Below are 288,358 nucleotides of genomic sequence, written 5' to 3' on the forward strand. Positions count from 1 at the left end.
CACACAGATTATTTGATTTGGGGCATTTTCTGCTCCAAGCATCACTTCTCAATATTGCAAAACAATTTGCTTTTTCTCTGACTCCACTATAATATGGGAAATTTAACAGATCTTGGAGATCAGGACATTAAAGATCTGAATAGAAAGATTTGTGTAACATTAAATATGGATTTAAATGGCATAATTTAAACAGCCTAGTCAAAAAGAAGCTAAAAGAGATCAATCACCAGCTGGATAGCAAAAACTTCTTAATCAGCTATTTTTATTAAACTAATGGTGGATCACAAAAGGCTTTGGGCACCTGTGGCTGTTTTTGTGCTCCTCCCCCATCCCATAGTGGGAAAATAACTTATCCCAGTAACATTAAATTAATTCCTCTGTTTCAATTTAGGCTTCACTCTGTCTGTTCTGCAGCACTTTTTGAATGGTTTTCAAATTCCCCACTGGTTTAATTCATTATCAGAAACCATAGAAACCCTTCTGATAACAGCTCTGCTGAGAGAAACGGGACAGGTTTTCAAGTGACAGAGAAATGGTGGAAGAGGAACTGAAAGTGACCATTGGTTTGGTCTTGTCACTTGTGGCCAATTCATTTGTGCAGCAATTAGCAGTGACCTGGCTGCATGAGTGTTGGTTTTTGAGTCATGTGGAGACCTCAAGGGATTTTTTTCCAAAACATTCCCTCATGTCCACCTGAAAGAAAATTTAATTCTCGATTGAAGGACAAAAAAATATAATCTGTTTAGTTTAAAGCTCTTCCATTTCCCTCAACTACAATCCTATGTATTTGCAAGTAATAAAGAGATGAATTGCTTCTTAATTAGAAGAATTTAGGATGGAGGAGATCTAATCTCTGCATGTAGAAATAAGGGAGATTGTTTAGACATGTGTCGTCTGAGGACCAAAAATTCTCTGAAAATTCTCAAGCTGAGGTGCTGCTACCCTCAGGTTCCACACATAAAACCAGGGAGCCACAACTGGCTTTACATAAAGATGACATAGGCAATAACCATTAATAAATAAATGACAATGTACAATGTGGACACTTAGGCTTGGACGTTTTGTTTGAAAAGTAGGGATATCTAAGAAATACTTAAGAGCGAAATTGCAAAGTCATTATTTACAAGAAAGGCAACAGATTCTCCTTTTCCATCCAATGCCTAAGCTGAGAAAACCCTGCACTCTAGGGCACATCCTCAGCTGCTGTAAGTTAAAATAGCTACAGGGGCACAGACACAGAATTAACATAATTTTCATTTTTCCCCACTGAGAATTTTGAATCCTCAAAACTCATCCCTCTGTACCCATTACTGAGAGGCTTCCCACCAGTGCTCTCTGCAGCATGCATAGCACAAAATATGCATCTAATTCCTAAAGTTCTTCCAGCCCAGAGGTGATTTCTGCACAGGAAGCAGGAGTGTGCAGGGCTTTCTTGACTCTTGAGGTCTTCCAAAGAGCTTTCAGTCAATGGAGGAAGCAAAACTGGTGTAAGTGAATGCCAAGAGGATCCTGATGGGACTGATACAGCTTGAAAGATCCCTCCCTGACTGGGAAAGACGAACATCTGTGTCGCCCCTGATTTTCTTGCTTTCAAGTGTTTGAATCTTTGCAGCCTGATTCTCACACTCTTTCATGTAAACTAGATGAATTTTTAGAATTTATCTTGTGTTTTGCATAGCTGTTCTCTGAGAGGAGAATTTGACTGATGGTCACAGTGACCAAAGGGCCAATCCTGGCCCTTTTACAAAGTGTATATAAGTGATGGAGTCAGAGAAATGAAGAGTTTTCCATGTTTGACCCTGCTGTCCTCTGTGAGGGTCCACACCCACGTCACAACGTGTTACCCCTCAGAGTGAAGGGATAACACATCTGCATAAAGAGTGTCTAAATCCATACAAACATGACTTTTTGAGAGACCAAAGGGCTGAGATGTGCAGACAGCAAAGTGAAGCTCCTGAGGGCCACAGAAAAAGCAACAATCCATGCACATGCAAGTCTGCTCTGCCCCTGGACCAGAACAACGCCAAAGAACCTCTCACTCCTCTCAAGGCTTGGTGGAAAACCACACTGCTTCTGAATGAGCAACAACTCTTCCATCTTTTTCATTGCTGCCATTTGTTAGCATGGTTACGAGGGTTGACCACACAGATTTAAACCACTATGACTGTTGGTTTGAAAAACAGCGCTGTAATATTCCCCAAGAGATGCAAAACACGGAGCTCAAATTTTAAATGAAAGTCAACTTCATGGATTTCTTCAGCATTTCCCTCACATAACAATTAAAGCAGAGCAGAAAGCCGCTTGCGTCTCTAAGCAAACTGCTGCGGGGGAGGAAGGGAAGAGGAAACCATGTAAACACTCTTTAAATGTTAATTCCAGAGTTTAATTGTAGCTCACTGCAAGCCTATTAAACCCTGACTAAGTGCACCTGACAGACTGACAACAGCATAATGCTAATGCACGCCAGTGAAGAGCAGCAATTAGCTTCTTTAAAAGGGTGAGATTTGGGGGAAACTGCTCACAGAACAAAAGAAAATGGGGGGAGGGAGATGGAAAGGAACGAGGAGTTTTTTTCCCCCTGTTATACCTTTCTACATCTTATGTAAATCTCTGCAGAGCTCAGGTGCCTCTCGGAACTGTGCTCTGAAAGCTTATGAAATGGCAAAAAGATCTCAAGACTACTGGGAACAACTCAAGGGCTCTTTAGTTTTTAGACCGGGATTTTTTGCATGGACTGTGTGAACAAACTAAGGTAACAGTGGAAGTGATGTTGAAAAAAGACCCAGGAAGAGGGTGACTCTAATCTGATATTTCTGCCAACTCCAGAGCACTGGAAACTTACTTATAATCTTCTACAGAGTTGTCTTTCTTTCCTGCTCTCCTGTGTAAATATCATCAGACAGAACTACCTTCAGCAGAATGGGAGGGAAGCAGAACTGGTTCATGCCAATCAATTATTATCTCATAGTAGGTCATTTCCTTTTATTATATTTAATTGGACATCCAACTTAAATGTCAGTGACTGTGCTTTACAGTACCAGCTGGTTTGTTTTATTCTAACCAAAGATCAGATCCCTTCTCCAAGAAAAGGTTCCAGAGGTTTAGAGTACCAAAAATTTAGAGGGTTAAGAGTAGCTTTTTAAAACTATACAGAAGTATCTCTTGTTGCCTGTGCATTGCATCAAGCCTACTGTAACATTGGAAATGTGACAAATACTATAAGGAGTCTGAGCTAATCTTGTTAAATCATACCTTTATTAAAACTTCTCAACTTTTCTATGTTTTTATTTCAAGACATGAATGGAGAATTTCATATTATCTGCATGTTATTTCTTTCAGACTGGCCATTGCAGCCTCCTTCCTATTGGATACACTCTCAGGGTGCTTAACAATAACAACAAATAATCTATAAAAATCCACACCACTTCCAAGATTCCACATCCAAGTAGAATTCTTGGTCCTGAGACTGTTTAAGGCTCCAACAATTCTTTCTCAAATCAGTACATGAGTGGTCTAACAAAGGCATCATCCTATTTTGTCAGAAATCTGTGGCAGTGAAGAAACTCCAAAAAGTCAACACGCTGAGACCAATGAGAACATCACTTATCTTCCATTTACAGCAAACATTTTGTTAACACCAAGGAGCTCATTTATGAAAAGCACTTCCAATATCTTAAACCACAGCAGACTGATTTCCCACTGCAGGAACATTCTTCTGCATTTGCTTCCTTATTTAGCTACCTCAGTGGAATAAACTCAAACCATATTTAAACTAAAGGAATTAGATTTCATGAACATTTCTACTTTTATTAACCTCGCTCTGAATTCTTGCACACATCAAAGCAAACTGCCAATGAAACTTCAGCATCTCAAGTTATCCCTCATCTAGACCATTGCCATTTCCCTGGCCCTGAGGTTCAGAAGCAGAATAAAAGCAATGAGCTTGAATTTCCTTGGAAGAGTATTTTGTGCGCCTGGTGGGAGACCTGTCTCTTAAATGGCTGCCCCAGGAAAAGGGGGCAAGTCCAAGAATTAAAGTGCCTCAGTAGCAATAACTGCACAAGCTGTTCCATTGGCTCTGTGCTTGCTCTTTGTGAGATATCACCTTGCAAAAGAGCAGAAGGCAGCAGAACCCTAAGAGATTAAAAACAGTAAGGAAGTAAAGACCTAGATTGTGTTCTACAAGAGGGGATACTGGAACCTCATGAAGAAGGTTTTCTAGTTTGTTTTTTTCAATATCCTACTCTAACTGTTTCAATCTTTTCAATTCACCGCAGGATACAAATTCCACATTGGAACGTCAGTTTCTTAATTTGAGAATTCTTATGCCAGTGGATAACACATTTGTAGTTTTCTATGAAATGTACTGCACACTGAAAGGCAATGAGATTTTGTGGATCCCTATGCTTCTCTCTCTGGTGGTGGTAAAGCACACCTGTAAGCAGGAATCAGAGGACTTAGCCTGCTTTTAGTTGTAAGGAAATTTCCTTTTAAACCCATCCTTTTACTGTTGGACCCGTTTTGTGTCTTTAATGACGCACTAAAATTTTTTGGAAGCTTTTGTTCACAGATCCTGAATCTGGATCTCTTCCACCATCTCAGATACCTTGCAGGGGGCTGTGGTGATTCATTTGGTCATGCCAACTTCCTCACTGTGTCACCATGTGTCCATGGCAGAGCGACCACTTTGCAGGCCTGGGGTTTGTCTCTCAGTTATCACTTGAGCCATGTGGCAAATTGGAAGAAAAGTGAGACATTTATCCTTAGGAGAATCTCTCAGTGCCAGGTGCTTTTTGGCACGGGTCACCCTCCTAATAAAAGTGTGTGAGGCTGCTCTCAGGGAACTGAAAGGCTCCCTAGAAACAAGTGGAGAAATTTCAAGTGGGATGGCAAGGCTGCCCACTGCTCCTTTTGCCCCTTTGCTGTTATTCCTAGCCAGGATTACCATCATTCTCTCCAGACAGCAGCATTCAGTGCCCCATCCTAAGAGCCAGTAAGTAACCAGCTCCTATTTGTCACAGCTAGAGGGTCTGATCAGCAGGGGCACCTAATACATCCCAATAGGATCCCTGCAGTAAGTGACAGATCACCACAGCAGACACAGCCATCCTGCCAGATTTGTGAACACAACTCCTGATGGAGTCAGCAGACTTTCACCCGCCATGTGCTGTGCTCTCACTCAAAGCACCAAGCCCAGAAGTCTCACAATCTCTCATTTTCTATTTTATTTTCCCGTGACACCTGGGAGGACAGCCAGAGAAATCCAGCCAAATTACTAGAACTGTACAGGAATAGCACTGAGGAGTGCTGCACTTCTCCAAAACATGTCTAAGAACAACATGTTACGATTTTCTGAGCATGAAGAACTTAGGAAACTTTGTCTTTTCCTCTCGAAGAATTTCCCCATTTCCTTTTAAATAAGATCAGCCCTTTAAATAAGCTGTGACTTCTACCCTTAATCTTGTAATGAGACAAATCTCTTACCAGGTTTTCCTATGTATACCACATATTTATTCAACTTTGGTACCTTTTTTTCTTTTTAATGGCATTCTTCTTCCTTGGTCTCCAAAGTACAATCTGAAAATGAAGGCTATTATCCTTTCTAAGCATGAGATTTGATTTCTGATATCACAAAGTATGATATCCTCTGGGGACAACAGACAACGTGGTTGATGAGCACATACTCGGTTTGAGGAAAAATGTCTTCTAGAATTTTTTTAATGAGCTCTGCCTTTTAAAAATATCTTTATAATGCTCTGGTGCAATTTTCAGACAATACTAAATCAGAAAGAGTTGTGGATATCAGTCAGAGCTGAGAAATGTTAGTGACATTAGTGACTCATGACACAATATAGAGCCAGAAGCTCTAGTGGGCAGAAAATGACAGCATGAGTTTCAATTTAGAAAAAATGCACTTAAGAAAACACCTAGGGACATAGAAATCAAGGTGTGGCTGGCTATTTACTGAGTGAAAGAAATCTAGAAAATTCAACAAAAGAAGAGTGTGGGTGATAGAAACCCTCACGTTGCAGAAATCCCAAAAAAAACCACGGGATTAGTGCAGTTGCAGATTAAAGTCCATGGAGACAATGCATTGCAGAAATGATAATTGCCTGACCTTTGGCCGGTTTTTGGCATGAACACACTACAAAGAATTAATTCAGTGCAGGCAATAATGTTAGCTGTAAGACTGACAAATTGCAGCGTGTTAAGAAAAGACCAGCAGAACAGATTAGAGCACGGAAGAAATGATTGATGATGGAAAATTTATATAATTAAATATTTATCAACCTGGGTAGCTGAAAATGGAGGCAGGATGGGAAGACATAACAGTCTGAAAGGGTATTAACAATGAAAAGAGAAGATGAATTACACACTCCCATGTTTGCAGTACACTGGCATGTGGGATTGGGCTCTAGTCTAAGTTTTAAAAACTGAGCCCTTGGCTGTTACTTAGTGAGGCAAAAAAATCCTTCATTCCTTGAACTCCCACCATTTTTTTCCCCATCTCATTCCTCAAACACATTCAACCCTCTCCTGAGTTATTTTACTCTCCCTCAACGCCTTTGCTCCCAAATTCCGAAAGCTTGACACCATCTCCACGGTCTGGGATGGGGTGGAGGGTTAGACCCTTCCCACTCGACTTGTGCTCTGTTGAAACTGCACAGCAAACTTCTGTAAGGGCACCTCTGTCCTGTCCAGATGGGATAAGCCTCTCCATAACCAAATGTAAGAAGGACACAAACATTTTCCTGTCCCCAAAAGACCCATCAGAGCAGAGTGTCTGATTATCCCACCTGTAGATGGGAGAAGGCAGCTGTGGCCAGTGCCATCCTGTGACAGATTGCTCAGTGTTGTGCACACAAGCTATTGGCCCCAAAAGGCAGTGCAAATATAGCACAGCTACACACTTCTACCTGTTCTGTTAAATCTTCAATAAACTGATGGAAAAACTAGGAAAGTTAGCCATGCCTTGAAACCTTGATCAAAACACATCATTAAATGTACCAAGGCTGGTGGACTTGAACATTTCTGATACTACACTCCAATGTTTCAAATTTTCATTCATTCCCATACTTAGTACTTTCCTGTGATAATTCAGATGTATGTTCTCAAGGTATGAGATACATGACACTGACTTTCTAGGCTTCAGCTGAGAATCCCCTGCATTTACACATATATCTTGGAGATGTCCTAAAAGAATCAGGTTTATTGAAGAATCTATCCAGGGCTGATAATATTTGCTCAAGATTTACAAAAAATTCTGGGAAAATTATGTTCAATAGCTGAGAGAACTGATGAGGGATGATGCAATCTTCAGAAGGAGAAGAGATTACTTTTTTATATGGGAATTACAAAAATCCCTGCACTACTCCAAGAATTCTCATAATGCTCACAATGGCAAGTAACAAGTCCTGTAATAACATATAAAGTACTTTTGATTATCTTGCTCACTATACATGGGATAATTAATGCTCATAATGCCCCAGATTATAATTTCCATTTTTTAAAGGCTCCCCAAAGAAATATTTCTTCTGTTCTCTGGACCTCCTGTTGATGGATGCCTGCACCATGCCTGACCTGCTGAGACAGACAGCTACCCCTGGCCTCATGGCACTCTACTTGCCTCCCAAGAAGGGCATTTTTCAAGGAATTAATGACTGGGAACTGTCACACAAAGCTATAAAATTATAAATAATACCAAGAAAGCAAGCGGGAAATTAATATTTACTACTTCCCATCATACAAGACACATAGGCAAATCAGTGTTATTGTGAAGCAGCTCACTAAAACCAGCTAAAGAATGTACAAAACAAGAATATTTTGAAGCTCCTTATTCAGACAGCACCAAGACCCAAAACACACATTGGTCCAAAATAGAAGGAGAATAACTAATGGAAGACACATCCAACAACATCCATAAAGTTATTCATGTGCAGTTTCGGATTTGAGATATCCTAAAAGTATTTCCCAGAAGCAAGAAAAATATCACAATAACAGGTTTTTATATATGTGTAAAGTTTCTTACCTTCACAGGTTGCTGTCACAAGCAGGATGCTGAACAAGAAGAACTCATAATCAATTATATTTTGTTTGTTTTTAGAATTCTATACTTCAGAATGAAATATATTAACTATCAACTCCACCGCCTCTCAAAAAAACCCTGCTCTATCCTAGGAGTTAAAGTGCTTTACCACACAATTACGAAAGTACCAATCACTAAACAGAACCAGTGTATTTAGCCTATTTTTGAGCAATTTTACTGATAGTTTTTGACTGATTACCTCCCTTTTCAAGCACAAACCAAAGAGCTTTCTTAGTCACAGAGGCCACGTTAATTACAATGTCCACACCTGAATTCACAGCTGAATCCAATTCAGACCTGCATTATTATTTCCAGACCTTCTCTACCTCTGGTTGTTTCTTAGATTTTGAGTGTATCTTAGTCCTCCTTTGATGCACCATTTCTCTCTTTTCTTTAGGCTCTAAACCCTTTCCACATTTAAGAATTTGTCTTTTGTTTAAGTTGAATACCTTGAAATTACCCATTCCTAAATTCAATCATTTCCCTTATGCTTTCAGCCTGCTGTTCCTATTCTTTAAAGAAATTTGGCCACCAGACAACTCAGACTACTGAGGTTAAGAAGTGAAAAGAATATTAATTCAGCAAAAACTATCATCCTATAAATCTAGTTGTCACTTGCTAAAAATCATCTGGGGAAGAAAAAAAGCTGAAAAAACCTTACTTTTTTTCTAACAATACAAAGATTAATCCAAAGGATAATACTTACTGCTATTTGTGAATTAGTATTATGTCAATCTACAGCCAAGAATTATTTTTGACGAATACAATTTTTATTAATTACCTTTAAAAAAATCACTGTACATGCACTAATTATTAATTACTGTGCCTTACTAAGTTATATTAAAATGACAACACAATCCCTTTAAAACAAAGGTCAAATTCAGTTTCTTGCCTACTACTAAAATTATATTGTGCTTCATATGCAGAGCTGTAAGAAAAAAAAATTCTAAATTATGTGTCCCCATTAGCTGCAGATGCTGATAGATTAGCACTATCAAAACAAGAAATAAAGATGTCAGTGTTGCTAGACAACCACTTCTCTTTTTAACTCTACCAATGACGCAGGCTGAAAGAGCAGAGAGAAAAATTTGCTGTCATGCTTTAGGAACCTCTGCAGTTATATATATGATGAGACTATTTTTTCTATATTTTTTTAATAAATATAAAAACAAATACTCATGGTCAGCTTAAGTGACACCTCAGATTTAGCACTTACTGATAAAAATGCATACATAAGGTTTCTGTGCTGTAACAACTTTATTATGATATTAAATTGATGCAATACCAATTTAAAAGTATGGGGCTTAAAAGTCAGTTTAAATCTATTTTTATTAAAACATATGTATGGGACTTGAAGACATGTATTTTGTATCTACCTGCATTATTTCTGATTATCTAGCTGATAGTAAACTACTGATTTTGCTAGTAGCCTCTCTCACTATTAGTAGATAAGGCTCACTCTTAGTAGATAAGGAAGCAGGATGAATTCACAAGTAAACAGAAATCCTGATGCTCTTCTAGGTCATCATATTTATTTCTAGCTCCTCTAATAATGGAAAAACCAAATCTTCAAGAGCAGAGGAATGTTAAAATTCCATCATAATAATTATTTTAACTCATCCCTGCTTGGGCAAAATTGCTCCTGGTACTATATACTGTGTAATCATTTAAACAGTGGTAAATATATTGAGTAAACAGAGGGGCAGCTCTGGAGAAACTGTTATATGTGATTTATTACCACAAAAGCTTCAAGTTCAAGTATTTTGTCCTGTAGTATAGCTTTTTATCCATCACTAAAAACTGTCTAGAATTTTCCTTTTTGCTGCAGGCTATCAGAAGAGACATGTGTGAAAAAGGTGTCCTAGATCACTAAACTTGTTTCCCTACCCCTCTTCCAGTGGGGTAATCAATCAATAACTGTAATCAATCTTCCATCAATTACAGTTATTACTGTAGGTATTAAAATAAAAGTACTAACATTCCTGCTCTTCTACACAGACAATAAAAATTATTATTTAGGTAACTCCAATGCTAAGGTGGCCCAAACAAATTTTTAAAAACAGATTAAGCAACGTGCTCAAAATCAAGTGATGCAGCTTGACAAATTATGTATTTCAGCCATTTATGATGGGAATAGAAAATGTTTGACACCTTTGAGTAAATGTGAGGGCAGAAAGGATTGCAAAAAAATTGGTTCAATTTTTCAATAGGGAAATACCATTCAAATCCCTCATTACTGTAGATTCTCTTGCTGGTTGGAACAACCTAGTTAGAGAAAGAGGCACAAAAGCAAGAGGATAATGAGACCAATTTCAGAGGAGGGTCTGATGTCTCAGATGAGCAGCTGAAGAGCCCAGCCATGCTCAGGTCAGTTGTACAGAATCAAGAATTTGGCTTTCTCAGCTGCATTAGGTCTCTGTGCAGCTCAAGGACAGGCAGCAATACAGAGAGACTCAGAGCAGTATTAAAAGATGGAAGAAGAAACCTCCTAAATGATTCTTATTTCTCTCCACCCCAACATTTGGTGGCAGTACACGTTCCAGATTAATGTGCAAAAAGGAAGAGGAAAGACAGTGCTACATGAAGCCTTTGAAAAAATTTAAACTCTGTGTTTGTGTTTTGTCTTGAACATTTTTTTTCCCCAGTCTCATTTTTGCATTGACATTGGATTAATTTGATGCAGGCCAAGTCGTTCAAGCAAGATTTTATCATCTTGCTGCTCATCTATCTCATGAAAATACTGAACATTTACCTCTCCTGCTGCAGTATGTGAAATGAACTCAATAAGCACTTTAGAAAAATAGATAAAAGTACATTTTCATCTTGAAACTGGCCAAGCATAATCAATTCTGCATAGATCATGTTTATTAGACACATGGAAACTGATAGCCTGTGGGTTTAATCTATGAAATTATACACACTCAAATATGCATCTCAGACAGCAAAGCCACACTTGGCCAGGGTTCACAGTGAGATTTGCAAATGCAGATTTTAAAGTTCTGTGTTTGTATCTTCTTCCATAATATCAATGAAAAAAAATAAAATGTTTTCAAATCAGAATCCAAAAATCTATCAGTTTTATTGCAGTTTCCAGCCCATTTTCCAGAGCTGTGGAAGCTTTTTCACAAGATCAGCTAGTTGGGTTTCAGCTTTCCTTTGGTGAAGAGCTGCATGCTCACTACTAATGAGTACACAAAAATTCAAAAATTTCATCCAGCTGAGACGGGCATACTAAAAAGAGAGGTAAGCAGAATTTTCTAATAAAATCGCTCATCTATTGAATTTCCAGGGTTATTTTTTCCTTGTGGAAATAGAAGTGAAGTTTTTTATTTCTCAGCAGGCAGTTCTGAGATTCTTGTTCTCCACCTACGTTCTGGTTCTGTGAGGTCACTGGAAGCATTGCCAACATCTTTAATAAAAGCAGGTTGTCACCTTTCATGTTTAAACTGATGTAACAGTGAGAGCTAATAAGGGTCATCTATTCAACTGCATGACTGGAAAAATGAACATTGTAGCCTGTAGAAGGATAATCTCCTAAACATCAGATACAATTTTAGCACATATAAATTGCCCTTTCAATTTGAAGAAAGGATTTAGATGTTGATAACTTACTTCAATATTTTTCATAAATCACAAAGCAAAAATCATTTAAAAAATATTCCCAAATAACTGGAAGATTTCATCCAGTTTATACATAAATTTCTATATATTTAACATCATATGTGAAAAAAGCAAATTTCCTTTAAGACTGACAATTATAAATAGTCCATATTCAGCTGTTTTATGCTGTTTTGCTGATGAAATGGAAGATATACGTTGCTGTAAAACAAAAAAATAAGGTAGCTGACCCTCAGGTCTTTCAGAAAAATTTCTTTCGTTCATAGAACATATTTTGAAACAAAATGAAATTGATAAATAAGCAAACCAAAACTGTTGTTATTTGCTCATATTATTAAAAATGGATTGAGCATTCAGGCATTTGAAAAGAAGCAGACTCCAAAAGAGAAATAATGTCATGGGGATTCTTGAAACCTCTGATTCAAACAGGGAAAGAATATTGAAGCAGAAAAAAAAGAGACAAAAAACCTCCCAGCCAAACTTGCTAATCAGTTAATTGAGAAATACTCGCAGAGGAAACAAATTATTTCTTCTAATCAAACATCATTTGCAGAAGAAATGAAATCACATTTAACTGAAAAATGGCACAAAACCAAAAGGTGAACAAAAAGATAAATTTGAGATAATTGAAAAGATAAGTGCAAAGTCAGGGAACAGAACACAGATTTGAGGTCTAATCCATTTCTTGGACGTTTTGAAGCATGGAAGAGTTGGTTCAACAAATTAACAAATCAAGGTGGGGTACATGGAGACTAAGGTTGGTAAATTTTACAGCAATGTATTTTAAAGTTTCATACATTTTAAATTCTTACAAGTCCAATTTGGAAAAATAGCAATATTTACTGCACAGGAAAATGTGACCATATTCCTTCCTTTTCTTTAGCAAGACTCTGTCTTTGAAGTCTCAAATGCTTATGTTGTAAAATAAATATTAATGACATGGTTTGTTTACAAAAAATTTTTCTTTTAAGTAAACAGATTAAAGCTTACATTGTATGCTGGAGAAATATTAGCTAGTTGGAGAATAAAAAAATAATAATGAATAAAAAACCAAACCAAAAAAACCCAAAAACACAAAAGAAAAAAACATAACAAACAAACCCAACCTAAACTTCCAATTCAGTTTGTTTGGGATTTTTGAGAAATCCTTGAATCAAAGAACCTCTCCTGATCTACACTTTCTAACTTCAAAGCCTCTCCTAATATACACTTTCTAACCAGAAACTCTGAAATAATTTTTAATGCAGATGGACTGAACCTGGAATTCAACAAAACAAAATATCAAAGAAAAGCAACGAAAAGCAATAAATCTTCCAAAAGCCTGCACTGAAAGAGATTACCCATGCGAGATGTTCAATTATCTTCTTTTATTACGTAAATTTACTTAATAAAGTCAACTGTTCACAGCTACTGCAGTGTCCTGTTCCCGTGGGATGCTGATTCCTGTGCACAGAGAACAAACAGGGCAGCAGGTTGGTGTCTGTCTGTCTGTCTGTCCCTGGAGAGCAGCACAGTCCAAACTCATCTACAACCCAGTCTTACAAACTGGGATGTGTCCAGCAGCTCTAAGCACAGATAGTTATGGTGGCAAAATTAAAAGTAGTGCTAATTAAGGTTCCTTAGCAGTTGTGTGCTATGTCTATGGCTAATAAAAGATGTTTTAGTTCATCTTCCTATAGAGACCTGTTCTCCTGAGCATCTGCTGTCCACATAAAACCAAATAAAAGGCCTGCTGGCAACTGATTTTATCATCTTGGATAGCAATACCTTTTTAGCCATAAACCAGTCCAATTAATAACTATTATTTCTGAGTTATGTGTGAAATTAAAAACATTACAAATTTAGCATACAGTGCTGTTGGAGAGAGTCCAGAGGAGACCACAGAGATGATCCGAGGTTGGAGCACCTCTCCATGAAGACAGGCTGGGGTTGGTCAGCAAGGAGAAAAGGAGGCTCCAGGTAGACCTTATTGCAGCCTTCCAGTACTTCAGAGCAGCTTAATAAAAAAGGAGAGGGGCTTTTTACATGTGCAGATGGTGATAGGACAAGGGGGAATGGTTTAAAACTAAAAGATGAGGGATTTAGAATAGAGGTAAGGAAGAAATTCTTTATTCATATGGTGATGAGGCATCAATGAAGCCCCGGCTCTGGAAAGGTTCAAGACCAGGTTGGATGGGACTCTGAGAGCAACCTGACCTAGTGGAAGTTGTTCCTGAAACTAGATTATAACCTCAAGGTCCCTTCCGACACAAAACATTCTATGATTCTGTCATTCTATGGTCTGGAAAGAGCTCCAGGCTGGCCAGACAGAAGGACTCCTCAAGTCGCTCCCAAAGCTGGATGGAAGTCCAAAGTTACACAGTTTTAGTTATTGCTTCTTCCTAACCAGAGTAGTCAGAGGAAATGGGAAATATATGCCTCCACTGCAAGCCTTGGATTAAGAATAACTCCACATAACACTAATATTATGATTATTTTTCCATTACTTGAATTATTTTGGAAAGAAAATACAATGTTGTCGCAGAAAGAGCAAACAGATGTTTGGGTTTAAACTCTTAAGACCCTGAGGCTTATATGAGTTATCAGCATTTACTTTTACAGTTGACTTTTCTGATCTTTATTTGCATGATCACCTCAGTGTATGAAGGACAAGGAGAAGACAGAATTCAATCTGCTGGATCTCACACCTGAGAAAAGTTAGTAATTGCTTTGTTCAATTTTAACTTCTATATCAATACCAATGAAAAAATGCATTTTAAAAATTATTTCAAAAACATCCTAAGCATGGATAAGTTCAGATTTCAAGTTTTGCTGATATCAAAATTAGCACACGATCTGAAAAAACTCTTCAGGTTTCTTCTTTTAGGGAAATCACCCAGATTATTTATTTTTAAACTTTAAAATCTTACCATACTTCAGTCAAACACTGATTGCAACTTCTGCATTGAAAAAAAAAAATAAAAAAAAAATGCAAACTTACTTAGCAGCTAGGGGAAAATATTTCTCCCTGGCACTCAAATACGCATGACAGGAATTCAATTACACTTAAATATCACTCACCATTCAATCAGGTAACTAGAAGGAACAGCCATGGTTTGTCTAACAGATGTACAGGTCTGGTCTTCATGAGGTTAGAAAGACTCACACCACCACGTCTTCGAGTTCAAATTCCTGAAAATTAAAAATGACATCCAAATGTCATAATTGGGCAAAGCTAAGAAACAGCACACTCCGAACTGTCATCATTAATCCAGCTGTCGCTCTCTTTACACCTCTCTCCACTTCTGCCATTACACAGAATTATGTTCCTGATCCTACAAACCATTTCTGACCAATATGTGAAAAAGTCGAGGAACGTGAAACCTTCCAACAAGATTCACAATTCACAGTAAAAATAGATGCATTGCACTTGGTTTAGAGTTAATTGCATGAACTCTTAGCAATTTTTTGCTGTTATTCATATCTTTAATAGGGTCACTGACTGCAATAATATATTTTAGAGGAAAAAATATTAAAAAGACAGAAAAAAGTTTTCCTCCAATTCTCGGTTATGAGACTTTTTTGACTTTACCAAATTCTAAACAGCTTGACTGTGATTTTCTAGACTGAGCACTTTTCTGATGCAGACTTAGATTTGTGTTTGTTCATGCATGTTCATATATAAGGGGGAAAAAAGTGAAAGCCCAGTTTAGGATTTACTATCACATAAATAAAACCTAGAAGAAAGTGAACTATTCTAATTAGATCATTCATTCATCCATTTAGATTGTTCTTGAAAGATATTTTAGGAGCACGTGCAAGGAAATTTTCTCCTTACATACAAGTTTATTCGAGTTTAGAAACAAACTTGTGAATTTGCAATGAAAATATGGAATTATTTTGACATAAATATAAATACAGGAAAATAAATTATGTAAAATGTTACAAATATAAATTGATTTATAAAAATATCAAGAATGAGGCAGCATTTCTGCTTGTAAAATTACAGTATGGACAAACCAGAGTCAATTTATTTAATAGGTCCTTATGGACTGATTATATAGAGGTGCTTCCAGAGGAAAACTGAGACAGCTTAACTTATCATCAGGACAGAACATAAACACCTAGATATCTCTGGTTTTTAACTAGAGACACAAAAAGACCCAAGATTCTTATTCTAGAAGAATAATTTCCCAGGTGGAAAATAAATGAAAGAGAGAGGAAGAAAGGGGGTAAAAATTAACAATGATAATACAGATATTTATTGATTTTGAAATGGACAAATGCCTTTACTTTTTTGTTAGACTGGCTTTGGAGAAAAGTAGTCTGGAAAATGTTATTGGGTGGAGTAATAACAAGTTAGTTTGGAAAAAAAGGAACAATGTCACACTTTGGCTGTCAAAAAAGTAGAGACAAAATACAATGTATTTTTTACAGGAAAGATAATAATTGTTGAAAGTCGAGCTAGTAGAAGTCTGGAAATTATACTGAAACAAATATCAGCAGTCATCACACATTCGGAAGATGCCCAGGAAAAGTTAAATAAATCCTTTGCCTTTTTTTCCCCACAAGAGTGGTGAAACAGAAACTGCAGCATCTGTGTAGTGAAATGGAACCATCCACATGGATGTGGAAGCAAAACTTAGAAAAGAAGCATGAGGGGAACAGTCCTGGATGATCCCTGGCCCAGAAATTATCAGAAATTATAAGTGCATAAACAAGGTTTGCAAATAACATTAACTAACCTGCTCTGCAGGTCTCTAGCACGACTAGAGAAGGGAAAAAATCATACACTTAACAAAGGACATGTTAAGAAACTGAGATTACAGAGTCTGGCTTCAATAATATCCAATCTTCAGGGGAAAGCAGATGGACTTAGGGGTAAATCTATAAATTGGAAGCGTGAATTACTTCAAAATAGAATTTTACCCTAAGACCAAAAAACCTTCTATCACTGTGACTTCAAGGCATCTCTTCAGTAAGCTTGAAAAAAAATCACTCCTTTAATGAATATATGAAACCAATTCTAAGATATCCCATACTTTCACAGTCTTGTGCTCCCTGTTCAAAAATCAGATTTTAAGCAGGTAAAGCCAGAGTCTTCTGGAGCTAAAAATTTTCCCTGAAATTTTACTTGCATGGAAAAGGATAATCCTCAAGCTGATGCCATGGTGACTGGGCTATGCTGTCACTGTCACACCTGATGTACCCAACAGCAAGGCAGGAAATCTTTAAAAGGCTGAGCCATGGGAGGGATGGAGGAAGGGGCACAGAGAGAGTGAGCCAACAGAAAATAAATGGATGACAGACAAGAAAACCAATGTGAACTTTCTAAGATTTTAAAACAAAGTCACAGTGAAGTTTATCATTACAAATGATAGGTTTACTCAGAAATAACAGCAAGTTCTAAACCACTCCTAGTGTTGTAAAAATAGAATATCTCTTTCTGCTGGTTGCCCTATTTCTGCATTATCTATTTTTTTTTTTAAACCAAACCCAATTGTTCTGTATTGCTGTGACCTGAGAGGGCAGACTTCAGTCAAATCAGGCATCCCTGTGTGATTGCTCCAGCTCTCCTCAAGTCTCATGCAATTAAAAGCATCAAGACTGACACACATTAATGACAAAAAGTTAATGCAAAGGCTAATTGAGACCATCTCCCTCACAGGCCATTTCACAACATTAATAGCACGGAAAGCAGCAGTTAATATGTAATTAAATTTCCGGGATGCATGGGCTATCAAAACCAGGGTGCTGGAACCCTACTTCACGCCTTTTAACCTCTCATTACCTCTGAGCCCAAAATAGCCACCGTGCTTGGCAATTCTCTGTTAATTCTCTCAAACTGGCTGGCACCAAGGACCAATTCTGCCAGCAACAAAAGCCAGCTCAGTGAAGCAAACTGCATTTTCCAAGCTTTACTGGTCAGGGAGATACCAAAGAACACAGCACCGACTACCCTTTTGGGGTAAAGGTATATAAATGTTTTGCTAACAGCAGGTACCAGCCACTCAGAATTTCTGGGCTCTGAACAACTTATTCTAATACAGAATTATATTCCTATATTATTCCTACAATATTCCTATAATTATATTCCTATATATTCCTATAATATTCCTATATTATACTCCGAAATTAACTGATTTCGTTAACAAAACATTGAAATTTTAAGTCCTTCTGAATCTTATCTCACACTGCATGAATCAAAAGTCATTCCAAGTGAGAATTGCTAGTGTGGGGTTGAGAGAGATACTTCCCCAGTGTTTTGGGGAGAACATTAAGATTTTGAGAGGCAGGTCTTCATTACATAAAAAGGAAATCAGAAGTTGCATGTTCCCATTTTGACCACACAGTTTGAGCTACCCTCAAGTTTCTGGAACAGTTAGCACTGCCCAAATCTCAGTCTGGGCACTCCTCAGTAGGAGTGCACTCGCCACAGGGCACTTTTAATGCTTCTGAATAAACAGCAGAAATCACTCATGGCAGCCTCTGATAAGAGCAAAGCCAAAGTGTACTGCTGAGAAATGGCATCCAATTTATCCCTGAACCCACAAAAATACTCCTTATTGAACTATCTGCTCCCCTCACAGCAGACTCCTTGGGCTGTTGGGCTTATTTTAGACATAAAACTTTTTTTGGGTTCTATGGCAACCTGAAATGAAACCTTTTAGTATTCTGGAATAACAATTGACATGGCAGAGTTCCCAACTCCTCTGAGTCAGGGATGGACCCTTTGTCATTCAATTCAAGGTATAAATTTCAAGCTAGTTTCCAGGAAGAGTCTTAACTCCAAATACTGGCTGCATCTGGATCCATCAACCAACTGAGACAAATTTTCATTTGTCTGGATTAACTATTTCAACTCTTCCCAAACTGGACACATTTTCTGGTGAGAAAGGAGGAGGAAAGAAGTGCTAACCCAGCATTTGAATGGACTGTTAATTTTTTGGCCTTAGAAATTTGCATCTTTCTCAGTTCTAGGTAAACGTTGAGAGTTTTGGTTTTATAACCACTTAATAAGTCTTTTAAATGCACCAATGCGTAAATTATTTTTTGTCCCAATTTAATAGAGAAAGAAAAAATAAAATTAAGACTCCTTAAAAATGACAGAACCAAAGGGATCCCGTTTTCAGGAATGCTTCAGACGCCAAAATACTGTTTCACAATGGAAACTGCAACTGAACTAAGCCACAGCATTAAAAGCACTTTATAAAAGCTGTTTTCAAGGGCTCAGCATCCTTGTAAAATGAGGTAGTGCACATTATATTGTTTTAGAAACCTGAGATCATCTCCTTGATGCGCAGGGATATTGAGTCATTGGTACAGCACTGAAGAGTAAAGTTCACTTGAATATTCTGTAGGAAGGAGCATCTCTTGTAGGAAGGAGCATCTCTCTGTTTTCCACAGTATCCTCTCATGTGAGAACAGGGTGAGAGGCAAATGTTTTCAGAGGTGGGTTGCCCACCTCATAAACTGAGATGTGGGCAGACACAACAATTACTTTAAAAGCTGCTGCAGGAAGAGAAAAGAATGAATCAGCTCCCCTTAGCCATGGTGAGGACAGAGACAATCAATGTATTTTGGCAGGACTATTTGCATGAGGCATTGTGTTAGACATCAGGTAAAGAAAACAACCAGCCCCAAACTTCCTAATAACAAAAAATACTGAACTACTGCAATAGGATGACGACAGCAACTCAGAAATCCATAGCAGTGGAGCATTCAGGGAGTGCAGGCAAAGCCCAAAAACACATAAATTGAGCTGCATTGTGGAATAGGAATGAAATCAATCCAATTCAGGACCTTTTCTCTGTGACTGTAAAAAATCTTCATCTTTTCACAAAACAGAATTAGGGAAAAAAAGTACAATTTTCAGCTTTTTCACCAGCTTCAGCAATCGCAAAATATTCTCGCCAGTTAATATCACAGCTTATTTATCTACAGACAAAAGTCTTCTTTTTTGTAACATGGTTTTGTGTTCTGTCTCCATGAGGTTCTTCACACTTCAAAAGTAAACAGAAACACAAGTATCTGCACACAGCTAATGGCAGCTTTGTGCAGCCACCTTTTCAGCCAAAGCAATCATTCGTACCATTTATTTAATTGGTTTGGAAAACATCATTTTTCGCATTTATAGACGCATGGACATAACTGCCATTCAAAATCCCACTGGTATTGCAGTAAGATCAGATTCTTGCATCAAATGTAATATTTGCAAACTGAAGAAAGAAAAGATACAACTTTTGTAGTGGTTTTGCATTCTGGAGTTGTACTTTTGAAGCCAATGATTTCTGTACATGGAGGATCACCAGTAGAGTGGGTTTGCCCTTAACAGTCAAGGTTAAAGTTTCTCTCAAGTCTATTTTACTTTCCAGAACTCAAATTTTATTACTTTAGTATCAAAATAACACTCAAGAGAAAAGATAGAGTCAATTACTTTAACCTCAAAATAATGCTTGAGAGAAAAGATAGAGCAGACCTAATGCTTGGAATTTGTCACTGGAGTTTAAAATAACAGAATTTTCAGCACCTAAATTGAAGTGCAAAATTTTGAGTTAAGTGTGGAGTCTCAACAGCGACTAAACACAGAAGTGTATGTCTGTAAAAGAAAAGGGCAAAATAAAATGGAAAATGCTTTGTTCTCTCTTTATTTGTAATAAAATCCGAGGAGGTGTGAGGGGATGAAATTTAGCAGGAGTAATGACCTGGAAATGGGAGGGTAGGAAATAGCTACATGGGTTACATTGCTCCAGAGGAACTCAGGAAAATAACTGCTTTCCAAAGACTTTGGTCATTTCTTGGAAGGTGCCCAGTCACTCAGCAGATAAAACTGACCAGTCTCAAGTATGATGCTGCAACGATGTGATTTTCACAGAATCACACAATTAACTAGGCTGGAAAAGACCTTTGAGATCATCAAGTCCATTTTGTTGCATTCAAGGAAAAGGACCAGCTCTGACCTCATTCCATTTGTGTATTCAGTGACTATTTAGTGTATGGGAATAAAATAAAATCATAATAACCATAATCTAAGTAAAAATACATTTTTTTTTTCTGAATGCCCTGCTGTGTTCTTGTGTTTTGAATACTGCAGTGGTAGAGATGTCACAGTTTCCTCAGGCAGCCTGGCCTTTATGGCAGCTACAGGGAAGTGCAGTTGCACCACAAGTTTTTGTATGCAGCACTGCCAACTTCTGACTTACAATCCCATTTGATTCTTGACCTGCTCATTATCTCTGCAACAAGGACTCCCAATTATTTTGGCAATAAGTAACCTAAGGACTGCTCTGGCATATGCAAATCTTCACTATCTGATCTGAAGAAGGTTGTCAATCAGCCTTTCCAGAAAATAATGCTGCTGTCATCAGCTAGAGCTGCAAAATAAATAGACATCTGAGAGTTTTACTCGTGCAGCTTTTGTAATATGTAGCTTTACAAGTTTAATTGGAATTGGAATTTTCTCCATATTTACTCTGACAAAAACAGTCATTGACAAAACAATAGCAGCAATCCTCCCAGGCAAACTGGGTCTGCTCTTCCCTAACCTCTTGCACTGGGTCAAATTTCAATGGAGAATGGAATTTGCAAGGAACTAATAAAGCGTCCCTTTAGGAATTTAAAGGACAAGGCTATAGAAAGATAGATTTCAAGGGAGTTTTTAAAATGTTTTCATGATCACTTTCATAATAATGTTAATGTCTTATTGATATGATCATGAGTGGGTGATTTAGTGACATTTCTATCAATGTGAAAGGTGGAAAGAACAGTACTAAAGAGTGAGGTACCAAGTCTGTGGCTCTCTGAATGTGCAAGAATGTCAATCACACCGACTTTAGCTGCTCTGCTCACTCCTGTGCTGCTGTGGAGGACAACCAGCTTCAGCCACTGCCATCTGTCACTCAGAGAAATGCTTAAAGATTTGGTTATATTCTCTATCATTGATTCCTGTCCCTGCCCTGTTGCTCTGCACTGAATATTCCCAGTGGTGCAGGATCTTAAGGGTCAATTCCAGCACCACACAGAGTGGCTGAAGCACAGTCTTTGTTACAGCAGGGGTTCTCCATGGCATAAAATCTTTTTCTTCTCCTACCCAACCATTTTCCTCTGGAGGAGGAAAACATTTTCCTGGAGGAGGAAAACAGAGATGTAACATCTCTGTTACATCTTGAATACACTTACAGTTCTGGTGACTTCTAAGGGAGCTGAAAGAACCCTTAGACATCTTAAACACAGCTGATTATCCATAATGATGCACTTCTCCATGGCCGCTACCCAGTGGTACCAAAGATTATTTCTCCTGATGAATTTAAGTCCACAGAGAGTTCAGATCAAACACTCTCATGGATATACTTTGTGCTGTTCACCCACAGGCTGAAGGAGAATTCTCCTTATACTCCACAGCAGCACATGGCTCACAGGTATTTACTGTTCATGCCACCATGCAGAGTTAGATGTGCAAATTAATGTGGTTAAAAGAAAGTTGCCATGTTGGTTCAAATTTTCAGGGAAAAAAAAAATCCCCAAAGTATGATTTTGCCTGCAATCAGCCCAAGAAAACATTTTCTAAGCTCTTGGATATGGGCTGCTGTTCTGCTTCATTATGAATTAGAGTCCAGTAAATCCCTAGTACCTTTAGCACAGTCAGAATTATATATATAATTAAATCAAATGTTGAAAAAACTCAGAACAACTCATATCTCATTCTCACAGGACCATCCTTATCCAGTAAGACCAGAATAAAAAAAAACCACAATCATTTTGTACTCTGCAGAGTACAAAACACAGGCAGAACACCTAATGGATATTTAACTGGTGCAATCATTTGGACTATCCTACATTCAGTTTTCTAATCAAGAATGTAGCTCTTTCACCTTTTGCTGTAATTCTTTTCCTAGTTTTCTTATGGAATTTTGTACCAATTACTCAAGATTAAGATCAATATGACACACAGTCATATTGCAGGAATATAAAATATGAAATACCCCAAACCCTTTTAGACGCAGATAAATTTGACAAATATTCAGAGCATCTGAGCATAGCTTGACACAGAGATAGTACTACAAATAATTTAATAAATAAAGGTCATTCAAAAGCCCACAAAAGCCTTCCAGATTTAGCAAACCAGTTAGCCACCAGTAAGAACCTAAACATTCCTTCCACTGTCCCAGTGACACTGAAGTATTTACAGCCCTCACCAACTTCTGTGGAGCTGTCCTCTATTACCTTCCTAAGAAAATATTTGTATAAACAAACTTATCCATACAAGGGATGTGAGCGCAACGAAATTATCAAACCATACTTTGGAGATTACAGTGATTACAAACTTAGCACTGTTTGCCCAGAGACATCTTTGCCATTTAGTGCAAATAACCCCACTGTAACAGCTTCCTTTTTCCTCTTGAAAAATATTTTGGGATCCCTCTTGAAAATTATTTTGGGATTCCGCTTGAAAATTATTTTGGGGATGCCCAGGAGGGGTTCTGTCTCTAGCACCAATTTCTGATGTGCAGAGATATGTCCTGAGATGATAAACCAGAGACTCAGATATTATCCCAACCTAGTTCTGTGTTAGGAGTTTCTCTCTCCAACTTGTGTACAATTTTGTGGCTCCAAACTTTTTTTTTTTTTTTTTTTTTTTTTTTTTTTTTTTTTTCCCCCATTTGATGCCAGAATTCCCGCCCTTGCCCTTGCTTTCCCACTCGCAGACAAACAGCCTATAAAATTGCTGCAAGGAGCCAAGTGCTGCTTTTTCACACAGAACACATTCTGCATAGAGCATCCACGCCAGCCTCCAAGGGAGACGGATGACAATGTAATCGCCGAAATGCCGAGGAGTTCCTACAGACAACACAGGAGCAGGGGATGCTCTAAAACAGGAGAGAGCATCGCCAATTTAAAAAAGTAACTTTTAGGCAGCGCCTGGCGAGGCTGGAGCAGCGGGCGGGGAAGGGAAGCCCGCATCCACATGGTATATTCCTGCCTCTGCCGCTCTGCTTTCCTCTCCCCTTTTGGTCCTCCTCTCCTGCCGGCCGTGTCTCCCATCCCCGCCGTGCCCTCCCGCCTCTCCCCCTGCCGCAGGCTGCAGAATGGGACACGCTGGTGGCCCGGCCAGGCGGCAGCTGTCACAGGGCGCGGGCAGCCAGCAGCCGGGGCGAGCTGCGAGCCTACCCTGTCGTTTAGGATGACTCACTGGAGCCTGCCGGTTATTCCTCTCTTTCTCACAGCGGACAGAGAACAACCAAAAAGCTACACTGGACTGGACCAAGGTAAGAGATTTAAGTGTATTTTTTTTTTTTTTTTAACCTGCTACAACCACCCCGAGGATGCCAGGATGTGTATGGGCACTAAGTGGAAATCTGGCAATGATTCAGTGGGTGTCTGCACACCTGGCATTGCATACCATCAGTGTGTCTAGCTGGTGTTAACCCTCTGTGTACCACCGGGGGGTAAGAGATGGCAGGTCAAAACATCACCTGGTGTCTGCAGGACAAAACATATTCTGCAGGTCAAAATATAACCTGGTGTCTGCAGGTCAAATGTAACCTGGTGTGTGCAGGTCAAAACATAACCTGGTGTCTGCAGGACAAAACATCACCTGGTGTCTGCAGGACAAATCATAACCTGGTGTCTGCAGGTCAAAACACCTGGTATCTGCAGGTCAAAACATAATCTACAGGTCAAAACATAACCTGGTATCTGCAGGTCAAATCATAACCTGGTGTCTGCAGGACAAACATAACCTGGTGTCTGCATTTTTCTCCCCCTTTGATGCAACTTTTGTGGCTGTGCTGCCACCTGCTCCCGTGGATACGGGCAGCTCCCCTCGATATTGCTAAATGATGAGGCTTTTTTGTGCTGTGCTGCTGGGAATGGAGTGTCTGTCATGGACTCCGTGTGGATTCGTTCCCGCAGCAGTTGTTTCATCACTTTAATGAGTTGAAATTCCACAGTCCGCAGAAACGCTTCCCCCTGTTGTTCCCCCCACTCTTCTCTCTCTATTCCCATATAGATCAATTTTCGGGCTTTGCAAAAGTAGTGCTCGCTGAAAGCACCAGAGCAAGTCTGCACTACATATTCTGTCTGCATTCCTCTCTGCTTTTTTTTCTCTGCTGTGAATCAAAAATTCAGCCTTGCAGGAAGGGTTTTTTGCAAGGACAGTAAATGTCTCTGGTGCTGCAATTTAAAGTAAAGGGAGAAGATGCTTCTCTGAAATCCTGGCAAAATATTCTTCTTCCATTTTCCGAGGGTGGTCCAGAATTTGTAGCAGAGTTTTATCTAAGCAGGTTTCTGCTGGGGCTGATTGACAGTTTTTAGTTGTGATTTTAATGGAAATCTTTCACTGAATGCTTATAGCTTCATTTCTGTCAATCCGATGCTCTTTAGCAAATGGCTTTCTTTGGAGGGTGACACCTTTAGAATTAACCCAGGATCACATTTCTCTAGACCTATAAACAGAGTATCAGACCAGCTAGTGCACATTGCAGAACCCCACAATCTCACCTTTGGATTTTAATGGTGTAACTGCAGTGGAAGACATTTGGTTTGGTTCACAGGTTTTCTGTACTGTGGAAAGTGTCACAATTGCAACTGAATTTATCTGCGTTTCCCATACATTCTTATGGTGTTTCTCTGCAATATCCTACACATTCTATCTGTTCAGACCTTCTGTGTACTGGCAATAGGTTTATTAAGAGTTGACTTTAAACCCTTTAAACCTTAAAAAAACTGTCCTGACATTACTGCCATGAAAAGGACTCTCTGCTCAAGGAAGATGACAAGTCCCACATTGGTCACACCCCTAGAGGGGACCAAACAGGTATCAGCAATTAACAAAAAAAACACCACTCAGTTTCTCAGTAGCCACCAAGACCCACAATCTGTTGACCCAGCATGAATTTTTTTGGAATGAACTCAACCATGGCACCAATAAACCCTCCCCTTAGCTACTACCCTGTCTGTGGACTCTTTTAAAATAGATTAAGGAAAAAAAGGTTCTTTCAGAGAATTTCCAGGAATTTAATACAGAGCTTCAGGAAGAGGTAGGACAATGTCTTGATGTGTCAGCATGGATTCTACATCATTTCCCATCAGAATACGGCACAATTTTCCACTTGTAAAAGTGGAAAGCTTTCACCAACATTATGCTTTAAGATTATTTCTAGTCATTTGGACAAGTGCAGAGACTTTAATACTTATATTTAAATGTACTTCTTTTTTTTAGCATTTAGATATGGTGCCTGACAGCAAGGGTATCAGATTATTTCCAGGGAAAGTAATTCCAAAGTACAATTCAGACAACAGATCATTGTGATTCTATTAACAGCTGATAATATTAATGTAACTTATTTTTTAATTAATACCTATTTATTGTACACCAGCTCTTAGTCACTTGCTAGTGAAGCACATGCCATAGTCTCTGGGGTCTGAGCAGCTATTTTTGAGCCTGTCTGGCTAATGTCTAGAATACAAAATTATCCTGTTCACAAGTTGGGCTTTTCTGTGTCATTTTCCTTTCTTCTGAGGCGTCCGTATATTATCAATTCTCATCTGGGTGGCTCCTTTCAGGTGGAATCTTAGTCCATTTAAATGCAGGCAATTTACTGTGATAACAGTTTATTGTAACTTAGCAACAAGAGCTAAAAAAATCAAGTTGCAGCCATAACACATGCAAGCCTTGTATTGTGCTGCCCTGTACTCAGCAAATTAAACCCTTGAGATAAATGACATTCTAGACCAGTCAGTTTAATATCATTAGCTGGGCTGGCCAGTTGCTCTAATTACAGAAGTCAAATGCTGCAGGAAGCAGCTGCAAAGTCAGCACATGTGCAAGGAGCTGTTTGTAAAGCAGGAACACATGCTTTGAGTCTTTTTTTTGTTGTTGTTGCAAGATGAATTATTAAGGAAACGTATGGCATTTGTATCACTGACAGAAAAATGGTCTGGCTGAGGTCCAGGTGGCCAGACTTGTGTGTGTGACAGGGAGTTATCCACTGGTCTTTCTCTGAGCTTCATTTCTGGCATATTTTTTTCACCAAAATCAACAAACACTTCCAATGCTATTTCTCTATGATCAGACTCTTGGGTCATTCATTAGTGGAGAGTTGGGGGGACACACACAAGGAAAATCAGCACAATGTTACCTACTGCCCTACCCATTTTACTTGAAATAGAGAATCCACTATCAATGAAACATGTTCAGGGAGCAATAAAATGCAGAGCTGGCACCCTGGAACTGGCAGGAAACATCCCTAAGACAGAGACATGCTCAAGTCTGGAGCTCTGCTTGAGCCTGGAAGAATAAACCAGCCACAAAGCAGCTGAAAGAAGAGTCAGGCAGCTGCTCTGATGGGTGGCAAGGGATCCCCTCAGCTCTGAGTTTCACATCCCTCTTGGAATTCAAGAGAGGCAGGACTTTTGCTGTGGTTGGGTAAGTGGATTCAGTTTGACAACTGATTTCACTTAGAAAAGAAAAATGTTCAGCCAAGTTCTCCCCTCAAAAAAGCTAATCTTGAATAGAAGGTAATTCAGTTCTCTGGTATTTCTGTATATTTCATTTGAATATAAAACTCCACCCAAAAATGAAGAGCTCTAACCAAATCAACAAGGTTTTACACATCAGGAACTAACAAACTCTTGATAACAACCTCTAGAAAGGTATCAAATCCATCCCAACTACTTGATAAACCATATTCTGCCCAGTAACCTGCAAAAATGGATTGTTTCCTCTCCTCTGAAACAAACACACTCAGCCACTTCCACAGTTCTCTATTAATGTCACTGTAGCTCCAGCTCCAGCAGCTGTAGATCCATTCCCTGCACCCTGAACAGAGCCAAGGTTACCTCCTCCCCATTGTGTTATAAGGTAAGCCAACTGCACCTACCAGTAACACTTTGAACAGTTCTATTAATCATAATGAAGATGGTATTTCAAGTTGAATTTACACAGGCCCAATTTTTACAATAGGAAACACTTTGCACACTTGTTTTATCACTTTCCACGACCTCCTTGCATATCATGCTCTCATCAATTAAGATCAAACCTAATCTTAGTCTGAGGATGTTTATAGGGGTTAAGGTAAGGCACCTGTGTGATGCCAAACAAGCATCCAACCCTCATGATCAGGCATTACCTTTTGAGGGGAGCATTTTTCTTTAAATAATTTTCAGTCTTAGAATTATAAGATCATAGAATATTCTGAATTGGAAGGGACCCACCAGGACCATTGAGTCCAACTCCTGGTCCTGCACAGCACCATTCCCAAGAGTCACAACGTGTGTGCCTGAGAGCTGTTCAAACTCTTCTTGAGCTCAGGCAGCCTTGGTGCTCTGACCACTGCCCTGGGGAGCTGTCCCAGCATCCAGACCCCTTCTGGGTGAAATACTCTTTCCTGGCACCTTTCAAACACTCTGTAAGTTAATAATTAATGTACTTGGTGGATAAGAACTATTGCTTTCTTTACCTTCAATTCTTGCATTTTTCAACAAACCTCACCACACTCTTTTAGAATTTTCAGTCCAATAGAATTTGGACCTTTGACCACCTACATTGGTGAAGGGTGCATCCAACTGAAACATAAAGGAGTAATGTAACAAATGTGTAGTGTACCTCAGTACAGATGTGTGGAAATAGTGTCAGAATCTAATACAAACACAAGGTAAAATATGTCCAATTTCAATCACTGCAACTGAGTTTGAACAGACAGTTATTTAAAACAAAATCAGGTATTTTTTGGTTTCTCTTTAATTATTTTGTTAAGACTAATTATTTTTCTATTAAAATCTATATTATTTCTGTATTTATCTAATCCAGTGGTCTGTATTTTTTCTAAAATAAAACACAGATGATGCAGATTCCAAGGCACAGGAATTTTAGTTCTTTCTTCCTCAAACAAAATAAAAACAATATCGTGTTCATCACAAAGTAGCTCTTCCCATACTCAAGCTTTGTTGAATCATCTAGATTTGTGAAAAATGATGTCTTTCAAAACTGAACCAACAGAAAAATACATTTTTCTTCTCTTTCATTTCATTAACATCTGAAAAGTCTTTTCACTCCATATCAGCTTGCTTGTTTGTGTTCCTTTGATTGTAATTCAAATCTCAAAAATTATGAGGAAGCTAAGTATGCTGGACATGTATTCTCTTTAGGCTTTGAGGCAATTTCATTACTGAGTTGTTGGCTAGTTTAGGAATGCTGTGTTAAAGATAATCTGTGTGGATAAAATAATAAGTGTCCAAAGGGAAACCCTTCTGAGAGCACAGAGTACACTCTCTCTAGAGCAGTTCTCCTGGATGACACTTCTGAAATGGATGTTGGACATAACCTGAATTTTCAGTTGTACTCAGCAAAGTCTGTATATGGCTTTTCCTTCCTATTTCTCCTTGTGTCTTTCCCAACCTGTTCAAGTTAATGGTGTGTATTTGAGAAAAATGTTCTTTTTCTTCTGGGCACCAGAAATGTTGGGTAACATTTAGTGAAACATGCATCATCCGAGTGATCTATAGGTTACACAGAGGACAATACCAGGACCTACACAGTGAAGCAACCAGAGTAAAAGCCAAGTAAACTGTTGATTTATAAGGAGCCTCTTAGAGCCTGGAGCCGCACAATACTTGAAATCATGTAGCAAATAATTTTTTGTGTTGTAGAGATACTGGAGGTTTTATGGGACAAGATCAATGCATCAAGATGTACAAGAGCACAAAGTGTGTGGTGGTAACAGAAAATGAGACACATAACTCTCTCTTAAAGACCTCTTTCCAACTTTTGCAATGAAAAGAATCAAGTCTTTTTCCTAAGTTGCAAACGTTATAGATTCTGCCATGAAACTCAAAAAGATAAAACACTCAAAAAGATAAACCACTCAAAAATCCCTTGAAACTGTGTGCTGTACACACATACATGTGCATGTGTGACACCAGAAAAGTTCCAGATCCTAAAGAAGCCAAAACCCCCCTCAAAACAGAAATACAACCACAGCTCTACAAATCACATTTGAGGCAAGGTTCTAGGAAAATAATTTTAAATCACATAAATAGAAAAGAACGTGGAATCTTTGAGCAGAGTAGCCTTCCTTCAGCTCCTAAACACCTATAAACTCTGCTTTCCTCACTACCACATCCTAAACAACTTTACAGTCACTGCTGTGTCATGTCTAATACACTGAACATTTAATAAACAAGAAATGATCATAAAAATGTGTGTGTGTATATATATATTATATATATATTATATATTATATATTTTTTATATATATATATATAATACATATAATAAACATATATATACACACACACATATAATAAACAAGAACTCCAGGACACAGTTCAGGTCAGGACACGCTGCCACACCACGACATGGGGACATCACTGGGGTTGTGCAGGTGAACACAACCTGGAACTGTGCACATCCCATCCACTGCTCTTGGGGAGCAAAACAACAGAACTGGGCCAGGGCAGAGCTAAAATAGACAACTTCTATGTTACCAGGAACTGCAGAAAGCACCTACTGTGTCACAGTTATTTAACTGCTTTATAGCTGGTGACTGATTTGAGAGGGAAGGAAGCAATACAGAAAGCCTTGCACTTCTCTAAGAAAGCCAAATGTTGCTCTAGATAGTTTCTTCAGGAGGGAAATGAAAGAAAGAGTTAATTAAACCCACTGTCTGTGGTTTGAAATATTAACCTGACATTGGTGTTTATCTCGTGTGAAGCAGCTTTAATTATTCTATGTATGCCTTTACATTTCCATTGTTTTGCTCACTGTCCTCTGTTGCCACCAGTATTATTACATTTTCAGTTGTAGTAATAAAACAATTACTGAGCCTCTCTGCTGTTTAATGGTTTTGAAACCTCAGGAGCTGAAAATAATTAAGTTGGATTTTTGTGCTTGCTATGAAGTTTGATATTTGATGAAAAAAAAAAAGAGAAAAAGAAAACAAAACTGGAAGAAAGATCCATAAATATTAAAGTCAAATGGGACCACTGAATGAGTGTGACTTCCAGCATACCACAGGAACCCTGTCATTTCATCCAATTTTACCTGTGTCAAACCTAGTATCTTATATAGGTAAGTCCATTATTATAAAAATAGTTTCAGATCTCAAAAGTGATAATACAAGCTGCAAGTGCAGGACCTTACAGCTGCTGATCACAGCAGAGTGGGATCATTCCTGTCTCTTCAAACCAGCAAACCTAAAGCTCCCCACCCTGCAGCACATTCACCCTGTCTAAACATGGCAATTTAACCTGAAAATGCATTTCTCACAGAAAGCTCAGAGAAACTTTAAAAAGAAAAGGAAACTGGTTAGAAGACCTGAGCTAGAATTCAACAGAGAAGACAAGTGCTTCTACCACTTGTTATAAACAAAAACCACAAAACTTATAATTTCAGAAATCTCAGGAAAACTGCCACATAATACTACTAATTTTGGGGGTTTCCTGCCTGAATAATGTGCTTTTTCCTCAGTATTTTTTCTTTGATAACATAATGGGGAAAGAGATATAACTGCTAGGTTTAACATTAATCAAAAGATTATCAGTGCTGCACCTCAAAAGGTAAATGTTAACTCTGTGCAATTTCTTGCAAAGAGAATGTATAAAGTTGTCTGGAGCCAAATGCACACATAACATAAAGGATTAGAAAATTGGAAGGCTTTTACACAGTAGGAAATAATAGGACAAAGAGAGACAACATTTCTGACACTTACAGTGGATTTAGAGACGAATCAATAGTCACTAAAAAACAGCATTTTTTTTAATCTTCAGATCTGTACTGTTAATTCACAGAGACTACTATCCCATTCATATAATGCTTCTTAATATGTTTTGACAGCCAGAAAAATGCACCTCTGCCTAAACTTAGGAAACAATTTATTTTCTGGTGTGATAATGTAAATACAGCAGAAATAGCCCAGTCATTCTTTGGTAAATATGAAAATTAGTTTTACATACATATACTCCTTATTAAGAGACTTAAAATTATGCATGTGTGTGAGCATTACACTGCTTAGAAAGTAGAGCCTAATATTGCAAAAATGTTATTTATTACTGTTGTGACAGCACAAGTGGGACAGGCACAGAAGAGAAGAATAAACTAAACTTTTTCAAATTACAGATGGTGTGGGTACTGTCCCAGAAATAGGGTAGAAGTAGAAAGGAAATTAAGTTTAAGGACCCCACCCCAGGAATATAGTCCTGTAAGTGGTATCTCAGCATTCTGTAGTGAGTCTTGTGTAATTCTATGTGAGTAAATCCTGTGCTTTCATCACCCACCCCTCAGTTCTGATCATGCTCAGGGTCTGACTCCAAACTGCCAGTTCCTACCTGTGAATATAAATAACCAAATGTCTGCAGCAGGCCAGGCAGCAGCTGACTCCAGGGTTTTAAAGGTCAATAATTTCTTTTTAAAAAAATCAATATATCTGTAACTGGTGTAAAAGCTTCCAGCCTAAAAATGTGCTTAAATGGACAATCCAACTGGGCTTTTTTCCAAGCCACATGAATTTTAACAACACTCACACGTGTCGGTTTTCAGATTGTCAGAAGGCCTTTCATAAAGGGATGGGGATTTCTGAAGATTAAATTCTGCTCCTTTCCAGGAAATCACCACTTCATCATCCCCTATTCACAGTTTATCACAGACAATGGATACTGTCCCACTGTGATGACTCAGGTACATTGAGACAGGAGAAGCGTGCAAGCAATAACCAAACAATGGCATTTTGCTGTGTCAAAGGGAAGTGGGCACAGTGTGCTTAACTTCCCTGAAAAGAGCACTTTCTTTTAGCTCACTCTGTTCTCCAGCCATTTCTGTAAGAGTCATCACTGTTTAAAAAAAAAAATAAGGGATTTTCTGTAATCCAAGAGCAATGGTTCAAGCTAAAGCTCTCCCCCCACGTGTATAAATGCTTATGCAATAAATAAGTATTTAAGTGAGTGGAATCACTTGCTCTTCTCCTAGAAACTATTTGTTTGATGAGCTATGATACATTTAATTTATTATTTATAGACCTAAGCTTTCACATCATAATAGGCCATATCAAGCAGACTTGAAATAAGTGTGATTGAGAAACAGAGTGGGTTGAAAAGCATTTAGATAATTTGATTCACCTCCTTGTGTCCACAAGCAGCAATAAATCAGAATAACTGCTACCTAAAGAAAGCCTTAAAAGAAAGGTTACAGCAGGGTACAGGTCATTGCAAGCAGCAAGTGCCTACGTGAAAACAGCTCTAAGTGTTGACTTTGGTCAAGATTTTTAGACTCCAAGACAAGCCTCAGAATTCCCTTGTAAGAGGGGCTGACAGAAAATAGGCTAGGGAGTAACACAGGACCCACAGGAACTGAGATTCCTAAAATTAGGTCAGCACTGGTATAAAATTAGATTCAGTGTTCTGCTGACCGAACTGAAAAGAGGAGGAGTAATTTTTAATCACAAATTCTTGAGGGTAAGGATATATCTTGCTGGAAGTCACTAAGTACAGGCCACAAACTTTCACAATGGTCAGCTCCTTCCTCTTCCCAGCACTGCTAAAACTCATCTGAAACCTGAACACAACCAAAACTTATCAATTAACTACAAGGGACAAATTGTTTCAAGTCGAAGCAGGCAGCAGTATTTAGATAAATGATTACACTCTGTACTTACACAGCATTCAGTATAAAGCTTATTTAGCGACAATAATTGATTTCTCAATTAAATTGTCTGATGAAATTGCTTTTGTTGGGGGGCATGGGGAGCTGTGAAACTAAAAATAGAAAAAACAACAACACACAAAACCATAACATACTTCAATACAAATCACCTAAACATTACAATTACCTTGGTGAAGTGGAGATTGTAATTATAAAAAAGCATGAAGTAGCAACCTTGGAACATACTGAACAATGATCTTGAACAATAACTTTCCAAAATCAATTCCAGCCATCTATTGTCTTACAATGCAGCTCTGAGGCTTAGAAATTAAGCTCTGGGGAGAAAGAAACATTGCTTTCTAATAAAGAATGGACTAACCTGGTACTACAGAATCACCTGAGCAAAACATCTAGACCCAAGCAACCAGAAAGAAGGCAACACAAAAAAAACCAATGCCCACTTCTACCTTAGCAGTATTGCAGGACTATTTCAGAATATTTTATTAAAAATTTCTTTGGTCTATAGTAATACCATTTTGATCTGCAGCCAATTATATTCCTGCCAGTGAGGTCACATCCCCAGTGGATCCCTGTCCAGAGGTCTGGGTGCACAGACTGACTCAGGGGGATCTTGCTGAGTGCAGCCAGCAAATGCAGAAATCCAGAACGATGTCCAGAGAAGCACCTACAGCATTGAAAGTCCAGAAAAACCATTTTGTGGATTGCTATCATGTGTAAGGATATTGGAAGGTTGTAAAGCAGACCTTGACAACTCTGGGACAGAATTTCCCTGTGTACCGGAGGAACAGGCTAACTAGTGAAATGTAGGATTTTGTTGATTTGCAGACACAGTTACTCCAGAAGCTCAGCATGAAATAATCTAACCTGAATCTATCAAAGACTTGGACACAAAAAACCTTGTGCAATTCCTTCAGCATCTCACTATAGTAAAAGAAAGTCCTATCCAGTATAAAAGTCTAAAAATTACCTTCTCTCAGCCATCAAACATCAATTCCAGTTCATGGTTAATAATGGTTAGGAGATAAGTTCCTGGGCTACTGGCCTGGATCAGCCTGGAATGGAGATTCTTAATACTGTTGTAGAGACTGTTTAGCTGGAACAGCAAATTGCAAGGAGAGTGACTCCCTCATTCTGCAGAGCTTGTACAGCACATCAGAAGAAGGTTAATGAATGCCAGGGTGAGAAGCACTAATGAGATAGCAAACACTGCTTTGAAGAGATCTGGCTTTTGGCAGCTAGAGAAACATGTACCTTCTTTACATATGATCACTGACTAGGAACTGAATTCCCAGCCAGGGCTCCACTGAGATGCTGAGTTATGGAGGAACTCCTCTACCCTGTGCTGCCATTGCTTTTTGAGGCTTTACCATAGAGCTTCAGATCCAAATGAATAATCACATTATTTCCCTTAGTGTTCTCCAGGGGCAACATAATGGGTACTTGCAATGCTGATGCCTTTAAGCTTTCACAGCAAACTTCCCTGTGCAGGCTCATCCCCTGCTGTGTTCCAAATAGCTGATGTGAAACCAGGAACAAGCTTAGGGAAGGGGACAGTCAGTGACAAAGGATGCCATAAGCAACACATGCAATGCCAGGAACAGCACTGTATGTACGTGCATTTATTGCAGGTGTGACAGCCTCAGTGAGGAATGAAGTGCTAAAATGCATCCTGCTTTGTCACAAACTGCTGGGAAGCACATTGTTCCCATACAGTGCTGTGGATCTGAAGTGCCAGTTGTGCTTATTCTCTAAAACTTCTCAGGTGAAGAGCTTGGAAATCTGCATGGGGTGTTTTGTGGCTGATTAATTTTATAGATAGCGCTAGGTAAGAACCCTCTAACTTACTGAATCCAATAGCAATTTTAATCAAACTCTAGTTGTTGGCTAATTTGGAGACATAGGGTGCCACTTTATTGGCTTCTCTAGACTGCTTGCTATCCCTATATATAGGTAGTTCAGAGAAATCTTCTGGCATACCTGTTTCTTTCCAGAAGAACAGACCTACACCAGGGCTTAACTGCAAACCCCAAGGTTTTATGCAAAAGCAGTTTAAGAGCAGTACAACAAATAGATTTATACTCCCTTTTTGGGTAACTTTCTAACATGAGAGCAACAAAAACAAATCTCAAATTTGAAAACAACTTGCAAACTGAAGCACAAAATCCAAGAATGACAAAAATATTACTTGTCATGTAGACTACTGACCAGGTTGTGGAATGTTACAAACAATCCTATCCCCATAACCAGCCAGCTAATATTGAAAAATATGCATGAAACTGTGCCTAACCCCTCAAGAAAATGTGGAACTGAATGAGGACTTTTTAGGAAATTCTGTTTCAGCATCACGATCAACAAATAATACTGTGTGAGTTCCTGGGTCTTCTCCCTTTCTATAATCTACACTGTTCTATAGTCTCATTGTGTAAATCAACAAAAGCAGCTTCTGAGCCCTTGTTCACAGTATGAGAACAGTAACTCCACGAATCCAGTGAATCTCTGAAAGTCATTCTCCAGAGGGGAATTTCCTTTTGTCATCTCCTGCAGCATCTTTGTGCCCAGACTCATTTGAAAGTGTCTATGCTTCAAACAAAAACTCTACAATTAATAACTTTTCTTAATTCCAATTCTAGATTCAGTGTCATTTTTCCTCTAAGATCTGTACTAGCCCATAGATTCTTTCAAGAGCAGGATTTTATCCTCTTGAGTTTGCAAGGGTTTTGGGCAGGTATCTTTGGTTGTGCTTTAATGTTTGCTACTTTTTCTTAGATGTCATATTATATGTAAGAGAAAAAGAATTAGCTTCTCTGAAGGGTTTTATTTAATTTTTTATTGGTTTTAAGTTACCTTGTCCACTGAGGACACACACATTATGGAAGTGCTGAAGTACAAAAAAAACCTGTTTCAAACCAGGACAATGGAGGTTTTTGAAAACCTGATGACTACAAAACACATAAATGAATAGTTATTTCTATGACTATTTTTCTTATCACTGGGTAATCAAATAGCAGCATTGAAATAAAACTTAAAAACTCAGAAACCCCTATAACAGCAAAGGAATAACTTTGTTGATCAGTCCTATAGAAAGAAATGGGGAAAAAAAACCTTGTGCTCATTAAAACTGACAGATATAGCTCATTAACTAAACTATATTACCTCTGACAAAATTACAATTTTCTGGATTCTGCGCCTTTCCCTAAACTAGAGCAGGTGATTCCATGGATATTGTACAGATCATGACATTGCTTTAGACACACTGGTTGAAGAAGTAGCAGGGAGATTCCCAGGCAAACTGACTGGTTGTGCCAGCCTGGGACACCCACCACAGATGTTTTCAGTAATTTGCACTACAGCTCCAGCAAAGGAGGACTGCAGGCTCCAAAGGGGCTTGAATCCTCTCAAATGGATTCATACCATCACAGCCATATTTTTTACTTTAAAAGCACAGGTAGAAAATCAAGTCATCAAGTTGAACGTGTATTTGCTGGCTTTATCTAAGCCCTTATCACACATGCAGTGCCTCTGATAAGCCAATTAGGCTCTTCTGAGACCTGATACCATCTGTTGGCATCACTGGCAGCCCAGCAGGCAGTGGTGCCTCAGCCCCTCAGTGGGTTTCACATTTTACCACTCACAACTCCCAGTTGCCCTCCCCAGCACCAGAATGCAATAGAAAAAAAAGCTTTAGTCCTTTTCTGTTGTGAAATGAGGAATAAGAGACAAAGCACACATTTGTGTGTGTGTAAAGCCAGTCTTTGCATTTCCACACTCAACCACACTTCTGATTTTACCTTGAAGAGATGAAGGTTTTCTGTTGCCATAGGAACCATGTTAACAACTAGCAGCATGGCTTTAACACAAATGATGTGACTGTCAGGAGTTGGGGATAGTCTAACAGGCTTCTTATTAGATCCCCCCCTAATACACACTTTTTAGCTAAAACAAATGTCACTTTTTTTTTTTTCCCTTATTGTGTATTTCTCATTTCCCAACAGCAAAGGTTTTTTTGTTTGCATAGGATATACCTTTACCAAGAGCTTCTAAATTTGATATACCTTATCTTTCGTGCCTTGGGAAGGCATCACATATTGCAGCATTCTTTAAAAGGCACAAACTGATTTGCATAAATGCCTCTCTCAGTGAGCTAACTGAGGGGCTATAAATACAGCTGCTGTCTTCAGGATTACTTAGCAATTTTGCTGCTCTGAAGGGAAAAAATAAAAGCAGATGAAAGGAAAATCTTCACCATCAGATGGAAAGGGAGAGAGATTGTTTAGTAAATCATCCAAAAGTTAATGATTAATCTGTTGCTTCCTTTAAAAAGCAAGGATTTCTAGAAGCTAAATTCTGCAGTCTTCAACATTTGAACATTTCTACTGGATGGGTTTAGAATAAATTACTGATAGCCCAGTACAACAAATATTGACTTTGGCAGATTTTACTTCTGAGAGAAGCAAATTTTGGTTTTAGCTGAAGTATAACAGCAATAAGAGTTTGCACTCCTTTGGTCCCTTCCATCTTCATACTTTCCTTCAAAGCACTTCAAGTATCATATATCAAATATCAAGTATTAATTGGAAATACAGCCACATTTTAAGGATGAATAAATTAAGATTCCACCTCAAGGGGATGGGAAAAGTCTGGAGCATAACAAACCATAGACCATGGTAAACAAGAAGAGGTGATTAGCTATTCTGAACACCTAAGCACTTCCTCAGCCTTTTATAAGCCAAAGAAGACAAATAAAGCTCCCCAAACAATGTCATATTTAAAAATTTATGGATCTATTTAAATACAACCACAGTGTATTTGTATAGACATTTGCTGAAAAAAACAGCCACAAACTTTAGCTGGCTGAAGTATCTTTTCTGAATTCCTATCTCATCTCCTCAGCCAAAGCAATGACTTAGCTCCTGCGTTAAATTTATTTTTCACTTCACACAGCTATTATACTAGCTCGAAAAATGGCTTTCTTCCAAACTCTTGGCTAACACCATGTCAGAAACTGTTCAACAGAATTGCTCTCTCATGACACCCAGCAGCCAGGATTTTAGGCTCTAGTTACACATTTCCACTTCACTGCCCATTCTTACCTGAAGAAGACACTACAGTTCCAAGGTACAATAATACAGCAGGTAGAGGAGGCAAATTAAATTAAGTCCTGGTTTTACTAATTTTGTATCAAATAAATACAGAGGGGAAGGGTCTACTCTTGTTACATATAATTTCTTTTTACCCCTACAATAAATCCTGTTTCCACTGGGCTCTTTTTACCCACATTTTGTTGGTTTGGTAAAAAAAATAAGCCATAGATAAACTTCTATTCAGCTGATTGAGCCACTCTCCTTTTTTTTACACACATGCTACAAATCCAAGATGGAATAGGTGCTGCTAGGAAAAATAATTTCTAGGAGTTCCCTTGTTCCCTCCCCTATTAGCCTCCCAAGCCTCTGTGTAAAGGGTCAGAAAGATCAGCTTCAGCATTTAGAAAATTTCAGCAGCAAATATTCCTTGCTGACAAATAGCAAAGGAGCCACCAGGGCAAATTTCCCTTTTTTTCATGTCTTTGCAGGCTGGATCACCTTGCTAGGATAAGCAGATGCTTATTTCACCTGCCCTTAAAGCTGACTGAGCTCTTTCTATGTTTTATGTGTCTCTGGTAGGCAGCACCTTGGAGAGCCTGCACGAGCCAATCACACTCTGTGCTCGTTTCCATTGGGATTTCTCTCCCAATATATTCTAATTATGCCTAAAACATTTATAGAACAGCTTCCATTTTTAAAAAAAGAGCTCACAAGCCTAATAGACCATAGAGCAGATTCACTTCACCTGCACCAGGCACAGAGAGCAGTTTGACAGCTTTCAATTCTACCACAATGCACATTTTCAGGATTTCAGTGAATGGGAAAAAAAATATGCCCACCTAACACTTCAGAGAGAATTTAGATAGATAGATATTAGGCTATAACTATATAATAGAGGGTGATATTCTGACTATAAGGACTAAAACTTACCAAGAGTGTAAAATCTGTCAGATGGATGTTAAATGTCCATCAGCTTAAGCAGTATTGATTTTACATCTTATTAACAGTAGCTTTCACAGAGTAGCATTCCTCAGGAGGGTTGCTCTAAGATTTGGGTGTTTTTTATTATTTTCTTTGTTTAAAGAAATTGGAACTTCTCGTAAGACATTTAATGGAAAAAGATTGAACTTTTTCCAGTCTAGAATGAACATTTCGATTTATAATAAAATGTGCTCCACTATAATTACTAGGCCAGGGTACATAAGTGGGACAGGCAAGTCTCTATTTCAAAACCCTAAGAAATATCTCTGGAAATCACTTTGCCTGTTTTCAGGCAAGTTCCCTTCCTAATGTGACAACTGAGAGAGGTTTATTGCCAGTGATCTGTGCTGCATGGTTCATGTTTAGCTGGGATGGGCACCAGATGCAGCACTTCCCCTGGGTTTCCCAGGAGTTCTACATGGTGCACAGGCTGGTTTGGAGGAGAGCTGGGATAAGTTTGGAGTGATATGGCTCAAGGTTTTCACCTCCATCACACATATTGGAATTTCAAGGTAAGTATCTGAAATGAAAGCTTACAAGGGCAGGGAGGGGCAGACATATTCAATATCTGCAATAAAAAGGGTTTTCTGCAGCTGGTTTTTTATCCATATGTCACTGGTCACAGGCAGACAAGCTCATGCAAGCAAGACCTAAATATTCATGCTTTCAAAGTTCAAGCAGAATTGAGTAACCTTGGCAGAAGCACATCAAAACTGAACCACAGAAGGACTAAAAGTGTGGCTTGACAAAAAGTTATTCTTTAGATGCACCATGCTCTGTCTGTGCCACATAGTGTAATGATATGCAGAGACACCCAAACTAACCAAAGCATGCCAGCTAATAAATTAGCTGAAGTGCCTTAATTACTTCTCCATCCAAGCTCATGAATTCTTTTGAGAAGCATCTTGCTGAAATGGTAAGTATAGGCATCTCTGCATGGCACTTAATTATGCCCCAAAGATTAGAGCAGTAGGCAGCTTTGATAGATTTCAGATTTTAAGAAAAATTAAGAAAAAAATAGGTCTTTTGACTTTTTGTAACTAACTGCCTGCCCACTGCATCAAATCACACTCTATGTGAGGAGTCAGTTAGTTATTGGGTTTTTTAAATTTATTTAAGCAATGGCGTTTTGGTAATTAAGTAAAAGTGCACATGTGGCATGTTCAAGGGATTTTTGTTGTGCTTGAGAAAGAAGCCAGGCTAATACAGCCACAGAAATTGAACCACTCCATTAAAGCAGAGACAAGTATAGCATGGATGGCAGGAGTGCAAGCTGCCTCCACAGCTCTGACAGCCAAATTACATCAGTCATGGCTACTGGGAGATGGATTTAGGTATAAGGATTTAAGCACTGCACCTCTCCAGCCATACAAAACTTGGCCTTATTGAGTGCTTGTCAGGGGCTGCCAGCTGCATGGCCACAAGTTGGGTAGACCCATCATCTGAACACAAAGAGACAACCAGATGACAGATAGTAACAAATTTTTGTTGTAAAAAGCAGAGGAAAAAAGATCCTTCATGCCATTACTGATCTTGTGAGCCCTTTTGTTTTGTTATTTTGGCAGGCAGTAAGAGAGATGCTGGCCCCCAGTTTCATAGTTTGTTGATGATATGTGGAAAGCAGAACTTTATCCAGCCATGCACAGCCCTAACCTTTGCTGCTATAGTTTTCTGCTGAGAATCTTTAAAAGGCATCACCCCAGTTTAATATTGCTCCTGCCCAGTTTTTGTTGTTCTCATTTCTGTGCCAAGAAAAAGGAAATCACCATCAATGCATGTCTTCCTTCTATCTCAACATGCACAGAATGCAGGACCTTTTGCAGAGGACAGCAATAATGTGACAACAGAGAGAAATTAAGAATACTAGATTCTTTACCATTCCAGCTCATTTTACATACAACTGAGTTGTGTAAACAGTGACATTAAGGCCCTTCCTGGAAAGGCATGAAATAGTGCAGTCATTTTGGTGGATTCAGAAGTGAAAGTTGAAAGAAGACATTACACCACCCCACCCCACCATGGTCCACCTCTCTGAAGCACATTCTGATGGTCACCAGCAAACAGCAGCCTGTGAAGAGGGGCTGGAGGGGCTTGGTGGGGAAGGGCACAGGAACAACATGGAACAGCTGCAGGATTTGCACCACTCTCTCAAAACCTGGGTTTAAACCCCACCCTCATGACCTTGGGCAGAATATGCCCAAACTGGGTCTGACATGCACTGAAATTCTGCTCTTTAAGCTAAAATCAGTCACTACTCTATAAGCATCAAGATAGCCAGATTGAGCCTCTGGCCAGAAAGGAAAATAATTCAGAGTTACAGGTGTAACAGCTGGGGGTAGGTCAGAAAAGCCCTGGTTGCTGCGTTTTGTTTTTTTTTTTTTTTTAATCTGGAGGAGAATAGAACAGTATTAAGATAAAGAATAATCCTAGAGAAGGTTATCAAGAAGGTGGAGCCAGGATCTTTATTGTGGTGCTGGATGTGAGACAATGAATTTAATTTGGAAAAACAAAAATAGTCTTGGACTGGGTATATAAAGAACATTTTTTTGTCATAGAGGTGGCAAAGCAGTGGAACTGGCTGCCCAGAGAGATTTTGCCATTGCCCTTCTTCCAGGTTTTAAGATCAGATCAAATAAAGCTCTGAACAACTTGGTTTGTTCTCACAGCTGACCCTGAGTTGAGCTGGAGTTTGAACTAGAGACCGTGTGAGGTTCCTTGCAATGTGATTTATCCTAGGATCTGCCAAAAATAACCCAGAGATAATTATAGAAAAACAATCCATATGTAGGAAAGATCAATGAATAATTCAGTCAAAGGGGAGAAGGCATGTATAAAACAGAGAGGAAAGCCTTACACATAACTTTCAGATGTATTTGGAGACATGTTAACTTTGCTTTTGCAAAGCCTAAGAGTTTCTATTTGGAGAAGAAATGCTACCATTCTTGTGAAGAAAACAAAATTAAAGTACTTTCTCATCAAAATTGTCCCACTACAATACAAAGCAAAGTGTGTATGATGAATATTATTTTTTACCAAGATCATTTTTATTTTTTTTTCACAAGAGAGCAGCATTTATTTTACATCAGGGAAAACTGACTAAACCAAATGGACAATAGAAATATTCCCCCTATATCAGCAAGGAGTAAAATCTAGGAAAACTCTTCTCCTTTTCACTCCTTAAAAGTTTAGTAGCTATTCCTCCTCCCTTAAAATATTCACCAATTTTCTTTCTCTCCTTTTCTCTCTCTCAGTCACTGGGTAAAAGGCAAGTTGCACATTATTGTCCTGTGATTCATCCTGAATGCAAAACTACCCTTTTAGTATGACATGTGGTGTTAATCACCATCTTCCTGTCACTTGATGTCAGAGTTGGCAATTTTCTATCATCTTCACCGAGTGGCCATGTGTACATCATCTCCCATTTCTTTGCTGCATCCAAGTCCTGGTAGCAAGTGCAATTAAACCTATCTATTTCAAGAGTTTTTTTATTATTATTTTTTACATATTCAGAACCTGCCTCATGTTTAGACAGTGTTAGATTAAACTACTCTCAATCCCAGTGGATATAAATCAACACATCTTTTAATACACGGGTTTATTGTTTGTTTTTCTTCATCCATGCCAGTGTACTCCTCTAAGCTATTTATTTGTATGAGGGGAAAGCCAAGTACATTTTTCCACCCTTGCCAGTAAACTGATTGTTCCTTGGCTCAAGCTGCTCAATATATTCCAGACTAGAGAAGGGAAGTTACTCGTCCTCAACAGCTTGGCAGTGCTCTGAAATGTTAAACAGATGCTTGTGTTTTACACCCAATTCATAACTACTTATCACTGGTGGATTTAAACATCTTATACTTTAACTCTTCTTGACTCCCAGGGGGTCAAGATGTGCATTAAAACACCTCATTTTCTTCTCTGCTGTGTGTTTGCTTTGTGATAATTCTGTTGGAGAACTTTGTTTAGCTCAAGTTGCAGGTACTTCTAAGTACCTAAGCTTTCTCCAGACAATTCCACTAATTAAACTCAACTCCTTGTGTCAGTTCTCACCAGGAAGCAAACTCAAGGAGAGCTGTGAAAACTGCTAACAAGTAACAGCAATATGTAATGAATTTGTAAAGGAAATGCTCAGTCTCACAGAAGTGTTTGCTTCTTGGACAACTGTCTATGAAATGAACAGATCGAAATTCCCCTTCGTAATTCTACAGCTAATACATCTCAGTCTCCCTGTAGCACCAAGGGTAAATGGGAAACCTGCTTTGAGTTCATAAATACTTTCTTAAAATAAACCCCAACTTCTAGAAGTGTGTGATGTTAGGAGTGATTTTTTTTTTGCCATCCATTCACTCATTCCCTAATAACACAACTTCTCAACCACCTCACTCACCCTCCACACCCACACCATGCATTTTCATCAATTTACATACCATTCACTCAAAATTAATAATAAGTAAAATAGCTGCCCCATCCTAGAACAATTCAGCCTAGAAAGTGATAAATTTACACAACACATAACAATAGGAACATGGAAAAGATTTGCATAAATACTAATGCACAGCTACTGTACCTCATTTTAACTTATCTCACTTTCAACATAGCCACGACAAAATTGCCTCAGCATTAAGAAGCAGAAAACAAATTCCCATATTCGAGGACATTGTAATTTGGAAAGATAATGAATCAGGGGCATCCTGGTTATCAAAATCCCTGAATAATTTCACAACTGTAGGTCACAGCTAGATCAGGCAGTGTCCTGGTTGGACTGCAGTTTGGTCACCTCTGGCTTTCCCCTTTTGTGGTTTTATCTACATTGGGTCGTTCCCAGGTGAAGCCACACTTGTATTTTGAGCTGTCCTTGGTCCCTCTCTGCTGCCAATTGCTTCCTGACCTATGTCAAGCCCTGTAATTTCCCACCACTGCCTACATCACCCAGTGCTCCACCAGAAACAGCAATATTGGGAATGCTGACCCATGAAGAACACCATATGGCTGCAGATGTTCCTCAGTGCCATGATGTCTAACCCACCTTACAGTGAGGCAGATGCCGTGGTAATTAAAAGCTGGATGCCATCCAGAGGCTACTGTATAGCACACTTCCAAAATTCCTCAATATGTAGAGATACAATGATTTTATCAATAATTAACTTCAGGAAAAAAGACTAATGAGAGTTACAGCAAAAGAAACAAATATAATCTAGGATGTGTATAAATAGAGAGAACTGTGGGTCAACCCCCCCCCCCCACATTGTTGGTCTCATTTATGTTCAGATATTCTCTAACCAACTATAGCTCAGAGAAGAGGCTTGAAGGTGCATTTATTTTCACACATCTTTTACTCACTGAATTCCATCTTTTTGCCAATAAGAAAGCTTAAAAATAATTATCACCACTAGTATGAACATCTATGCTTCATTGCACAAACATTTGTGCTGAACAAACCTCAAAGGGGTATGTCCTTTACCAAAGCAATCTCATTAAAAGATTTAAATGCATATTCAAAGGAAAACTTTCCCTAGTATTTCTCCCTTAGTTCTGGGAGCGCAGAAGATACATTATCCACAACTTTCAGTCAAGCATTTTTATGACCATCAAATTAAATGAAAAATACTGTGATGTGGAAGATCACAGATCTGACAAAAGTGCAATACACTAGCCAAACTTTTTTTTTTTATTCTTACAAAAGTCAAGACAAATCTTTGCATGCTCTAGAGAAAATAGGCTTATTGATTATCAGTATATCTCCTTGAAGTTTAAAATTACTGAATGTTTCTTCATTACAGAACATTTTTATCTTCAACACCTTCAATAGATACCATCAAAATGGATGCGCTTACAAAAGGAGACATTATTTTTTTCTCTCTGAAGACAGGAAACCTGAAGAAATTTATAGAGGATATTTGCATTTAATGTCATTAGCTAAATGTGCCCATCTCGTGTCACACATCAACATTAGAGCCATTTTAATGTGTCCAAACACAGCCACAGCAAAAGAAACATGATCACCATCATTGGACTAGTCTTGATCTTACTGCTTATTTCACCTCAATTCATTGCATAAACATTATAGCAAGAGGAACCTTCAGATGCAATTATCACCTAGATTATCTCAGTAAGTAATTGAACTTTGATCTCTTTTTCTGATGTCTGTAGAAATACAAAGTGACTCTTCAAAACTAAAAGTTATTTGTTTAAAGAAACACAAGAGGAAAAGGGTGAGAAAGAAATGCATAGGACCTACAGGCAAGTTTTTCTTGCAAGTTTTGAGAGGCCCACTTAATCTAAGCACCTACCATAATTGGGAACAGATGAAATGGTTGTCCATAAGCCTTTGTCTTAACCTGATTTAATCAGTGTGCATTCCTCTGAGCTCACAAGCACTGTTTCATTCTTTGCAAAGTTTCTTTGTCTGGTCTGGGAATGTGGAGCCTGTCCAATCTGATTAGTTCATCAATAAAGGTATAGAGGACAAAAGTACTCTTCTATAAAAGAGTTTGCTATTCATCCAGTGGCTTCATTTATATTACTATCCTTGACACCTTCATGCAGGTCTCCCTCAGGACTGATTTACTGTTTTTACTTCTGAGACTGTGAAAAAGAAATAGAATCAGATATGCACCAGTAATATGAATTAGAAGTAAACACAACATGTCCCACTATGGCCATAAGCTACTCAGACAAGATATGGGCAAGGATAAATGACTATTGTACTGTCAGTTTTCTAAAGAAGGAAACATCCCATTGGAGTCACCCACTGGCCTCCTCTGGAGCCAACACCCTGCACTGCCATTTCTCTGTGACTCAGGGCAAAGGCACAAGCACAGAGGAGATAAATGCAGTTGTAGTTGTGGTATGAGCAGCTCAGATACTGTGGGAACAGAAACCAGGTAATCGTCCCAGGCAGAGACATTTGCCTGGACAGAAAATAATATCTTCCCTAATACGTAGTAGGATCTATTAAAGAGAATATTAGCTAAATATAAAAATAATTAATATCCCTTTGGGCTAAAAGATTTAACAGATTTAACAATTTAGTAAGGGGCATAAGTCTGCCTAGAAAGGACAAAATGACAGAGCATCAACTTTCCAACGTTAACACTGAAATTTGGCCATGCAAAATTCACCCTACAATCTAAAACTGCAATCATAAGAATGAAGAAGAGCCTTTCAGCACTGTTTTGGATCAGAGCTCAGATGTGCAGATGAGGTCATGGCAGCCCTATGGTTCGTGGTGAGAGCATGACAGTAACCAGGACAACAGCACAAATGCTTCCTGCAAATTCCTCTTGTCAGAGTATAGAGAACATGGTGACCAGTGTATTCTTTCCCCCAGATAAAGCCCTGTCATCTATCTTGACACAAGTTCTCATTAAGACTGAAGCTTGTCTCAGCTAATCAACATTAATTCTTGCTTCACCATGCCCAGTTTGAGTCAGCTGGTGTGTAGTTAGGGGCTCAGACTGGGGAGCAAAGAATCCAGAAGTTGAACATCAACACTCAACAGAAGCAAATCTAAAATTCCTTGTGGGAAATTGCACAGGGTAGAAATATTTCTATGAGAATGGACCCTACAAGTTTATTGCCCTACCACTGATATTCTTCTGCTGCATTACATTGTATTGACAGAGCACTAAGCATATATATATTTATTCCTCTTTATTTCCCTTAGATCTAAATGCACCAAGTTTGTGGATTGGCATTGAATTTGAAACTTGATGCCTTCTTTAGGAAAGGATGAACAACTCTTTCTTATTAACTATTCTTGAACTCTAGTAACTCCAGCAGAACCTGAATACATTTCTGAACCTTGAAAGAGTTTTCATTAAATTTCAGTGCACCTCTGCTCTTATTGCTTCCTAGGCAGCTGAATGCTTATTTGTACAAAACCTTCTGAGTTATGTTCATCATTACTTTCAGGTTCATGGCTGCTTTAGTTTCCCTGACAGCAACAGAATGAGTTTAGTCTCCACATTCATTTGTTTTCCCATTAATAAATTTCTCAGGTCACATAAGTTCATTTCAAAGAGGTGTTCTACTTTTGTTAAGTGCCATAACGTGTCAGTCATCCAGATGTGTGATGGTCTTCAACTTCCTAATTCTCCTTGGGCTGCCTCAGGACACACCTTCCCTTGGCACTGACCCACAGGCCCAATCCAAAGCTCACTGATGGATTTTTTTTTCTTTACAGCATCCTTTAAATGAGCTGTATTTCCTAACCTGCAGTTCTTGGTACAATAAAAAATCACACTCAATGAAACATGTTTCTGTCTATTCTGGTCATTATCAAATGCAAACTAATTCTTTCTTTTTGAAGACAGAGGTATCATCTGGAGTCACAATAAAAATAATTTTAATTTTTTTAAATACTGTTGCTGTTATCTCTTGCTTAATAATCTCCAAAGTCATAATAGCTTTTTTGTTAAACAAAAGGACTGCAAAAATCCACCCATCCAAAATTTGCCACAGGTGTGTGCACTAAATAAGACAACATAAATTTAGGAGTCAGTTCTCACTAGGATTTCTATGTTTTATCAAGTCACTGTGATAGTGCAGACAGGGTGAACAAAATACCAGCCTTCAATTTCTTCTATAAAATCAGTTCCCTTTATATTGATTAAATTTCTCTATCAATAGCTAATTATTTCATAGTAAAATCTCACAACTGACCTTACAAATTTTTTTCTGAGAATCCACATTTTCTTGTGTGCTGGGCTATATCTGAGCTACTTCAGTACTTTTTTGGCCTACGTTTTTTGGGGAACTTTTCAAATTTCTCAAAAATGTCTATGTTCTTATGGTAGGCTTTATGGAAGAAATCTTACTAGCATTTTATTGTGTGATGAAGAGAGATAAATTTGAGGTTAATTAAGAGACATAGGACATCCTCTGGGGAATTTTACTGTTGCCATTAAAACTGCAGAGCCGTGTTTTCCTGCTCCTTTATTTAAAGATCAAATAAACTTTTAAATGAAAAGAAGTTATGGGTATGGAGCATTGCAAGCTTGCCAGCTACTAGATAATTGTATCTTTTTTGCCCTTTCTGCCCTAATGGTGGATTTGGAGAGATGTTACTCAGTTATAAACAATCAGAGAAGTTGACTGGATGATAAAGAAGAAATAGAGTGGAGTTGTTCCTATTTATCTAAAGAAAGCTGTTGCTCATTTTAATGTCGTAGTTTTCCCTCATACATTTCTGCTGCTTTGTGGTTAGATTAAAAGGCCCCACAGGCAGAGGAAATGTGGGAAGTTATTGCACTGATAGAACCTATTCTGGGAATTGAAAAAGATTAAGGCTTTCTCAGCATGCTCCAAGCTTTCATAAGAAAATCATCTCCAGTTCCTTCTGTAATGACAATTAGCAAATCGAACACTCATTAGTGGTGGGAAAGTGTTTACAACAGGTCAAATCCATATCCTTTTTCATAGTCATTAAAAAAATCAATGATGAAATACTCATAAAGAATTCAAAAACATTTTATTGAAGTATATTGTGTTGCTACTTGTAATTACTTATCAAATTTATCAAAGAATCTTGGGTTTAAATGTGCAAATTTTAGCTTTTCCATAGACTTCATGCAGATTGAGAGCCACACATCTATACATGTTCAAGACTACAAAAATAGTCAAATGTCAGACGGGATTTGAAAAAATTTTAACTTTTAGAAGTTAAATATATTTGGAATTCTCATAGAAAAGAAAAATTTTCTAATAGACATGGAACATCTTAGAGAATCAACTGTCCCTTCCTCTCTCTTTTCAACACTCCCACAATGTATACAGACTGTACAATTTCTAACTTCTTTCAGCTTAACTGCCTTATGCTGTTGATTAAGTCTGCCTGCACATTCTTTTATTATGATATTTTAAAAGTTCTGGTGTTGTCAACCATTTAACTAAGATAAATTAAATTAAAGTACATGGGGAAAAAACAGCCTGCCTCCACTAATGTTTTTTAAGGGTACTCAAGCTATTAACAAATTTGCAAACATTTTAAACTAACAAGGCCACATGCTTTTTTTAGTCGTTAATAGAATCATCTTTTTTTTTTTTTGCATTAAAGATGAAATCATTAGACACCTCACTGTCAGACTTCATTTCCTTCTGCTCATTGCTTAAACTGAGTCTCTAGATACTGCTGAAAAGCTCCACTAACAATCCTTAATACTGTCAGCCTTATTTTAGATTTCACAATGGAAAGTTTGAATTTTTAAATTCTGAAATGTAAAGCTGCACCAAATCTTTGCTATTCACAGGTTCAAAATGTGATTTATTAACACCTGTGTAAAAAAGATTGAGCATATGGACAATTATAAATAATTTTATATATATATACTTACATATTTTACATGCACCTAGTCTTCACTTGGCAACTGGTGTGCTAAGAAATGTGTGCATTAATATTTTACCTCCATAACACTGAGCCATGTGCGGATGGAGGCTTTTCCCAGATCATGCACTGGCCCATCACTGCCAGCAGCCATAACTACAGTCAACAACAAATGGGTTTCTTGTCACTATAACTACGATAAATTCACTATTTATCCTCTACCTGAGGCACTGAACAGATTACAGGGAGAGGGGCAATAAGGAATCTCTGGAGGCAGCCAATAGTCAGTGCAGTGTGTCATCCACAACAGTAAATCATCATTCCTTATCACAGGTATACACACCCAGCCACAATTCCATCTGTAAAGTACAGCTGGGACCTCTGAAAAGTCACACACCTTAACTGGACAATGTTTTCTGAAGAGATCATTTGAGACAATCTGAGCTAGATTTGTCAGAGTAATGTCAGAGAGTCTGAAAATGCCAGAGCCAAGCTCAGCACCCCCCATTCCTCCAGGAGTGGACTCTGCAGAGCTGTGCCAGTTCCTTTTATTCCTTCCTTTTCAGACCCCATATTATAGAGATGTCTATGTGCAAAAAGTTCACAAGACTTTAGAGACCCTCCCACATGCTCTTTGCTATCCCCTACTTTGCAAAAAAAAAAAAAAAAAAAAAAAAAAAAAAAAAAAAAAAAAAAAAAAAAAAAAAATAGAGAAACAGACATTTCACCTAGTGATGAATTCCCTGCTAAAGATGGTTTCTAAATTATATTATTAGTGTACAAAGACTGACTCAGAACTTTCTCTGCTTCTGAGACAACACATTCAGCAATACACCTCTCAGAATGGTTTCAAAACCTCTTTGCTTTAGTCTTATTTTCCCCCAGATAGCACAGGCTTGTCAGGTGGTTTGAAGTCTGGGACAGCTACAGTTCACTCCAATGATCCCCTACCAGGACACCACTACACAGGTTAATTGCTGTGACAGAGATTTTGGCAATAGCAAGTAGAAGTTTTAACAGAAGTTTTCTAGTAAAATGATCTCATTTTACAACTGTCATGGTTTAAGACTCCAGGTAGCAGCCAAGCCCCAGAGAGTCACTCACTGCCCCACCAATGGGATCAGGGAGAGAATCAGAAGGGTAAAAGCCAATGGATTGAGACAAAGACTGTTTAATAGAGGAAAACAAAATCTGCACACACAAGCAAAGCAAAGCAAGGAATTAATTCACTGCTCCCCATGGGTAGGCAGGTGTTCAGCCATCTCCAGGAGGGCAGGAACCAATCACACAAAAACAGGTGCTTGGGAAGACAAACACCATCACTTCAAATGTCCCCTTCTTCCCCTCAGCTTTACACACAGAGCTGATGCTACATGGTCTGAAATACCCCTTTGGTCAGTTTGGGTCACCTGTCCTGGTTGTATCTCCTCCCACTCTCCCAACTCCCTCCCCAGTGTGGCAGCACAAAAAGCAGAAAGGCTTTGGCTCTGTGCAAGCCCTGCTCATCAATAGCAAAAACATCTCTGTATTATCACCACTGCCCTCAGCATAACTCCAAAACACAGCCCCATACCAGCCACTGGGAAGTAAAGTAACTCTACCCCAGCCAAAACCAGAACAATGAGGCTTGAAGTCCTCAAAAGCCCATGAACCCATAATAATTATTTATTCAATAATTTAGCAACCATTTTGCAGATCTATGTCATTTTTCCCATGTAACAACCTTCTGAATCAATATGCCATTAGAGTGTCAAAAATAGTTTAAGGATCAATGAGCTATAAAACTCACATTGCTGCAAAATCTTTATTTTTCAGTGAACTGTACTAAGCTGGTCCTTTGCTTCACTTCTTTTATTTCTCTTCCTTCTACCTCAGGCCTTCCTCTGATATGCCAGTCACTCATGGTCCACCCACAACAGACAGGAGTCTCTATGACAGGTATAATAGATGAACTTCATAATCATTTGCTCTTCTCTACTTGCCAGTTATTTACATCCCCATCCTGATCCTTCCCCCAGCTTTTTTAAAAATTACATTAGTTAACATTTGAAAAGCCACCTTGCTTCCAAGCCCAGGCCTTAATCAACAGCCTTTACCTCAAAAAAGGGGAAAAAAGGAGTCTTTAAAAGAGTCTTTAACACCAAGTGCCTCTGTTATTTCAGAAGTATTTAACAGGGCTGACAGAGGTACCTGTTCATTGCCAGGCTCTGCCTTTCTGAGGAATGCTGTGCACTGCTGGGAGATGTGAATAAGAGTTGTGGAGGAGAATATTGCCATGGAAATACTTACAAATGCCTTCATTTCTGACTCACACTACCACAGGGAGTTTCTGCCTTGCTGGGAATGACTCAAGTGTTTACTGCCCAGTTGCAAATTATATCCCAATTATGTCTGGATTCTGAAAGCATCCCCTTTTTCTCATCATTTTCTCTCAAGATGAGCTCTGCAGCTCCTCCTCATGGAGATACTGTGTTTATTGGTTTTGCTTTGCTTTTCTCTTCTCTAAACACATTCAATGGATGTCACAGCTCCAAATATAGACTGTTTTCCCAAGCACCTTTTGATGCTAAAAAGTATCTTAAAACGATCAATTTTTTTTTTTTTTTTTCAGAAATGCTCCCTGTTCCTCAGGGAACACAGACATTTTTAATCAGACCTTCATGAGAAACTATCATCCACTTTCAATATATATTCCAGCCACAGGGCAAAGGTGTGTAGCTCCACTTGCTTCCATCATCTCTGCAATGCAAATTCATCCTTTGTCAGGACATAAGTTACTGGGTGGCATTTGAGAGTTATTTGTGTTCCTGTGCAGAAAGATTCTCCAAAACTAATGCACACTTTTTGTATTTCATCATCTAATTATGCTGCCAATTTCCTGGTCTTTCTGAATGGTCCAGGATCAGAGGGCACTAAGTATTAAATTTTAGTCTTATCAGATGGATCTTTGTTTGCAAGTCTGTGAAATCTAGAATTTCTAATAGCTGTTCCATGTTCAGAATGTAATATCCATCAAAATACCTCTGAATACTTTAACCCCATCTACTAAGTGCTTTGACTAGCAAATGCAACACAGTCAGTATCTTACTATTAACCTTTCCAAATATTTTGTCTTTATCTTCATAGTTTTGTGATTTTTTCCTTAAGTAAGGTGCAGATTCTCTTCACTTTGTAAGAGAGACAATTGGCAAATAACCTCTTCTATAATGAAGCAAGAATAACAATATAAAGGCCAATCATTTGCAGACACTCATGTCTTGCTGTACAAATTTGCAACTTAACTGTGGCTGTCAAGAGATGATCAGAATTATGAGTTGCCAAGCAGAGCCTACTCAGTCTGTCCCTTGGTCAAGCTCTAATAAGTTACATAACTTTATTATAAGTTCTCTAAGCAACAAAAAAGTGTCAAGTTGAAGCACAGCCACCACCTTTCCGAGATCATTGCGGAAATCCTGCGTCTCAATTTATCTCTGCACACTTCACGTCACATTCCCTGGCTGCTATCAAAACAACAGTAATTGGAAGCACAGGAGTTGTCATTAGGGAAGGCAGAACTGCATGTTATTGATCCTCCCATGCCTTTGTCCTCTCCCTTCACCGCCAACCTGTCCCCTTCTCTCAGGATGCTGCTGGTGATAAAATACTTGTTCACTTAATTACTTTTCATTAATGATGAACCTCAAGCTTCAAAACATTCAACAAAGACAAGACGCTAATTAGGTATTGAATTGTCTTTATCAGATTTAGTTCAGTTAATCCATGATTGTTCCCATTTAATTATTTCAGGCAGTATATATTTTCTTCTTAGAATTACCATCCACTGAAAACAGTAATCTTTTAGCCCCAGTATAGCCATTTTATGATGATATTTTTGAGAGATGTGTAGCAGACATAAAACTGAAATACTTTCAAGCCAATTCAGAAGGGCAACAAGAAATCTCAAGAAATCTGAATCTCCTTCTGATGAAAGGGAAAAATCAAAGGTATAAGGAAAAAGGCTATTTATTTTAAAAATTAGTAACGTATTATCTGTCTTATAAAATTATTTAGCACTTACTGATTTATTTTCTGACCTCTGTAGCACCACATCAAAGCTTGTTGGTCTTAACCATACTGCAAAACTGTGAAACCCTGAGGAGCAGATCTCACTGCTATGAAGCTGCAGCCTCCCTCCTTTCCCTTCTTGTGCAGTATTGCAAAGTTACCTGTGGCACGTCCTCCTCATAGCACTTTTAATACAACCAAAATGCTGATCCTTCCGGAGCAAAGATACTCAAGTTCCAGAAAAACAAATCATCCTAAATAGCAGCATAACTATGGATGAAATGTCTTCGATGAGGAGTAAAAATATTCCCACTTAGTCCCTAAACTCAGAAATATATTTTCTCTAATACTTACCTGCTCACAGAATTCCCACTACTTCACAGATAATGCTTTCCCTTGAAGGGTAATGCACTGCAGAACTGCTCCCAGTAGAAAGCACAGGCCAAATCAGGCCAGATTATCCATTTTTCAAACCTATATCGTCCTCCAGATGCATCTTTTAAGCCTTGCAGGGTTTAGACAACCTTGTGTCCTCAGGCATAAAACACACACCTTTAAAAATAGTGACAAAATCAGCACTCTGGCAAGCCATCTTCAACACTTGGAATTTAAATCAAATTGTGATGATAAAGAAGTCAGAAACACCACTAGAAAGCCAGACTGAGGGCTTTAGATCAATCTAAGGGAACCAGAGCTAAGCAGTGTGTGAAGAGCCTCCTGCACCATCTGGCACAGAGATCATTCCTTGAAGTGTCAGTCAGGATGTGGTTTTGTTCCTACACCTGCTTGGTCCTCTCCTTCACCTGAGGATTTTTGTCTAACAGTAGCAGAGAAATTCTGACCTGACTATGAAGAAGGAATTAGATTAATGGTTCTTCAGCGTATACAGATTTATGAATTAGCTGCAAGCCTGTCACCTGTTTTACCACTACTTCCCATCAAATACACAGCATCAGCCCTTAAAAACCACCAAATTTATAAGACTCTACACAAATGATAAAAAAAATTAATAATCTCATGCTTCTATTCAGGAATTGGGAGTGGTTCCAACAGATCTATGCTTCTGATACCATAGTCTCTAAAGAGTAGGAAATAAGTCCCTTCATATTAGAATAGGGACTTAAATTACAATGGAAAGAGTTAATAAGGAAAAAACTTGTGAAAAACAAGGAAATTGCTCTCAGTTCAAGTAATGGCACCCAGAGGAGATAAACCACCAGCAAAAGCAAAGTTAGTTTCACTTGAATTTCTTAATTTTCCTTGGATTAAGAACAAATACATGACCAACTATTGGGCATCAGCTCACTCCAGACCTTTATTTGCATGTCTGCACTTTATCCCACTGAATTACATAGATGGAAAGCCCCCCAGTTAATAAATGTGATAGAAGCAAAAGGACTTCCCTAGAGAAAAAATAAAAGGTTAATCAGTTGAAAGTGCAGCATGGTTCCTATCATAGACTCATTTAAATGTGGTATGTGCAGTGCAGTGAAATGAGGCAGATAGAACTTCAATTCCTTACATTGTAATTTTCTTTTTACTAAATGTTTTAGCTGTTCCTATCATGGAAATAATTCTCTTTTCAGGGCCTGCCCTACTTTAATATGCATATAATATGCATATGTAGCTCTCTTGAAAACCAATACCACTTCTTTTACCTACATTTGTTACTATAAACCAACACATCAAACACTGGCTCAATTTTTTTTACAAGCTTGATTCTTTGGGGATTTATTTGTACAATATCCCTTCACCTATCCCGTTTTATAGTCATATTGGCAATAATTAATACACCTTTTTGGCCTGACAACAATAGTGATTCATTAGTGTTCATCAAATACAGCAACAAAATCACCTCTCATCCACCAACATTTTAGAAAGCTCAATGGATATTTTAATGGAAAGAAAAAGATAAGGTTTGTCAGTAAGTAACAGACATGTTAGAGGGTATGCCTTAAAAAGGCTGCCTACAACAGTCTGAATAAAGCTCCAGAGAGTTAAAAAACCAAACAAAACCAGCTCCATACAAAAAAAGAAGAAATCCCTCTTAAGAATTTGCTCATAATAAATATAGGCAGCAAATCAAAAACTGAAAAAAGGATACAAATTAATTTTGTGTCTCACGACCAAAGCTGCAGGGAACAGTTTACCAGAAATTCAAAGTCTGGTGAATAAGCCCCTAAAGGCTCACTTGGAAAAGCTTGGAAACTGACTGGCATTTTCCCATCAGGCATGGGATGAAAAGGAAACCTGAGAGCTGCCAATATTTATCTCTCTGCATTTGGAGACTGTGTATTTTATCTGTTGAGGAAACCAGCTGGGGAGGGGAGAGGCAGAAAGGCTTTATGAAACCAGAACAAACACTTTATAGTTCCATTTTTTTTTTCCTCACAGAGATTTCCCTGCTGATATTAATTAAAATTTCTTTAAGGTTATGCACTTGGAGAGTTCAGGAATTATTTTTTTCTTCAATAGCTTATTAACCATATGACAGATTTTGTTCTGCCAAGTGCATTAAATGCTACAGGACCCAGCACCAGCTCCATCACCTTCAGAGCTTGCTTCACCAAAGGAAAGGCTCCAACACACCAGCTGCAGCACATCCGGCTGGAATCAGTTAAAACAGCACTGCCACAGATATTTTTCATGTCTCTTTGGCCCCTCACACAGCAGCATTACAATAGTACTTGCATAAATAATCATATATCCCTCATTGTCGTGGTTTGAAAGCAAAATGAGTGAGAGGCTCCAAGTCAGAAATACAATTTAATAAGAAAGGTAAAAAGGTAAAATAAAATAAAATAAAATAAATGCAATAATACAAAAGAGCACTGACAGAGTCAGAATACAACCTGAGCAGGGTGGTGGGAGCAGTCCAGGTGAGGAGCTCTTCCTGAAGCAGTGATCCCACAGAAAGGTCTGGGAGCTCTGCTCCTCTGGGAATCCAGTGGCTCAGGGCTGCTTGTCCTGTCCCAAATCCCAGATTCTCTCCAGGTGGGAATGCTTGGCTCCTCCCCCTGGGCATTGGGAGCATCTCCCAACGGGATGAGGAGTCGTGCAGTGGCTCCTTGATGGCCCATTAAACAGAGAGAGCTCCTGGAGGGAGTTCCCTGTGAGTCCTGGGCAAGGCATTGATGGGCCATGAGCAGAAGAGCCCAAAGGAGGGGCCTGGGAAAACACTGCCCCACCTGGTTCCAACACTCATGGAGATGGTGAGAGAATAAATACTTTGTGCACATCCTACACTACAGCCCAGGACACTCATTCACACCAAGTCAGCCACTCCTCACAGCCAACCCTGCAGGCTGCTCTCCACCAGCCCCTCCCCACTGGCAGCACTATCAAGGCTTTCTTTTCTCGATTCCATGCATTAAATATTTCTGTTTATACAACAAAATTGATACTGATTTTAAAAATATGAACTCTCACCATAGATGGCACAGTTTGCTATTTTGCTTACTTTGCTTACTTGCTGGGATTTCTAGTTAGAAAAGCTGGATGACTTTGGGGGTGTGCTAATGTCCAACAGTTTAGACTGTTAACTGGAGCACCTTGAACAGTTCATGAGCCCAGAGATGTTTGGAATAAATATCCAATAAATAAATATTTTATAGATATATTTTTAAAAAAAAAACAACAAAAATCCCCAATGTGATGTTTCTCCAAGTTTGCCAAGTCTGCAGAACTTGGCAGCAAAAATCTTGTGAGAAAACATTAGTATTGACACTGTATATATTAATTTTTCTTAGTAAAATTAAATATATGATTTTGAAATAAATACTTGTTCTGTTGCAAAGTGGAACCAATCACAACTTGCTTAAAAGGTGTCACCATGCACACTACCACCACGGGTAATACAATTATTAAAGTTCTCTGTAACACTCTCTAAAACAGGCTTTAATCAAACCAACACGGGTGACAGATGAGTGTTACTCCGTCCTAATTTACAACAAATCAAGTGAAAAGACAGTTTTCTGCTTATTGTTAATTGTGTTTGAACAGAGCTCCACCAGACACTGTCTCAAGACACAGGCCTTGTTTGAAGGCAGAGGTTTTCATTGCTAATTAATTAAATATCAGCACACACACACCTTGGAAGGGCTGTGACTGAACCCTCCAGCAGCTGAAAGCTTTGATGAGGTTTTGACAGACTCAAATCATAATCCATTGTAGCTCACGGAGTCAAATCTCCATTTCTCAGATATTTTGCTAAGCAAAACTCCATTCTTCTTGACATTTTTATAAATAATCCTTAGGTTTCTCAAATAAAAGGTACCAGCTATCAATTGTGTCATTTTTAATTCCATTTAACCTGCAACTTTTGAGATATGCAAAAAATTTCACTGAAAGACAGAAAATACTTTAAAATCCTAACTGAGAGTACAAGCCCAAGATTTAGTAGGAAGATTTTGAGGCTGAATAATGGGTAAAAAGAATTTGGAGTTGAGAGAGGAGGAGGATAAAAACATGCACAATTTACTTGATTTCTAGTGTTGTGTCAATGATCTGTGAATTAACTGCACAGCTTTACCTTTGGGATTGTTTTATTTCAGCAGAGCACTCAACAAAAAGAGAAAACAAACAAAAAGACTTTAAAAACTATTGTTACCTAAGACATTCACCAAATTATGTTACATTCTATCTAAGTGGAAACCACCTTAGTCTGTAGAGAACAATTCTGGGTGTGAAAAATGTCACCTGTGTACTTTCCTATATTAATGTAGAAAATTCTAATTAATGTAGAGAATTCTAATGTGTACTTTTCTACATTACTTCACCCTTCACAGTCCAATCACATTGACATGCCACAAAGTCCTCAGGGATTCATTTCTGGGTGTTAACCTTTTCAGTGGGGAAAAATGAGTCAAAAAAAGGGAAAATAATATATTTTTTGACAAAATACATGCAACTTCTTGCATAGACTTTGTTCTTGCTTCTATCTGCCAGCAGAGAGTGCAGAACTTTGCTGAAGCAATAAGCAAAAACCTACTAAGCTTCTCATTGAGATGAGTTCACTATTGTAATCATAACATAAATGGGCTAAAAGGTGTAAATATTTGGAATAAAATTATTTTGTGACATTTGAATATACTATAAGGAAATCTGGCTTTACTCGTTTCTAGGCATTTAGTGGAGAAACTGCTTCAGCAAATTGATGCAGAAGGAATCCATTCTAGAGAGAAGTCAACTAGTACACACTTATAAAAAGAACAGAAGAAGAAAAGATGAAAAACCACGAATTTTAAAAAGGGGCCTAAAACAAATTCTAATCTTCTGGTTTGTGCAGATGAATACGGAGAAGATTAAATAAATATATATATTTTAAAAAGCCCTAAATTCAGAAATGTTCCCAAAGCACTTGTCTTTGACCAGCTGTTCTCCACGTTTCACAACAGCATGTTTTATAATTCATGTTGAAAGGACATTTAATTATGAGAAGTGATCTGTGGGTTTGCTACACAGTTGTCAGTGAAAAGAGATGTTGAGTCAATTAAGCAATCTCCTGGTTGTAATCAATCATGAACATGGGTTACACAAACTCTCAGTCACAGAAAGCAATTACTGAGACCCCCACATGATGGAAGTTGATTAGACACAAATGTTTTCAGTGCATTCAGTGGAAGTTTTGAACACTCAGCAGCTCAAAGGGTCAAGCCTCAGCTTTATGTGGAACTGGCTTTTCCATCCACATCACACTAACAGAACTGCTCTGCAACTGGTGCAATCACTGCAGACAAAAGAAAAAGGCTGTAACTGAGATTAAGCAACACATTTGTTTAGTATAAAGTTTTTTTGTCAGTAATCTGCACCTGTTTCATTTACCCTTGTTTGTTAAGAACAGCTCTCAGTGGGAGTGGAGGAAAATATTACTTTAGTGAAGGCCACAGTCAAACCTGACTCCTTGTGCAAGACCCTTAGGTAAGCTTATCTTCAGTACAGTCTGAAGGAAATGATAAGAAGGACCTTGCTCCTCTCTGTTCACATTCCTACTCTATCCCTACTTGTTTTGTGGAAATTAGCTCCTGATTAGATGTCTGGAGAAACAATACACAATGGGATGTGATTTGCACTCATATTATCAGGATTTAACTTTTCCCCCACGTCTTAAAAATAAAAAACTCAGCAGCATGACAGTCTAATAAAATTCAACAAACCAACCCAATCAACTGTTTATAAAAATTTCTCTTTTTTCTGCAAAGCCTTTCCCTCTTCCCCCCTGGAGTGAGTAGAATTTATAATAGAGCATAGATTACACTGGCATTTCTTGGGTATTTTTTCAAATAAGATCACGATTCTTATGACTTAGGTAGGCCTGATTTTTTAAATTATTAATTGCAATGTGAGACTCCATGGAACTCCCCTGTGATGATAACAGCATGGTTTGGAAGCTTGAAGATACATCCTCAGTCTCTAACACATTTAGCACATGGTTGCAAGGCTTCTTCAACTAACCAGAGAATTGGTTTCTCAGGGAAGACAAATCTGGTACTTTATAAATTAAGTCAGGAGGTGCATAAATATCTCTTCCTTAAGTATTGCTCTGGCCAAGGGGCTTTTTTATTTATCTTTATTTTTTAAACAACTGCTAGCAGTGACAGTAGAGGAAAACCTCAGCTCACTGGTTCAACCAACAGAGCTTTCAAACCTGCTGGTTTTTTGAACTGCAAAAGCAATCCTGACATAGGTAAATTAGGAAATACTAATCCAGTAATTCCCTGTTTTGAAATACTAAAGAAAAGGAAGAAAAATCTCCAACTCAACCCTCACACAAAGACACCAAATCTGTAATGGTAACCACAACACAGTTCTTTATGTAGTAAAAAGTTAAGTCTTGTTAATGCAGAAAAAAATAACACTATAACTGATCAAACTGAGATCTGTTTCCTCCTGATCCACGAAACTGAAATCTCACTACTTTTATTTTCAGAACCTTTGATGGCTGTTCTGTTCCCTTCTCTTGCCCTTATCCCAGACACCTTTTTGCACAGCATGTACCAAAAAAAAAAAAAATTAAAATAATTGAGGCACTGTTAGTTATCCATCAATATTTCATACCCATGGGTAATTAATTTCACGACTCTCTATAGTGGCAGCAAATTGCACTACTGCTTTGTATTAAATGTCAGTTTTACTTTGGAAATGGCTTTATTTACAGGTAACTGCAAAATGAGTTTGTTTGCTCCTTATGTTCCTACAGCACATTTGAAAGTTAATTATAAGAAGAAACCAAAGCCAGTGAAACAATAATTCAGTGCTTTGAACAAGGACAAGCCATTTGAGAAAAGGCATTTTCCAGCAAACTGATCCATTATCATAATAGGAACCACGAAGCCAAGGCAGCATTTGTCACCACAGATAAATCATATATTTACATTGAGAGATAATGCAAGTATGATGAGGACAAATCACAGTGAGTGTCTCAGTTAGGTTTAGAAAAGGTGTGAGATTTGGGAAATAATACACATTCACATAATATTAGCTTTTATCATAAATCACACTAACACCAGAACAGCATTTCCTCCAATATCCCACCTATAAAACGACATCCTCGTGTCCAGACTGTAATGATGCAAAATAGGCTGCTTCAGAATGAAAGCATAAAATATGAATGTGCTAAATGAAATATTTTAGAGACTTGACAGTTTTGAGATCATAACTATTTATCTGAGATTTAAAAGACATTGACTAAATTCTGAGCTTTTCTCTATATCTTTTCCAATGCTACCTTTAGAAAGAATATAAATCTATTTTCTGCTTAGATTATTGAAATTTTATCTTGAGGGATTGTCTCTTCCTATTGTATTAAATCTCCCAAGTATGGAAGATAAAAACTGAAATCAAGACAACTCAAGATTGCAATGTAATTAATGTACATCCTCAATGTCTACCAGCTTGGAGTATTTGCAAAGTATCTCACTACTTAGAAAAAAGCTGGAAAAAACTTTTCTAGTCAGGAGAGGAGACAGATTCTCCTCCAGGTGTTCAAGTGGCATACACCAGGAGGGTTTTTTCAGCTCCTTTCGCTCTTGGTTTACTAGAAAATGATATGCTGACAGGATGGAAATTCAAATTGGAGTACAAATTGTCACCTGAAGACGGCAATGAGGAGTCAGGCTGGTGGCAGCAGCCCAAAGACTCCACCCAGCCTTTGCAGACCCTGAACTGAAAAGAGCATGTCAAAAGCTGAGCAAGTAAATCAGTTTCACTTCCTCCTTATTTAAAAAAATTAAATTAAAATTTAAAAAGCATTTGTGTTCATAAATGCACTTTGCAACCATGATGACCTATGAGGGCATAGTTCAGAAGTTTAATCACCAAAGTCAGAGTAACGTGGTAGAATGTTATATTGGATAGAATAAAATCATGCTACTTGTATTCAAATAACACATTTAACACTACCTCCAAAACAAAATCATGATGGTACACAAAGAAATTTGAAATCTGGTATGTTTTGAGAAATGGAACTTCCAAAGGAAATTTCCTGGGCTACTGTAAAACTTTAATCTTGATTCAAGGTTCAAAACTAGAAAAAGTGTGGAGTGCAGATCCTTTTTGGGTGCCTCTTACCTCAAGACTGATGGCAGGAAATGGGCCAAAAAAAGCTCCTGCCAGCACTTCTTTGGCCTGATGTGTGCATAAAACGTTCACAGTGTCTTCTTTGCAAGATTAATGTGTCAGGAAAGGGCAGAGGCACTTAATTTGCTAACCTCTTCATGACTACAGTTCAAGAGACTCAGCAACCCAGGTCATTCACCCTGCATACTTGGCTTTCAACAAATGCTTGCTGCTTTTACATTGTTAAGGGATTAATACACTAGAACTGTGGCAATGACATGACATGAGCCACTTAGCTTTATTCTTATCAGCTGCATTCAATGGCATATTCTTCACAGGCAGATGGTTTCTCCCTTCTGACACTTTATAGGGGTTTATTTCATAGGCTATCATTTGTTGTTGTGCATCTATCATGGGAAATGAGGTTCAGTAAAAATAAATCATTTCAGCCTTCTTTTTAATACTGCTGGAGAAGAAAAGAGAGGGGGGACAAACTCTAAGAACTGACAGCTCAGAACTTTTAGCAAAATTAATTTATGGCAAGAAGTTGCTCTCCACACCAAAATCCACTTTTTAAAATCACTGCATACTACAGTGGTGCACACTGATTATCTGTTTTGAAAGAGCAACATGTCTCAAACATCTTCTAGCCTTTATTTACTGCTCATTCTGACATGCAAGCACATGGTTTAGTAATAGGATTATATTTATATCAATCCTATTACATGATCGGATTACAGCTCCTGATCCCAGGAATGCTTTTCAGCCCTAACAGGAATTTTACATCACGCAGCTTTAAGGACCACCAGCAGTTCCTGTGAGCAGTGAGCATCTTAGCTTTGAAATATTTGCAGATACAAGTAGATACTGAAGAAGGCAGCAGAGATGTGTATAGATTGCACACACGATAATTGTACTCATTTCATGGATTCTGCTAACATGATTTGTTTCTTCTATATCGTTGCTCTGTTCTAATTAGTCAATTCAGGAAATTAAAAGTGACATTTGGTAGGCTATATTTCAAGACTAGGCGCTCAAGAGACAAAGCCTAAAGTATCTTTTCCAAGACCTTTCAATTGTGATAAAGAGAAATTTACCTCTTCTTCCTACATTTCAGTCTCCATCTTGCCAACTTGGAGTTTATATTGTCCCTGCCTTAGAGGAGCTATGTTTTATCATGTCATGGTCTGAGTCCTTTAATGGCATTTAAACTGATTTATTTCTCAGAGGTATGTGTCAGTTCGTGGAGTGAAGAGTGGTAAGAAAGGCCTTTATTTTAGACTGTACTTGAACAGATAATAAGCATTCATTAAATTTTAAAACCTCGGTGCCATCAGGACTGTGCTGTCAAGACAGAACAGGTATAGTGTTCTTAATGTCTTACTGCTGGTTGGTCTGGCCCATCTCAAAGCACCACTTTACTGTAAGCATCCTATTAATCTTGCTGGAGAATTAATTTTTACAGTGCTACAGTAGCATTCAGTCATCTCTTTACCTTCTATTGACAAGGGTTGAGGGAACAATTCACAGGTTTGTGAATTACCAGGACAGGTTTGCTTTTACAAACTGGTATTTCACTGCATTTACAGTTAAGAGAATGTACTCTGATGGTAAGAACAGGAAAGGGGATGTAGGCTGGTGATAAGTGTTAGCCCATTCTGAGTCAGTATCAAAAATAGCTCTGAATTGAGGACAAAACTCTCGTTATATGTCATGAGAAGACTCACAATTAATTATGAGCACTCATATTGTCATCATGCCCATCCTTCCCTCCATGGCTCAGAGAGAAAGGTGGTACAAACCCTTTTCTAACCCCAAGTCAACTTAGGAACTGAAAAAGACCTGACATACTCTGCCAGACTCAGTCCTAACAGAGAAAGGCATCAAGCACAATCTTCTGTCTCAAAACAACAGAACTCCCTGAAAAATCTGTAACATATTCAGTTGCACTTTGCAAGAATTTCAATCTTCAGTAAGAAAAAAACCTGTAGTGTTTCAAAGCAACATCCATCAAGCAAGCTGAAAGATTTATGGACAAGTATCTCTTTAAACACCAGAAGTTAAGTCTTGTGGAGCCTGTGATTCAAATTTTGATGCATTTAGTCTTTGACTTGGAGTTCCATGAGATTCTTTATTTAGTAATGTTGGAAAAAATTATAATACAAAGATAAGTGTTATGTCACTGCCTTTCAGGTATGCATTATGAAAATATTTTTAATGCTAATAACTTGACATTCTAAGTTTTACCCTAGTGTAGATGTGGAAAGGACACAAAAAGAAAAAAAAAAGTGCATATTTTTCTCAATTTAGGTAGATTTTTTGTTTGTTTGTTTGTTTTATTTGATATGCAGAGATAAATGATTCACACATCAAAATTGTGGGAGATCCTCACCAGAAGAGTTTGATTAAAAGTCTAGTGAAATAAAAGGAAGATGAACCCAGAAAAGGATCATTTGCTTGTGAAAGCACTCAACCTCTCCTGGCCAAGAAAAAAATGGGACCACATTTTCCCTGACAGCAGTGTTCTGGCACTCCAGTTCACTGAATTATTTTAGTCAACTTTTTCTTTAAATATTTAATCACAAAGTTCAGAATCTAGACTCTTTTAAATTCAGAAGAATTTCTTTAAAAATAATCACGCTGCTGATTAGATGTGGACAAAATCTGCAGTCGCTGACAAATTTGCACATCTGATACTTACAACGTTTTGCTTAGGAAAAAAAAAAAAAAAAAAACAACAAAAAAAAAAAAAAAAAAACCAGCAAAAAGTTGGTGAGCAAAGAGACCTAATTGCCTGCACAGCACTCTCAGCTTGTGTCTGCATCCCAGAGTCACAAACTCAGAGCTGGATGTATCATGTACACTGCAAGATAGTGACTATAAATTCAGAATTCAACTGCAGAGAATCAGGTCAACACATTTTGGGGGTAAAACCTGCTCACAGTGCAGAGCACTGAGTAGTCAGATTTGATCCTGCTTGCTCTAACACATTCCCCATATCAGCACTTATTATTAATCAAAGGTTATAGGAAGCTGCCTGCAACAGCAATCTGCAACCATATGATTAATTAACCAGTGGGTTTTAAAGGGGAGACAAGTCACTTTTTCAGAGCCAAGGGTCTCTAGATTAAAAACTTGTAAGTACAAATGTAGGACAGCAGCCTGTCAGCTTCTCAGCTGATTTTTGTCCTTCTTGAGTGGCAGAGGTGCATGTCAGGCAAATTAAATGTTCAGTCTCTTCACATGCAGAAGTATAGTAGAGGAGCAGCACTACATGGTGCTGAATTACCTCTGAAGAGTCAAACAATGATAATGCCTGGCTTTCTGCAAAGCACAGGCTCTCTAGAGAGAAGATAGGACCCAAACTTGATAGCTAGTAGCAAATGTCTGTAATTCAGACCAAGCTTTTAACTAAATTGCTTATCAGAAAAAAAAAATCTTAAAAAAACTTAGGCTGACATAAAGAACAATTGTCTCTCCCTGACATCTGCATAAAAAACAAATAAGTATTTGACCTTAATATTTGACCTGAATAGCCACACCCTACTGGAAAAAAATATTAACTGGGATATATACTTTATAATTTAAGCAACACATACATATTCTAAAAGCACTTCTTATTGATGAAGAAAAAACAGTATGCCACATACTTTTATCAATTAGCCATTCTAGTTCCACAAGTCAATCACATAGCCAGCTTCACAAAAAATAATAGTATTGCCACAAATGAGAGGGGTTTTTTAAGTAAATGTTTTTGTTACATTCACAAAAGGTTTTGGTTTCTAGGCTGGCAGGTTCACCAGTGCAGGAGAAGATACAACTCCTGGGGCTCTTCCATTCCAGCACAGAGTGGGATTATTAAGGGCATGGGACTTGTTCTCAAAGCAGGATTACCTTCAACACCTTTAGCAACCATTGCCTCATCCCCAATACAGCATTATCATGTCTCCTGACAAGCACAAGAGCCACACTCAGGCCTTGGCTCATAAGCCACAGGTTATCCATTATCCATAATGAAAGAATCCATTATTACAGTTTACAGAACTGTAAACTTGGTACATGTGTAATTCCTATGTCTGTCAAACACTCTCCAAGAAACCTCTCAGTGTCCCTGCTACAGATAATATCTTCTTTCCCACCTTCTAATTTTTCTTACCCTATTTTGTTCATCTCTTAATTATTTTAGTGTGCCTACACCAACATTGGCCAAGCCCAGGGACTCCAGTGCTCAGGGTTTCCAGGACTAGTTTGCCTGCACCTAATACTAGTGTATTTCTCCAAGAGAAGGGGAAAAAACCCCCCAGCAACAGCAAAACCCCTCAATAATCATATTCAGATCCCTATTTGTGAAAGTAACAAAAACATTCATTTTGGTAGGTAGACTCTAGAAAATGGAATCACTCTCATTGTGCACAATTTGAATGTTAGGAGCTTTTCTACCCCTGGGCAATACCTAACACTGTAACCAACCTCACTAACCTTGGTGACAGTGTCACTCTGATCACTCGAGGCATTTGAAAAATCAAACCAATTAAGATTTGGAGCCAATAAGAACTCAGAAATGCCTTTTATTTTTATTTTTTTTAAGAAATTCTGATAATTTGGGACTGCTTTTTTGGTCCCATGGAAGCACATCTGAAGTCTCAGAAACCTTTCATTACCGGACAGCCAAAATCCTTTTTCCCTTCTCTTTGTTTAAAAGAAAAATAGCTTCAAATGTTATTGTGACCCTTGCACCACAGCAGTGCATCATATGAGACATCAGGAAGGACATCAGTTACTACAGTATGCTCCTGAATATATTTCATCTTTCTTTCATTTTCTAATATAAACTAATGACATGGATATGTACATATAGATTATATTTTCATGATTCAAGTGTTTTATTTTGCATCTGCATAAAAGGATTCAACAATGAAAAACTGGCAATAATATTGGTGCTGACTAGCCCTTGACTAGAAAGCTAGTTCTATTAATAGTCCATTTTCACAGGGCAGGAAAGAAACCAAAACCCCATCATAAAGAGAAACACAGCATGCTAAAAGTTTTCCTTTCTGTCTGTTGATTTTCCATGGGTGTGGTGCTTTTGTACCCACTCCAAAGGTCCTTTAACTTCATTGTTACCATAAATGTGTACCTAGGGGTAAAGATGGGGATGTTTAAGACAGGAGGAGACATTTTGGGGATGGTTTTAACAAAGACTGCTTGACCTGGGATCTTCCAAGCTCTGCCCAAGCAGCCAAGGCAGTTAGAACAGTTACTTATAAATAATTAAAACAGAGACACAACAACACATGCAAACCTGAACACACTATCACCTATTGTGACCCTGCCTAAGAAAAACCCCAAATCCATGTCCTTTAGTCCCACCTTCCATCCAATATGCCCTCAGCTGGTTGCCAGGCAACTAAAAAATATCCTTGTGCCTGCGAAATAGGCACGGGCAAAGAAAACGCAAATGTGCAGAAGAAATGTTTCTCTCCCTGAATGATTCCCTGGTCTCAGGTGGCCCAAGCCCCACTTGCGTCCAGGTGGTCCTGGGCTATGGTTCTTTTGAGTCTGTCTCCTGGCCAGCTCTGCTCTTCAGATACCATATAAACAAGTTGTTCCTTTGGGTCCAGATTTCAGACAGAGACATGACCTTGCTTGGAAGAAAGGAATGGACTTACACAGGGTGGTAAAGAAGGTGTTTATTCAGGGCAAAAGCTCAGGGTGCCCAAGCATGAGTGTGAGTGAGGATTTGGGCTCTTCCCTTCCCTTAAGTACAGGGATATTACTGATGGAAATGAGGAGGAGTGATTTAGGTACAGGGGGCACTGACATGGCCATTTTGGGGCAAAAGGGGTGTGGGGATATCTCAAGCCTTGGCTGAACCATCTGGCTTAGCCACAGCCATCAAGTACCAAGGAGTGTCCATAGATAAGATACAATAGAAGGTACAATATACTGGGACAGGGTCATTGAGGGGGTACAATGGGGAGAGAGAGGCCTATTGAGTGGATAATGACAAGGATTAAGGAAAGGGGTGTGGGTAGGGATGAACCATTACAGAAACTCAATAACAAAAAAATCATACAGAACTTTAGAAAACCCAAAACGCACATTGCAACAGTGGGCAGGTGACAGCCCTGGGTCCCCACCAGCCCTGCTGCAAATGCTCTACAGGAGCTCTTCAGCAGACATGGATCAGGCAGCTCAGTTCAGCAATGTGACCAGCATGGTTAAGGGGATGTGGCAAGTGCTTATCAGAGGAAAAGAGCGACCCCAGGAAGTCAGATACAATCTGGTCGCTTTCACTCCAGCAACCAGCACTTTATAGCACTTTCTCTGCTCTGGAATGGGATAAATCTGGTGAAAATGAGTGCTGGTGAACTCAGAACACTCTGTCAGGATCTGTGTTATGCTCAGCAAGTAATGTCACAGGGGTACTACACACGTACACCTGCACATCTCATATTTTCACCAAAGAAAATTCTCCACGGTGGAAAAAAACTCTTCCTGCCAATCTATTAAGTGATGACAGTTCAAAACTGAATTTCAGCATGAAGGTAAAAAGGATACCACAGGGGCAGCAAGCTGAAAATGTGGCTCCTGACAGAGACACACAGGGGAGAAAATGGCACTGAGAGCAGTTTGTCATCACTGCGATGATGGGGGTGGACACAGAGAAAACTTCTTGCCTCTTCTGTAACAGGACAAGCTCTGCAGTCAAGTTATTCCATGGTGTCCATCACATAAATGTAACACCATGGAACAGCAAGGTTTACCACCAAAGAGTAGTAATGTTATTTGGAAGAGACTGCTGGTGGTGATCAAATCCAACCTCCTGGTCAATTTGGGGCTGTAGAGTGTATTAACCACAGCTCTGAGGCTTGCACACTTCCAGGGATGAGAGTTCAGAGCCCCAGCAGGCTCTTCTCATGCTGAACCATCCATCCAAGGAGGAAACACATCTCCTGTTGAAGCCTCCCTGGAAGGAAGGAAGGGGGCTGCATGGCACTGTGCTGGGGTTAAACCAGACATATAAAATGACAGCCCTGGTCTCCTATTGCCTGTCTCCACAGACACTTTTATCTTCCTTTATTTGATACAATGCTGTTACTATATAATCCTTTATAGCTGGTGAATTAAAAAGGTTGACTTACAAAAAAAAAAAAAATCTCACTTGACAGCAATACTTCTAGAAAATTATACTATTTGTTATGATTGAGGTATTTAAGAATATCATTGAACTTGGCTTAATTTCCAGTTAGACTGAAGAGAGTTTTATTTTCATCTCTTAGTCACCTTTTTGTATAAATACGTTGAGTCTGAAGATGAATTCTGATGATGTAGAACTCAAATATGCATTTCTGTAAGTAAGGTGAAAATGGATTTGCATTTTGAAACAAGCCAGGTAAAATCAGTTTTTTGTAAATCATGTTTTTAGGAACAGGAAAGTGAAACCCTGTGGGTTTAACCTGTGACATTCTGCACACTTGAACATGCACCTCACATTGTAAGATAACCCTGCAGAGCAGCAATTCTGACTCTAAAACACTCATCCACTGCTCTTAACACACAGGTGAAAAAGGGAGAGAGAGGAATGATACATTTACCACTCAATGGTCAGTGCTTCAAGGACGGCACTTGCTTCTTTCCTGAGCATGAGAGAAACAGAATTAAGAAATAAAGTGCTACACAGAATTCCCTGCATTGATCTCCATTGATCTTCACCTTCAGACTTGCATTCTTTTTGTCTTTTTGTCTGTGTGTGACTCCATTCAGCTGGACATTTTCATGGACTTATTCCCTGAGAGCTACAAAATTATTACAGTCCCTTATAAATCATCCATAAGCAGCACTGTGTGAGCACAGTCTGTGAGGAATTACATTCCTATCTTCCAAACCCAAGACTAGCAGACCTCTACAGATACCTTCAACTAAAAGTCAGCTCCGTGCAGGTCTAATCAATCATCCATGTTATACACTTGTGCATCCAAAAAAAGGGAAAATAGTAGCATTTTTTAAATATAATAACAACATTTAGGCTCCTTATGTGTTAAATGGATGTAGATCCCAGCAAATCCATGGGTTTGGGGCCTAATTTTGGCCTTTTTTTGGAGTTGGGGGGTTTTTCTCCTTAGAAGAAATCATGGCTCTATAGGAGAATAAATTTTCCCAGGAGGTTAGAATCACATCATGAGTACAGAAGATTATGTGAAAAGATAATTACCTCCCATTGACAAAAACCCTACTATGATTTCCTTAAAACATGGTGTGGTAAGCACTTAACACCTATTAGATGCACATCATTTCTACCAGAAATACCTACAACTGCTTTGCTTAACCACTAATGAGCCTGACAAAAGGCACTGTTGCCCCAGCCTTGCTGTTCTATATTCCAGTGATTTGTCATACCAGATGCTAATATCCAACATATACCTCCCACATTAATGTCTCTACCTGACACCTGCAACTACTACATGGAAAATGTCCTTTTTTTTCCCAGGTACAATAGATTTCCTGACAGCATTACTTGCCAATTCCTCTCTTTTCACAGACTTTCCTCTGGGATTATTAAAAAAATATATGGTATTACCACCAGGCTCAAATCCATTTCAGGGGATTGGCTTAACAAAGGCTGAACTGTATTCAAAGAGCAGCAATGAAGTGTGAAGGGTCTAGAGAACAAAAATTACCAGGAGCAGCTGAAGAAAGTGGGGGGAGTTGGTTTATTCTGGAGGAAAGGAGGCTCAGGAAGATCTTCAGGTCTCTAAAACCACCTGAAAGGAGGTGGTGTTGAGGGCGGGGGGTCATTGGTCTCTTCTCCCAAGTAACAAGCAACAGGACAAGAGCTGCATCAGAGGAGGTTTAGGTTGTATATTAGGAAAAATTTCTTCTTGGAAAGATTTATCAGGCATTGGACCAGGCTGCCTGGGGAAGGGGTTGAGTCACTGTGTGTAGCTGTGACACTCAGGGACACAGTTTAGGGGCAGACTTGGCCTCTGTGATCTCAAAGGCCTTTTCCAAGCTAAAGGATCCTATGAAATCAACATCAGAGGACACATTCCAACTGAGGGCATTGCCACCCCAAGCCCACCAGTCTTCAGTCTAGTGAGCTTCCAGCACAGGCAGCAGCTTCTGCTCCCAGAACTGAATAAATGACTAAAATAAAAAGGCCTGTGGCTGTTATACACTCGAGATATAAAAAAATACTTCTTAATTTCCTAATCACTTCCCAAATAATTTTCACTAAGCAATGCTTCCTGCCACAACTGCAGCATCTCTCAGCGTGCACCACAAATAGCCTGCACCGGGTTTTGAGCCTCCCCCCCTGGAGCAAGCCTGCAGTCAATTTTCATCCTCCTCTGCAAGAATCCCCTCCTCAACTCTGTTATCAGTCTATTCTACTGCCAACAGCACCTTTCAAGGTAATCTACACGAGAGAAAAGTAATTTGCCATGCACGCTGACTGACATTTAGCTCTCACCGCACAGGCAAGAAAATCATCAAGGCAAAAAGCTTGCCTGATGTAGAACAGATAAAATAAAGCACGTCAAGAGAAGAATAAATTGTGTGCCAAAATGTTGAGAGAGACAGACATGTTTTTTTCTTTCTAAGACATTTGCAAAGGAAACCTGGTATCAACTGAACCAAACTTCCCAGGTTAGGATATAATAAGGAAATTAATTTATATATAGCACAGTGCTCTCGATGTACCAGAATTGTCCATGTACTAAACAAGCCTAGAAAGCTTCATTTGCTTTTTTAACTACCACAAAGAGCTAGAAGTCTGAAAGGAATAATAAGAAGAGAGCTCTCCTCCAGAGACTGCTTTGCATTTAGTATTTACCTAATAAAAGAGATGTGCCAGTTGGTAACATGACCAAGGGTAACTTCCAGAATGGCATCACACATTTTGGGACTGTGTTCTTTGCTCTGACAGGAAAGACCTTTATTCAGAAGTACAGAGGCACATTTCATTACATTGTTTGTGTTCTTCCAGGAATTTCTTGGCATATTCATAATAAAAAAAGTTACTATTTTACTTAGCAAGAAAAACAAACTATTTCCCCTTCATAACACAGACAGCATGGAGGGAAACAGGACAAGAGTTCCCTCTTCCATAAGGAATTGTAAATCTATATCCAGTGATGACTGTATCATACAAACAGATTTCCAATCATCCATGTTACACACTTGTCCATCCAAAAAAAGGAAAAATAGTAGCATTTTTAAAATATAATAACAAAATTCACAGGAGCAGAGCCCACCAATCTGCAATGAATCACTTGAGAGCTGGTGAGAGTAGGAGCAAGGGCCACTTCCCCTTGAAAGTGTGAGACAGCTCCTCTTTCAAAGAGCAACCAGTGGGTAGGGAAATAGTTTATGAGTCCAAGAAAACCATTATGTGCTATAAATCTTCTTAAAAATTAAAGCAAATATCTGTCTTCTTAAATAAGTCTACCTTGAAAGAAGAGAAGCAAAAGTAACCTGGAGTTTATAAGGCCTTTTAAAACCTACAGAGCAGTAACATTTTAAATCCTACTAATCTGGTATTTATACCAGTATAAATAGCTTCCACATCCCTGTTCATACACAGGCATGATTCATTTCACTTCTTGTACTCCCCCTTCCTTTTTCCTCTCCCTACAGGCATCTACTTTATTTCTAAGTGTAAAGGAAAAGTCTGAGAAAATTTAGAACTAAAATATTAGTTATGCAACAGAAAATGCAAACAAAAGGTGGAAAAATCCCAGGATAAAAATAAAACTGTGGGCTTTGACCTAGGTTAGAAATCCTGCAACGGTATTGCAAAGGCTGAGGACTATAAAAGTGTAGTACATTATTTGCAGGATTGGTAAGAGCTGCTTCCAATATACGAGTTCTACTCGATTTCTTAAAGCTTGAGTTCTGCAAAGCACTTGAGCATGCAACTAACACTCAGAATATGCTTAAGTCACACTGATTTTAAAGCAGTTTAGACACTGAGTATTTGCAGAATCAGAATCAGAGGTGTCAGAGCCTGACTGTCAGCTGCCTGCACTGTTTCCAGAGAAGCACTACATCCTTCAGATGGAGATCTGCATTTCACTCTTCAGTTTTGAACCACTGCTTCAAGGAAAGCTTCTATTAACATTTTCTTGCACCAAAGGCAACCCATGTGCTTAAAAATATATGTTCCATGTATTCTTCTCTCATCCTTCCATCAAGTAAATCCAGGAAAACCTGTGTCCAAGCATAATTAAGGCTTGGCCAACGCATTAAGGAAAATAAGTGACTAAGACTTTATTCTAACAAGATGTAAAATGCTAAAATTCCCAAAGAACAGAATATAACTTTGCCTTCATTTTATTTTGGGAGATTGCGTTCATTTTTTGGGATTGGTAAAAACCATTTATTGTGGTTCTCATTTTGGGGTTTGTGGTGGGTTTTTTACATTTTTCTACCCAAGGAAGGAAGGAAGGAAGGAGAGAAAGAGAGCATATAAAATTAACTGGATTTCTACTAGTGTTACAACTGAAGAGATTCATTACAGGAGATAGAGAATAAGGGACAAATAATACCCTTGCAAATTTGGTAGGGAAATCACCCCAGTCACAGAACTGAGAGAAAGGGTGAAAAAGAACCAGAATACGGGGAGTAAATATTTTTCAAGTCTCTTGCACCAGGACAAACTGTACCTGAAATAAACCTCTGAAAGTTGCCAATCTTGCCAAACATTTGTTCCCAGGCATCTCATTAGCTTTCAAGACACGCTGTCAGTACCCTTGCTGAGCACTATCAGTGGAGGCTGCAATGCCAAGCCAAGGTTCTGGGTTAAGTGGCTGTTAAAGAGAAGTTATTAATAGAGCACTCATGCTGTATATTATCACTCCCATATCAATTACATCACTTGGATGTCAGGAAAAGCAGGGCAAGCTGAGATATCCTAACCTGAACCAAGTCCAGGATCTTTTATCTCTTCAGAGAGATCATGCTGAATACTGAGCTTCCCCAGCTGTGCCACACATTTGAAATGTCTTTGCAGAGAGGATCAATTTACATCCAAAAAGCAAAAAAAAAAAAAGTGCTGCCTTTAACACTTGGGGTTTTCTGCATGGCATTACAGTTGTCAGCATCACTGCAGCATGAAAAACAAGGAAAGGATTCCTTACTCCTGAAGAAATAGTTGTGTTCCTATAATTCCTATTGTTAATGTGCTGCAGAGTTAATCCATGATGGAGTGAAAGCCCCCAGCCAGGCAGGGGAATTGCTCTGTCCTGGAAGAGCCTGAGGAGCAAGGACTATCTCCCCTTGCAAAGCATGGGGAGAAGGGATGGTGTGTGCTGTGTGAGGATTTGGACAGCTCTGGTTTAAGGCAGTCAACAGGAGATGGCGATTTTCCAACAGAGGCCGCTGCAGCCTGTGCTACAGCCTGGAAAATCAGAGGTGGACAGGCAAAACCTGGGGATGTCTGCGTGGGGCTCACCACAGGGTGTTCCCAGCTGTGCCACCTGGGTTTTCTGAAGTGGACATGCCTCACTAGTCGGGGACTCCAAGAGGAAATTCAAGGTTTTTAAATCTCTGCAGAGGATTGTCTCAATGCAGCTATTTATTCCCTGCATGACAACCTTGCACTGTCCTCTGCTATCTGCATATGGCAATATGGAATAAATATGCCCCGTGTGCTACATTTACCCTGTTCTTTTCTTTTAGATATATTTGTTCCTTAACTTTCCAGGCAATATGGATTTTTACTGATGGGTAAAGCTCTTATATGTTAATCATCATTCAGGAAGGTAATTTTAAATCCTACTATATTAGTAGTCATTCCCAGGTGGGTAATCATGACTAAATGTGAACATTCAGAAACATTTTTGATGACTGCTGCAGAAAGTAAATCCAGTACAAATGCAGCTAATATGTTCACAGTCAAATGCACATCACTAATAGGAAAAAAAAGAAACAATTTTGTAAAATGCAGATGAACAGCACAACCAGATATATTCACTCTCTTCAGTCACGTTGAAGTTCATTTTGTCACAGCAAGTGGCACATCCTTCTCATTTAGTCAAAGCTATAGCTGTATTTTTTGATGCAATGCTGGTGTAGAGCAGAATTCTGCTCTTTTCACCATAACAGAAACTTACATGGGGCTGATACTGACTTAACTGAGGCGATCCCCAATGGAAACACAATAAAACTAGATTTTTAACTGAAAAATGCAGGAAAGGACTTTTACTTAGGAGCCTTTGTAATCAGTGAAGACATTCCCTAAATACAATGGGTGGAAATCCTTGCTTCCCTTGCTCCCCAGCCACTGAGCACAGATGTGGTTACTGGGGAGAGCGAGAACAACCGCGGCCCCGTTTCCTCCCCACATGTTCCTTCCTCCAAAGGACAAAGACAGGCAGATCAGCAAGCCAGCTCACAGTGTTAGAACATGCAGAAAACCCATTCCCTTAAGCAGAGGTGGGAAGAACATCCCAAGCCAGGGCTGCACTGCTGCTGCAGTGAAGAGCCCAGGTTTCCACTGAGCCCATCTGGGTGAGCACCAGCACTGCCACAGGGGCTCAGAGAAAAACATCTACAGGCAGGTCTCTTGACATATTTTACAGCAAACAACATTGATCTGAGAGAAAGCCAGTGAGGATGTGCTCTTTTCTGGGTTCCCTCCTACTGTTTCCACCATGCAAAGGAGGTATTTTGGTTGCAGGTTATCTTACTGCAGTGTTTTGGGGCTTGGGATGAGGGGGGGAACATATTTTGATTGATAGTAACTATCTCACCAAACACTCTAATTTCAAGCAACATGTGAAATGAGATTAAGTGTACTCTACACAGAATTTTTCTCCAAGCTTTTTTTTTGACTTTTTGTTCAATGATTTACACCAAATTAAAACTACTTTGAAAGGTAATGGCAATACTAAATAATAGTGAGACTGAAGTGAATCCAAACAACACAGTCACCATTCTAAAACTGCACCTTACATGCTCTTAAAATAAAACATCAAAACACAGTCCAAGTGTATTAAAACATTGTTAAATCCTCTGTGGAACCTGAAAATATCACTTGAGAAATGAGACATAGACACCATATTTTGAATCTTATTCATCAGTCAGTACTTGCAAACTCTAATCAGAATCATCAGTGGGACTGGACATTTTTCCTTAACCTGATTGCAGAGAATTCACAGGGAGAAATATCCATAATTTTGACACTCCCACTCTTGCCTTGTAGGACAAAGTTAGAAATGAAATCAGAGAAAGAATGGAATAAACTGGGAAATAAGCAAACTTATTTGTCAAGTCTTTGACACACATACACAATGTGCAATAGAAATACTTCTACCCATGTCTGTTCCATGAAAGCAATGCATATCAAGATGTCTTTCTAAAAAGTTTCATTAATGGATCATTAATAGCTTGATTAATGGACAGCTAAATCATGCCCAGGAGTATTTCATTTGCTTGCCTGAATATCTGGGCCTGCAACTTCCAAAGTCTGGGGTTGGTCTACATCAGCAATTTCAACTAAAAAAACATTGTAGAGGACTTTTGGAGTTCTTTAGAGTTGGATTGGGTAGCAATTTCTGATCTAGGTGATGAGGTAGAATCAGAAGAATAGCATAGAGATAAAAGGATGTGAAGGTGAATGTCTGAAGGCACACCAGCTACCCCCTGGATTTTGTTCTTCTAACTTTTTGTTATTCTAATTATTTTGTTACTAAAGTAAAAACTTGGAAATTCTAGATAAAAGAAACCTTATCTTTAAACAATTTATGATTATATATTGTAAGCCTAAGTGACTGTTATCTGGGTCATTTTGTTAGAAATGCTGGCAAACGCCCTTTTTCTTTTCCCTGATTAGGGTTAAAAAGGCAAGTTTTTCAGGAAATGAAGTTATATGCTGACTTTTCTTGGCACCATAACTCTGTCGGTGTTTCCAAGGGGTTAAATCTGAACATGACTGATTATGAAACTAAATGTATGTCTTGCTCATGAAAACATTAATTATGATTTCTCAAATGAATACAGGAAAAAAAAAAGCCACACATCTTTTAAAGAACCATATGCTTCTGCTTTTAAAATGAAAACAAATTAAAATATCCACAGGAGCTTTTATAGTGATTAAAATCTGCCAACCAACTGAGCTAAGTAAGTTAATTAGCACCAAAGAAGCCTCAAGTGATCTGTAGTTTTAGTCACAATTCCTTTGTCTTAAATGTAGATGACTAAGGTTACTTTGTACGTGGAAGAGATTTTATGGTACAAAAGATAAAGAACAATCTTGGAATGATTTTCACCTTATTTCTTTTCTACCATATTTCCTGTGCCTGTCTGGAGCTCAGAGATGTCTGATAACAGCAGCCATTTTACAATCTTCATTTTGCCAAATGCAAATGCCCATGAGGTTACTATTTAATCAAAGTCAAAAGGAAAGATCTGATAGAGTTAAATTCCCAATCACAGACAAATTTTAAATGAAGACAAAAAAGTGCCCTTTTTTTGGTCTCTTTTGGGCCTCAAACTATTGGAAGCTCTTCATACTACTTTAAAACTATTTTCTAAAATAGTATTACAACTTTTCTCCCCAAAACTAGCAAGCTTTATTTAAAATAAATAAATCCCTGACATTTGCTAGGTGGTCTCTGACAGTGACCAAGAGCATCTGCACAACATCCATTGCACCCAGTCACAATTCTACCAACAAGGAAAATTATTATTATTTTTTTTTTACTGCTGCAAATAAGTCTGCAAAAATACTGAAAAAAAGATTTTCTATGAATACTAGTAGAAATTTTAAATTAATCTCCATTGTATGGATGAGCATCTGTGTTTATTTTCTCTGAATAGTCTATTTACTGGCAGCATTTCTAAATGAATAAAGTTACTGGCAGTACAAGTCACGTAAACAGAATTCACTCCTTGCAAGCATTCACACCAAACCAAATTGAGCAAGGAGCTCTTCCAGTGAAATAACAAAAATAATAAATGCAAGGGAATAAACCTCATTGGAAGTTAGTGAAGCACCTCCTATGTCAAAAAATGGGGTCTAGGACAGAACATTCAGCCAATTTTTCTATATCAAATAGTCACAATTGCTTGTCAATGATCTAATGAAATTATTTGATAGATTCTCTGTGAAATACATTTGAGAAAAATTGCATCCGTCGGTGATAGTTTGAAGACATGAAAAAAAAAGATAAGAAATTAATCAAATTACTACAAAATTACCAATAAAGAATGAATTTAGACAAGCACTTCAAATGACCAGTGGGCACAAATAAAGAAAATCAATAAGAGTTATAGAAATGCAGTTTCTGCACATTCTACAGGTACAGACAACCAAATGGTTTCTTTGCTCACACATCTTGATTTCTTCTTCCAGTTTAGAGGAAAAAAAAAAGAGTTTTTTTCAACTACACCTTCCACCCACCAAAGAAAGAGAGGTGAAAGAGCTGCTGCAGCCCAGTGCCCTCAGAGCTGTCTGTGAGCTGAAATGGGCAAAGATGGAACCATCAGAGCTCCTGCCAGCCATGCTCAAGGTGTCTCACTTTATACCAGGTTCTGTAGGCTGAGATTCTCATCTCACACAAGAATCAAAATACTTTGGCCAACTGTCACAAAAATTTTCAACAATTTTTGTCATTTTTCCTGCCCCCAAAAATTCACCAACAACTTATTTCAACACCCTGACACAAACCCTGTCTTGCTTAACAAAATGCCATTAAACCATCACGCCCCAATTGATAGAACAAGCTGTTGTTTCACTCACATTACTATAACACCATGAGGGAAGAACATATTTCTAATTTTACCAGTATCATTTAAACTCCTCTGCAGGGTTGCTTTTGCATTTATACAAGATCACCTTCTCCTTTTATTGCGAGTCAAGTGTTATCTGAGCAGTGTAACACCTCATAGTTCAGATAGAAGATCAAAGATAAGATTTATGATTATCAAACCCAGCCAGTCTCACAATTATATCATTAAATCTGTGGGGGAAAGTGACAAACTTACAAGTCGAGGAACTGCTCTGCATTTCTGATGGCACGTTTGTTTTCAGCAATGAAGCCTCAACAGCCCTTTGTAAGAAAGATCCAAGGTTGGGGAGCTCTGAGACACTCCCAGAACCCTCACTGTGTTATAAACTGGGTGAGTCTTGCACCCTTCATGGGCTACTATCAATATTATTTACTGAAAAAACTGAAGAATATAGTTATGGAAGCACAGAGCATGGAAAAATGAGTACGGCAAATGCAGAGTCTTCTTTTCCTCATCTGAGCCCAAGATGCTGCCTCAGAGAGAGGCACCTCCCTGTGAGAATGTGCCAAGCCCTCTAACCCCTGAGAATTAGGGATTTTAGTGTGGTTATCCACAAAAGGAAATGATAATGCATTTGGAAAACCTGACTGTAATGGGAGTTTCCTCCATCTCACTGAGATTATAGTAAAGAAAACAGTCTGCTACTGTACTAGAAGTCATTAGTGTGTTTACAACTGAAAGAATTCAAGCAGCTGCAGTGAAGAAAAATCTCTATTGATGGATGGTTGTCTCATTATTGTTTTTTTTTTTTCCCTAGCATATTGTTTGGGCAAAAAGTTTATTAATTTATTTTAAATTAGACCTGGTATTGCTTGGAACAACAGACAAGTTTTGTGAAATAGTAACTTTAGGTACAAGATGCATTTAATTATCCTTCTAGTTTTAGTTGATTTTGCTAAACCACTGATTTGATAGAGAATAGGGAGTAGCACAAGGATATAACATTTGTAACCCATTACATTTGATGCTTTTTTGAACCACTGTGCAACAGGGCAGACAAAGCTTTCTTGAGCACAGCAAAACCCTATAAAGGCAAAGCTTCTTTACTGAAATTAGTTTTTTTTTTCCTGAACTGTTACTGTAAATTATCAAAAATCACTTATCTACAAGTTTCATTTATGATGCCACAAACTTCCACTACTTTATTTGGAGTAGTGGCAAAGTAATGTATTTGTACAATTCCTTCCTCTGTTCTGGTCCTAATTCAAGAACTAACACCCAATAAAGACTTAAAGCTGTATATATATGTGTATATATATATAATTTTATGATAAATTCCATCCATCCATTCCCAAAGCCAAAAAATTATTCTTCCTTTATTTTTTGTCGTTGGGCATTGCATACTCTTTTAGCAAATTTTTCAGATGTAAATCCTTTTTTAGTTAAAAAAAAATGAGGAGCAATTAATCTTGACTAAGACTTTGAGTTTCTTCAGTATTCACAAAACATTGGCAAGTAACTTGGTCCTTTACGAGATTGACTTCCCAAGGACTTTTTGCTATCCTTCAGTTGCCAAAAAAGAAAATCAAATGCTGAGTGTCAAGCAGAACAGCAATCCAAACTGCAATTTCAGGTACCTTCTTTTAGACACATGGAAAAGAGCCATTCCTATCAGAATAAATAATGCAGTGAATTTCTTCTAAAGATCACAGAAATGTAGCAAGGCACAGCTGGAAGGGAAAGGTGAAGAGAGGATCTAAGCTAACTGCTGCTTTGAATTAGTATCCTTGCAGATATCCATCTAATCCATTTTTAAACACTTCCAAGGAAAGCTCTTTTGCAGTCTCCTAAGGAGACAGGAATACAGTTTACTTCTTGATCTACAAAACCTGCATTGCTAATTTGTTATTAAAATCTCCCTTGCTGCAATTAAGCAACTTAGCTTTTGTCCTGCCCTTGGTGAGAAGACTTCTCTCCTTATGACAATATTGTTTGGGTCTTTGAAACTCTGCACTTGTCTCTAAATTCAACCAAACGGCTCCTCAAACCCTCATAAATCACATTTTCTGAACATTTCTGTCATTCTCTTTCAGTTCCTTGGACTCCTTGCTTTTGCTCTGCATTCCCTTAGAGGCAAGTGCCCATAGTCAGGCCAGCCTTGCCCCCTGCACACCCTGGCAGGACCAGAGGGAGATGGTTGCTGCCCATGATTTACACACATTGACCTTGCTAATTCCACACTCTTTTCTTCTGCATTGCTGTCTACCCAGTTGCTCCCTTTTTTTTTTTTCCTTTTTTTTTTTTTTTCCTCCACTTGTGATTTTTAGTCTTAGTGCAGGAATTTGCTGTTGTCTTCCTCACCTTGACCCCATCAGTTATCAAACTCTGGTCTCCACTGCGCCAGTTCCCCTCCCTCACCTGGCAGGGTTTTTCCAAGCCCTGTTAAAATGTCTGAAATTTATGAGGAGTACAAATAAACCTGGAAAACTTATTAATCCCTTCTGGGAAAACATATAAAATTATCTCTCCATTGATGGCTTTTATTGATAACTATTTTGAAGTGCTTCACAACCATTTGTTAACTCCCCTCATGGCAAGTTTGCTGATGCTATTGCTCTTCAAACTACAGACCCTAATCCTGAATAACATAATAAACCACCTCCTGCCCAGCCACAAGTCATTCCATTTAAAGTATATGAGATGAAGCTCAGGAAGAATCAGTCAGATAACAGACAAGAAGAGTTCTGGCTTACTTTCTCTTCCTGTTCATATGTCCAAGTGCTGCATTTGCACTCTGGTTGGTTGGGGTGCCATCCCCCACCTGAAACAGAAATGGTCACCAACATGCAGCAATGCTGCCATAGTTCTTTATATAATCTGGAATTAATAATCAGAATGCTTTCATTCACTAGTGTTATGCATTGCTTTATTTATTGCTATTTTAATAGGCTGTTTGTAATTTGTTGTCTTCCCCACTCTCCCCAGGGATTATGTGCAGTACCTGATCACTTTTTTAGTAGCAAGAGGAAGCCATTGGATGCTTCAGTCTCAAAAAGCACAAAGAGAATGAGCTGAGTTTTCATGAAAACATACCTGAAGCAACGATTTGTGAGATTTTTAACAACTCTTCACACTTAGGTCATTTGCACATATTAGCCTGTAACCCTCTAGACAAAGTCTGAAATCTGTAAATCAAATTTTAAAGCAAGTTTTATCCTATTATTTTTATCTAGTTTTTGTCCTTAAAGTATAAAATCCCAAATAGTCATTATTATAGTGGTCTACATTTTCCCCATAAGGCTGTCTTATAAATAATAACATATAAATAATAACATCCTTTCCCAAGCCAACCTCAAGCCGAGATTTTGAAAGTTTCCTACTACAGAAAGACATACTTGTATTTAACATTTCTCAAAAAGCTCACTTTTGCAGAGAGAGATCCCAGGGAAACCACACACACTGTTATGCATTAATTTTAATCAGAGGTTACATAGGAGTATAATATTGAACAGTTTTGGCAGAGTTTTGTAGTGGTTGAGTTATTTACTGCAAACAATCCAGTGAATATGGACATATTTCCCTGTCTGCCCTCCATTCACACTGAAGATGTGGTTACATGATAATGGGAGCAGAAGAGGAGCATTGGCAGTTAAATAACTTATTGCCATGTTGGTATCTTTGTGCTGCTCTAAGCCTTCCCCAAACACTAATTAATGAACAAGAAAATATTAAAACATATATAACAGCAACTCAAATATTGCACTATTTTAAAGGCTGGAATCAGGATTAAAGCATCAGCTTTTTCATAAATTCTACTGAAGTGCTGTAGTTTATTCAGATTGTTCTGTTTTGACTGTGCTTCTTTATTAGACCAGTCGGATTCTACTTTTGTTTCATTGAAGAGAGCATTGTGAGAGAGTTTGTGCTTTTTTTTTACTGTGCTCATATTTTGCTTTATGATTCTTTCTTACTCATTTTAAAAGTTATGAAGGTACTGGGGATGGAGAGCAAGATACAAACACAGAAAATATTCTTTTAGGATGTGTCTTTGCACATCCAGTCACTGCAATAAACACCAATTTGACAGGTATCATCTATGATAGGGAAGCTGAATTATAAGAAGCTTCTAGCAAATATTTTGTCTCAGAGATCACCTTTTTCCAAAGGACTGTAGTTTTTGGGTAAGCACTTAGCTAGAAACTAATTAGAATGCACTTGTTGTGTTCAAAATAAATGCTATAAGCAAAACAAGTCTGTCTCACCCCACTGAGTTGACTAAAATGCAGTAAGGCAGAAGGGAGTGGAATCAATTTCTTTGCCCAGCCAGGCTGTAGATCATTGCAGTGAGTGGCAAATGATGGTGTCACTGTGGGGTGCAACAGGAGGAGGCAGAAACTCCTGTGCTCTGCATATCTCATGGAAGAGCCTGCTCTAAATCAGAGATGAGTTCTCTGTAATTCATCTGGTAAATTTGTAGCCAAGAAGCATTTTCCTTGTGAAAAACTAAAAGCAAAGAAAACAGAAGCATAACTGTGATAGAATATTTGCTCCTGGAAGTAGCTTCTTTTGGTAGATATTTCTGGAATTTAGTAACAGAATCAAAACTGATTCTGGGTAAATGCAGAAGGCAAATCCTAATAAGGGAGCTGAATCTGCAGCTATTTAATTTTACACAATCCTGATCATTCACATGGACAAATAAAGCCTATACCTCACCATTGGCAGCCTGTTGACTGATGGAAAGGTTCAGTTCTTGTTCAGAGGGTGTCATCTCTATTTAGAAGTGAATGCTTTAGATAGGGAGTCAGAAATGCAGCTGTGGAAATGGCATTTTGACTGGCAGGGAAGAACACTAAACAAAACAGTAGAATCAATCATGAATAGGAGCAGGGAGATCAGCCTGGGCTTTCCATCATTAGCTTCTCACACTGGAGGGTGGCACATTTCAAACACAGCATGCAGACAGAATTAGAGAGACACCAGATGACAGAGTCAGAAACCCTTGCATGAGCCTTGGTCTAGACCTTTAAAGAAACCACAAATTAAAGGAAAGATAATACAGTTCACTAAAACTCAGCATGCTCCAAAATAATTGTTTTCTCAGTAACATATTTACGAAACAAAGATAATAGATTCTGAGAAAAAGAATGGAGCAACAATATCAAGCTCTAAGAAGAATGGACTGAAAATATAGATGGAGTGCACTAGACCTGAAAATGAACTTCCTTACTTTTTCTCAGCAGCAAAGCACCTACCATGGTGCATTAACTGACATCTAATGGTGTCACCATGTCACCAAAAACACATCCCAAAGTTATCATCACTTTAGCAGATCTAAGAACTCTAAACCAAGAACTTCAAAGTACTTCCGGTGCTGCTTTGCATCTCACTATCATACAAAAACATGGAAGCAATGTTTATATCTGGGAATTTGAGTTTGTCTGTCTTCCCACCAACCAGAACTTAGTTGAGAGGTTCTGACCGTGACTCATTTCTCAAATGTACATAAATGGGTCAGTTTGAGCTGAGAGCTGGGGCATCCTGTCCCTGATTACAAAATAAAGGGACCAATTAAAGTCCCTTTTTCTTCTTCTTTAAAGTGATTGCTGTACAAGTGAAACATGTCAAAATGACAGCTCCATGAGATAAACTTCACCATTAGTCACAGGGTGGAAACGGTTCAACACACAAGTCAGCAGAGCAGGCTGCAGAATTAGCTGGGGTAGTTCATTTCTTACTGTTCAGCCACTGCATGGAAGCCAGCAGTAATTCCCCAAGCAGTTCCTTTCCTTGCTTTGTCTTCTCAGCTTATATTCTAAGGCGTGCAGACTGTGTCTGGGTTTGGTTGTCAGTGGTTTTGTTTTGTTTCCCAAAAGTGGAAAGACATTTCACTAATGCAAATAAATATATGGTATAGGTAGCCCCAAAATGATAAACCATTTCGTGTTGCTTAATCAGGTAATATCCCATAATATTTGCCTGATTTTCCATTAAAATCCACCTCCTTTCAGCTCTTGAACTGATTTCAAGGCAGCACTTCTAGGGTAGTGTGCCAAACCAACCTGCAGTCAGTAACAGACTCATAAACTAAACTTTAACAGGGCTCATGTTATTAAAATGGGCTTGTGATGGAAAGAGGAGTTGAGCAATTTATTCACCTTTCATGGATTTCTTTGTAACAAATTAGCATTGAAATTTCAACCTACTTTTTAGCATCCCAAATGACAGAAGTTTGGAGAGCTACTGAAGGACTCAGAGCTCAGAAAAAAGTCTTATTTCCAGACAGGAAATCTACAACTATATGGGCAAAACAACATTAATTCCTCTGAAGAAAATACATGATGACAAAATGTTAAATCACAGTACATAGCAAATTTGTCCAAATGATGAGCAGTTCCAGACCAACAGCCTTAGGCTTCAAAATCCTTTCTGCTCAAAAAAATGAAAAGAGACAAACAAAAATGGAAAGAGAGAAAACCTGCAAAAATGGAAAGAAACACACGATTAAAAGCATCAGAGTGTTCACGCCTTTTAATACCTCCTAAGAACAGAATGCCTAGAAAACTAGATAGATAATATTAATGAAGAATCATGGTAAAGGAGCTGAAAAACAATAGAATTTCTCTGTCTGGACCCAACAGTTACCCTAAACAAAAATTCTGTTTTCCATGAACTGGGAAATGTTTGCAAATTTTGGCCAGATCCACAGGTAACAGCAAAAGTATTCTTAATTAATATTAGAATGTAGAAACACAGAAATCTAAAGCAACTTGCCTGGTGAGATGCCCTAAGTACAAGATATTGGATGATCTTATTTAGATTTCAAGAAAGGCAGCACCTTGTCTCTCTGTTAAATATCCAGGGATTCCTGCCAGCATTAGCCCAAACTCCTGTGCCATATTCTCCCATCCCTCTTACCAAATCATGCAGTAGCGTTTTGTCTACTCACTTTTCACTTTTAACAAACAACAGCTGCATCTCAAGGATGCTTCACAAATACATTCTTGGCCTGTAAAGCCCTTTAGAATAAAATTGCCCTGTGTATAGATGCACAATATGCCACAAGTATTGTCAAGGCAACACAGGTTCAGAGGAGCTCAGCAGTTGCTAGGAAACACCACAGCAAAGAGAGACAGGGAGTTGTTTACTGACATATATTTGAAACATTAATTATTGCTATTCGGGGTTTTGAATCTCAAACCATACCTATATAGTTCAAGTTAATAATTCTAATATGAATTCTGTTACTGAAGGAATCCACGCTGAATTAAATTCCCCTAAGCTCTAAAACCACAAACAGACTAAAAATCCTGGACTTGTCTAGAATCTGCTGATGGTTTTGGAACATTTTTAAGGAGATAGGACTCCACCATGCTTGTAACAGGTCACCACCATCCCAGAAAACTGACTAAGCTTCAAGAATTTACTTCCATTCTACATGGGCTCCAGCAGAATTTTTATCAAGCCATTGGAGACAGATGTTCAAAAACCAATCAAAAAAACCTTTTCATTTACTTTCAAGTAGGGGAATTATTTGCATAGTTGTTTGAACAAAGCACATAGAGGAAATCAACATTCCTGAAACTTTTTCAAGGAATAAGCAGCATGAAAAATAAGCCATACAGTATTATGTAAGCTAGTCAGGCTAACAAAAAATAGTGAACATGCTCATTCTCTGAATTTATTGCAAACTGGAAAGAATTTCCTCAATGTAACTGAGACAAACAGTAAATGAGATTTAAGTGGCAACAACAGAAAAAAAAAAAAAAAAGAGAAGGAAATACAGATTTTTATAAGTGCAGCAACTCAGTCATACATTATAGGCAACAACAGGAAAAAGCATGTTAGAAAAACTTCGCTAAGGTTGCCAAGTCAAACAGTAGGAAAGTGGAACATTATACAAAACAAAACAAAATCCTACAGCCTTTTCCATCTAATTTTTTTTTAAATACACATATAGCATAATAGTATCTGTGTGGGATAAAGACTGAGGAAACACCCATTTTTCCAAGAGAACATAAAACATCTTAAAATGTTGCGTTTCTTCATGAATTTCTTTCTCCAAAAAGGCAACAACCCAAAATTTCACAAAATACTCACACTGACAATGGAGAGTTACGTTTAAATGAATCAAAGAACCCAGGGGGGGAAAAAAAAAAGGTGCTACAGTAACTAGAAAGTATTAATAATATACACATAAAAGAAATGGAAGTTGTAAAAGCTATTAAGCTATAAAAGTAACATTAAAATGGAAGGTCTCGATTTATCAACACTTGACACTGCAAATGCAATTTTATGTATAATACAGCCTGCACACTTGGAATAAATAGAAAAAGCTCCAGAAATTTTAACATGTCACACTATACTGAAATGTCACACGTCACACTATACTGAAACTGGTGTCAGCAGCAGTGAACTGGTTTGTTAAAAATTTTGATAACTTACTCGCATTGTAAAACTCCATAGAAACAAATCAATTTCAACAACCTCTCATTCAATACAAAATAAAAGAACAAAAATCCACAGGAGGCATTTTGGTAAGATGAAATTTCTTTCTCCGAAGTTCATTTTTTAGACTGCAATTTATATTGAAGAAAGCAAAGCAAACACCCAACTGTGAATAAACCTTTTTGATTTTTGATGAAGAACAGAGAGTTTTGTCTGACAAAGGCAGCTGTAGCTGCTGTCATTCTTTCTCGGGGATAAAAATATCACTTAGCTGGACTCATAGATGGCCCCAAATAGGTTGGGATAGTTTAGGATTCATTTGGAGTTTCATAAGCCCAACACACACTTGTTTTCCCCATTCCACAGCCTCAGGGTTTCCTGGGCTCACCGAGCACAGGGTGTGGAACCCAGGCACTTGTATTTCCACCTGGAAAATCATCAAAATAGAAAGTCAACCCTCTCTAACCACGTTAGGGAAGCCTGGTACAAAGTACACCGACATCATTCTAGGAAACAGCCACTTTAATGTGTTATCGCAAGAAAGATCCTGCATTTCTGCTACTGAATTTGTTACCAGAAATAGCTGAAATTAAAACAAAACAATGTACAAATATATCCACGACAATCATCACAAGCTCTGAAATCATCCATCAGTACGTGCAGAGAACCAAATAAAAATTCTCCTTGCCAAGTCTTGAGTTTTTGATGTCACAAGAACTAGAATTACCTTAAGAGAATTGTCATAAACCCAATTGTTATTCCATTCCATGGGCATTTTCAACTGCAACTTAAAATTAAAAAATACAACTTTTCCATCGTCCATTTTTTTATAGGCTTGATTCTTCCTCATTATTTTGTGATTAACTGTGTGTAGAAATTGTACACTGAAAATGTTGCTTTTAGGGGGACTGGTCATTAAAAGCAGGTAAAAATAATAGGATCCCAAATAGCAGGAGAAAGATTCATTATATCTATTGGGGACAGATAAGCATTCATTAACAGATTTGTAAAGTGCAGATGTGTTGTGGTTTGAAAGCAAAATGAGTGAGAGGCTCCAAGTCAGAAATACAATTTAATAAGAAAGGTAAAAAGGTAAAATAAAATAAAATAAAAGCAATAACACAAAGGACCACTGACAGAGTCAGAACACACCCTGAGCAGGGTGATGGGAGCAGTCCAGGTGAGGGGCTCTTCCTGAAGCAGTGATCCCACAGAAAGGTCTGGGAGCTCTGCTCCTCTGGGAATCCAGTGGCTCAGGGCTGCTTGTCCTGTCCCAAATCCCAGATTCTCTCCAGGTGGGAATGCTTGGCTCCTCCCCCTGGGCATTGGGAGCATCTCCCAATGGGATGAGGAGTCGTGCAGTGGCTCCTTGATGGCCCATTAAACAGAGAGAGCTCCTGGAGGGAGTTCCCTGTGAGTCCTGGGCAAGGCATTGATGGGCCATGAGCAGAAGAGCCCAAAGGAGGGGCCTGGGAAAACACTGCCCCACCTGGTTCCAACAGCTCATGGGGATGGTGAGAGAATAAATACTTTGTGTACATCCTACACTACAACCCAGGACAAGATGAGGTCCAAGGAGAATGATCTGTCAATCACCCTGGTGGCTTTGGGAGACAAGCCTGCTCAATGGGCACCTTATCTTCCAAATAACTGATTTTAAACAGTAAGTGCTCTTAATCCAATGTTGAACACCCTGTTGGTGTTCATAGGGTAAAACCAAGATAATTTTAATGCCCCACAAAGTTCTATTAAGGAAAAAAAAAAATAGAATGGAGATCTACAGTATGAAATTTACTTCTCCCACTTATAATCATTACCCAGACAATAAACTGGCACATCAGCTGAGAACAAATGTGCCCTCCTGTGAAGTAATTCAAATTTCCACACTAGTGCACCAAATTTGGGGAAAGAAATGAGTGATTTTGGTCTGTTCTTGAATAGCAAAAGTTTTGTGCTCAAGGCAGGAACATGGAGAGGCTTCTAGTCAACAATGCAGGTGAGAGCTTAGTGTAAAGCTTAGGGAAGTATCTGCATTTTGGAATTCTTCTCCAAACAAATGTGCAGGCTTATTAAAAAATTTGAACACCTAAAAATTTTCATCATTACTTGACTTCTTAGCAAAAGGAAATAAATCAAGGGGATTTCAGAGTTTAAAATGTGCCAAGGAGGCTACAATTTTTAGGGATAACGTTCTCCTTTTGCCTCAAAAGTGATTTGGAACAATTCTAGTAGCCTTGATTAGAATTGTAAAATAACATATATAAATACATGGGAATGTGATATGGTTTCATCAGAGACTGAAAAAAGGACGTTGATGTAATTTATGAGTGTATGATGGGCAGTAGGTGGGAAATAAAACACACCAAGAGAAAACTATTAAAAATTAAATACAGAAGTAACTGAACTCATGATCTTTGCATTAGATAATGTTGTGCTCCAGAAATCAAGGTCCCATGCTATTCAAAGACTATTTATTGACACCCAACAATAAAAAAGCAGAAGCATTTTTTCCCTTTTGTGTATTTATCTTTGTATCACCCAGCAAATGTGAATATACCAAGATAGATGGTACAGCAGCTGTCACTTTAGTGACAATTGCTTCAAAAAAATGAATCCTTCAGTGTCCAGTATTATCTCCCTAGCAACTTTCTTACAGCTATAATTTACTGATAGGATCTATATGGAAGCAATATTTTATCATGCCTCCATCAGTGGTGTAGCTTTAAAAATATTTCCTTCCTGAGATCATCTAGAGCATTTCAGCTTCTCCCAAACATTTCACAGCAGGCAGAGCCGTAAAATTTGTACTATATATCACCTGCAATTTGATTATTTGATCATCTGTGTCAGCCAGCATCAACTGTAGTCCAGTACTCACTCCTGCAATGCAGCTCCTGTCTGTGCTGCAGCTGCCTGAGGTGGCCAGGATTGATGGAGATCCCCCAAGAATTCATTACATAATAACTGCCCAGCAAGTCAGAGAGCTGATAAAAGAGTCAGGGGCTGCTCACAGGTCACCTGTGGGTTCCTTGCAAGTTCAACATTCATTGCAACCTTACCAGAGCTCAGCATTTCTCAGCAAATCAGATATATTCAGCAAATCAGACATGTTTATCTTACCAAGTGTAACAATATCAATAGGAAGGCTAGATCAGAAATGCAGCCTTCATAGACAGAAACATGTGCTTCATATTTATGAATATTATGTTTGAGCTCTTAGTTACTGCAATTCTTGAACTGGAATCATCACTGGAATTTTGATGGACCACTTGAGTCAGAATTCTAATTTTGCCAGGAACTGCAGCCATTACCATGCAGGCTTACAGAAATTGTTTCCAACCACTCAGCTAATTGTTTGGTGCCAAATATGTTTTATCTAGATTAATAGTGAGCAGTTTTAAAGAAATATTGCTTATCTTGTCTCCCACAAGGATTCATAGGGTTGCCCACCATTCAGATTATGCATTTGGTATTCTTATATTAGTGCTCTGTTGAAATACAAAGGCAAGCACCAAAAACCTGAACTGGCTATCTGAAACCAGACTAGAATTCCAGCAAAGCAAAAACATAAAACAAGTACACAAAAGGAGAGACTAAATGGTTATCTGAGGTTCCTTTTATCATGAGTATCCTATAGTCATTCACTCCTTCTGCCCTCTGGCCCTCTATATTTGTCCTGTGCATAACACCATTACAGGAATCTAGTGGCAGATTTCTGAAAAAATCCAGATACTGAGCCCTTCTTCTCAGTCACATACTGCATTGGGCTAATACTGACTTCAAATCCCAAGACTAGAACAAAATTTCAGAGATTAGGTTCAACAGTCACACTTTTTGCCATTGTATTTCACAGCAGTCCCCTCTCTTGGGGTGTTTTTCTTCCATCTCACTGCAGCACTAACTTTGCCAGTCAAGACTGAAATTTGCTAATTCACAAAGGTAAAAAAAACCCAACAAACAAATGGTATCTGCAGAGGGATTTGCTGAACAGAAGATGCAGAAAAAGAGGATTTTTTATTTCTATTTTGCAACTGTGCTAATTCAGAGAGCAAGTGACATTGAAGCATCAATCTCTTCCAGGTCTGACAAGTCTACACCAAAGAGCATCTACCACTCTCTGTTCTGCTAACAAGTGGTTCTCACTCTTTTCCTCATTAAGGCTCTTCAAATAAAATAATCTCTGGCTTCTTAAACTCACATTGGCCAGGATGAACATAATGTCTGTCACCAATCTTGGCTTTCAGGCTTTATTAGTCATACATTTAATCTGCTGTCCAAGGCTTCAGCAAGCGACTTTGTTCTATCATTTTATGTGTCAGACATGATATGTAGCTATGAGGAATGATTACAGTAGCTATTTTTCAGGAGGCTCTTTATCTAATATACAACTAAATTCTCAATTCAACATCTAAATGAGGTGTGTGTTTGCAGGATGAACTGACAACTGAGGAAAGAGCATTATGGACTGCTACACAAATAAATTCAGCTCCAAGTCATCTGTTTATCTATTCAAATTATGAGGCATTTCAGGTCAATGCAGTATAACCATGCCCTAGAACATTTTGAGAAGACAAACAGGCACTCACTCATCTTGGCAAAATAACTAATTTCTTAGCAAGAGCATAACAAAAACTAAACATAAAATCTTTCTTAAGTAGACCAAGCTAAAGCTCCGAGACGTGCAAACACCACATATATATGTATATAAAGTTGTATTTCACTTACACAGTGAGCAATTCCTTGTACATTTAGCATCTTGAGCTGCTAATCAGGAGCAGGAAGGGCAGGAAATGTTTGCAGAACAGCTGTGGGGGAACAATCAGAGGAAGAAGTGGCGTGCGGGTGTCAACCCTGCGGGACATCCCTATTGTGTCACACCTTCCTTGGGGTCCAAAGGACATGGGAGGAGGTGAGGGAAAGCCTCTGAATGCAAGGACAAGTTATTCATTCCTTCAAAAGATCATTATGCCTTATAAACTTGGGCAAATGAGCAGTGGCACTCCACCCTGGCCTTTGGCTGAGCCCATCCTGAGCCTGCATGTAAAAAGTTTCAGATGTGAACAGAGCAGTTTTGTCTCCTAGAAAGGGAGGAGGAAATGCAGCCAGTAGATTGAACCAGCTGGTTTGGTGGCTTGAGCCTTCTGTCAGCTCAGGGAAAATGCCCTTTTCCATGCAAATCACCAGTACAGATACATGGGACAGGGTCTGCAATGGAAATTTTGGATGACAAAGCAAAGAAGCTTTGCTGGCACAATAAACCGACAGTGATCAGGACCTGCACAACACTATCTTAACTACCAACAAGCAATATTATACCAACAGGTATTTTCATCTGTGGCCATCAGAATGCTTTATAAATATTTTAACCATCATGATTTCTAAAGTTGCTTAAACAATCTCAGAAAAGTTACCTGGCATTTTGCAGATAGTTGTCATGGCTTCAGCACTGCTTTCATACACATTTTGGAGGCACCCATTAAATAAAAATTGGGATGAGATGAAGCTAAGTAAGCTATTTGATGGGATCCTCATACATTTTACTTTATGCTAGAAATACTCAAGCAAAAAGGCAGCCCTCCACATATTTCAGCAGCTGATGACTTCTTAGACCCTAAAATTGCTCTTGATAGAAATAAAAACGATAGTGCAAAGACAGGAAATGTTTTAGACGTAAGTGCAGACACAGCCACAGAAATCACTGAAGAGTAAAAATTGATTCCATTTGCTAAGAAAAAGCAAACACTTTGAGAAGATTAGACTGGGTTATTCCATTAGAAAGCTGGTGAAGTTTAAAGCTCTGCGGTGGCATTCAGATTAGGCCTGTGAAGAGCTTGCTCTGACAGAAACATGCTGACTAAGAAAAATCCCCTTCTATATTTAAAAATTGTAGCAGATGGTGCAAGCAGTAGGATGCTGCATCAAGTTGCTATGACTGTGGGCACTGTCATCTATCACTGAAAGTCTCAAAATGCCATCACTCTACTGCAGGTCTCAACCTAAACTCTGCAAAATGCTGCAAGCACTAACATGATTTATTTGGTACTAGCAGCCCTGGGTCAGGCTTCTCTAGAAAAGCTTCAAAAATTACATTCTTATGGCTTAGGAGGACTTGGGATGTTTTTAAAGGAGTCAGGATATTGGAGATCTGAACCCTGAATTCAAAACAAGGTATTTAAATGCCTTAAGTAAAAATGTTGCCCCAGTTCCAGCACAAAGCCCAGAGCTTTTGAAAATCTTGTGTATTTGTACACAGCATAACACAGGGGATATCCAGGCCTGCTAGGATGGCAGAAGGGCTGTGAGCTGGAACCTGGCACAGAGGGGACAGCTCATGTCTGTGAAACATGGTGACTGAAAGGTGGCATCCTCAGCCCTCCTGGGAGCCACAAGCCCTGTGGGCTCAGGGACCCTTCCCTGAATAGGAGGCTGCCAAAAAACCTCATCCTCAAGCTGAAAAACCTTTCATGAGAAGGAGGCACAGGGGGCTGGAGCAGCCCCTCTCACTGCTCCATCCCACCAGCCTGCATGGCCAGGGGAGCAGCCTCCCTTCCCCTGAGGGTCTCAACATGCTCACAGCCAGGGCAAAGCTAAAAATCAACCATCACCCACAACCCCCTCCAGGTCAGCTCTGCCCCTCTGCCATCAGCTGAGCAGGACAAAGACAGGGCAGTGGAGAAATCCCCTTGCATCCCTCTGAAAAACCCACAGTGGTTTTTTTATGAGTTATTAAGCACACAGCCCTGCTGAGCAATGATTTTGGAATTATGAAGGTATTCGCTACAGGAATTTTTTTATTCTTTTTTCTCTCTTGCCATGGCAACCAGGGTATGGAAGCACTTCAGAGGAAGGCAGTGCCTCACTGTACACACAATGTGTTTGCAGCACATCTTTTTTTTTGTAACGAGTTAAGCGTTTTTAAAGCTGTCTTGGAAAGATTGGTTGAATAAAACAAAACCTACACAGCACAATTTATTTTTTTTCCTGACTGTTTTAATGAAAGGCTGTGGAAATTGTCTGCACTTCATAGAATTAGGAGTTCAGAATTCTAACAAATGGCAAAGACCACAAAACGGGACCTAGTTTGTTTTTTTACAGTTAGAAGGCACATCTAAAAGAACTGGCAAAAATACCAAGGGGAAAAAAAGAAAACAAAAAGTAAAAGAAATTTGTCTTTTAAAGACCAATCTGTAAGGATCTGTGGAAATGCATTAATTTAGATTTCTCTTTTTTTTTTTTTTTCCCTTTGTCAGTTCTCAAAATTCAGGATCCTGCTTCTGCATATCTTATCAGCATGTCAGTAGCTGATGTCTTTTGTCAGTTGTAAAAGACAGCAAAGAAATAGAGGGGAAAATTACCATAACTAAAATAATACATGTTTATAGAGAGAAGGAATTGATAGCTGAAGGACTCCTTTATCCCAATACAGTAGCATTTATCCCAATCACAATGAAGCAGCATATTTTCTCATTCCTAAAATAGTTAGAATAATTACCATGCCACTAGGAATTCTAGATGCCTGTTGGGATCATGACACAATCAGTAGACATGCAATAGCAATGATAAACTTCTTCAATTAAACAACAATCCTTTAAAAGAGTTGCCAAAAATCAGACTGATTTCTATATAAAAACAGCACTCCATTAGCAAGAACTGTCTTGCCTCCCTCTTGTTATCCTTGTTGAGGCAACCAGAGTTGTCTCCCTAATACTCATGTGAACACAGCTGAATTATTTGCCTCAGGTAACATCTGATGACAGCAATTTCAGCCAGTTAGCTACAGCAACAAAATTATTTATGTATACAAGCTTTTTTTATCCATTTATTCTCATAATGTAGAAAACAGAAAACAGGAAGAATCAAACATCTTTCCCCATTTTTGGAAGTCCAAAACCCACTACAGTCAACAAACAGACTCCAAAGTGTCTTCAGCAAACTGGAGAATAAGATTGACTACATCTCTGCTCTCATCCGTCTTTCAATATTCTCAACATGACAAAAAAAGGACAGTGAAACAAATAAAACTCTTAAGAACTGTCTAAAAACAGCTTTTAGGCTTTTCTAAACAGTGTGACAGAAAATCAGGGAAAGAATTTTATTCTCATATAAAATTTCAATAATAAATGAAATTTCCAAGAACAATAATGAATGCTTCCACTAATGAACACTTCCTAAACACTTGTATTGATTCTGGTATCCATTAACTGAACAACAACAGCCATCTACTCTTACCCAAATGAAAAACCAGAAGGAAGAAAATAAATAACTCATTGCTATACAAATTATTACAGAATTTTTAGCTACCTTTTGTTACTTGTTCTTTAGTTGGTATATAATATTCAAAAGTTATTATGGTATCCTATTGGATGACATATACACAATTGAAATCAGGTGGTGGGGGGGAAGCCCTACTCTTCTTCAAAATATTGGACACTGATTTTATGGACTTACAATCTTCCAAATTCAGATTCTGCCCTCCTTTACCAAATGAGTTTTGGAAAGTGTTCAAAAACATCTCATAATTGTGTTATTGCCCATTGTAGAAGAAAAGCAATTTTGCAATCCAACCTCAATATCTTATTTCAATATTCTAAAAATCATTTATTATTGCCTACTGCTCAAGTAAGTTCATTTATTTATTTTTTCCCTTTTCTTTTTTTTATATGCTTTATTAGTAGTCCATAATGCACAATAGGAGGGAGGCTTATTTCTTCTGAAGAACAGTATTTCCATGGCAATACACGTCACGCACAGCAACAATCTCTTATCTTTTCCCAACACCTACGACTGCTGGAGCTTAGCTTAATGTTATATAATAAAACACAGTACAAAGAACACAATCTCAGTGGAGACTTTAGTGCTTCCCTCACGTATCTTAGATATTCTTGGTTTTATAAGAGCCTTTAGGTCATAGTGTTTCTTAATCATCATGAAGCTCTTTAATTAGAAGCAGGTGCTCACTATCTTGGCTCACATTTGCCAAGAAAAACTCACCTGGATAGATTCTTAATAAAGTAACAGAGTGAATGACAATAGCTACAAGAACAGATGTTTGCTCTTGGTGCTTTTGCAAATACTCTGATGCAAAAATTTTCCTGTTGTGAAACCATTAAAATTACTGGGTTTGATTTTTTTGCTTTGTTTGAGGCAGCAGGGGGGTTGTTGTTTGTTTTGGTTTGGGTTCTTTTTTAATTCAAAGCAAAGGCACATAGTAGGACATCCAGTAGCATTATTTGCTGGTACCTTTATAAATGTCATTACATCAGTATAGATGATGTCAATAAACTCATCTTTAATCTGACATGCCAAGCAGAATTGCTGATCTGTCTCCAAAACATGCAACTGTCCAAGTCTATTAAACCCTATTGCATCTGAGCATTCAAAGCTAACCCTGAAATAATAATTGTGGTCAAAGTCTATAGATGTAGATGTGAAGATAGTCTAGATGGTTCACATGTGAATGTTACTTTGAAAAAAATGAAGATAAATAGGAATGGAATATTTAAATCATGATTAGTGTCTGTTTTAGTGGGGTGATCCTAAAATTTTTACCAATGCAAACCTTTCAACCTTAGCACCAGCACAGCAGCCATAGTTGGCAGTATTTGTGTCAATTCCCCAGCCACAAGGCAAAATAACCAATTTCTAGGGAAAGGTTGAAGTTTGTTTATTGTGCTGTTGCTGTTAAACCCAGAGCCAGTTTTCACTGTACCAGAAAGACAGGATGACTGACATAAAAACGAAGATATTTTGACATGCAAACTGATTATTTTATTTCTAACCCTCACTGATAATTATCCAACTTTCAATCTGATCCAGCTAAGTGGGAACACAAAACCCTATTATAAACTCAAGCATATGGCACTGATCAAAGGAATTTAACTTTCTTTTCTAGGCTAAAATTATTTTCTTTAGTAAAACCAAAAAACAGCATTGATCTGCTGCTTTCCTCTTCATGTTTCACTTCAGCAAGATAACAGGAACTCAACTGCATTGTCAACAATGGACATTATCTTCAAGATGAGTGACTTCAGTCCTGCTACTCATTTAATAACAATACAATTTCTTTAGTAGGAAGAAGGCTGGATGATTGCTTATGTGCAAGCAACAATTAAATCTGAGAAAAAGACTGCCTTTGTAATAATAATCTGGAAAGGCATTATATTATTCCATGAAAAATGAGTAGTTAATGGAGTGAGTGCCTCAAGAAAGGGTTGGCATCAACAAGACTAGAATTTAAATTGCATAAAGTGAGACTAAAATTCCAATTTACTCTAAATAACATCTCCTACAAAAGAAACATCTGGCCCAAAAGGAAATGCAATGATCTGGCATTGCAGTACTGCATTAAATATTGATACTGGTGTTGAGATGACCGTGCTGCCTAATGCAAGAACATCACTTGTCGGGGTCATCCTAAATGGTACCACACTGAAAAGTGGCTCGGCCTTGCTGCTCAATTATCATTTCAAGTTTTGTCAGTGGCATTCAGGAACAGCCATGGCTCTAAGTGAAGCCTTGCTGAGAAAATATGGTAACTTTCCAGTGAGTGAGGGAGGTGAGGAGGGGATGTAGATTCAGTCTAAATCAGGCAGCAATAACCACTTTATGCAATCCCATTCTGCACATACTGATCAGCACGAGTGGAGAGATTTCTCAACTTCCCTGCATAAATACATGTCTATACATCAAATACCTCATGCTGCTGCCACATCAGTGGCAACTGTAGCTTTTAATATATTCATAGATCTTCAGTCTTTTGATCTGGAAAATACTCTGACTGCAACACTCTGTAGTAAGAACTAGAAACTTTTCTCATCCCTTTCTTTACTCTGGAGTTTTAAAGAGTGTAACACATTATTTCCCTATCCTTTCTTAAAAGAAGCTTCTTTGCAGTGGTGTTTTTCAACAGCCCAGCAGCAGTGGCCAGTGAAGAAAGGTTCCAAGTGCTTTTGCATTTACCTCCTTCTCATATATTTGCTTTGCACAGGATGCAAATCTAAGAGGAGAAATATAAATTCATTGCAGCACATTGCATCTCCAAAGAAAGACTCATCTATTACTTTTCCCCCAAAAAACTGCCTTTTCAGAGCATCACACAGGCAAATGAGTCCCCTTAACTCCTACACAACTGCATCTGAAATAATGTCCTGTTATTGGTCAATAAAAAAGCTCCAATCCAGAGATCAGAAACTAAAGGAAATGGAAAGGCTAAGCCCACAATCTTACTCACAAATTACAAGGCTTTAGCATAACAGCAACCTAGTCTTCAAGCTGTTCAGGGAGCTGTTTCCATAGCAGATTTTGTGGAGCATTTGGCTTAGTGTTAAAAGACTCTATGTGAAATTCCTGGAAAAGGAACACTGCATCACTAAGGACAGTTATCATTTTAGCATTTCTATTTTTTTGTGGGCAATGCCCAATGAAATAAACCATTAAACAAACTGCGGCATTGGGGAAGATAAAGACATCACACAGACTGATGGTGCATGCCAAAAACTCTCCTCCCCTGAAAAATGGGAGGAATTTGCATTGATAGCTCCAAGAGTTTACATATGGTTCAGTGATATTTTTCATTCCATAGTGATCAAAAATTGTTGGGTGGAAGGGAAGAAGAGAGAAGGGAAAAGACAAATGGCTAAATATAAAAACTTGAATAATGAATATTAAAGAGGGAATTTCTTTTATAACTAATGCATGCAAACACATACATGAATCAAAGAAAAAAACAAAATATATACAAATAGTTTTAAGTGGTCTATTTGTGTACTGTGGGTCCTGGTTCCCAGATTGCTTATTCTTTTTCTCATTTAATTAGACTGAGGAATCTGAACAAACTGCTACTGAGCAAAAACCCATATCTTCCTGCATGAAGAGGGGATGAAATATAAAATATAAAATCATGATTAAATGACTATGCTAAAGAGAAGGTTATTAAGGCTGCAAAATGATTGTAGCAATAATTACACATACAAGTAAAGCATTCCAAAGCTAGGGAAGGTGGTGATTAGAGGGGTCTAGATAATCCTGACTTAACTCTCTGTAGTGTTTTGATCCAGCCTTAAAGTGATATAAATCACACCATGCTGGCTACGTGTTCAAGTGCTTAGTGAACCAGACAGCAACAAAAAAATTTGGTCCAGTCTCTCTGCTCAGGGTAAACTACCACAGGCTATCCTGAGACATAATGACAAATTATATACTACCTAAAAATGCTTTAGCACAAATTATATACTAACTAAAAACTGCTGTAGCACAGGTCTGTCTGCCAAAACTTTCCCTCAATGCCAAGTGCTTCACCAAGAGCCTTTACCACACCTCTTATGGAGGAGGAATTACTCTCCCCTCTTTGCAGCTCTCAAGTTTCTGACTCAGCACTGAACTTTGGAGTGCAAACTTCGAGACCCAACGTAGAAAATCTCTGAAGCCCATTTCCATTAGACCAGTAGCAACCATCTAAAACACCTTCTAAACAAAAAGCATGTTTCTAGTTGAAGCTGTCCTGTTCTAAAGCATCTTCATCCCCAACTTTTTACAGAGCCTTCAGAGAATCAGAGACATTGAAACAAATCTGAACTTGCATGACACAAAAAAAGATTCTGATTTCCTCAAAATCCTCCTTTCTCAGTCATTTTCTTCAAAGCTGGTTTGTCTCTTACTGGGCTGGAGTCAAAAGGTTTCTCTTAATTTCCCCATTGGTTTTGTCCAGCTTTTATTCTCTCCTATTCGGAAAGTTTTGGTGATATTCATGCATTTTCCACACTGTTTTTAATTCAGTGAGAATCAAGGGGAAAAGAGAAGACATTGGCCCATTCAATAAGCTTCTGAAGGCACTCTTTTAAATTCCTTCTTTTACTGAATATTTCAATCAAATGGGTTTGATTAAAAAAAAAAAAAAAAAAGAAAGAAAGAACTTCTCACTGTGACCAAAAGGGGAAAAAAAATACAACCATTCCTAGATTAAAGAAACTGAATTTGAACTGCACAAGACCTCCTTAAAAGTGAATATCCCAGCTTTTTTACAAAATTAAACTGTGTGGTCTCAAATATTCAGAGTACTGCTGAGAGATTAAGGAAAATCAAACAGCTCACTCAGAAATTAGGGTGATTTATGGGACAGATACAGGGATTCCTACTCAGCACCTTTTTTTCAGTGTTTTGTTACAGAAACTGTTGAATGATTTTTATAAAAATAAAAAGGACAAGAAAAATCTTTATAAACAAGAGAAAGGTAACATCCTTGAGAAACACGAAATTCCCTCCTTTGACATCTATCCTTGCTTTTCAATGGCAACAAAAAATGTGCCTTAACTTTTCCAAGAGATGAAAAGAATTGCAAAAAATAACTTGCTTATGTATTCATATATTTTTAAAGGAAAAAAAAAAGTTGTATTTTCAAGCGAATAGCACAAAAAATAATTTTAAGGAGGTTTTTATCCATATCTGCATCTCTCAATGAGAAAATATTTGGGCAGGACTCTTTTAGAAACTTAGTCTGATGCTTTTTTAATAATGAGGTAAAGCTGCCACATTTGTAACCAGGTAAATAGTTCAAATAATTGTTTTAGTACTGGATTGTAACCATGACATGGCTACTTGAATTAAGTAGCACTGGATTCTCTATTTTTGGCACACATTACAGCAGTTTAATTTTGATATATGTCTCTTGAACCCAGGACATCAGCAGGCTGCTTTCCTAAAGCAGGTTTTCTCAGGTCCTGGAGGAATTCCTGCAAATGTAGACTTCTCTCTTAGGGATGATTCCACACATTAAGAGGCATATTTCTCTGGCATGCACTGACTATATAGAGAATAAAACCAGTCCAGCTAGCACAGCAAAAGTATCTGTGGGGGAAAACCAAGCATTTAAAATAAGCAGTTAAGACACAAACTCAGAGTCTGAGTGCTCAGACTAGAACAATTCTTTGAAGGTCTCACTCCAGGCCTACAGTGCTTCCATTAAAGGCAGCACATTTTACATCTTTCCTTGTTACAATCACAGAACTTCTTTAAAAACATTCAGATATTGGAAGCTAAGGGAAGATATGTGTAGCTGAAGTTGTGAAAGGATAGGGATTTCCCTGGTGTAAAATGATCCAAGAGATTTTATCCCTTAGGCAGAAAATATCAGTACTCTAATCTAAGAAAAATTATGGTTTACTAATGGAGACAGACACTAAAGAGGACAAACCAAAAGAATATAACACAAAAATCACTGAGGTTGATATACTAGGCCATGTAACTTTTGGGGAACATGGTATTTAGAGGAAAAGAAAGCAACAAGATTACATCGATTTTAGGACCAATTTCCACAGTGATTTAAGCAGCAAAATTAATCAAGTTGGAATACACTCACTTTAGCAATATTTTTATAAACCTCCAAAAAACTTAAAATCCTATTAGCCCCTTTTCCCCCTGCAGTTACCATGAAGCAGAAGTTATGTACATTAGAAATTAAGAAAGGAAAGAGAAACTAAAAAAGGATATCTGCTTGTACTTTTGCTACTAATAAGACAATTTCCTAAAGAGAGCACATAGTCAGACATGTTTGAGCAGTAACTGATACACATACGAGGCACTTAAATGTGGCTGAGCTTGAATGGATCAACTTTATAAACAATGAGAGAACTCAGTTTCAAGGTCAATATAATCCTTGCCTCCTCTGCCTAATCCTGTGATAAGGATGATGGTTTTGACAACCAGTGGAACTCCTGCCCTTTCAAACTGAGTTGAAGCAACCATGGACATACTTTACTGTAGGATCATCCATGGATGGCAGGGAGAAGGAACTCTGCAGACCTGAGATATTCTAGAAACACGTGGGTTTATTGCAAGGGTCGTGGGTAAAAAAGGCTTTGCCTTCAGCCACCAGCCTGGGCTGGAGGGAACCCCAAAGAGAGAGGGAGAGAGAGAGAGTGTGAGGTAAGGGAGGTAAAAGAGCTAAGAGGGGTAAGAGAGAGGTAAGAGTGAGGTAAGAGAGCTAAGAGTAAGAGAGAGGTAAGAGAAGAGAGCGAGGACCTTGTTACAATCCATTATATCTCCTTTTGTGTTGAGTGTTCTAATTTACAGTGACCAACCAGTGTGAGATACAAAACCTACAAACTTTGCATACAGCCTATGAGAACTGCTCTATTACCATATCATCCTATATTCTAAACTCTAAAGACTACTTTTCTTACCTACCTTTTCCCTGATACCTTGGCAGGATGGAGAGGGGCTACATTCTTGGGTCCTTTTGTTTTCTGTCCCTCAACCCATCTCCAGCTCATCACCTGCCTGCCATGATCACATCTCAGAGCTGCCCTTCATTTCTATTTTACTCACAGGTTTTACATCTCCAGTATTTCTTACCAGACAATCATATCCACAAGCCCTTCCTGTCCCATCTTTCCCAACACTTTACAACACCAAGATGTTGCTGTTTCCATACTTGGCCTACAAGCAAGTGCTGTGCATATGGAAAAATGTCATTCCTGAGCCACAAATGGCCCTTCATAGCAACTTGGTTGGCCTTATAGTCATTTATATCTTTGCCTTGAACATCAACGGACAGAGTTGAATTTGTTTTACCACACAACTTAAAATTAACCACTTCAGCATTAGTTCTCACAAGTAGTTTCCCATGGAAGACTAGCATGTACCACTGGATGCATCTTTAATGTCTGAATTTTCCATAGGGTCATTGGGATGTGGAGAGCACCACAAAAATAAAGCCACTGGACTAAAGGAGAGAATATTCTTTTTTTTTAATCATGGAGGAGGAGAACTTGTCAGCCTACACTGCAGCACTGCTGAGAACTACCAGAGTGCTGATATGAATCATAGTTGAGTCAATTATGTAACACTGCAGAAAAAAATAGAAGTGATCCTGGTGGGTAATGACAGGAATACTACATGCAAGATTGGAGAGGTAATCAACCCTTTCCTGTCAATGCATTCAAAGGGGATACTGGGCTCAAGCTGTAGTTCTTCACAGCAGAAAGGACACAGACCACACACAGTCCCCAGGAGAGAGACGCAGAAATTAAAATCCTTTTTTTGGGAAATGCACATAGATGATTTCATTTAAAGAGCACCAAATTTTATTTTCCAATAAGGAAAATATTTCTATAAAAAGGACAACATGAATTGTTCTGAATGGCCACATCTTCATTGAGGGTTAGGAAGGGAAGGGAAAAAGAGGCTGCAACGAAAACATCTTTTTGTAGTAAGAAGAATTAATACCATATATTGTTTAAGTGTTGACCTGTTCTTGAACAGGGCAGGTATTGATGTAGTTCTGGTTTGACAAAATACTGCAAGCTTTGCAGAATACAAGGGTGACCCCCCAGTGGACATTAAAAAGCAGAAAAGGGATACAGAAGGGGAAGAGGCTCCTTATAGAAAATACAGCCTAGTTACATGACAATGGTAAACAAACTTCTCAGAAAAGTTCTTTCTTGATATTTGTTAAAAGAAAAAAAGAAAATAAAAAGGCACCAGAAAACATTGCAGGCAAATTTGATCTTCCCCAGTGTAAGGTGCTAAACTGATTAATATGTTGAGAAGAAAGAAGCTTTCCTTCCTATTATTCTATTATTAGATGCAGTGAGAAAAATAATTTTTGAGAGTAAATTACAGGATCTACAGCACAGCTTTAACTGAGATTATTAGGAAGAGAGTAATGAGGCTCAATTTGTAATGAAACTTGCTAGAAGATAGACACCTTGATGGAGTTTTAAGTTGCTTTATTTTCTTCTGAAACATAATTTAAATATATTTCAGTGAAAAGACATTAAAGACATTCATATGACTTAAATTTTAATTCCTTATCTTGAACAAAAATGATCAGCTCAAGATTTTAATCCAAAAAGGAGTAGATTTATTAGCTTAGTCTGGGCTCGAAGGAAAATTTAGGGTGCTTCCAAATTCCCAATTTCTTAGTACAGAAATACTGAAAGATGTCAAAGAGATGTCCATTGAGTTGTTTTCCAGCAGGTATGTTTCCTAAGGACTGCCTTACGCTGTGCAGCATTTCAGAGCCATCTTAGTCAAAACTTAGTCAAAATAATTATAATTATTACAGCAATGCATTGCCTGTAAGCCATGACCTTGTCACTTCAGTGGTCCTAGTGGTCCTGTCTAACATCTTTAGGAGCTTGGACAGTTGGAGAAGCAGAGCTCTTGCTTGTGGCTGTAACTGGTTACACCTCTGCCACTTAAAATGTCTCTACAGTGTGAATCTGGATGTGGTGCAGCCATTTATTTCCTGAGCAGGAACTTTGGATGGTAAATGAGCTATCACTGTCTCTCACATCTTCCTGAGGTGGTTCTTTATCATTCAGATGAATGAATGGATGGCATCCCTTTTATTTACTTATTTATTTATTTTCCTGAAAACCACTTTTGCAATGATGAAGCTCTGGGAGGAATAAATATGCCAGGAATAATGCTACTGTTTGATTTACCTGAGAGTACCCATTATGTGCAGTCTTGCACAACTTTCAGCAACTCAGCACTGATGAATTGCTCAGCATTCTTCTGTGGGTGTTTGAAATAGTTTTCTAGTACACCCTGACACTAGAAGTTATGACAACTGCATGTACCACTGTCAGTTATCTCACCATATCTTTTAGAACATGAAGTTTCAAGCACTGTGTGTTATTGTACATATTTTGCTCTGCAGCAGCTATTTTTAAACAGATCACAGCAGAAAGTTTTTGCAAGCATGTTTTCAAGCTTTGATACAGTTACTTGGACAAAGAGTATTAGATTTAACACATTTTACACTATTCCCTTTTGGATTTCTTTTCAAAAGAACAAACTACATGAGAGACAGCAAGAGAAGCCTGAAATGTAGACACAGGAGTTTTTTTATGTAGCTGTTTATGCTTTTGAGACTTATAATTTCCATACTATCTCTGACTTCCAATTACAGCTGTGTGTGCAACTTGCACAGTCCTTGTTATGCTTTATCACTGCCATAGGGCTCCCAGTTCAATTAATTAATCTATAAGGTTTCCAGTCAAAGCATTGGTGTTGGGAATAACAGGGAAGATTCAGTTATAGATTTTTGAGAATCTCCCACATCACACTAAAATTCACATAATCTTTATTTACCACAGAGTGCCCCTGCTTGCAGATGTGAAATGTTTTGTGGGGAAAAAGCATTTACTAGTCCACAGCAAATTCATGTCATTAGAGAGGCATTTATAATGGGATTTGACTTAATGGAGATGGAGGCCGACAGACACTGTGTTAATGCTTTACAGCAGTGAGCTTGTAGCAAGCTTTTAGCACAACATAATGATTCACCAGGCTAAAATTATACACTGAGCAGTGCTTGGTTGAACCAGCACATTATGTTTTCAGTACATACTCTCACAACTTGGCAAAACACAGTTCCTTCAAATTGCAAACATGATTTATAATAATTGGCACTATCTTCCAATTGTGCTCACACTAGAAGTTCTGGAAGAGAAAAGGGTTAAACTTTCCACACACCATCATTGGGCAATTAGTTTTATGGCTCCCTTCACAGAGCTTAATATTAGAACCCTTGATACCGTTGTTTATGGGAAATTCATAATGAATAAAAGCTAAGCATAATGTTGTTTTCAGCAAGAGGCTGTTTACAGAATAGGTTCTTATCAGCCGTGTATGGAATCCTTTTTTATGACCTTGTGGAATGCCTTTGTGGAGCAATGAACACCAAAAAATTATTATAAGATTTTTGGCAGAGTTTTACATTAGCTAGAAATGCTCTGCATTAGCTAGAAATTTTCATTAAATGCAGTGCATAAAATTATCAGAAGGGTACTAGGACATATAAGATATTCTTACATTTTCCTTTTTCACCTCTGGGCTTTTCCATAGCTGAAAAGAACAACTCTTTATTTATATCTCAAGGTGAATTTTAATATGTATGAGGAGCAAGAGAGTGATGGCTACTGTGAAAAAAGCCATCTGTTTATCTAAATGATAGACATGTCACAGGCATCCTGAGGACAAGTTTCCCTTAACACACACTGCCCTCCTGCTGATCTGAACATTGGAAAGGGTGTCCTGCTCTATATAGAATTACTCCTTCACCACTCTGCTAAGACTATAAGCAAAAAGTCTTCTATTGCAGTGAGGATACCTCTCCACCTGCAGACGACTGAACCCAGTACTCTTTAACCCAGGCTGCTCAGACAAAAAAGGGGGATAGAAATGTGTCAGATGACAAAGTCTGTCCAACACAGGATGTAAAACCACATCCCTGTGAATTGTTTGAGTGTAACTGGGAGTAGCCAGAAAAGCCAGCTACTAAATGGAACATAGGAAAGAACTAGAAATGCTAATATTCATTAACCACATTTCCATCCTACAGTCTTACTGCACCAAAAGTTACATCTAGATGAACAGTACTGAAGGCAAGTTAGAGATTGGGATATATCATTAAATCCCAGCACTATTTTAATCACAGGCAGTGACAGATGATTACCAAAAAAAGAAAACCTGAGAAAGACCCTCCAAGATGTTTGGTTATCAGACACACATCAAACTGACAAATTTTATGGAATATCAAACCTTTTGGCAAGACTTACAGTATTAACTTTGTCAAAAAGTGTTTTTATACAAGATGCTCTGTTGCTAGCTTGTTCACTAATAAAACTTGTAGAATATTCTTTGCTAGCTGAAGACAAAAAAACCTCATCTAGAAACAAAAGAAAGTAATATAAGTATAAAAGTAATTTCCAGCAAGAATAACATTTAAATGAATGGAGGCAAAGGAGAGGGCAAGCCTGTCCTAATGAAGAATACTTCTTTTATAAGATAATTTTTAAAAAAATACACAAAAAAGAGAAGAGACATTTAACTATGTAGTTACAAAAAAACTTTATCAAACAATGAAATGCATCTAGGACTGAAGATATGAAAAGGTATGTTTAGAATTGATTTGGTGTGAGTTAAAGCAATTCTCCAAAAGGTCACAGGATATGAATTTGCACTCTAAAAGGCAAAGCTTGATTTCAATAGCAAGCAGAGAATTCCTCTCTTTACACACAATATTTTAAGTAGTAGCTCTGTGAGTTCAGCAAGTTTCTGTAGGCTGCACCACCTTGAACATTTCACAAAGGACCTTCCCAGAACTGGGAATAACACACAGTGGTATTTTTACTATTATTATTTCCAGAGCAGAATGATAAATAATATATATTTTTCTCTTAAGTCTGCAAAATAAATTCATAGCCTAGTAAGCTTCCCTCACTGTGATTCTCCACTCTCCAGAAACTGGTGTAATGTTATAAAATCTCTGCTCACAAGTCCCCACACATGTTATTGCTGGTTCTGTTCATTAGCCTTGCATGGGTAAATGCTGATCAACAGCACAGAGGTTGTCTGTGATTAAAGCACAGGAGCAGCCTCATTTATTTTAGGCTGGGAGCACTTAGATGATCTTTAGCCCACGACATCTCACAAAAGATCTGACTGATTTTCCCTTGGTGTCAACAGAAATCCCCCTTCCAACTTGGAAAAGAGATCAAATCCAGGAAAGGCAAACCCAAACCCAAGAGACAAAAGCTCAGAATAACTGCCTTATATGTCTGAATTTTATGTTTCACTTTTATGCTTTGTTATATGCAGCTCTGGAAACAAGAGGTCTTGTCTCCTTGGCTGACAGAGGATCCTTGAAGATACAAGTTCTGTATTATAGATTTTACTTGTCTTGATCAGGGACAAGTTCTTTCCCAGTAGCCTTGTGAGGTACTGGGAAGAAAGCTGATAACAACTGTCTAAAAAAGTCAATTCTACAACAGAGTTTACATTAAATGACACAAATTAATCCTTTCTACAAATGTAACCCAAACAGTTTGCTTCTAGAAAATATCTTGATGTTTTTTAGCAGAACTAATGCAGTCAGAGGGTCAATCCCCCTAATCTGTAGTCCTAAAATAAATGAACGCTGGTATTTTTGAGGGTTAAAAAGTGCAGGTGAGCATTACAAGAGGGAACAGGAGGACCCAATAGTTAATGAAACAGGATATTGTGGATAGGTGTAAAAAGCTTCGTAGGATTTTACTCTTTTAAATGCTGTCAGTTGAATTTGTGATAACAGTCACAAGAGCTGTAGCAGATTTCCTGGAAGCACATTCCTCCAACTCCTTGTATGTTTATTGCTAAGCTTGGGAACAATCTCTTCAATGTGAATGAAACAACAAATGTTAAGTGGCTCTATGCATTCTTTATAAATAATGACTGGACAAAAAGGAGACAGAACATAGAAATGTGTGCAAAGATGATGCAAAAATATGGAAAAGGACTAAACCCCTGGATTATGACATTTTGAGTTACAACCCTATTTTACTCTACTTTTTGTGGGTATTTCGGGCTCAGAAACAGAAATAGATTAGCACCAGTTTTTGTTGTCAGCCATTTTTGCCAAAGACACTTGGACTTATTTGAGCAATGGCTGTTCAGGTGAGCAATTGCAGACATGCTTCTTCCAGGAGCTGCTGAACAGGCTGAAGGGTGTGTTTGGAACAGGGCAGCTCAGCATGTGAGGGCAAAACCAGCAGAAACTGTCCTGAAAACTAACAGCTTTATATCCAGGATTTGGTGGTGTTGGAGTTTTCATGGAAAAGTCGCAGCAAATTCAGTATAACAGTATTGTCCATGATGTAAATCTGAAGTTCAGTTAGCTGTAAACATTCAATGTTTGTTCAGCTAATTAAACCTCTAATAGCTGCAAGTATTCCAATGAGAAGCTCACAAGAATAAACATGTAATTAGTTTTCCAATATTCCATTTGTGCCAATTCCATAAGACTCTGTTTTGCAACCAGCAAAGAGCACAGAAGAGGAGATCCAAAATGACTGGAGAAAGATGAGCAGAGCATTTTCACTGTATTACATCCAGGGATGCCAACTGCAATGCTCAGGAGGACACAGGATGGAAAACTATTTATTTCTAAACTCTTAGAGCACAATAAAGCAATGAGAAAGAGCCAATCCAGGCTTGCTGAGCACAGATCATGCCAAAGCAGGATGACTGCTTTTAGACAGAATAACTGGCCTAGCAATAAGGATAGAGCAGTAGCAGTGACACATCTAAAGTCTCCTCAAGCCATTTGGTTTGTCACAGAGGACATTCTCAAATTCCCACAGGGAAACTGCTTAAGCAGGATCACAATCAGCTGAAGAATCATAATGGAGCCACAGTTATCAGTGACCTGCTCCTGTGTCAGCCAGCTGGCCCCAGAGGGGTTGTGTGGTGTCTACAGTGCACTCTGCACTGTCTCTGCAGCAGTTTAATATCATCAAAAATTGTATGAATCATATGCAAGAATTTTAAGAACATTACTAAAGCAGGAGGAGAGGTACTTGGGGAGACAGCATTTAAATTCAAGCTGGCAATTCCTGGCAAACTGGAATTTAAAAACACAACAGGGAAAAGCCCAAGTTAGACACATGCAAGGTGAGCCCAGAGAAGTGCTAACAAATCCACTCACACAAAGGGAGGAACTCAGTAAGCAGGAGGTGCAGCAGATCACAGTATGAGCCAATAATGTAACTCAATGTGGTTGTTAAAACGAGATTTGAAGAGATGAAAGGAATTCTGTATGCAAGCAGTAGTGGTAACTAATCCACTCTTTTTAAATGTTAGTGTCTCTCAGCAGGAATGCAGTGCCCAAATTCGAGTTTCAAACTATAAAAATCCACACAGCATCCAGAGAAAAGCAGGAGAGATGAAAAATACCAGAAAATATCCCAAGAAGAGGCTCTATTGATTTGCAACACACATAAACAAGTCTTTTATTGAAACTTTTCAACTTCAAATCCATGTTCTATGAATGCTGTGTGCCTTATCTTGGGTGGATTTCAAGTGATACCTCAGGTCACTTCTAGACCCCATTTCTATGATGCTTTCTCTGAAATATTTCCAGCAAGCCAAACCAAACTCCAGCACTGTTTTCAATGTATAAAACAGATGTAAAAGAAGAAAGGCTTTGACTTGCAAAAAATAACAACCGAATTACATAATCTTTTTAATACAGAAGTTTTTTAAAAAATGAAAATCCTACTTAATCTATACCTAATCTAAAATTAAACTTTGTAACATTCTTCTCAAGAGTGGCATACCAAGTCAAAGAACTTAAAGAACCAATCACTCCTAGTGTCCCTACATGCTACAGCAATAAGAGAAATTAAAGAATGTGAGGAGGGAATGCTACTTTTAAGTTGGATTTAAAATCCAGTAATTGGGGGGAAACTCTTTTTACACTTGCAGAAAAAAATGAAATTAGTAATAATACCCACCTTCCAAATCAACCAAGATGCATGGTATCACATAATTATAATGAAGGACTTAGGAAGATGCAGAAAAAAAAACATTTAAAAATATTGTGACACTCTGGCACTGACCTCAGAAGAAGGAATTTCATTAAGTTTGTTAAATGCCAGTTAAATCACACCATGTGCCTACATTAATTATCTCTAAGAAATTGAAATTCACTTTCATAGTGCTATGATTAATTACTAATAAGCTTTACAATACAATTTAAAATGAAATCTTTTTTCCATTCAGTGAAAGCTAAGAGATGCTTGAAGTGACTTTGCTTGTAGAAACTTTACATTATCTCTACTGTAAAACTTCATGAAAAAGAGCTTTCCCCCACATATCTACAAAGGAGTGATGGAAGGTCAGAGACATAATATTGCTATATTATTTTTATACTATGTTATTTTATATTTATATTTATTTAATATTGCTATATTATTTTTATATTGTTGCTATATAATTCCTCCTGTTTGGAGGTTTTGTACCAATAAATGAGCTGAGTGGATCACAGCACTGCATGCCATGATGGTTTGCCTGGCTTTGCCATTAACTCAGAATAGCATCAGACAGAAATCACTGAGCAGAGTACCCACTCCTTTCTTTGAAAAACAAAGTTAGTGGCACTCCTTCTGTTTTCTGAATCCTTCCTCGTCTATGAAGGAAAGGCACTATTTTTAAGCACCTTATTTTAAGCAAGTCAACCCCTAACCAACAAACTTAGCTGCTCAAAAGTGATCAAATGAAGTCCAGTTCTCCCAGGAAAGATGAATTTATTGCTTATTCCAACATGCTTTAGAGTCCTGAGACAAAAGATATCTCACAAATGGTGAGGGTTGATTTCAGGATCAAAACATTTATGCCAAGCCTTTTCTTTAGCACATAAGAGCAAGAAAAAATGCCAGCAAATGAAAGGATTGGTAAAGTTCCTGAAGGGTGGGGTAAGAGTAGCCTAAATCCGTGTGAGGAGGGGCAAGTGTCTCTTATCCAGTGGGGTGTTGGCAGCTGCCACCTGCAATGTGCAAAGCAAAGGTGTGAGAAGGAGGTGGCACTTGGCCTGCACCATCTGTCCCTCTGTGGTCTCACCAGCACAGCAGAGTCCTTCGAGTGCTCTCAGACTGGACCAACACCATCATGTGGCACTGAGCCTCATTTCCAGCCAGTGTAATGGTTTTTCAGGGAATTATTAATTAATTCAGCTGAGAATCTCATATATTGTCACTATTTTGAAGCTCAAAGTTGAAATAAAACGTGACTAATGATGACGCTGAAATTTATTGTAGAAAGTTGGCATTTAATAATGCTTTAATCCTGATACATTCTAGGAACTACAGCAGTAGACAGAACTACTTTATGTACTTAGTACACCAGCTCAGACAATAATAAGTCACTAGGACAATGCATTTTTGGTGGCCAGGTCATTGTGACCATCAAAATCAGCTGATGGGGTTTAATTTCAGCTAAAGACTGAAACTGGTTTTTTGAAGCAGCGTGAGCAGCTCCAACTCAGAATATTCTGTGACTCTGTAAGAACACACACACCTCTGTCGTAAACCAACACATGGACTGATGAACAGAAATGCCTGAAATAGCCTAATGGGAGAGAAATGGTATTTTTCTCACCTTTACTGCTGATCAGTTCAGCGTGTATTTACTCTTGTCACACTCAGGCACTCTTGAAGCACAGATGGCAGAGCGGATATTACGCTCCGCTAAACAAACTCAATGACACCTACCAGGGCGCCTGGTCACCTCTGAACTTCACCATGTCTGTCAGATTGAGGCTGATTCTCTTGAGATCAACCATAAAACAGAAGGATGGAAGGGCAGGAAGGGCATATCTGCATGGAGGGACCACCACACAGGGCTGCAGAGAACACAGCAGCACCTGACTATGCCCTGAAGAGCATTTTCCTTGTGTTGCTGCTCTTGGGAAAACAATTCCTGGGTATCCACATGCCCATCATGCTTGACTTGCACCTCCCATGTAATCAGCGACAGGAGAAAAAGTGTCCAAAAAGAATAAAAGGGGAAAAAAAAAGGCAAAAAACCCACCCTGAAACAAAACTAAAAACCAATCCAACCAAGCAACCAAAAAAACCCAAGATATCACCTCGCATAGTGGGAAAATCTAAATGCAAAGAACTAGCAGGTGCTGGTGACAGATGCATAAAGTAATTGCTGAAACAGAGGAGGGGTATGGAAGCACAGGTCTTGATAATTTTCAGCATGCAATAGTGATCTTCTTTTATTTATTTTTCCTGTGTCTCTCTGTGATGATGACTATCTCATTTCTGTAATTACCAAAGGTGTCTTTCTTGGTCGTGTTTTTCTCATCACAGCAAGGGTGTAGTGCTAATGAGTTTTTTCCTAAGAAACAAATATACACTGGCACTTTTTCAAACTGTAAACTGGAACAAAGCATTTCTGTTGTGAGGAAATCTCAGCAGTGAATCATAATCTACCCTGTCTCGCTGGTTATGAGAAAAGGAGGGGAGAGAGATTCAGAGTTACTTGAAGGAAAGGTTACTGTTGGTCTTGGTTTTTCTTTAGATAACTTTTCTTAATTATTTCATTCAATTTGTCAATAAAATCTCTAAGATGTTTATAGTAGTTTGTGACAGTATCCATTACACTGTGGACAAAATATAAAAAAAAAAAAACAAAAAAACAACACATTTTCATTAAACTAATTTAAAAGCAAGCTATTGATTAAAACAAAAGAATGAGTAGGAATTGATAACTTTTCAAAACCTTGAATCAGCAACACATTATCAATGAGGCCACAGCATGTGGCATAGCTCTCATAAGCTGCAGTCTACAATCAGCACAGCATTATTTTCCAGTATTTATCCCACTCTTTTGTCCAGCCTGACCTGGGGTGTAAGATGTTGGAAGACCAAATTTCTAATTCTCTCTAATTTTTCACTTTGTGTGATATTTTGCTACCAAAATGATAGAGCATAGCCTAATATACTCATGGTTTGAAACAAATAGTTAAAAGCACCACAATGCAATGTGGGAGACTAAAACAACCCAAAGGAGACACTTAGCAAAGAAAATTTCATCCAGAAACAAACTGTGAGAGGTAGGGAATACTTCTACCTGACAAAGAAATGCTGAAGTATACACACATACAATGTGTTCAAACAAATTTTCTGTAAAGGAAGGAGATCACAAAAAAAAAAAAATCAACCCTTTATTATTTTGATGCTACAATGCCCTGCTTTTTCTTATGCCACTTTATCCTGATGAATGTGCTCTGTGCTGTCCATGGCACAGCCACTAGGTAAGATCCCACTGAGGTTTTCTTTGGAGTGTGTGGAGCAGCTACCAAGTTGTGGCACGAAGGGGTTTTTTCCCAATTTCCTTTGTCACATCAAGCTTTACTTGACATTCTTTCATGTCAGTCTTCCATAGAGTAGCCCTTTGTATCTACAAGGAAAACGTGTCACTGAGACAACAACATTGTGATTCATGCTGGAAGCAGAGTTCACTCTCTGCTGGCCCTCAGCCCAGATCCTGAAGTGCCCACTCTTATTTTGCAGCCTACATTACCATAAAAGCAATATTTTATTAGCAGAGAATTTCAAACTCTTAATGTATGTCCAGCTTTTTATGGCTTCATGCTGTGAGCAAAATTCAAGTTTTTCTTTGCTTCCTTCTCACTTCAAACCAAGGAAACACATCCTGGCTGCAACACCAGCCCCTCTTCTTTCCAGAAGTATTCTGGCACCCTCCTTGATATTGTCTTTTTTCTTGGAATAAGGCCTGCTTCTCAAACCTGCTCACATTCTTCCTCACTATCACTTTCAAACACCTTTCATAACAATTTTCATATAGTGACTGTAGAAACCATTTCGAGATCAAAGAGTTTTGAGTTGTCCGTAAACAACAAAAATGCTGAAGATTTATGTGGGAAATTTTTGGTGCTTTCCAACCTGGATTTTTTTTTTTTTCTGGGTATTTCCTTTCAGAATTAGGGACAGTGGCTTTTCCCACAGCTTCTGCTTTGGTCACATGAGGTGGCTGCCTGAAGCATCACAGTCTTCAGAGGATCCTCATTCTATTCTGGGACACCAGAAAAGACCAAGGCTGTGGCCACAGAACAGCTGAAAGCACCAACTCATACACTGAGCTTTCACTGAACAGCCAAGCTACAGAGAACTGCCTGAATATAAAAAAAGCAAAACACAGCCCGAAAACTATCAACTCTTCTCCATGCAACTTTTCAGGTTTTAGTAAGAGACAAATAATGGTTCATCATTAATGCAAATATCAAACGATTCATAAAATTGCCCTTTTTTTTTTTTTTAGAATAAATTAATGTTCCTTCGTGATGTGCCCACACATATTGGTGTTAAAAAAGATGATTAAAAATGGATATAGGGCCCAGGAATAGAGATAGGCCAAGGAAAAACCTGGCTTAAAACTTGCAAATGTTGAGCCCATCTCAAGTAATCTGCTTAACCAACAGCCTATTTCCTGAAAAGTGTACAGCAGTTCTACAGCCAGAAGTTCCCCTTCTGACTTGCAAATTGAATCACTTTTCAACCAAAAAGACAACCAAAAGAGGAGCAGACTTAGTGCAAGTGATTTGAGCTCATTATTCAGCATCACCGAGATTTCTAGATAATGAAACAGTAAAGCATAGGATAGTCCTGCCAAATAGTTGCCATTTTCCAGTTTTTAATACTGAAATAAAAGTGTTTATGGTTGGAGGTGATTGGTCATGGGTGGAGATGATTAAGAAATAGGCAAATATATTTTCCATCTTCCACTTCCATGCCTCAGAAAAATAAGAATCAGATAGTATTAGCCATATATCAAACCAGAAACAAGGGAGATAAAATACAGCTCACAAAGGAATCTGCAACAGAACCAGGAAATGGACTTGGTCCCAGCTTGTGTCTTCAGACACTCCCAAGATTACGTTGTTTTAATCAGATTTACAGTAATGTAATACAGCTAAACTGTCAACACGTGCCATACTATTCCATAATGCTCTGTAATTATTGTGGGTAGCAAAACGTTGCATTTCTTTGTGAAGGACCAACATTCTGCTGTGATCTGTTACACCTGAAGAATGGAGGATTTTAGTCTTTGCAGAAATGCCAACATGGGCAAAACTCAGGTGACTAAAACATTTAGTGCCACTCTGAAAGTTTTCCACAAATGGCCAAGCTTGGCTCTGGCCAAGGCCTGGCAGGGATAGGATTATGCAGGTTGTGGTCTAAGGTCTGCATCTTTATTTTATATGTAATACTTCTGAGAAGCATTAAAAAGTATAATGTAATAGAGACATTTAATAGCATCTAGATCAGTAGGACAAGAATATCTCCAACAAATTGCAGAAAAAGCAATGGAAATCACTTAATCCACAGTGCCTGCTTAACAATAAAAGGGAAGAGGTCACAGGGAAACTACTGAGGAAGAAAACATTTTATTTCTCTCTGTGTCTCTCTATGTTTTTTAAAAATTGAGTTCATAATTGCACAGGTGCCACAGGCAGGAACAAGAATTTGAATTCTAAGAGCAGCTTTTTGAATGAAACAAGCTATAGATAAAACATGAGGTTAAAACACAACATTCCAGGGCCACTTTCCAAAGAAGCAGGATCACTCCATCTTTTACATGCATATAAATTAATCATAGAAGTGAGTTTTGCCCAGTATGTTTTGTCCATTTTTAAAGGGTCTAAATGGTGCAATTATGTGTATCTGTGGTGTAAAGCCCTGGGGTGAGGCTCTGTGCCACTTCCACAGCTCAGCGTCAACCTGCACACACTCAGGGCAGGACTCAGAGCAGCACCTGCATCACAGGGAAGATGTGCTCTTACACCCTTGTGAGGAATTACAATGGTGAGAATTGTCAGTTCTCACTTTCTCTACCAGATGTTAACCTATGGTCGTGGTACCCGGGACAGTCAAAGGGAAATTTATCTCCATTTCAAAGGAAAAAATTAAGGTTGTATCAGTCATAATCTACATGTTTTCCTGACACATTTCCACATTTGTTGTATTTTCAAAGTTTAAACTCACAAACATAATCAAACCTGGCTTCCATTTTATTGTCATCAACAGGGGAAAAAAAAAAGACCCATTTTTTCAAATAGGAAGGATGATTTCAAGCACTATCTCTTTCTCACCAGCACCCTCTCAAACAAGTTGCGTTGAGCAATCAAAGACAATCTTTAGAAAGCCACAAATCAGACACCATGAAATTATATTCTGGGTCTTTTTCTAGAGTGCTTCCTCTTTCCTACTTAAAATAAAACTGAAAGGGAACACAGTTTTATTCATCAAAGAACGGTTTCCTCAAAATTTTCACTGCTTGCTAAATGATTTTAAATTTTAAAAAGTAAAATTTCCCACATATTCAAGAACCACAGCTATTCTTTTTCACTTTTATTTTAACTATTCCAAGTGTATATTAAAAATAAAAAAGTTTCAGCTTGAAATAATGCTTAGTTCCCATAACCCTTACAAATCCCCTTCTAGAGTATTAGAATTAATAACCACCTTTCCAAGGTCAGATTTCTGCCCATCTTGGATCAGACCATGCCACTTGGTACTTTCTTTCTTGTGACAAGCCTCTGCTCCCTTTTGGTAAAAAAAAATATAAAATTAAAATCCTGTAAGAGTTTCTTGCTCTAGGTCAGGATCAATGGCACTGACAAATGACAGTAACAAACCAATGCCAAGCAAGAGGAGACACCAAGATAACTCTTAGCATTATAATCAAGTGCAAGTCAAAACAGAGTCACTATGCAGATACAAAAAAAGCAATTAAATCCATATTCATATGTTGCAGCAGCCTTGCCAGAGCTTAGAGATAATGCACAGCAAAACTAAACTGCAAGTAGTAACATTCAGAAACTGACTCTGTTGCTAAACATTTGGAGCCAACTTTCACATATCAAAAATGGAGGCAAAACAAGTGGCTCCTTCCAGAGTCGGTGACTTCCAATGGCAAAAGGAATCTATGTCTGTGTCCACAAAATTACAATCTAACCACATAAGACTCATCTTTTGTTCAACAGCACTCTTACAGTTTTCTAGGGAAGTGTAGTGCTTCTAGTTTGAAGGCTGCAGCCCAGAAGGGGTTTTGCATTAGGAAAAAACAAAACCACTTGTGGTCACCAATAAACAGGTCTCATGTAGTGAAAAAAAATATCTGGGACATCATTGGTATTATCATAGTACCTCTACAAGGAAGATGCAGAAGAGACATAAGTGCTATATCCTCCAATACCAACTTTTGCAAAAATATCCTCAAATACTGTGATTTCTATGGGATTTTAGTTGCCTTTTTTCTCTTCTCCTCCACATCATTGTACCCAAGTAACTGGGTGAATGATGAAAAAAACCCCCATGAGAACTTTTTCACTCCCACAGTAGTTTCCCACTTCTCCAAAAATAAGCACACCATAATGTTTTGACACTTGCTGTAGGTTCCACTACACAACACTCTGAGAGGGTTGGGGGTTTCCACTCTACAGACATGCTGCAGTATCAGAGCTGGCAGGAAGCTGCTCTCTTTACAAAAAAGGGGAAGCTGCCTGTCTGCAGTGTTTTTGAAGTCACAGCCTAATTTAACCCTATATGGGCACACCCACCTTCCCCCAAAGCCAAGTGCTGAACGACACACAAGAAGCTGAACAAGGAAAGAGAGTAAGTGCTGATTGCCTGACACAACTCAGCAACTGAAAGCACATCCTGGTAGTGTTGGAAGTCAAGACAAACTTTGCCTTAGAATGTTTTTGGCGTTTAAAGCACGTTTAAAGCACGTGCACCACTTTAGTGGAAAAAACTCTCAGTCTTGACGTAGAAGCTACACAAAAATAAATTTGTGGCCTCCTGGTAACCATGTTTACTGACAGCCAAAACTAAGCACAGCTGTCTGCTCCTGCTGCTTTAGGTTCTGATGGCATCTGCAGCAGGGCTTGGGAGGCCAGCCAGAAGATTTCCTAATACTGATAGAGAAACCGTGTTCATCCTCAGAACTGTTGGAGAAGCTCTCCTGAATCAGGAACACACACGTACTGTTTAAAAAGAACCACAAAACCCCACAAAACTAGGAAAAAAACCCCAATGTTTTCACTTCAGTTCCAGTAGGAAGTGGAGCAGCATTTCTTCAACGACGTCATTAATTCATAAAAATCTTTATGCATTGCGTGAAAGTAACAGAAAATTGTACATCCAACTCAAAAATGCATTTTTGATATTTTCTTGCTTTCTTCCTATCTTTCCTTCTGTTTTGATGATGAAAACCAAAGAAATAGGATTTTGCTTTAAAACTTTTATTTTTAATTAAAATTAACTCAGTTTAATTAAGGATACAGGGACCCTAAAAGTTATTTAAAAGTTATTTTAGAAGTTATTTAAAAGGTTTAAGCTACGAGTTTGATCAAGTTATAACTGAAAACAAAATTCATTGATAACATTGAACATTCTGGATAATTCAGAGAAGTATATGAAGGTTAGTCCTTAATTCCTTATGGCCATAAAGTCATTATCACTCCCATAACTGACAGCTACCCTACTTGGTGTAAATATTTATACATTTAGCCACATACTATGCTTTTGGGAAAATAAGTGCTATTTTTTAGTCTGATTTTCAAGCGAAATTAGTTTTGCATGCTTATTCTGCTTGTATGTCAAGTTCCCTTTATATTTAATTCCAGCAAGTAATTCAAATTTGTAAAAGATCTCAGTGGTAGAGAAATATCTGCTCAGAGAAGAACAGCTCAGGTTAATGCCATGGGTGAAGTCAAAGAGCTTCAGCTGTAACAGCCCCATGTGGCTGGTGCCAGCCAGGATCCTCATAGTTCTGGTTTAATTTCATACCCAGAAGTAAAAAAAAAAAAAAAGCCTTGAAACATCAAACTGCACCCAAATCAGCAGTATTAGTCACAACATAAAGTTCAGCTTAGTAATGCAGCCACAGTGAATTTTCTGTAGAAAGAAAGGAAAAAAAAAAAAAAGCAGCTCCTACTAAAAACCTACAAGATGGTTTTCAATTTGTTCTGTGGTGAATAATCTCTGTGTTTACAATAACTACAGTGTGCCTTTGAACAGCTCAAACCTGGATTCTCTTCAATCGATTTTACCTCAGGTGTCAACAGAATAGCTGCCACTTTCTCCTTACTTTTTATTTTTATGTCACATTCAAACATGTATAGTTAAGGATGTATCCATCATCCTGATGAGATATGATTGTGCTGTCACTTTTCTTTATGCTGTCATAGTACTTTTCAAGAATGAAAAAAAAAAAGATTTCATATTCTTCTGTGATCATCACTGCACTAAGGAATAAAATTCTCAATTCCAAGTTTTTTGTGAAACAGTTTAACGACTAATCAATTTAGCAATACAAATATTGGTATTTTACTAGAAATAACTTCTTAATGACTATTAAAAAAACTGCTGTCACTGATGGATTTGAGGGGGGGTTTCAACCCTTCCAACTCTTCCTATTGCCTTTCTCTTGGCACCTAGTATTTAAAATTCTGCCTTTTCCCCTTTTTTGTACACTATATTGCGTCCTATTTCCTTCTTGCGATACTCCCCCTCCCTGAAAATATGTATGTCACATTTTATTCTGATGCTACAATGCATTTTCAGTGCAAATTAGCAGTGCGTTCTGATAGTAATCCATTGCACCCCTCGTTTTAAGGGGAAGGAGGCAAGACACATGACAAAAATCATAGAGTGAAATAGCTGGAAGTCCACCCACTGGGAAAGGCTGGATGGCAGAACCACTGTGCAAAGCTGCTGTAAAGAAATGCAAAGTAAGTATTATTTTACTTTATATCAGTCTTACATAAAAGGTATATTTTTTTTTAATTTGAAAGCACTGCTATAGGATAATTTATAGTTAGAGATTTATATTGTTCAGAAATCACATTAGGCAGTCTTAAATTTGAATAAAACTCAGTTCAGGCATTAGAGAGCAGAAGAATGCCTCTTGGAACTGCTGAAGCCAAACTGTGCAGTAGGAAATGCCAGTAAGCACACTGCAATAACAGTTTGTTGTAAAATTCCATATTGTTGATGTTTGCTTTCAAAACACACTCCTCTGTCCCCCCATCCTTCCTTTCTGTCAGACAAATCTCTGATTATGGGACTCATTCTGTGCTCCTCAAATCTCATCTAAACACACACACACATTTCACTTGGTAAAGTCAAACCATCCTTATCCATCACTAGTGTCTGTTGCAAAAACCTCACCCCCAGCAAGTCTAAATTAGGTGCATTCCACTAACCTCTTCCAAAAGTATCCCACTAGCATGTAACCACATTCCTGTCTTCTTACCATCCCCTTCTAAACTGTTCCTTCACTATTCCTGTATAGAAATGTCAGTTCCATTTTCATAAAGTTATGTCATTGTCTGTTGCCATCATCTCTGCTCTCTTCCTCATTCTTTACCAACTGTTCTGTTTCCCCAACCCACTTATTTCTACATCCTTATTAAAATTTCTATGCCTTTATGCAAAACAAAATCCACCTCACCACTAAACATGAAGTCTTCAGTAATAACTACAAACTAAATTACCTACTCAGAATATTCCTTTCACTATTTACTGATTTGTCTCTGCTTGAAAGATTTTTACACTGTTGGAATATATGGAATAGAGAGAATTTATCATTTCTTGTTACTGATTCAGCTCTCCAAACAGAATATATCTAAAATTCTTCCTGTATGATTTAAGTGAGCTTCTGAAGAATTTTTGGTATGCATTGGACATTACTATGCCAAAAAATGGTAAAACAAAAATCGATTAAAAAAAAATAAAGTTAACAAGTTTAATTCCAGAGTGGTAGGTCCTAGCTGTCAGATTTCTACAGAATACATTGTAAACAGCTTCTAGGTAGCTTTATGGGAATTTTATATTAAAAAGAAAAACAAAACAAAACAGCCAAAGAACTCGAACCAACAGAAACCCCCAGAAAGCGACAAATTAAGTCATACTACACCAAACCAGGAATTTTGGAGTATTTTTAGCAGAAATCAGCCAGTTAGAAATGCCCAAAATCTGCTTCCTTTCCTTCACAACACATATACACAGGTCTAAACCAGCCTGCCAATTCCTATAAACCCCAAAGGCAGAGGAAACGCGGAACAGCCCTGGTTTCACTGCGGCTTAAGGACTTGACAGGGGAGTTCCCAGTCAGTGCCCAGCACATGACACCTACGTAATGGAGGGGGTGAGACTCAGAATTTCCTCTGGGGCAGCACCTTCCGCAGTATTTAAGTTTTTCCTGGGTATAATGGGCTGCCCTCACTGCCTGCACACTTTGCCTGAGCGCAGCCAGAGGAGCGGCACGGCAGCTCCAGGCTCCTGCAGCATCACACGGCAGGGACAGGCTCCAGGGTGCCCAGCTGGCAGAGAATATGGTCCTGGAGAGACAGGTAAGTGCATGAGGTGCTATGGGCTCCTCTCTTTGCTCCATATTCTGCTGGAGATACAAACAGCTCCAGGAAAACTGGAGTGGCAGCAACTCCGTGCTGGGTACGGCGGAGTTCAGCCACCCACGGACGCGCGTAATGAAGTGATTTAATGTTATGCTACAAGGAAAACATGAATTTAAAATTTATGCTTTTAAAATTGTGATGCAGGTTATAAATTCAGTGATATTCTGTGCATTAGGGCACGATTAAGTCATTTGTAAGGAATTGATACCCCCCCAGAAGGAAGAGTATGTGGTGGTAGCTTTATGCGACGGTGGTGGGAAGAAATGGAAAAAGAGGTTAATATTTCATGTTACTGTGGTACTGTGAACTTTGTTTTTACTCTGGAGGTGAGTAACAGAAGCGGCAGAAACATAGATTTGAATGAATATTCAGCAAGTGAGATGGTTTTAGTATTGTGTAGGCAGGTTTAAAGTGATGTAGGACACTCGGTCATAAACGCAGAATCAAAGTTCTCTTGGAGGGATGTTTGAATTTGTCTTTGGAGTCAACCTATCCCAAACTCAGGTGATGCTTTCCAGAACATCAGTAATCAAGTTTCACATTTGCAGCAAGGATGGGTACTTTTCCCCAAAGGTTTCTCTCAGTCCTTCTTTTTCCAACTTAAACAGCCACCCTAAAATTTCAAGAGTAACAGGGCATTTGAATTGCAACATGGACCTTCTGTTACCTCATGCAACAGACTAAAAAAATATTTTCCATAAGATCAAAGAAACAGGTTTTATTTTCAAAAAATTGCAAAGGGATGTTTTCATTTTAACTTCTGCTACATCAAAAATACTATCATGGTACTTTCCAGGGACGTAAAGGTTTCTGCTGCAACAAATAAGATCCAATTTTGGGCTAAGTTTCTCTGTCTGGTGCATTTAAGCTTTAAGTGGATTGGTAGGGACCTGATGCACATAAGTCGTGCAATCCCTTGAGAAACGATTTTCAAATTAACTAATAAGATATTGCACTGCATACAGGCTTATTAGAAAGAAACACTGAGCAGCAACAGCACACAGCTACTGTGCCTGGGATTTAAAAGCTGGATTTAGCTGTCATGTCCATAATTCTTAGTGCATTGGTTATGTAAAGGAGTAGGTGAGAGGAGGGTTTAGTTTCATATTAAGGAAAGTAAAAAGGCTCTACAGAATGTAATTGCAGGATTAGTAAAAAAGTATAAGACAGCTTTGCTGCACTATTTATATACCAAGGCAATTTATGGAAATCCTTGTATAGAAAACTTGAATAATTGAAAATGAGATTGAGAAACAATTTGGCCTTACAGTAAAGGACAAAACATATGTTTTCATATTAAAAAAATCATATGTGTAGAGAAGAACTTGATAAATTTTCACAGGAAACTTTAAAGGTTACTTCCCCCAAAAGATGGAATAATACTCAAGAACTTTTGTCCTACACTGATAGTTAATTTGGAAATATCTCTGCAGCTTTCCAGATATTCAAGAGATCTACATGTCACAGAATTTCTATGCATGAGAACATTTTGACAGTAATTGCCATTCATCTTGAGGGGGAAAGTGAAAGGTAAAGAGACAAAGCAAGTAAATGCATTTTTAGCTAGAGCATCACAGTATGGGGCCAACACTTGAGAACAAAAAAACTATAAAGGCAACAGATGAGGCAAGCAGTTGAACCCAGCTGGGCAGAGAAAGGGGAATCATAAGAATTAAGGGTGAAAACTTGTCAGTTTTGGTAATATGTACAACCCTGATCACAGAAAATGAAGTTATCATAAAAACAATTTTTAGCAAAGCTGCTGTTCCAACATTAGAAGGACACAAAAATTTGAGCTTGCACACCAGAATGCAGCAGTGAAGTCTACCAAGGCAGCACCACACTCAGGGTAAAGAAGTGCTAAGGGAGGAAATCCCAGGGAAAAAAAAAGTAATCATTGATTTTAGCCTCATGCAAAAGTCACATACTGGGGGACAAATGATCTTAATGTATGTGCCTGCAAAAAGGGGCAATTCAAAATAAAATGCCATTACAGAAGCTGGAGTGAAAGTGCTTTGCTTGGAATACATGTAAAGACAGTGACCACTGCCTTCTAATTGGTGAAACCAGCTTCAGAACGTTCCCATTGAAACAGAACAAGTTAGTGTTTTTTAACTCAGATAACATATTAGAGGAACTAAAAATACAATATGTGCCTGCATGGCTCACTTGAAAATGAAGGTTATTAAAGTAACTATTTAATGCTTTAACTGGGTAGGATCTCTGGCTTCAACCTTTAGCTGCAATAGTCATGGACTTAGATTACCCTTTGTCATGCAGCCATCCTTGCACCAGCCCTTGCACAACTTCTGTCCTGTCCTAAGGAGACACAGATCAGCTCTGCTGTCACATCCCATTAGGAGCAAAGCTGATAAAACCTACTGGGATTCCAAGGTGACACAGCTCCTTTCATTATGTTTGTCACAATATTGATTAGATTAGGTCTGAAGCCCATCTTTGGCCTGCTGCTGACCCATCACATCTCCTGGGAAATTCTGCAGAGTAGGAAACAAAATTGAAAACGACTGGAACAATAGAGATGTTCAAGATGGTTATAAGCTCATGGGACTCACCCAGATGTGACAAGTACTGATTTTCACTAACTATGCATCCTAATACACTAATCCCAAACTTGACAACTACATATTACATTATCTCCTTTCCAGTAGTCAGCCTCCAGGAGCTTAATGGCATGATTTTCATTTCTTTCACTGGAGCAAGTAACAACGTGGTCAAAGTGCTGCCCAGCTAATTTTCCCTATCAAAATGTTAAAGAGCAAATAAAGAGCAGGTTGGTTTGCTCTCTGTGCAGCAAAGCTTGTATCAATTGTCTTCCATGGCATGTGTAGTTTTAGGTGTTTCACTCCTGCAGGACAGCTGAAGGTTCAGTTCAGAGCACTGCACAGCTCAGCCATACGGCATCCACCTAATGGCAGCAGTTAATAGCTAAAGACCCCTACACCTGTTCCTATGTTTTCAACAGGCTTTACTTATTGGCATTAAATGCTTCTAATATAATACATGCTCTGTGTTGACATGGGCTTTGTAAGTGACAGATTTGAGAGTTCTTAAGGTAAAAAGGGCTACTCTGAATTGCCAAATATATACAGGATGAAAGTTGGAGATGTCTATTTTTTTTACCTTGTTCAGTACTAGGTCAGTTTTTCCTCTTTTACATGTGGGCTGCTTTACAAATACCATCAGTAGGCACAGCTGAACTACAAGGAGCCTGAGGAATAAGTTCAGTAAATGTCACTCCTTTTACCTACAACTTTACCTCCCACATATAACACCCACTCCCTCTGACAGCACCAAACCCATGGTTTGAATTTTCCTTTCTTCTAAGTGTTCCCTCCTTATCTTCACAAAGCTTTGTGAAATAGGACAGGCTAAGTAACTAGCATCCCATAAGTAAAATAAACACTTCTATTTGCAGTAGGGAAGCTGTAGCACATCTGTCCCACTCAGAAACACCCCTGGCAGAAAATGGCACACTGTGATAACCTGGAAACCTCAGAGTCTCATGAAACAAGAGTTTCTACATTTGATTCTTGTGTACTTTGAAGGATAAAGCAACATGAAGCAGAGCAGGACCTGTGTATTTTATTCCAGTGTAGCATGCTGTATATGCCGTATATGCTGTAGCATATACAACTGAAAAAATAAAATTAAACAGATGTTTTTGTTTACCAAACTCCAAAACCATTTACTTTTGCTCAGAACACATGACAGAAATCTAAGCAGACATTTGCATTGAAACTCTTCATCCGTATTAACATGGGAAGTGAGAAGAACCTTTCTTTCCTCAAAGAAAGTAAAATGCAGTACACACGTGTGGAGAAAATAACTTCTCAGAAGTTTTAAATAGCTTTAGTGTTAGACAGACCTTGTTCCACTTCTGTGTTCCTACTTCTTCACCCTCTTTTGTGCATTTCCTCCTCACATGCACTACTTTCCCAGCTCATCCACCTTTCCTGTGTTGCCCCAGCAGGGTCGTGCAACCTGCCTTGATCCCCTCTCCATTCTAATCCAATATGTGGCCCAGCTGTCTTTGGCAGCAGTAATCACATTCCTCTCCTGTCCTATCATTTTCTGGCCTCTTCATTACCACTTACTGCCTTTGGTTACCAGAAAGAGGATTTTATTTCCATTCCCCTCTTCCTTTCACTCCTCATCATCTTCTGGTCTAAGCAAAGAGATGAGGTGGAGTCCTGCACACCAACCTGAGCAAATCTCCAGCTCTGCCACCTTGCAACCCAGAAAGAAGAAACTTTAGCTGAGAGTTCTTGCTCTGTAGATCACAGACTGGGACAGAAAGGGATTTGACACTGCTGGTTTTGTCTGGTGGTTTCTAATGTGTCTTCCCTCTAGAGGAACAGAAAGCCAAGACATCCTAAAGCTGCCTCTCATCTGTATGAGTTTGATACTTTGCAAACTTCAGAAAGAAGAGGGTGAAGCTGCAAAAATTTTTGTCAGTCATTTGGACTATGCACAGCTTGCTTGTGTCAGGGTGCTTTCCTCTCCCTGGTGATTGTTTTAGTCAGAGTCTGAGGTATAAATGTGTCCTCTGCCCAGACTGCCTCTCACCTGCAGAGAAAGAGCTTCCAAGCCAAGTTTGAAAAGTACTTTAGAGCATGTCAAGAGAAGTGTACAGAACCCACTTCTTTGAAATTGCTGACATTTTGGAGGATGAAAGAAGCTTCAAATCTCCAGGGTTCCAGCCTTACAGGCACAAAGGAAAAATAAATCCCTCAAAAAGAAAAGAAATAGAAGGAGAGAAACTGCCTATGTCTGTATTTAGAAGTTCATATATTTAAATCCCTTGAGGAAGGAAATAGTTTGGGAAACAGACAGTGAAAAATAGAGGACTGAAAAAAGTCTGATTTTTTCTGATATGTTTTAATTTTATATTTTTAATGAGAAACAGGTCCTTAAATTAACATAATCTGCAAAAGCAATACAATTTGTCGACCAAAAGGACAAGAAGTTAGGAAAATACCATCTAGAAATAGTTTGGGTAAAATTTAATTTGTTTTCAAGTACTCTACAGGTTTATCGTCAGCAATAGGCATCTCATTACTGGTTTTGCCACCAATAACAGAAATGTATGTTGCTTTTTTTGGGGTTTTTTATTCAAGTAATAGCCTTCCTTGCAAGACAGAGCAACTAAATCCTAAAACTGGTACTGTAAAATCTCAGTAATCCATGCAACTCTGTCAGCCAAATAGGATGTTTGAAAGTAAACTAGAATAGCTCTACCATACTGAGGGTAGCTTTATCTCACCTGCTGGTGTCTGGACAACATCTATCACTGGCTTTGATATCACACAAAATGAGAAGAATAATGGTGCACTGCTTGGGGTAGATGGGCAAGTTAGGACAGCAAAATAGCAGGAAACACACTAAGCTGAGGAGGGGTAGGACCAGACATCTGCATCGTGCCCAGGTCTATGGGCAGAGACTGGGGACAAATTAAAGCAATTGCCAGATTTCTCTACCTTGTGCATCCATATGTATTCTAGGACTAAACCCAGACAGCAGTACTGAATGCTTTCAAATTATAACCAGAATCTTGTTTAGACACATTGTTTTATATTATCTTCTGACCTTGTTTTTGCCACAGGGAAAAAAAAAAAAAAAGGTCTGAAAACCATGCTTGCATACTTAAATGAGAAAAAGAACTGCTATCCCCTTATATTTTTCATTTCTGAAGGTCTTAAGGGAGGAGTGAAAACACACAGTAAATAAATGGCTTAACAGACTGTAAACAACTGAAGCTTCGCCTCTTGAAAAATTATAGTCCCTGTGATAATGTTTCAGGAATTATATTAAAGTGCAATAACTTTCCCTGTAGACTGGTGATACCCAGGAGAAAAGATGCTCTGCCTTGAATGAGACCATGAAATTTGATTTGTGTCTCTAAAGAAAGATATGACAATCTGTTAATTTAGACAGACTACTTAACAAAAGCAGCATCTTCCTGTTTTGATCACAAATTAAACAATAAAAATGAAGAAGTCAGGCTGTCTGACTGCATGAAAGAAAGAGAGAATCTGCATGAAATAGTCCTCTCTTGTAATTAATAATAACAAATTTGACAGGCATTACATCTGCTCTGCACCTTCCAGTATCATGACTCAGAATTGTACAGTAAAAGCTGTAGACACTGCTAACAGCTCTTTTCTTTAAGGGCTTTTTGTGTTAAAGAAAACTTGTGAACTGAGTAAAGAAGAATTCAGGCTATCAGTCACCACTGCACTAAGATAACATCTCAGAAATTTCAAGGGTTGTGGAGTTTGCCCTTACACTTTGGTACTTTCTCACCACTCAGACCAATAATCAGGTATGTGATGACTGACATGAATATTTAGGGAACAGACTCCAGCAGACTTGTTAAAGGACAGGGGAAAATCCATAAATTAAGATTAAATGCAGCATGCACACACACAAAGAGATAGAATCAGCACTAAACCAGTGCTCCAGGCAGAGGTGCCCTTGCCCAGCTCTCCCCCTGGCTCTTCCCAAATGGTGCCTTTCCCCACTCTGTTCCCATGACACCAAGCTCAAATTTCTCCTCGAGTTTAGCAACTCTGTTCTGCACCATAGTCACTGATTAATGCCAGGACCCTTGACTCGTTAACCTCAGCAGTAACAAACAGATGGCTCTGGGCTTACAGCCCCAAATTTTAAATTGCTTTAAGGATGGTCTTTCCTGTGGGGCAAAAGTGGGACTTGCTGAGGTGTTTTGTATGAATAAACAGATATACTTTTTACCCTTCTTAGCCTTTGCTGAAGTTTATAGCAATAGAAAAGTAAACAGGTAACTGTTCTAGCATAGCTTTAAATAATTAAAATGATCACACTCTTTGCCTACCTGAAAAAATCAGGCCCTGTAACAGTAAAGAAGTTTTTAATCAATTCTAAAATCATAAGAATACAGAAGATAGATGACACTAAAACTTAATTTGCTTTCTATTTGGCAGAATTTAATAGAGGCTGAATGCTCCTCTCAGAAAACTGAAATAGGAACACAAGTTTTAAATAAACTTCTTCTGGGCACATCTGCAGGGAACAGTTCACGATCAGGCAGTCCTTGAAATTTCTCATGCCATCTGCTGTTAGTGCAACACACAACTTTTAATCACTGCAAGGAGCTTCAGCTGTGCCTGGGAGTTCTGTTCTTCCTAGTGATCCTAACTGGAAAAATCCTGAAAAAAGCAGGTCATTGCACCACGGGGACTCAAACAATCCCTGTGCTTCCAGAGGGGTGAGGCCAAGCAATGCTGCAAAATAGAAATTAAATGTTCAGATGGCACTTGGCAAGGAAGAAACCAGTGAAAGGTCAGGGCCAGCCAGGCTCTCCTTGCAGCCCACAATTCACCTTCCACCTCTGCCTTCCCCAGGCTCCCCCAGGCACCACCAGAGCTTGGGGACTGCACCAGGAGCCCCTGGCTGCCTTGGCTTTGGCACAGCAGGGCCCCAAGGCACTCCTGAAGCACACCAACACAACACCAATCTCCCTTGGGAGAGCCAACCCAGAGCCTCAGTGCCCTCTCTGAAGGACAAGGGAATCCTGGCTACGTCTCAAAGCAGTGCAGTGAGAGAGGAGGAGTCTTTCACTTTAAAACTTTGATTTCTGATTTTTTCCAAGGGCAGAGAGTAGCAAGTAGGACTGTGGGGTGTTGGAGCCATCTGGGCAGCCCTGGGGCTGGGGGAGGACTCAAAGGGCACAGCCCCAGCGCGGTGCATCCCTGCTCTGCCTTGAGATGATGGCAAGGAGGGAAAAGCCTGCCAGTGTCAAACCAAGCCTGCAGAGCAGAAACAAACTCTTCCCCTCTGTTGTGTGGGCTGCTCAGGAGTGTGCCACAGGCACTGCCACAGCTGGAAGAGCAGCACAGGCAGGAACACACACAGGAGAGCCCTAAGGATATTCACCACTGGCACCAGGAGCAGCTGCTGCTCTGTTGGTGTGGCCAGTGGCTGAGTCACAACATGCTGACACTGGTTTTGGCACATTTCACTGTCACTTGCTGCCTTTGGATACATCAGGAGCTGAACTCACTGCTCCAGCACTGCTGATGCCCTAGTCCCTGTGTTCTGACCCAATTATTTTCAATTAAGTGACTTAAGGCATGAAAAAAGCCCAACAACCCCAAGTGGAAGGGGAGCAGAGGGAAACATGGTTGTGCCCATAATCTTAGAGCTACATCTCTAATTCCAATCAAAAAATATCCTTTTACATGATTGTCAAGCAGAGAAAGCTACTGCCAGCATTTCATACCCTAGTTCTGAGCACTCACAGTATCTGTTTAAATTAGCAAGCAATCAGCACCCACAGCAATTACCATCCCATAAACAGAATTCCAGTTGTACATTCTCTCCTCGTTCTTTTCTGCCGTGGAAATCTTTATCACACAGGGCTTGTTTTGACAAGATATCTCTTTTTATTCAAGAATTCTATGTACTTTACACTCGGATTTTCAGATTCAGTCAGTCACTATATCCTCAAGCTGTGTGTAACAGCAACATAAAATAACAAACAGAACTCAACAATCAAAATTATTTTCTCTTTCTTAGTAGGAAAAGTCATACTGCATGCTTCCACCAGGCAGGTTTAACAGAAAAAAATGTTCACTATCCGTTAGGCATTACTAAAAAACTACAACTCTTGAAGTAGAATGGGTCTAAAGAGCAAAAAACGTCTGAATTTGGCTCTTCAGTCTGAATTTTGAGCATAACTGTTTCCAAATAAGAATGTGAACTGAAACTGCCTCATATCAAAGGCACTACCAAAGCCTAAACCAATGCTCAGCACCCATAAAACACCCATCTCTTATCAACTCCCATTCCTTTTCAATTCACATCCCTACATACAATGCATCTTCCCCCACACCTGTAACAAGAAAAGTCACTTATATTTACCTTTGTGACCATAGCAGGAGTGCCACCAACACATTTTTCCCCAGACCAAAGTATTAAGACCATCCACAGAATAACAAGCGGATGTTTGCTCTGTGCCTCTCACAGAAATCATATATGATGTCTTTCCTCACTGCTTTATTCTACTTTATCCCCTCATTGACAGTAACTATTCTTTTCACATTATGGACAGGACAAAAATTAAATAATGACAAACACGTGAAAAAAAAATTAGGTAATTCCTGATGTGGTTCATATTCATATTTACAATATAGAATTAGTTTTAAAATGAGCAAATAAAACGTTCCCAAACCAAGCAGGTTCTGTGCTAAGTTTCTGAGGTTTTCACCAAAGCTGAGAAAAGTTTCAGGAGGTAAGGATGATTTTAGCATCTTTGCTAATAATGTAGTTTGGACCAAAAGAAAGGACAGGAGCTGTTTCAGTTGAGCTCTGCATTTGAATTTCCAGGGTTGGTTGTAACCCCTATAAACTCAAGACAAAACTCAGCTGCTGTGAACTGAAACAAGATGTTTGAGTGAAAAAAACTGTTAGTGGAAACCACTGAGCCTGAGAATCAAAACCAGTGTTTGGACCTGCACTGCACAGATGCAAAAGTTATATTTTCTTCCATATAATGCTAAGCCAATTTTTTTTTTTCACTGAAACTAAGGATTTAGGGGGCCAGGGAAAGAAATTAATTTGAAATGATCAAATAAGCATCATGGACCCAGAAAGAACAGGGAAATCACCTTTGCATGTTCAGTTATCAAGAGACAGAGGAGAGAACGAAGGAAATGGAACTGTGGTCACAGTGGGGAAGTTTGTGAGAAACACGACTTGTGTGGTTCAGGCAGCTTGAGGGAGTGCTGAAAGCTTTCAGAAGGTGAACAGATTCCTTTCTCATTAATGAAGGGGCCCTGACTCCAGACCCAGCACTCGCTCTGAGTGGAGCCTATTCAGCTCCTCCCTTTGATTGAAAGCACCAGCCTGTCCCTTATGGGCTCTCTGCAGTTTTCCTTTTCATAGAACTGGGGGGAAGGGGCAAGGAGATGCCTGGAGGAGGGGAAGGAAAAGATGGGTAGCCAAAAACGCTGGTGGCTGAGCATGGGACTTCATGGGATTTGCAGGACAGGCCTTTGGGGAAAGGTTAAAAGCTTACAAGGTGAGTGATGCCTTCCCTGGGCTGATTTTTCTCTCCTTATTCACCATCATATTAAGAAAGTAAACTGCATTTTCAATCCACCCTTTACCTTCTTACTTTCTTATAATCTTACCAATTTATTTAATCTTCTAGCATGGAACAAAAAAAAAAAAAAAAAAAAAAAAAATCCTGGTTTTCAATTTCATTTTTTTTTTTTTCTGGTAGATATCAGCTGTATTTTAATAATGCTAAAAAAGAAATCCTAAATAAACCAAATCCTGACCATCTTTCCTGCTGCAACAAGGAACATGCAGCCTGCTGTTCCAAATTGTAGACAGTCACGAGCTCTCGTCAGACTTTGTGTGGGCTTGAAATGTTCTTTTAAGTCCTTTGCAGCTGAAAACTGAGCACAAATTATCACTAAAAGGATATGAAAAATTATGCTGGGACATTTGCCATAGCTGTGGAGGAATGCTCCTCTGAGCAAATTAGGGAAGTGAGCAGATTAGTTAGCTCAGGTTTGAGGATTCTTGCCATTTCTAACAAAGGTTACTTTTTCATGTGGAGGAAAAAAAGACAAAAACTCACTGACCAAACTGTATTTTGTTAGTTTTTATCTGTTGCCAATGAAGAGATATCAGCTGCTTCTGGTCTGTAAAAACTTTGGTTATCTTCTAAACTGAGCAGAGATCTTCGCAGGAAACTGAATGGGGAACTTCAAGATAAATCTAAATACTTCCTGTGTGTATCAACCTGGGACTTAACTTCAGTGCTGTGCTTGATTCAGTGGAGCTCCTAGGTGTGTAGACTATTGGAAATCACTTTCACAAAGATAGCATTTCCAGAGTTTAGGGGGAAAAAATAAAATAGTAAAATCTTTTAATTTTTTGCTCTTGGTGAAGTAATTTTTTAATCTGCATTCAAAAAACAAAATATATGCAGAATCAGACTTTGAACCAAGCGTATCAATACAATATAGAGGAAGGAAAAATAAGGAAAATAGGAGTAATAAAAAGATAAGATCCTTTTGCTCAGTAATGAAAACAGGGACTTGTGATCACAAGCAGCACCAAAGGGAAAGGAGAGATTAAGTAGCACTGCACATTAACCTTTACTTGGGGTCACTTAACTGAGTTCTGTTGCCTCTAAGAAGTTTGGTACTAATACTCAGATCTGCAGCACTGGACATGATAACCTATGGCACCCCTTCCCTAAGATTACACATTTATTATCATTTATTTTTGAAAGGAGAAAGTGGGATATCCCAATATCACTAACCAAACAATATTTCCTCCCTCTTTAAAACATGCACATACACCTACCACAAGAACAATGCCAACTCCTGAATTGATGCTCTTTGATGTATGAACATAGGAGACAATTGGAGACATTCCAATTATCTCCAGTTCAAAGTTAGGCCAAAATTAGAAGCAGTTATGAATAATGGATTAGGTTTTAGTAGAAATGGCAATGCTGCACAGAATAAAGATGAGAGTTGAGCTTAGCTGTGAATACGTGAACCAGGTGAGCCACACTGATTCCTTAAACAGACACACTGGAATTGCACATCCCCAGAAGTTCAATTAACAAAACACATGTCAAAGCAGGGGTTTGTGGCAGATTATAAATTGTTTTCAGATGCAATTCTGATGTTTTCGGGATAAAATCTAAATCCAAAGTTCCTTATGAAAATTCTGGGTTTTTTAAGAAATAACCATGCCAAAATCTTGTGATTTGCTATAGCACACTAGGAGTCAATACCAAGGCAAAATGTGTATCATGAAAGTTTCATCAGCCAACACAGAGATAAGCACCAACTCAGATCAAAGGGTGCCTAGGCAGGCTATTTCCATTCATTGGGAAATTTTCCTGACAATCTAGCATTTTAATTAAAGAATAAAATCTTCCAAGGAGTAATGCTCCCATAGTTGGATAAGCTATTTTTGCTTGGACGTCTATGCTACGTTACTGAAAAAAATACAGGGTGAGCATTCCACCATTGCCTTATATTCCTGTAAATCTATTTTGTGAAGATTGGAGCTCAGATGATCATCATGATAGTGCAGCTTGTAGGAATGAGGAGATACATGTGGCTACTCCTTTGGTTTTTGCACTTTTATCAGACCTGTTCTCCTTGACTTGCTTTGCTGTCTCCAGAGCTGTGCAAGTGTGGGCAGTGCCAGGTTAGGCAGTGGTTGGCACCCAGGCTCAGTGCCTTGTTATTCACAGTTTTGACAAGGGTAGCAGCCAGAGATGAGCTTCTGTGGTTATTTACAGACACCCTTGTTGACACAACCCTGTGTTGCCTTCCTTCACCAACCTCAGTTTAAGTCTGCCAGTATTTTGCAAACCATAAAAATGAAGTGATTATATAAAACAGTTGATGTTCTCTAGATTTTTAGTGGCAGTAAACAAGCTTTTGCAACAACAACAAAATTATTTCCCTCAATAGACTCCCTGGGAACTGCAAAAGATAAAACAGCCATTTCAACAAATTCACAGAATATTCATTTTAAAACTTAATTAATTTACTAGCTAATAGGAATTATTATGTATCATGCAATGCCAAGGCCATTCAAGACTTTCTTTTACTTTAGGAAATAACTACCAATAAAAAGCATCAGCATAGTCAATGCTTTTCATCTTTTGCTTTAAAATTACAATTCCATTTCTAGAACCAACTGCTTCACTTGAACAAATCCTTCTTTACCCCAACAGACATAGGTGTGAGAGGGTGTAGGTGTTTAACTTCATCCACCAAGGGCAGGCAGCAAGACTGTGCTCAACTTACAACACAGGTGTTTAAAATGCCAACACTTGAGTGCCTCTGTAGTCTCAAATTTCTCCAGCATCACTGAATTTTTACACCAGAGAAACAGCAAATCCAGTAAGGAACGTGGCACTAGTTACAATGGGACACACCCCCTTTTCTAGACTGGTTTTGCACAAAGTATAATATGACAAGAAATTCCTCAGCCTTCTTATCAGAGGGATTTGATGCATGCTGGTGGGTAATCATGGGACAATTTTGTCTAAATGCCTTATATTATGGTCCTAATTATTCTTAGAGCAACATAAAATGATAGAATATACTATCTTAGGTATAAAATGGTTGCGATATGTAAATCCAAAAAACATTTATGCTGAAAGCACACAACAGAGAATTTTAGATCTCCCTAATTGAAATTGGGCTAGATTTTATTGAAGAATTTGCAAAGATAACTGTTTAAATAACTTAATGCATTTGCAACACTTCAGGTGAAGCAAACTGTATTTTTTTGCTTTTGTAGTATTAGGTCTGAACCAACTCCCAGTGGGACATCTTGTAAGTTTAGGATTTCTAGTTCATCTTTGCCATGCACAATATTCTGTGAGAGCTGCCAGTGAGAAAAGAGAAAATTATAAAACACTCATAGGGAACTGGTCTCCTACACAAGAAAAACAATCTGATTTTCAGTGAACTTTCCCAAATTAACAATCAGTACTGCAACACTGTTAAGTCATTATGATTAAGCAGCTTCATTTAGGGGCAAGGCACTTTGAAGCTTTTTTTCATGAATACAGATTTTAAAGAAGTGTGAGAGTACTACCTGGCCAAAAATCTCATATAATTAGGAAAGTTACAGGCATTATTAATAGACTGGCCAGGAAATCTGACATGACATGGAAAGCTTTTACTTTTAAACCACCAGCTCAAATATCAGGCAAACAGTAGGTAACTATCAGTTCAGGATACACAGAAGCACCAGGGAGGGACAGGATGACACGGAAATTAAATTTTTAAAATTGTTTTCATTCTTGCTATCCAAAATAACTGAAATATTTGTTACATAGTTTAGTTTTTATGCAACGTGTGTGTATATGAGCTTTACATAACATTTTACAGTTTGTATGTAGAGTGCTGTTCATTTGTTTCAAAATGTACTAGAGAGAAAACTAAATAAGAGTTGATTGTATTTTCCTGGGCAAGTGCAGACCACACTTCTGAACACCACTTGATGCTTTATTACATTTATTGCAGCCATGTCTTAGAGACAGCTGTCCATTCCACAAACACAGCACACATCTCTCCAGCTTCTCTCCTCGGCCATATCCACAATCTGGATCTGTTTCTACCTTGTCTAGCTCTGGGGGAAAAAAAGGAAAGTAGAAAATGCAGGGAAAATAGCATCAATCACTATAGCACTTCCCAATTTCTACAGAGGTTACAGACTTCTGAGATCTACTCTAAAAAATCTTTTACTAACGTGACCATGGATTTTAGGGAGCTTTGGCATCCCCTGCAAAAATGAAAATAAAAAGCCAAAACCAACCAACCAAACAACTCAAACCAGAGAAATCCACCCACAGACAACTTTAAAACAAATCTCTAAACCTGAACTAAAGCAGGCTGTGCCCATGGTGTGCACAGCCTTTGCAGACCTGAGAACAGAGCCTAGTGGGGAACACAAGTGAGCAACAGAAGGAACAAGCTCCCCCTGGGGAAATAGGATCAGATTTAAGTTTCCCACATGCTCCTGCCTAGGGAATCCCCTTTGAAGTTGCTGGCTGACACGACATCTGTTTCATGCCACAGCAGCAGCTGTAGGGTTGAAATCCAGACTCATCAAAACATACGTGGCTCTTGAATTCACTGGATTTGTTTTATACCATTTAATTCCTCCTCTGGTAAGGAGGCAGAAGAATATAAATTATAAAATTTAAATAGAACAATAAAACAACCTCCCTAAATTATTTTAAATTCTGGCACAATGAAGCTAAAAAAGGCAGAGGAAAGGGTGAAAAATCCAATAATACCTTCCTGACAAAAAATAATAAGTGCTCCCCTTGCCCCTAAAAAAATATACAACTAGAAATTACTGCAGCTTGTTATCCTTTGACTCAGCTTTCAGGTGAGTGTCAGCCCTAAAAGACAAAGCAAACAGGTTCAAAGAGCACATTGTTTTTTCACCATCAGCTATTTGAATTGTGGCTTGACCAGTACAGACCACAGGGAAAATAAAAACCCCAGGAAGACAGTAAATCTTTTATTTATAGTACACTTACATTTATGTCCTTACAATGATACTTTCATAAAGCTTTGGGCCAAAGTAGCTCAGTCAGGTGAACTCTGTGACTGATTCATGTCAAGATGCTTTAGCAAAGCAGAAGATTAAGTAAATGTTCAGTTAATATCACTGGCACACAGGTAAATAATTGATTTTTGTTATTTTTTACTATCAACATTTATGTATCTACAACAGGAAGTTTATTCACCTGCAGAAGAGTCCTCAGCAAAACCCAGTGCAAATTTGACCACATAGAGCCACAGAGCTTTGCATTCAATAGTTTATGTTTGAATAGTCTGAGGCTGCGTCCTAGGATATGTAAAAAAGGGAAAACATACAAATACATGAAACAATAACCTCTGTTCTGTACTACCCAGAACAAATTCAATACACAGGTTGTGATGTGATAGTGTCAGTCCTTCCCAAACTCTGCTGAAAGTCACTGGAGGTGATAGAAAAGTGCTTATAGATAAAACTAAGTAGAGTTGGGAGCTCATCGATTTGTTCACTAGCTCTTGTTAGTCACCAAAATGCTTCCTTAAAAATTAATTCCGAATACTTAATTTGGTGGCAGCCTCTTGCTAAAATTATACCACATTTCACTATTTTCTCAATACTTTGTTGTGATTTTCCTCAAGATTTTGTCAAGACTATCACACCTTGATTCTATTCCAAATAAAGCCATTAGAATTAAACCAACAGCAGGTTAAGAGCCCTGCAAAAGGAGTAGACTTTAGACTACTGTAAAACTTCCCCAAAAGCTGCTGATGAACTTCTTGGCAGTGTCAGCAAAAGGAAACCGAGCAATAGATGTTCATGGGAACCGAATTACTGCAAGTAATTCAGGTAAGACAAGACACATCACATGTTTAATAGAAATGATTTTTAACTAACATAGCTGCAGGTGAATTACTGCAAATGAGCTCATCAGCCCAGAATTTCTCTCTAAAATTTCTCTCTTTAAAAAAAAATCTGTAGGACCAAAGAGAATGAAAATTAGTGGGGGAAAAATGGATCCCACAGCTGATCGTAATGAATCTTCCAAAATACCTGTGGGAATGCTAATAATGTCACTGTCATAGTTTCTGCTAAAGCAAACAGAAGGTTGACTAATCAAACTGGCAATTTTGATCTGTTAATTGTGATGCCCTGAAGCTTATAACACTAAAAATAAACCGATTTTTTGTTGAGCTGGTTAAAAAGAAATAGCAACCCACGTGCATCTACAAAAATACCATATCAAGAAGATTGACATCAGCAGACATGCAGATTTTTCTTCCCCTGGGCACCAAACTGCTGATGTATGTACATGCTCCCTTCTTGGCATAATTGATTTTTCCCTTTCTGCTCAGTGGCACAGACTTGGAATTGCTGGTGTCACAGCCAGCATGAATATGCAAGTAAAGGGCACATTAGCTAGGATAATTCCAGACCTCCTTCATCTTGAATCCAAACTTGAGCCCAATTTAAAATAGAATATCAGTTGGTTTAAAACAGTCAATTTTAAAAAGCCTGAGATAAAATTAATATAAAGAGTGTATATTACATTAACATGCCTCTGTTGTTTTTTGCTGGAGTCAAAATCAAACTGAATTACAAACATTAAAAGCAGCTAAATGGGGGGGGGGGGGGGGGGGGGGGCGGGTTGTGCCTTTTCTGCCCTTTCTTTAAAAAAAGTGAGAAGGCTCCATCAGCTCCTGAAAACACACAAATGGCCATTTATATGTGACAAGTTTTAGCAGTTTCTCTAAGCAGAGAAGGCCCAGCCTACACCTTTCTCTGAGATCTTTTCCTTTAGTTCACTCTCTGATGAACTCTCTTCTGCCTTTAAATGAGCTGAGGTCCTCAGACTCCTGTAAGGGATCTCCTCTAACATCCTTAATGCAAAGCAGAAGTATCAACCCTTTATATTTGTATTTTATTTAATCAAAGCTGAATGACCCAGTTGTTTCCCAACTGAATGTACCTTAAATCTTAACCAGCAGGTAAGATAATTCCTATAAACAGATTTCTATGACTAGATTATCTATGAAAACCAGGAATCAAACAGACTACTAGTGAAGTTCTTTTGGCAGCAGTGCAAAAACAACCATTAAAATTTCAGTCATTAATTGACTGAGTACCAGTATCACAGGCAACTCATGTCAGGTTATGGTAAATCTGTTATTTAGGCACAAAAATACCTGGGGATTAGCATCATGTCCTTTCTAAATCCTGGGGAAGACCTTTCCTTTCAGTCCAAGGGGGAGCTACAGCACCGAGCATCAGGGAAAAATCTGTTTCACACTGCCCAGTAAAGAGTTATCCTCAGTGGTGTCACAAAGCTGACCTCATACCAGTGAAAATGCAATTTGCTCCAAAGATATAGAACAGAATTTTCACAACCAGTTTTCCCTTTCAGGTAGAACTAAAAGCAGGCATAGCAACAAACCACACCTTAAGCTGCTCCTGTATTTTCATCTTGATTTGCTTTTAAAATTGCTGGATACCTAAGGGGTAAAGCTGGCCAGGATCTCTTCTGCAAAACATTTTCAAAATGGAAAAGACCATTTTCAAACCACAATACCCATTGGCTCTGACAAAACTATTGTGTGGAAAGATTCCTCATGCCCCAGGTCAGAGAAGGAGACAAAGGCATGGTCAGTAATAACCACAGACTTCTGGCTGGCATGTTCAACCTTGCTTCAAGCTTATAAAGCTTTGCTCAGTTCAGAACCACTATTTGAAACTCATTCCTCCCACTCCCATCTGCTGCCAAGTTATTAATGTGCCATCAAGATATTCTGCAGCATGAATCTCTGAAATTTAGAAGCCTTCAAATTCATCTAAAAGTGGTTTGAGAACAGCTTTCAAATCTTACAATTTGTGTACAACAAGGAAATCTTGAACTCTTGTTCAGCCCTAGAAATAAGACCAGAACCCAAATGTTCCCTGCAGACAGCCACCTGTGGCTTTGAAGCTCTAACTACATTCTATTACTTAAATTATAAAGTCCTTCAAATGGTCCATACAAACATGTATCCATGTAAAAACCCTATCTAAGGCCATTGTTGGGGAGTTTAATGGCATTTCCTGGACAAATCCCTTAAAAGGGTTCAGTCTGCAACCAAGGTCATCAATTCATAAAACCCATGAGTAAAATGCACATTTTTAATATAGCATTGGTTTTTTTTGAATTCCAAATGACAGTATCAGCCTGCACATGCCTTAAAGTCTTCCACCATGGCAAGAAGCAGAACACTCTGCTGTAACTCTACACTTGTAAAGGTGGAAGGCATTCAGCAGGGTTTCTCTACTGCTCTGTGGGTATGATGGACCAGTGGAAGAGAACATAACATGCAAACACTGTCACTTTCTATACCCTGACCACTGGCAAGGTCTGGAGATCTCTGGGTAACAGTTCAGACTGCCCTCCAAGTAAACAAGGCTGGGGATAAACCCAGCAGTGCTTCAAAGACCTGAGCAATGTGCTGTATTCATCCTACTGTGTGCTTAAAAGGGTGGGAATGGACAGACGAAGACAGATCCTATGTTGGTATTTAATCAACACTATGAACAGTGCCAAACACAATTACGTTCACTTTCAGTGCCAGTTTCTGTGCCTTTGTCCCTCTTTGCTTCCTTCAGTGCACATTCTGGGGTTTTAAAGATTGTTGACACATTCTGTTAAATGAAACCGAATGTTTATTATTAACAGACTGGTGTGGAAGGTGACCAAGGAAGTGACTTGAGGAGCTTGACAATGAAAGCTCCAAGGACAACATTTCTAGGAGAGTTTGTTTATAATTGACTTTATAGCCTCAGATCAGCATTAATGGCACTTCTAATCTCTGACTTTTCTTAAGTACATTTTAAATACACACAGAGGCACATTTAAAAATATTTTTTTCCAAAATGCTGTTATGTAAGACGAGTGAAAAAAATTCAAATTTCTTCTTCCCTCTCCTTATAATCTTCACTCTCAAACTGATCTCGCCTTCATTTTCACCCTTTTTTGTTTGCTAAAATTTCTTGCTTTTACCAAGCTATTGACCAGCTATTTTCCACTGAGGATGAGATGTGACTATACTAAGAAACTGTATTCCAACACAATAAAGCAAAAAACTTACTGCCCAAATATAAAAAACACACAAAGTAAGCCCAACAGCGTGAAAAATATCCTTATCAGCATCTCACAGCTGAATACTAATCATACTCACACACTGTAAGCACTGAGGGCACAGTGGGATTAAAAAAATTTATCAGTCCAAAGTGTCCACAGCACAAAAAGCAGGAATAACACCCAAATACTGCAAATGTTGTTAATCATAAGATAATGGAATGTGTGAGGGTGATGTTAGACAGTGTGAGAGACTGAAGCAACCTTGAAGGTTGAGACAGTCACGGCGTGGCTGCTGCTGACTCACTCTGCAGCAAGATGCTGCTCTGACCAGCTCCAGTGAACCACAGCAGTGTTGCCTCAAAAGAAAACTACACAAGGAGTACAGGCTCTGCTGATTAAACTTGCCCCGGGGTCCACCCACCAGTAGCATGAGGCAATGCCTGATGGAAACACGTTCAAAATGCAAGCAATTTGCTGAGGAACAGGAGTTACATAACTACAAAAACAATTAGACCTCAGAGAGTTTCTGTATCAACAGATTTCAACACTCAGAATATAGATAGCTAAAGGTCATCATCCATACTTTACAGGAGGGGAAATGAAATAAAATGATGACATGATTCATCTGTTACATGCTGTACGAGATGAATTTAGGCCTCCAGCTCCTCTGGTTTGTAAAAACTATCTTTCCAACAAGACTGCACAACCCAGTGTCCCCAAAACCAAGCATCATGTATCCTAGGACAGGAAAAAAAAAAGACATTTCACTGAACTTTTATCCTAACACACTCCCCCCCAACACTTATATACACATACCTAGGTATGTGTATAAACAAGAAATATACACACATATCCTCCTTTACATATACACACAAAAAAAGTCGAAACAGACTCAGCTGGACTACTAAATGGAGAAATATGGGAAAACAGTATAGATATGTGTCCCAGAGAAGAGAGAGCAAAGTTTTCCTTAATTCTGTTGGCATGTTTCTTAATTCCTCCATTTCTTAGTTTCAGTGACAGGATAGATCTAATTTCTGAGGTCAATAAAAACAACAGAACTCCAAACAAACAAAAAGATCAGGAGTTGTTATTACAACAGATTGAATCTGTGACTAGAGCTCAATTAACTAGGTATGTTTTGCTAAGATTAATGGACATATTCTTTTACAAGTCTCAGCAAATGTTTGAGTAAGGTGGGAAAACAGATTAGCAGAGAAACAGAATGAAATCCAATACCTGTTTTTCATGCATACTTATTTACAGGCTTGCTGGTGTTGTTCTTAGCCATGCTGGCATTGCTCTTAGCCATAAATACCACATGAGGTATTGAAAGATACTCATAGCATTCAGAAAGAAATATTATCATATTATACAGTGATAGCCTACAAATACCTTCTGCTTTTGATAACTTTTATAAAGAGCTTCAAGAGATTGGATTAGGGTTGAGACTAACAGAAAAGCAGATTTGGCGGGGAAAGGGGGAGGAACTGTGACTTTTCTAGTAGTTGTTTAAAAGAAAAACCTCATTTTCAATAAGGAAAATAATTTTTACAGCAGAACTGTAAGAATTCAGAAACCAAGAAGGGAATTTAGTAAGCAAGCAGTGAAGATGATGAGTGGATACACATCCTTCTAAAATTAATGTGTGTTTAGGATGGATGACACAGCTTTGTCCTCAATTTGTGAGCAATCATGAATCTATTCCTTACACTCCTGTAAAGGAGTACGTGCCCACCTACCCAGAGTTGGCGTATCTACCTCCAAAAAGGCTTTTCCTACATTAATCACCATGGAAACCAGCGAAGGCTTCTGCTCAATATTCAAACAGCAATTAAATAAATAATTTTAACAACAAAAATAAATGCAATTAGTGACTGGAGACAAGGTAGCAACTGATAAATTTAAGTAAAATGAACAACAGGATAGGAAAGATTTGCTGGTGTGGGAAAAGGCTGAAAAGAGGGCAGCACTCAGCTGGTTCTGGGTACAGGTGAGGGACTGTGAGGCAGCTGGATCCACCTCTGGAGCTTTTCCATGGGAGATCAGACTCCAGACAGGAGCCGTGCCCGTGTGTGACACACCGGGGGCTGTCCTGTGTCACCCCCCGGCTCGGGACAAGCCCGGGGCTGTCACATCAGTGGCTAAAGGAGAGAAACAGCTCCGGCCGAGAGGAGAATAAGAGCAGTTATCAGTTTTCAGTGGGGAGGGCTGGGCTGGGCTGGGCGGCCGCGGTTCCGGAGCAGCGCGTTCTGCGGCTCTGATGGGGCGCCCCGGGAGCGCGCCCCGAGCACCGGCACAGGCGGCGGGAGCGCGCACGGGCCCGCGCACCGCCGGGCGGGCTGGGAGCTGGAGAACCTGAGGGTATCTCGGGGAAAAAACATAGAAAAAAGGAAAAAAAAACCAAAACAAAACAAAAAAACAAAAACAAAAACAAAAAAAAAAAAAAAAAAAAAAAAAACAAAAAAAAAAAAAAAACAAAAACAAAACAAAAAAAAAAAAAAAAAAAAAAAACAAAAACAAAAAAAAAAAACAACCAACCAAACAAACCTCCTCGACAAAAATAAAACAAGCCCAAACCAAAACAAAAACAAACAAAAAAACCCACAAAAACCAACCAAACAAAAAACCAACCAGACAAAAAAAACACCCTAAAAAAACCAAAACCAACAACAAAAAATAAACCAAAATCAAAAACAAGCAAACCCCCCCAAAACCCCAAAAAAACCCAAAAATAAAAAACCAAAAACAACCCAAAAAAAACCCCCAACAACAACCAAAAAAACCCAAAAAAACCTCCAAAAACCAAAAAACACCCAAAACAAACAAACAAAACCAACCAAAAAAAACCCCCACAAAAACAAAACCAAAAAAAAATCACCAAAAAAAACCCCAAAAAAGCCAACCCCCCAAAAAAAAAATTTAAAAAGGCGAGGGAAGGAGGAGGCAAGGCCGTAACACCCCGCAGCCGAGGCGGAGCGGGAAGCCCGGGCTCTGAGGGCAGACAGGGCGGCCGGGGCTCCCCCGGGCGCGGCGCCGTTTGAACGGGCCCCGCCGCGGCTCAGCCAACGGGCTGCGGCGGCGGCCGTGACGTCAGGGGGCGCGGCGGGCGCGCGGCGCGGCGCGGGCGGCGGCGGAGGAGCCGGAGCTGTCACAGCGCGGGGCCGCCACACCGCGGGGCCGCCGCCCGCGCCGCCGGCACAGCGCGGCGCCCAGGAAAATGAGGGTAAGGACAAGGGGAAGGGGAAAGGGAAGCGCCGAGCCACCCCGCCCGCCACCTGCGGGCTCCTGAGCGGGAATCCCCCCTCAGCGTGGAAAGGCGCGGGTGGGTTTGGCGCGGAGCTGCCCCTGAGGCGGAGCCGGAGCCCCGCGGGGGACAGCGGAGAGCGGCCGCGGCCGGGCCGGGCGGGAGGGCGGCAGGTGCTGCCGGGGCTGAGCCACAGCGCTCTTCCCGCCCTGAGAGAGCCCTGGGATCGCAGGTGGCTCTGCCCGGCGGTGGCTGTGCCCTCCCGGCAGGGACACAGCCCTGAGAGAGCCCCAGATCGCGGGTGGCTGTTCCCTCACGGCAGAGACAGCCCTGAGAGAGCCCTGGGATCGCAGGTGGCTCTGCCCGGCGGTGGCTGTGCCCTCCTGGCAGGGACAGCCCCGAGAGAGCCCCGGATCCCGGGTGGCTGTGCCCAGGGCTGTGACTGTGCCCTCCCTGCGGGGACAGCCCCGAGAGAGCCCCGGGAGCGCAGGTGGCTCTGCCCAGGGCTGTGGCTGTGCCCTCCCTGTTGGGACATAGCCCTGAGAGAGCCCCAGATCGCGGGTGGCCGTGCCCAGGGCTGTGGCTGTGCCCTCCCGGCAGGGACACAGCCCTGAGAGAGCCCTGGGATCGCGGGTGGCTCTGCCTGGCGGTGGCTGTGCCCTCCTGGCAGGGACAGCCCCGAGCGAGCCCCAGGAGCAGGTGGCTGTGCCCTCCTGGCAGGGATAGCCCTGGGATCAGGGGTGGCTCTGTCCAGGGCTGTGGCTGTGCCCTCCCTGCGGGGACAGCCCCGAGAGAGCCCCAGGAGCAGGTGGCTGTGCCCATGAGGTGGCTGTGCCCTCCCTGCAGGGACATCCCCGAGCGAGCCCCAGGAGCAGGTTGCCACCCCGGGATGCGCCAGCCGGCCCCGGTGGGAGAGCCGGGGAGCGCCCCAGAGGGGGCTTTAAAAACCAGACTGATGCGACATTGAACATTAAAGGAGTGTAAAAGGCTCGCTGGCAGAAGCGGGGTGCGTTTCCCGCTAAAGCGTCGCTTCGTTTGATGGTTAGAGTCGCTTAAAAGCCCTGTGCAAGTTGGCGTTATTAGGCAGGAGTGCTCATGGCAGCCAGACCATCCTGAGAGGCGGCGAGGGGCTGTAGTGCTGTGGACCTTAAAAGGGAAAAAAAGCAAATTGCTGGAGAGTTACATAGTGCAGATAGCAAAGCCGTTGGCTCCAGCGTGTGCTTCAGCCGTTTTCAGTGCCGTGTACTGCAAAGCTCAGGACTGATAGATAAATCTGTAAAATACTGAGTAACCTCCAAGCACTTTTGAGCAGAACTGTCATTTTTCATTTCTTTTGATATGACTTTAGATCCTGCATTTTTCTATTTTATTGGACTCTGCGTCCTGAACTTGTGAAACCGAACTCCATTCCTCACTGTGGTCTCCCTAGTTGGGATTAAACAGCTCCTATGTTTAACTTAGAGGGAATTACACTTCCCTTATATCTCTTATCACGTATGAACCCAATGGTCTTTTGGTAAAAGCCACGAAACAGTTCTACTTATCAGCTTCACACATAAGTAAATCTGTCACTGTGATAAACAAGTTCTGTTAGTGCTGGTATTTTTTCCTCACAATGCATCTAGCATTTATCAGTGCCTAAAGAGAGAAAAATGTTCTGTGTTCCAGTTGTAAACGTGAATGATTGACTTGGGAGAGTTTGAGAGGAAAAATGTGCCTTGCATTAAAAAACTGCTCAGGACAAGAATTAAGGGTGAGAGATGAGCCCAGTTAGAAACAGCTGTCAGGTTAAAGGTACCAATAATGGCCTAATCCTTTTCATCCCCATAAGTGCTTTTCATCTACATCAATATCTTGTCTCTTTCAGAGGCAGCGAGACAGCAGCTCAGGAGTTAACGCTGCCTTCTTTGCACTTGATCTCCAAAACAGCCTTGACTGTTTCAGCAGCCAGGGGGAACTGTTTTGATGCTGAATAGCATTTGCAACCTTTACATACAGTAGCAGGATGTTTTGTTTAGCCTTCTGCATAGATTTAAGCTGCAGCCAATTTGAAACAAATAACAGATCCCCTCTAGAGTTTACTCAGAGGCTGTGGTACTGTGGGACAGCTGTGGCCAAGGGAAGGGAGGGAGGTGCAAAACTCAAACCTTCATGTGGTTTTTTGTGTTGCAACAACAGGTTTGTGTCCTAAGCAAAGGTCTCCAAAGAGACTGTTTAAATTAGACTTGTATATTACAGTTTATGTCACAGTTCCACCCAGTTCCTGGTTTCATGTTAAAAAAAAAAAAAAAAAAAAAAAAAAAAAAAAAAAAAAAAAAAAAAAGGCAATTTTGATCAGGCAGGATATCCCCTGCTGTTTCCAGTGCTATCTACATGCAGAAGATGCACTTGTGGTGAGACCTGGAGTACATCTAGCTACAGAAATGGTGAAGGATTTATCATCACAAGTGAGGTATTTTGGCCAAAGATCTGGCTTCAAAATGAGTGAAAATGAGGACATCAAGGCTTGTTTGTTTGTTCAGTAAGGCACCACTTCAGTGTCTTGGAAATTCAGAAAGCATTCTGTGTTTTCATCTCTGTCTAGTTTTATGCATAAAGAATCAGGGAAAAACTGGGCAGAAAGAAGAAAATCAAGTGCAGTGAGGAAAATTCTTACAGCTCGTGCATCTACAGCCTCAGAGACAGCTTAAAGTGCATTTCAAATGCCAAAGCCAGCCTGCAGATGTGTGACTGCCTGGATTCAGAACCCAGCCTGAATGCTGAGGCTGCCTTCAGTCAAATCTGTAATTGTGTTTAATGTATGCCTCTGTAAAACCCACACACAAGACATCCTGGAAGAAAGCTTAACCCTCTTCTCCCTTTCTTTGCTGCTTCTGCAGGAAACTATGCCCCAGACGCCAATATTTTCCAGCATGCTTGGTTCCAGTTGTAGTGGGCAAGTGCAGCCAGACATGGGAGAGAGATGTGTGGACCCTGTTTATCAGGATGGGAACCTTGTTTCCGGATCACTGGAGGCCTTGATAGAGCGCCTGGTGCCCACCATGGACTATTACCCAGATGTAAGTAGCCACCAAAAGGTGTTTTACTGCATTTGTATCTGGATTGTTGCTCTTTCATGGAATTCTGCCTCTGTCTGATTCAAGATTGAGATGTAGACTAAAGACGGGTTTATTTTACTGGCCATGTTCATTCATTAAAGATGCTGCTCAATAGGGAAATTCTGTTTCTAAATGAAAGCACTTGTTAGAAAGATAAAGCCATCTTGAACTCAAATGAGTGCCTTAAGAACCAATTAAAAGCAGCATTTGCCACAGAATTTTCATACTTCTAAGCTGCTTTAGCTCTAATGCAGCCAAGATTAACTACTAACCAGCTCTTACCTAGGGAGGCAGACCTGAAAACAGCTTTTGTATTTTTTTTCCCTTGATTTTCTATGCATATCATAGTTAGGCCATGAGAAAAAAGAAATCACAACCCAAAATAGATTTTAATTAAAATACTCTCTTTCTAAAGACATTTTAATGGGCCAGTGTTGTAATAATGTATGTTCTTGAGCCTGAAAATGATTTTGTAACTGGTTGAACATCTTCAGTGCAGTCCTCAAAGTGAATACTACCTATATATAACTCTGTAAGAATCTGAACCTAGGATATTAAGATATCACTTTATCACTTAAAATTACTCCCTGTGCCCATTAACAAAAGATACTATTGAAACAAGTGGCCAAAGATCAGAGAGTCTGTGTAACTTCTATTCTATTTGAGCTCTGAAAAAGCAGCAGCTATGTCAGAAGTATCCCAGCACTTGGAAAAACTCATAAGGGAGCAGGAAACTGCAATCACTATTAATTTGTATGTCAAACTTAATGTTTATTGTAGTGGGCCATGCTATATATCTTGTATGTTTCTCAGTATAATTTGTGTAGAACATTTTATTTTGATCTCAAAAAGGGACTCTCCATGTGAGAGTTCAGTGGGAATGTGCAGAGTTGCCATCAGTCATCAGCATGGGATTAAAAAGCAAACCCAGCATGGTTTACTATTCCAGTTCAGAAGTAAACCTTATATTTAAATATGGCAAACATACAATTGTGCTGCCAGTACCAAATCCTTTCTAAGACTTGAGGGATAACCATTGTTAGACATTAAATCTCCATTCCACACCCCCAAATACATATTGTAGAACAGATGCACAGAAGAAAGAAGTGGGTAGAGCTGGTGTGGCTTTAGGCTGATCCAAGGACTTCCTTTCCTTGTCTTTTGTGTGATGCTGGAATATGGTTACTTGTTACTTGGATTTCAGGAATGTAGCTACTGTTTTTTTAAGTAGCTGCTAATGCACATCCTTTATTATACCTTGCAACATAGAATCTATTTATGACGCAGCTACTCTGAAGATTATTCTATAAAGTGAGTGTTACTTAAGGGGTCTACAACTTCCTTTGGAATTCTGCTAGTTTCCATGGTGCTGTCCCTTCATATCCCACACAAGTTTTGTGCATTACAAACCAAGCAGCCACAGACCCCACCCTGCAAACTGCAGTTTAAATAGACAGCAAGCTCACAGCTGAACATCCAACAGGAGCAGTCAAGGGTAACTCCAGAGAAAAAGAGAGAGATGGACAACAGCATTGAACCAAATTCATCTCCTCTATGGCACAATGCATACCTTTAGTTAAGCTGGATCACCCAATTTACCTGAAAGGATTAATTAAGAGTAGATAAATAAGCTCTGAACAACATAAAGAAGCAGCTGTATTTGAGTCATCCTCAAACCCAAGTGTTCTGTTTCCCTTCAGTTACATGTTTATACTTCATTTCGCTCATTTGTGGTTTTAGGGGAGTTGCCACAGGGGGTTAGCCACTGAGGCTGATGTCCTGTCAGAAGAGTAGCCAGTCAAGACAGAAGTATCAAAACCTCTTAGTTTTATGTCTCTCGCTGCTCATCCACAGAAAGGCAGCAAGGTATCACCAACTGATTCTCACCGAGAGAAGCCAGTGCAGTATTGGAGTAGAGGTTACCTTAGTTTCAGAGTGACACATCCAAGTTTCCTGGTCACTACCTTTGAGCACAACACTCAGAAGGCTCTGCCTCCTGTGTGCACATCAAGCTTATGACCACAGTAACCTTCTGGACAGAGAAAAAGGGAGTGGGGGAGAGAGAGAGAGAGAGAGAGAGAGAGAGAGCAAACACACAGTATCTTTCTGTGCTGGTAACAGAGGCAGAACAAAAATGTGTTTGTCATGTTGGCAGAACACGAGCCAGGCAAGGGAGGACAGGAAAGATAAGCGCCTACATTAGTGCGCTGCTCTTTTGAGTCTTGTTTGTGTGCAGGGACCAGCTCTGCACATAGGAAAATGTATACTCATGAGACACACGAGTTCAGGAGGTTAGGAATGGAATGTACCAGTCTGCAACCCTTGTGCCCAAGCAAGAAAATATTTGAAGAAAATATTTCACAAACACGGAGTTCCAGAATGAGCAGTGAGTGCACACAGAGAAATTTTATTTTCTTTTCCCCTTCTTCGAGAAGTCATCAGTGCATTCTTGGGTCAGAGAGTAACAATTCCTTCTTTAGTCTTGTGCACTCACGCTCTTTTTTTTCTTCTTTTTTTTTAATATAATTCAGCTCATCTCTTAGCAACAACTTTAGGCACTAAAGGAATCTGGCTTCTTATTCTCTTGCAAAGCACAAGCCCCTTTTGTGTCTACTTAGGTTCTCCCAAGTGCAGAAAGGATTTTTTTTTTGCCCCCCCTCCCAAATACCTGTCACTTTCAGGATAAATGGAGCTTTAACTTTCACTCTTATGGAAGCATTTTTTAATCATTCTATATCAAACCAGCTAGCTTCAGAGCTAATTTTCCTTCTCCAAACCATCCTCTTCATGGCTAGAGGATTGCCTGAGAGGCTGTAGGTTTTTACACTGTTACAACATTTAGCCTGTCTACAGTAGTGCAGATTCAGCAAATTACAGAAATCCTTGATCTAGGTAAGGCATATGACATTAGAATGAAATTTTGACTATCCAAAATAGCCCCTGAGACCTACCACTAAGCTGAAATGTATGGCTTAGTTCACTCTGAAATTTCTTTATTAGATAAGGAGTGGCCACTAGCAGAGAGGCAAGGAAATGGGGTGTCAGTACTGCTGTCGTTTTTAATTTGGTTCTTAATTGTACTGTCCATGTCTGTAATAAAAGTGTCAAGAAACTCCTTGATTTGATACCAGTGTAGTGTGTATCTTAATTGACCACAATGGAACAATTTTGTTTCCCAAAGTAATGAACCTAGTTCCAGTTAAATGACTTAAAAATGGAATAAAAGTACAGCAGATGGATTCCAGAAGGAATGATAATTTGATTCTAAACCCTACAAGTTTGATGTTGTTTGAAAAAGCATTGCATGAGTCCAGTTCCAGCTATTCCTGATCACAGAGACCCATCAGCAAGCCTAAAATGGAAAGTACACACTGTCATGGCCTGTATCATCCTGCATCTTTCCACTTCAAAACTTTAATGAACATCCTATAAAGCATTATTAAAGAAACCAAACAAAAGCACAGATCCATCCGTGTCACGCTTTTTTCTTGCTGTGTGATGACAGCAGGGAAATGATGCTGTGAATGGCCATGTCTCAGAGTCACTCTGGATAAACCCTGTGCCACATCACACACACTCCCACCAAGGAGACCAATGCTGGAATTACTGTGAGAAGCAAAATTACATCTTTGCCTAAAAGAATGTGTTCCAGATTATCAGAGCAGAGGTCACTGCCAGGGCAAGTGTGGCTTAAGTTGTGGTTCCCTGCTACTGACACAGACAGAATCTTTCAGACAGCCCCTCTCAACTCCCAAAGCAAGAATGTGGGAAGGGATCAAAGTGTCAAATCCTTTTTTTTTTTTTTTCACCCATCTCATCTCTAAAATGCAAAATACAGTAAAAATTGAGGGCTGCTTCAAGTCTTCAGTGCAAAAAAAAAATAATTCACACAACCCAGTGACACACCCAACAGCTGAATTCCTGTCCCACACAGTCCAGACTCACAGTTTTAAGTTCTGGGACAACAGTGATAGCAATGAACACATGAGATGGGTAGAAAGTCTATCAGAGGATATCTAGGCATAGTTAAAGACACAAATCTCCCAACCCAACCCAGTTCTTTCATTGCTCTCATTCTGAGTAGGGAACATGCCAGTTTAGGAATCATTCTTGTATGCACAGGAATAGAAGATCTGATGTGTTGTCAATAACACGACCAAGTCATCTTTTGTGACTCAGGTTAATTTTTCAGCCTAATTTTAGTGCCCATCATACATCACATACACTAACCACAGATTTTTATAGAATTGATGATCTTCAGGTATTTGTCATCATAAATCTAAAATAAAGTCTGAAGTTCTGGAGAGACATGAAATATCAAACAGAAGCCAAATTTCTCAGCTTTCCAGGCACACACTTGTGGGGGATGTTTGCAGCTGTGCCATTAAGGAGGGAGGCCTTGCTGTCAGTGTCCTGTCACTGCCCTGCCCAGCTGCTCAAAGGCACCAACAGCTCAATTGTGAGGTGGCCCCATGGGGCACCTTCTGTAGGCATCAGTGGAAGGAGCCTGACCCAAACTGCCCCTCCACTTAGCCCTGCACATCCTCTCTTCTTCCCTGAACAACCAACAAGGCAAAAACTACAACTGAACTCTGGTTTTGCTTGTACAGAACTAATGCTGTTCCTCATGTAATACATGAACCCCAGAACTAATAAGATCTTCAGGATCAGAATGAGCCTCTTAAATGCCTCTGCTGTGTCACATTCCATTCTGTACTTTCATTAGCTTCCTTCAGAAGCTCAGCACAGAGTTGTGTGTTTAAATAGATGTTTAATCTATCACTCACTCCCAGAACACACTGTGACTTTTGGTTAGTCTTATTTATTTTGTTTTTAAAAATTCCTTTTTCCGTGATATTTGGTGCTTAGTGCTAAATTTGTGTTATAGGGCACACTGAATACTAGAGAAGTGAAAACATTTTTCATTAATAGCACATTTTGCTCTGATTAGAGAGAAAAACCACATAACCTCTTTGGCGTCATAAAGATACCATCCTTGTTTAATTATAAGCTTGTTTTAGAGACTGCAAGCTGCAGAATTTGGTAGCTGATAGTAGAGATACCATATTTTAGACAACTGGTCCTAAGATTTTTTAGCTGTCTTAATTTACTTGCTCAGCCCAAGGTGGTACAAGCTCACATTGACTATTTAAATGCACTTGTCTGTGTCCTGCAAAGTCACATTACTAAAACATGGTCAAAGGAACAGGGCACATTTCAAACATAACAAAGGTTAATTGAAATACAATGTCAAGGAGATCCCCTATAATTTCCCAACTCCAAATTTTACCAGGAAGCCTAAGGGAAAAAATGGAATTACTTATGAGATGCTGCTGTCATTAGTCAGGCAATTACAGTCCAATATAGAAGACCAGCTTCAAACACTGGACCAAGACTAGGACAAAAAAAATCGTCCTCACTTCAATTAAACTATCCAGAATATGATACAATAGATACATGTCCAGGGTACCACACAGTGCATCACAGCTTTTAAATTACAAATGAGAGGCTGTTTCTAATGGGAGATCATCATTGTTGGTATTTATTAGCAGTGTTCATATTCAAAAGACTCTGAAATAAACCCCAAATAAATAAAGTCAGGCATAAAACTAAATTATTGTCCTGTGCCCCCAAACTAAGTGAAAACTTTTGTCAGTGACTGTGGGGAGATAGGAATGAAAATCCCCAAACATGAAGAAATTACAGCTGTGGTTTGGAATACATGAAGCAGTTTCCTGCAGCTCAGTGAAAAGCAATCACTCTTAAAGAAACAAAGCAGCATTAAACAGTGGTGTTTAAGAGTCATAACATAATTTCATTTGTGGCTTTGGTAAGTGATGACTAATTAGGCACACTGAGCCTGGCATTTTAAAAGGAAATCATTTGATAATTGGAAAACCCCTCAGTTAACAGCCTTGAAGCCTATAGCATTTCCTTTCAACAGAGCTAGAAAAGACCAGCATTTCTCTGGAGACGGGGAAAATTATAGAAATTTTAAATGAAGGAAAGTTACATTCATAGTTTACAGATTAATTTTTCCAAGGAGGACATAATGTGTTTTGCTAAAGCTTTTCAACTTGTTGTTTTTCTTTCTTTTTTCTCCTTCCACAGAGAACTTACATCTTCACTTTCCTACTGAGCTCACGAGTCTTCATTCACCCACACGAGCTCCTGGCTAAAGTGGGGCAGATCTGCATTAAACAGAAGCAGCAGCTGGAAACGGGGACTGAGGCAGAAAAGGTAAATGGACCATTATGTCCCTGAATCACTTGTGCTGCTGTCATTTATTTTCCACTCTCTCCTTCTCCTTGTGAAGCTAAACAGACTGATAAAGAATAATATTGAATTGTAATTGGCATTTGTCACTGGATGCACTTGTATTTGGCTTTTTTTCCTTGACGTATCTTTATTTCATTTGCTGGTCACATTTGCTAGAGGTTATGTCCCTGGAGCAGTGCATGGAGCAGTGTGTATCTGCCATGAAACCTGTCCAGCAAAGCTGGTTTGCACTTTTGAGCTTTCACCAAGTAAGGAAAATCAAAATCAAGAAAATCCCTTTCTCCAGTCACAGCCTCCCCATCCTATTAGTGTTAACAATAACTTCTGCTAGGTTATTGTTGAGGTGTTTTAACAGTAAATCAGAAAGTTACCTATCACAAAAATTAGGAGATGTACCTATTTAAAATGGTAACCTGCACTGGACATATTTTATTACAATCAATTCAACCAAACTTAGATCCTTCTAAATGTCACCATTTGTAAAGGGTGTATTGAAAGACTTTTGACTGAAATGGAAGTTCCAGAAAAGTCCAAGCTGAGCAGCAAATAAGAGTGACAGAAACAGGATGGTGCCAACAAGTATTTAAAGACCTAAATTGTTCAACTCCTGGGCATGTTTTGGAACTTTTCTTCTCTGGTGAGACATTACATGCTCACATTCCTAATCTTCAGCACATTAATAGTCCCAATTTGTTTTCTCCTTGGTGTATCAGCACTCTGAGTGAGGAGCACAAAAGGCAACTCTGGTTGGTCAATAAAGAGCTTTTGACAGCAATACTGACCTAAGGGCTTTTTCTCCCATACTAGTCCTGATGTGCTTGCTCTTATTAATGCCACAAAATTGCTCCACAGGACAAACTAACCATGGTGCAAAATGACTTTCATCCAGGTCAGTCCCCTGATTTACTCTCTAAATATCTGCATAGCTCATCCTGTAGGTGCTGGGGAAAAAACCAAGGGTCAGGGACATAAGGTGCATCCAGTTTTGTGCCCTGAGGTGATAATTGTCCCTAGCACCACTGCCAAACTTAATTTGTGACTGAGCAAATTCTCCTCTGTAAGTTTTAATGGTTCCTCAGCAACATGTAACTAAACAGCAGGGATGGGAACCTCTAAAAGATGCCAGGACCATCTGAAATGTGGAATGAGTCCATCTGAGCTGGAGATGAATGTAGGGAAAGACTGCAGTGGGCAAAAAGTGTCCAAATACATCTGTGAAATACTTGGATTTAAAATGAATGGGATATAAGATGAAACTTTTGTGAATAACAATGTGCTTTGGAGATTTTCAAATGAAAGCCACCTCTGGGGACTAAATCAGCTGGCTTAGCAGTTAAAGCATAAAGTTTAGAGATAAAATGCTAACTGTAAAGTAGTATTAGTGTGGCTTCTCAGCAGATGTGTTATAAAGTCATGGCTTCCAAAAAGAAATGAACTAGAAATCTCATCCTAATGTCAAACAGAGCAGCTCATGTTCCAAACACCCACACTCTGACACTTTCTGCTGGCACCTTGGACATGGGCCTACAGGAAAACAGTAAAGTGAAATATAACACTCCTGGGAGGTGGCTTTCATTTACATGCTTTTCTGGTTGCTCTTTCTACTATGCCCTTGATCCCCTCCTGTGAATTTTTCCTGCCTTCTAAACACAAACATCTTGGAAAAAACACTACATGAACTTCCAAAATTCCTCTCAGATTACTGCTTTACTGCCCTCTGCTGCAAGCACCTGTATGTTTTACAGAATAGTTTGGCTGCCGGCATTTGCAAACATCTGTTTTATGTGGCAACAAATAAAATCTCGTTTCACATACAGCACACAAACTCTTCACTCAAGATACTCTCAAGTATTCACAGCCATGATCTATTAAGGTATCATCAGCTACCTGCACCTTCTAATTAAGTGGCTGCATAGCAGGAAATAGCTGACAAAAGCAGTTAAAGTATCTCTGGTAGAGTTTGTTTATGCAAATCTCTTTAAGACAAGCTGGGCAACTTGGTGCCTGGATAGCATGTGAGCTGAAAAAATGGCAAGAAACCAGGTTTCAAGGTTACACACCACAGTGCTTATCATTCTGTTGGTTTTGACATTACTGGCTGGCCAAAGAGTTCTACAGAAATACAACCCAGAGGAAAGTGGATTACAAAGAAAAACACTCTGGGGTGTCTTGGAGTCTGCTTAGAGTCCTTTTAAGTACTCATAAAAAGCAAGAATTTCACAGTTTAAGACATCAATTATAACATACAAGTCAGTAGTTAAAACTGACCATAAAGGAAAAAAAAAAATAACTCTCTGTAAGTGTGTTGGAGACTGGAAAGTCTCAAAGAAGATTATCAGGGAAAAATCACTTGTATAGGATTACTGAATGGAAAAAAAAAAAACCTGTTGTTACATCCATGGTACATTTTTTCTGCATTTTTCTACATTTTCTACATTTTTTCTTGAGTATTTTATATAGCTGAAGTTAAAGAAGTAAGAAATCAAAAGAGGACATAAAAGTAAATTTCTATTAAGTTTGTTTTTCCTGTCTTGGAATATGTAAAGTCCCTTCAAAAATTACTATTTCCCCTGGGTTTTTTTGCCAGTAAGTCCTCCTTCTTAAAACCAAAAAATGAAAAAATACACATAAACCAGGTCATTGCCATTAAATCTTTCCTACAAGCACAGTGCTCCTATTGCCCTCCTCTCTAACTGGGAGTCGTTTTTCAGTCCTGTGTTGTCTCATGCAGAACAGGGTCAATCCACAGAACACTTAAATTAACAGAATTATTTCTCTTCTCAAAGAAATATTTACGGGAGAAGAATTCCCATGGAGGGCAGAGAACTCTGTCAGGCCTCACAAGGGGAGGCTCATGTCTGGAGTGTAGGACTGGAGAAAAGTAGGTTTTGGTGGGTTTATTGCATGACAGAAAGGAAACTGTGCTGCTACCCACAGATCTGGGAGGTTTCTGTCACTGAGGTTGTCACGCTGCTTTGGGCTTCATCAGAGTGCACATGAAACAGAAATCCCACCCTCCACTGCACTGAGGTCTTTTAGCATTGTTCTCACCTTACTCTCATGAGTGTTAAAAAGTACCTGGTCAAACATTAAGCTTTGTTAAACCTGAAGAGTGATGCAGTTTGCAGTTTGTCTTGCAGCATGCCTGGCTTGCCTTATGAAGAAGGCAAACCATAATGACTCAAAAATAGATACAAGAGATGGGAGGTCAGTGTTCATAAATCACTGTGTTTTGAGCTGTACATGGAGTATAATTTGGGGTAATTTAGCTGAGTACAAAGCTTCATTTTTCTCCTTCAAACCTTTCCCTTCTATATCAGTGCCTAAAAAAAACCTGATGAAACATAGCCTGGTGTTAATGCTGCACCTACTTCAAATCTTGACAGCCAGTGCTGCCTCTTCAGTGGGCTTTTGGTCCTTTAAGGAGCAATCTTACACACACCAGCATTAAAAAAGCATCAGCTATGACTGATTCAGTCTCTTCAGCTGCTGGGGTCAGTCTAGACAACCCATAAATTCTTTATGGACTGAGTGTTCATATGGAGATGCTTGCTGTGGCCTAAGGTGAGATTTTTGAAACCTTTCAGCCCTCACCACTCCTTTTTTCAGTTCCAAAAATTAAAAAGAAAGGGTAAGTCAGGATGATTAATACCAGAAAACAGTTCTGTAGCAGCTTTTGGTAAACAAAAGTGGAGAGGGCAGATACCTGTTAATGTTAATTGAATGGAAATGCACTCCCTGGCTAATTAATTGTCCATCACCACCTACAGATCATTTTTTTAATAATGTCAGGCTCCATGCCTTTCTTAGCAAGTAAGTATAAATTGTTTTTTCCTCAAGGCAGATGACAGTGGGAGTTTGGAGGACAGGCAGCTCTGATCTGGAACTCTGTCCCACAGTGTTGAGAAACAGCTGTCAGACACTGCTTTGCAGGAATGCCCACTGCTGGCAAAAAGAATGGTGATGTTTTATTTTTGCCCTCCCCTATGCAGCTATTTTGTGTTTATCTCATTAGCTGCATCAATTAAATGCTCTCAATAAAAACAGGTAAGAAATGCATGGAAGCAGATAGCAGTTTGCAGGTCTTAAAAAAACCAAAACAACCCAAGAAAATTCCCTCTAGACTTACAAGGAGGCACTGGCTGATTGTCAGATTGAGGATTCAAAAGTGCATGGTTTAACTTTGAAGTTCTTATCAATGATTATTAATATCCTCACTGACTATATAATGGTAAGATTAAAAAAAATTAGGCAGCAAAACAAAACCAGCCTAATTTCCTTGACCTTTGGTTTTGATGAAATAAACTGGGACGTGCCACAATGTTTTGGCAGGAGCTGCTGCCAGTATTTGGAGACATTCTCTGTCTCACACCCGTTTGCTGTGGTGACACTCACATGCTCGGGGACCTCTGCACTTACACAAGTGGGGAGGGAACATAAACAAAGCTCCCTCTTTTTCCTCAGTGCATCACAAGTTGGGTAGGAGGAAAAACATAACCTGAATTGAGGTTTGATTCTCCTTGGTCATTACAACTATTGTTAGCCCTCACACTCACAATTTTCCAAGGCTGCTCCCTTGGATGTACTGATGCTGCTGTACATTGATGCAATGGAGAGGGGAGTAATTGGCACCCAATTCAGGTCTAACTGATGAAAAGCCTTAGAAGATTTACAGGTAACAAAAAAGAGATAGAAAAATACTCTTGCTGTCCTTTCTGTGGTTGACAATTCTTTGAACAAAAGCCAATACCTTTTGTTGTCAGAGTCTGTTTTGATTTAGACGTCACGGAGAGAACACACACATCTTTCCTGTCATTCATTTATTTCATATACAGCTCAGTCTGGATGGTCTGATAAATTCTATAGGACAGAAATGTCTTGGGGAATGTTTCCCATGGAAGACAGTTGGTAGGGTACTGTGGTTTGTACACATTTGAATTCAAACACTACATACTGCTGCCTCAGATGGCATAAATCACCTTAAATCCCATGGATTTCAGTTAGATAAGTCACTTGTACTGTTCTGTCATCTTCCTGGTTTTATACAACTAACCTTGAAAGTATCTTCAAAGTGTTTGGTAAGAGACATCACCAAGCTATCATGAAAGGAGGCTAAATGATACTATTTAGGAATCTAGCACACATTTAAATATGTTCTCTTTTTTTTTTTGTCCCCATCACCTACTATTAATGCAAAGTATTTTCAAGGGTGTCTCTAGATTTCTGTGAGCCTTTATCAGCCAATTTAATCTGCACTCAGACAGGTCTGCAGTCAGTAATCAACTCATTGTTTCTTTCTAGGCAAAGCTAAAATCCTTCGCTGCCAAAATCATTCAGCTCCTGAAGGAATGGACTGAAACCTTCCCCTATGATTTCCAAGATGAAAAATCCATGAAAGAGCTGAAGGAGATTGCTCACAGGATCACCCAATGTGATGAGGTAGGGGAACAAAGTGCTAAAGCAGTATTTGTCAACTGTTACATGAACTGTGCCATGTCCTGTACAGTCCTGCAGGCAGCATTTTCTAAATGAACTCCAGTTTGCTGAGTTGTCAGGGTAACCACAGGACATGGGCTGCCTGATGGACTTAATGCTCCATTAGCAGGAGCTGCCTACATCTAATCATGTAAGAAGAAGAGAGAAAATAGTCATGGCAGTATGAAAAATGACTGTGGTGCAAAAGGAGAAAACAGTAACTATAATGGCTCAGGAGGATTTAATAATGAATTACATCCTTTGTACATTGTCACTACTCTGTATGTCTGAGTTCTGCAAGACACACCAACTAGTTGTACCCCATGTACTCTTGGCCAAGGTGAAGGTGTTAATTATTTAGCAGCTCATTCCCAGCTCCTAACAATAAAAAGCAGCTGTTATTGCATTGTTTCAGGTGACAGGCACAGTATTTCCACAAAGCAAGTTAACTTTGAGCTCTGCTAGCTTGTCCATCAACAGTCTTAACAGCTCTGGATTTCTAGCCCAGGAAGAAAAGTAGTTCTTGAAAAAACCTAAAACAAACAGATAAAGAGAATTGGAATAAAACAAGGGCTGCTAGTTTTTTGGGGGGAACCACGGGAGGGGGGGGTTGTTGGGGTTTTTTTGTTAGTTTTGTCTCTTTCCCAACATTCACAAAGTTGAGAATTCATTAATTCATTGAGAAAGTCACTATTAACAGCAATAGACAGAAGGAAGAGTATAACCAAGAACTGTGAGAGAATTAATTGCAAAGTGTTTATACAAATGCAAAGTCTTACTCATAGAAGCTTCTTACTGTTTTTAAACCCACAACTTCATGATATTTTTGAGAACAATTAGGAGGAACCAGGAAGACAGTTGTATTACTGCTTTTGTTGATTCAAGTAGAGAGAAAATGAAGAGCAACAGGTTTGGCAGCACGGCATGAATCAGGGATAGCACAATAGAGTGAGGTGATACCAAGTCCAGAAGGAAGTAGGTCGGTTTTGTTGCATCAGCAGAGATGTTTACATTGGTGCTAGATGGGAATGTCAGTGCCTCAGGAGGAGGGGAAGAGGAAACAGGACTATAACCTTCTCTTCTCTTTGCAGACAAGGCTGGATGTTGGCAGAGATAGCACTGTGAAAGGGGACTTGGCAGAGGCTTTATTTAGCATCTCTATCTTAGTATTTCATTTGTCTGTTACTTTGAACTAGAAACAAGTTGTGCCCTTTCTTTCTTTCTTTCTTCCTCTTCCCCTTCTTTCCCTCTCTTATGTATGAATAATTCTCATCTGAGAAAAATCCATCTTCATGGACTTGCTCAGTGCTGTGGTGTCCCAGGCATCTGATGGCATCCATTAATTACAGCACCACCTCATTTACCCCCTTTAATAAGGCTACCAATCAAGGTTCATCAGTGAAGAGCTGTGCCTCATCTGACCCTCAGGAAATACTAATTTGACACTGACAAAAAGGAGCTCTCACTCTAAGTTTCTGTTAGCACATCAAATTACTCCTCCTACTATACCTCAGCGTGGTAAAGGTTGGGGGGTTATTTTGCATTTTAAAGCTTTTTCAAATCCCCTTATGACTCTATTCTTTAAACACAAGGTAGAAAGTCAACTGAGAACTCTCACAAAGCAGTCAGGTGTTTGTCTCCTGGTGACAGCAGCACTCCAAATAGCTAAAGTACAGCTGGGATTGCACCCCAAAGTTAATAAAAATAAATTCAAAAAAGTACAAATCACTGTACAGTCACTGACTTATCTTCCAAATTCATATCTTATCAATATCTTTTTAATTTCTATTTTTCCTCAGTTGTCGGGAAAATTAGGGTAAAACTAGTAATGAAAATAAAATCTTAAGGACATTTGTCTAAGCATTAAGATGCTAATAAATTCATAATAGTTTAAGTAAGCTATAGCTTTTCATGCCTGAGTTTCTTTCTTCCTTTTACATAATATCTGCAATACTTTCACATATCTTCAAGTGTCATTTTCTGCAATCCTATCAGCAACTCTGCTTCCTCCCAGACCTGTGGGCAAGTCAGGCACAGTAGCTGAAGGCAAACCATTCACAGTGGAAAGCTCAGCATAAGAGAGAAGAGAAGAATTCTGCTTTGTTTTAGTCCCCTGCACCAGGCTCCCTTGGCATTTCTGAACACTTGTAGCACAGTATCAGAAATGACTCCAGACAGCTGCTGTTCAGCAGTAATCCAGCCTCAAGATGAGCTACACTGCCTTCAGCTTTTCATTTGATTTCACTTGGGAGTCAGATTATTGCCTTGTAAAGCACCATTCTGACATCATTATTGCTTAATTATAACAGGCAATATACAAGTGTTTGGTAGTCATCTCTCACATCTGCTGCATAATTTCAGTCTCTGCTGCACATTAGTGGCTCCTTTGAATGGTCACAGAGTCGTTGCAGCTCTTTCTAGCATGTCCCATTGACTGGCAGAAGTGAACTTTGTGGTTAACTTCAAGAAAAGTCATTTGCATGAAAGCCAAAGAATGATTCTGGGAGGAAAAAGGACTGTCTGGTTGAATTAATTTTCCTAGCAGCAGAAGAAACCTGGGTCACATAAAGCAGACAGGGTGGAGGAGTAGGAAAGCAATCAAGTTAGCTCTTTGGGGGTGATCTCAGAGAAATGTCTATAGGACACAATGGCAGCGAAAAAAAAATCATCCCAGTTGTCAAAACACTGAGCAGATGGATTGTGTTCCTGTGGCTTTACCTTTCAACAAATCCTTACAAACCTTACATTTAAAATCTGCACACGATAAACAGGAAAGGCATTTTAGTTGTCCAAGAACATGATGTATATTGTGCTCTTATATAAATATTTGGATGCTGTGGCTGTTCAAAGCTAAGTTAGGATATTTTAGGGTATATTCCTGGACATAATGTGAATTCCCTGGATTCTGCTTGGCCTAGACAGACTGGATTCATCAGTGGGTCTGATCAGAATTGAGAGCTTTTGGCTCTTGAGGCACAGAAGTTCCAGGGAGCCTTGTGCAAGCAGCTCCAGCACCTTCCTCATGCCCACTCCAGCTGCTGACACAGATGACTTTGAAATGGGGCACTACCCAAAGGAGCAGACCAGCCAGCCAAGCAGAGCAGAGCTGGGAAGGCAGGCAGGCAGAACAGTGCCATTATGGAGTTGTGTGGGTATTTAGGACAAGGTCATTTGTCACAGAATGATCAGCTCAGAAAAGATGAAAGAAAATGGATAATAGGCATTTATTTTTCCCAGGCAGAAATTCTCTGGTGATCCATGTCTGCAATAGCTAAAGGTTTTCAGCAGTTGTTGTTTCTCCCTTTTGCTTAGGAAAATGGAACAGTGAAAAAGATCATTAGCCAGATGACACAGAATCTCCTGATGGCTCTCTCTGCACGGAGCCAATACCAGGAAATCAAAGAGAAATTCCGTCAGCCTGTTACTGACAAGGGCACCATCCTCAAAACCAAGCCCCAGTCAACTCAGAAGGACATCCTGAGTGTGTGCTGTGACCCTCTGATCCTGGCACAGCAGCTCACCTACATCGAGCTGGTGAGACACTGATTGGGGTGGGCTGTTCTGTTTTCCATTTACTAAATATTAATATACTCATCAGTATGAATTCTGCTGTGGCTTCACTGAAAGCCTCCAGTATTTTAATAAAAAAAAGTACCAAGTCAAGAAATGAACAAGACCAATTAGGTGCACTGATAAAAGCACCTCCCACATGTACACTGCAAGAAGATAAAGTTACCCAAATGTTCTCCTAACTTTGATTTTTTTTAACAGAACTCTGTCTGTCTGTACAATGACAATCTCTCCTCTCTCCAAACACAGGAAAGGGTGAGCAACATTTACCCAGAGGACCTGATGCAGATTGTCAGCCACATGGACTCCCTGGATAATCACAAGGTACAAAAAGGTGTACAGAGGGGAAAAGAAATACAGAAACTAGAGCAAAGAATAATACTCCATAATTTGAGCATACCCTGTGCAAGAAAGACATTTTCTAAGCTTCTTTAGACTCGTGCCTTAAAACACATGCAACAAGATTTTGTCAAGACACGACAAAGAAGTTTTTCTTTGGTAAACTCTGACTTTATCATGGTGCAGGAGAGGTTTAACATGTGACCTGTTCTCTTACAGTGCCGAAGTGATGTGACCAAAACCTATAATTTGGAGGCCTATGACAATTGGTTCAATTGCCTCAGCATGCTGGTGGCTACAGAGATCTGTCGGGTAGGTATTCACAGAAAACAGGATCCTGGCCTTAAGGACAAGAGGCAGGCAATGCTCTAAATGAGATTTAAACATTAGCAAGTGCAATTAAAGATAATAGCATTATTCAAGCGTTAAATTATTTGCATGCTCATATGATTAAGAGTTCAAGGCTATGTTTGACTTCTCATATATCCTCTAATTTTGTGCAGCTGCATTAGTCATGCAGTGAAATGGAACTGGTGTGGACTGAGTTAGGAGCTCTTTTGGATTTATCTTTTTTTAGATACATCAAAAGATTTTTAAAAATACTCATCTTTAAATGCAGATTTACCAATAAACAGCTGTCCTTCCAGTGCATTTAAACAACATTAGCACTGTGATATATTCATTTTTTAATTTCTATTAATTCAATATTGGTTGTAGAAAAATCAAGAATAAGCTTTCTTTAAATCTGGAAAGAAAGTGGACTACTGGAAAGTTAAAAAAAAATAAAAGAGGAAGAATAACCTTACTAGAGGTTAAGGTAACTTCTGTCATATAATAGGCAAAGAAATGGAAGGTGTACTGCCCCAGAAACTTTTTTTTTGCTTGTGTGTTCTCTTTTTAGCTTCTTATTATTCTTTTTAGATTTCTGTTCATTCCAGTTCTGTCAAATGGGATTTTTTTTTCCCCTCTTCCTGCTTGGCCAGTAGCCCTTCTGTGGAAATCCCAATGCCTGGTGCATTTTCATGGAGTCCAATGTACTGATCCCAATCTCTTAAGATTTCCTGCTCTCAGAAATGTATTGCAGAAACACATGAAGACACTTCCAGAGATGAGTGGTAGAGCTCATACATTTAGTAAACCATCAAAGAAAGGTTTTAGCACACTGAGGGCTAAGCCAGGCCTTCAACTACTGAACCATTTCCTTTTGATATGACAGAAACTAAAGTACTTAGGTCAGAGAGTCTGCACTCACTGCTCAGGAGCCATTTTTATATAAGCCAGACAGAACTTTTAGGTTTAACCAGGGAAGATATTTTCATGAATGAATGCAATCCAGGCAATAATTTATTTTGCTTTGCAGTTTATAAAAAAGAATTTGCAGATGAGATGTTCAGCATCAGTTGCTTGATCCTGTGTGTGTGTGTGAGTGGGAATTTGTATATTTGCTCATCATCACTACCTGCTCTCAACAGGTCATTTAGGAGTACATGAAGGAGAAAAGCAGGATGTGGCAGTTGCTTTCTCTCACATTTAGGTTCCATGCCCCTGATCTTAAGTGTGTCCAGTGTTTTCCCCTCTTCTTGAGAGGTTTAAATGTTTTGCATTTATTCTGATAGCAGTGTCATGTTATCTTCCTTTTCCAGTAACAGGAAATTGCTGAAACTGTCCAGCTTGTTTCTGCAGAATTGCCTAAAGACATGGACTTTTTTATATAAACAGAAATGTGCACTCCCTCAGAGCTACACAAGTAATTGGTAGTTGCCCCAAATATTTCTGCAATTTTATTAAAAATAAATCTTAACAAAAAATCCCGAGGCCTATATTAAGATTTAGCTGGACAAAATCTTGAAACGTCAATTTACTGAACCTGCTGCAGCACCTTTGGCTGGACATCCCATCCAAAATTCAGACCATCCCTTTTCCCTCTTTGGTTTCTCTCCAGATTGTCAAGAAAAAGCAGAGGACAAGAATGGTGGAATTTTTCATCGACGTGGCAAGAGAATGCTTCAACATTGGGAACTTCAACTCAATGATGGCTATTATCTGTGAGTATCCTCAACACAGGTGGCAAAAGGCACTCCCATTTTACAACCTGACTGCAAGAATGTGGGTGTTAATACATAAGCCCTGTTATAGTATTTTTTTTTCAACTCTGTTGTTTCTTTGTCTCCTCTCTCCCTGCATTCAGCTGGCATGAACTTGAGCCCTGTGGCACGGTTAAAGAAAACCTGGTCCAAGGTTAAAACAGCCAAATTTGATGTTTTAGAGGTATGTATAAAGTTTTGACTTTATATAGAAATCCATTGCATAGTTTCATCCAAACCTCTGCTAATTACTGTGTCGGAGAGCAGACACCTCTGTCAGTGGTCACCAGCACATTGTCATTATGAGAGTGTTTCCTCCATTTCGAACTCTCCACTTGTCAGCAAAGAGAAGTGGACGCCAGCTCTCTTTAGATTGTTTCTTCCTAGCGTGTTTTTGCCAATTTAACTTCAAGGTAGTTTCCACTCCAGTGAGTGCTGCCCTTAAAACTAATTAGAGGACTCCACCTAGTGGAGACCTGCATGGAAACAAAACCTGATTGAAACTCAATCAGAAACAGAGGTGATAGCGAAGGACAGTTTTGGGTTTTCCCCCAGAGACTCATTTATGATTTCCTTTTGGTGTACTTTGTTAATGGAATAGATGCAAAGCTGGTACAGAACCATCCTTCCAAGCAAGTTAGAAATTAAAACCTGCACCTAGACCTGATTAGTATAAAATACCTTGAAAATTACGAAGGAGACCAAATGAAATTACAAAAAATAAACTCTGCCTGTTAGAGAAAAGCTTTTAATCTTTAGGAAAGATGCATTATTTGACTGCCTTTTCCCTCCACTTTACAAACTCAGCACCACATGGACCCGTCGAGCAACTTCTGCAATTACCGCACGGCCCTGCAGGGGGCGGCGCAGCGCTCGCAAACCGCCAACAGCAGCCGCGAGAAGATCGTCATCCCGGTGTTCAACCTCTTCATCAAGGACATCTACTTCCTGCACAAGATACACACCAACCGCCTGCCCAACGGCCAGATCAACTTCAAGGTAGGGTGTTTGTGACTTCAGAGATGCTTTACTGGCTTAGCTAGGTCTTTGAGCACAATATGATGGAGGTTTTGGTAGGTCTGGACCTCAGGTTGGAGCGTTATCGACAGTGCGGAAGAAAGAGTGGATGCTTGGGTGGGTTTATCCAGGTTTTATTCCTCTCCTGGCAGCTGCCCACGTGCAAGAGCAACCTCTGGGCTTCTGTCTTCCCCTTAAAAACCTGAGGAGCGTCCCTGAGGAAGGGAGAACCCAAAACCAATAGAAGGGAAGAGAGTGTGTGACCCAGAACAGGGAAACTCAACACAACAAAGGAGAAAGGTGTTGCCCCCACACCTTGCAGAATCCCAGGGCTTTTTCCCCAGAATCTTCCAGCTCTTAGAAGGTGATTGACAATGTCCATCATCAGGGAGAGACCATCAGGGTGTTAGGGATAAACCATTACAAACAAATAATAAAACATAATGAAAACATACAGAACTTGAGAAAACCCAAATGCACACCCCAGCAGTGGGGCCATGCTGCTGCACAACCTGCACTGCCACTTAAACCCAGAGCACTGCAAGCATTTGGCTCCTGGTGTTGAGCCATTCCCTCAGAGCCATTCCAGATCAAGCTGTGTCATTATGCAGGAAAGTTGATTTGAATCAAATTCTGGGGAAAGCCAGCAGCCTTGATCATATCTGATCAAATTTAATAGGTAACTTCTGAGTCATCAGCCTGAGGTGATTTCACCTCCTCAGTTTCGCTGGCAAACCCTACACACAACCAGTGTTTATCAGGTCTGCAAGGGAGGTTCTGCAGCTTCTGGGCTCTCTTTCTCTCCCCAGTTAACAAACATGCATGTTTAAGTGACCACAGTCTCTCAAAAGAACTTCTTGACTTTTTTTTTTGTCATCATTAAGGTGTAATGATTAATTACATATTTAATAAATAATTAAGTAAGTGGAGGGGGACACAGAGAAGATACAGGGCAAACCCTAAATAATTATAGATTTCTTAAAATCCTAGGACGGAAAGGATATCTAAATGTTTCTATGTGTTACTGTGACTTCCTAAATTTAAAAGAGTGCTTTATGAAAAGCTTTATGTCACGTTTCATTTAAATTGAAGTTTGGAAATGTAAAAAGTAAAGCAAATATATTGTTTGCTGTGCAGTCCCAGGAATTCATACACTCAACACAGAAAATAGGCAGTATTATATAGGAAGTAAAGGTTGATGATGAAAAAAATTGAAGGCAAAAGATCAGATGGTTGGCTGAGATAACACTGTTCTAAACTTGAGGCTGGCAGCAGGTGAGGAACTAGCAGCAAGAGGGGGGAAATGAAGGGACCATAAGAAGATAAGATAACAGGGAATCACAGAATATGCAGAGCTGGATCCCCACAGGGATCACCAAGCCCAACTCCCAGCCCTGCAGCACCCCAAGAGTCACACCAGGTGCCTGAGAGCACTGTCCAAATTCCTCTTGAATTCTGTCAGGCTGGTGCTGGGACCAATTCCACTTAAGTCTGAGTAAGGCACAATAAGAAAAGCAGCATAAATAAGACTGAGAGGCTCTGAAATAGAAATGAACTAATATTTCAAAGAAAACAAATACCACTTTAATAATACTCTTTTAATTCTTTCCTGCAGAAGTTCTGGGAAATCTCAAGACAGATTCATGATTTCCTGACATGGAAGCAGGTTGAATGTCCTTTTGAAAAAGACAAGAAAATCCAGACCTATCTGCTCACAGCACCTATTTACAGTGAAGAAGGTAAAATCCTATGTTGGACATTATAGTGAGTCTTTCTACGTGTTAAAATACAAAATATGCAGATGAAAAATATATATGTCCCCAAACCATATTTTTAAAGTAATTTTCTAAGTGTTATTACTTTCCTGTTGGCTTCTGATGAGAACAAATTTCATTATGAAGACTGTCAAGTCACATCTGCTACATTGCAACCCTTACTTAGATTTTTTCCTCAGGTAAAGGCTCATGTAACTGATTGTTACTACTTTTTTTTTTTTTTTTACCAGCTCTGTTCATTGCATCCTTTGAAAGTGAAGGTCCAGAAAACCACATGGAAAAAGACAGCTGGAAAACACTCAGGTATGAAGCTTTCCTCAGAACATGAGTCTTTCTGCAGGCACACAAAGGCATATAACCCATCAGCTTCTTCTGCCCTATTTGCATACCTAGCTTAAAACCATTATACAGTTCCTTTTCCTTCAAAATTTAAATCTGAAAAAAATTCAGATTGAGGCTTGGATTTTGATACAGCTTTTCCAGCCAGATCTGTTGAGGCTGCAAGATCACTGCTGGGATTGTGAAAAAGATAATGTCCTTTGTTTAGGCTATCAAATAGAGTAAAATCATCTGGATTTGTAGCAGTGTTCAGACATGATTTTTCTCAGGGGAACAAACCTATAAAGATAACTAAGAAAGTGTTCTCATCACAGCTATGCTCTTACAATTCATATAAAAGGATGAAAATTTCTGAGAATGGGAAGCATGACTCCCATGTATATGACAAGATCCATTAATTAGAATTCTACAATACCAAATCCAAGGCAGAGAGATTTGTGCTAAACATGAAGATCTGACACATCTGTACCAGCAGAGGATGCACAAAGCTCTGGGCTCTGTTGAGGCACATTAGGACTATCCTGTCCTAGACAAGACACAGTTTCCCACTGATCCCAACATTTCCTAGGATGTCAACATGAGCCTTTCACTTATGACCTTGCATTAAATCCAGCACTGTTCAGACTGCACTGGTTTAGGGTGACAGACATATAACACATGTGAGATGCCTGAGCTCATCCTAAGGCCCTGAGGTAATGTTAAAGCTAAATTTTCATCTCATTTTATGTCAGCATCTTTACTGAAATGCACACATTTATTCCAGTTTCTAGCAGTTGAAAATCTATCCCTTAAAGAGTGGCCGTCAGCTAATGATGCCAGGACAGATCTATTGCCAAAAATGAAAAACTTTTTGTTGTGATAGAAAAAATAATTTTAATTTTTTTTATTGCTTCATCTTCTAGGACAACTCTGCTTAATAGAGCCTGAGATTTTTGGATCAGATTTGCAGACTTTGAAGCACATCTAATGGACATGTTTTTACAACCTGAATGAAAGACTTGGACTGAGCTAATAAGAAAGACCTCACTGGATGAGGTCTGTTTTGTATATACAGTAACTTTTATGAAATAAAATGTGGTAAATATTTCACATGTCAACCTTAAGGCACTTACTGAAGGGTTTTGGTTTTTTATTTTAAATATAAGGGCAGGGCCCTGTTCTCAGAGATGAAATGTATCATGGGAGATGGTATCTTATTCTATCAGCATCCAAATTTTTATTTTTTATTACTTCCACCGAAACAAATACAAATTAAACCACACATCCTAACTGAAGCCAGTGTTCAGGTTAAATACCCCATTGTACCAATATCCTACAGAACACTCAGTATTGTCTCCCCAGCTTTGAAACGAGGGGTGTCCTTCAAATCAGCAGAATCGTTCACAGATTTGTTTCACAAGTGTTTGTTCCTCTCCTCCATCAGCAAATAGTGCCTTACAAGGTACTGAGCTTGTGTAGTTGTACCTTCTGACTGAGCTGGAAGTAAGGGAAATAAAAATATGGATGTCTCGAAACCAGCTACAATGTACTTTTTAAATAAAGCGGAGAATTATGGCACATGAAGTAGAGTATGCCTGCCTGTGACACTGATGGTGCAGCAAACCTATTTTTGTTACGTGATTTAAAGAGATAAGAGGGGGGTGTAACTGCTGGGGTCTGTGTGTTTGTGTGTGAGTCTGTGTGTGTGCACATGTGGTTGATGCACACATGTCTTAAGTTTTAATACTTCTGGGAACTATCCTTTACATTCTGGCTGTCAGAATAGTTTGTGTTTTCCTTTTGAAAAAAAAAAAATCAGGGAGTTTTTCTTTTGTTTTTGTTTGAAGAGAAGAATGTGTAACCTAGATTATAATCTCTGCAAGACAGGCCTAATGTGCTTTTTTTAAAAAAGAATTTTTGGAAAACAGAAAATCAGCACGGGGAAAGGGAAGTAAACTCAGATATCCAATTTGAAGTTAAGGCTGAAGTTTCCAAAGAAGCTTAAAGAGAAGCATCGCTGTGAATTGGTCATTTAATTCCATTGGTTCCTTTGAAAAGTCCAGTCTGCACTTACAGACAATTAAAACAAAGACCAACTTAGAATGTAAGTTTTTCTAGTCCTTTGCAAGCCATGATTAAGTGTCTGGGACAGCACCCAGTGAAATCTAAGGGCAAACACTCTAAGGAATTAGTCAAACCTTTGAACAGGTCAGTACCAAAATTAGAGGTGATCTGCAAACCCACTGATGCTTGCCATTTCTAATTTCTCCTTTTAGTATTGAGTTTACACCTCATTTGACTATCTAAGTACCTGAAGAGCTTCTGTTAAGTTCAAGGTATTCATTTCCAGGGAGAAAAAAAAAATAATATATATATATATAGTTAGGACTTTTGTCAACTGATCTCTGAGTTAAGGAAGAAAAACAGATAGGCTCAGATTAAAAAACTATTTTGTCTAATGAACAAATTATTACCCACAAATACCTACTTTTCCAGTTACTTCCTCTGAAGGCTTGTGGGCTGAATATAAGATAATAACTTGAGCCAGATAATTAGATCGGGTTTTTCTTTTTAAAAAAAAAAACAAAAAACAAAGAACAAGAACAGTCCCTCTGAAGTTGACAGTGGTTACAGCCTCCCTTAACAGAGCCTTCTTTAAAAATAACCAGCTCTAGGTAGATGGTGTTTATCTTACCCTGCCTTCTGTTGAAGAAGGGGCAAGACTTGCTGGACTGAGGGTCTGGTTTATTCCAGTCCAGCAGAGTCTCTTTGAGTGCCTGCAGCCAAGAGCAGTGCCATGCTTGATGCAGCATCTGTGAGCACTTATTATTATGAGAAATTTGCTCTACTGGCCCTGGAGCATGGTGAAAAATTAAAAAATCTTTCCTTCTTTCACTTCCCCCTTGACTTAAATACTTAAAATTAGAGGAGTAAGTTCATGTGAGGAAGGGAGACAAATCAACTTTTTGCTATTCCCATAGCATTGGCATCCAAGAGGAACAAAAGCAAGTTAAACCACAAGGAAGGAAGAGGTAGAATACTAACTGTTAACAAGAACAGCCCAGGAAAGGGGAAGGGATAATTCTTATGACCTGCTGCTATTTTTTTCCTGTGCTGAAGTACTGGCCTTCAGCCCTGGATTCCAGTAAAGAATATTTATACTGTATTATTACAGTGTTTTGCACTTTCAGAGATGTTCTAGCTAGTAACATTGTCAGACACTATAAGAGGGATTGTATATCAGCTTTGTTTATGTAACTGAAGTTTAAAAGGGATGCTTAAAATTTAAGGAAAAAAATATATATATTTGAAATTCAATTTTAGAACACTTTCTGTAAATGTATAAAAGAGCTTTCACATGAATGTGCACTTCACCGGTCAATCAGTCCAAGTATATACTTGAAATCCATGCAGTATCTACATTGGTTCCCTTTTATTTTCCCTCCCTAAGTTTGATACATTCCCTAAATACCGTGTTTTGCTATTCTGAGCTGAAATGCTAAATATAAAGCTGTACCATAAAGCAGGATATTCTGTGTTTGACTGGATGTGCTTGCATTAATAAAAAAAGAGAAATTGCTTCAACCATGATTAACCTTTTCCATAGTTATTTTTCAGTTGTAAACATATCAAACCTCAACCCAGAAGCTGAATGAGGTGTGGGAGGCAATATGGTCACAGTGAACCAACTGGTTTATACTATGATTTATACTATGAAATATTTAAAACCAACTGGTTTATACTATGAAATATTTAAATTTCTTTCAGCAAAGGCAAGAGCAATACTAAGCCAACAGTATGCTGCCATTTCTTATGTTCTTTCTATAGTAACATTTTATGGATTCGTGCTACGGAATAGTTTTGTTCTCTCAATGGAAACGTTTAACAGTTCCACCGTGTAAAAAACATTTTGTGTCCTAGGAGCTGAATTTAATTTTTTCCTCCCTCTGAACCGCAGAGCACAGGAACGTTTGCTGGCTGCAGCAGAGTGCAGGGTTTCCTGTGGCAAGGTTCTGTTGGCATTTCAACAGCCCAGCACCTCTGCTTGCAACCACTGCCCTTTTTTGTGCCCTGCTGCGCAGAAGCAAAGCCACTTCTCCACACAGAGAACAGACAAGCACATAGCTGTGAGCAAAATCCAGCTTTTCTGCCCCAGGGTCACTCCTTCCTCAGGGATATAAGCCTTGAAAAAAAAATAAATTACATCTTGGAAGTGCAGGAGCTCTGGAAGTCCCCCATAAGCATTTTTTGATCTGTTGGAAACTCTCTAGGGAAATGGGTTTGGTAACCAGACACCCACATCACTTGCAGAGCTGAACAGTGCTACTCTCAGTCATCACAGCTCATTAGAAAAGATAATGATGTTTACCAGCATTAAGAGGATCGAGCAGATAAGAGTCTTTCCTGATGGCCAGTTCACAGCCATAATTAATATGAATTTTGCATCCGTGAAAACTCACTTCCAATTACGTCCCATCCAGTCATTAGGATAAATTAGCTATTTACACAGGCATAAGAGAAAACAATAAAATTGCTTCCCAGGCACTTCACTGCCATTAGAACACAACACAGTGTGACAAGCAGCAGCTCAATCCCACTAAGGTATCCCAGTTACATTGGCAGCAATTTGATTTATCAAGTTAATAATTCCCAATAAAGTTTTCTTGTAGCAAGTGACAAAATTCAAAATTCAGCTGAGCAGTTAGCTGCCAACTGATATTAGTACATCTTCTGGGGAGAAATCAGTAATTCTTCTGAGGATGTGCTGCCAGAGCTTCTCTCCTCAGCTTTCATTTTTTCAGGACAGCCCCAGTTTCCCAGCTAACCAGAACAGCAATGAGCACAGTTTTGACCTTGCTCTCTGCAGCTATTGAATAGGGTTGTGTGGACAGCAAGATACTTAAATAATTTTAAAAAATCAAATTGCAGAAAGAATTCAGCTGCAATTGTTAATGCATTTATGAAGGAAGTTTCCAGACCAGTAAGCATGCAAATATTAGCAATAGCTTCTTTCAGACTTATCCCTGGGAATGTTTTGAGGTTGCAGCACATTCCTATGGGCTCTGACAGAGGTTTGCTGTCCTTCCCTGCTCCCCAAGGTGGACCTCAGGCTTTGGAAGAGAGAGAAACCACATTTGGGGTTATAGTTCTGCAGTTACATGGAGGTACAACACAAATCATCTCTATTACCATCTCTCTGACATGGTAACAATAAATAAATTAAGCATTTCTAGTGTTTCTCGACATCAATGTTTTTATGGCTTCCTGACAGCACATTCAGCTTTTGCACAGAAAATGGATGCTGTTAACTGCTGTAAGATCACTTAGGGATATTGGTTTATTTCTGTAAAGAAATATTAAAAAGCAATCATAGTCTATCTCAAGCAGGGAGTCCTGGACAGTCTGAGACATATTCTTCTTTCTCTTATAGAGGTGTGATGAGGAAGAAACTCAAACCACCAGGGGATGCAGCAGCCAATAAATACCCTGTTTCTGATCTAGTAGGATTCACACTTTACAGTATTGGTCACTCAGGCTCCTGACAGCCAATAATAAAAAGCACTTACATAGAGAAGTCCTGTCAGAGACAGCGTTCGGCAAAAACAGTGCACAGTTACTTACAACTATTAGTAGCACCTACCAGGAAACTGAACCTCCCAGACAAACCAAAACTAAACACACAAAAAAAAAACCCAAAAAAACCCGAAAAAGGCCAAAACTCAAGTCTGTGGCCACACAGAGGAGCCCTGTTTACAAACCTACTTCAGCACCAGGCCCAGAGACCATTTTACAGGATTGAAAGAAAGCTGAAAGTGAAGACAAACCAAAGCACCAGCTTCAAACATCCTCAGCTCATCCAGGACAGAAAAGAAGAAACTTGAAATTTAGTGGAAATTTGCTTCTAATATTTCTAATCTGATCTAGCTGCTTGGGATTAAGCAGCAATCTTAAAAGCAATGTAATTCTGTTTGGGGGCAGAAGTCAAATGAGTTCCAACAGAATCTCATTACAGAGAAAACTACTTAACATCTTTTTAATCCCTGTTACATGAGCACACTATGGCCTCCTCTGATTCTGAGGCATATTAAATTAAATATAGCATCTTGTTACCCATCAGTGTCAACATTGAAAGTTTCCTTTAACATATTTACACAACATCCATTTGTTTACATTCAATTCAAAGAAGATACTGCTAACAACACTCCACCTCCACAAATATCTATGAAATCAAAGAACAAAGTACAACATATCCTCAGTAACAGCAACAGAGCACTGGGGGACTCAGCAAACACAGTTGTAAGTGATGGAGCTGACTGAAGTCTTGGATGTTTATGGCAATACCAGAATTTAATGAATCAGTGAATTATTTTTGTCTGGGGATATAATGGCTCACTGTTGAAGACTTGATCACAGTTTGGAAAAAAACCAACACGCTTCTAACACATTTCAAAAATATAAAATCCAAGCAAGCAATGAGTAATTTGACAGATGCAAACAAATCTATTTTGTTTTTCTATACACCTCTTCACTTTGCTACTTAAAAACTGCAGAATATCCAAGCATTCCAAAAAGAATTTCACAATAATCCAGCAGCCAAAAAAAATCACTTTGACAAGATTTTTAAGAGCATGCAAACACAACTCTCCCCACAACATCTGCTCCATGGATGCATTTCCAGGCCAGAACACCATCCCAGCTGCTCCCCAGGAACTACATGGCCCAGGAAAAGCTGTGAATTGTAGCCTGAGCTGTCTCAGAGCTGCTTTCCTGAGCACCAAGCAATCTCAAAGGATTTCATGTTTGCTTCAGACTATCCCTTTAACATGCTCGTTTTCCCCACGGATTGTAATGAAGCCAGCAAGAAGCCACTTAAGCTTGCATAAGGCTGCAGGAGATCTGCAAAGAGCTGAGGCTCTCCCAGGGCCAAAGCCGTGCTGTGCCTGTTAGCTCGTGTTTCCACAGCTCTGCTCAGCTTCACCTCCTGTCTCCTCCACATCCATCACACTGGGAGAAGATCATTTTCCCCGCGCTTCTCACAGGAGAAGCTCCCCATTGTTTCACAGTGGGACTTTGCTGCCTGGGCACTTTTGCCACTGCCTTCAGCAGGAGCTGGATCAGACACTGCAGCTGGGAAGGGCTGCTCCACAGCCCCTGCATTAAATTGCATTTCACTCCACAAATACAGCCTTTTGTAAAAACAGCACCTCTGCTCAAAGTCTGAGAGTGCACCAGGGCTGGCAAAGAGCAGATGCTCCCAGCGTGGATGTGCAAATGGCAAAGCAATTGATAAAGAAAGCCCAAAACAACCAACCCCCATAAATGAATAAGGAATGAGTTGATATCCTCCTTCACCTGCAAGCCAAGCACAAATGCAAAGTATTCTACCTATCAAAGAAAATCCTAAAGCCCTTTGCTAAGTTAACTTGCACCAGCAAAGAGTTTTTACACCATTTATAGAGAAAGATGAGAGGACTTCAGTCATATGTTACATACAAGCCCTGTAGCTACAAGGCAACCTTAAAACTCTAAGAGCTAAAAACGCTCCAGAAAAACCACATAACAAATTTAGAGCAGCTCAAATAAACCAGGTAAATGACCACAAACTTCAAGTTCAGGGAGACTTCTTTACCTTACCTTGGAAGAGACTAAGCCAACCAAAACAGAGCTGTTTTAATAAGATCTTATGTAAATGCTTAGACTTAAATATAAAAGAGATTTATTTAACATTCTATGTGCAGGTCAGAAGTACTTTTGCTGCTCAGCACTTCCATCCAGATCCCAGCTACAACCCCTACTCTTTAGGCCCTCAACAGAAGCAAATAAGGTCTCCTAATAAAAAGGTGGCAGTCATTCCCTTTCTAGCACCATCTCAAAAATAACAATAAAACACTTACCTTACTCAAACCCAGGAGAGAGACTGCATTTCTTGGAAAAGAAGAAGAACCACCTTCCTCCGGCAGCTTCAGGTCCCAAGAGAGATGAGGCAGCTCTTCCCCAGGGCTAATTAGCCCCAGCTGCCATCGTTACTGTGCCTGAACAGCCCCTCCAGGTCTTTGCTGCTGGCTCAGGGGGCACCCACTGGATGGTGAGACCATCTCCAGCTGGTACCAGCTCCCCAGGGCCGTCATGATGCTGAAATTCACATCAGCTGGAGCCTTGGGCCATGGGCAGCCAGATGGGCACTGGGGGTGTGTGGGTGCTTGCACAGCTCCCAGGTGTGACCCTGCACTGCTCAGTGCCAGCCTTTCAGAAAAGTGATGCTATTTAGGATGGGCTCTACCACAAAGGCAGAGAGGTCTGCAGAGCCACTGCAACCACAGAAACATTAAAAAGCTATTTTGTCAAAGTCTCCTTTCCTGTGAAGCTTTTCCAGTCAAAACAGGTGGAGCCGTTTAGTTTGCAATCAGGCCTAACAAGGACAAGGTGAGCATCGTTGGGGCATGAACTAAACACTGCTTAAGCTCATTGTCCTCATTTTCCTTCACAGCTGAGTAAAATTTGAACAATTTATCTTCTTAAGATGTATTTGGGAGCCACACACAGCAGGAACACCTCAGGCAAATGAAAGCTACACCCACATTTGATACACAGAAAGCTTTTATCATTACTGATGCATCAATAAATTACTAATTTATGCTGAAACCCCATTTTAAAGGTTGAAGTTTTATTCCGTTCATTCATGGATCTGACGAGGCAAAAATTTTGTTCTAGTTTACACTGTGGCATGAACTAAAATCATTTAAATGTCTGCATTCAGATGCAAGTGGTTAGGGCTCGTCTACAACTTCTCTTCCCCTCTGATGCAATTCTCTTCTTGAACACAGTCTGTAAATAAGTTTTGATTTTCACAGGTATGCATCTCAGAGTCCAAAGGCTTTTATGAAATTGAAAAAAAAAAAAAAAGACACTGCTGCTCACAAACACCTGCTTTTAACACAGTGTGGCTGTGCCCAAAGGCAGCCAGAACCTGAACACAGGTACCTGAAATCACTTCATTTTTAATAAAGTGATATCCCACTATTTCTGTTCTAGTTCCATTGCAGAGCAAAAGCAATGGTGTGCATTCAAACACTGGGTGCACAGAGCTGGTGTGTGCCACAGCAGCATCTCATACAGGTGGGCATTGCAGGGGGCTGGACAAGGGAAACCCCAGGCCTGCAAAGGCTCCTGTAAGTTCAGAAATCCTCAAACCATGAGCCATTGGGAATACTTGTGTGTATTGCCCAACACGCACATTTAGCATTTCCAAGTGCTCTGACTTCCTTTTAATGCCAATGCACTCGCCTCCACCTTTTGGGATAACAAATGGAAGAGAGTTTCCAAAGTGGCTGGCTCCTGGTGACCACATTAATCTCCAGACCTCCCCCACTGCCTTCCAGCATCGACACCATGGACTGTTTTCATCACCCAGATGAGGACAGCTGACACTGATCTCCCTCACTGTCGATGATAAGCACAACCCCACAGTGGAAAACAGCAGAACCTGAGACACCTGGATATCAGCACTCTGCCATGTTTCCAAAACATGAGAACTGGGACAACTGGATCCTGCTGAGGCTGTGTGAGTGCTGAGAGCTGAGGGGCAGCAATGCTGGACTCCTGCTGTGCCTTACCTCTGTGTCCATTCCAGGGCACATCAAGCAGTGGTGGTATCAGTGAGAGGCATTTTTGGATGCTTATTCTTGTGCAGTCAGGACAGCAGCAGCTGTCCTGCAGTTTTAAAGGCTGATGCCTCAGGAGAGTGCCCCACTTGTATCTTTACCCCAAGTGAATTTAATCTTGTCCTCACCAGTGCCTTACAATTTTTGTTAGCATCTATCAAGATATCCAAGTATCTGGTCTAAGTTTAAGTTGTCTGAGGAACAAACTCTCATACCTGGTCTGGGTAGACACCTGAGATGCCAAATTGAGCTGGCTGAGCTTCTCACTGCAAATATTATTTGAATCCAGTGTGTTAGGCTCTGTACAATATTATTGTAAAAATATATTTCAAACAAACAGCTTAAAACACTTTCTAAAATGCAGAAATTCCATTTATTATATTGAGAATATCAATTGCAAGGAGTCCTGCAATGCATTCTCTTCACTCTAAGTACAATACAGTACAATGTTCTCCACAATAAGTTACATAAAGGCAAATTTTATATACATATAAAAAAGGATCAGTGCCCAGAACTATTTGCACAGCATATCTGCTATTCAGAAATCAATCATTTAAATCTTTAGTTGCCTTCAGAATTCTTGAGCAAATTAAATCCATAAACAGATCTTTATTACCTGGTTTGAGAAAGGTTTTCAACTAATATCTAAATCCAGCAGAAACCATGCAAATGGTTTAACCACTGAATTAGCATTCTCTGCATTCATTCTATAAACAAATGTATTAAAAAACGAGGCATGCCATATGGTATCATATAAGACAACATGGAGAAAAATGACCTGCTTGCCTTTTGAACTGTTTATGCATCCCAAAACACCCAAAAGGGAAGTACCAAAGCAGTAGTGCCATTGTACAAGGCACTAATGAGACCACAGCATAATTCTGCTTAAACATGCTCAAAAAACTCAATAAGCAAAAAAAACCCAGAGGGGAAAAAAACCCCAAACAACACGTTAAAACAGCCTCCAACTGAAAAAGTGAAGAATAAGGCTACTAGGATGATCAGTGGAATGATGAAAAGTATAAAGAAATATAAAGGCTGTAATAGCACTTGCTTTTTCAGTCACTGAAACGAGTATATGACACCTTACAAAAACATGTCAGGAAAATGCCCAAAAGAGAAAGAATGCACAAGGAAAATATTGGCATAACAGCAAACAGGCCTCTAATAAATATGTATGGGAATGAAAAGATGGTTCCTCAACTTAAAGAATGAGATATATAGGCAGGGCCTTGGAATAAGAAGGAGTGGGGCCAAAAATATTTAAGCAAACAAGTTTAATAGCACAGCTCAGTTTATAGAAGGGATGTGGCATCTACTGTGGGAAAAGAGCAGGCACAGAAACACCCAGCTGGAGTGTTCCCAACTTGTCTGATCCATCACTCAAATAAGAAGGTGGCGTTTCCTTCGCAGCATGAATTTCCATTATATGCTCTAAAATTCCACTTAAAAGGATTTTCATTCCCACCCTCCCCAAATTATTCTCTATTCAACCATGTCAATGTCTGTTAACACAGCAAATGTGGCACCAAGCCCTTGCTGTGGAATCAGCACCCTACAACAGCTGCTGTACTGGTCAGCATGTCATGCATCTTTCATGGTGAGATTATTTTTCCACACCTTTCTCTTGTTTTCTACAGCAGAGTCTAAGTAAAGTATCCTTCTAAAGTCACAGTGCAGTGAGCCATACAGACTGAAAATACTCGAGACACGAAAGATTATTTCATTTAATTCTCAAAAGAACGCAAATACAGGAACAAAAATGTACCGCATGGAAAAGTGTTGAATTGTACATTCCACAGATTTTTTTCCCAGTCGATACTGAAGACACTTTCCTTGAACTACATATGCTGAGGTGCTCCAACTCGCAAGGTACGTAGGTAAGAGCATTATCAGTCAAAGGATTACTCAAAGGAAAACAAACACCAGAACCAAAAAACCTTCTAAAACTCTTCTTCACCGAAAAAAAAGAGAGGCACTGCATTTTGTAAGCTGGATTAAGGCTGTAAAAACGATGCTGGTTGGCTGTGAATGTGAAGTCACCTGGGAGGGGGGGAAAGGCCCCTCAGCCCACGGCCTCGCTGTTAGTCCTGTAGGCCTGCTTGCGGAGGTGTGCCTCGATCTCGTCCCTGAACACCAGCATGCCCAGGTGCGAGTGCGACGCCTCGTTCATGGCTTTGGACTGGATGCACATGCGGTACTGCTCCGGGGTCAGCTCGTCCGCGCAGTGCTTCTCGTGCCACAGGTGGAACAGCCCTGGCACCGGCGTCCTCACCACCATCAGGTCGCCGTGCAGGTATTTCCTGTACAGGTGAACGTCCTCGCCGCCCCAGCCTTTCACTTCCAGGTCAAAACCCCCTACAAAAACACCAGCAGAAATTTGTTATTGGGGTGCGCAGGCAAGGAGAGCAACACTTTATGCCTAATGTGTTACCAGATCTGGCACGGTGTTCCAGAAATTCTGTAGCAATATTGCCATAATGCTAAGCCTTCTGATGATAGTTTACATACCTTCCTGCAAAGTCTCTCAAAACAATCTATATTGTTTTCATTCCTCTTGGTGATAAACTTCTATGTTAACCACTGGGGTCAGAGAGGTGTTCCTCTCAATGACCAATCCTTGACCAAACCCCAAATACCTATAAACCCTAAATCGTAATAAACAGTCCTTTTCCCTGCTTCTACTGATGGCTGAGTGTGGTTCTTTTCATGTCCCTAACTGTGACAGCAATGAACTAAGTTTCCCATGCCACAGCATGCCAATTTGAGGGACAGGAGTTTCAAGGATACCACATCCTTTGTGGGGGACACAGATCTGCTGACTTCAGAAAGTCTCTTAGAGCACTGTCTCCAAATTGCATTATGCATGACATCTTATGTGACAGCTGCAGGAAACTGTAGGCAAACATCACTGGCTATGGTTTTGGATTATTTTCAGGAAGCATAATGGATTTTAGCAGCTGGAAAATGAAGCAGTAATGCACCGTATGAGAAATCCTCTTTAACAATGCCAGCAATTACTCCACAGGTCACAATTCAAAAGGCTGGATTAAGGAAAGGAACGTGGTTCACTGTTTTAAGTTCTCTTGTTTTTCCAGGACCACAGTGAAGAGCAACCCAGGCTCTTGTACAATTTCAAAATTCCAGAATTACGAAGTCTTTATTTAGCACACACCATACAGATGGCAATGACTGCTATTAGCAATCAGCCTGCATTCAAGCCATCAGACAGCACACAGGGCTGTCCTTACATCTTCTGGCAGACTATCCTCACCACTATCTTCCACATTATTTAAGCACATCAAGCTGTTCTCAGTTTTAAGAACATGCCACAAGGGGGGGCAAAGCACATTCCTAAAGATTCCAACAATTGTATTCAACTTTTCAAGGTTATTTAAAAGAAAGGGTTTGAATGCTCCTTCTCTGTGTGAGTGGTTTGAGTGACATGTTTCTTAAACTTGATTAATTTGCTTCAGACAGACACAAAATACAAAAAAAAAAAGTATTTTAAAAAGTTCTAGAATGAAACGTGTCTACTAAAACTACTGTGTCTTTTAAAACACTTAACAGATGGGACATCAAAATCTAGAAAAGCTAATTTATCTCATTGATCAAACTCGTCAAGCAAGTCTGACTGCTGGGCTTGGGGAAATAATACAAGAAATTAATGTATTACTTTCCTGTCATTAGGTAAGACCTGAAAATCACTTTTTAAACACACAATTTTTTTTTGCTTCAGTCTCATCTTACCAACAGTCAGAAAGTCTGTCCGATATTGACAAGTCATCCCAAAGCCAAAATCCCGCCAGAAACCAGAATCTTTCTTGTGTACCTGCAATTTTAAACCAGTGACATTTTGAAACGTAAAATACAACTAAGGAGATACATTGCACTTGGTTTTACAGAAAGCTAAGCTCTTCCAATCATTTGTTCAGTGTAGGATAGAGCATAATAACACTTCTGGTATTCCTGTGTCATGCACTCATGTGGGGCTTACCAGTCACCTGCTGTTCACTTCACCCTCTGCCTTCCAATCCCACTCACCCTCACTGCAGTTTCCACAGCAGTTTCATTTTCTATGTATCTGCCCAGACCAAGCAGTAAATTAGTCCACTGCTAAATCATCTGTTCTCAACACTCTATTTCCTATCCATTTTCTAAGGCCACATTTGTCTCTTGATCTGATATGACAAGAAAAGTAAGCTTTGTGATTGAAGTCAGCAACCTTAATACTGTTAAGTTTAAAAGAGTGAACAGAAGAGCTGTCAGGCAGAGGTTCCTCCTCTCGCAGCTGTGATTATCCAAGACTATATGCAAAACCTTCCTAATACCCTTCTTTTCCTCCTCCAAACCTGTCCATCCCAGAAGTCTCAGCTGCAAAACCCAATTTCATCTACACAGTCTCTTGAAAGAGAGTCAGACTGGACACATCATTCAGAGGTTTCTGCCTTTCACTTTTACTGGCTTGTCAAACCAGAGTAAGCAGCAGATCAGAATTACCAACTTCATTTGGTAAATAACAATTACATCCTTTAAACTAGGTGGAACTCCAAGTTTATCTAAGAATGAATTTTGTACAGTTTGACAAGGTTTTTTTTTTTCTCCAAGTGCTTTGCCCATAATAGAGAAAATGGTTTAGATATACAGTACCAAAGATCGTAAGATATCCCAAACAGACTATTAAGTTACACTTAATTTTGTTTTAACACAAAGCACACCTAATTCTAACCCAGAAAAAAATCAAGCTGCTTACCAATTGCTGCTCCACAGGAGGTGGTATATCTTGGTTGGCATAAACAATAGCAGGATTGTAAAGGCTGAATACCACAGGATAGAAAACCTTTTTCCCTGGAAGTCACAAGATAACTGTTAACTCACTGCAGGCATGCTTTCTGAAGGCAAAAAGAAACCAGAAACACTCCTTTGATGTAAAATATTACCTATCAGGCATTTAGTGGAAATAGATAAAAACAAGTTCTAGCTGCTAAGATTTCCCACCTAGGAAGTCTGTAACATCTAGTGGGGCAGAGCCCATAGGATTAAAAAAAAATACATACATATGCATATTGTATATATTACACTTGATTTACATTTACATATAGTTATACATGCTTAGATAAAGTATTAGATATCTCAGTACCATTCTAGGTGACTGAAAAATTCCTGCAATGATGATACACAGTAAAATTAAAACATAATCAAATCCAAGTAACACCTTGCATTGCTGAGTTTTATAAAGTTCTCTCCCCACAAACATGTAAAAGCAGGTACATCCAGGATATCCTGCGAGGGCATCAAGCATCATTGAGAATCCTGACTATGCTGAAAACATCAGCTCTATGTCTATTATAAAAGCCAGGTAAATATTTTTCCACTAATGTCTTGCATCACCAATGCTGCAAAGGTTTTGACAACAGTCCACAAGAATATTCACTATCCTGACTTGGGCATGAACTCTGAAGGAGTGAGCAGCATTTTCAGATCTCACTTGAAGGAAAGGTGACAAAATGCCAGTATGGATTTCACGCAATCTCTTGAACTCTCTTGTTAAAGCTCGCAAAATAATCTTCACAAAAAAAAATAAGTTTTTCCAATTATTTATACAACTTGTTTCATGAAGTACAGAGAGAGACAGAAATTAAAGAAAAAGCAAGAAACAGAACCCAAATATCTGACTTCTGAAGAATTTTCTTGCCTGTTTGTTAGGTGAAGAAAAAATATCTATTGATTCCAAACTGACATTTGGAGAAAATGGTTTCTGACTGCAACAAATTTGAAACAAAATTAGGCATTAAAACAGGAACTCAAACACAGTTTGACAGGAGGAGGTCTTCAGTATCTTGTTAACTCAAGAAAGCTTTACCCTTCTTGGTAGAAGTGTTGTACAAACTTAAGAAAAACAATCAGAGTATTTCAGAGCTTGGGATGGGACAGGGGAACATTAGCTCAGTCTCCATAAGGACCACACTGGAGCTCTACTGAAAACCATCCACATGTGACGTGTCTTGGCCATATGTGTGTGAGAATAAACCAAACTTGTCAGAGATTTCAGTATAACAAAAATCATCCTCCACTGCAGAGCAATACACTGAGTTTTGTTACACAGATTTACATGCAGTGTAAAGCAATTAAACTGTCCACTTTCTTTCAGACAACTAAATCATAAAAAAACATGAACATTGTACATGTTGTGCAAAAAAAGACAACGTATTCTTAAAACAAGCTAAGGCACTAAGACAGAAGATATTTCTCTCAGCCTAAATATTATTGCCTTTTGTGCAGAGTGTGATTCATTTTCCAGGTGTGTGGTACTGAACAAGCTCCACCACTCTAGCTGAGTTTTCTTTATTTTTCACATGCTCAGCACAGGCCAGCTGAAGGTTCCAGGAACAATGAGGGAACATACCGGGCTCAGCATTTAAGCGACAACTGTTGAGGAATTCGGCTGTGAAATAAACATCAACATCACAGAAGAACATCAGGACCTCGCCCTTCTCCCAGGCTCTGGCACCCATGTCAAGTCCTCGGCCTCGGTTAAATTCCTCATTCAGAGAGACAAGCGTGTAATTGTGGAAGTCGGTTTCTCTACAAGCAAAACAGAGCCAAACCCAAAATAAATCCGTGGAAAGGGGCAGAGGGACCATTTATAGTTTTTTGTTAGCATCTTACAGGAATTTCATTCCAGAAATTTAAAAACAGTTATGTGATCATAATGAGAAAACAAAAACTGTTACACTTAGTTGTCTATTTTAATTTTAAACCTTGTAAAATGATAGAAACCAGCCTTGCTTTGTAGCTTCACTTTGTGTTTAATCATTCAGACATATTAAAAGGCCTTTTGTTAACTGACATGAATTAAAATGCTCTCCTGAATCACAACGGCATCTAAAATTTGTTGCCACAAACCAAGAAGTCCTGACTAACAGAGAAATACCTGTCTTCACCAGTTCAGAGAAGAGGGCAAACAGGAATCGAGAGTCCTGGCATCATGGGGCAAAGGCCATCTGTGTGGTGGTGCCACCACAACCCAAGCACTTTGCTTCTCCTTGCTGTGTAACAGTAGCACAACACGCCTGTACTCACAGCAAAACAGGGAAGGAGCAGCCAAAGCAGACTGGAAACACACTCAGGGGACATCTTCAAGCAAAGTTAAGTGTCTACTTCAGAGACACTTCAGAGGGCAATGCTTGAAGAGAACAGACTGAAGATATTCAAGAGCAGCACCACTAAAAAGATACAGAACCAGGTAAATGCCCAGTGAGTCTTCAGCACTGACTCTGTTCAGTGCTCTGAGGGACATCTCACAGGGAGCAGGGCAGGCAGCAGAGGCCTCAAAAACACAGGGGTACAGCACACAGCAGGTGCCAGGGAGAGTCCTAAATGGAATTGATTTGGAGATAGTACTGACTAAGATAACCTCTGCAGCAAATAATTTAGCAAAATTAAAGCAGCCCCTACAATCATCTCTACTGGAGTTAGGAGCTAATCAATGGCAAGTTTCAAAGATGTTACCAAAATGGGGGAAGGCTGAGAACCTAGACCATAAACTAATAATAGAGGCACTCAGTGTAGCTCAAGACAATGTATCTCAGTTGTATGCAAGCACAATTGCAGCCAAAAATGCAGAAATTCTCTCCTCCCTTCCTACAAGATGCCTGTACACATCAGACTAACTCTCCATCCCATGCCCCAAGCTGGTGATGAAGCAGCCTGTGTCTAATCCATGTCATGGAGAGGAGCCTGGCCAGCAGCCTGAGGCAGGGCTCACACAGGAGCTCAAGGGGACCAGGCTCCCAGCTCAGGGATCAGTGCAAGGGCTCAGGTAGTGAAGGAGCCCCTTGGCTGTGGGGTAAAGGATGCTGACACCTGTCCCATCTCTCTGGAGCAAAAACCATCAAAGACGCTTTTGGGAATTTTACATCCATGCTGATGTAATGCTATGCTGAGACAGCCATGATGAACTGTGCTTAGTTATTTTACAGCTGAGAGTAGGCACAGGCCTACTTTGACTACTCCATTTCTCTTCCTTATCATTAAATAGAATTTTTTAGAGTTTAAGTTCTTTGGAATTGAGATGTACATTTCAATAGTTACTTCACTGGAGAAACAATCTGTTAGCGTGACTGAACATCCACTGCAAAACTCACCCCTGTTGTTTTTTGGACTGTCAGATAGAAACCTCAAAGTCTTTTCTGGCTATAACTTGATTTTTAGTAGTCTTCAGGAAATTTTTGCAACCTGAGCTGTAAAATGGTAACCATAAATAGTGTACAGTAAATAAATAATAAATCTCCTCGTAACCTGTAATGGAGTATAAACTTTATTTCATTTATTTCTTCATTCTTTTTAATAAACTGTTTAAAATGCCAATCAATACTGTTCGTACTGACTGATGTTGGATTGGTACACTTACCTAGCTACAGATTCTAAGATGCTTTTTACTTCTGATAGACCATCTTGTCCAAAGTACACCACTGTGAGATGAACACGCTTATCCTGATGAATACATACATCCCTATAAGCACAAAGATAAGCTGATGTTAGCAATTACTTGTAACATAACAAAAAAATTCAGGTACTTAAATGCAACTGCATTGAAAAGTATTAGCAGATTGAAGTATTCTGGTTAGGCATCAAATGAACAAGGAGAGATGTTTTCCCCTCTTCTGTCCCCATCTTGCCCATTTAAATCAGAATGTGTGTCACATTCCAATACCTTATTTTATAAACAGGCACTCTACAACTGATGTGAATACAAAAATTATGTTCAAGATCATCTGTGTCCAGGTTCACAATGACCCTGACATTTGATCATTTTCTGCAATTTGAGAACCTGTTGAGCCCTTTTAGAAGGAATGGTTTTGTTCCCATACAGTCAGTTCCATTACAAACATCCCAAGGCAGTTGCACACAACGTTGGAATCATCAGCTCTGCTGCAAATCAACCAGAACAGGAATGCACTTTGAAAAAAGGAAACAAAACACTGAAAATCAGCAACATAGCTCTACTATACAATCTCATGCACGTACCTAAAGTTTTGCATAAACTGTGCAAATGCCTCAGTTCTTCCAGCAAGAGGAACAATAATGTTAATGATCGATCTAGAAATATCGACCGTTTCACTCTTCACTTTCATGAGGGGTCCAAAAGGTCGGAACAAGGTGACATGCCTGTACTCCATGCCATCCATCTTCTTATAAAACAGCTCATACTGTGTCCCCTTATCTCTTTCTGTACGATAGTAACCTGAAGAATAAGTCACACAAGTAATATGTAAAGTCAAAGATCCCAGCAGTTGTATTTCAGAACACTGATTTTCCTAAGAAACTAAAGAAGGAGGGGCAAAGCTTCTGGGTTTCTCCTAAAAACACATGAAATTTCCACAACTAATGTTCATCACAATCACCCTTCTACCATTTTAGGTCAGACCTGAGAAATAATCCCAAATGAACTCCAGCTTCCCCTGCTTCTTACAGACAACAGGTTTCATGGTCCTACGCCAACTTCTCAGACAGAATTAAGAGCTGGGTTTTCAAAAAAAAAAAAGGGAATTCAGCCATTTGCTATGGAAAAAGATGGCTGAAATCTAATATTGCTTACTCTTAGGCCCTTCAGTAAGAATCTAGCTCTGAGCTAGTCCACAGTAAAATCTGAGATCATTTGGCCAGTAATCAACACAAGAAAAGCACAATTTGTTCTGTGGGCAGAACAAATGACAGTAACTTGCTTGACAAAGTCTGCAAAATCTGACATGTGGTATCTAAACAAAAACAACTGCGTGATAATGCTGGAATGCTTTTCAATTGTTTTCACTGCTGACCAGTAGTTAATGCATTCTATGTGAAAAAGAAGTGGTATTTTACTACACCCATAATCTTCCAAGGACACAGGCAGATGTTTTCTGTGTGGCTGTCACACTTCAGGACAACAATGTTAGTCCTTCCAGAAACAGGACTCTGTTGAGAGATATTTTACTCCTAATGTGTAGAAAAAAAATCTGTCCCTTTCAGAACATGGTCCTTTAACTTAAAGACAATCAAGTAAGGAAGTTAAACCAACAAACTCTAATTTTACACCACATAGGAAAGGACTGAGGCTCATCTGTGGTTTTGATGCTGCTAAAAACTCTGTGTTATTAATTTCATATCTATGGTAACCTGAGAGTAAGAAATGATGACAGAAAAAAGTCCTCCAACAAAATTGCCTTACATTCATTCCATCTCTGTTCCCCTCCCACCAGCAAGGAAAACATGGATTATCCTTAAGAACCACAAGCTATAGAATGAACTGGCATTACATTCCAGTTCAGTGGCCACTCAGACCACAGAGAAAGTTACAAACATTGCATATTTCCAAGTGTGATGCACACCCCTGCTCTCACACAATGCATTTCCATTCATCTGGCTGCCCTGAACTGTCCCTTCTCTGAGCCAGTCTCCTCAGCAGCTGAAATCCCTCCCAGGCCTCCCACCCAGACAGCAGCTGGTGGCAGGGCACAGAGTAGACAAGCCATACTGGTGACACAAAAGGTTCTCTTTTGTACCCAGCGTTGATATTGTCCTTTTTTATTGTCTTTTTTTTGCGACTGAAATCAACACCAGACAAAGTATGTGAAGGGAGCAGCTCTGAGCCTTTGGGCAGCTTAGGTTTGCCTGTCTCAGGAACCAGAAAGAAGGGATGACAGAGCTTTGTGTCTCTCCCTATGCCCAGGCAAGTATTCTCCATGTTCCCCTCCCTTTCCAGACAAGAGGAAAAGGAATGAGCACACCACCTGGACACCTAACTTCTTTCTCTATATCCCAGATGCCATTTAAAAAGAAAGAATCCTTTCTCTAAATCCACCCGTGTGCTCCTGTGCTCCAGCCTCTATCCCCAACCCAAACCCAGTTTTATTCACTGATGTTCCCTCTTTCTGCCCAGCAGTCTCTCTTTCACAGCAAGCTCCTCGTGTCCCTCCCATCCTCAGCTCTGTAATCCATCCTGCCTTGTGGACAAGCTCATGCACAAACAAAGCCATGGGAAATGTGCATGACCACCACAGAGGGGCTGTGGGACACATGGTGTAGCAGAACAAGATGATCCATCATTCCAGAAATCAGTGATGACTGAACCTTTTAACTGAGATGATTTTACCTTTTGAACAAAGTTCTGCAAAGCTCTCCTTGAAAAGACAGAAATTCACATTTATGTCTTTATCAACAAAGACATGCATGAAGTTTGCACCCCATTTTAATGCTTATTTTCAAATCATTATTAATTGCAAGCACTGAAAATGGTGTTTCAAACAATGAAAGTTCACAATGCTGACTGTCAGAAGCAGGAGAAGATCTTAAATCCCTCTCAACCTTTTTCCATTGCTGCACAGTCCAGCACTGTAGCTTTAAAACAGCTTCTTGGTTCATGGAGCAGCTGATGCACCACGGTGCTCATACATCACATTTTCATGTAAAAGACAGCAAATACTTTGTACCAGGACTCCTGGGGAAAGCAACATTCAGTATTTTATATTCTATTCTTTTCTCTGCTATCCAATAGCTGTAGACAGATAAAAATACCATTCACAACATAAATATTTAAAAAGCATACCAGCTGCCAATACCCTATCTTTAATCAAACTATAAACTCATATGTCAGTCTACAACAGAAGGCAGTAGTACAGAATAAAATTTTCTAGACTAATTAAAAAAAAAATACAAACCCAAAAGCAAAACCCACTGCTGTAACTTCATAAAGACCTGAATATGCAAATTCAAATCTGAATAGTGCCTTGCCAACATTCAAATGAAGAAATGCAGGATTCCACACTTTTGAATCTCAACATGCTGCTAGAGCCACACTTCTTTCAAATAGTATGTACTCCTCGAGTTATTCTCTTTGCTATGAGCTAGTCTCTTGCTAATCTACTAATTTGGTTACTTTTATGGGACTAAAGTTTCTATACACAGAAGCCAGATTTGAGAACAGCCAGAAAAAGAACCCACATCTGGTTTACTTCTTAGTATACTCAGGTTTTTAACACTTGGAACTGACTCATTTAATAAAACCTGTTATCTCACCTTCCAACTAGCATACACACTTGGCTGCCATCCAGAGTAGAACTCCACAAGCAAAGAGGTAAAAAGCAGCAGAAATAATTTAACAGTTGCTATTCCTGGTCCACGAAGCCCTTTGCAGAAGGTTCTGTTTCTCACCAAACAAATTAAACACAGGAATCCTGGGGATCAGTCAATACCAAAGCCAAAAAACTGTTCTTCTATTGCCTTGAATATTACTTGATTTACAACTACCAAGAAAGTGTTTGGTCCACGGAATTTAAGATGTATGACCTGGTTTTCTTGGTGTGTATTAGATTTCTCCACTGACATTCCCAGGACAGTGGCCAGTTTCTGGTCCTGTGCAGCACACAGGCAGGGGCTGTTTGCATGACAGTCCACACTATTCTATGGATTGCAGGCACTTGGAAGCTTGCAGCATGGGAATAAAGCATTTTTACATGCCAAAGATGAGTGGGGAGTCTTCCTTTTGATGACAACCCAAAGAAAGTTTCTAGATTTTGCCCAGTTCCAATTGGAAACACAGAGGCAGGAGAAATGGGCCCAAACAGCACTGCTAGACATTTGATAACAAGACCTTTATCAGCGATTAGCTTATTGCTAATTAGCTTCTGAAAACATGCTAGTGCTTCTGTTTTCCAAAGGTTCATTTTAAATGTTTGTACAATGGAAGAGCTTTTAATCTCTTGATTAAAGAAGCCAATTACACTGATAAATGTAAACCCAAATAAGCCAGTTACACTGATAGTGAAGTGTGTCTGTGAAGGCTCCTCAAGGCTTCTCTATCACCATTCAAGGCTCAATGTCACAGGCTTCTGGAGAAAGGGAACAGAGGTAATACTATTATCTCCTCTGAATTAATCTCCATTTCTCAATATTATCAAACACTGATCTCAAAAGAAGTCTATTTTTAATGGAGGTCTGTCTTAGAATGTGCAGTTCAGCAATCAGGTCCATTGGTCATAATCCTAAATGCATTCATTTGTGAAAATATGTAAAATTGCATCTCTTAACCTCTCTAGGCATCCTCTTCATCCACAGGGAATAGGATACTCTTGTTTCTCATACACTTAGATCTAAGGTAAACACTATGAAAAAAACAACTTCAAAGTGTTTCTCAAACAGCAACTGAGAACAAGACTTTTTTTAGGTCAGATTTTTGTTCTGTTAATATTAGAATTCTGAAAGTTTCATTATGGGTTGCTGCAAAGGAAAACAGGTACAGCAAACAAAGCTGAGAAATTTGCTGGTTTTCTCTTCATCAGCAGAACAAGTCAACTGAGCTTTGTGAAAAATAATTTGAAGTTCTCAGAAACTATCTTTGTAGTTGCAACACACACTTAGAAATCTTTTTAACTCAGTGTCATCACTCAAAGCCTGCACATAACCATGACGTGGCTGCAGCAGCTCTGCCTCATCACAATTCCAAAGCAGATTTGAATCATCACTCTGTCTTGCAACACTAGAAAAATAACATCAGTTCAGAGAAGACTTGGCCAGAGTGCTCCCTGTTGTGGATACAGCTTCCCTGCACCAGTGGTAGCAAAGAGAACATCTCCATGCAGAGCTGAAGTTGCATCCATCAGCACGTATTTGGAACTTTTTTGGCCTGCACAGCATTGAGTGTATTAAAAACCAGTAGATTCGGACTACCAAGAGTATTATTGGCTAATTAAGTGTACTTTTGCAGAAAAAAGTTTATTTAGGAAATTCCTATTTATAAAATAGAAAGCAGATTAATTTTAAATTCAAGTTAATATTATTTGTTGTCTCAAGTTACTCCAACATAGAAAAATCCTAAAACACAGTAAGAAACAAGAATTCTCAATGTTTTTTCAAATGAAAACAGTGGTATTTCACTGACTGGGCATCAGAGGCAACATAAATGCTGGGAAAGAACTTCAAACATATTTAGCAGACATTAAAATACACCATTAAGTAAAACTGTCCACAAGAAAATATATTCTAAACTTATTTAAACAGTCACCAACTTCTCTAAGGAGAGAGTACCTGAAAGGACATATCACAAAAAATTACATAGTTCAAAGTTTAGTCTACTATTTCACAAGTCTAGGAAAATAGCAGACATCATTCCCAGAAGCAAATATTGACTAATATAAAAATAGCCTGTTGAGGTAACAAGCTAGAATATTTTAGAATAAAAATGCCTATTTCTTGTAGCACGGTTTTGTGGCTAGGGTTTTGTTTATACATATGCAGTAGTTTTGAGGAAAAGAATCCTGCAAGTCAGAAAATAAAATCAGCTTATCTATACTGAGCATAAAACATGATGGTTATGTATTAAGTAACGCAGTACCATGTTTTCTCTTTTGTCCTAGAAAAAAAGAAAACCACACCAAGTTTCTCAGCCTCCAGTTTCAAATTGCACAATCCTCTAGTTTTAGTCACAAACCACTTATTACAAAATAATTACCAACTGAAGAGGATGTAAAACTTAAATTATTTGCTTCAACTGAAGCCAAATTTAAAAAAACATTTCTCTAAATAAGCAATACTAACCCAGCAACAATTTTGTGCTCTTAGGACAGTCACAGGATGTGTTCTGACTTCAGCTGATACACCAAATCTGCTATGCAAATTCAATTCACTAACAGTTTAGGACAGCTTAAGGGAGTAGTATTTCATGAACAGAATGGCATTAGCTATCCAACTGGGCTCCCATCAAAGGGGGATGCACAGGCAGTGGAGGCAGAGTGCAGAAGTACCAACCCCAGCTGGGCCTGCTTCTTACCTCTGAGTTTGGGAAAAACAGGGCTGGGGAAAAATATGCTAACATTCAAAAGCTGCCTTGTTTTGCTGGCTAAATTAGACAGCAGTATTTGCACATAAAAAACCCACAGAATACCCACACAACCCACAACTTCTGTCTGAAGAAAGATACTAACAGATATAGATAATGCCATGGCTGGCTGCTAACACACCCATATACAGCATAAAAGACTTGTCTTTCCCTATAGTCCCCATAACCCTGTATTTAGAGTTAGTGTCTTTACAGCAAAAGGAAATGAGGTTGATTTCCAAAAATAAATACTGGTGTGAACAGAGGAAGAGGTATGAAGTATAATTCTAAGGTCCTAAAACTATTTGCTTTCTTGAATGTCTGTCATTAAAGGCAGTACACCAAAAAATCAACAGCTATTTCAGTCATGGTAAAATAAAAATCCAGAGTACAAGAAATATCTAAAACAGCAATGGAAAAGCACCTGAATACTTAATGCAGAAATAAAGCACAGGACTGACTACCCCTGGAAAAAATAATAGGGTTTTAAATGAGAACTGTACTAAGAGCTGTGTTGAATTGACCCAGCTGAGTGGATTCCATGCCCTGCACCACCTTCTGGAATGAAGAAGAGTACTTGCATCAAACTTTAAATATAGTAGCTGTTAAAAGCAGAGACTTTTTGCACTATAGACCAATTACATCTTCTGAGACTGAAAGGACCAATTATTTCAAGACTAATGGTACCTTTCTCCAGCATGATTGATTAATGATACAGAAATCAGTGCTTACTCCAGAATCCCTTCTACAGTAATGGTCTTGTAACATGGTCCACCTTTTGGTTTTTAATGGCAGCATGAACTGTATTTAATGCTGTAAGTATAAAGAAGAGGTACTAGGGCAGTTTTGGATAATACTTATCTCCATTGCATGAGACCATACCTCGAAAGCCACCTGTTATGGGATTTGTCCCTACTGCATTTTTAAGGGCCTTACTAAGTGTTGAAAGTTTAACTGCTACATATGCCTTTATACTATGTGTTCTGCAATCAAACTTAGAGGCACTGAGACAAAACTGAAGAGAGAATAAAAGAACTGTTCAAGGCTGCACAGCTTAGCAAACCCTGTAACTGTACACCATGGAAGGTCTATTCAGGACACCAAGTTCCTCAGGCTCAGAACACAGTTTACCTCTCCCTCCAGTATTTCTGTGCCAACTCTGACAGAGTCAAATCCCTGAATATTAACTAAAAGTGGCATAGAGATGAGTGAAGAAAAACTACGTAGCTTCATACTGGATTGCTTAACTAGAAAGATGAATCAATTCCTCCCTCTCACTGCCATCAGTGTCACTGAAAGCCTTTCAGTTATTTAGTACCATAAGCAGCTGTGTCACACTGACTTTGGCTACAATCAGTTATGAATTCATTGGTATTTTAAGCAGATACAGCTTCTCCCATACACCTCTTGTGGTGAGCTCTTCTGAAATGCATTTGTTACTCCACTAAAGACACAAGGTAATGAAGCAGTAATATTCTCATAATCAGAAATAAAGGTTCTTATAGTGCAATTACTCTTCAAGACTCTGTTCAAGTAGGTAAAACATCCAAAAGTACAAGTACCATTAAATGCCTTTTGTGACATTCTGCTAAGGGGCTAAGAAGCATATAAACATACCTTCTACAAAATCATTTTCACTATATAGCTGCCTGTCTCCTACTCCATCATCTTCATCTTGTCCATCTTCTTCATCTGGATTATTGATAACTTCTAGGCCAGCCTCAATAACTTCCACCAATTCGTCTCGTTTATCCTTTCTAACGGGCTTCTCTTCTGGATGCCGAGTGAGCCCCATCTCCAACTGGAATACTTTCATGGATGTAAAGCTTTCAAAAGGAATGACTCCATACTCACTAGGCAGTTTGGCCCCCACGCTCACCTCAGCTTTGTCAATCTGGGAATGAAGAAACTCTAGGAGGTCATTGGATGTTTGCTCTTTGGTGCCCTGGTAGTTCATACCATTGACCTTCGGGGTCTTTTTTTCCTGCAGAGACTTCAATTTGTCACTCATTTCCTGAAGCTCTTGCTTTAGCTGGGCAATCTGACGTTTCAGACTGGTAGCTCGGTTTTGATAATGCTCTTCTTGCTCCTGCAAAAGAGCTTGGTAGTATTCTTTACCCATGCTTTCACCTACAACACCAGGCAGAGATCCATTGCCATCTGTCTGTGGAGCACACTCCAGCAAATACATGAGCAAGATTAAACTGAATAGTAAAGCAAGGCCCACCAATAGCCAACGAGTCCTGGCTTGAATTACTAAGCCTCTTCTGGGCATTCTCATATTATTTCTGTTTCCAACCCTAAAAGATATCTTGTCTGCTCTTGCTTTCCAGGGGACATCACCCTAGGCTTCAAATCTTAGAAAAAGAGAGAAAACACAACTGTAATAGCTACTACAAGTTCTGGTACCATAGCTGATGAGCAGTTTTCAAGCTCTGCCTTAATCAGGCGTCATTGCAGAGATGTAGATTTGAGGTTTCTATGTCATCCATAACCATCAGCTCCAAGTCTGGTTGACGCCATACAATTTGTTCAGGATTCCCTACCCCGAACAAAAAGAACCTGCAAAGGGGGAGGAAGATGGAAGATACCAGCACGGAATCATATTCCCATTTCCTAATTCAGCCTTAGTTGAAGGGGCTTAGCTTATTTGAAGTTTTGTGAGGGAAATCTGCAAAAGCAATTTTGTAGGCTTTGAATAGACAGCAATTTCCCTCCCCACTACATGTGAGAGCAATCTACATTTTAGCAATGGTAATCTTCATTGGCTAGTCTTGCTTTTCCTCTGGCACTTGAGTATTTTATTCCACTTCCCCTCCTTTCCTTGGAATCTGTGGTTTGAGTCAGCAAAACGAAGATAGAACCTAAAATTAAAAGAAAGGTGCATATTAGAACTATGGAGCAGACAATCATTTGAGAAACACGTGAACAAAGTTCTAATACACGCATGCAAAAGACTGCTGGTGGAAGGAGTGAGAAGGAGAGAAAGAAAAAACATTTCTTTCCTTCACATCATCCATCAGCAACTCTCTTTGACACAGTGTCTGGAAAATTGTAATATGGACAGTCCAATAAAATGCATTTGTCACACAGCTAGCCAAAGCAATAATAGTTCTTCTAGTCTCACCATGGTTTATTTCACATTTGTTGTAACTCCCCCATTCCTTCTTGGGTTTTTTGTTTTGTTTTACTCTCTGGGAACAAAAAAAAAAAAAAAAGACAGCAACAAACCCTATGCCTTTCCTACTCCTCAAAAAAGAAAAAATCCATGAACTCTTTTGAAGCAGCAGAAGCTTGCTTGCAATTTCATTTGCTTTTACTTTAAGTAAATACCTTTCAGGGTATAACTGTTCACTCATGAATAAGGTATTACAGATTTAAATATCAAAGTTCGCAGAAACCGCATTTCAGATTAAGTCAAAGTCAACAGAAATTAAAATTCAAACGCCAATCCCTGACTGATGAAAGGGATCCTGAGATTATCCACCCACTAATATTTCCATGTTCTGATATAGTTAGGCTAGCACAAAGAGGCAGTGACCACTTGCATGGGTCACATTCTTACATGACTGACCAAACCAGCCTAGAGGGAAAGGCCAGAGAAACAGATCACAGTTGTGCAAGAAAGGGATACCAAAAATCCTACTCAGCACTGAGAGTCAGCTGAATGTTTTATGGGCCTCTCCAATGACAGCATAAAAAACTAAGAAGTGAGCTCAAAGCATGTTAGTCTACCTTCAACATTAATAAAATACTTTCATTTATAATTTGCTTGTATAAAATAAGTGAAGCTCATTAAAATTTATCCAGCGACCTATTAGCTCTACATCCATTTTGCCTGTGTTATGCAATTACAGTTTGGGGGAAGTTCTGAGACTCCCAGCTTAGTTTCATTATCCTTATGAGACTAGAAAAACATTGCTCACTCCCATACTCCTTCTATATAGGTTAGAGAGACTTACCTGGCACTGCCAGCTGCCACCCAGCCCACCTTGTGCTGACCCTGCCAGTCAGGGTGCCACAACACTCCCCAAAACCCTGGCATTGTGCCTTTCTGACACTCCTCCCTTCCCATTCAGCTTCCAGCACTTGGATACTGCTCCAATGTGAATCAGGTACCCCTGAACAGTGCTATTGTCATATTCAGCACCTTCACTTGCAAGAAAGCTCCAGTTACAAGGCCTGAAGGATGAAGTGATTTATTTATACCAGCAGCAGCACTGCCTGCCACAGCTGACCCAAAGCTGGCAGGCACATCATGCATGCCTTGGAGTTGTCCAGCTGAAGCCTATAGGACTGCCTGAAGCAGTTTTCAGTATTTGTAGTGCTAAAGTCTCTGTTAATGAATAATTTACACGGATTATGTAGAAATTCTTAATGCAGCAGATTAAAGGCAATTACTCATCTGAAACCCTAGCTTTTGTAACTAATGGAAAGCTACTGGAGACTTTGATACAAAATAAGTAATACTTTATTAACTGAATGCTAGATAACATCCCTTCAAATCCAGACAAGCCAGAAGTTAGTCTCTCCTCACTTGCACAAACACAACATTATATAAATGCAAGTTGAATGCCTATAAAGAGTGATCAACACCAGATGCATCCTCAGACTGCTGACCAGTGTCCAGATGTGATGAATCAGGGGAAAGAAGAAATAAAATCTACAGGATAAAACCAGTTCACGGCAATGATACAGCATCATCCCAAGCTCTCTTTAGACAAAAATGACCATATGAGGGTTTTTTACATTTCTTACCGAATTCTTGTTCTGTTAGACTGCAAGAGGTGAAGCCACAATTAATAACATAAAGAACTTTCTTTAAGTTTCTTTAAACCTCAGTAAATGCTAAACTGTACTAAAGCAGAAGCTGGACACATCTTCAATCAGTAAAGGCATATTGAAAAATCATCTAACTATCTAACTTGCATAGAACATCAGTAAATCAAGCCTCAACTATTCTAATTGTTTTTAACTGACAAATGGATGGAGCATTAGTTCTAGCAGGCTTTTGTAGTCAATCCTTGCTGCACTAATAAATTGCCCTGTGTCCAACTTTGATGAGTCACTAAGTTTCTTTAGGTCTCATTCATGCCTTAGAAGCCAGGGAGAACAGATCTCCTGATGTGGTGTCAAGAGGACACAAAGCACCAGGAGATTAAGATCCCCTGGCGAATAGCAGGGGGCAAGTGAGAGAACTCCTGCTCTTCATACCTTTCCTCGCTGTGGCCAAACAGAGATCATTATGGTAAACACGGATTAGGGAAGTCAGCACAGCCCCTCGGGGCTCGCTGCTGGATATCGGCACATTCCTGGTCCTTCCTACATCTACAGCAGAGAGCTGCTGGTGGGGAGCCCTGCCCCGAGGGGGGCTCAGGGAACAGACACAATAAACCATTTCTGAAGCAATGAGAACTACACGAGCGGGGCTGTAAAGAGCTCACTGGTACTTTTACTTCTGGGCTCTAATTACTCCTCCATTAGCTGAAACCCTTTATCTATGGGCTAGTGACAATCCCATTAACAAGACAGCCCCTTCACAGAGACAGGCATCGCCTATTTATGTTTGACCATTTTCTGCGGCACCAGAAAGAGAAGGCGTTTTTCCCATTAGATCTTCACCGTGGCCTTTAGAGGCCAGGAATGGTTGTGCAACCAGTTATGTTGAACATTAAAATTTAAAATTGCACATGGAGAACTGAATGGGTAAGTTAGTTTGCTAAAGCAGCAAATGACTTTCTTTTTCCTTCAGTATTACTTCTGCTGAAGGAAGTCATCATAAAGGAATATGACACATTTCATCTTGAATACTTCAAAGAGTGAGTGAATGCAGTAAGAACCTTCCTTCCTTCTTATCCCATTTTATCCCATTGGAAAAGGAGGGCTTACAAGCACACTATTTCATTATCTTCTCTTTTCAGGGAAAAAAGAAAACAAAAAAGGCCTTGTTTTTGCATATTTACAACCCCGATTTGATATGAATTCGGTCTGGCACAGCCCTATTTTAGGAATTCCAGTAACTAGGCTGTAGAATATGATTACAAGAAAAAGCAGGCTGCGAAACCCCAGAACAAGCAAAAGCACATGGGATCCCAAAAATCACAATAGGGAAACTAACTGGGTTACACGGAACATTCTGAAGTTTATAAAAAAGGACAGTAAGATTACCTGGCAATAAGTAATCACACAGAAGTCCCTGGAATTTCAGTGCTTAAAGATTAAGTTCCAAAATTTAATTTTAAATTGCACATGCTGGCACTTAACTTCATATCAGTTCTTCAGAATGAATCTATTTGCAGTAGTCTGTATGATCTGCCAAGAATGAGACATCTGAGGCTTACACAATGCTCATAAAGATCTGCAGGTTTTCCAGAGGCAGCTGGTTGTTAATTCTTTCTGCATTTCCAGGGCCTTCTGTATATTCAACAATGGAAATGTTTTTGTTCCTTACAAAAAAAAGCTCATTGATTCTCTAAGCACACAAGGGAATAGACCAGCATGCTAATTAAAAATGCTTTACATTTTTTTTATTATATTAGCATTCTGGTTTTGTTCCTTGCTGCAAAGGATGAGTGCATCTTTCTGGAGTGGGGAAACATTCAGACTTGAAGCAGTGACCTAATTCAGTATGCACTTGGCTTCACACCAGACCGTGGGGACATTCCTTGTGTGAGCATGTTTTATTTTAGACATGTCATTTTCATTCAGCGTGCCCTAGACAGTCACTGTTTAGCTGCCCGTGAAATCCCAGCTAAGAGTTATTTTATTGTTCATAATTTCACCCAGATGCCACAGATATTCACTGTCTTAAAGCCTCCTCCACACACATATTTCTCTTCTTGGCGAGTTATACAATGAAAACATAAGGTCCAATCTCATCCCTTGCATATTCCCTTCTCATTCTGAAGAACAGTGTCACTGAGAACAGAATAGGATGGAATGTTACAGGAACACTGGGCACACCTTTATCTTCTCACTTGCTGAAACCAAACACAAAGCAAGCTGGGCATCTGCTGTTGCAGACAATCTTTGCATAAATCCCAGAGTGAAAAACCTCAAACCATACCTTAAGTACACATCACATCATCTCTGCTTAGACAGTCTGCTGAGGTACAGCATCAGAAAAGAATTTGTCCAGGTTTTATTACACAGTTCTAGCTGGGCCAGTACCTAAGTCGGACTTGTCAGCTATTAGGAGGGAAGAGAAAAAAAAATATCACAAGAATTAATTGCAGAAGTTCTCACTTTCTACAGAAAACTAGGCAAGAATCTCACCCTCTTTACTGACCAAAAAGAACATCTTTTTTATTATAATTCTGCCATCTTTCATCAATATGCTTTCAGCTATGGCCCTGCCTCACAAGCACACACACACATATGCAGTGCTGGATGGCACAGTAGTTAAAAGCCACTATCAATTTAAGGGAATAATCTCCATTCAACAAAACCAATAGGAAAGTGAAAATAATCACAAAATATTTTAGACCTTACCAGTTTCACACTGAATTCTGAAACATCTAAAAGTTTTCCTTGTACACATTGCAACCACTGCCCAGGGTAAATCAACCACACGTAGCAGCTTATTTCCAACTTTCTGAAAGTTCAGAGTATGACACACTGCTCCAGTTCAGCCCAACACCCCCTGAACTTCAGCTTTACTGCTCACCTTACCTGGCTGACACCAAAAGAAATTCTTCAAGCTACCTCTTGATTTTAATCAGTTTCTTTTCCTCTGCCAAAGCTGGAGTCCCGTGGGAGAAACAGAGGACAACGATGACTGAACACTGAGTATCTCACTCCATTTTTAATGAAGGACATGAGAAAAACAATGGACAGTGGTGAACTACCCACATTATGGACAGACAACAGCCTGTGATGAATTTTAAAGTGCTCGAGCATAACTGCAATAGGTAACTTCAGACATTTTAGTTTCTAAATGGGAAGGAAAAGAAAATCATGCCTCTGGAACAGGGGCCATCCTAGAACTAACAGCACACCAAGAATAAGTAGTTCAGGCACAGGAATCATAGGAAAAAATTATTTCAGTGAAGGGTGCAACAATCACAGGATTTATTACTCAAAAAAGAATATTCTCCATGCAAATGGCTTCTCTTACAAAAAGCAACACTGTTGTTTTGCCAGCAAAAATGCTGTGCTCCAAAATAAAATGAAGACCAAACCTCCACAAATTTCCACTGCCACATTAGAGACTGCAGGATACAGGGAAGATATATCAGGTTTCTTATCTCCTTTGTTTCATGTGACAGATCAACTCACTCTCAACACCAAGGAGAGATAAAATCAATAAGAAACCCTGCCTTTTCCAAGGACCAGATCCTGCTTATTAATTAAATCTTTTCAGGATAGGCAACTGAAACAACACACTTTGTACTAACTTTTAAAACACAGAAACATAGAAAAGAGTAGAGTTTCATTTTAATAGCGGTGTTCAATCATCTTAGAAATCAAGAATAATCAAGCAGGCCACGCTCTTTACAGCTTGCCCAAATCCTCTCAAAATTCTGCCTCAGTTTCAAGTTCCCTGGAATGTGTTTTTACAACAGGAACACACAGGGGGCTGCAGGAAGGACCCATCCTGCTCATGCACCACACCCCCCTTGCCTGCCCCATGTACATGGCCAAGAAATAAATCAGCTTGCCAAGAGAATAGGAAATACTGTGGGGTTTATTGCCTCTGTTTTCAGAGAAAGCAAGCAGAAGGTGATATCCAACAACCTAGAAATGGTGGTGGTTTTGCCACGACAATACTTGGAAAAAAGCAGTCATGCTGCCATCCTCAAAGGGAAGTATTAACTGTACTGTAGCGGTTTAAATACAATTCTTTCATAACCTACTGTGAAATAACAAGGAAAAAGAGCAACCTTTTGCTGAAGCAGTTTTATCTCCTATAAGTGAGGGAAGCACGCAAGTTATCGCTTGTCCTGGCATTTGTTGTTCCTAAACAAAACCAAATCCATTACATAGTTAAGTGGACAAATGAAAGAACAGTATTATTCACATTATTTACTTTATAACTAATCCAAAGTAAGCAATGAGCTTATGAATAGACGTCCTGCTTTGACTTCAGTGAATCCAAAGCAAGTCTAGTTGTCTGGAAAATGCTGAATTAAAACTGAAACTTGAAGCCCAGCCAGCTACACCTCAACAACACTGGTCAGTATTATTCCATTTCAGATAAAGCCAACTTTAAAAGGAAACAAAAGTCAACTCATACTCACTTTATTGTTTTTATGGAGAGAGACATCTGCTTGGCAAGAAAAACTAGGTTAAATGTCCTAGGTAGGACCAGCTGAAAGAGTTTCATTTGCTTGCTTAAAATTATTATTTAGCAGCTATCATGACAGGCTCTTCTACCTTCAGCTTTCACAGGACAGCAGCTTTTCTGCATGACACAACTTTTCCTATCACTTGTATTATTCAGCTTGTGGGTTTCTGCACTGCTGTTGGTGCTATTCCTCTTTTTAAATTTGGCAATAAAACCACAAACTCCAAGTTTGGTGAGGCATGTTTTCTTCCCCTTATTGTCAGGGAATTAAAGGGACAGCAGTTTTATATGACTACACTTACTGTGCCTGCTTTGTTGGTTGCTAGAGTTCAACCTAGAAATAAGAACAGAAGGATGAAAGCTGCCTTAGCAGAGTTATCAGGGAAGATCTTTCTCCTGGTATTCCCAACATCTTGTCAGTAATGTTGTTTTTTCACATGAACATCAGGCAAGAACCCGGCCTACTTTTACAACAGGCTTTGTTAAACCCTTATTAAGGACACAGTTCCCATAAGGGGTTGGAAAAATTTTAACAAAGCAGCATTTGGGTTCCTGGGCCAGGGCACAACACCTGAGCAATACCCAGCAGTCTGTCCACTGAAAGGTGGCAGAGCCTCCCAACAGCCTGTGTTACACTGCACACACAGGGAAGGGAAAAAAGACTGCGGAGGACAGCTGAAGCAAAACTAAATCACATTTCTTACAGCAACTGCAGCCTTTCTTCAAGGATGCACAGTACTCTCTATCAGACCACATGCTGGGAGATGTTTATACTTCTTTCTGTAGCTGCAGCAAGAGGCAGAAATTAAGATGCCCAGCAGTCTTCAAAAAACCATTGCTCTAAGCAGGGCTTTTTTTGCACAGAAAACAGCCTGTTTTAGAAGGACAGAAAAGCAGTTACACTTAGCAACACAGCATCACCTTGAATCAAACTGAATGGGAAAGGTGAAATAGTCTCTAAGCATCCAAGTGTCTAAACAACAGAAGGCCCCAGTTAAATATTTCCCCCACAAAAGATGAGCATGCTCCCTCAAATGCAACAGTAAAACTGATCCCAGCTCACAGCATTGGCACAGCACATCTACATTTTCACTGATGCCACGTTCCATTTATTAAAACCAATCAGGGAGAATGACTGCAGTCACACACTGTGGAATGGCAGCTGGCAAAACCAAAGAGATGAAAATAATGTGGTTTTCTTACAACTGCTCCACCTGAGTTCCACATCTCACTACATTCTCAGAATGAAGTTGCCTTCTGTTTTCTCAGATCTGCCATCTACTTCTCTATATATGCAGATCAAGATAACACAGCTACTGTAACCGAGGCATAGTGAAAATATAAATGTCAACCTTGCTCAATGTAAACTCTTGAGCAGTTTTTAAAGGATAATTGTCATTTAAGTTCATACACAGAACCAGTGGAAGACTGTTCTCACTGTGGGAGATAAGAATAAAGGTCATGCATTCAGTTTCCTCATACTGTAAAGCAAATCTGAAAATGTGGTAGAGCAAAACAGATTCCCCCTGACGCCCTCACAGGTGGTTCTCACATGGAGATTTCTTTTTCTTAACTTATGAAAAAAGAGATGGAAAAGGCCAGTCCATACCAGAGCATTCTTTCTAACAGTTGCACAGCAAATTGGCCAGCATATAAAAAAAGTTAGTGACTTAATAATGTGGAGGAGTTAACTTTTTTCCCCATTTTTAATTTTTTTTTCTATGGTAAGAGTGCCACTGTTTTCAAAGATGTAACATTTCAGACTATGATGCAGCTGTAGCAGTAGAAGTGAAAACAGAGAGAAGTTAAGTTCCCAAGTGTATCCAAATTTCTTTAAAATACTTTCAAACTTCTATTAATATCCATTTGAAAACAGAAATATTTATAGGAAATTGATTCAAATTTAATAAAAAAGTTCTGTTGGACAACTATGCATCATCACAGCAATAGTCTCACTGAAGTTATGATTTATCGCCAATTTTTTTGAGGGTTACTTGGATCAGGGACTATTTGTACCTAAGTCTCCTCAGCAGAAGTTTGAAGACTTCTGAAGTGACCTCTGAAAGACATCTCTGTGCATTTTGCCCAAGTGGCAGTTTGGCCTGAGAGTTTTAAAATAACAAAACCCAGTTTAAAACGCTACTTGATCCAGAAATTTTGAGAAAATGCTGCTCTGAAAAATCAATCACCTTCAAGTTTTTTTTAAATAAAACTGTATCAGCTAGCTTAAATTCACATGTGGTTTCCAAAACTGTGCTCACTTTGCTATTCTTCAGTCCACAGTCAAAGACGTAAGGAGGAACACAAACTAAAAATGTTTTCAGAAAGAGTAAAACTCAGCATAGTAGTTCAGGTTCTGCTTTCAGCACAACACGTCAGCCATGAATATGTCACCAGCCAGAAAGCTGGATGCCAAATAATTGAGAAACATCTGGTGCATTCCAGAAGCACAGCTTATGTCATCTGTAATTTTTCAGTTTGGCATTATAACTAAGCATTAATTTACTCTTAAAGGACTATCAATACCAAGCTTCAGCGGAAGCAGAAAAGCCAGCAGCTTGTCAGAACTATCTACTGATATTTTCCTTGTATTGGAAAAGTTACCAGCATGAACTGGAAACACCAAACACTGAACACTTTGCATTATGCTGCTCCACCTCTCTTGTTTCGTTTTTCAAGTCTCTGCAGTCAGTCTTTGGAGCACTTGAACCACCTTTCCTCCCCTTTTCTTCAGGAAGAGATCACTGTGGTTTGAAGGGGAGAGAAGCCAAGGGTTTTTGCAAACCTCTGCTAAGTTTTTGCAGGTTCCTTGCACTCTTCTTTTGTTGTGTTCATATTTCACTACTTTTTTTTTATTCTAACTTTTTTTGCTTGTTTTGCTTCACAAGCGGGGACATAGAGCTTGTTACCACAGACACTTGTCAGAAGTGCCATATTTTAACACACTGTTCTACCAGCAACAACTTCTACTACACTCTTTGAACACTGGTTTAAAGTTGGTTTTTGTCCTTCCCTCTCTGTCCTCTCACACAGCTGATTTAAATCCCTATCATATCCATCTAATAGAAGCTCAGGACATTAAACTAAGAAGGAATTCTGAAGAGTTAAATGCAAAAGAATTCAAAAACACTGGATTATGTCCAAAAATCTAATTGAAAAAATCCAACATAAAGAAACATGCGTAGCACTTCATAGCAGAATCTAAAACAGTATTTTGTATGTTAACAGTACTTTGGATATAATACTGAATAATACTGTACAAAATACAAGCACAAACAGTATTTTGGATGTTAACTCTCAGTCCTTTGCCAAACCCTGGGGGCACTGGGGCAAAGTCTGCCCTGCAGAGGCATCTTACTGGAGCTGGGAATAAACCTGCCAGCCTCTGTCCAGCCAGCACCAACTACAACCGATACTCATCCTCCTGCTCCACAAATTGTATCTCTCTTCTTCAGAAGACTTCTACAAGTATCAGGAACTCACAAAGCACATGAAAGAAGGATTAATCTACTGCCACTCAGCAGTCTTAATTTTCACTCTACCAGAGCGCAAGACGTGCAAGGCATCTGCTGCCCCTGGGGCTGTGAGCAGCATCAACAGTGCTGACAAGTGCCATCCCTTTTGACACCACTGCCTGGGGAAGCCTTTAAGAGACAGCAGAAGTGCTACCACCTGTCATCTGAAAGCTGTCACCCACAACACTCTTACAGGACAGATTTTATGTCACAGAAACTCGTGACTTAGCCTCAGTTCACTCTGAACGGTGCTCAAGACCAGCATTTTGTGTTTTCACAGTGTGCTTAAAACACACCCAAAGCTCATTTACATCATTTCCTCTGCTTTAATTTAGCAGTGCTCCCAATAAGCTTCGATTGCTTCCTGTGCATTGCTGCTCAACACCTGCCCCTGCAGCAGCAATGCAAACTCCACCCAGAGCTCTCTAAGTCTTATTTCTGCTGTTTCTACAGAGAAGATGCAAACACCACACAGGAACATTGGGGTAGCAGAAAATCTGCCTGGTTACCGACCTGGCTGCAACTGACTATCACACACAACACCCTGCAAACACAATGCACAGAGTTAGCTCAGAACCTCAGCCATCAGCTTTAAATTTTCATGTCTTCCTGCAATTACACACCTGAAAGCAAGAAACCGTCCTTCCACGTCTCTGGCAACCGGCATCGGAAAAACTATCAGGGCCTCTTTCTTTACACGATTAACTGGGATTAGTCAATTCAAAACTACTGTAGATTCATAAACAACTTTTTGGAGAAGTCAGGTGTCTTATAAATTTGGCCTTCTATGAAAGCACTCGTCTACTGTCTCGACAAAAAGCACTATTAACAGTGCAGACACACTAACCTCATTTTGTGGTGGATGCTCATTTGACAAAGTTAAATACAAGAAGCAGGTGTCTACATAAAAGACACATCATCTGTTCAGCAATTTTACTTGAAAATACAATCACTGCAAGCATTGTATTTCTAAGCCACTTTTAACTCCTACATGGTCTGTACTGCATTATTTTAAGTCGGAAGATGTAAGAACCAGCCTTGAGCTACATTCAGCAAAAGGAGATGACTGCTGCCAATGATGTATGTGGGTAGGACACATCTCCAGAGGATCTGTTAGCCATGAGAGAATTTTACTTCTGCTCTACAACTGGCATATCTGTTTACTTGAACAGAAATTCCCTCCAGTATGCCAGAGACAAGTAAAATTACTTTCCCTAGTTTTTGGGAGAACAAGTGCTGAAAGTGTCTGCCCACCAAACCCTCCCCCAGCGTCAGCCCAGCCATCCCTACTCTGCTGAAACAGCTACAGCACTTCCATCCTGCACACTTTTTCTTTAGCTGCCAAGTGTGTACTTGTACTCCCACAGGAAAACATTCTTACCCCTCCATCTATTGAAGCAATGGACATTTCTGGTTGTAGTAGAGGAGCTGACAGGACACTCACTTTTGACAGCAGGATGCGTATGGTGAGCGATCCGTGTGCTTTCCAGACAGCTGCCCCTCAGTGACATCCCTACCAGAAAGCCCAGCACCAAAAGAGAAGGATCCTCTGCCAGGAGCTGCCTCACCAGTGAAACACCACCATTTAGTATAGGGAAGAACAAAAGCCAGCCATACCTGCCCTTTATTTACCACTCACTTACTTCACCAAGTCAAAGAATTAAAGGGGGGGAAAGGCTGAAGAAAAACAAAGGCAGCTCTGCCCCTGCTGTCAAATGCTCCTCCCCAAGGAGACAAGGACACCCTCCACTGCAGGCTGGGCAGGGAGATGGGCTCCAGACCAAAACCCTCCCAGGAACACAGCAAGGGCCAAAGGAGGCAATCAGAACCAAGAGCACTGGCTGGAAAGCACCTACACTGCAGGCAGCCAGTAATCAGCAAACAGACCAATCACTACAGTCACTTTTTATTACAGTTGGAGATGGTTGTCAGGAAATAGATTGAAAAAGTACATAAAAGATTTCCTCAAGATAGTTTCCTCACTTCACTCTGAAACACCAACTGGGTTGATGCTCTTTCCAGAGCTCACACTTGCACTCACAGCTTGAAATAACTTGTCAGTTTTATCAACTTGCTTTTAGAAGATTTGGTGTGAGAATGGAAAGAGCCTTTAAAAACAAATAAGGTACAGCAGAGATTGTTCCAAGATATTATCCCAGCACACCCCATTCAGAAATAATTGTGGAGCAAGCAGCTCCTGCCAGCTTTACCCTAACCCAGAGCTGCAGCACAGACAGCCCAGTGCCAGCAGAGAGAGTGCAAGCTTCTCACTAATATTTTTGTATGCCATGTTTCCACATGCAGCACCTTCAAGGATTAGGGAAAAAAAAAAAATCATTCTCTTTTTCCCTTGAATGTCTCTCATCTTTAGTGACTACATACAGTTTGCAAAGATTTTTAGAACAAAGTTCCTTTTTAAAACAAAGTTTCTCAGCTAGCAGTGACCATCAGAATCACCAATTTAGACCACAAACACCACGAAGTATTAGATACCCAAGAAATACTAAGCTGAATGACTTCCCTGTCTACATTTTTAGGTACACACAAAATACCTGAAGCCTTACAATAATTTTTTTTTTTTTAAAAGGCCTGGATAAAAGCAGAAGCAGGCTGCACCTAAAATGGGCCTTTAAACCAGGGTCTAAAACAGTACCCTGTTCAGCTCCTTTTGGACCATGATTGGAGGGCTGTAACTTGCAGAATTTTTCCTACCCTCAAAAAAAATTTCAAAGAGCTTAATAAAAAAGAAATTAAAGGTATTAAAGTAATTGCACCCTTTCAGATTTTTTTTAATGAGCTATAATATTAATGGATGCTTTTCTGAATGATTTTCTAATCATCATTCAGAATGAAACTGTTCTGGCAGACAGTAAGAAGTTCCCTTCCACAAATTCTTCTTACAAGTTGTGGTTCTAACTCAGAAATAAAACTATATTCCTATTCCCTTCCAAAAGCATTCTTTTTCTTTTATAAACATCTTGTGAGTTCTGGTCTCATTTCCCCATTTCCAGCACTAAGCTTAAAAGATCAAAGTTAGATACGCAGATAAAGCACAGTTATTTGTGGTTTGGTCTATTTAAAAAAAAACAACATGCTCCTGAAGATATTTTCTACCCATTGTGCCCTTTGAGAATGATATTTATTTTTTTAAAAAGAAAGTCTTGTACTCTTGAAACTCCTGCCTATCTTTTACATTATTTCTCCAGAAGCGAAATTATTATTATGGCCTTTCCCCATACTTTTATTCTGGAGGGCTGATCCTTTAGAGGGTAGATGGGCTAACAAAAAGCCAAGGACATTATCAGCTCCAGCACTTATCCAGAGCCTGACTTTGATCCCACCTCTGTGATCCCGTTTCCGCATTATTTAAGGAGAAAATACTGCAAGTCATGAAGCTTGCTTCATAATGACAGGGCTGCTTCAGAGACAAGAAAAATATTGTGCAATTTGTTTTCTGCAGAGAAAAAAAACTGACCTCATATTTCTCATACCCGCCCTCCAGGGAGGTTAGTTTTATCTCTCGTAAAAGTTCAGGTGATTCTGATGGATTTTTTTTTTATAAAGAGCTCCACAGAATATTTCTGGCAAGCGTGAAGTGGCGGACTGTGACGCAGGGGTTGGAATTTTTGTGCCAAATATGCTTGTGGTAACAGTCTACAGCTATTTACTATTTAACTATGCCCTCAGATGATGTTTCTCACTGACTTGGGAAGACCCATATCCTGGGGTTGGAACATAAAAGCAAAGCATTTAAATTCAAGAGTAATTTGGTGCAACTTCTACCACAATGTAGCAGCTGTACCAGCAGGTTTGGGGGTTCCTTTATTTCCTTTATTCCTTCCTTCCTTAAGCCTGAGAAAGATGCTGAAACAAAGTCATGGGAGCAAGCTGGAAAAGAACTATTCAAGATCAATTAATTTTAATCAGACTGAAGTTTTCACACGTTTTCTCCATCAACAGACAAGCTAATGAATATCTACTTGGGCTGTACAGTCATGTACTTCAACAACCCCTGTTCTTCCCATGTTCAGCTGCTGCTGGTTCAAGACAATGGTGCTGTAGCAATGCTCAGCGTGGGTCTCCTGATGTTTCTGATAAGGATTTACTGGCAGAGCCTCCTATAAAAGCCTCAGGGTGTTACTGAGGCTCGTAGTTAACACCCCCCCTGAAAAACACATCTACCTCCACGACAGCTACTGGGAATATTTCCAAACTGCTGTCTTTGGTGCTCCTTGAGAGCCCACTATCTAGCTAATAAACAAAGGAAAATCAGAAGTTTCCTGCAAACACACTAAAGCTAGATAAGAACTTGCAGCTAGTAAATGCTGGAAAAGAAGAAACTGTCCTAGGAGGCCTGGCATTGCAGTCTCCAAGGAAAACAAAAAAAAAAAAAAGGGGGAAAAAAAAAAGGTGTTTTTACTGTATGACCTTAACCTGAGAGATACTGACTCAGTGTTGAAACAACCTCTCTTTTCTGCAGATCTTCTGAGCCACCCATGAGAAGAGAATGAAGTTATCTTATCCATCATCTACAAGTTTAACAGAAGAGATCAGTGTCTCAATTTCCACCTGACAGAGGGGCCGAAGGGAAAGAAACCACAAACAAACAACAAAACAACGGAATAAAGTAAACACTGACTACACTCCGCTGAAAACACGTACTATCAAGTCTAAACTTCCACATCCTTAGGTTTAAAATTGCAAATTTCAACACCCCTCCCCCGTTCCTGCTCCAGCATTTCTGAATTAATTGCCTGGTGGCAATTACACAATTTATTTTTACGCTCAACACCAAAACGGTTCCAACTATCACACTGAGAGAGCACAGAATCCACCGAGCAAAAACGCGCCTGACAAAGACCAACAGATACAAGCCAGAGCTTAAACAATGCTCAACATTTCACTGAGGACAACTGAGCACCTTCACCATCATTTCCCCTATTTTGGGAGAGGCTGGGGGAAAGAATAGGGATTTCTGGCAGCCTCAAAAAGCCCAAAGAGCCCCTCAGAGCCCCGGCCCGGCCCTCCTGCCGCCCGCGGCTGCACCAAGGCGCTCACAGCACGCCCACGGCCAGCCACACACACAATGGAAACGCACCCGTGAGGGACACATTCCTTTTATTGTTGAGACATGGGCTGCCGTACAGCCCGGTGTGTCAGGCCCCCCTCCCCAGAGTGGTCGGGGCAGGCCGGCTGGGTGCGGGCCGGGACAGGGGGCCGGGCCGGCCGCGGGGTCGCTGAGGGCTCTGGGGGGCTGCAAGGCACATTCTGCCGGCAGCGGGGAGGGGCAGCGGGGCTGGTGAGGGGCAGCGGAGGGGCGCGGAGCCGCCGTACTCACCGCGCGGGCCGGCGCCGAGCCCCGGCTGCACTTCCTGCCGGCTCGGAAATGAGCGGGCGGGACCCTCCGCCGCGCCGCTTAAAGGGGACGGGCCCGCCGCCCCCGACCGCCCCCGGGGCGGGGCCGGAGCGGGTCCCCCGCACAGCGAGTCCCGCGGGGGAAGCGGGGCGGGCCTGGGGACCGAGCGACCCCCCTCACTCCGCCCTGCGGCGCCTTCGCTCTCCGCTCCCCTGAGGCGGGGCTGCGCTCCCATGAGCGGCCCCCAGTCCGTGTCTGAGGGCCAGAGCCGGGAGTATGTCCGTGTCCCCTCCGCAGCTGTGCCGGCAGCGCCCCCCGGGCCCCTCAGCGCTCCCCGGGCCCCTCAGCGCCGCGGCCACACCGAGAGCGCCCGGAGCCCGCCCGGACACCCGGCCCTGGCCCGGGAGCGGCCCCGGCACTGCCCGAGAACACTCCGCACACTCCGCACACTCCGCTCTGCAGCCCCGCGGCTCCGGGCCTCGCAGGGGTCCGGCAACAGCACAGGGATGCTGATTTCTCCAGTGTTAGCAAAACCATGTCTCCTGGGTTGTAGTGTAGGATGTACACAAAGTATTTATTCCATCCCCATGAGCTGTTGGAACCAGCTGGGGCAGTGTTTTCCCAGGCCCCTCCTTTGGGCTCTTCTGCTCATGGCCCATCAATGCCTTGCCCAGGACTCACAGGGAACTCCCTCCAGGAGCTCTCTCTGTTTAATGGGCCATCAAGGAGCCACTGCACGACTCCTCATCCCATTGGGAGATGCTCCCAATGCCCAGGGGGAGGAGCCAAGCATTCCCACCTGGAGAGAATCTGGGATTTGGGACAGGACAAGCAGCCCTGAGCCACTGGATTCCCAGAGGAGCAGAGCTCCCAGACCTTTCTGTGGGATCACTGCTTCAGGAAGAGCCCCTCACCTGGACTGCTCCCCCCACCCTGCTCAGGTTGTATTCTGACTCTGTCAGTGCTCTTTTGTGTTATTGCATTTATTTTACTTTATTTTTACCTTTTTACCTTTCTTCTTATTAAATTGTATTTCTGACTTGGAGCCTCTCACTCATTTCGCTTTCAAACCACGACACCATGACATTGTGATGTAGCCTTTGTGGTTGGTGGAAAGGATTTGCCAATAATTATTTTCTACTTATCTAAGTATTTATGTACAGTTCTGTACTTAGAGAAGAACATTTCATTACACATTTTCTTTCTTTTTTTTTTCCTTTTTTTCCCCTTTATTTTTTTTCCTTTTTTTTTTTTTTTTTTTATTTTTTTACTTTATTTTTTTATTCTTATTATTATTTTTCTGCAGGGCTTGACCTGAAAACAAGCCAGGCTTAGGAACTCACACAGCTTCCAGCCATGTACATGAACTGCCTGTAGCAGTTTAAAAGGGTAAAGCTCAGGAACCAGGTAAGGTAGGAATGTTCTTCCACAACTACGTACCAAATGTTTCTGGTGCTGCTGATCAAAAGCAGAGTCAGAGAAAGCCAGTAAAAAATGTACAGGCCTGCACCCTCTAACTTGACATCTCTGTGCTGGATTGCCTGTGAGTGCTCACCTGCCTCAAAGGGCTTTACAGAATAGAGCCCCAATGGTCTGGGCAGCAGAGGCTGCATCCCTGGTCACATTCCTGCTCTGTCCATGTCTGTCCCCATTTAGCACAGAGCAGCCCTTTGTCTTCAGGCAGGCAGAAATCCATTTGTTGATACACAGCTACATCACACAGCATGGGAGAGGCCTCTGTTCAGATCTGTTCAGTCTAGATTTCAAGCCCTCAGACAGCAGAGGCCTTTCCAGGGAATACCTTAAATGAACAGGGAAAAGACACTTGGCTGGTGTGGCCATCCATCCATCCATCCATCCATCCATCCATCCAGGCACTTTCCTATCCATTAAAACTTGTCACAATGCTAGATCATCATTTCAGGTATTCCTCAAAATATATACTTGGAAAGTATATTCATAGAAGAGAATTATCAGAAGGTGTTAAATATTCACACGTGCACTCCTCAAACTAGGCAAATGTGGCTTCATTACTCTTTTAAACCAGTATGTAAATAAACTGTTTCAAACCTAACCTCATGCACAGTTTCAGTATTGCATGTCACAGATGACTGTTGAACACCCTGCCTGTTGTCTTTGTTGTGGATAAGGAGTAGGAGTTTAGTAGACACCGACACACTGGAGACTGTGAGAGTGTTCTGTAGACATAACATTTGTGAGCACAAGGAGGTAACGGAATGGAAATAACTGAAATTACTGATTTTGCAGACCTACTGCATTGTAGGTCTGAAATAAACTCTGATAATGCTGCAAAACAGCCACTGGTTTGCCTACAGACAACAACCAGACTCTGAATATTGTCCTTTGAGTTTCCCAGGTGCCACCTTTCTGCACATGAGCGTGTTGCTGCTGTGTGGGGAGAGATCTGCAGGACCTTCCAGGAGATTATACACACAATATTTGTTCTTCTTCTCTAAGTGCCTGTTCCTCTGTTTACCAGAATTTCTTCTCTACCAGAAAGGCTCGATTTTTTTCCAGATTGAGAGAAGGAAAAAATAGATTTCTTAACCTCTCATAGGAGCAACATGGGTATTCATAGCCATCTCTGTATGAAAGGTCTACCATGTCAGGAAAAATGATGGGTTTGCAGTGATGTTGTGTGTAGTTTCCTGATTCTTCTATCAGAACAAGCTGTTCTAAGATTAGATATTCCTTCATCACTCAGACCTATATTTATGCTGATAGGTGTTATAGTTCCTATTTGGTGTTAATCTTACAAGCCTACAGAGGAATTCCCACGTTGTTTGTGAATAAAGCAGGCAATAAAACATTTAGGAAATGTCTGTGTTTTAAGGTACAATTCACTTCAGCTTGGGGATTTTTCTTAGACAGGTAGTTGCAGACCTCCTAGCATCTAAAACAACAGAATATATACAGAATATATACCTATATATTTATAATTTATGTGACTAAGCTTTGAATTTTCCTAAAATATTATGATAGGATGGTTATTTAGGAGACAGACTTTAAAAAATGTTTTCCTAAACTTTGCTAAACACTGTTCTTAAATTGGTACAGTTGGGGGAAAGGAAGTGGCTGGCTGGCAATAGCTTATTCAGAAAAGAACCGTTTTCCAGAACAGCATTAGCTCCAGCCTCTAGTGGTTTTGGTTTTCTTTTTTGTGCCTTTTTTTTTTTTTTTTTTTTTTTTTTTTTTTTTTTTTTTTTTTTTTTTTTTTTTAGCATCTGTGTGGGCTGGAGGGGAAAGAAACAAAAGAAAAAGAGAGAGAAGAGCTGATCTGAGAATACGATACCAAAGTGAAGGAGTAATGTAAATGAGGCCAAAGGAGAAAAAATAAAAGAGAAATCCTTCAACAAAGAATATTTTTGTTCTATTAACCTCTTGAGCCAAAATGAAACGTGTGGGATAAGAAATGTAGAACAAGAAAAATGGTCCATTATTTTCCCTGAAAATTCTGAGCTTTAATTGTCAAACAATAGTCATTAGTTTGCCTTGACACAAGGGTTTTTGTCAAATACCACGGCTCAGCTTCACTGATGGCACAGTTCCAACACAATCCCATGTGAAGCCACTTTCTTTTTCCTCAAGTGTTGCAAATTATTTATAACAGATCCTGAACAATGCAACTAAAACCATGAAGAAAATCGAAGATTTCTAAAATCAACCCTCCTACAGTATTTTAATCACGGTGATTTATATCCCTTAAAATCCTCCATCTGAGCTTCTCACCGAGTTGCACAGTGTAACCCTTTGTCACTGCTCCTCTCCAAAGGTGTCCTGTTGCTCTGGGCAGTGAAAGGGGTCTGGGGAGGGTCCGTGTGCTCCAGCAGAATTAACTCAGGGCTGCCTTGGGCTATTCCAGCCTTGCTCACCTCAGGCTCTGCTGCAGTGTCAGCACCAGCTGGGGCACTGAAAGCCAAGCCTGGGGTTTGCTCTGTGCCTCTGAAAAGGACACAGTCCTGTTGTCATCCTGGGGCATCAATGACCTGTGATAAAGGTGCTCAGAATGTCAGGATGTTTTACCTCGCTGCTGGCAGAGACTGCAATCATCTCTTGGCTTGCCACAGCTTGAGGAGAGACAGTGCATCTGTAAAATCAGTTTGTACCAACACACCATGCAAACATCTTCCAGTATTTATTGTTACTTTATTTTGCATTGAGCAATATTTCCCTAGGCTTTTGGCCTCTACGTCTTTGAGTGCTGAAGGACTACATTTTTTCGTGTGGTGTTTTGGGATCAAATAAATAGCAATTCTTTGGTATTATAATGTACTAAACTTTGGACTGAGAAGCATATAATTTATATAATGTTTGGGAAATGAACTGTTATGGATTGCTCTTTTCCTGTTGTTTTGGGATCACAGTTGCTGAATGCCTTCCTTTCAGAATTCCCATATGAAAACTGTATCAACTGACTTTAAATTTATATAGAGTCCTTTCATACATTAAAGCAGACTCAATAGTTATGGAACTAATTCATGAAAGCAGAAGACATTCCTTATCATAAAAACCAATCAATACAATCACAGCTATAAGTGAATGTAAATAAGATTTAGTTTTATCTACTATCTGAAAAGGCTTTCTTTTGATAACATCAGTGCTTACTGTAGTCCACTCACTTTTTTCTTTTAATAGTGATAGTTTAGCATCTGGAAAAGCATATGGAAGGATAAATCAGAATTTTTTGGACACAATCTCTTCAAATAACTTTTCCTCTTTGAAACTACCATATAGTTGCTGTTAGCAACAAATGTTTGCCGAGCTGTGTGACAGTAACAACTGGCTTGTGGAAATATTCCTGTACCACCAGTACAGTGTCGCTGTGGCTGGTGCCACGGGGAAAAGGAATACAGAATTGGACAAGCAGGGAGCTGAGTTAAATGCCTGGGCTCTGCTGCTGCTCCAGCTGAGAGCAGCAGGCAATGTTCTGCAGTGGTGGCAGAGCATTTTTCCTGGCCACATGGCCTTATTTTTCCTGGCAGGAACAATGGGTTGTGTGCCCAGGGTTCCACTCTGTCACATCGGAGTCAGCAGTAACAACATACATGGAAAATAACCCATGTAGGTGGTGCTGGAATTCTATACTGGTTTATTTCTGACTATGCCAAAACACCTTTCCTATATAGCTTCTGTCTAATAGCACCAAGAAGTGCTGTAGGCATTTTTCTAAAAAGAGAAGAAAATTTTGTCACAAATATATGGATGCAAAGCAGCTTCGAAACAAAGTCATGCAACCAAATTCTGTGCCTAGAATGGAAAATGAATAGGAGGGTTTTGACTGGAAGACTCACTGTTATGCAAAACATACTAAAAAATAGACATTCTTTTTTTTTTTTTTTTTTTTTTTTTTTGTCCTTCAGCACAGCAGAACAGTAACCTATGAATACCATAAAGTAACAGATTAAAAATCAATTCTACTAAATTACTTTTTAAACTGTAGACTTGACTACCTAGAAGTTAGAGCATTCTATATATGAGATTTAAGCCAGAAAATCTTTCATGAGCACTCCTTGTCTGATGAGATAATATAAATTATCAAGGCCTTTTGGTTGGTTATCTGGTTGGGGTTTTTTCTGTGCTCAAAAGCCTCATGCACCAAAGCTCAAGTTATTCAGATAAATATCTACAGGAAATGCAGTCTCTCTAGGGAGAATATTTGGGCTTTCTTAATCTGATGTGCGTTGTGTTTAATACAAAATACTCAGTGTATCAGTATTTAATATGTGTTACTGCATGATCAGGTGTACCCACTGAGCCTCCCCAACAGTCAACAAAACCACCACCACCTTGGACACAAAATAAAAACAAGTGTAGAAAGGCACAGGGCAGAGATGATCATCCATGCTGATAGCTTAGCAAACAGTTCCTACAAAGCCAGTGTTCATTTCTTCATTCACTAGACAGGAACAGAGACTAAAAAACTTCTATAGTTCATTGTCTGTACTGTGCTGGTCCATTGTTTGCAATATTTATCTACTCCAGTTTAGGGTTTGGGGTTTTTGCTAGTGTTAAGACTTGTCTGTCACTGCCCAAAAAAGATCTCCCTCAATTTGAATGAAAACTCCAACCAGTTCATATAACATTTTTTCTGTTTCTCTTGTTTCTGGTACCATTCATCGTTGCATACACATCATTAAAATGTTTTTAAGTGCCACATTTTTCATATTTTTAAACTCCTCCCATAAAATGGCATGGAAGTAATAATAAAATCACCTAACTGCTTTGATTTTATTAGCAGTACTTTACCAATCACTGAAAAACTCTCACAGGGCTGTAACAGTGTTAACTCAGGGCAAAAGGAAGGTTGTCAAGAGAGAACCTTCCTGGGTACCATAAAATATCAACAGACATCCAGAAAAAAATACCACATCTCAGTTGAGCAGTTGAAAATACTTTTAGATTTTCATGGGAAATTGGCATCTGTTCCTGTGGTGCATAAAGGAATGGCTGATTTTGGAAAAGTGTTAAAGTATGCTGTTGAGACTTCAGTGTTATCTTTATGAAACCAATGGGTAGGGATGAACTGATCTGCAAAGTCAGGATCAAATGTCACTGCATTCCCAGCAGCCTCACAAGCTTTTTATTATCTTTGTCAGGAAAAATTTTTGCTAATGAGCATCTTACAATGATGCTCACATCTCACATCTGTTGGTAAAATTAAACTCCAAATCAAATTAATTCAAAGCAAGATTTTACATTAGAAATGCAATTATAGGAGAGCTGAACAGCAAGATACTTTGAAAATCACTTGAATTTGTTCCCACTCCTTCTCAAGAGCAAGGAAAATGTGTTTTTGCTTCTCCTTTCCTGTGCCTGTTTTTAGAACTAGAATGATCTGGCAGCCTGCACCCCATTTGAATGATGGAATATCAAGTTCAGAAGTATTTACTAGATGGAATTGAATAGTTATAAATGACATTTCTATTTCAGTTTCATTCTCTTTTTAATTTAAATTTTAACAATGTCAGCTACCAGTTCTGGCACTACGCTAGACAAGCAAGGATTTGCAATATTTTAAAAAACAAATCATATTTCTGACAGGATAGGCATAGAGATAAAAAGGTTTTTAAATTGATTTTTTCTGCAACTCCAGCATCTTAAAAGCTGTGTGCAAGTTGTGTTTAAATTACTAATGTACAGTCACAACATGAAGATGCTCATTACGAGTGCAGACAAATGCAAATCATAAAATTTGGCCACATGTAGGAGGTGAAAAAAACCAGCTTAACTTGTGACTGCTAAAATGCTGCTGATAAATTGATCTGTGTTTTCTGCTCCTCCTGAGCTGTGCTTAAATTTTGTACGACAAGTGTAGCCTTGATGCCTTTCATAGCAATAAAGGTAATATGTGCTATTCATATCACTGTTTCAAGGCTTAATACCCTTGAATAGTGTTCTGCTATGTATTGCCTAGTAAATATAATTATCATTTGAAATGGTAACAATTAGAAGCAATCTCTAGTTTAAGGTCTAGCATTTCAAAGCATGCATTTTACATTTTCTAACATGAGGAAACCATAATGGAGACTCAATAAGCAAATAGAATTGATTCCATAAACATTATTTCTGTTTGGTTCCAAAGTTGTCTCTGATGGTAACTTCTTGTAGCCTAATTTGATTGCTTACTTTATCTTTGGGCATGTAAAAATGGGGATCAATATTTTGCAGTATAAATTAAAGCATTCTTTGTAGTATTATTACAGAAATTCACTTAATCTCTTTTTTCCTTGGTATTTAATAAACTGTCACAGTTCATTTTAACAAATGATCCTGGAAGAACAATACTGGGTTAGACCTCCAAGAGCAAGGTTTTAAAATAAAAATCCTCAGAGTCAGCATAAACGTTATGCCTTTCTGTTTGCTGGCTGGACCAGGCCACTGTTCAGAAAGCCTCTGCATAGGAAAAACAGTGAAGTAAACGTTTAAATGATTTCCTGACTCGATGCTAAAATCTCCCTCAATTATTTATACCCTGTACAAGAAGGAAAAAAACATCACCAGAAGGAGTAATTCTTGTCTTCTGCTGTCATATCAATCACTGACACTCTTGACCACACAAAAACTGTCTTAGAAAACAGTTAACCCTGCTGGTTTCTCACTGGCTGGTTCTCAAAACTCTTGTACATATTTAAAATACATATATACTATGGCTCTGGTATTGATGTCCTGGATCTTTTCATACACTTTCCCCACATTTCAGTCTTTACAATGCTCTTCCAAGCTTTTTAATCATCTGAAAATGAATCCTTACCAGCTTTCTCAAGGAATGAGATCAGCCCTCCCTCTCAGCCTCATCTGCCCCACCAGCCACCCCTTCCTTGCTATTCTACCCTTTTGACGTGCTTTTCCAACAGACAATAATTTATTCTGAATCTCTTCCTTTTTTATAAAATACCTTTCAATAACGGGATACTATTCTTGTCATTGGCAGCAGTTTGGCAAAAAAAAAAAGTAGGATGAGCTTATCCTATTGGTTTATTGATTTGCACTGGGCTATAGATTACACCCCATTACATTCTCTGACAGTAAATGGAGTTTTTGGGGTGTTTTTTCCCCCAAAATAACTCATATATACCTAAATACAGGCAAGCAAGATTCTTTGGAAACCAAATGCTTAAAATACATACTCATTTGATTTAGTTTTATTAAAATTTTTAAAATAGTTCCATCCTTAAGCACAGTAAATTCAGAAAGGAAATTGCATTGGCAGGAAGCTATGAAAATGTTGCATGTTCATGTTCCAAATGAAAATCAGTGTTCACAGCAAACTCTTTTGATTGTGATCATGTCAGGAAGGAAAGCCCTGAACAGCTGAAAAATTATATGAGGGCTTTAACAATAATTTATGTGACCTGCTGAGTGCAGAAAATCAGACCAGGAACTGCAGTGATTGATTGATTGATGTCCAGATCGAGGTGAATTGTTCAGGATTTCAAATCTATGGTAAGTACAACTGCAATGCTCTTAAACTGTTCTCACTATTTAGATTACTCGGTAATCCATATGAAACTGCTTGCAGATGAGATAAAGTTGCATTTTTATGAATGGTACCTTTTTAACCCAAACAAGGAGCTAATTATTTCTGATGAGCTTAAGGGAAGGTGTAGTCATCTATCCTCAGGCAGACAAAATGTTTTTACTTAACTTCAGAACTTTATCAGCAAATGAACTTTGATAATGGCTCAAACAAAGAGGTTTCTGCAAGAAATTTGTTGTTTTAAGAAACATGTCACCCTTTAAAAGACCTGGTAAAGCCAAAAAACACACTATAAAAAGAGAGGAACTATTAATTTTGTCAGAATGCATTAGGAGTATTTATATCTAACTGGAAGACACAGGTTGCTGTCCCAGAGTTTAGAAATGAGAAATACGAAACACAGCTTAAATAAATGACTCAGCTTTACTGTAGATAAATACAAAAAAAAAAAAATTATTTAATTCACTGTCTCTTCTAGGTATAAACTAGAAATTTATTTGTGCTTACCTGTTTTCTAGTGTCTAGTACCTAACTCTACAGACTGCTTCCCAACAGGGAAGTTAAAGTGTTGTACCAGGGATGGGCAGACCAAGGCTATTGCTACTTTATCCATGTTTTGATTACACCCTTTGTACTCTTGCTAGTTGACTCTTAGGATATTGGATTTTAGACCAGCAAATGTCTGTGAATATGCCCATGTATTTATGAATGATCCCACTAACTTCAGAGGGATTAATTAAATTTTATGAAGTTAGATAGAGAACATGAACAGCTTAGGTTTTCCTATTGAGATTTTAAGTACTTGCGTATATTTTTAGGGAATGATTCCATTGTTTTTCAGAAGTTTGCTTGGGCTGAAAAGATCAAACCATTCATCACATTATGGCCCATCTGCACTCTGTTCATGGGGAATATTGCCTGGTGCTACTTAAGGGCTGGTGCTTTTGAATATTATCTCCAGTATTTTGTGATAAATTTACCACTGTAGCTTCAGTGAGAAACAATGTTTTCAGGCAAGCTGAACTTTGATACTAAGTATTTCAAAATTATAAGCATTTTTTTTTGAACTTTCAAGATAGACTAGAAATATTATTTTTAGATGTATTTTGAAGCTTGTATTGTTGATGTAAGACTGATATAAATCAGTAAGGAATATAAGCTTGCTTTTACTGTGTGCTTTTGAGAATTGCTAAGCTCCAGTTGAGGGTACCATAAAGATTCATCCATCTTTTGCATGACAAGTTCTAGATAAAAGCCCCGTGATTTAAATATTGTGTGTCTCATATCCATGGGATAATATTTTTTAAGAACTTCTACTATTTGAAACAGGCTAATGTCTGCAAATTAAAAATTGCAAGCTCACAGGAGATTTTCTGAGTATCCTATCTCTGGAGGTTTGTGGAAACCAATACTGCAGTGAATTCCTTGTGCTGCCCTAAGGACTGTACTGACATGTAAGATTCATGCTCTCCCCCATCTGTCACAACTCAAAGCACAGATCAGGTAAACCATATCATTTCTGCAGATATTTAGAAAAGGTTGGCAGAAATTTTTAGAAAGTTATTCCCTCCAACCTGTGTATTTAGGTGAGTCATTTGTTCCCTCTGAATTCACTTTCCTCAGGGCAGCCAAGTGCATAAGTATTTCTGGCACTGATGGAAATAATCATCTGCTGTATCACTTTTTTCCCATGTGGGAAGTACATTTACTCTCCAAAGAGGAACTGAAACAAAATTGTCACCATTTTGACTGGTGGCAACACAGAACAAACAGGAAACACTTCAAGGGAAATATTTACAAAAATAGCATAGACAGAAGACATAAGAAGCTTTCATATTATGATTGAATACTTAAAAGCAATAATCTATTTCTTTTCAACATTCATGAGCAGGAAGGGAGTCAAAATTAATTGGATTAGGAAACACGTAATTTTTCATTAAACTGCACTTAATGCAAGTAAATGTGCATGGAAACTGTAATTATGGACTGTGTTTGTATTTTATATGCAGGATCTATGTCCAGTAGGATAGGTAGCACTATTAGTGAAATCTTCACAAAAATTAATGGTTGAAACAACACTGACTTATGCTGGAAGTGTAAAGTACACACTACTCCTGCACCCACTGGTTATTTCAGCATCACTTACTGTCCCACTCACCTGCCATACAGCAATGTTGTCACAGGGCTGTAGGATTAGAAACTGGGTGTTTCACATCTCTCAGCTGCATAGTCTTGCTGAACTGGATAAAGTTTATTCTTAAGGAAGGAAAAAAACCCCAAACAAAACCAAAAATCTTGATGCCTTGGTTGCTCATGGCAAGTGAGGAATTCCCATTTTACAAACATAAAATATAGGAAAACAACTATACAAAGCACAAAGTTACCACAAGTGTGATTTTTCTCTCCTTTTTCACAGATCTCTCAATAGAAAAACCAGCCCATATAAAGGGTTTAATTTTCAGTGCCCTTTGTTTTCCAAGTATTTACTCTGACAGGTGTGTCATGTCAGTGAAGATCCCCACAGAGGAGCCCCTCCTTCATCCAGAGCTGTGTGTTTGTTATGCAAGAGCATTATTCAACATGGCAAATATCTGTGCAAAGGAGAAGCTGCTGTGCCTGCTGCTTGTCTGAAACCAGGATCAGGTATGCAATCCAACAGGGAAGCTTCAATTCCAACACACCACTTCACATCCCACTTTCTGCAAACTGAAAATCTGTGTTCAGGTTTTGGCAGTCTGACTCAAGACCATGTTTCTGAAATCACAGACTTTAATGGAAACATAAAGTTGATACACAAAACAACATCTGAAAACAGATCTGAAACATCTAAATTGGACTGTAAGTGACAGGAGCAAGCTTTGGTAGATTTGGATTATTTAGAATAACCATCACAACGCTAACAACGAGTCACTCGGGATTTACATCCCAACATTTGTAGCAAACGAAAGGTTACCCTTAACCATGGTAGATTACAAATAAAGACAAAAGTAGTGCTGATCATTTACTCTTCCACATAGAACATGACTCACACTCTTGATTGTTCTCTCAAATATCAAGTCACTTTTGTAAGGACAACATTTTTATATTTCACCTTAACAAATTCCAGTGACATTTTCCTTGTGTAGTTTCAACAGCAGAGTTTGAGACCCATTTTGCTGTGCAACTGGTTTTTTATTTGTTATTTTCAAGGTAATAGGTTTATTTGGAATTACATTATGGCAGTGTCCTGTGCATGGCAGTATATCCAATTTGGAGCTGAGAGGAGGTCTCCAACCCACTTAACAAGACTGCAAACAAAATCTCTGTACTTAAATACTTGCAAAAGGTGTGCTGAGGCAGAGGATGTCCTGTGGCAGAGCTGCAGGAGGAGGTGAGAAGGCTACATAACTTCAGGCTGTGAAGGAGTTGGATGGCTGGTTCCAAGGAGAGCCTGCAGTAAACCCACAGCCAAAGAGGCAAAAACTCCCCCACCATGCACACACAGAAGGGAGGAGGGGTGTCAGTAAGGCAGAAGAATGGACACTTGAAATGACAAGGACCTGTGGGAGGAAAATACTTCCCTGAAGCCTGAGGTGCCCCTGCAGAACCACTTCAGCACTTTGCAGGCTGGAGAGGGAGGACCCATCACATCAGGAGTGAGGCTGGAGCTGAGTAAGGCAGCCCCATCTGCTCCCTGTGTAACAACCAGCACAATGAGCAAAGGTGACAGATGAGAGCAGCAGGGGACTCTCCTCTGAGAGGCACAGAGGGACTCACTCATCAGCCTGACTGATGACCAGAGAGCTGCAGTAGGGGATGTCACCCAGAGCCTTGTGTCAAGCCTTGTACAGTTTCCTGACCATTATCTGCTGCTGTTGTTTCATGTGTGCACCAGGGGTACAGCCGGGAATGGTCTGAGGAGGATCAAGGACATCACAGATCCCTGGGAGAGGTGGTGAGGAACTCAACTGCTGGCAGCTTTTTCATCAGTCCTCCCTGTCAAAGGGAAGGGCTTTGAAAGGGCCAGGTGAATCTGGCAAATCAGGAAATAGTGTCACAGCCAGGGGTCTGGCTGCTCCTGGGGACTCCCATTGAAAACCTGGGCTGATGGAGACTGATGGAGGCAGGAAACAGGCAGAGCATCTCTGGTCACAGGCTTGCCAAGCTGGTGAAGAAGGCATTAAATTGAAGTTTCTGAGAGAGAGAATCCTCAATCTATTCCACTCCTACGCATTTGATGCCAGCACCAGCAAGGGATGCCCAGAGCCTGGAGAGGGATTGCAAATCAGCAAGAGAGAACCCGAAGTGCTGTGCAAGGGAATTCCAGCCATTCCTGCTGGAATGCTCCATCAAGGCCCAACTTCAACACCTTCCTGCAAATCATTTAGCATGATAAGGAGCAGTAGGAGACATGTGCAGGGCTGTGATCTTACCGGCATCAGGTATGTGGTAGGATGGCTCCTATGACTGGAGTGTTGCAGTGGAAGGATACAGGTCCTTCAGGAAGAACAGGCAGGGAATAGGAGAAAGGGGTGTTGCCCTCTGTGTTCATGACCACATGGAGTGTTTGGAGCTGTACTGGGGCTGGATGAGGCGTTTATGGGTCAGGATTAAAGGGAGGGCAAGGACAAGTGACATTATAGTGGGGGTCTAAGGCCACCCAACCAGGGGATGAGACCCAAGCAGATGAGACCCTCTACAGACAGAGAGGAGCTGCCTCATATTCACAAGCCCTGGTCCTCATGGAGGACCTCAACTACCCCAATATCCATTGAAGGGATAACACAGCAGGGCATGAGCAATCCAGGAGATTGTTGGACTAGATGGATAACTTGCTTCTCCAAGTGACAGAGGAGTAAATGAGGAGTTGCCATGTGGACCTTCTTTCCACCAAGGAGAGGCTGGTGGGGAATGTGAATCTCAAGGGCAGCCTTGGCTGCAGTGACCAGTGGACTTCAAGCTCCTCAGGCCAGTGAGGAGGTGCACAGCAAGCTCACTAACCTGGACATCAGGAGGGCACTCCTTGGCCTCTTCAGGGATCTTCTGGGTAGAGAATCATGGGAAAAAGCCCTGAAAGGAAAAGTGACCCAAGAAAGCTGGTTAATATTCAAGGATCACCTCTTGCAAGGTCAGGAGCGATGCAACAAAGAGGAAGTCAGGCAAAAACATCAGGAAAGAGACCTGCATGGATGAACAAGGAGCTCCTGGACAAACTCAAACGCAAAAAGGAAACCTATGCTTCCCCCACAGAAAAAGGGGGAAAGCAAGGACAGATAGCCCGAGAGGAGGACAGAGAACTTGTCCAAGCAGCCAGGGATCAGGTTAGGAAAGCTAAAGCCCTGATAGAATTCTATCTGGCCAGGGACAATAAGGACAACAATAAAAAGCTTCTACACGTACATTGGTGAAAACGTGAACCCTCTCCAGAAAGAGGGTTCCTGGGGGAAGGCTGAGGTACTCAATGACATTTTTGCTTCCATCTTCACCAGCAAGTTCTTCAGCCAACTGAGGCCTAAGTTTGCACGAGCCCCTTTGCTGAGGTGGCAAAGGCAGGGACTCTGAGAATAAAGAACCACCCACCATAGGGGAAGATGAAGTTCCAAACCAGCTAAGGAACCTGAGGGTCCACAAGTCCATGGAACCTTATGACAAAATATGGAAAATAAGGTGACTGGTGACAGCCCATATGGTATCATTAAGGGCAAACCCGACAAATGTCCTCCTATGACAGGACAGTGCTGGTGGATAAGAGAAGAGTGATTGATACCATCTACCTGGACTTGTGCAGAGCATTCAACACTGTCTTAGATGACATCCTTGTCTTGAAACTGGAGAGGCATGGATTTGATGGATGGACCACGTGGTGGATAAGGAACTGGCTGGATGGTCACACTCAAGAGTTGCTGTCAACAGTTGGATGTCCAAGTGGAGACCAGTGATGAGTGCTGCTCCTCAGGGGTCGGTACTGGGACTGGCGCTGTTTGACACCTTTGTTGGCAGCATCAGGCAGGATCAGGGTTACCCTCAGCAAGTTTTTCAATGACACCAAGCTCTGTGGTGCAGCTGACACACTGGAGAGAAGGGATGCCATCCACAGGGACTTTGAAAGGTTTTTCAAAGCAGTGGGCCCACACAAACCTCATGAAGTCCAACAAAGCCAAGAAAAGGTCCTGCACATGAGTCAGGGCAATCCCAAGCACAAAGGCTGGTTGGAGAATGGATTGAGAGCAGCCTTGGGGAAAAGGACTTGGGGGTGTTGATTGATGAGATGCTCACTATGACCAGGCAATGTGTTTTTATAGCCCAACAAGCCAACTGTATCCCAGGCTACATCAAAAGCAGCATGTGCAGCAGGTCAAGGAGGGGCTTCCCCCCATCTACTCTGTTCTTGTGAGACCCATCAGCTCTGGGGTCCCCAGCATAAGGAGTTCATGGACTTGTTGTACTGAGTAGTCCAGATGAGGGTCACAAAGACCATCTGAGCACCTCTCCTATAAAGACAGGCTGAGAGAGCTGGGCTGTTCAGCCTGGAGGAAAGAAGGCTCTGGGGAGACCTTAGAGCAGCCTTTCAGTACCTAAAGGGAGCCTACAGGAAAGCTGCACAGGGAGTTTTTTACAGGGGCATGTAATGTTAGGGCAAGAGGAATGGCTTTAAACTGAAAGAAGGCAGGTTTAGGTTAGATGTTAAGAAATTCTTTACTGTGAAGGTGGTGAGGTACTGGAGCAGGTTGCCCAGAGAAGTTGTGGATGCCACATCCCTGGCAGTGTTCAGGTCCAGGTTGGATGGGAATTTGAGCAACCTGTTTTAGTGAAGGTGCCCCTGCCCACAGTGGAGGACCAGGCAGGGGGGAAGGGAGTTGGAACTACATGACCTCCAAGTTCCCTTCCAACACAAACCATTCTATGATGTTACTATTCTACTCTATGAATTCAGTCTAAAATCCTGTTTAGCCTATTTTTAACTCATAAAAGAAACTACGATTGTACAAGACTGTATGTTTTAACATTACTAATATGTTGGTGGTGATGGAAAGTAAATGTGTCAGATGAACACTCTTGATTGCCATCAGTCTATACAGCTTATCTTGTATCAAATTTATCTCCATTGTGCTAAAGGTAAGAGAAGTTAAGACTAATAAAACAAATTCTCTTCTTATTAAGACAAGACAATACATTTTACAAGACTTCAAATGTTGAATCTCAAGTCCTCTATTGAGTTACTAAATGTTTGCTTCCAAACCAAGATATTGGCTTTGTTAGTGCCAACATCATTCTAACACTTGTCATTTGACAGCAAGCTCAGTAACCTGGGAGCCTGTTTCCCTCCTCCCTTCTATATATTGTTTGTGCTTCCTGCTTGGATCAAGTGGTTGTACGCTAACAGCCACTATAAAAGTAGCAGTTCAAGTACATTTTACCATCCCAGGACGCTGTAACACAGGATGGTTAGTCTAAAAAACACAGAGGATGAAGTGTAAGGCCATTTGCACTAAGAAGTTGCCAAATGGAACCAAATGCAAACTGGCAACTCAGAAAGAAGTACCAGAACTACAACTCTTATCCAGCTTGATATGTTTTCTGAAAGGGGAGAGTACCAATTATAGTCTTCAGCATAAATAACACACTTTAAAAACTACCAATAAAGGGAATTGCCAATTTAAAAGTTAGTTGTTGATTGTACAAAGAACAAGCCAATGGACTTCTCACTCTTTGCCTCCTTGTTTTCCTCAGGAGTCCATTACCTTTCACAAAGAAAATTTTAGCTATCAAACTTGTCCATAAATTTTGCCGCTGAGTGTGAAACCATCCAGTTAGCATATACACTATCATTTGCATATCTTGAAAACACAGAGTTAGTGCCATCGAATCTTGTGAGTGGAACGGGGCTCTCCTCAGGCCAGTTCGGGTATGACATGCCTAAAAATGAAAACAGATAATTTTTTCTGCACTGAAGAACCATAACTTCATGTGCAGACAGTAAGGCCCTTGGCAAAACTCCCTTCAATACTTTTAAGCCAGTCCACTGGATTTTGTCCCAAATCAATTCATATAAATCATGTTTTGAAATCCCTGAAGCAGAAATTCAGATGCAGGCAAAAATCCTGTATAAATTAAAGTGCTTACTCAATAAAAAATTGTGTGCATGCATGCACATGTGCATAATAAAAAGCTAAGAATTGTTCTTCTCATAAGCCTCCAACTTTCCATAATTTTGTATTTTAACAATCGTGTAGCAATATATTGCTTTGCAAGAGAGAGTTCTTGCTGTGCAGGAAATGCTCCAAGAATTAATAAACCTATTTGGGACAGGATCCAAAGTCCATTTCAGTGACAGAGATTTACTTTAATGGGCGCTTTTCCTTTGGCTTCAGTGAGGTTCTGGGGACACTTTCACACCCCCAGCAGGGATCCCCTGCTTAGTTTCAGGAAATCGCAGGAGCTCAACTGAGTAAAGTCCAACAAAGTGCTGAGCACTCCTGTCTTGATTCAGCACTTAAAGTTGCATTTCAGGCTGTAATTATTCACATTGAGTGTAGTAACTGTTTCTGTGATCACCAAAATGGATGCAGAGTGCTTAGCACCATGTTGATTCAGCTGTGCAAGCACAGAACCATAGCAGGGTTGAGATTTTCAAAAACAGAAATCTGATTCTGTTGCTTATTAAGCATTCAGCATCTGCCATCAACCTTGTGGCAACTTTTTTCTGCTACTTTATTCTTTTAACAATCTGACTACTGAGTGCCCCAAAATCAACATGAGTTGAGAAAACCAAATGAAGAAAATAATAGCTAAGGTACAGATCAAAAATAGACCCAAAGCCATGTATTAATGGCAACTTTTAAACTAAAACATCCAACTTTTCAAAAGTCATACTGTTTGAAGAATGAAAAAAGTATCTGTGATGTTAGTAAGTATCTAAAACCATGTAGAATATTTAATCAGAAGACAAAATATAGGAGTTTTGGCAAGAACCATTTTTACTGTCCATCTCACCATCACAATATGAAAGCATATGTTCTTTTTAAAAACACTTGCTACATCATTCAGTCGAGGTTTAGTACTAACATGTTCATAACAAATCAAAGGACGTGAAAACAGGTGATATTTTCAAAATGCCCATTGTTAATTAAGTATTCAAAGGATTTTACATGTCAGTTTAGTCTGTATATAATATTTATATACAGTATTTCTAGCTTCTGTATATAATAATCTGTTTTCATCCTATGATACATTAAATACATTTCAGCTTATAGATCCAAAATGTACTAATAGCAGCTGAAATTTAGACATCCTTCTTAATAAATGAAAAATGTTGCAGATGAGTCCCATCACTGAGTTATGGCAAAAAACAGTATTAACAAAAAAGAAAGTCTATTGCTTAAATTAGAGGTGCAGAATCTAACATATTTTAAATGTTCTTAGCTTCCCCCAACAGGATAGTTGAATTAGATACTCATTAGCATTTTATATTTCCCCTGAGAATACTTCCCTGATCTTTTTTTTTTTGCTTTTACTGTATGATATCTAGTCATTTTACTTATTTTCACATCCTTTTAAAATGTTTATTTTAGACACAGCTGCAAAATGACTAAAGGATGATCCTGATGCAAACTTTGACATTTACCAAAAGAAAAAAACAAACAAACAAACAAAAACAAAAAACCCAAAAGAAGCTTCCAAGCAAATTTTGATTGGCTTCATTCAGACAAGAAAACACTGTAATGGGGTTACAGAGTCTGAGAACAGTGCAGAAGAAAAATCAACTTTTTTTTTTTTTTGTGTGTGTGTTGCTAGAATCTAGTAAATGCATGTGAAATTCTACCATAGAGTTTGTTTTCAATCCATGTGGAAGGGAGGGTTCGAGGGAGGGGAGCATTATTACAGTCCACGAGAGGTGTCTCCTCTTCTGAGAGCCCGTCATCGTACAGCAGGGAGTCAGAGGGCGTGGAAGCTGCCAGGTCTAAGTAGTCCTGAGAAATGAATGCACAAAAAGCTCTGTTAATGCTGCTTGGGTAAAAAAGGGTAAATGTGCACCTGCTTTCTTTACAGCAAGGAACTACACAGACCCACTGCACTGATCTTTCTCTAGAACCTGAGGAGGCTCTGCTTTCCAGCAGCCACAGCATCTCTGGAAGAATCTGATTTGCCTGAACACTGCCCTTCCTAGAGACATATGAATATTTCCTCTGCTTAATTCTGCACATCAGCATAACACTCAACAAATTGAAAAGCTCTCCTTGAAGTTTGACCTTCAGCTTCTGATCCATATGTATGCCTGAAATATATATATATATGGAGATACATATGCATGCTTAAAGGACAAGGTAGTCAGATCTCATAATAATTTTTTTTAAAGCTATTACATAACAGTGCATAAAATATCCGTGTAAATATTGCCAAATAAAGCTTTGGTTGCTGTTCTAAAACTAGATATTTAGGTCACGGATAAGAATGCATTGGTTTTTATTTATGTTGCTGAATTGCTTTGATAAAAAAAAAAAAAAAAAAAAAAAAAAGAACGTGAAGCATTTTCGACTAATTTAAAATACATTAAATACTACATTCTTCTAGTTCTCTCTAACATTATTTATTCAGGAGTCAAATTTAGGAGTAACTTTTCACAATAGTTTCTAAATTATTACTATTATTTAGAGAAAATAGACAGGTTAAGGATAATCCATCCACAGTTTGGGTTGAAGTCACCAAAGCTATTAGAAGAGGCAGTACTGCTTTCAAAAAGCTGCATGCATGTGGAAGGAACTAGATATGTAAATGCTTCACGATTACTTTGCTTTAAAATAAAATTAAGACGTAATTATTTATGTACATTCAAACTCAGAAGACCACAAAAACTTTCAAAATCCATGCTTTCCACACTTACCCTACTCTTCACCATCATCTTCTCTAGCTCCTTGCTGATCTCAGTAAATGTTGGTCTTTTATCAGGCTCTTGCTTCCAACAGCGCAACATGAGGTTGTACCTGGGGACCATCACAGGGAGAAAGAGAACCCCAAACTGTTAGAAATGGGTCAGGCTTCTGCTCTTATGATTTACAGTATTGAACTGAACTGTGCCACAAAGGCCATCCACAAGTACATCAATCCCTGCTGTGAGTTCTGTTAAATGTTCCCTGGAATTAACAACGTCCACTCACAACAATGGGCTTTTATTTTCAAGAGCCTCCATGAGTTTAAATGATGATGATGCACTTGGCTGTCCTTGAAGGATTGTAGTCATAAGTTTCACTTTCTCAAGGGACCACCTCAGGTGTAGGGCAGCATGCCAGATTTCTAATTCACTTTGTATATGACACTGAAGAAATTTGTGTATCAACCTGAAAAACTCTGCTGTTATAACCAAAAAGCAGAATTTCGTTTTTCATTTGTTCAAATTCTTAAGTTTCTGGGAAGTTTTCTTCGAAGCAAAGGCTAGCCTTAGACAATCTGCAAAAACTAATGTTCTTTTGATTACTTCTATTATTGCCCTTTTGATTAAACCTATATTTATTCTCTCTTTAACTGCCTTCTATAACATAGAGGATGGAAAGGAAAGGGAACAGAATTAAAGTTTTATAGTTGAGTGACTCTCAGACAGACATTGGCAAGTTCTGGAAGTGTAACCCTCCAACCTGTGCCATTCATGTCATTTTTCTAGCTCAGCTGTTCTCAGGACTGAGTGATCTGTCCACATCTAATGGTGGAAATAGTGGGCTATGAGAATTATAGGAAGCTACTGAAAAGCACTGCATTTTATGACTTCATCCATGATCCCTCTTGTACTTGACTGCGTGTAGGAGAGAATGCAGTTTGAGAAAAATGGTCATTAAAGTGGACTTTCACAAGCTGTCAGAAGAATTTCTGAGTAAAACAGAAGAAAATCTGCAAGAAGTCAGAAAATCATGATCTAGCTTCAATTAAAAAAAATCCCAGAAACTCAGATGTGGTCCGCTTGCCTAAACTAATAATTATCAATGACATAACATGTTTGCAGAATTAGTATTCCTCACTGAAATGAAACAAATAAAAATTTAGTATTATACATTTCTTTCTTAGACAGTATTTGCCAATCATTCTTGTAAACTTCTACACTGCCTAAATCTGGAAATACTTAATGTTTTCCTCTGTGTGTTAAAAAATTATTATTTATACTATTATTTATTAAAAGCTTTTTTTTTTTTTCTCAGCCCAGATGTGGTCAAAGCATCCTTCCAACTGAAAATCGGTCAAAAGAGTGGTCACAATGATTAAAGCTTGGGAACTTTCAGAAAACCACAACCACGATCAAATTTGCAGGCTGAACATAAAATCATGCCTCATCTCCAAATGCCCATGGAACATCACAGACAAAAGATATTTCACATTGACTGTGTTTTAATAAATCAGCCAACAAATTATGAACTGTCTCCAAATCCATGGGCTTATCAAATCACACAATTTTTTTATCTTCAAGGGTGTAGATTTCTGGGCCAAGGTATCAGTTTTCTTCTGGAATGCCATGACAACTAACAGACAATGTCAGTGCATGGAATATCTGCTTCATTTGCAGAAAGTACTATGACATTTTCTTGACTATTTCAGCTACCACTGTGTTTTATGGAAGTTTCCTCCTTCCCCCACCCTCAGAAGTTTTGAATGTAGAAACTCTTTTTAATTGTTTGGAAAGCATGTTATTCAATACCCTACAAATGGTTTGGATATAGCTGTAGGCATTCTCTGGGCAATTTTTTCCCCTCACTTATTCACTAATTTCATGACATTCTTTAAAGCACAACATATTACAACTGTATCTCTAAGAAATACAGACTAGTATTTATGAGGTATTTATTTAAACCTTTTTTTTCAAGTGTATTTATTAATGTTTTCTGAATCTAATCAGATCAAGAGTTACTTACATTTCTTCACTGCAGTTTTCTGGTCTCTCCATCCTATAGCCTGTTTTTAGGAGGTTAAAGAGTCTTTCAGGAGCAATACCTGGGTAAGGATTGCCTCCTAAAGTAACAATCTCCCATAGCAGAACTCCAAATGACCATCTGAAAAAGACAAAATAGACAAAATGAGCTTTGATACAGAGTGGTAGGATTCAGGAACATTTACACAACAAATCTCCTCCTAGCATTTTCAGAACCCAACAAAATTCAAGATCCCTCAAGCCAGAGGAGCTGTACAGATGCAAATAGGGCCATCCTTGTTCCCAAATACTGCTCGTGGAGAAGGTTAGCAACCAACACAGTACAGAAAACATTTTTTATTCATTGACGAAAGCTAAATATACCCTGGGAAGGTCCATCTTCCCTAGACAGCAGAAGGAGAAGTCCTTTCTCTGGTGGCCCAGCCCAAAGACTTGCTCCTCTCTGCTGCACAGTGCTCCTTCAGCAGTCTAACCTCCCTAATTAGCCCTTGTATTCAGAATTAACTCTACATTAAATTTACAGAGTTACCACAGGGCTGGTTTGCTGTCTCGACTATGAGACAATGCAATGTGTTTATTTCAATCATAAGTTACACCTTTGATTTCAGCTGGTCCATTTTTGGCTCATTTTTAGGCCATTTCAGTGATTCAGGACTTAATTTTCTTCTTAGAGCTGATGAAAGAAGAGGGAAAGAATTTCCTCTGGAAATACCAAACGCTTAAAATGAACTTTGACACAGAACAGAAGAAACCATTTTCTGAAATGAACAGAAGAAAGAGTGGATTTTTAAACCTATTTTACTGCTGAGCTCAAACAAAAAGCTCTTGCACCATGGGTGAGAAATATTTAGATAAATTAGTCCATTTCTGGAGAGCAAGCCAGGAAAAAAGAGGCAAAAATGTTTTCCTTTTCTTAGTGAAAGGCTTTTTGAGACACAAAGAAGCTACAAATCACTCTGAATCTGCTCAACTGACAACTGACAAAATCTGGATGTTGGAAAGGAAGGAAACCAGCCAACACTGGAAACCAGCTGCTCAATGGGATGCATCTGGAAGCAAAATTGCACACAATTTATGAAAAATGCTAGCTTTGGGCAATTTCTCTGTAAACTCCATTTTTAAGAAAAATTTTAGGAAGTGTTAGACACCTACTTCCAAACCAAACAGCCGTGTCTAATTCCCTATGAAAATTCCATCTCAAAATGTTAGCCAAATCCCTCACCTCCTGTCTGACTCCCTTCCACCTGTGCTTCTCACATCTTAAAGAACAACAGTAACCCCAAAGGTACAGCAATAAAACTTCCCAAATTGTCAGAGAACTCAAAGTGACTCTCACATAGTCCCAAAGTAGTATGCTGCCATTCTTCTCCCTAATGCCATTCACTGAATTAATTTTTAATCATCCTGCACACTCTTGAAAGCTTATGAATATTTACAGCATTTTCATATACTTTATTAATATTTCTCATACCCTTTTTGAAGCCAAGTATGCTCTGCCATCAGGTTACAATTCTGTCCCATGATTAATTCAAATAAACTTTGGAGCACGGCAGGTTTTATTTTTAAAATCCACTTCTGCTTAAGAGGAATTTTACAGAATATGGAAAGAGGGATCAAATGAATGAATTCTTAACTGAAGTTGTTCAGTAAGTGAACATATTAGAATAGAATGCTGTAAAATGCTGCAGTACTTTATACAAATTAAGTACTATGTGAGGAGAAATGAGAGATGAAGAACTTCCCACTGGGTTATTGCTGAATAAAAACATGATCACAAAAAGCCAGGAAAGAAAAGTACGTGAAGAGGAAGATAGGAGATTAGCTTTCCACTGATGTCAACGACCTCTGAATCAAAAATGAGGTTTCTCTAAATGCTGGCAAGTGGTACTGTTTTAAGCTCTGCTAACCACTAACTACACAGAACAGCTTGAGAAGGAAGAGGGTGGAAAACAGAAACACAGAATATCAGAAAAAAAAAAGCATATTGGAACGGTTGTAGAGTAATATGTTCACCTAAAATATAACTGCATCACCACAAACACCAAAGAATATCCATAAAATAGTATCTTTAGTGAGTGAGTGCAATGATCTAAAAATATCAATCAATGCTGCAAAAGGAGGAGTACTTCATTGATCAGTCTGCTGCTTCTGCTGCTGAAATGCCACTGTGGAATCTGGTGCTGCAGAGGATTTTCTCTGCAACTCTCTCTGTGTGTCTCGGTTCTGCTCTGCAGGAAACTGCTCTTGCTAAATTAGGAGCTGCTATACAGCACTCCTGGATTATTTCATGTACCATGACTCAGGCAAAGGTGAGCCAGCAGTGAGACAAAGGCATAGTGTAAGCACAGCAGACACCTGGACTCTTCCTGGCACTGCACAAGGCTGTGCTCCCAGCACAGTGGGCAATAAACACAGCTCTACATGGAGATCCTAATCCAGCCCTGGGAAGGAGGGAAGTGACACAGCACCACATGGTGCTGCCCAGGGCTCTGAGCTGGCTTGCTTGATGCCAGCTGGGCAATCTCTGCATGGCGTTGGATCCCATGGACAGGAAACAGGCTCCTGGGCTTACTTAATAGCAGCCCATCAGGAAAAGGAAATGGGAGGAATGCTATTGGATCCAGATGATCAATCAGCAAACAAAGAAGAGGCAGTTACATGAAAACACAATCTGTTCTGGCCCCAAACCATAGTGACAAAACCGTTTTGCAGAAAATGAAGGAATTGAAAATTTGCTAAGAAGGTTTTTAAAGGAATTTTAATAATTCTTTGGGAAAAGTCATTTTAGAGAAGTAAGTCAGCACAACGATTGCTCTGAGGAGGAGAAAAAGGGACCCAGAAAAACCTGTAAGCTGACCTAAGTAAAAGTGACATTCTCTCAAGAATTATCGCAATTTTTTTCTTTTCTTACTCCAACAGAAACAAAGTAAAGTAAAATACTTTGGAAATTAATTTTGTAGGGAACTTTTAAGGCTTGCAAAATATTTTATTTCACTAAAACTACTCTGATCTGCAGAGAGCAGAGCAAAAAGTGTACAGTAATAATTTTAGAAGTACAAATCTAAAGGTGCCTATTTTGACATCCTGCTATTAACAAAGTGTTTTTCCCCTCAAAGTGCAATGCCACCCAAGTGGGTGTTTTACTCCATTTGAGTATAACAAAAACATTACTTCAGTCAGATGCCCTCTTTCAAGGCAAACTTAGAAGATATCAAGATGCTCCCTAGCAGAAAATCAGGCCTAAGTACTGCTGCTTTTACAGTTCTTTAGAGGTTTTTCTCCTAAATAAATAATCTTTAGCTTTAGAGTCTGCCTGGTGAGTAGTCACAAGCATCATTCACCCCAGAGAGAAAGAAATGGAAGTATCTGGTCCTGAATTTAAAACGTCTACAAACACTCCTCTGCCATGCTAATCAGACATGGAATAGCTCAGCTGTTGTTTTGCCTCCTCTTCATCACAGGTGGAGATTCCAGCACACCCATCTTCATGGTCTCTGTTTCCCTAATCATGGAAATAAGCTTGTATCTTGGCACTGAAACTGGACTGAGCTGACTGGAGTTCTCTCATTGATTTCAACAGGAGAGAGGTCAGGCATTAAATTCCCCTTCCTTTCTTCCACTCCTCACCTGCCACTGAGTGTTACAGTGATGAACAGAACTGAGTTCAGGTAGGAACATTATCTGCAGCAAACTCTACTAATCAATCATGTCACATAAACACATCCTACCCTTGTTAATTTCAACAGGAATTATGTACATAACTACCTCTGATAACCTTTTATTTAGATTTAATTCAACAGCAAAAAATCCTAGGTATCATTGCCAGTTTATGGTGCTATCCAGGCTTCTCTCATGTTTTTTTCCAAGAGTAATGGCTTTGGCTCATGTACCTTGCTGTGCTTCCTCCCCCAGCTCCACAAACAAGCACACAAACCAGAAAACATTTCAGAATTTACACTTACACATCACTTTGTGTTGTGTAGATATGGTCAAATAGGGACTCTATGGCCATCCATTTCACAGGGATTCGACCCTAGGAGGTAAGAAAAGCCGTGATGGTCAGAAAAATAAGTCTCCAAGTTAAAAAACAAGGTATTTGTCTTCAAAATGGCAAAACACACTCTGTCCATACTACAGCACTTGCTAATGCACTTATGATTTGGCATTTCATAAGAAAAACAGTGAGGAGATAATTGTAAGAGTTTTTTAAAAAACTAGTTCATGTCTTTTCACACACTTCAGCAACCTAATTATGTGAAATAAGCTGGTGTGGCTTTTTGCAGATGGTCATCAGTTTAAGTCAGATAAACAGCTCTTCTCTGAACAAAGAGCTTTGAAAACGTGAAGATGCAAAAATTATGAGGAATGATGATTAAAGAGTAAGAGCTATCTCATTTATGATGCATAAATAGAAGCACCTTTGGTTTCAGAACTGAACCTGGACAGTCATATTTGGTTCCTAATTTCTAAGTGGAATCCACAAGTTGCTATTTTTCACTGGCAGAAATTCACTGAGAAAATCTGAGAATTCTGCCCCAAACATTCATGAAAATCTAGGTTTGCAAAATTTCCAAGATGTTTCATAACCTTCACAGTATGATTAGCATTCATATGCCTTACTTCTCATTCTCATGAAATCCATATATATCTGTGCAGAAAGGATTTCAGTAGGATTGGAAACTACTTCTTCCTTCTCAAATCCTTCTTTTCCCTGTCTCCCCACCCAAGCAGACAGATGCTTGTTAGGCTCTGAATAATACTCCACTGATAAGCATCTCAGAAGTGAAAAGCAAATATCCACTCAGTACATCATGCCACACCAAATGAAACTAAACTGCAAAACTGCCTTAATGTAGATGAATTACTCTTAAAATACAGAGCAACTGGTATAAATCAATGTAAAAACACATCCATCAGAAGACAGCTAAATGAACATGGCAATGCCCTTTTACATAAGATCATGTCTTTTAGAAGTTCTTTTTTCTTCTTCACAACTCGTTTTGACTTATGCAACATTCCCACAAACTGGCCTTTAAAAACAGGGAAAGCTAAACTAAAAATTCACAGTATTTATGGAAATCTTCTCATAAAATGTTAAAATTTTCACACGGAAAAAAATTCTGTTGGCAACTCTTTCATATAAAGACATAGAGGGAACTGAACTACCACTGCTCATTTGACACAGTCAGTGGGAAGGTGTGCTCATGAACATCACAGTCTAGCCCAGGAGTGACTTGTGGAAGTTGTGTGGATCTTGCTAAAAACTGTCTATATCTTTTTCAACTCTTAGGTAATTTTACTTTACATTTTTACTTGTAAGTAGGAAGAGAGAAAGAAAAAAAAGATGGGGGGGGGGGGGTTGTTTGTGTTTGCATGTAGTTTGATGAAAAACTGGATAAATAAGGAGTGGAACAAGAGGACTGGATAAATGAGAAGTGGAAAAGATAATAGTTACTTAAAGATGATATATATTTTACATACATACATATATTATATATGTATTTCTATCCTACTGGTTAAGCTCATGATTTTGCTTCATTGGCTATTTTTATGAACTTAAGATAATTATTTTAAGGAAATAAAAATGACATTCTCCTTTTCATCTATGCTCAACTCCCACAGCCTAAATTCATTTCCTTGATCAGGCAATAATTTCCACTACTGCTTTTCACACCCACTGTACCTTGCTTCTCTTTACATAGGAATCTTCTTCATACACATCCCGGGAGAGGCCAAAATCAGAAATCTTCATTTTGCGCCCTTCTGCCACCAACACGTTCCTGGCTGCTAAATCCCGATGCACCAGCTTTTGGGAGGAAACAACAGGAATGTTTATGCTTCTTGTGCAGGAACCAGCAGCTCCACACGCTGCAATCCCCACTGCCCTGCCCTACCTTCATCTCTGCAAGGTACTGCATCCCCCGGGATATCTGCCAGGCAAAGGAGATCAGGTCTCCCATGGTTAAGGCTCTCTCATCAGGGTTATCCAGGTAACTGGAATTTCTGTTGCCCTCACTGCCCACGTAGCTCGGGCCCACTTTTCTGCTTTCCCTGAGGAAACTGCGCAAGGAGCCGTATTTGGCGTATTCCACAATTAAATACAGTGGGCCTGAAATGAACAAACATACAGGTCAGTAAACAATTAATAGATAACCATTTTAGGGTTGTGTTTTTTTTTTTTTTTCAAACAGGTCTCTTCTAACCAGCACGTTGTTTTGAGCTGTCAGAGGCTCCAGACACCTCTGCCCTTTATGTAAAAAGCACTGAGTCAGCCACGAAATAAGAGTATTTTTAGCAAAGAGAATGAGTTTCAGGCTAAATCAAAGCAGAATGCTGGCTCTTGCCTATAATCCCTCATCTAGATTATCTGAGACTAAAAAAACAACCTTCATACAAATTGCATATATGAAACAGCCTTAGAGAAAATTTAAAATAAAAATAATCTTCTTGAGCTTGTGATACTGAGCTCAAGTCATCTGCTAATTCCAGCACTGTGTTTAAGGTGCCTGTTGAGAGCACTTAGAAACATTCTGGCATTGCAATCCAATAATTTCTCCTCCCCATTACCCACATGAATAATACCTACTCAGTGCTGTAATGCTAAATACATTTGTCTGCTGTATCAAAGCCCTCCCACCCCATACACTAATGAATTAACTTGATATTTAGTAAAAGCCTCTGACTCAGAAACATTTCACTTCCTTTGGGATGAAAAATACATTGTACTGCAAAGAAAAAAAATCTAACCCGCCCCACTGGTTCATTACCTTACTAAGACTCAGAGATGACTCACTCCTGAATTACATTCTCTGTCTACAACTAAAAGTGACAATTGCAACAGAACTGGGAGGGCAAAGAAGGCAGCAGGCCTTTGCCCAAGGTTGCAGAATCCATGCTGTGATTTTAGGCTGCACAACTGCAGATGCAAAAGGAAGAGAATGCTGCCGTGCCACTTCAAATGCACTTTAAAACGAGCAATTCCTATGCACAAAATTTGCCTCATTGGTAATTTATAATATGTGTGTCTGGAGATTCTTCCCCTTGAAACTTATTTGTTGATGACTGTGCCTTTTAGAAACCATTTGATAACCAGATGGAGACAATGGTTTTATGACAGTGAAGGAAAACTGACTATCCACCTAACTATCCACTTGTATTTGTCTATATATGGCTGTAGTTGCCTATTTACATTGTTTTAATATAAATAATAACAACAATAATGAAAACCAATTAAACTTGAAATATAACCCATATTTGAAAACACTGATTATTCCTGTAATATAGAAATACATATTGATTGGAAGAGAACTCGTAGGAGACAGGTTAATTAAAAATAGCTTCAGAATCAAAAGTGCATTGAGAAAAACCACAGGAAGAATGCTTAGTTACACTGAATTGGTATTTCCCTTTGCTTTCAACTACTATTTTTTTCAATATAGCCCTCTTTTTTCAGCCAACAGCAAATTTAAAAGGTGCTCAGCAATTACTAAATTAAGCAGTAGTTGAAATCCATCAATGAACTGCATTGTTTCTGTTCTGGATGGTTTCATCTTAATAATTATCTTTTAGCATTTACCATCTTGACTGCAGGCTCCATAAAGTTTGATGACATGAGGATGGTTGACTTGTTTCAGAAGGTTGAACTCTGACAGGAGATCTCTCAGCTCACTCTGGGAAGCATTTTCTGCAGAAAGTGACCAAACACACAGTTTTGGTTAGGAAAACATCACTCAGGAGTTTATGTAGAGTCTGAAGTATGAGATCCACCATCTCTCCTGGAGTTAGCAAGAAGTTGGAAAACTCCATATTTCCCCACAGGAGAGAACTTTTCCCATCTCTGGTGTCCTGCAGTCATTCACATCAGAACCAAGTGATGGCTTGGTAGCAGCCTGCCCTAAGCATTGCTCTGTCCTGATACAAATGACTGCAGAACAAGGAGGTCAGGCAAGAATCAGGAGCAGAGTCTGTAATGTCTTAAAGCTGTCATGAAATTATTATAGACCTTTTCTAGTGTTCTAAAGCAACTTCTTAATACAATAAAAGCTTCAGAAGCATATGAAAGCCAAAATCTCACAAAGAAAAAGACTCACTCACTCCTTCTCCTAAATATATTTTCCAATAGAGTAAAAATCCATTAACGTACTGGCTTACTCTTGTGCATACATAGAGTTCAGACTGATCTAAATGGGGGGACATGTATGCAGACTTCACTTGATGTCAGTGGAGAATCATGCGGCAACATATGGCCCCAAGAGGCTTTCTTGGCCTTTCAAGTGTTCTGCCTTTTTGCAGAATTCTTCAGACTGACAAGCTTCCTCTTTGAGTGCACTGGGGCTTGAAGGAGATCCCTAGGTCAGAAATAACCCTCCTTCTTCCTCATCCTTAATCTCTCTGACACACAGAACGTGCCTGGATAGTTCCTCCAGTGTCATTACTGGGCATTGACAAGGATGTGTTCATCCTGATTTAAGGATAATAAAAACAAGTTTGTGTTCTGCTCTTTGGTACTGTACTGTATGTTTTTCCCATAAAGACTGTGAGCACCAAAGGATGTATTTGCCTAGTCATGTGTGACCAGTTTGCCCTCCTTATAAAAATAGTTATTCTGTTCTACTGTTATGTTTGTATCTGCCTTATATTATATCATCATCTGAATCTGCACTCAGAGTAGAGAATCTTCTATCACAGGGAGCACAATATCAGCTGGTCCCTCACTACTGATAAAGACTACAAAAAGTTATGTAAAACAAAAATTGTCAACTTAATGCCTATAGGAAAAGTCCTATTTTTGTCGTTCTGGGGCTGTGTGATGTGAACAAACAGAATAGAGCAAAGTTCCCCATGTACCATGCCTGTTGGTTTGCTGAAAAAAACTAACTTCAAATGGAGACATTTAGCTCTAAAACTTTATGCCAATTGTTTCAACAAATTGTGAATAATTTGTATTTATGTATCGGTTGGTGTTTTCTCCTTTAATTTTATTGTAATGAGGGCATTCATACCAAGCAGGAGGTCAAATTTAATACATACGAGAAAAGTTCCTTTAAACTTCCATCCATATTTCCCAAGACTATTTTGGCTCAGATAATTGCTCTCTGTTCCCTCCCCAGTACCTAATGCCAAGTTGTCACAGCAGGGAGAGTCCTGCCCTGGTCTGTTCTTAAGCAAACTTTGCCCATTTACCCACCTGAGGCAGGAGATCTCTTTTATTCAATAAGAGGCTTCCCCATTAACACAGTGGTGTGCCCACCATGGTCCTTAAAGATCAGTCAGTGTGTAACAGACCCAAACACTTGGACAAATGACCTACTCTGCATCTGGTACAGAGAAAGCGTGGTGGTGTTGGCCTGATCCAAAATAACTGTCCTTTGTCCTTCCTGGCTGCACTGCAAAGGGCACTGAGAGCTAATGCACTGGTCCTTCAGTTGTCATGTGTGAGCAGTGAAGTTAAGCAAATAATAACCACATAAATATTTGAAGAATGACAAATGTTCTCCACAGTGAAGTTGGAAAATGGAATTTCAGGTGACTACCTGTAATTTCATTTACATTACAGAGGGATTCATTAGAGCCTGAAGCATTACTATAAATGTCAGATCAATTTATTAAAATAAGGTACTTAAAATAAAGGTTTACTCCTTCGCATTGTCAATTCTTTCCTTCACAACAGCTAGGGAAAACTGAATATCAAACCATCTGCAGGGAAAAGCAACATTTTTACCACTTTGTCTTGGAACCTGAACTCAGTCACACGCTCATGAAAATGTGCTAGAAAAAGTAGTGTCACTAAGGGCACAAATAAACTTGAGATGAAATAGTAATTATTGTACTGACCACATAATACAGTATAGATCATTACTGGAGTATTACAAGTAATATTTAATTAATCTTCACTTCTGAAAAATCTTAGTTCCAAGACTTCCTCCATATCACCTACTGGGCACTGAACCTCTTACAATGAAGGCAGGCACTGCAAAATGCATTTATTTCTTGGGTAAAGTGGAGGGATATGGAGCATCTTTCCTCTCAAGGAGCAGCAAATGTGCTTTGAATGTAACAGAAATGATAATAACAAGTATAACGTTTTCCTGTAATGACATGCTTTTACTTATGAGCAGCAGTGAATGGTTCAGTGCATCTCATATTATAATCTTAACATTATCAAGGCATTCTTTGTTTCCCCCAGGTTTAAAGTCTTAGGGAAAACTGGAGACAGCAGGAGACAGCACTGGGTTATTCAAGCCATTTTGAAAGAGCTCCTACTGATTGAAAAGCAGATCAGAAAGGGAAAAACTAGACAGAATTCTCAATCAGAAGATTAAGTTAACAGGTCTGTTCTGTCTCTTCACATGATTATAACATGATTTATTTAAAAGGCTTTGTCCAAGGAAACTTGATAGAGGAAAAGAATCAGAAAGATTTAACAAACCCTTGCAACATTTCCATCAATGCCAAACAAAACTGAATACATTTGCTATGTTAAGACAGAGGCTCCTTGCACATCATGATTTAGAATTACTTACTTGGATCAATGTGATGCTAACTGCTCAAGTCACAAATCTGCAGATTGTGACTGTCAGAATATATCAGAATGCTGGAAGAAGGAGAGGCTGTGACTCTGCTGGGTTTTTAGCTGACCTTTTTCTTTCACACTAGCCCGTCTCAAAAATCCATTCAGAGGTCATCACAAACAGTTTGCAAACCAAGCCCTGACAGGAAGGTACCTTTTAACATTTTCACTGCCACAGTGGTGTAGCCAGCCCTTCCCTTGAGCCGGAATGCTGTCGCCTTGACGACCTTTCCAAATTCTCCTTCTCCAAGAGTCTTGCCCAGAACCAGGTTCTTCCGAGGGAATTCCCACTTGGGATCTTCCTGCAGGAGAGAACAGAAATCCTGTGAGGTGATGCAAGGAAAGGAGTGGCTATTCCTCAGGTGCACTGCAGTGTGCAGTGTTTGGCTGGTCTTTTGATTAACATCAGTGTGTTCTTATTTTTGGATATTGAGGTATTTTGCAAATGTATTTTCCCTTACCTGGGAACAACTCCTTCAAAACAGGCTGTACATGAAGTCTATGGATAATGGATTATATTTACTGGGAAACTGGGTACAAATGAAAAATGAAGTGATAGAGGATAAATGGTTGCTTTCAGAATAACTATGAATATGTGACTTTCATGGAGAAGTAAATCAGTTTTACTCATAGAATAAGGCTTTCTCTTAAGGACTGATCAGAGACAGAAATCATTCTCTTACGTAATTATCTGAATAAAAGCAGAGTGACCTCCCATCACGGGGGGAGTCACATCATGTCCGAGCTGCTGTGAACACCTTGGCTGGACACAGAGAATTGTAAGATAAGAATTAATAAACAACGCAAGAAACCCAGAAAACCAAAACCTTGAGACTCCAATTCATTCTCGCGCCAAGCACAGACCCAAAACCTTCAGAGGGCGAGGGCAGAAAAACACCCACCAGAACCACCAGCCTGAAATCTTGGGTCAGAGAGACACCAAACCCTGAGAAAGGCTGACACCAAAACAGAGCACGCACGATGCCATGGGGCTTACTGGGATTTTGAAGGCATCCACAGACACCTGGTTCTCCATGGAGTCCAGGGACGGGCGGCGCACGTTGCTGGAGGAGTAGCTGATGGGGTAAGCCTGGGCTGGGCGCCGGAAGGTCATCTCTGCCGAGGCGATGGGCGCCTTCGGGGAGTTCTTGTGGTAACGGTGGATGCAGTACAGGGACACCAGCACCGAGAGGACAAAGCACAGCCCCACTGCCCCCGTGATCACCGTCTTGCACACCCCGTCGCACAGTTGCTCTGCAGATCAAAATGAGCTGCTCAGAATTTTTCCCTGTGGTGTCTTACTGTTGCAGTGTGCGTTTTGGGTTTTCTAAAGTTTTGTATGATTTTTTGTTATTAAGTTTCTGTAATGGTTCATTTCTACCCCCACCCCCCCTTTTCTTAATCACTGTCATTAAGCCACACAATAGGCCTGGCTCCCCCCACTGCGTCTCTTTAATAGCCCTGGCCCAGTCCATTGTATCCCTATTGTATCTTATTTATGGACACTCCCTGGTTCTTGATAGCCCTGGCTGAACCAGGTGGCTCAGCCAAGACTTCAGGTATCTCCACACCCTTTTACCCCTAAATGGCAATGCCAAATCCCCCTGTAACTAAATCACTCCCCCTCATTTCCATCAGTAACACCCCTGTTCATAAGGGCAAGTAAGAGCCAAAACTGACACTCACACACTGAGCACCCCTGGGCCATCTCCCTGAATAAACACCTTCTTTACCACCCATGTGAGCTGCTCCTTCTTCCAAGCAAAGTCACATCTCTGTCTGAAATCTGGACCCAAAAGACTAACTCATTTATATGGTATCTGAAGAGCAGAGCTGGCCAGAAAGACAAGCTCGGAAGGACCATATCTTACCTCTGCATAATAATCCAGTTTTAAGGATGCAAACTATTTCATGCTTATGTTTGTTACTAGCCAAAATAAAAACAATCTAAAATATCTGTTATCTGTTTCAAACAACTGCACAAAGCTTTTCTGTTTAAACGAAGGTCAAGGTAAAAAGTGATGCACTCCTCCTCCTAACAGCGTGGGTGATGGTTATCTCTGACATTTTGGAGGTGAGATTTTTCAGAAATTATCAGGAAGCTGGAATTATTTGAAAGCAACAGAAATCATTATTCTCCTAGCTGCCTCTGCAAATATCAGGTAAGTCTCACTGAAATGCAAATGCTGCTGGAAATCGAAGGATGACCGACTTGTTTGTCAAGTAGTAATGAATAAAAAAGAATCCTTAGCCAAGGCTATAAATAACCCACTCTGGAAATTTTCGGGCTCCATAGCAGGCGTCAAGGTGCCAGTTCCTCACTAGTTTTGTATTAGCGCTCTCTGACCAAAGATATGATTTATTAACCTGGCCACAAGTGTAGACTGTTCTATATGTACACATGATATATACAGAGAAAAAGACTACTATGAGAACAGCATATAAACTCACCTTTGATATCATCTTTCTCACAATAACAGTTCTGTCTTGGGAAGCAGTAACAAATCCCATGTCCTGACTTAATTCCAAGATTTCCAATGCCCTTCCCATGGCCACCAATAATGTTTCCACCTAATCAAATACAGACAACAGGTTAAGATTCTTACATGTAGGTAAAGGGAAAAGTTTTCCATGGGTTTATCCCAGTATGAATCCGAAATCTGACCTGGGAGCATAGTGCAGGGATAACAAGGACTCCTGAGGGAGATGGAAGACTCTAAATTGTGAAATTTCTGAGATCCTGAAATGGGGGGACCTTGCACTGTTTAAACATTAGTCCTCATTAGCAATTACTGAATTCTGTTCTTCCTTCTGATGCCAATTTCCCCTTACCCTGGAAAAGTCAGCCTACTGTTCTAGGTATCATTTGTTCCACTGTCAAATAGAGGTATCAACACTTAACCACCTTTGCAAAATGCTACAGGAAAGTCCAGTCAAAGCATTAAGAGTAAATGCCAGGTGCAAGTGTTAAAAAAATGAATATCACTATCTAAAAATGCATTATTTAATATTAGGAAAAGAAAAGCAGAAACTCATACTCTTGATTTCAAGTAGTTCTTCATGCAGACTAGATGCATGTCCAAGTAAATAATTTTTTCTGTATACGTTATAAAAATGACAATGAGTAGTGACATTTTTATCTCTAAACTGCCTTAACCACAAACAACATTTTACAGACAGCTCAAGTGGTTAATTTTGGAAGAGACTCTGCTGAGTCACTGCCCTCTGAGCTGACACTTGAAAGCATTGGTGTTCCCAAAAATCCCTCATTATCCACCCTGCCTCTGCCCAGCCAACTTCCTCCATCATGAAGAGTGATGAAATAAAGTTTCCATTTGCCACAGAAAATCAAATGGAATTATCTATATCTGCCTATATTTGAAGACCTGGAAGAAGAGGGAAGCAGGGAATGAGCCAGTCTTCTCTAACCTGTTCCTGAGCAGTTTCTTACTACATGAAAGTCTCTTGCTCAGAATGTAATTAGGTTGCCTCATTTTGATAGGCACAGCCACATCACCAGCTGCTTCAGCTGAATGCCCTTGAATGTAATATTCATAATGTTAAAAAGCAATTTTGGGACTCAAGGACATAGCCATCATAATGACAAATGAATTACAAAAATAAGCATTTTCACAACTGTCTGTACTTAAAGAATATCCTTGATCTTAACACATCTTGGCCTATTTATTGTTTGCCATTCCCAAAGAAACATCCCCTGCCAGTAAAAGCTGATAAAATGATTCTCCTGCAGCTCTGATCTCCCAGAACACATTCATTTTTTTTGTCTGTAAGTATACTGCTTTTGGCACCAGCCCAGGTTCTCAATTGTGTCAAGTCATGTACACAATTATTCAACTCAGGCGTTAAAAGGGCATGCAGAACATCCTGAAAACTTGTCTTACTCGCCCACTTATTATCCAGTAAGACAATATTTCTTTCAGGCTTCCGTTGAGCAAAACATTTGATGTTGCATATGTTGTACATATTTTAGCATAGCAGCCCCTGGCACAAATATTTCCACTTCCAAAATGACTAATTATTGCAATTATTACCAATACAGAATTCTTTTCAGATGATTAGAGAAGTTACTTGCATTTCCTTCAAGCATTGCTACCACTTAAGGGATTGTTTTTGTTCACTCTGATGAAATAATTATCTTTCTGATAACACTAATTTACAATATACAATCCATTCTTGCATGTAAGAAATACAAAGAAGTCTCTTTAGTAATTAATTTTATAGAAGAACATTGAGTCCCAGCCACTAAGAAAATGCTAGTTCCTCTAAGACTCCATTTTAAAATCTAAACTTGGAGTATATGATGTCAGAGTCAGAAGAAGCATTCCAGAAACATGCATGTCTTTATTCCTGAATTAGACTGTCAGACAAAAAGATCCACTTAAAAATTATCATCTCACAGAAGATGACAATTGCTCAAGAAAATTACACTGTTTTTTTCTACCCAGTGTATCTTCAGAGTGCATTGTGAACTTGCAGGTATTCACAGGTATGAGTGGAGTATAGAAATACATGCTCAAGTAAAAAGAACCAACATAAATTCATTTCAATTCTTCCTTCATAAATTCTGCTTATATGAGTCTCTGCCTGGATCTTCAGATAGGTAAAGCATTGGATCATTCTGATGGCCACCTGTCAAAAAAGGGCAGGTACATTACCCCAGATGATCTTTGTAAACACATTTATTTTAAATGGAAATCTTTTTCTTCTTAGTTATTTACCCAGAAGTTCAAACAGGCATGGTTCCTGTCACACTGTACTTGAGTTAGGAAGTGAGGCATTAATGTGCCTAGAACCTAGACCGACCTCTTCAGCAAAAAACCACTGTGAATGAACAGGGAGCAGAGTGGGAATTACTGTGAAAACCTCATCCTTCCATCAGTCAGCCTGGTTCAAAAAAGGTCAACATTAATTCCCATAACCTTAACTCGCTTCCATAATTTAAATGCAAGTGTGACAATGCAGAGACGCTGAGCTCGGAAAAGTATCTGCACTTGGGAAAGTGACATCTGAGAAGCAATCAGAGGTGAAACAGAAAAAAGCCCATCCTAAAACATTCCCTACTTGTGCAGTCCTGGGGGCACACAGCTGGGTCTCTGCCCTCCACCACATCACAGATGCCATCCGGACAGGTCTTGATGCTCGGGGTGCACGTGGAATAGTTTGTGGTGATCCCTGTTAACAGAGAAACAGCTGCACTAATACCACAGGGAAGGAAAGTTCATTGCATCTCCTCAGGGCACACTAACACTCCAAAGCACAGGTTATGGTGCCTTTTAAAATGAACATCCAGGACTACACAAACACCTGCTAAAGTAACAGGCAAGACAGATAAAGGCAACTGAAGAAGCAATTTTTTTTGCTATCTTTTCTGCTTTTGACAGCCCGCTGCTCATGTCACTTGCAGTTACTGTGAATACTGCCTGAAAAAGAGCTGGCTGACCACTCTGAGACTGAAGAGCAGCTTTCACAGCCGAGGATTTCTCCACACAATTTCACCCACTTGAATACAAGGGTTACAAGTGGTTGTAGAGAATGTATGACACTTACACAGTCTGAAGGGATCAAGCACCGACACAGAATTGTTGCTCTGCATGAGTCGAGAGCTGTCACCAGTCAGATCTGTGCTGCAGACCACAGGAAGAGACACTGCTTTGTGCTCACTGTCTGCTGGGTGCTCAGCACCTACTCCAGCCCTGCTGCAAGCTCAGTTCACTACCTGCTGGCTTGTGTATCATGTCCAGCATCACCAGGGACAAGATGAAGAATGGCCCTTCCAACTTCCCCTCATTTTCCTTTTTAGTGCATGCTTCATATGGGCATTATGATTATTATTTTTGATTATTATTTTTAGCCACAGCTTCTGTGAAGTTTACCATACCACGTTTTCCAGCCAGAATAAATCAGTTTGTAGCTATGGAAGTCAAATGCACCATTACAACCAAACAGAAATTTGACTTCACACAACATAAATGTACCTTTCCCACTCCCCTGTCTCCACTGGCATCTTCCTGTTAGCACTCCCAGGCCACCACACTCCTCACATTCAGCACGGTGCTTACTTATAGCACAAGAGTCAGGACAGTCCTCTTCTTTTTTTAAAACTGTTGGGAAAAATTCAAGACAAGGGAAATAGTAACAGTAGTAACCCAAAGAGCACCAGCTAGAAATGTGTGTTTTCAGACAATATGAGGCTTGTACAAAAAGAAAAGTCCACTGCATGCTTTTGTTTCTTTTTCTTTAACGCATTTACTCTTGGCATAGGATTTCTGATCTGATAAAATGTAACAGAGGTGCTTATCAGGTACATTTGTACTGTTTTGCATATAATGCAATATAGTTTGCAGACAAATGAGTATGTTTCCAGTGAAATCCTCCTCTGTGGGTATTACAGGATATTTCTAACTTCCTTCCCCATAAGGGTGGGTCATCACACGGCTCTTAAGAACTTGAATTCAGTGTGATTGCTACATGAATATTAAGAAAACTATTTAAAATTTTGTAGATAGGAGGGAGGAGAAAAATTAGTGAACAAACATACTTAGGCCATATAGTTCTTTCTTCAAACAGATAGATATACACAAACACATATACCTATAGACACTTCCGTATTTGTGAAATACAAAATAAAGGTCACACACACACTGAAGATTCTTCTAAATCAAAGGTCATCATGATCATTATGAATTGCACATAATATCCCACCTTTCTGTGCATTAGTTCCTCAAAGAAATAGCTACTACAGGAAGGTACAAATCAAAACTCAAAATCCAAACTCTTTGACCCCTATCTTGTAGGTCAAACTCAATTTCATTGTTAATGCCATCATTTTACAGGTCCCCCTGCAAATGCATCACCTCATACTGGTAATACTTGTCAAAAAATAAACGGTTCTGACTGGGGTACTTACGAGTCCCTTCCAGGACAACAGTGAGGAGGGTTTTGGTGTGTTTCCTGCTCTGCCTGTCTGTAGCTTGAACAGTGTATTGTATTTCCTTGCACTCGGGTCTGCGCAGCACAGAGGAATCGTTCACATAGAGAGTCCCAAATTTGTCCTCTCGGCCTTGCATTATGCTGACAGGATAGCAGCTGGAGTTGGGGGACAGCAGCTTGTAGGTGATGTTCACACCTCGGAATTTCATGCAGTTTTCAATGCAGATCTTCCCTATCTAGGCTCAAACACCAACAAAGAAATCACAGGCAGGAACAAAATGCGACAAAAAAAATATTTAGTGCTTCTCGAAAGTATCAGAAATAAAGTGGAGCATGCTGTACCCTGCCAAATTCAGTGTTTATTTGGGGTTTACAGATTTGTTGTTCTCCTCCAAATGCACTATGTAAATGCTTTAGATGTGATTTATTCTCAGTAAAAAAGAGATGTAAAGCATTACTGTTGTCTTCAGACTAGCAGTGGAAATGCAAAAAGCCTTGGCACAGATTCAGTGGTATTTGATGCCTACTGCTGATGGTCAGCAGTGCTCAGTGAGAACAAGACTCTGTGATTTGGGAAATTCTGAGCTCAATCTCTGCTCTGTTCCAGGCTGACCACTGAAAAAAACTTTCATCATCTTTGAGAAATCATAGAGCTCAGTGTGAACAAAGCTGAGACTCCCTTCAAATAACACAGAAATTGCTATTACATAATTTTTATAATATTACAGTCAAAGTTTCTGGCCAGAAGAGCTCTCTGAAAGCCTTAAAAGGAATAAGAACCTCATTGTTTCCCATTTGCAATTTTAAAACATTTTAGTCTAAAAATGAAAATATGCTGGTTTGTCATATTGTAACTTCCGTGTGCCAGAGTAGCTAGGCTAGAACACACCTCAGTCTAAAACACATCATCTAAGAAGCACAGGAATGTAAAGCCCCATCTCCTGTCCAGCTCCTACAGGAACTCATCCAAAGCTCACTTCGGTTTTTCCATTTACAAGAGTGGGATTTCGATCAGGCCCAGAGGCATTGGCTTTCTTTGCAGAGAAAACCACAATGTGAAGGGTGGGGTGTTATTGAAAGGAACTTGGTGATGGATTATTTTCAAATGCTGCAGTTAAGAAATGTTTCCAAGAAGCACCACTGCTGGTAAAAGCATATCTGTACATCTTGGTTTCAGCATTCTTACTAAAGAATGTCACTAAAAAAAAGGAGTTTTCGTGTACTAAGACCTCTTCCCATGAACCTGGACTATTTAAAGTCAGAGAAGAAGCCTTTGCAGTTCTAGAAACATACTTTATTATAGGATAATCCCACTTCATCTAACTTATTCCCATTCACAGCACTGATGGGTCATTTGGCACCGTTCCTGTCGGGATTTTAGGTGGCAGGATAACACAGAAAGACTATTAAAGCCATCAGAAAGCAAGGCCATTTCTTTCTGGCTGTCTCCTCTCACAACATGCTGGGACTGGCAGGAAGAAGAAGACAAGATTTCCGCTGTTCATAAACCCTGTCTAGACACAAGGTCTAGACACATCCCTTCCAGAACCACGTCACCACAGCCCTGGTGCCACACTGCAACTGCTCCCATGGTTCTCCTTGGCTCTCCTTCTCATGGTTCTCCTTCCAGGCAGCAGGAGAGCACAGTGATGATCCATGGCAGCAACCTTTAACTACATTAAACTGCCCTTTCTGCCTACTCTGTCGTAACTGCTCTTTCCAGGCACCTTTTGGATCACACCAATTTCCTCCAATGGGGTTGGAGAAGACCCTATAAATTCAGGGTCCCTGAAGAGCAGATTATCCTTACAACAGCACATTGGCCAGTTTTGCTTTCTCTGTACAATATGAAAAGAAGCTATAAAGGCCTCCCTCAATAAATTTCTATGAGAAAGATAGACTTTCTCCTTTTGCCTTATTCTGCTAAGGAAAGCCAACCTTGTAACTTTGCCCTGCTCCACAAATTCTGCAGCCAGCTCAGCTCTCAGGTGCAGCAGAGTAGAACTCCAGGGGGAAAAGGTAAAAGCAGCTGCCTCCCCCTCCTTTGTGAGGGTGAAAAAACAAGTAATGAGGGTAAAGAGTAGTCAGGTTTAACATCAGCTTATAAGGGAGGAACCTGCAAATTTGCAAGACTCTCAAATAGTTAACACAGAAATACCATTATTAGAAATAAGAACAGAAAAATCCATCTTTCAAGTTCCAATGTTTAATAAAGTCTGGGTAATGATACTGTTCCTCTTCACTGAATTCCAGGGACATTTGGACATATAACCTCTCTAAAACTCTCAGCCAACATTATTCATCATTTGTCTCAGTAAATGTCAATAAAGCTTTAAGTCCTTTGATAAGTTAAATGCCACTGGGCAAGCCTGCACTGTCAGGCCGTGCTTCTGTTACACAATTCATTTAGCTGCTCAAACAGACAAATGGCATCAGCCCAGCAGTTAATAATTTCTTCACGCTTCTGTGTTTTCCTTAGGGCAAGAGACAGCTCAGCCTTCACATTGATTTGGCCCAGTACTTTCCCTGACTACTCTGGCACATCAAGGCTAATTATGCAGCCAACTTTAATAATGTGCAGTGCTGGGGACTAAGCTCCCTGCACTGACTTGTGCTCCAAGCTGAGCACACTGTAAATTCAAACCCAGTTTCAGAAGTAAGTGGATGACACTTTAACTGACTGAGAACACCATCTCCAGAGCCAGGATGAGTTTTGCACTTGGCTGCTCAAGAATCAGAACAAAATCTCTTTGTGCTTAAGCAGCACAAAGAACAAGATCTCTTCCCAGAGACTTGGAGTTCTTGCAGGAACAGTTTTCCCTGCTACTACTGCCACCCAGTGAAACTGCACAATTAGTTGGAAATGCCACTGTTTTCAAAGACCCTAAAATTCCTTTTTATTCAAGATGTTTGACTCTGATGACAATATTCAACACCAGTAGCTTTAAAAGTCAACTAGCTTTTTTTTGGTTTTGCAACCTGAAACTAAAAAAGTCCACATACTCCCAGATTTTCAAACTAAAGTGTTCAAGCAATCTAGAGTATGCAGAGATAACCATGGTTGTCCAAATTTATTCTGGAACTCATCTATTCATAATAACATTGTATGCACACACCTATATATAAAAACATGCACACAGAAAAAAGCCCAACCAATTCATTAATACCTAACATGAAAGTATCCACATTTGTTTCAATTACAGTCATGTTGTGACACAGATACAAGAGTTCTAGATGCAGGGCTTACACCTTGAGTATCTTACATACCTGAGCTATTACTTCTTTTGGGGAAACCCAGATTTCACCCTATCCCCAGGCAACAGGAGAGGGTAAAGCTTTCACAGTCTGTTGCCACAAAAGCCTCAAACCAAACATCAAAAATAATTTGATCTGCACAAAAAGAACAGACTATCCTCTGAAGTTTCTAACAGACTGCAAATTGGAAAATTGCAGCCACAAGGCACCATGAAATGTCATAAAGGTAATTTTTTGTAGTGAGGCTGCTACAGGAGCACACTTGGTACCTTTTTCTTATTTAGGATATTCAGTGCAGACTATGGACAAAATGTCCCTTGTCAGAACAGCAGAATTTTTATTGGTCACGTACAGCCTGTTCTGTACTCTGAAGAGCTATGAAGCTGCATTGCATTTCATCAGACTAGATATAAGAACATGCAATATATCTAACTTCCCTTTTTCTTTCTTTTTAAAACTAGCCTGAGGCTTAAAGATTAATAAAACTTAATTCTTCCATAAAATTCTTCTAATGAATTGGTTTTCTCTGCAATTGGAATGACCATATTTTAATCTCAGTCCTCCTCTCTCCTACAATAGTTACAGGGCATGCTTTCCAACAGCTCTCCCAAAAGGCTTAATCACTGATGTTTTTAATATTCACTTTCATAATATTAATTATACTGAACCAGTTCCTTATTAATGTACATGTTCCATAGGCATTATATTATAATTTTCACCTGATTAATGTCAACCTGCTAGGAAGTGTCTCTGGAAAGCATTATTAATGGTGGTGATTAAGCTAAAACAAGGGTTAAATTAGGAAACACATTAATTACTAACTAGCCATTACCTAAAGAAAAGCCATTAATATACTGAGACTCCAATAGCGGGACAAATCCCTTTTCTGTGCCCTTGACATTGTTGCAGTTACTCATGCCTAAGCCACTCATGGCTGCAACTCCTCCTGCCCACAAGACATTATTTTTCTCCATCAGTACTTCCATGTGTGGCCTCCCCTCTGTTATTATATGGTGGGGGAGGTAATGCCCAGCCTGCTACCCCTTACATCCAGCAACAATCACACTGATAACACATTTTTCAGTGATTCTGCTTTAAACAGTTAACCCCAATGAGCTCTGTAACACATCTGGCCCCAGTGATCTTACACTCCATCAGAAAGGGGATGTATAATTAACATGGCTCTTACTTGGGCAAAGCGTTCAGCATTTCTGTTCACTGTGAACTGGTAAGTGATGTTTGAAAACTGAATGCTGACAGGGAGGATGGAGACATTGAAATGAAGCATCACTGATCTTTCTGGGCCCTGAAATTCCGTGTCATTCACCAGAACATCCAGCTGGAAGGAACGATGCTCTGTGACTGAAATGCTTTTATTCAGTACCAGCTCTGTGAAGGAAAAGATTAGTCTATTAGCAACCCACATTATCTGTAAATGTATCTTTTAATAGTGCAAGCCCAACAAAAACAGATATGCCAAATTTAATTATACACATCCAAGTTTCCTAACAGGAAACAGAAGGCAAGTTAAATATGAAGTATGTTTTTTATGGAGTTATGCTCTCTGTCATTCAAGATGTTTGGGAGGTCTTCTTCCCTTCTACCTACCAAGCTGAGAATCCTACAATCAAAACCTCTTTATTATCAGTTTATACATCATCATCCCATAAACTCCCTATCGCAGAGATGCACAAGCTTCATTTTTTCAGTACATATTTAAAACCCAGTGTTTTCTTTACTTGAAATTTCTCAGCTTTCTTTGGCTCAATATTTACAAAATGCTCAGAAAAAATTCAAGAGTTTATTGGTCAACTAACAAGCAACTTCTCCTTTATTTGAAGAAAGAGTCCTTACTGTACTCGTGCCGAGTTCCCCTCACTTGGCTGCCATTTGGGCTGAAGTGGATTTCATCAAAGATGTGCTCTACACGAAATGTTTCACTTATCCAGGGATCCTCAGTAATGATGGTTCCTGTGTATTTTTTTCTGCTGCTCTCAAGGGGGTAAATAGGTGTGGTGTCTGCATCGTACACAGTCAGCGTGGAAAGAACAGTGCCCTGGTGGGAAACAATAAATGGCACTGCTGAAGGACCTGGAGCTTTCTTCTTCTGATAACTGCTTTGGAGACTGAAATATTGGTCAAACAAGAGCTTACAACTTTCACTGAAACCCAGGCAATTGTGTCCATAGGTGTCTTGTCAAGACTTGCTCTAGTCAGGAGATGGCAGCAAACTCCCAAAATCAGTCCTTTCCCTTTCAGACACAAATAGGATCAAAATGTACTTTGAAGGGAAAACTGACTACCAAGAGATCTCACTGTTAGGAAACAGAAGTTTTCTCATGAAACATGCATCATTTTATGTCCCCCAAAAAAGTCTTCTCTACACCATTGAGTTATGAAGGGTCATTGCTCCCACAGAAGAGCTGAAGAGCCCACCCACATGTGTACCCCTCTACTGAAACATGGGGTGTTTGTATGCAGGGGCACCAAAGATACCCAGGAATTCAGACCTCTTATAAGCTCAGCTTGGGAAAATATTTCAGTAAGGGAAAATGGGAGGACACCATTAACAGCCTGGAAACTTCACAGGTGCAGTGGCTTGTCTGTAGAAGTCAACCACTACTTCTACAGCATCCTAATAAAGGCTCTGCACATAGTCCTGATACATTACACAGATTTGCATGTATGGACAGATAACACACACACACACACACACACACCTGCTGTAACAACACAATTTTAATCCCCTGGAGGAAGCAGTTCTGTAACAGAGCACAGCTCAGTGTGGAGAGATCCAGAGCAATCCTGATCAGAGACTCAGCAACTGTCCATCCCAACCTTGGAAACTGCTCAAATTTCTTCACGCTCTTCAATTACTAACCCAAACTCCTCTTTCTTTGGGATCTAAGTAAGACATAACTTGGGGCAGAGGGATCCTACAAACAGCATTTTAACAATCACAGCTCTGCAGAGCATGGTGTGGTGGGCTCGTTGCCAAGATCCATTACTCAGGCAGAACATGATGCCTCCCAGGAGGGAATCCTGCCTCCCACTGCTGTGCTCATACCTCACGGACCAGGTAAAGGAGAACATAACCAACGTTACCTCTTTCCTGTTGAACTCCACCACAGCATCTGCAGTATCAGTGCCATTGGGAAGGAAGGGAGGAGAGTCATCTTCATCTAAGACGTTGACCAGGAAAGGCACCTCCACCTGCATCTCCCTGAGCCCCTCTCTGACGGTGCACTTGGCGATGAGCTCGTACCTCTCCCTCTCCTCCCGGTCCAGGCTCTGTGTCACCCGCACGCCCGTGGTGTTCTCGTTGTACCTGAAGGGAACACCCTCAGCTGCAAAACAGACACAACACACACAGGCACAGTCACTCCCCAGGACAGGGCTCTCTGATGGCTTTAATACTCTTCTGCAGTTCAGTGAATCTGTTTGGACATCATGACTGCACAATGAAAGGCAGACTCAGAAGTGAAGCAGAAAGAACTTGTGTGGTTGAATTAGGGTAGGGAGAAAGCAGGGAATACATGGGAAGATTCTACAGTTTAGAAGCAGCACAATTTAAAGCTCAGGATAGTCTCAGTCTACTTTTATCAAATATAGAATTCTAAAACCAATCGTTTCTCTAGGGAAGGGGATAGTCCTCCTTCCCATTTCCTCTGTATTACCTCAAAGGCAAAATCTTCAGGCTCAGTTTTGGTTTGCAAAGGAACTTCCTTTACACAATCAAATCTAGAGGATCTACTACAGAAGAGATCTTTTAACAGTGCAGCTGTTTGAATCTGTTGCTAGTACGTGAGCAGCTCAGATCCCGTTTTACCTGCAAGCAATTTGTAGGAAATGCTGAGATTCTGACACAGATGATGAACTGAGGGTAACTGGAGCTGATGAAATGTACCAGGTGGTTTATTCTCCTTGATGTGAAAGGAGAGATCCATTTCTGTGAAGCAAAGCTGCCTTGCTGTCAGGGAACTGCAAGCTGGTGCAGTAGCGTTGATCAAAGAGAGGAAAACCGTGGCACGTGTAGCGGAGTCACACTCCTTCTCTTGGAAAGGGTGGGATGAAAGGAAGACATACAGCATCACCTTGGATAATGGCATCCAATTTCCTACAGCTTCAGGAGGAAGAAATCACCATGAGAAATATTTTACAGAAGACAAGCCAACATTTCTTTTCCTTATATTCTACCCTAATGCATTATTCCATAAATGATTGTTCGATCCTATTATGTGGCAAAGCAACTCTTCAATATGCCAGATGCTGGTGGGAAGACCTTAAACCTTAATAATCCAAATAAGCCTAAATTTGGATTGGCACCAATTTTGCATTATAGAATCTCAGAATCAGTATCAGCATTCTGTCTGTAAGACAAGTGACATAAAAACACGTCATTGGTAGTAATCAGCTCTTTGACAGGACCACTTTTCCAAGGGACTAGAGCAGAGCAGGGTGGAAACAGGAAAAATAATGCACGAGATGCCAAGAGATACTGAGGACAAACCAATATCAGAACTAGCATTTCAGTCACAGCATTCCAACAGTATGGACCAAAGTGTCCAGGTTCAGAGAGCAGATTGCTTCATCATTTTGAAATATAAAGAGGTGGACAAAAGATAAAACAGAAGTTAAAATCAACCTGTGGCATCTATATCCTCAAGCCTTGTTTTGATTCCCTTGGCTTGACTACAGACAGCACAGTAATATCTCTGTAATAAATCTAACTCACTTGAAAAGAAGTTCTAGGTCACTTTGATCTGTAGGAACAAAACAAGGCTCTCGAGTGTTAAGCAGCTATTTCTCCTTTGTTCAGAACAAATATTTGATATACATGAACGGCAAGTATCAAAAATGGATGAAATATCAAACACTCAGCACTTCAAAAATAAAGCATTAAGTGCCTGAAGTTGAAAATTTCAACATCAAGGCACCTAAGTCTGCAGGTAGTGTTGATATATGGATCTTACAAACTGAAGACAGTTACTACAGAGTCTCTTCAACAGTAAAATTTCTGCAACTGATCACAGTGGTGTGCCATTAACTCCTCATCCATTTCCTCCTTCACCACCTAATGATACCTAATTTCCTCATAGATCAAAATCACCAAAACCAATTTACTGCTAGAGCATAAAAGAAAAAAACCTGAGATAATGAATTTCTGTAGTAAGCTTCTCTAACAAAGCCAAATCTCAAGAGGGGGAGAGAGGTACAATTAACCATTTATTCTAAGAGCTCTTTGGGGTTACGTGCAAATGTAATTTGTGAATCCATGTCACCAGAATTCAAGGACTATTTACGTTAGAATTTTAACCACTCTCACAGCATTTCTCTGGGAATCCCCAACACAGTGAAACTGGTCTCACTTGGATCAGTAGATGAACAAACTGCAAATCTCAATGTAAAGCTGTGACCTATACAGCTGTGAAATGCAGAAAAAACATTTCCAGTAATGCAACTGTCCCACCCTACTGGAGTTCCCAGTGTGAGCTACAGGATCTGTCCCAGGTCAGCATCTATTTTGGTACACTGCTGTGGGTTTCACTGGGTCTGGTTCCTCCTTTGATGCTCATCTTCCAATGGAGAAATCTCATTGTCTGAACTTATTTTGCTTTAAGAACAGATACCTCAAGAAGGAAAGCTGGCCTTCTCACAGAATCACAAAATGTGTAGGTTGGAAGAGACCTTCAAGATCATCGAGTCCAACCCATGCCCTAACACCTCAACTGGATCATGGCATCGAGTGCCACATCCAGTCTTTTTTTAAATACATCCAGGGATGGTGACTCCACCTCCTCCCTGGGTAGACCATTCCAGTACTTTATCACCCTTTCCGTGAAAAACTTCTTCCTAATATCCAACCCATATTTCCCTTGGTGCAGCTTCAGACTGTGTCCTCTCATTCTGTCAGTGCTGCCTGGAGAAAGAGACCAACCTCCAGCTGTCTACAACCACTTTTCAGGTAGTTTTAGAGAGTGACAAGGTCACCTCTGAGTCTCCTTTTCTCCAGGCTAAATAACCCCAGCTCCCTCAGTCATTCTTCACATGGCCTGTTTTCCAGTCCCTTCACCAGCTTTGTTGCTTCCTCTGGACACGTTCAAGCGTTTCAACGCCCTTCCTAAACTGAGACACCCAGGACTGGACACAGCACTCAATGTCCTTCCTAAACTGAGACACCCAGGACTGGACACAACACTCAATGTCCTTCCTAAACTGAGGGGCCAGAACTGGACACAGCACTCGAGGTGTGGCCTGACCAGTGCTGAGTACAGGGGCAGAATGACCTCCCTGCTCCTGCTGGCCACACCATTCCTGATCCAGGCCAGGATGCCCTTGGCCTTCTTGGCCACTCTACTGGCTCTCTGCTTGTCAATACTTACAGAGCATGTTGAAGTCCTCTCTATCCAGGCTTTTGCTGAGGTAGAGAAGTCCTGTTTTTTCTCTGATTTGGAACCAATTGTTTTCATGTGATCTTGCTCTAGAAATGATGAGATTCTGGCACAGATGGAAGTGGACCCCTTCCTCCTGTGAATCCCTCAAGGCACGGATGTGCAGAAGCGGCGTTCCCGCCGGCTCGTCGATGTACACATTCTCCAGGTATTCCCTCCTGGGGAAGTAGAGACCCAAGGCCACTGCAAAGGAAGGCACACAAGAGAAGAGGTAAATTATCGCTGTTTTCTTAATAGATACGTTTCCAAAGAAACAAAGTTTTCATTCTCTAAGAAGTAAAGAAGCATTAAAAAAAATAAAGACACGGAAAAAGGCAGATCCTCATCTGGTGTAAATAAATACAGTTCTACTTCACTGAAACCAAGGACACAGCCACCAAAAATACACCCTATCATTTATGTCCAATTACAAAATTATCTGCTTTCTGAAAGCAGAACTGCTTTGCTGTAGACAAGGCCCAGTTTAAGATGACTACTTAAGGAAGCTCTGCTTGCCAAATTAAGCTTAAGCTCCTATCTGGCACTCTCAGTTGTAATTCCATCACCTCACAGATGATATTCAAAGAAGAGAAAAAAACTTTTGATGAAATCACACACTTTAAAAGCCTTTAAATATGCTCTCTATTGAGAGAAAACACAAAAATTTATCAGTGGCTTCCACACTTTTCTTCAGGTTACATAAACCCTTCTTACAGAGCATTTTTGACCACCCTTCTAACAGGCCAGCATGATACTTTTGGTACAGAAAATGGGAGTTGTTTAAAAAATACTGGAAGTGTTTTAAGTATTTTAAATATGACAGATGGGAAAGCTGAGAAGTGAGTGTGAAAGGAAATGTACATTTCTTGTTTAGTACAATGACTGAAGGCATTTACATTTAATAGGGCTCAATTGTCCCTTGGTGCCAGTTTCTTCAGCTGATCTCATCTCACCAGGTCACTGAGCAATGGCCTCTCTACCTGCTCGCAGTGCTTCCCTTCCAATATCACTTCTGGCAAATGTGATCTCAGCAGAATGTTTCATTTTCAAGGAGGAGACAAAGTGATGCTCACTGTGATCACTCAGACTGAAATAAATACTGGAACTGCCAATCTTGGACTCTACGTGCACTGACAGCCAGTATTTGTTCTCATCCAACAGAATATTTGAATATTGCAGAATTATGCATTATTTAATCCAACTGATAAGGAATCAGGAATATAAAAAGCTCACACATCTGCTCAACAAATGTAAAAACAATAACAACTTCCATATGTTACTAATACAAAGCTCTCCCAGCTTAAATCAAGCCAGATACAACTGGAAATGATGGTAACACATCAGTCAAATTAGGGAGATAATGCCAAAACATCTTCAAAATAGCATCAGGCTATAGCACATATTTATGTATTAGTACTGGATCCATATACTGTTCTACTGAATGGAATTCACCACAAACAAACGGCAAACAAGAGACCTCTAAGTTCATTTAGAAATACCACAGAAACTATTCTACCTTGAAATGATTCATGACATCATCTGTTGCATCCCTGGATGCAATTACATCCAGCAGGTTTTCAGAGGCTCATTATTTTTTTCTACATATACTTTGCAGTATATGAATAAAGTGGTAAAGGTAGTATGGTAGGTGAATTTGTTCCAAAGGAATTCATTCAAAGAGAAGCCAACCAGAGACTTTTAGAGAGTTTTAGAAAAGCATTAAGTCTTGACATTCTCTATCCAGAAAAAAAAAAAAAAAACCATTACTTTTGATTCTGGAGCTATCACCCTCTCTTCTTTTTAAGTAAGATTCCTGAATATTTGTATTAAATTTCCATTTTTTTTTCAGTCCCTCCATCTTTTTTGAAGTGCAGGAAAATCTGGGGGATATGTGCTGCTAGAACTCCTAACAAATGGGTTCAGTAACAAGAGGAATAAGATGATATCCAAATGCAAAGCCAAGTCCCATTGCAAGTAAACAGACTCCCTTGAGGTATTTTGTGTAAAAACTTAATTTCAAAACAATGAAAATTTCTTCATGAAAAATTCAACACTGAAAATTCACTGCTCAAGACTGAAAGATTACTTTCAACTCACAAATACACACAAATAAGGTTTATACAATGTTAGCTGTTATTCCTTATTTCCAAGACCAGGGTGAACAGCCCTGTGTGCTCACACCATGCTGGACAAGAACCAGCACCACTGCAGAGATATAAAATCACCTCCAGCAGAAGGAGCATATATAAAGTACATATAAACAATATCAATGATTAACACGGGAAGTTGGAAAGGGAGAAAAACAGAATATTTTGAGTTGCAATTATTTGCTTCTTTATCTTAAACGAGTGTTTAACTAATCTTTGTATGCTTTGCTCTACAAATGAGGGTTCACAATGCACACAGGTACAGTCCTGCCCAACCAAGCACAGAAATAATTATGACAGACGTGGCCACTGAAATTCCTGAAACCTGGCACACAACTCCCTCTCAGCAGAGTCAGCATCCTGACTGCTCTGCATTTGAAAGAAAAGGTGAATATTGATGCTGCAGACCCTCTGAAGTTCTTTGGCATCACTTCACAGGAGGAGTCTTCTCCATTGTCAGAAAGAAAGAGGAAAAAATCCTGTAATATAAAAAAATCTGATTTCTCTGTAAATAACAGAAATGCAAAACTAGGCTTTGTATTTTGAAGAGAGGAGGATTCCTTAATAAAATAATTTAGCATTTACACACTAATTAGCTGGAAATGTATTTCACAAGTTTCAAAGCCACTTCAAGAAATTAGAAAAAGCTGCTGTAAGATTTAAATAGACATGTGGTCTTTTCTACTCAATTCAAACCTAAAACTGATTAAACTAAATTCTGTCCATCAAAAGTGTCAGCTTATAGTACAGAGCAGACTTCTGTACTGAGGACAATACCCAAGAATAGTTTTAAGTGACAGCAGTAAATATGTCAAATTTTCACATTTTACTTAGAAAACAAGTATTTGAAGAGAAGTTCTGCAAAATAAATAAATTATATATATATATATAAATTTGATTTAGCCATGTAGCAAGATTCACCCAATATTGTGAAATTACTGGGATTTTGTAAAGTGGTTTGTGTCACTCTGACTCAAGCGCTGAAAGAGATGAGAGATATGCAACAGCCTGCCCAGGTCACAACCACACTCTGTACATAAATCTTTGGGGGCTGATTTTGAAGGAGACCTTTGAAGTAGAAATGTAGCACCCACTTCTCAGAGCTGTGTTCATTCCTTTAAGCCCTAGTGAGTTAAAGCCAGATTCAATAAACCTGCCATCTGGCAAGTGTGCTGCAGGAGGAAGGGGTTCTAATCCTGGCCACAGTTCCTTGTGTCCTGAAAAAAAAAAATAAATAATCAATTTCCAAGGACTTGTGCAAGCTTCCTATGGAAGCCAGATGGAGTTTTTAATGAATCTGCCATTTAAATAAAGAGGAATTGAGATGGTTACATTCAAAACTGATGGTTAAAGTGCTTTTGCTTAGGAATTAAAAGCAGAGAAAAATTTAATGTTCCAAGCTTGAAATGCACCACAAGAAGGTTGTGCTCTGTAACATCAGAGAATCATTACAATGTTCTGCCACCTCTGAACATTTTTTTAGAGGATGCTTCAGCTCTCCACACCACAATCAGCACAGGAAACACGGCAAGCTCTGATGGATGAGCAATATTATGGGATAACAGCGTATCAGTAACACACAGAAGAGAAAAGTGATCACGTCTAAGCGGATGTAATGCTACTAACTAATAGCTCCTACAGGAAATAGATACAGTTATGACAGCAGTTTCCCAGTTCAGGGAGAGAAAAGCAGGTAAAATGAGAGCAGAGAAATGAGATTATATGTACTTTGAAGCCTTCGTGATTGCCTTTTGAAATAAGGCAATATTTCATCTGGCTTTTTTCAGTCATGAATGATTAGGTAAATAATGTCTTTTTTGATACAAATTGATTTTTTTTTTTCTGTACACAATTTGCTGTACAGAACTCTAGATGTTTTTAGTGCTTTTTATGCTTGCCACTATTGTCTTGAGTAGCATTTGGGGATGGCTCCTGATGAAAATTGTTAAAGCAACTACAGCAACATTATATTCTTAATATCAACCTCGATGACAGAAAATACAGTTCAACTTTTAAGTCATAAAATGAAGGAGCAGGAATCTTTTTTTATTAGATATTAAGGAAGGCCTTCTCCCAAACAATGCCTGTAACCTCTTTCAAGGTACAGCTACAGACTTCAAGCTAACAGTTTTGAAGTAGCAGATGTCTCATGGAGTTCACAGTCAAAATTCAAAGTTTCAATGACGACTGCTTGGTTTAAGTTGCACTATGCATTTTGAACAAAAGGTTCACTATTTTGATTTTTAAAAATTCAAATGGCTGATATATAACATTATTTGCTAAAGTTATTTTGGGTATCACTACTTTTCCTGTAATTGAAAACTGTCTCTCAAGCCTGAGTGTCTGTTACCTTCAAACTTCTTTCCACTAGTTCATGTTAGTACACCTCTGTCCAGTAAAGGAAAATCTTCACAGATCTCAAGCTACCTGCTGGATGAACATGCATTTAAAAACACCAGGACCAGTTTGCTTTTTTTAAAAAAAGAAAAAAGGAAAAAAAAAATCAGCAAAATGGAAATGATGGCTGCTTTTCATTCAGCGAGTAGTACACACCTAAATAACCCACACCTGACAAAATTTACTCAGAGCTTCTCTCAGCATTTTGGAGGACAGCAAAACAATTTATTTAGAACAGAACAGCCCCATGCAATCAAAATTTTTAATCCAAAATTGACATGCATCTTCAAGAAAAGGGAGATGCTTTTAATGCAGTGATAGCCCTGTCAATGTAACATACAGGATTTAATGATATAACAGATGAACATGGGAGTCTGTTGTTAATAATCCTCCATTTGTTGCACAGCATCAGATTTCAACAGGCAATTATCTGTCAAGGTTAGTTTTGCGTTTCTGAAATAATTATCTTTACTTCTGACAAGCTGCCATTATGTGCCATTACTAGTATTAATATACCTAATGTTCGATTCATCAGAGAACAAGGCCAGTAATACACTTTTATATTTTAAATTAAAGGACTTGCCCACTTAATTCCCTTCCAGTCTCTACACAATTAGGAAATAAACTTGCCCTCATAAACCAGAAAGTCTGTAATTTAGGAAAAAACACTGTCACTTGACAGAAAAAAAGTAGTATGGACCAGCAGAGCTACAAACAGCACTTTGGATTGAATTGTCAGCTGAGCAGGTGGGTCAGGCAGGAGCTCCAGTGGTGGCACAGGGACCCTGAGCTGCCCTAAATGCTCTCCCAGCCAGACATCAGTGAGGCTGCTTCCTGCACAAGTCATAAAACTCCTCCTGGTTTTACACCAAGAAGCTCAGTCAAATCCCACCATTGTTGGGAAAGACGGGACAGGAAGGGCTTGTAGATGTGATTGCCTGGTAAGAAATACTGGAGATGTAAAACCTGTGAGGGAAATAGAAATGAAGGGCAGCTTTGAGATGTGATCATGGCAGGCAGGAAGACGGGGATGAGCTGGAGATGGGTTGAGGGATAGAACACAAAAGGACCCAAGAATGCAGCCCCTCTCCACCCTGCCAAGGCATCAGGGAAAAAGTACATAAGAGAAGTAGTCTTTAGAGTTTAGAATACAGGATGACATGGTGATATAGCAGTTCTCATTGGCTGCATGCAAAGTCTGTAGGTTTTGTATCTCGCGCCAGTTGGTCACTGTAAATTAGAATATTCAACACAAAAGGAGATAGAATGGATTGTAACAAGGTCCTCACTCTCTTGCTCTTACCGCCCTCTTACCTTTCTCTCTTACCTCTCTGACTCCTGTACTCTTCTTACCCCTCTTAGCTCCTTTACCTCCCTTACCTCTCTCTCTCTCTCTCTCTTTGGGGTTCCCTCCAGCCCAGGCTGGTGGCTGAAGGCAAAGCCCTTTTTACCCACAACCCTTGCAATAAAACCCCATGTTTCTAGAATATCTCAGGTCACTAGATTTCCTTATCCCTGCTGTCCACAGATGCTCCTACACACCACCAGCTCACTGAGGCTGAAGTGTTCCTGCCTGGCTGTAACTCCTGATGGGTTTCAGAGTCACCACGACAAGGACACAGAAAAAGTGGCATCTCCAAAAGTGACCTGCACACCAGTAACACAGCTCAGGAGCATGATGTTGTTTACTTTTAGGTGTGTCATTTTTAAGCTGATCACAACAGAAATTGTGAATGACATACAGAAATGCAGTATGTACAGTAATGTAGTATGAACCCAAGAACATAAGAAACTGCACTAAAGTGAAAATGAATTTTTTCTCTTTTTTTTCACAAAGCTTCCCCTCTGGAGCCCAGGTTAGAGTGGATTGGGGAAAGATCACTGTAGGGATTCATACCAGAATTTTCTTACAGTGGCTGTTGTCAAACTTATGGGGCTGGATAATTGCTAAATGTCATCTGTTGTGGACATTTACCTGTAGCAGAGTTGTTGGAGAACAACAGAAAACATTTCAGTACCAGCAGCCTCAGTGAAATACATGTGCTCTACAGAACATGATACCTCCAGGGAGAACAGGTCCTTACAGAGTGATGGTAAGCAGAAACAGTCCTTAACTGGAATATTCTCCAGACCTGTTAAACTGCTCTGCTTTAACTTAATTGCCTCTCCTGCGATTTTCCTCACCAGATTCCCACGCTCATATAATAATAACCCTGAATTTTAGACTGAAAATATAGAAGTTAGGTAGAAAGAAGCATTATATCAGATATTGTATTAAATATAGTATTATATTTAGTAAAATAATATAAGATAGAAATATATAATTAGGTACAGTAGTAAATATTCTGCTAGTCAGCAAAATGAGAAAAGGTTTTCTGGTATAGGAAAATAAGGCAGACATGGTAAAGCAGAAAGATGGATCTGGCATATTGAACATAAATATAAAAAATGTCCAGATCAAAGACAGACTCCAAATGGATCAAAAAGAAATGAATTTTGATTTGTGAGAGCTGCCACGATTTTCATTTTTGTCTCAATTCAAGACTGGAAAATCAGTGCAGCTCAGGATCTACCAGACAGCAGGACAGCACCTCTATTAAAACTTCACTTGTGAGTTCAGATTGAGGTCAAACCTGTGTCTACACTTTCCTTCCAGAGCCTAGACCTCTAGGTAAGTTTGAGAAAGTTCCTCTTTAAGTGCCACAAAGGCTAGAAGCTTCCTTCCTCTTGCAGTCTTATGATTTGTTGTTTGTTTGGGGTTTTTTTATTACTTTAGCAAAAAGACAAAATTTTGATGCTTCGTCATTCTAAATACCAGTGTTAGCAGAATTTGAACTATCCCTTGTAGAATTAATATGCACAAAAACTTCTGTGAGAGATTGCAGAGGTTTCAGAAAACTCTTTGGATCCTGATTCTGCCACTTCTTCTTTGTGTGATTAAATACTTCTTCCTTAAAGTATGGCTTAATTGTTTGAGAATACCTGGATTTTGCTCTGTAGGAGGTACAGAGCTGAAATGTAAGACAAGGAAACTCTCTATTGTACTGCAGCACAAATTATATTAATAAATATTGAACAGAATTTACTGACTGTGTGTATGATCTCGTGTGCCTTCTAGGATGTGTTTAGGTATTGTGTGTACATAAAGACTGTGATAATGAGAAGGGAGAGAAGACCAGTGACATGTCTCACTGCTCTGTGCTAAAACTGACACACTACTTGCATCAACACCATAAAATCCTCAATTAATAATGTAGTGATATAAAAGTGCTCTACATGCTTGTTATGCTTTAATTAACATTCACATTAGCTTTTCTATATCTACTCTAACACTGCTGAGCTCAAACAGAAGGTAAACATTATAGTAGCAATTTGGAGAACAAAGTACTGACAACCAAATATATTTGTTTCATAAAAGCATAAAAATAAATCACAGGACAATTATCTGCAGAAATTGTTCAGCCTACTTGGTAAGATCGAAAGATCCTTAAAAGCAAAGACAAATAAGTTTAAATTAATTATCTCAGTTAAAAGGATATTGGCATCACAATACATTTCCTACATTAAGATACAGATCTAGATCACTGTGCTGATTCCTCAATAAATATAGTGTACTACGTTTCCACAATCCCAAGTCATGAAAAACGAATGAAAACTGATTAACTGTTGATTTATGATAAAGATTTGTATATGCACAAACTCCTGCATTCCATAACTACCTAAGCTCAAATTTCCCCATTTCTCTTCCTCCAGCTGCACTTGATTCTGCATCAGCAAAACGAACACAAGTCTTCCTGTCAATTATAACTAGATGAAGTCAGACATAAGGGATCACTTTGTGACAGCTCAGTGCAGTTCACAAACACCTCCATCCATTTCCTCTGCCTCAGCCAACTTCAGAGAAAAAACACACTCAGGTGAAATAAGTACCAGCATTTCTCACAAAGAGCTTCTTTCCCCCTCAACATCACTGGAATGCAACAATGAACAGAACCTTGACCAAATATAACAGTACAAATCTGGGACAATTATACAATGTTTAATTGCTCTTGATCAACACCAGTGACCCTAAACCTGTGGCCAGAGGAGTCTGATATTCAGAGAAAACCTGCATGCAATACCTTTGCATTTTCTAGAGAGTGGATGACTTTACAGCATCTGGATCAAATTTTTACTTTGGATTGTCCACTGTTGCACTGGAAAACCCATCTTCTACATTTAGTGCAGATGTGTAAAAATTAGCCTGCTGGACCTCATGTAGTAACATAGGAAACAGCTCAGCCTGAATTGTGTTTTATCTATATCCAGTATCTCTAGCTTCTCTCATTTTCTCCAATTCCTGCAGCTCATGAAAGAGAGAGACAGAGCAGTATAATTACTGCCTTACAGCAGGAGGCAATCAATGAAAACTTTTGCTGCTGGTGGTTGAAAAGTTGCCAGAAGAATGGTAATGGCATGAACGTCCACCCCTCACAGCAAAGTGCTCTGTTATTAAGAGCTGCTATTCTCTCTCCAAACACTCAAGGGAGCTATGAGCCCACAGTTCAATTTTTCAGTCCAGGAAGTGAAATCTCACTGCAACTGTGAGCTTATTTGTTTATTGATTTATTTAAAGTTTTGTCTTGATTTAACAGAACATTTTGGTTTAATCACTATATTTTAGGTTAAGAGTACTGTATTTTAGGCAGTCTGTGAAATCAAATGCAGAGCATAAGCTCTTATCCTATTGTTTTTTGTATTATTTTATTTTATTATTTCATTCTATTGCATATACATATAAGAACTAAAATACTGTTAAGACACACCTTCACTTGAATCTCTAATTCCTTAGGACACTCTGACAGAATATATTTTCTGAAGTGGTCTTACAAGGCAGACTGCTTCTAAAACAGTATGTAATACACCTGCCATCATTAAATTTTAAAAACATAATAATAAATAAAATAAAAAAAGAAGATAAGAACCCCCACTATCCCAACTGTGAACATCCCTGTTTAATCAAACAGAACTTTTCCTTTGGGGACTTTCAGCCATTACCACACAGTAGCTACTCATTATGCTGTTGTCTTAAAGCATAAATGTTGTCAGGGGAAGGGCAGAATTGTATTGACAAGGCTTGGAATGGGGCCGACAGAGCACTGATGATACGTGCTGGGCACTGCAGCCTGTTCTAGACAGCTCTTCTTTCCCCACTGGCTTTGGGACAGTCACGAACTTCACCACATCAGTGACAAGGACAGCAATGAACTAGAGAAGTCTGAAAGAAACAACAGTAAAATCCGGAATAGCAGGGGGGCCTTTACAGGATTTTATAAGAGTTTTATTTTCCTTTAAGTGGACTTCTGGGTTCCAGCCCAGTCCCTTGCTGGAGGGCATGCCAAACCAGCACAGACTGCCAAGTGAGAGCATGCACAAAACAATCCTGCTCTGATTATTAAAGATTGAACTTGCTTAATAAATTTCATAACTATTTCAATACCTTTTTTACTTTACAAACGTTTTCACTGTAACAGCTAAAACTCTGCCCCATGTTTACAGCCTCCACTGCCAACAGAAGAGAAGCAATTCTTTGTATCTCTGATATATACAGTCGCTTTCTGATAAAGATTTTGCTAATGCTGCTGCATATGTTGCACTTTCTCTGTTGGGTAACTTCATACTGTCTTTCATTATTAGCTATTTCTTCTACACCAAGGTCTTGCACTGAGTCCTGGCTTGCACTGATGCACACAGATAGCCCTTGATGCTGACATTTACTCTGAACTCAGCCTACCAAAGCAGTCACTCTGATCACACGTTTTTGATGTACCAACAAACCGTAAGTGACAGACACGGAGTCAAAGGAAGTGCTATCATCCTTCAGCCATTAGCTCCTGGCCAGCCCGACCCAAAAAAGAATATTGAAACACAAAGTTTATACATTTACATGCTTCTCACATGGTGAAACTGATGCTTTCTGCTCTGTCCCTGAGCTGGAAACACCTCCAGTGGTATCTCCTGTCACAAAGCAGTTATCAGGTTTTGTTACAGCACAGTGTCTCCATACACACTTTATGAAGGCATTTTGATTTTTCAGCTCCTCTGCAAAGGGGCTTGTTGCATTATTTCATCAAGAGCTCATGTTTTAAATTTAAGTGTCAGTAAAAAAACCCTCATTTCCTCTGCTTCCCCTCTTTCCTGATCAAGGCAGCAATATTCACAAGCTAGAAGACTGTAACATACAATGAAAATACAAGTTCAGATTTCAACTGAATACCACAGAAATGCAAGTCAAAAACTTGGGTGACTCTGTTAAGAAGTGCCTTTCTTTACTTGTGCCTTAAACAGCCCCCAAACATTGTCATCAACAAACCAAGTTGAGTTTTAAAGTCCCAGAATGTGACTCAAGTGTGTTTGTTGACTTTTCTGTGAATGCTTCTCATGAAACAGGATTTCCCTGCATCAGGAATAAAAAGATGCCTAGTTTGGTGTTCTTTATTATAAAAACTGAACAAAGCTCAAGTTTATAGCATACACGTATCTATTCCAATTTTTTTTCATTAATGACACCTGTTACACTTCATGCCAAAAGGAGATGACAACATACAAATCTTTACAGCTTCCAGATTTCTTTCTGTGCCACAGCTACCATGGATATGCTTCACAGTAGAGTGGACTCTTTCTTTCATAAATATCCTCTGCCAACAGATTCAGGACTCAAGGCTGAAGCTAAACGTTCCTAGAATTTGTCAAGTCGGAGTGACAAAACGACAAGAAATGGAAAAAAAAAACCAACCTGCTGGACTGAACTCCTGAGATTCTCATGCTGCATGACATTAAAAAAAGCTGTGATACAATACAATTGTGGGAAGCAATTTAGACAAATGCTGTATTTAAGACTGGCATCACATATACGTTTTAATGCCACACAAAAAAATAAAATGTCAAGAGCACTGAAAGCACTGACCACTGTGTGGCCTTCTGCATGAGCTTACACACTTGCTCATATGGAATTTGTGCGCTTCAGAAAGATGGAAAACAATCAGCAGGCTTCAGACGCTTACATGGATTACAGTTACTGCTGAAGAGAAGATGGAAATTTGGGGAGCAGTACAATAGGGCAAGATTCACAGAAACAGACCTACTATTTGCCAGCACTTCTCACTAACTTCCAAGCTCACCATCTGACTGGTCCTTCTGAAAGAGAAGAATCTTAAAAGCCACAGACTAAACAACTATGTCTCACTTAAGGATGCACAGCGGGCTCAACAGTTTCCTTAAATGCTTCAAAGTTTTAATGAGCAGGAGTTTTTCATCAGTAGTCTTGTCTCTTAGATTGAAAATAGGTTGGGAAGAGCTGAGCAGGAAGATGCTAATGGCTGGAAGTTTCACCTCAACATGATGAAGAACTTTTCCTTGAGCACTAGAACAGGCAACCCAGGGATATCATGGAGCTTTCTCTCTTTGGGCATGCCCCAAACCCACCTGGGCATGTCCCTGTTTCACCTGCTCCAGGTGACCCTGCCCTGGCAGGAGGGTGGCACTGGATGATGCCCAGAGGTCCCTCCCAGCCCCACCAGTTCTGTGATACCACAGTTGGCACCTCTGTGCCAAGGCTGCCCTGCACAGAGGAGCACCCTGGAGATGCAGCACTCCAGCTCTTCTCAGAGCACCCATGAACCATATGCTTTAATGCAGTCCATGCTCCTGAACAGTAATTGATGCTGCTGCCCAAGCAGTGCTGAGCCTGCACCAGGCTACAGGCTCACAACAACTGACAACTGCAGGCACATCTCATGAAAACACCTATTTTTAATAAAATCACTGCCTCACCCAAACTTGCTGAGGTCAAGAACTCTGTAAGACTTCACCAGCTTTGAGACTACGGACAACATTTTGCAAGCGCTTGCTGACAGGATAAGAAGACAAATTTTAGCATATCCGCAGTGACATAAATGTGTGAGAGTATGGGTTACACCTCAGGAGTTAAAGATGCATGCTTGGGGACTCTTGCATAAAAATGTTTTGTCAAAAAGAATGAGAAAGTGCTGCATTTTAAAAACTTATGCTAAGGAAAACATATTTAAAAGTCTCAGCTACAATTCCCTAGGTAGTGGTGCATGTTGTTTTAAAATTCTTTGTCCAGAATTTAGGTTCAAAATAGTATTTGGAAAATTAGCACTATTCTAAGAATTTAATGTGGTTTTCTGTAGCTCTAATTCAGCAATATTTTGCTTTTAAGGTTGGATAATATTCCCTTTTAAACCAAAATTAAAGTAGCACATCAATTGTAATTTTTCAATGATCCCCATCCATTTGAATGAATGTTACTTTACCAAAAAGCCCAGTGGAGTCAATCAGTCTATATATCATTAAGCCCACTATTTTTTATTGGATACCATAAGGACTTTGTGGACCTACTCAAAAGCTTTTTGGCTGACCCAATTTTTGCTGAAATATGACTTTTTACAAGATCATATTGCTCCGACTCTGCAAACGGGAATGCCTAGCTGCAGATATTTTATTTTGTTTTGTCTTTGCACATTTGATTGGCAAACCTCAGAAAGGATCTCACATGTTGCTGCAGTGAAGATCAACAATGTAATTTCAAAATTAGATTTATTCATTACGGGTTTAATCCACTTTTCTCTGAAAAAAGGCAGAGCAAATCAACTTATACAGCTGTACGAGCAAAATATAACTCTCTGCTGTCTCTTCTGGAGCAGGAGACAGACAGGAGAGCTATACATCAGCCTCTGTGGTTGTAAGGCTGAAGTCCAGGATAGGTTGGGCAACCTCCATGCCTTGGATCCATTGTAAACTAGATCCACCTGCTCACCTGCAGAGAGCACTTCCATTTCTTCAGCACTACCCTAATCACGGGAGGTGGGTTCATTTTTGAGACACCTTGACCATCTCTCAAGCATATATAGTTACCAGTAGAATCTTTCCAGTATAGAATCTTACCAGTATACAATCTTTCCACTTCTAAAGGAAAACTGAGAAGGCACAAACAGATGGTATTTGATCAGAAACAGTGGTATTGTGCTATAGATTTTTTAAAAAACAACAAATCACAGAATCCTTGAGGTTGGCAGAGACCAGGTGATCATCTGGTCCAAAGCTCCTACTCAAGCAACACCACCTAAAGCCACTTGTCCTATTACTCAAGATGAACTTTTTTATGCCAAGCCTAGAAGTAAACGAGCCAAAAAACATTTTGATCACACAGAGACATTTACAGTCACAATAGTACTCCATACACTTCACTCTTGAGTCAAGAAAATTAAGTTGTACGCAAGCAAAGGTTGACCTTCCTAGAAATGTTTCCTTTTACAAAATAAGAGCCATCTGCCAAGGATTTAGCATAATGATAAAACATTAAAAGCAGCTGCATTAAGAAGTTGCTATGGATTTGGTATTTGTAAAAGCAAACAAAATGAATATACATAGAATCCACACTTAATAAATATATATGCTAATAAAAACTGCACTGCCTAGACCTTAATTATAATCACGAAAAATATTCTAATTGCTTCTTTAACCACTAATCATGGGGTTTTTTTTGGAGCAATTTGGATTAAAGCTGTCTCTTCTTAAGCATGGAGAAAACCCTGTTTTCTAAAACAATTAATTTACCCTAGAAAGCTCATAAACGAAGCTGTTAGCTAACATTCAGCAGATCTTCATTACATAGTCCAATGTTTCAAATAGAGAAACAAAGCAAGAACAAGATTAATACTGCTCATATTTCTCTTCTGATTTAAACAATTTACATATCAACACTTACGTTTTATATTGGTTATGCACAAACTACACTATGTAGTAGTAGTATATGCTCATTCATAAGCATGGTTTAAGCATTCATAAGAATGGTTTAATCACTGTGAAAATCTAATGAAAGTAGTAACACAGATACACACACTTTGAACCCCAATCTTTTAGACAATCAAGAACTGTCCAGCACAAATACTCACACTTTTTTTTTCTAGATAGGATAGTAAGTGTGTATGGATTTTATATCTGAATACATTACTATTACAGTAGACCTTATAGAATTGCAAATAGATTTTCCAGTGCTAACTTACAGAAGCCTGTTTGTTCTTAGAACAGTTCCATACCCCTCCTAACCTCCTGCACAGCTCTTTTTCCAAGTTTTCCTTCAGTCATCACAAGACTGGCACTCATAGCCCTCCAGAATTCCAGCAAACCAAAACCCTTCTATTTATCAGCTTCAAGCTGCAGACAGAGAAAAGTGAGTGAAACTGGATGGTGTCCCAAAATAATGCACCACAATGAAGTCTCCAAAGGAAGTAAGGAAGACTTAACTGCTCTTTAAAAGCTGCTGTTCACAATCCAGTCAATAACAATTTTCAAAAATATCCTCAGGTGAAGATGATAACGCTTCAAACGGATTTCCCAGAATTTTTTTGCTTGCCCTCCTTATGGTCCCACATGTTCCCCATGGGAGAAGGGCTGGCAGCCAGGGGACACAGGGAGAGCACCACGAGGCACTGTCAACTGAGAGTTAAAGCTTTAGGGTTTCACCAGATCAAGCCCTGTGGGAAGTATCTCACCAAGACTGCAACCAAGAGACCCCATTTCACTGGCACAACTGACAGGATTCATGGGACAGTGGCACCAAGTTACTTGTTTGGGAGACAAGTGTGACATGTCCATCTGCATGGAAAACGTATGCTAAGGTCTTGTAATGAGGACTGCATGCAATATCTGATAAGAGAACAGATTGCTGCATTACTTCTTCCACCATAATCCAGACAGATTGCCAAGCAGACTGGGTCAGTCACCATGTGGTTGTATTTTTTAATTTTTTTTTTTATGCAATTCCTCAGAAAACTGACAAAAGAAACGCGGCAAAACCCCAATGAAAGAGTTGATGGCTTTTGTTTTTTGGCATTACTTTACTTTGCCTTTGGGATGATGAACTTTCTCACACATTTGATTGATGTAACTAGCTTAACTGATTAATCACTTTGCCTCCTAGCAGTTCCTTCCTGCTTATATCCAAGGAAACAGTCAATTAGGACTATAATTAATTCTTCCTTTCATGATGGGGTAAATTTGGAAGGTTGTGACCACATGAATGCAGGCAGTGCAGCTGGTTAATCTGCAACCCTGAACCTCATGCTCGTAATGAACAAACTACAGCTCTTATACTTCAAACAACAGACAAAACACCCAAATCCTCTACAGTCCATCTGGATTACCTACAAAATTGCACATAGAGGAAATACATTTAACCAGGCAGTTGCACTGAAAAATCTATAAATCTGCTTTTATGCCAAACACATGAAGAAAATCATCAAAAACTGCAAGACAAAACAAAATATTTAAAACCAGTAAACTAAGGTTATAAGCACATTCAACAACTGGGTGGGCACAGCTAGTAAAACAGATTTTTAACACAAACAATGGAAAAAATGTCATCTGGATATAATGGATAAAGATTTCTCCATCATGTTTTAACAGCTAAACTAGTTCCTCTCCTAAAATGAACTCCACCACAAACAAGGGACCTTGAGAGGCAGGAATTCTATCAGGAGAAATGCACCTACAGACTGTTCAAATGTCAGTCTATTCCTCACACCTTTCTCACCTTTAGGCGGCAGCTTTCAGCAAATATCTAAGGATGAATTCAGAGAGTATTTTAGTAGCTGACTGCACTCTTACAAATTTCACCCCTTCATCTGCATTACAATATTTCAATAACATTAACTCCAGAAATTACAGAGATCTCCTTCTCAAAGGCACCATGAGTTTGGAGACTGCTGGATTATTTTTATGAAGTAGTCTTGGAAAACATGTTCTAAGTATCTAAAAAATATTCTGGCTGGTCAAACCAGGTGAATTCTATCGCACTTTAAATGACTTAATGTATATTTAGATTGGGCGTAATTGGCTACATAAATCTGGTAAAAACAAGATACAGAGGCAGATGAGCAAGCTAGTGGGAATAAGCTGCTGAAATTACAAGTGAGCCAAAAAAGATGCCTTAATTAATTTTTTTTTTCTGAATGAGTGAAGAGGTGATACTGAGTTCCCCGTTCACAAATTTGCTCTCAGAGTTACAGATCTGAATCAGACTTCAGACTGAGAAGTTTGGTTTCCTGCCCAGATCATGCAGAGTAATTTCATGAAATTATCACAATTCAATGGAGAGAGATGAAAAAAACCTTAACTTCTGTTTTGCTTTGGCCTTGAAAATTGCTGGATTCACATACAGTTTAATTTGTCCTTTGCTCCTCTGAACATTCCAAATGGAAATATCATTCTTAACTTAATCCAAATCAGCATTACTACCTTCAGACTCAGCTCCTACCTCTCCCTTTTTTATTTTGGAAGGCCCATTAAAAGAAAAAATTGCTTATGAACATTCTAAGTAATGTAGCTGTTCCCTACTGATCATCATTATTTACATGGAAATAGAAAATGGGCACTTAAAATAATAATAGTTGGTAATTTGATCACAGATTCCAGATGATTTCCAATCTTCAAGGCATTAACCAGAATAAAGTTTATTATTACATTTTCTCTATTTCCATGAATGGAATAAAACTGTGTCAGAAAGGAGCAGCTAAGTAAGACAATGTTTTTTATGCCTCTGCATGTGTATAAACACGTGCACCCAGAAAAGCACAGGATATACCCTTAATTCAAATCCAAAATATTTATTTTCAACCAAACAGTATTTAAAATAACCACCCTGAAAAGAATAAAGTTACATCATGCATTTTTTTTTCTTTTTTCAAATAACCAAACAGATGTCCCAATGAAATTTGCCATTATTCTTTCCAGGAGGAGAGCCTCCATGACTTTTCCAGTAACTTCAACAGAATTCACTCCAATTCTGTTTTCCTGGACAACATACTAGGAAAAAATGGGAAACTGGTGTTCTGAACTCTTCTTATGAGGAAAATACCATTAAATCAATCTTCATTGACATTAAAACACCAGTTTGGGCAGGAAAATGCTATATTCCATGTCCTATTCTACTCAATTGTGTTTTATTTTTCTTAAAACTCAGGTGTAATTGTAAAGAGTATTTAGCAGTGTGTCATCCAAAAAGATATTGATGTATAGTTAAAGGCACCTGCACAAATCATCAGTGAGTACACCTGCATAGAGAAGTGCCTCTGTCTTATCAGTACACACTACTTGGGTATAACTTGTTCCTGATTCTTCTGTCTCTATTTTTCTATACAGTCTTAAAACATGAGAAGCACACTGCTGAACTCTTCCTTTTCATTAGGCTTTGCTCTCTGAGCTATTTGTAATGACTACAAATTTGCCTGTTTTCTGTGTGAAGACAACTGCTGCACCTGCTTAAAGAACTAGAGGGGAAAACTTCAAAACAAAACAAAACAAAAGCAACCGACCATCCATGAAACTGAAGTATTAAGACAATTTGTTGGTATTGGCTTGGTATTACTCATGAGAAAAAAAAAGAAGGTCAGAGTAAATGAGTAGTTCATAGAAATGTTGTCAGCACAACATGTGAGGTGCTCTGGGGGATGTCTAGCATCAATCTACACACCTTAGAAAACAAAAGTATCCTGCTAATTCACAGCTGACACGGATGTAGACTGGGAGCCTTGCAATTGAGTTTTGATTTTATCAACTCTTAGAAATAAAGGAAGTCTACCTCCTGTCAGGAAACCATGCAAATGAGAAACTGCACTGATCACTGTTCCAAGTCACTGATCTGACAGAGAAGGCTTCAATGGCTCAGGAAGCAAAGAACTCTAACAAGTGGTTGAAAAAGCAGCCACTTTGAGTGGCCTCCTGGATCACACCACTGTCAGCTACATCAGTTCTGTGTACAGTGTCAAGGGGCTGGAAAAAAGGCAAACCTGATCTTAAACATCATTCCATTTCCTTTAAGTACTCAGTGTGTTAGTTCTGCTCTCAAAGTAACCTCCATTGAAAGATGATTAAGGCTACTGAAAAACTAAGGCTGTTTAGAACTGTCTGATGGGGACTGACACTCTGATGAGCAAAATAACCACAAAGAATCTCCACGTCCAAAGTCACCCAGTCCACATCTCCTCCTGCCCAAACCACAACAGCACAAAATAATGGAAGATTTTTTGTAGTGGCTGGGTAAGTACTCATTTGGTTCAAAATCACATAAACAGGGAGGAAAAAAGAAGTGATGTTTGCTCACATAATCATGGTTGTTTGCTGGTAGAAACAAAGTTTTTGAATCAGCAGCAGATTCCTTCCATCCTTTTCACAGACCTTATGCTCTTTTCACAGTACTTGACTTAGGACAAGAAAAGAAGTTCCAACACTAGGGTGAGAAATATTTACTGGCCCAAACAGAAAAGCACAGGGCAGTCTGAATGTGCAGGTCTACAACAGCTCTAAGCTATTCTAAGATGCAAAAGATTCCTTCTTTGCAGCAGGTTCTCACAGAATAATGGACACAAATTAGTGGTGAAGTTTCTGTCTGGGTAAGTACTGCCAAGCCCTTAAAGACATCAATGTGAAATTGTATCTCCTCATTAGAGAACTCTTCCCCATCACTGTAGTACTAAGTGGTCTCACCGTGTTTAATGTATTTCCACTCCTTTGAGTCGTCAAGGATCTTATCCCTGTTTTACACTTGGTGAACTGGGGCACAGAAAGGTTAAGGATATATGTAAATGGCAAAACTGTGTCCATCAGGTAGAATCTCTGACACAGATGTGTTTTCAGTACAGACTCAATCCACCTACAATTTGATTTTAAGGATACAAGTTCCTTTGCAGAGAAGCTAGTTCTAGTAAGGGGGTTATGTCCAAACAGAAAGTTCTCTAAGAGTGCTTTGCACTAAGTTCTGTCACACTGCATACCAAGGGACCCAGGGGACTTCACCAAAACCATGCACCCTGCTTTGTCACAGGCACCTCATTGAACTGAGGTCTAATAAATAATAGATTAAAGCCCCAGCCACAATATCATCTCTTTTCTTGCTGTGATTCTTGTAAAATTGTACAAAAAGGACTTTCAGAAACAACTTTAAAAGAGCCAGAAGGTCTCTTCATGAAGGCAGCTACAAAGATTTAAAAATGACAACAAAAAATCAAAGCGTTAGAGTGGGACTTTGCTGGGATGGTACCTACTGACGGCCAAGGCAGGCTCTCCAACCAGCACTGCAGGCATGTCCTGAGCAGCTGGAGATGTGAGCACCCCACACCCACACAGGGCTAACCCAGGGTCTGCAGAGTGCTGTAGGACTCCTGAGGCTCCTCTGGGCTCAGTGGCATGAAACCAGGGCTGCAGCAGGGGATACTCAAGGACAAGGACTGCAGGGAACACTGCCACAAACTCCCTGCAAGAACATCACTCAACGTCGGCTCAAATTTACTGGATTAAGGCAATGCAACAGCAGAGCTACTGAAACGGCTTTGATTTTGGCTCTTAGGTTCCAAGATTTTAATCAATTATTTTGAGGCTTATCCACCAAAATAAGAAGGGCCTGATAGGAAATGATCCCCAAACATCAGCAGCTGCTCTGCATAGATGGTGCTGATACAGAGACAGCTGGGTACACATTTCTGCGGTCACTTCCTTGATGAATAGAGAGTGCACTGTTCACATAAAAATGGCATTGTCAGTCTCTCTCAAAACACTATAGGTTCAGTCCCGATCTGAATGACTGAGACTTGTCTTTAAGCGACAGAAAGACTCCAAAATCTGTCAGTCCTTGTCCTGCTGGCATTCCACGCCTAGGAAGACAATAGCTCTCACCAGAAACCCTCAAACCTGCAAGGCCCTGCATCTGATTTCTGCAAAAGGTTACAAGGGACAAGTGCACAGAGAACAGAGGTTTTAAAAAGGATACTCATTCAGCCAGCAAGGTTCATGCTCCAGCAGGAGCCAGAAAAACATGTCACAAGGCCCCTGGGGAAACAGAACTCAATGCTCCAGGCGGGCAACCCAGGACAGTTGGCAAAACAGCACAAGAGAAAGAGGAAATCTCCTCTTCAAAGGGTAACAGGGGAAGGGGCAAAACATGGGCACCAAGCATGAAGCCTGCTCCTAAATGTCATTATTCAAGGGGAAGTTAATGACTCTTCCCTCATACACAGGATGTGCTCTTCCCCCATCGGCTATCATTTAAAGAATCAACTAGTACTAACTAAGCATGCTATTAGCTGTTGATATTTAATAATACAAGAACAGAAGCTACAGCTCTGGCCTTTCCAGGCCTCTTGATTAAGGGCAGCATCGTAACTAACAGTGCCTTTGGCACTTTGACAGGTTCAGGAGGTTAGTGCAAATTTCTGACAGGATTTGCACATCAGTGTTTTACTGAATCACTCACTGACCAACCTTTCTGGACAAAAAAAAATAAAATACTAGTTAAAAAAAAATTATATATATATATATATATATATATATATATATATATATATCTTGTGGCCTTAGGAAATAAAACAGCAAAATTACGACATTTTCTCACAGGCTATTGCTCCGAACTTTAGATGTGGTAAAGAGAAAGAGCAGCGCAGCATCTGCAAATCTCAGACTGAATTTCTCCATTGTATCAGCAAAATGTTCAGTAATTGATATTCTGGTGCCCCAGTAAACCAAACTGCCCAAGAGTTACATGCCAGTACCTCAGGGCATGAAAAGGGAAATAGTCAGTAATACAGAGAGCTGATGAAGAAAAACTCCAAGGTCCTTCTATATTAAACCAAGCTCGATCAGTAAATAGAAAAATCTCAGAGCGGAGACACAGCCCTTTATTTCTGTAGAATCCACATTTGCACCCTGAATACTTGAATCAGTCATGGATTTCTTGGCCCCCACAGAATAAATCAAAACATAAAAAAACCCAAACATCCAACCAAAAAATTACCCCAAAATCCCCCTAAAAAGCCCAAACAAAAAACAAAACAAAACAAAACAAAACAAAAAAAAAAAAAAAAAAAAAAAACAAAAAAAAAAAAAAAAAAAAAAAAAAAAAAAAACATGCAGAAACCTACTAAACCATTTCCACAAAAGCAGCAATCCAAGCTAAACATATTTTGGAAGAAGATATAATCTGCATTAACCAGCTACAAAGCTTTAAAAGGCTGTAAAAATACAAGAGCCAATATACCAGGAAATGTATAAGCAAGTGCAAAAACAACACCAAAACGTAGGAAAATCATTTTCCAAGCTTTCTTCTCATGAGATGAATCAGGCCATGGAACAGTCTCCATTGCTTGGGCAGGCTGAAGTTGGACAGAACACTGGAAATGCAAACTGCAGGGAAACTTGGAAACCAGACACTTTCAAAACTCCTTTCCACCTTTAGCCTCTCTTATTCTACAACTAACAAGTCTGAACTGTTATAGAGTTTCCAGGTTTTCACTAAAACAAGGATTATTTGCCTCTAACAGGCAAAGCAGAGCCGCACAAAGGAAGGAGACAAAACAGAGATGTCAGAGCTCTCCTGCTGAGTGCTTTAGTCCGAGTGCTCGGTTTAGCAACATGAAGATGATGTTTATGCTGCCTGCAAGAAGACTTCAAATGGCTTGTCTAGAGAAATTACTTTAGAGGAATATTTTACATGACATCATCCAACTACATTAAGTCAGTTCAATTACGGGTAATCAACTTAGAATATATCTGTGTAGTTATTTTTAGAGGGTTTTACTGAGGTTTATTAGGAGCACATATTCTAGCACTCCCTTTATTAAGATGCCATAATGCTCAGCTGTTTTGGAAAAGGACAATTTTATTTTTATGCCTTTTGTGTAACTCGGTGTTTTGAACAGTTTCATCCTTTCTTACACTCCCCAGGGTTAGTTACTTCTGAGGACAAACGTCCATTGATTAACAATGAAAACACACAGGTTGCAGAGAATTGAATTAAGGGATAGACTACAGAGCACTGAGTCTAACTATCCAGGAATTTGCCTCTCCCTTCTCAATGAAGCTCAAGGAAAACACTCAAAGCCCTGACAGCCTCCAAAGGAGTCACGTTTCTCATTTTCAGAGCTCAAAATCACACACAGTGTGCAAAGGACAGCAGAGTTCCCAATAAACACACTGGGATAGGCAGTTTCCCATTTTGGATGCTGGATGCTGCTGGGATGCTGCAGGGCCAATGCTACAATTTCCTGCATAACAAAAAAGAGTTTGAGCAGCACATAGGTAGGGCAGGCTCCTCTGTGGTACCGAGTTGGGAAAGGAAGTAAATAAAAAATGATTAAAATGATTAAAATCATCCTCTGCTTACCTATTTCACACAGATGTTGTCTTAACCCTCGTGCTGTAATAGATCAGGCTGGAATCCATAAAAATAATATTAAGCTAATGTGAGCGGGGTGAAGATAAGTTAAAGACAAAGCAAGTTGAAAAAAAATAAAAAGTCTCTCCCTCCTACTCTATACTTCCACCCTTTCTCTAGACTAGCTTTTATTACTTGACCAACATTTTTTAAGGGTCTGTTTTGTTTTCTATACACATGTAACTCCCATTACTGTCAGTGGAAATTATGTATGCACATCAGTAGCAAAGCAGACTGCAGGATATTGAGCTCTCTAAGGTATCCATGTCGCTGTTACAGTCATGATTCAGGAGAAAAGCCAACAAGTATATTTGGAATCCTGCCTTTAAACAAACACCATCTTAAAACAGGCAAAAGTACTGCCTGATTCTTCCAAATGGAGGCAACACACAAGGGAGAATCCTACTTAAACCAACAAAAGACTGGATTAACAGCATTTATCTTCTTCCACCATTCCCTCAATCCTGCAGTGTCTCACATGATGAAATTGATCAGAAATAGGATTTTTCACTAACCTTTATACTGAAATAGTTAAAAAAATACAGCAATACTTGAGAATAGCAAGCAAGAAGAGTGTAATATTTAGTTACTAGAACTAAGAGTACTTTTCCATTCACAGACCACAAAGAGCTTTTACAATATTGGACCTCCATCGCCATAAACTGGAGGAGGAAATAACGGGTAAAGTGCAAGAAATTTGGCCAAGAACTGAAATGAAAAGGAAACCATTTTTTCCCTAACATTTTGTCCTCTGCAGCCTGTCAAGCAAGCTCTTCTTGACAAGCCAGTGTGTTGTCCTCTCAGAAGCCAAAATCCCATGAGATCATAGATGTTATTCTTTTTCACATAAAGGATCCTGATATGCAGAAGCTTTGTCTGTCTCTGACCTCTGACAGGTCTGACTGACCTGTTCATTCAACCTGCCATTATTCTCCCAAGGATAAACAAACCTCCCCTCAGATACCTACACCAGTTTAGCTCCTCAGGCTTTTATATTCACACCTCTTCAGTGTTTCTCAACTTCTAAGGCTAAGAGTGAAAAAACACACACATTAGCAGCAGCATATTAATCACTGTGTGCCTTCAAATCAGAGAAAGGCACTTGAATTCCAGTAAGAGCACGTCTTAATTCCACCATTAATCATCTCACTACACCGTTTTCCCTAAACCACACTTGATGTTTTTATTAAGAAATTAAATCTAATCATCAATGCAAGGATATGAACTCCAGAGTCTCTGGGTACAGACACTTGTCCTGCCAGGCTACACACCACAAGACTGTAAAAGCAATCACACTTTCTAAACCCCTCTATTTCTTCAATGAATTCACTGCTCTCTCTGTGCCAAACGCAATTCTGACAGGGGTCTCAAAACCAACACAAAAGGTGAAATGAAACTTAATGAGAGTTTTGTAGCTGAAATCCACAAAAGCTTGATTCCCACCCAGAGTTATTTCACTTGTGTCACAGGAGGAAAACTCATAATAGACCTTTAAGCTCCCTCTGAACACCTCTGTTTGAAAAAACAGACCCATATTAGCAGTGTATTAGCAGGCACAAATGCTAGTCTAGACATTACAGCTACAGCTACTCCTTCTTTAATCCTCTCTGGCTCATATATACCTGCAATGCACTACCTTGTGTTCATCCACATGGATTTCTTGGCAATTTGGATCTCTCAAGGAATATTGGCCTGAATATTGCTCTAGAAACACTGCTCTAGTGCAGTTTTACTTATAAAAGTGATTAATTGAAGACTCTAAGCTGTTACTACCTTGAATAGGAAATAAAATGTTACTCAGCAAGTCATAAATCATGAAAGCTGCCAATAAAAGCACCTGAACCACACAAGTCAGAATCATGTAAGACTACGATCTGGGAAAAAAAAAGTGCATCCTTGCAACAAAATAATACCAATGACTTGTTTTATTAAACAGCTATAAACTTTTCATGCAATAGCTGACTTTGTGCAAAATATACTTCCCTGATTCATCATGGGCAATAAGCTTGTGGATGCAAGCATTCAGGCATTTTTAGTTTTATTCTTTTTTCTTAAGGGTGTGAGTCAATAACCCTCTGCAGGCTGCAGTTCCTGTCAATGTCTGGACAAAATTTAAACTCTTTTTGGTGGATGCCTATCTTATCTCTTACTAGTTCATTTATTTATTTACTCCTCCTCATAATAACTTAACATACTGACAGCAAAGAACTGCTTAATTCTCAAGTAAAATATTGACTTTGTAAGGAGTAAATGAAACAAATTAATTCATTTAGTAAAACTTACTTGTAATGACAATACATCTATCATAACAAGATTAATTTTATCAAGAACAGCGTCTATTAGCTTGTAAGGAAATGCTGTAAAATAAAAGCAGTGTTGCTGGCACGTTGCATTGTCTTCCATAAGGTGTTTGCTAAACAGTGCAGCTATATTGTGATAGTGGCTTTCACTGTAAATCTGTTTCTCTCATCAGAGTTGTTTTCTCTATCTTCCATAAAATCTCTTTCGCATGTGGCAGCGTAGGAAGAAAAAGAACTTCAGCAAGGCAAATCCTACCCTCCTTTACAATGATTGTGGAGGGACAGCATTGAGTATTTGTTTTATTTATGTCTGACAGGCCTTATACAGAAATATATCATGTATGTAGCATGTATAAAATGTACTGTATGTGGCATGTTAAAAGGTGCATTGACAATTTAACACATCCAAAGCTTCCACTTTTTCACAGCAGGAAAGGTACACAACGATCACTAACAGAGTCTGCACTACATGGATCTTGCAGTTTTCTAATAAATCAAATGGCCTGGTGAAGAAAGATATCTGAAGTTACATTGTTCTCAGGAAATTAAAAATGCTTCACAGTACATGACACCTATTAAGAGTTGTGAATAAGTATAATCATAGCCTAACAAAACCAATCTACTTCACAATTTTTTTACAGTGCTTTTGACTGCCATACCTAAATGCTGCCTAAGTAAATTATTTCTGTACTCAAAGATTAAGAGTGGCTGTAACAGAAGAATGTGGTCTTTTTCCTCCACCTCCAGAGCTTCTTAGAGCACAGGGATCGTCTTTAAATCTATCGTGGACACTCTGTTTCCTAAGGTGTTTTAGAACATTTAAAAAGTGGGTTGCTCCCATTTCCACTGAGTCTTTTCACAATCCATGTTTCCTCATGAGCAAACAGTCTGATCCAGAATTTTCCTGTGTTGTGCTCAAGGTCTTACAAGATGCCTTGCTCCAGAAGAACACAGTAAATGAAAAGGCAATGCTCTTGACTTAGCAGGAATGTTTTCTTCATCCCACTCCTCCATCTGTAGAAAATAGTATTATTTCTTTCAAGAAGCCAATGACAGGAGCAACAATCTGGCTGTCAACCACAACAGCAAGATTTTACTTAGCAGAAGCCACTCCAGGTGATGAACAGGAAGCGTGGATGGAACTGAAGAGGTACCATGTGAAGAGAGCCAAGCGCAGCTTGTTTCTGAAAAAGTAACTCTGAAATATCCTTCCATGGCTTGTCACTACATCAGGCTTTTCTTGCTCCCTTGCTGCAGCTGTCTTTAACCAGAAAATTTTAAAAAAGCAAACACAGGTGTTTACCCAGGGATCAATTCACCTGCTGTTGCCCTGCTCCACCTGGCCCTGTCTCTACCTGGCCCAGCCGTGCAGCTGGGATGACTCATCTCTGCACGAGAACATTTTTAAATGATCTATTTTCAGGGGTTTGATGCTGCAAAAGGAGAGGGAAGGATAAAGAAGACCTTTCTTTAGCACCACATCATTTATCTACTTTGCATCAAGCTTTTTTACCTTTTTTTTTGAAACAGCAAAAGCACAGTAGCTGAAACCTCCAGGCTTCTAAATGCCCTTTGTAATGAAAGGCATCATAATTCATGGGCATCTGCATCATCCTCCCCCAGATAACAATTTACTGAAGCAGCAAAAAGGAAAAGGGCTTCCCAAGTTTGTGGCAAAATTTCAGATCCGCGTCTGAACGGAGTTGATGGATTTCCAGAAGCAAGAGTGGAGTGCTCTGCTTTGAATTAGCCATTATCTTTTACATCCCTCCATGTTTCCTGTCATCACAAAAGAAGATGAGTTACCCTTTAACTTACTGCAGAATAATCTCTGACTACCAGCAAAGGGGTAGTTAATGCTATTGGCAAGGATGATTTAGGAGACAATTTCAAAGTTCAGCTAACTATAAAAACAGAAGTCACACTAAAACAGCCCCATTCGTTCTGCATTCCGAGTGTGAGGGAAGCAGAGCTCAATACCACAAGTGCTGGGAGATGTGACAGTAGGATGCAGAACACCAGTTTCTCACTTTCTCCCCTGACAAATGCATCCAGCTTTGCTGACAGGAATTGGTGTTCATCAGCCACTGCTAAAATATAATATATTAAGTATGACATCAGTGCCCAGACCAGATCTGACAGTGGATGAATCCTTACCTTACAGATCCAGCAGAATCATCCTGACTTTACAACTTCCAGATTTAAATAAACCAAGTAACCTAACAGCTGCAGACAGGATATATTCTGACAAAGGCTTGATTCTAAACTTATTTTTAAGCCTATTTTTAAGCCTCCTACAATGAAAATGTCCATTGTTTCAGAAAGTTACAAGTCCTTTTCTGTGCCTTAAGAGTAGCAGCAAATGCCTTCAAGCTATTTGACAGTCAGAAGTTTTTTTGACTTTTTTCTTCAACTTTTTATTTTTACATACGTGCATACACATTTAAATGTATGTATAATTGAGTTTTTTCCACAAAAAAATGAACCCCCTCCCAAAAAAAAAGAAAAAAAAATGAAAAGGAGAAGTTGTGTATTCAGTATTTGAAATTGTTAACAAAAAACTTTGTTATGGAAGATGGAAGGTTGTCACAAGAGGGGTTCCCAGCATTCTGTATCACTGTATATGTCTCTCAATCATCATCCCCTTCTTATGACCAAATACATGTTTATCATTAAAGCTTTAATTGCAAGCACTACTGACACAGTTGTTTATAGACATCTCAGATCTTTGCCATGGCTGACAGTCCATCAGAAACAGCTCCAAGAACCAGTGATCAAAAGGTAACACGT

General features: G+C 39.5%; 3 protein-coding genes across 7 annotated transcripts; 1 reads left to right on the forward strand and 2 right to left on the reverse strand.

The window, feature by feature from the left end:
* The first annotated feature begins 23,930 nt into the window (after positions 1–23,930).
* On the forward strand, positions 23,931–171,296 carry RASGEF1A (RasGEF domain family member 1A). 4 transcript variants are annotated; one of them, XM_083866865.1, is made up of 13 exons: positions 23,931–23,949; positions 147,617–147,796; positions 153,947–154,075; positions 159,416–159,553; positions 162,902–163,123; positions 163,409–163,483; positions 163,718–163,810; positions 165,441–165,543; positions 165,687–165,766; positions 166,390–166,581; positions 168,215–168,338; positions 168,605–168,677; positions 169,616–171,296. In XM_083866865.1, exons 2-13 carry the CDS (start codon positions 147,623–147,625, stop codon positions 169,638–169,640), a joined length of 1,428 nt encoding a protein of 475 aa, XP_083722991.1. In that variant the 5' UTR covers positions 23,931–23,949; positions 147,617–147,622; the 3' UTR covers positions 169,641–171,296. The 4 variants fall into 4 exon arrangements, with proteins under 4 accessions (XP_083722991.1, XP_083722988.1, XP_083722989.1 ...); XM_083866862.1 differs by lacking the exon at positions 23,931–23,949 and adding an exon at positions 120,500–120,594; XM_083866863.1 differs by lacking the exon at positions 23,931–23,949 and adding an exon at positions 122,118–122,217.
* A 7,423-nt stretch (positions 171,297–178,719) lies between these two features.
* Positions 178,720–211,387, reverse strand: CSGALNACT2 (chondroitin sulfate N-acetylgalactosaminyltransferase 2). Of its 2 annotated transcripts, XM_083866215.1 has the most exons (9): positions 211,348–211,372; positions 200,275–200,396; positions 194,826–196,072; positions 187,385–187,601; positions 186,768–186,869; positions 184,761–184,939; positions 183,108–183,202; positions 182,105–182,186; positions 178,720–180,712 (listed from the first exon to the last, which is right to left on the reverse strand). In XM_083866215.1, the coding sequence occupies exons 3-9, from the start codon at positions 195,487–195,489 to the stop codon at positions 180,420–180,422; spliced, it is 1,632 nt and encodes a 543-aa protein (XP_083722341.1). In that variant the 5' UTR covers positions 195,490–196,072; positions 200,275–200,396; positions 211,348–211,372; the 3' UTR covers positions 178,720–180,419. The 2 variants fall into 2 exon arrangements, with proteins under 2 accessions (XP_083722341.1, XP_083722340.1); XM_083866214.1 differs by lacking the exon at positions 200,275–200,396 and having other exon boundaries at positions 211,348–211,387.
* A 13,360-nt stretch (positions 211,388–224,747) lies between these two features.
* On the reverse strand, positions 224,748–260,508 carry RET (ret proto-oncogene). The gene is made up of 19 exons (XM_083866059.1): positions 260,412–260,508; positions 257,858–258,151; positions 257,134–257,375; positions 255,883–256,084; positions 255,218–255,417; positions 250,751–251,009; positions 249,819–249,944; positions 248,905–249,015; positions 246,274–246,393; positions 244,820–245,076; positions 243,977–244,124; positions 240,829–240,936; positions 239,147–239,361; positions 238,936–239,058; positions 237,215–237,285; positions 233,236–233,373; positions 231,225–231,324; positions 230,166–230,313; positions 224,748–228,259 (listed from the first exon to the last, which is right to left on the reverse strand). Exons 1-19 carry the CDS (start codon positions 260,416–260,418, stop codon positions 228,102–228,104), a joined length of 3,027 nt encoding a protein of 1,008 aa, XP_083722185.1. The 5' UTR covers positions 260,419–260,508; the 3' UTR covers positions 224,748–228,101.
* Between the last annotated feature and the right edge of the window lie 27,850 nt (positions 260,509–288,358).

Source organism: Zosterops lateralis (genome assembly GCF_965231275.1).
Source record: "Zosterops lateralis genome assembly, chromosome: 8".
In the NCBI taxonomy this organism is placed as follows: domain Eukaryota; kingdom Metazoa; phylum Chordata; class Aves; order Passeriformes; family Zosteropidae; genus Zosterops; species Zosterops lateralis.

Excerpts from the sequence above, each read along its gene's own strand:
- CSGALNACT2 (XM_083866214.1), bottom strand. The coding sequence starts at position 195,489 with ATGAGAATGCCCAGAAGAGGCTTAGTAATTCAAGCCAGGACTCGTTGG. Across the intron at positions 184,940-186,767 it reads ATCTTAGAATCTGTAGCTAG|AGAAACCGACTTCCACAATT; the intron begins GTAAGTGTACCA and ends TTTTGCTTGTAG. Across the intron at positions 183,203-184,760 it reads TCGCTTAAATGCTGAGCCCG|GGAAAAAGGTTTTCTATCCT; the intron begins GTATGTTCCCTC and ends TGTGACTTCCAG.
- RET (XM_083866059.1), bottom strand. Across the intron at positions 251,010-255,217 it reads ATGCTGAACGCTTTGCCCAA|ATAGGGAAGATCTGCATTGA; the intron begins GTAAGAGCCATG and ends GTTTGAGCCTAG. Across the intron at positions 249,945-250,750 it reads TGTTGTCCTGGAAGGGACTC|TTTTAAAAAAAGAAGAGGAC; the intron begins GTAAGTACCCCA and ends TTTTCCCAACAG.
- RASGEF1A (XM_083866862.1), top strand. The coding sequence starts at position 120,553 with ATGGCAGAACCACTGTGCAAAGCTGCTGTAAAGAAATGCAAA. Across the intron at positions 147,797-153,946 it reads CCATGGACTATTACCCAGAT|AGAACTTACATCTTCACTTT; the intron begins GTAAGTAGCCAC and ends CTCCTTCCACAG. Across the intron at positions 166,582-168,214 it reads ACGGCCAGATCAACTTCAAG|AAGTTCTGGGAAATCTCAAG; the intron begins GTAGGGTGTTTG and ends TCTTTCCTGCAG.